Source organism: Spermophilus citellus, assembly GCF_964194105.1.
Source record: "Spermophilus citellus genome assembly, chromosome: 3".
Lineage (NCBI taxonomy): Eukaryota > Metazoa > Chordata > Mammalia > Rodentia > Sciuridae > Spermophilus > Spermophilus citellus.
In genome coordinates, this window is record NC_138184.1 from 147,093,941 (window position 1) to 147,382,298 (window position 288,358).

Here is a 288,358-nt window from a genome sequence, read left to right on the forward strand (position 1 = left end):
TATTTTTATGACTATAGGTGCACACACATTTAAATGAATGTCTAGCCTTTATGAGATAAAAGGAAATAATTTGCATTAGCTTGGTACAGAAACTAAATTACTTGGAGCAAGAGGTGGGAATAGTGACTTAATAGTGAGATTGAATGAGTACCCTTTTGGTTGTCATGTCACCATTTGCTTAATAGAGCTGATAGGTGCTGCAGGAGGTTTTAATTAAGGCATTAATTTTGACTGAATTTTTCAATGACATAAAAGCAAATCCTGCAGGCCTATAATCCCAGCTACTTGGGAGGCTGAGGCAGGAGAATTGCAAGTTAGATGCTATTTTTAAATAAAAGAATTTGAAAAGAGCTGGGGATATAGCTCAGTGGTAAACAACACCTGGATTTAATCCCCAGTACTGATAATATCATCATCATCATCATCGTCATCCTGGTGAGGGGTTGAAGACTTGGTTATAAACTAAAACACAGACTTTGCTTCAGAATAAACAATAGTGTTAGCAGGGGCTGGTGATTGCCAATACCTTGATAATTACTGAAGCAGGATGATGGATACAACAGAGCTAATTATACTATTCTATATTTTCTTTGATATAGATTTGACATTGTTTATAATAGAAAGTTAAACTCAGGAACTAGCTGATAAATACAATCTGAGTCTGCCCAAACCCTGTCTGTCTTCTCATTTCTGAGACTTTTCTTTCTTTTTTTTTTTTTTTTAAAGATAGAGAGAGGAGAGAGAGAGAGAGAACTTTTTAATATTTATTTTTTAGTTATCGGTGGACACAACATCTTTGTTTGTATGTGGTGCTGAGGATCGAACCCGGGCTGCACGCATGCCAGGCGAGCATGCTACCGCTTGAGCCACATCCCCAGCCCTCTGAGACTTTTCTTTTCTCAGAAGTACGTCCACCACATCCACAATCACCAGTCCCCAAGGGCTCATCCTTACCACAACTCAATCTTGGTAAAGATTCCAAGAGGCAGAAGGATGGGAGGGAGGGCCACGATGTTAAGGAGTTCCTAGAAGCCCTGGATAGTCTTAAAGTATCAAATTCTACTCATTTCACATAATTGTATTGATTTTGTGCTTTATTCAGCATTCTTCACTACTGTGACCAAAAGCCCTGATAAGAATAATTTTAGAGAAGTAAAAAACCTCCTGGTTTCAGAGGTCTCGGTCCAGAGAAGGCCAGTTCATTCCTTGGGGCTTGAGGAGAGGCAGAACATCATGGTGGAAGAGGATGGTGGAGGAAAGTGGCTCAGGACACAATCAGAAAGTCAACTGAGGCTCCACTGGCTAGATACAAAATATATACCACAAAGGCACACCCCCAAGGACCCACCTCCTCCAGTCATAGCCTTCAGTTACCATCAGTTAATCTCTTATCAGGGGATTAATTCACAAATTGGGTTAAAGCTCTCATAACCCATTGTTTTTCCTTTAAATCTTCTTCAGTTGTCTAACATGTGAGCTTTGGGGGGACACCTAACATTTAAACCATAATATTTTCTTTTTTGTGTTTTTCAGTACTGGGAATTGAACTCATGGTACTCTATCACTGAACTGTATCCCAAACCCTGTTAGACCAGGACGCAAGAAAAGACCACTGACTCCAATTAAAATCAAATTAAAGCAAGCTTATTATTTCGACCGGCCGGGCTGCCTTTCCCTCCCAAAACGGAGGGAACAAGACAGCCCTGCAGCTTTCTTGCTGCCCAGCTTTACAGCCCAGAAAGTTACACAAAGGGGGGTTACAGATAACAGAACTCTGATGAGCATAACACTAATGGTAGTTTACATTCTTTTGCTGGCCCCAACATCAGAATTTATGAGGACCATTAGAGCCTCAAAGAGAGTCTTTGGCCAGGGAAGGCCAAGATTTATGAGGTGTCACTAAAGTTTCAGAGAGAGCTGCTATGTGGTCAGAGAGCCAGGCATGGGTGAGTTCAAGGCAACGGGCAGGCATTCCAAGCAGGTTCAGAATTTGCAGTAATTTATAGTAAAGCCGAAATTATCTTTTCATGGCTTTGTGGCAAGATGGCTCCCAATTTTAATAAAAGATCAGGTTGGGTCTATCAACCCTTGATTGATTGATTGATTGATTGGTTTTATGTTAAGACAGGGGATCTCACTAAATTTTCAAGACTGGCCTCTTGGGATTCTCCTACCTTCCCAAGTCACTGGGATTTTATGTGTATGCCACCCTACACAACTGATGTTGCTTTCTTTTGTTGTTGTTATTCTTTTTAGATATACATAACAGTAGAGTGTATTTTGTCGACGCTGCTGCATTCTTGATAACATGATTGTAGGCAAATTATTTTATCTCTCTGTCCTGCCCATGTCCACTGGAGGGTGGTGGAAATGGAGTTCCCCTCAGTGGAATAAGCTGGCTGAGAAATAAAAGCTAAGAGAAATAAAACCCTTGAAAAAAACACAGAACATAGAAAATAGTTTCAAAAACGGGGGCAGGCAAGCTGATCAGACAGATCGAGCTTCCAGCAAAATGACGCCTGCATCTGCTTTATTTATATTGGGAGACATCAAAGAGATTCCACAGAAAGTTCTTTTCCAAAAAATGTTAAAGGTGGGCTGTTCAATTCCTAACAGGTGGGTTATGCCCATTTTCAGAGCTACCATGAGGACCTTCCTAGCAAGTGGAGGGAAAGGCCATGTGCATTGGGCAATCTATTGTTGTGGGAGAGCCACAGATAGTTCCCAATGCCAGGCCTATCTCTCCCTGGCTTTCATGGTGAGAGAAGGTCCTCATGTATTTCATGGATGGCTTCCCGCATCTCTGTTACCAAATTAGTTAAATGGGGATAACTACCCAGATTTCATAGTACAGATGATATATCAAAAAAATCATCTAGCCATGTGCTGGACACAGAGCAGATGATTAAAATTCAGCCTCTTCCCATTTCCTGAGTTATTAAGAAATCTGAAAGAAGCTCTCTGCCTTCTTAGACTTAAAATAGAGATAAGAACATAATGTGTCTACTAATATTTTATAAAAAGATGAGAAGAAATTACCATAAAACCTAGCATTGGAATTCCTTTTAGAAAAGGAGCTGTCTTCCCTGGGATAATTAATTTGTGGATAAAATATGACACTCTGAGTATGGATCACTAGAAGACAAGGAAACCAGAGAGATGGCAAAATCCCAGGGCCACCTATTGTGCAACATTTAGTTGCTTCCTTTGCTTTTGCTTTCTTGTAAACTCTACTTCCCCAAGCATTCAACATCTTCCAGGCACATATGCGTAGTGTGGGTGGTATTTATGTAAATGAAAGCCAGGGGCTACATTCCATATCTGGATCAGTTCCAAAGAAACTGGATAAGCATGGGTGAGATTGCAGATCCAGCATCTTGAAAAGAGAATTGAGCATGAGATTGAAGTTTTGGGAAAGCAATGACATCTTTCAGTAGATCTTGATTCTAGTTCAAGGTGAAAAACGGATTGTTAAAAAAAAAAAATTCCCGTCTTAATACTTGTCGCGAGGGGACAAAATTGCGACATATGCAGTCTAGGGGGAGAAATAAAGAATGTCCACATACTTCTGCCCCTTTCAATGCTTTATTCACTCAAATTACTCAATAAAATTTCACTCTATAGGTTCTTAGTCAAGAAAATGACAATCCTTAATGCTAGGCACTGCAATAGACATAATCAATTCATAGCAAACAATTCTAGATTAATTAATTCACAGCAAACAATTCTAGATTAATTCTAAGCACTCAAACACACTTAATCATGACAGGCTAATGACAGACATTCCCTCTGCATGCTAAGTTCAAAAGCCTTAAGCCTTAGGCTTTATGTCCAGCAGATGCACACTCACTCAGACCTCCGTGACCAAGTCCAGAATCAAGGCAGGCTTTTCCTGGTGTGAAGTGGATGACAGTTGAGGAGAGGGTCTTAGGGAGACGTTGCAGTTCTCACCAGGTCCAGAGGAGGCAGTAGAGGCGGTAGCAGTGAGGATCATGCAGAGGATCAGAAAAAAAACGATGACAAGTGATGGGATGTCAGGTCCTCATCAGGCTCTCCAGCTTGAGTGCATCCTTGTTTCAGCTGGCTGAATCTCTGTTCATTAGCTCTACTATTTATACTAAATTTTGGGGCTTTTGACCACCCTCTCAATCCTTATCAGTTACCACCCATTTACCCTGGGGTCAGAAACATTTGGTCTTGTGGTCTTTACCCTGATCTTCTTGCCTTTCCCTCTTATCAGGCAAGGACAGCCTGCCAGAGGCTTCACTCTGTTTATCAGGGTGAGGGGAAGTAACTTGTCTGAGGCCTTACTTGAGGACTCTGTAGGTGTGCTGGTGAGACTGCAGGTTTCAAACTGGAGTTTTAAAATGGAGTTGCTTAGGCTCAGGCCATCCTCACAATACTAAAGGAGGATTGGTTTAAAACCAGGACCTCACATACTTTCAAAAGAGATTTCTGGCGAACTGTGTTATGGTGCACACCTCTAAACCAGTTACTTGGCAGACTGAGGCAGGAGGATGACAAGCTCAAGGTCAGCCTGAGCCTTAGTGAGACCCTGTGTTAAAATAAATAAAAATGCTAGAGGATGCAGCTCAGTGGTAGACAGCTTGCATCACATGTGCTAGGCCCTGAGTACAATTCCTAGTACTACAGAGAGAGAGAGAGAGAGAGAGAGAGAGAGAGAGAGAGAGAAGGGAAATTTTTGCATCTCAAAGACAGATCGAGAAAGCCTGGGGAAAATTAAAAATAAAAAGAGATCAGAAACTATGAAGAAAAAGCAAAGAAATGGTTATTCTGGGAACAAAGGAAGATGTGGTTATGACATTTGAGCCTTCTGATAACCTCAGGAAGCAGGAGTCACAGAACTTTCCATAGCTGACAAAAAGAGTTATACCAACTCAGAAGAGCAGTGGATTCTAGGAAGTATTCATCTAGGGATTATAGTCCTCCAAATACAGTTGCCCCTTGGTATTCATAGGAGGTTGGCTCCAGGACCCCCACAGATACCAAAAGCCATGGATACTCAAGTTCCTTTTACAAAATGGCATAGTATTAGCATGTAACCTATGAACATCCTCTCAAATTCTTTACACCATCTCTAGATTACTTTTAATACATGATACAACATAAGTGCTATGTAAATTGCTGCTTTACTCTATTGTTTAGGAAATAATAAGAAGGAAAAGGTTGTACATGTTCAGTACAGAGACAATTTTTTTCCCCAGATAGTTTCAATCCCTGGTTGATTAAATCCACAAACACAAAACCTGCAAATACAGAAGGAGTCCAGCTGTATGTGTTAGTCCCCTAGCTCAGCCAAAGCCAAAGTGCAAAGCCAAAAGGCCATCACTACTAAGAAGCAGAGGTCTCTTAGAACACTGGAGGAGAAGGGAGCTCTACTGACAAATTCCAACGTGATTAAGACTGTCAATTAGATGTAAAAGTTCTTTAGATCTGCATAACATATCTAAAACTGGGTCTCCATAAAACATACCGAAAAAAAAAGAGAACCAATTACAAATTAGTAAATGGAAGAACGATGTGAATTGCTATCAATGTGAATAAAATTAACATAAATTAGTTATAAGCCTTATTAAAATGAAGGTCATAGATTTGTGGATTTATGATTTGAACTAAAATGTAATAGCTCTTTATTTTAAGCTATCAAACTTCACTTTTTAAAAGTGTGCTTCAGGAACCAGCTATTTAACTTGAGCTATCTTAATCATCAAGCAGAGTGATAACCCAAATGAATCAAACAAGGATGTAAGATTATAAACACTGAGTTCACTTATACCCAAAAGGCTCATAAGCCTGAATGGAACTGAGATTCTTAAAAATATATATTATTGGGGCTGGGATTGTGGCTCAGTGGTAGAGTACTTGCCTAGCACGTGCAAGGCACTGGGTTCGATCCTCAGCACCACATAACAATAATTTTTTAAAAACTAAAGGCATTATGTCCAACTACAACTAAAAAAAATTTTTAAACATACATATATATTATCATCATCATCATCATCATCATCATCATTGATGAGTTTCCAGGATACTAACGATGGATTTTTCAGGGATGAGGGTGGAGAAGAGAACAAGCTTATTCTGTTATTGAGTTCTGGCTTGAACATTCCCTTGAGCTTGTGTCCTCCCAAAGCAGGAATCTGACTAGGGTTCAAAAGCATGGTGTTCCCTAACAATGCAATTCCCATCACCTCTATCCAGCACATAGGAAGTTGGCCTCACCTCATCACCATAGGTTCTTGAATGCTATTTATTGGATTTTCATTGCTTGTGAGAATCCAAGTCTCAAACAATTAGACTCTTCACTTTTTACAATTAAGTCTCATCTCATAGCATTTTTTTTTTTTTTTTGGTGCCAAGAATTGATTGAACCCAGGAACATTTAACCATTGAGCCACTCCCCAGCCCTTTTAATTTTTTATTTTGAGACAGGATCTCACTAAGTGGCTTAGAGCCTCACTAAATTGGTGAGGCTGGCCTCAAATTTATAATCCTCCTGCCTCTGCCTTTCAAATTGCTGAGATTATAGGCATGTACCACTGCGCCCAGCCTCATAGCTTTTCATAATTGAAAGATGCATTACCTAGAAGAGGCAGTCAGTCCGAAAAAAACACCCAAGTTGTAGCAAGTAAGTTCTAGCAACTAGAATGTCTGCAAAATTACTAAACTATGCAGAAATCCATTCCTACAATTCCAATAGCTTTTGCAAAGATTTTAAGCCAAGTTAGTCATGGGGACTACTAGAATCTGATGAGAAATGTGTCCAAGAAATCAACAAATATCACTTATTAAGCACCCAAATGTATGCCAAGCACTGTGCCAATTATCTCTAATCCAGTCACAGTGGATTGTCCATTCATTCATTAATGCATTCAACAAATATTTGTGGAGTGCCGAATCTATGAATAACATTGTATGGGATCCTGGGATAGAGCAAAGACAGGCACTATTCCCCCTTCATGGCACTTACATAAAACAAACACTAAACAAATAGTAGCAAACAATAAAGTACAATTTAGAAAATTTCTAAACAGGAGGCAGCCCCATGAAGAGTTGGGGACAGCGTAGTCCCTTCTGAGCAAAGCCCTGTGGGGAGGAGTGCAGCCTTTCTCAGCCTTTATGAGGAACTGAAGGAAGATGATGAGCCACCTCTGCCACAGAGTGAAGGCAGAGATGGGCAGGAGTCAGATGATGCAGGGGATGAGGATCCTGTATTTAGGAGCACAGGGAGGTTATTGAAGGGTTTCTAACATGCCTGCTCTTTCCAAGGTTTCCCATGGTGGCATTTATTACCTTGGAGAATGTAACATCCCTTGGAATCCATCAGAAACATACTTTCATCAGTAAGTGAAAGTTGGGATAGATGTATGTTAGTCAAGCTACTTCATCAGTGATGATAGAAAATTTTTTCATATTAAACTAAAATGCCAACTAATTGTTAATGAAGAATTTCCAGCATAGACATGGATCCCCTAAAACATGTGATCAGCTCTTTTTATTTCAGCCTTCATAACTAAGGGGCTGCTGCACATGAATTCAGGGAAAGGGTACAGTAATAACAGGTTTTAGCTGTTGCTCAAAAGCAAGTTTGCAGCCACCTCGGACCTTTGCATATCAAGTGAAGGTGCAGCCTCCATGTGAGCCCTCCTAAGAAAGTCTTCATACTCTTTCCTCAGCTCTTTGAGGCATCGTCCTGTAACCTTCAGTCACTGACCAGGAGTATAAGTTATACATGTAGAATTGTTAGCTGTGGAAGGTCCAGTTGGGGTCCAGGTTCTTAGCATCTCCAACAAAGAATTGAGCAAGACACACAGGAGCAGCCATAGCGTAGCTTTATTGAAAGTTACGTACACTCCACAAAGTGGAATGGACAGAGCAAGACAGGATGGTTCAAGGCCCAGGTGTCTGTCTTCTCTTATACCCTCCCTGCAGACCTGATTGGAGGTCCTGCCCCATTGGTTCCTATTGATTATTGTATTTTCACCTAATTAGAATACAGAACTTCTGGGTGAGTTGCTATAGTGAAAAGCCCTCCAAAGAACTTGTGGCTAAGATGCCATGGCAATGTGGGTGGCAAACAGGTACATTGAATATACCTGGTTGACACCTTGGTATATTCTGCCATCTTGTCATCCATCCTCAAAATGGAGGCCCAGTGAGTCTAGAAAGTTGCCCAAGGTCACACAGTCAGTGAGTGGCAGGATCAGGATGCAGGCCTAGTTACATTCCTACGGCACCAAGAGGCCTGTTACAGACTCCAAATAAAAGCATCATTAATGTGTCTACTATGAATCCAAGAGCTCATAATAATTCCAACCAAAGGTCACTTTTCCAGGGAGTCTTCACTTGGCTACTCTATCAAAAAGTCAAAAGCTCCCCTGACACCCACTATATGACTCTTTGGCCCCTTCTCTATTTTTTGCCTCTTGGCATTTACCACTATCTAATATACCTTATATTTTATTGAAAAGATCTTTATCTGTGGTTCTCTGTATTTGAATACGACATGCATAGCTGTAGTATTTGTGTGTTTTGTTGTTATTGTCGTTGCTTTGTTTTCATTTATCCTGTTAGGCATTCTCTGAAATTTCTAGATCTGTGGTTTGGTATCTGACATTGATTCAGGAAATTCTCAGTTATTATTGCTCTCAGTCCTTACAGCCCTTTTGGTCTTTTCTCTTTCTCTTTTCATTCTGGTAGTTCCATTATGCCTATGTTAGATCTTTTGTAATTTTCCTATCAATTTTGAAATTCAGTAATTTTTTTCAGTCATTTTTCTTCTTCCTTTTAATTTTGGAAGTTTTGTTGACATATCATCAAGCTCAGAATATTTCTTTTTTTCTCAGCTGTACCCCGTCTACTACTGAGCCCAACAGAGGCTGTCTCCATGTATGTTTCTGTGTTTTTAATCTCTAGAATTTTGTTGTTGATGCTGTTCATAGAATTCTCCTCTTTCTGCCCACATTACTCTCAGGTTCTTCTGGAATATTTCCTGACACCAGCCAATTCTCCTAGTCTCCAACTCTGGCACCAGCTGGGCATCAATAGTTCAACCCAATTTTGATACCAACTCCCAGAGTTAGTATAGACAGGTGAAGGGCTTGGTCCTGCAAGGTTGTCCCCACTTTAGACACCACTTATAAGGTCCAAATCCCCAATGAACTCCACTCTTCTGTCTAATTTGGCTACAAGTTTGAAAGTTCTTTCAGCTCTCTCCTCAGGTTCCATAATTTGCTACAATGACTCACACAGAACTCAAGAAAAGGTTTTGCTTACTATTAATAGTTTATTATAAACATTCAACTCAGGAATAGCCAAATGGAACAGATGCATAGGGCAAAGAACAGGGGAGGGGCGCAAAGCTTCCATGCTTCTCCTGGCACAGTCAGCACCTTGATGTATTCTCCAACTGGAAAGCTCTTTGAACTTAATAGGAGTTGATTCATTTTTTTCCCCACTTTTTTTTTTTCTGGATGCATTATAGTTGTACATACTGATGGGATTTGTTGTTACATATTCATACATGCACACAATACACAATATAATGATTTAATTTGGCTAATATCACTCCCCAGACTTTCCCTATTAGGAGTTTTTATAGCATGATTGATTAAATCATTGGTTTAATCTGGGGATTTGGCCCAATTTCCAGTTCTGTCCCCCTCCCTGATGATGGGGCTGAAAGTTCCAACCCTCTAATCACATGGTTTTCTGTTAGTCCCCATCCTGAAGTTACTGAAAGTCACTTAGCCCAGAGTTATTTCATTAGCATACCAAAGATAATCTTGTCATTCAGGAGTTCCAAGAGCTTTAGGAGTTCTGTGCCAGGAAAAATGAACATAAACCAAATGGTTTTCTATTATATTGTATCTGTTCTTGCATGTTCTTTATTTTTTTCCATCACAACCCTTAGCATATTATCATAGTTATTTTAAATTCCTGATCTGATAATTCCAACATCTCTGCCACATCTGTTGTGGTTCTGATGTTTGCTCTGTCTTTTCAAACTTTTATTTTTATATTTCAGTATGCCTTGTAATTTTTTGTTGCAAGCTGGATATAATGTACTGAGCAAAGAAACCGTGGTACATACCTTTAGGGTGAGGTGTTGAGGTGTGGGAAGAAGGGCCAGCCCTGTGGTCCTATTACTGTTACAGATGGCACAATACCAGCCCTGAGGAAGAAGTTAAGCTAAACCACTCACTGCTCCAGAATTATCTGGAGACAAATTGACTGGAAAATATGTTTTTTGTTTTTTGTTTTCAAAGCCAGCATCGAAGGAAGATGGAAGAAGCCTGTTGTTTCAAAAGTTGTATCTTGGAAATCTCTTAGGGTGAGCAGAGCTTTTAAAGGATGGGGTGCCACAAGGAATCAAACACGTGCTTGGAAGTAGCTTGGCAAGGCAAACTTTACTTCTGCAGAAGGAGGCACTGCCCGCTGAAGTCTGCCAAGCAAGCACACTCGGGCCAGCAATCCACCTGTTTTTGTCCCTAAGGGCGGCACCGCATGGCCCATTGCTCTGATAGGAGGAGCTCGGGCTTACATTCCAGGTGATTGGCTAATTTTAAAATTTTACATTTAAGGCTAAATACTATATTCTGAAAATGGACCACCAGACTTTATTTCTCACAAGGAGAAGAGGCAGAGAAGTGAGAAAAAAAGGCAGGAAACTTGTGGATTTAGTTAGCAGGTGTTAAACAGGCTTGGGGAGGGGAGATCTCTATTCTTAGTGTCCATGGCCCTGGGGTGGGGTTGAGGCAAGTCCTTCAGATTACACCTCAACAGGGGGAAGTCGCTAACAATTTCAGACCCCACCCCCCACCCCATCAGTCTGTTTCATTACCCAGTCTTAGCTGTGCCCCTGAGCTGTGAAATTCACAACTGCTTCTCTGTCCACTACCCCACCTAAGTGGTACAGAATGGCTATAGGGACCTGGAGTTGAATAAGAATCTGCTAAAACCGCAATCATTTAGGTTTCAGTAAAAGAGTTTTTCTTGAAGGCAGTTCTTGTTAAGCAGAATTGAATGTTCTGGAATATTTCAAAATGGCTACTTTTCCCTCCCCCTGCTGAGAGTGAGAGGGATTTTTTTTTCCTCTGATATTTATGGTAAGAAACTGGTTAGAGCTCTCTCCGAGGTAGAACTCACAGTGTGGAAGGCTTTTAACTCAGACTTGTCCATTGTGAGCCCCCAGTGGCTGTCAATCACAGGTGGGGCTTTCTTGCTCCGCATTGGTTCCTAGGGGTTTCTCCTCAGCTCAGGTGTGATGCTGTGTCTGTCTCCCCATGGCAGTGGTTTGCACTGTGACCTCACTTCCTCACAGATCTAAGCAGGGTTGCAGATATTTTTTTTTTACTCTGCTCAGTTTTTCCCTTGTTTTTCCATACAGTGATATCTTTCAGCTTCACAGACCACAACAGGAACCGAAGTGTTGACTCTTTATTTGTCCTGCTGATTGTCATTTTGTTAATAAGGCTGTTTACCGGTGACGAGTCCTTGCTTCCCCAATGCTGAAGTATAACACCAGAGAAGCACGCTGAGGCAAGTTTAGAGTGGATAGTAGAAGCTTTATTAAGGACAGCAGAAAAGACTTATCCTGGAGGAAGAAGGGGACCCAAGAGGTGGAATCCATGGAAGGGGGGAGGTCTTCCCTCTTTTATAGCTAAGGTCTTCTTTTAGCTTTCTCGCATTTCTATAGATGTTCCTGTCCTTTTTTCTGTTATCTTGCAGTGATAGAATATAGATGGGGAGACCCAAAAGGTGAGGGGCAGATGGGCCAGAGGAGTAATCTGGGCAGGAAGGGCCTGATTAGCACCTGCCTGTTTGCTGCTTCATTAACATTTCTTTAGAATGGGCTCTGGGCCTTGGGAACATTAACATTTCAATTTCCCCAAGTGCTGCTCTGCTTTCCTGGGCTCCATTTTCAACAGGGCCTTCATTTTCGATTTTACTTGATATTAGACCTGTTACCTAACTACACTAACTACCTATCTTTAAACCTGGCTTCAATTTTACTCATTAAAGGACGAACTCTATAAAAGATATTAAGTCTGTCGTCTACAACTATTTCTCCAGTGCCTGGCACCTACTAGGGGTTCAATGAATATGTTGAGGGAATTGTCTATCTTCGTTCATTCACTGAACTAACATAAGACATAATGCAACTTACTATAATACAATTCAATGTAAATGCGGTGTGTGTTTGAATTGTTGATGAAAATCATCTGATATGGTGAGCTAGACTGCTTTAGGGCAATACAACTTATAGCATATCATGGCACACAGAGAAAATAAAACCATTTGTACAATAATTGGCCAAAGTCTCACATCTCAAGGGTGCAAGGCTTCTAGGCTCACAAGTCACCTGTGTGCCGCACTGTGAAACTGCTTTAAGGGTAATGTTTATTCTACCAAAGAGACCAATCCATTGGACTAGGTCTATTTGAAAGGTTCCCAATGATGAAAGAAGAGCTGAGGCCAAGAAAGGGGTAAAGAGGTGCAGAGAGAATCTCTAAATGCCATTGTCCCATTGTCATACAAAGCCTTCCCCAATCTGGTCTCAGCCTACTTTCTGGTCTTATTTGGCCACTCATCCTCCAAATTTTCATAAACCTCCCCTTCTGCCCTACCTGCTCCCCAATCCCTAACCTAAAACTTAAATCTTACCAATTCCTTCTCCCCCCCTCCAATACTGGGGATTGAATCACCAAACTACATCCCCAGTCCTTTTTAAAAATTTTTAAGTTTTGAGACAGCATCTCACTAACTTGCCCAGGCTGGCTTCAAACTTGTGATTTTCCTCCCTCAGGCTCCTGAGTCACTACCATTACCCACCACACCCAGCCTCGGTTTTACAAGTTCTTTGTCCATCTTTTCCAGGTGCAGCCCAGTAGCTGTGTTCCTGCCTTCCCCAGCAGAATCCCCTCCCCTGTGTTCCTGGGTCTTTAGCATACAGCACTGCGTTTGCATTTCTCCAGAATTTTAAAAGACTGAAGTAACCTCCTAAGAGACTGAGTTTAACCTTTAATTTTCAGGTGAAACATATGGGGCCCCAAGAAATAGAAGGGCTGTACTGGTCACAGGGCCAGTTGGGGGTGGTCTTGGGACACGGGTGTCTTGGCCTTCTGCTTTTTTGATTACCTAATTTGATTTCTTTTGCTAATAATGACACATGATAATTTATAATTTATTGATGGGTAAGAGGAGTCTCATTGGAAAGTCTATATGATCTGTAGCAACAACCAGATGGTCCTTAATAAAACATTAATAAGGCAAAAGCAGATGGCATTTAATAAAGTATTATATAAACATGTATGAAAGCCATCAAAAGCAGTTTTTTTCTGGACTTCTTGGTAATGGAGAATTATCAGACAAGACATAAAAGAGGAAATCAGCCTCTAAATTGTGATGTAAGAAAATGTTTTAGGTTTTTGAAGATAATAAAAGATTTTAAATTGGGGCTGGGGATGTGGCTCAAGCGGTAGCGCGCTCGCCTGGCATGCGTGCGGCCCGGGTTCGATCCTCAGCACCACATACCAACAAAGATGTTGTGTCCGCCGAGAACTAAAAAATAAATATTAAAAAAAAAATTCTCTCTCTCTCTCTCTCTCTCTCTCTCTCTCTCTCTCTCTCTCCTCTCTCACTCTCTCTAAAAAAAAAAAAAAAAAAAAAAAAAGATTTTAAATTAATAATTTCCCCAGATTTCTTAGCCCTCCAATGTGAATGTTTTCGTGGTGACAAGGGAACTTTCAAGCATACCCACTGGGCTTGTCTGGGTCCACCCCTATCAGTCTGTTTCATTACCTCTCCCAGGTGAAATTGCTGGGTTCTTTTAAAGCCTTTTCAGCAAGTCACTCCTCTAGTAGTTGTACACTTCATAAGGACAGTGACCTGCCTTTATTCAGGTATACAATAAGTGCACAACAATGTTTGCAAAATGGAATGGAAATCTAGGGAATCAGAAACTAATAATAATACCTACCATTCATCACGAACTTCCTGGGTGCCAGGCAGCTAATTCCAGCAGCCCTGTGAGTTGGATGTTAGTGTTACTCCACTTAACAGGTGAGAAAACCAAGGATGGGAGGACAAGTAGGAGGCAGGAATGGGACTCAAACTTAGCACTTGTGCCAATTCCTAAATCATGATACAGGTAAGTGTTAATCAGATGCTGGCAGTGACAGTGGGGTTTGTTTGGTATTTGGTGGCATTGATGTTTTTCTCATTTAGTATGAAGAGGCAGCAAGGGAAGATGGATTTGAAGAAAGCAACCTTACCTGAAATTGGGAGTTTCTGGGAGCCCATTTCCTGTTGGCTGCCTGCATTCCTCAGAGAACCAGCCTTGTGGTGAGATGACAGGCACAGTTCTTTGGGAAGAAAAGAAAAAGAAGCTTGAAGATTTCAAAATATAGTATCAGGAAAAAAAATCTACTAGTGCCAATAATTTGGGGCAGAATGAAACATTTTATAGTGTCAAAAGTGCCCAGGTGAAAGGGATTCAACCTCCAAAGTTATTTTGTATTTCACTGTTCAGACTAAGAAATGAATTGACTTGGTGCGTTGGCAATCAGTCAGATGCCAAAATACCTTTCTTCTTGCCAAATTGCTTCCTCCATTGCAATTAGCCCCTATAAGGACCTTACCAAATAGCAAATGTGTGTACAATTCCCACTTTCCCCGTCCAATTACAACTCAGCTAAGAAGTTTTATTGGTAATAAATTGTTTTAGATGAAACACTGCTCTTGCCATCTCTCTCCAGTTTCTCCAAGTGTTCTTAGATACCTTTAAAACAGGTGGAGGGTTAAAGAGGGCTCAATTTTTTTCCACATATTTTTATTGGTGCACTATAGTTGTACGTATTGATGGGATTTGCTGTTATATATTCGTGCATGCACATAATATCACAATATAATTTGGCCAATATCACTCTCCATCAGTTCTTTTTTTTTTTTTTTTTAGAAATAGAATGTTTACACAATCTGAAAATATATTATTTAAACTTAATCAGTTTAACTATCTGGGGCTGCCTTGTTCGAGATTCTTCATGAAATCTCTGATTGGAACAATACCTATTTATCCTTTCAGAAGCATTTTGTGGCTGAGTTTACTATGGCTCTGGGAACCCAGTTTCTTTTTTCCCTGGACCCAAAGACTACTTCTATCCTTCCTTGTAGTCAGGAGGTACCCTATGACTGACTTCTGGACAAAGGAAGGTACATAAAAGTGCTGGCTGCGTGCAAGGATACAAATCCCCCATAAGCTGGGCGTCTCCAGGTCTTTCCTCATCTGCCTGCTGGAGATACCTGTGCGAAGAACCCTGGCAGCCTGGAGTGAAAAATGGTACAGCTTCCACCAGCTTGGTTCCCGAAAGAACAGAGACTAATCTCCTGTACCCCCACCTCCCACAGCTTAGAACCACCTTTGATTGTTTACTGAATAAAACAAGAGTACTCTTTGAGTCATAATCTGGGTGTTTGTATTCTCAGTCAGTTTACCCTAATTTACTTTTCTTAATTAACCACCTTTGGTCCTCTATCATGTTACATGCCCCAACCCCTTATTCCCGACACCTGGACTGCTGAGGGCCATTGCCCATTGTATTTCTCACCCTTTATCCTTACGGTTTCTCTGTCTGCCTTTCCAGGTAGACTGCAAAGCTTTGTAGACACAGAGAGCCTGGACCACATTTCCCAGCTCATTCTTATGGTTCTCAGTAGTTAATATAATGCTTGGCATTGAATACAACCAGAATGTCACTCTAAAATATGCCTCTTTGGCATAATAATTATTTTTGAGTTTAGGGCAATTAAGACCAGCAAACAGGAAAAGTTCTCTTACCTTCCAACTTTTCTGCAAAGACAGGATATAAATTCTCCTTTCCTAGAGACTCATACAGATCCTTATCAGCCCAAAGAAGACTCCAGAAGAATCTGCAAGTAAACCTTCCCCCACATATTTAGTTTCCTCCTATGTACTTACCTTCCCACAGTATCCCACCTTTGGAAGCTGAAATTGCTTTCTTTGATTCTGTTATTTCTCTACAAGTTCATTGTTCTTTGTTAAATATACTATGTAAGCCAGAGTTCTAAGCCATTACTTTGAGTTATTTGCACTGAGTTCTCTCCTCTGCAATGTGCTTTGTACACATTAATAAACTTCTTTTTCTCTTGTTAATCTGCCTTTGTTGCAAGATCCCCAAAAGAATAAAGGTGTGGGGAGGTGAACTTTAGGCTTCCCTATAGCACATGGTAGATCCTTAAGAAATATTTGTTGAATTAACAAGATGTTGAATGCACGGACAATAGTGAAGAAGAATAATAATGGGTTGAAAAAAGCTTGCATAGCTCTGTATTGTATTACTCTGAATATTTCTGTAAATCTGACGTCTGGTGGATGTCTTCTGCAAGTCTCCTTAATGCTGACAATGATATTTGTTTCTACGTGAACAATGGGAAAAATATAAGCTTTTATTAAGTTTGTTTATTTAATGCCATTCTCTATTATAAAAACAAGTGTGGTTATTTAAAAAAAAAAGTGTGTGATTGGAGAAGCCTAGAAATGCAGAATAGAATTCCTTTGAATTGGGGCTTGATTCAGCTGTAAACTGCTCTGGAGGTTACATTCTGGGTTCTCAGGGGCTAAGTCATAGGCCTCAAAGCTGCTGCCTTATTTCTTGGAACACCTACTTCTGGAGTTTTTGGAGCCCTGAGCCTCTGTATGAGAAGTTTGACTGCCCTGAGACCACCATGATGAAGAGGCATATACATTGGGGCTCTGACTGATAACCTGATTGAGACCTGACTTCTAGTCATCCCTGCCAGGGCACCAAACATAGGTTGTTATGGTCTGAGTGTTGTGTTCTCCTCAAATTCATATATTGAAACTTAATCACCAATGTGGTGGCTGTAGGAAATTGTCCTTTGGAGAGCTGATTAAATCATGAAGATGGCATCTTTCACCACGTGAGGACTCAGCAAGAAATCCCCATCTATTAACCAGGAAATACTGAATCTGCCAGGATCTTGATCTTAGGACTTCCAGCCTCCAGAACTGTGAGATGTGAATTTCTGTTTATAAGCTACCTGGCCTATGATTTTGTTATTTTAACAGCCTGAATGGATGAAGACATTGATGAAGCCATCTGGACCCTTTGGACCAGGCTATTTGCCTTCCTTCAGCTAAATTGCTCTGAGTGACCCCAGCTGATGCCACATGAGACTGAAAAAAAAAAATTGCTCAACTAAGCCTACGTGAAGTTCCAATGTGTAAAATTAGGAGATATAACAATAAAATGGAGTTGTTTCAAGTTACTAAGTTTTGGTGGTAGTTTGTTATGCAGCAGTTGATAACTGGCAAAGCAAATTACTTCATCATTCCTTATTTACTCAGTAATATTTGAGTTGAGAATTTTAATATTGACAATTTTGGCTGATCATTTGTTGATTGCCAAGTGAATTTCAGTTTTTCTCAAGTCAGTATTTGTATGTTGCAATTGAACAAGAGACAGTTGGGAAACTGAAGAAGACTTAATTCTGGACTATATTTAATCCTTCATAAACTTTTAAATTTTATTTCTTGCATCCATGGTACTGTGGATTAATCCTAGGACCTCATGCATGCTAGGAAGCCCCTAGCCCCTTTCATTTTTAAAAAATTTGAGACAGAGTCTCCCTAAATTGCCCAGGCTGGCAATGATCTTATGATCCTTCTGCCTGAGACACCCAAGTAGCTGGGATTATGGGTATGTGCCACCATGCCTAGCTAAACTTTTTATTTTAAAACTGTAATTGGTAAGTAATATGCATTGGCAATACAATCTCCAGTTTAGAAAGTACTTTTGAGATTTAGGGGGAGTAAATGAGATCAGTTTAAAAATATATATCAATGTATGCCAAATTTTATTATAATTTATGTTAGTAGTTATGTTCCTCTGGGAAACAGTTAATATGGTAAGAGGCACATTTACGCAAAGGTGAACATTTTTTTGCCTTAACTTAAAGGCAATTTTAACTATAAAGTAATTAATTGAGGAAATAAAACTTTTATTGAGTTCTACTATGTGCTCAGTAATTACATAATCTCATGACAATACTCTAAGTAATTTTTAAGTGGGAAGTCATGAAGTTTTCCTAAGGTCATTCAGTTAGTAAGTGCTGGCTGGATTTGACCCAAATCCGACTCATTCAAAGCCTATGATTTATCTGTCCATAGAGGCTATTCATTGGAAAGAGTCCAGGTCTCCAAGAGTAGCTTCCATAGAATTAGGAAGTAGTTATGACAGCCAGGCAGAGGTGGTTTATTTATGTGTTCATTTATGAAATATACCCTGTTGAGTGAATTTTACCAATTTTTGCTGCCATTTACATATCATTTCCTATGTAAAAACCTGGGGATAGCTGGGTATAGTGGCATATGCCTGTAACCCCAGCAGTTTGGGAGGCTGAGGCAGGAGAATCAAAGCCAGCCACAGCAACTTATCAAGGTCCTAAGCAACTTAGCAAGACTCTGTCTTAAAATAAAAAAATAAAAAGGTCTGGGGATATGGTTCAGTGTTTAAGTGCCCCTGGGTTTAATTCCCAGCATTAAAAAAAAAAGAATCCAGGATTGAGTAAGGAATACCCAACACATCACTGATATGTTTCAGAAATTCTTCCCCAAACTTCTTCAGTACTAGGGATTGAACACAGAGGCACTCTACCACTGACCTATGTCTCTAGCCCTTCTTATTTTTATTTTTTATTTTGACACAGGATCTCACTAAATTGTGGAGATTGGCCTTGAACTTGCATGCTTCCTGCCTCAGCCTCTTGAGTTGTGGGATTATAGGCATGCACCACCATTGCATGTTTCACAAGTTCTGCAACTTGAAACATCGTTTATATTTAATGAATCTTTTGAAAAGCAAATATGACCACCCCAATTTATCTCATTGGAAATTGTTTCCACTTCCATTTTGCTAAGACAATATACCTATGATGGAGTGAGAAGACTGGGGTTTGATGTTTGGTTTGATTTATTTTTTCTTTTTTCTAGTTGACCCCAAACCTCCCATCTTATTGGTCCATCTGAAATCTTTAATAATAATAATAATAATGTTAAAAAATTATGGTTTGCCATATTCCTCCACTTTAGACAGGGAGAGTAGGAGAATAGGGTGGAGGGAGTGTTCCTTGAGCATAATCCGTCTTTCCCTCCCAATGCTCAGGGCAGGTTCAAACACTGCTGAGTGGGATGTCCTCTACTGTGTTTCCTATTTTTTTTGGGGGGTGGGGGTAGTTTGTATCCTATGGTGGGTTAAAAACAGGTGGTGCCAAGAGATCTGGGTTAAAGTCATAGCTGTCTCTCCTAGGTAATTTCCAAGTTTGCGCTTCAATTCTCTCAGTTAACTTGAACTTCTAATTGGCTGTGAGGATTAAATGAGTCAATTATTGCATGCAGAGAAAGTGCCACATGCATTTTAGCTGCTAATACTATTACTATCTTCCCCAGGTATTTAATTTAAAGGCATTGGATAGGACAAAAAGAGTGAATGAATTTTAAGTCACTAAGTAATCATTGCACCAAAAAGCTCAAGCAGCCCCAATTACAAATGGCAACCTAGCTAGATAGAGAACTAGCTAGATGGCAACCATGCAGTGGTGGGAACTGCATGAACATGCTGTTCATGAGGATGTTCTTAAGGTTAATGCCCTAGGTTAGGAGGCAATAAGCTCTGAGAACAAGCTAGAGTCATCGCTTGTCTGAGTTTATTGTGTGCTGCTAGAACAGAATTCCTGAGACCCAGCAATTTATAAAGAGCTGAGATTTATTTCTTACAGTTCTGGAGGCTGAGGAGTCCAAGGTCAAGTAGTGCTGAGTAGGGTCTTCTTGCTGCATCATCATCCCATGTCAGGAAGATTGAAGGTGGGACGAAAGGGAAGTGGGGAGGAAGGCAGGGAGACAGGAGGAGGAAGAAAACTGAAAACAGAAGAGAAGAGGGGAAGGAAGAGGAGGAGACCACACCTGTAATCTCAGTGATTTGGGAGGCTAAGGCAGGAGGATTGTCTCAGCAATTTAGTGAGACTGGTCTCAAAATAAAAAATAAAAAATAAAAAAGGATTGGGGATGTAGCTCAGCGATAAAGTGCCCTTGGGTTCAAGCCCCAGTACCAAAACAACAACAACAACAAAAAAACAAAGAAACAAAAAACCTGATTCCCATGATAACTCATTTACTTTGATAATGACATCAATCCATTCAGGAGGGCACAGCCCTCATGACGTAATCACCTCTTAATGTTCCTATCTCTCAACATTGTACACTGAGTATTAAACTTCCAACACGTATACTTTGGGGGACACAATCAAACCTTAGTAACACTACATGATTCTATTAAGACAGAAAACTGATAACATCCATGAAGTCTCTTGACCAGTCTGGGATAGTGCTTCCTCTGTCTTTCAATACCTAATTACATTGGCAAGGGAGGGAACCCCGAGGGTCCACAATTATTTCTATTTATTCCATTTATTCATTCATCCAGCAAGCAGTAATTGTATGCCTACCATTGCATAGATGCATATGATCCCACAATGTAGCTGGAGAAACAAGAAGATTCATTCCTTAATTCAACAACTATTTACTAAATATATACTATGCAAATAAAATTCTAAGTTTAGAACTGGGTATAGTAAACAGACAAAAATCTCTGATGGAGCTGACACTTTAGAGAAGAAGAAGAAGAATATATGAAATAAGAATTATAAACCCAGCCTAGCTGATGGTTATAAGTGCAAAGCAGAAACAAAGCAGAGGAGGAACTAGAAGTGTTCCTGCTGGGGTGTGTGTGTGTGTGGGGTGGGGGGGTGGTGGAGAGGAGCACTTTTCAATGTCCATAGCCAGAGAAGGCTTCACAGGTGGGTAACAGCAATGTGGAGAGGGGCACAAGACATAGCCCTGCCTTCCACTTTCTCCCTGCTTGAAGGCAGCCACAAAGTCTCAAAGTTTTCTGAGTGCAGAAATACGATTTTCTCTTATTTAATGCACAAGAGAACATGATTTATGAACGCTGACTCAAAGGTTATAATTTTTCAACTCAGTTAAGCAGCAAACAATTATTACAGCTGTGCTCAAATTCCCTCCTTCAGGATTTACCGAGTACCTAGTATGTGAGTGAGGTTTGGTTTTGCCCTCAAGGAACTTGGAGTCTAGTTTACTGCTAACCCAGTCACATCACAAAGCCCGACGCTCCCAGGCACAAACAATAGGGGTTCCCGCGGGCCAGGGTGGCCCGGGACTTTTCTGGTGGAACTGTGAAGCCACAGTTGTAATTCACATCCTATTGTGGATTGCAACCCGGTGGTGAGGTCTCTTTGGCAGCAGGCCACCGAGCTCTCTTTCTCCCAGTGCCTCGGCCAAAGTCGAGGCCCAGGAGACCCGGCTTCGGGTGCCTCGCGAAGGAAGGGAACCAGTTCTGGCTGGGCCTGCTCAGTCTCGGGCGTCCCCGGAGCCCAGAACCGTGGCCGGGCTTGCTCGCCTCTGCGTCGCTGCGGGCCAGGCCGCGCCCCTCTGCCAGTGTCGGGGCACGCTCCTTCCGCGGCTTCCCTGCGGGTCCCGCGACTCCAAGGGGCGGGGACCGAGCAAAGGTCCCCGCGGGCCCTCCCTCTTGGCTCCTAGAACGTCGCTGCTGGTCGGCGCGCGCCGGGCTCCTCTTACTGCGGGCGCGGGCGGGAGCGCGCGGCGGCGGGGGACCGAGCGGTGGCGCGCGGTAAGTGTGCGGCGGGCGCGAGCTGAGGACTCCGTTGCGGCTCCTTTTTTTTTAATCTACCCAGGTGTCCGCTGCAGACGCGAGTCGAGGCCGCGAGGCGCGATCTCTCCCGGACACCCCTCTTCTCCCTCCCTCCCTCCCTCCCTCCCTCTCTAGGCAGATGAACCCCCTGGCTGGCCTGTCGCGCCCCATCTTCCCTATTCCTGGCCCCAGACTCCATCCCATCACATCGCCCTCTCCCCGACTCGCACCCACCAGCCCTTTCTCATCCCCTCTTCCTCTTGCCCGCGCCTCTCCCTTCGTGGGTGTTGCTAGGGCAGCTGGCACCTTCTTTCTCCCCCCGCATCCCTTCACCACCCTGACCCCTCTTCATTCCTTGTCTTCAGGTGTCTTCCCTGAGTGTTGCCCAGGCTTCCCCAGCATGGGGGCGTGTATGCATGGAGATGGGGTGGGGACCAAGCCCCCGAGCAGACAAGGGATTCAGTTTCTTTGGCCCCACCTCTTTGGCCCGGATTCTAAAGGGCCTGCGTTTCAGGTAGAGGCCAGATCCCACCCCCTACCCTCCTTGACGTTCCCAGAAGGACCAGATGACAGAACAGTTGCCTTGGTGCTTCATTTGGCCTTAGCTGGACGACTCTGGACCCTTTCTGGGGGGTCGCTTCCCGTCTGCACCTAAGAGAGAAAGGCTAGAGTGCACTTCTTACACATTTTGCTGTAGGCCGAACCAACATTGGTCCCACCACTGGGTCCAAATGGGACAGTGAGAGGGATGGATGTCTCGAGGTCCATGCCCTCAAGAGGCAGTCAGACAGACCAACAGGCTAGAGGCTGAGTTAGAGTGGAATGAAAAAAGTGCTGTGAGGTGTGAGATGCTGCCCAGTAAATGTAGAATAAAATTAATAATCTTCAAAATCCACTACCAACAATCTGTCAGAAAGGAAAACTGTCAGGAGCCCGATGTGTGTGTCACAAACTGGTAATCCCAGCTACTTGGGAGGCTGAGGCAGGAGGCCCCCACAAGTTGGAGTTCAACCTGGACAACTAGGTGAGAACTTGTCTCAAAATAAAAAACGAAAAGAGCTGAGGATATAAGTTAGTGGTAGAGCACACCTGAGTTCAGTCTCCTGTACTGCAATAATAGTGTGCATACATTCATACATACATAAAAGGAAAACGGAGAAGTTGAACCCAGACTACTAGTTAGATTAAGAAATCTCCTTGGGTCCCTAAAGATGCCTTTCTTTCTTTCCTTTCCTCATTCAGCCCGCCTGCCCTCCCCTTCTTTCCTCCCTCCCTCCCTCCCTTCCTTCCTTCCTTCCTTCCTTCCTTCCTTCCTTCCTTCCTTCCACAGGGTCTTGCTGAATTGCCCAGGCTGGCCTTGAACTTGCCTCCAGAGTAAACGGGGTTACAGGCATGAATCACCACTAACAGTGACAAGCTTTACATTTTCACAACTGCATTTTTTTTTTTTTTTTTTTGGCACCAGAGTTTGAACTCAGGGGCACTCAAACACTGAGCCACATCCCAGTCCTTTTTAAAAATTTTTAAATTTTGAAACAGGGTCTTGATAAATTGTTTAGGGCCTCACCAGATTTCTGAGGCTGGCCTTGAATCTGCAATCCTCCCCAGTCATGAGCCACTGGGATTACAGGTGTGTGTCACCATGCCTGACTCTTTTCATTCTTTTTGAACTCTCCAGGTGCTCAGAGGATTTCCTCTTGATTTCTCTTTTTATTTTTATTTATTTATTTGGTACCACAAATTGAACTCAGGGGCACTTAACCACTGAGCCACATCCCTAGCCCTTTTTTATTTTTTATTTGGAGACAGGGTTGCTTAGGGCCTGGCTAAATTGCTGAGGCTGGCTTTGAATTTGTGATCCTCCTGCATCAGCCTCCAGAGCTGCTGGGATTACAGGTGTCACCGCACCCTGCTCTATTTAAAAAAAAAAAAAAATTATTTGGTTAATTTTTTTGTGGTGCTGGGAATGGAACCAAGGATCTCCTGCATGCTAGGCAAGCATTCTTCCACCTAGCTACACCCCCAGCCCTCCTCTCTATTCCTAATCAGGCCTCATCTTCTGTTATCCATTCTACTTCCCAAAAACCTTTGCTGTCTCACCCCTTCTCCTTGTTTAATCTTATGCCTGTCTTGCGACCAGTATGTCTTTGTTTCACATACTGATTATTATTTTCAGAAGAGATGATAGAGTATCTTTAATTTGTCTTTTCATTTAAAAAATGCACTCAGGTACTGGACTGTAGACGCCAGAAGTTATAACAATTTAACACCTCTGTTTTAATTTAGCAGACTCAATTTCACTTTGTTATTTAGAAAACTAAAAATAATTCAAAATGTGTTGAAGTTGTTAACAATGAGACAAGCACACAAGTTCAGCCATGTCTCATTTCCCCAGACAGTGGGGAAATAGTGTGAGTTCCACTGCAGTGATTTTTGGTTCCATCACAACTGAAGTTTACTCTTTCAAACTCTTTTTCTGACTTTCCAAAGTGAGTCATATATAGTCCAAATTTTAAAAGAAAGAATTGAACAGAGGACAGCAAAGCAAGGCAGTCCAGGGCACGGGTTCTGAACTCCCACAGACCTGGGTGGGACTGTGGCCCAGCACTCATTCTCTAGGTGACATCCGAGGCCCTCCAGCTGAAGACCGGGAGTTGGATATGTTGGGTTTGTTGTACCTTGCAGCAAGGAAGACCTGGGTATGTAGCAGGTGATTTGGGAGGAAGGGTTTAAGGAAATGGGGCTTTGCTCTGGGTCAGATGCTGTCAGGATGTATAAGAAATTCTATGATTATTATCTTCCTAAATCTTGTCTAGAAGGAGAGAAGCTCATAAAGAGGAACTGCTAGGGTTGGTCAAGAAGCAGCAGTTGCTCATTAACCAGGACTGAGTGGGAGGTGGTATTTGGTCATTTTTGTGGTTTGGACAATATTCGTGTTTGGTCTGTGGCCAGATGTGATTACGGGGTGGTCTTGTTTTTGTCTTGATTCATGATCACAGAGTGGTTTTGCCTAATGTTGATGCCCTGAGACATGGCTCATGTTCAGCAGGAGAATGCCAAGCCAGCTCCTTGGCATACCAGTGCCTGGCTGAAAGCCCCACACCAGCTCCCTGATGTCAGTGATGCTTCTCTACTTCTCATGATGTTGGGAAGTTATATAGTGTCTTTGAACTTGAGTTTCCACATCTGTAAAATGGGAACTGTTCCTACCTCCTAGGCTTTGTGAAAGGAAATGAGGAAACATATACAATGCATTAAGCCCAATGCCTAGCACGAAGGAGGAACTCAACAAATGCTTGCCCGGCTTGGCTTTATCTAGTGTATTTGATGTTGAGGTTTCTCCCCTGGAACTGGTCTAGCAGAGGCCCAGAGCAGCTCTCGGAAGAATCCTGCAGGGGATGTGAGAAAGAGTCAAGTCTCTTGCAATTTATAGGTTATGTCTATGATTCTATCAGTCTTGACTGGTTGTAGTGTCTTCTCCTGCAGTCATGACTTTAGAGACTACTTTTAAGATGCCTTGTTCCCACAAGCCAGTGGCCCCAGTTGGCTGTGCATTTTGCTTTCTGTGATCTTACTTACTTGGTCTCTTCTCTCCAGGTCTCTTGTCCAGGAGTCTGACTCTATGATGTCCTTACCATATTTACTTTGGCTCTCTGGGTTATAATCTGCTTTGAGCTGTGAAACCAGAGAGGCAGATGAATAGATTTTGCTAACATCTTAAGGCTCCAGGTGAGCTCAGGTTCTAACACTTTTTTTTTAGGCATAAACTACATGAGCTCCATCTTCCCTGAGGCCATTTCCATCTACTTCCAAATTGCAACATTGGAAATTTCAATCCAAATCTGACTTCTGGTTAGTTGAGATTTCAACCACTGAGCCGCATCCATAGTCCTCTTTTATATTTTATTTAGAGACAGAGTCTCTAATTTGCTTAGGGCCTTGCTAAGTTCCTGAGGCTGGCTTGAACCTGTGGTCCTCCTGCCTCAGCCTCCCAAGCTGCTGTGATTATATAGATGTGTACCACCATGTTCGGCTGGCAATGTGGGTTCTAGATCCTTCACTCATTTGAACCTGAGCATGTATTTTATCTTCCTTGGGTAGACCAGTTGCCCAAAATATTTGAAAATGACAGTAGCACTGTATTGCCTCCTAGTGCTACATGGCAGACTGTTAATTTCTAGCTTATATATTTTCTTAAATTTTTAAATTTTATTTATTCTTATTAGTTATATATGACAGCAGAATACAATTCAATTCATATTACACAAATAGAGCACAATTTTTTATGTCTCTGGTTGAACACAAAGTAGAGTCACACCATTCGTGTTTTTATATATGTACTTAGGGTAATGATGTCCAACTCATTCCACTGTCTTTTCTACCCCCATGCCCCCTCTCTTCCTCTCCCTTCCCTTTGCCCTATCTAAAGTTCATCTATTCATCCCATGCTGCCCACTCTATCCCCATTATAAATCAGCATCCTTGTATCAGAGAAAACTTTCGGCATTTCGTTTTTTGGGATTGGCTTATTCCACTTAGCATTAAATTCTCCAATGCCATTCATTTACCTGCAAATGCCATAATTTTATTCTCTTTTAATGCTGAGTAATATTCCATTGTGTATATATATCACATTTTCTTTATCTTTTCATCTACTGAAGGGTATCTAGGTTGGATCCACAATTTAGCTATTGTGAATTGTGCTGCTATAAACATTGATATGGCTGTTTCCCTGTAGTATGCTGTTTTTAAGTCCTTTGGGTATAATTGAGGAGCGGGATAGCTAGGTCAAATGGTGGTTCCATTCCCAGTTTTCCAAGGAATCTCCATACTGCTTTCCATGTCGAATGCACCAATTTGCAGTCCTACCAGCAATGTATGAGTGTGCCTTTCTCTCCACATCCTCACCAACACTTCTTGTTGTTTGTATTCTTAATAGCTGCTATTCTGACTGGAGTGAGATGAAATCTTAGAGTAGTTTTGATTTGCATTTCTCTAATTGTTAGAGATGTTGAACATTTTTTCATATATTTGTTGATTGATTGTATATCATCTTCAGAGAAGTGTCTGTTCAGGTCCTTGGCCCATTTATTGATTGGATTATTTGTTTTTTTGGTGTTAAGATTTTTGAGTTCTTTACATATCCTAGAGATTAGTGTTCTATCTGATGTGCACATGGTAAAAATTTGCTCCCAAGATGTAGGCTCTCTATTCAGCTCACTGTTTCTTTTGCTGAGAAGAAGCTTTTTAGTTTCCATCCCATTTATTGATTCTTGATTTTCATTCTTGAGCTATAGGAGTCTTATTAAGGAAGTGAGGGCCTGATCCCACATGATAGAGATTTGGGCCTACTTTTTCTTCTATTAGGTGCAGGGTCTCTGGTTTAATTCCTGGGTCCTTGATCCACTTTGAGTTGAGTTTTGAGCATGGTGAAGGATAGGTGTTTAATTTCATTTTGTATTTCCAGTTTTCCAAGCACCATTTGTTTTCTCCAATATATGTTTTTGGTGCCTTTGTCTAATATGTGGGTTTGTCTCTGTGTCCTCTATTCTGTACCATTGGTCTACAAGTCTATTATTTATTTATTTATTTATTTATTAGTTCTCGGCGGACACAACATCTTTGTTGGTATGTGGTGCTGAGGATCGAACCCGGGCCGCACGCATGCCAGGCGAGCGCGCTACTGCTTGAGCCACATCCCCAGCCCCTACAAGTCTATTTTGGTACCAATACCATGCCATTTTTGTTACTATTGCTCTGTAGTATAGTTTAAGGTCTGGTATAGTGATGCCACCTGCTTCACTCTTCTTGCTAAGGATTTCTTTAGCTATTCTGGGTCTCTTATTTTTCCAGATGAATTTCATGAATGCTTTTTCTAATTCTATGAGGAATGTCATTGGGATTTTGATTGGAATGGCATTAAATCTGTATAATGCTTTTGATGGTATGGTCATTTTGACAATATTGACAATCTGCCTCTCTAAGAACAAGGGAGATCTTTTCATCGTCTAAGGTCTTCTTTAATTTCTTTCTTTAGTGTTCTGTAGTTTTCTTTGTGGAGGTCTTGCACATCTTTTGTTAGGTTGATTCTCAAGTATTTTATTTTTCTATTGTAAATGGGGTAGTTTTCCTTGTTTCTCTTTCAGAGGATTTGTCACTGATATACAGAAATGCCTTTGATTTATGGGTGTTGATTTTATATCCTGCTTGCTACCTTGCTGAATTTATTCAATAGTTCTAGAAGTTTTCTGTTGGAATTTTTTGGGCCTTCTATGTATAGAATCATATCATTGGCAAATAGTACTAATTTGAGTTCTTCTTTTCCTATCCCTATCGCTTTAATTTCTTTCATCTGTGTAATTGCTCTGGCTAGCGTTTCAAGAACTATGTTAAATAGAAGTGGTGAAAGAGGGCATCTCTATCTTGTTCCAATTTTTAGAGGGAATGCTTTCAGTTTTCTCTATTTAGAATGGTGTTGGCCTGGGACTTAGCATAGATAGCTTTTACAATGTTGAGATATCCCTAGTATCCAGTTCTCCCTAGTTTTTCCGTGTTTTGAACATGAAGGGGTGCTGTATATTATTGAATGCTTTTTCTGCATCTATTGAGATGATCATATGAGTCTTTTAAGTCTATTGATGTGATGAATTGCATTTATTGATTTATGTATGATGAATCAATCTTCATCCCTGGGATGAACCCCACTTGATCATGGTGCACTATCTTTTTGATATGTTTTTGTATGCCAGAATTTTATTGAGAATTTTTGCATATATGTTCATTAGATATATTGGCCTGAAGTTTTCTTTCTTTGATGTGTCTTTGCCTGGTTTTGGAATCAGGGTGATATTGGCCTCATAGAATGAGTTTGAAAGTGTTCCCTCTTTTTCTATTTCATGAAATAATTTGAGGAGTACTGGTATTAGTTCTTCTTTAAAGGTCTTGTAGAACTCAGCTGTGTATCCATCTCGTCCTGGGATTTTCTTGGTTGGTAGGCTTCTGATGATGTCTTCTATTTCATAGCTTGAAATTGTTCTGTTTAATACATGTGTCATATCCTGGTTCAGTTTGGGCAAATCATGTGACTCTATAAATTTATCAGTGCCTTTGATATTTTCTATTTTATCGGGATACAAATTTTCAAAATAATTTCTGATTATCTTCTATATTTCTGTAGTGTCTGTCATGATATTTCCTTTTTCATTATGGATGTTAGTAATTTGAGTTTTCACTCTCCTTCTCTTCATTAGCATGGCGAAAGGTTTATCAATTTTACTTATTTTTTCAAGAAACAAACTTTTTGTTTTGTCAATTTTTTCTTTTGTTTCAATTTAATTGATTACAACTCTGATTTTAATTATTTCCTGACTTCTAGTGCTTTTGATGTTGATTTGTTCTTCTTTTTCCAGGGCTTTTAGATATAATATTAGGTCATTTACTTGTTGTTTTTTTTTTCTTCTTTTAAGGAATAAACTCTGTGTAATGAACTTTCCTCTTAGTACTGCCTTCATAGTTTCCCAGAGATTTTGATATATTGCATCAGTGTTCTCGTTTACCTCTAAGAATTTTAAAATTTCTTCTTTGATGTCTTTTGCAACCCATTGTTCATTCAATAGCATATTATTTTGTCTCCAGGTATTGGGATAGCTTTTTTGTAAATTTTATCATTGATTTCTAATTTCATTCCATTATGATCTGATAGAATGCAGGGTAGTATCTCTACTTTTTTATATTTACCAAAAGTTGCTTTGTGGCGTAATATATGGCCTATTTTAGAGAATGATCCATGTGCTGATGAAAAGAATGTGTATTCATTTGTTGATGGTAGAAATATTCTATATATGTTAGTTAAGACCAAGTAATTGGTTGTTTTATTGAGTTCTATAGTTTCTTTGCTCAGCTTTTGTTTGGAAGATCTATCCAGTGGTGAAAGAGTTATGTTAGAGTCACCCAGAATTATTGTGTTGTGGTCTATTTGACTCTGGAACTTGACAAGAGTTTGTTTGATGAAAGTATATGCTTCATCATTTGGAGGCATCTATATTTATAATTGTTACGTCTTGTTGATGTATGTTTCCCTTGATAAGTATGAAATGTGCTTCTTTATCCCTTTTGATTAACTTTAGCTTGAAGTCTACTTTATTTGATATGAGGATGGAATCCCCTGCTTGTTTCCACAGTCCATGTGAGTGGTATGATTTTTCCCAACCTCTCACCTTCAGTCTGTGGATGTCTTTTCCTATGAAATGAGTCTTTTAGAGGCAGCATATTCTTGGGTCTTTTTTTTTTTTTATCTTTTTTAATTCAACTGCCAGTCTATGTCTCTTGATTAGTGAGTGAAGGCCATTAACATTCAGGGTTAATGATTTGTATTTCCAGACATTCTTGTTTATTTTTGGTATTTTACTGACTTGGTTTATCCTTTGATTAGTATTTCCTTTAGTGTAATATCACCCTCTGTGATTTTCATTGTTGTTTTTCATTTCTTCTTCGTGGAATGTTTTGCTGAGGATGTTCTGTAGTGCAGGCTTTCTAGCTGTAAATTCTTTTAACTTTTGTTTATCATGGAAGGTTTTTATTTCATCATCAAATCTAAAGCTTAATTTTGCTGGATATAAGATTCTTGGTTGACATCTATTTTCTTTCAGAGCTTGGTATATGTTGTTCCAGGATCTTCTATCTTTCAGGTTCTGGGTTGAAAAATCTGCAGATATCCTAATTGGTTTCCCCATAAATGTAATCTGATTCCTTTCTCTCATGGCTTTTAAAATTCTCTCCTTATTCTGTATGCTAGGCATTTTCATTATATTGTGCCTTGGTGTGGATCTGTTGTGATTTTGTTCATTTGTCATCCTGTAAGCCTCTTGTATTTGTTTTTCCAATTCATTCTTCATGTTTGGAAAATTTTTCTGATATTATTTCATTGAATAGATTGTTCATTCCTTTGGTTTGGAACTCTATGCCTTCCTCTATCCCAATAACTCTTTTAAGTTTGGTCTTTTTATGCTATCCTATATATCTTAAATGTTCTGCTCATGGTTTTTTTCCATCTTCACTGTGTGATCTACGTTCTTTTCGAGATGCCTTATATTGAGATTTTAATTTGGTTTATTGTTTCTTTTATTTCAAGGATTTCTGTCTTTCTTTTCCAGAACCTCCATCTCCTTATTGAAGCAATCTTTTGCTTCCTATATTTGTTTATGTAGCTCTTTATCAAAATGATCTTTTGTTGCCTGTATTTGTTCTCTGATATCATCCTTTAATTAAAAGAACTTTTAAATTATGTACAATCCTGAAATCCTTCTCTGTCATTTCTTCTGTTATGCTGGCCATGGATTCTAATAATGTAGTATTTTGATTCATTTGGGGCGCCTTTTGCCCTTGCTTTTTTTTTTTTTCCATGCTGTTTGTGTGTCTTTCCTTCCTTCTAGCACTGAGGATCTGCAGTGTTACTTTTTTTTTTTTTTTTAACATTTCAGGGTTATAGTGCCTTTGCAGGGCTCGAATACCTTTCCTCCCCAGCTGGTGTTCCAAGCTGGGAGTTGCCAGAACTAAAGATGGTGGTGATGGTGTCCCAAGATGGAGGTGGCTACTTTCACAGATGTAGTGTCAGGTTGGGTGGGGTGGTCCGGATGGTGGTGTTGGGCAATGTGTTCAAAGATGCAGCTTGGACACAGTGCAGGCTCTGCTGGTGATGGCGGGGCTGACCTGGGCCTGCCTGGGCTCCGCAGGCATTGGCTGGGCTGAACTAACCTGCCTCTCTAGCCTATATTTTGGTTAATCTGTCTATTATATTAAAAGTTTCTAGAAACAGAAAATGAGTCAAAGACATCAAGAGTTAAAAAAAAAGAAATATAAAAAAGGCTTTAAACAAACCAAAAGATGCTTGATTTCATTTGTATTAAAATAACAACCTAAATCTATATTGAGATTCCATTTCTCACCAATTAGACTGGCAAAGATACAAACGTTTGATAACACACTATTGCTGACACTGATATTTTCACACATTATTGGAGAGATTGCGGAATGGGACAACCCGTAAAATTACAGATGCATTTACCCATTGATCTATCAATCTATCCTCTAGGAATCCTCCCTTCAGATACACTTGCTCATGCATGAAAAATATGTACATATAGGAGTACTTAGTGGTATTTTTAAAATAGCAAAATTTTAGAAATAATTCAAGTGGTGAGCATTATAGGACAAATTAAATAAACAATGAAAAAATTAGTGGGAGGGAATACTAGGCATCTGTAAAGAGATGCTAATGTGGAATGATCTCTAGGAAGTTTTGTTTCATGACAAAAAGCAAGGGGCAGAACACGGTGTAGACTCCTTTTAACATGTATTTGTATAAGGAAACATGAAGGTGATATAACTGAACAGAAGAGAAGTAAAATGGTAGAACAGACAAGGACATGGGCAGGAATGAGGTTTCTCAGTGTATAGCTTTTTTCATATAGTTTACTTTCTAGAATTTTTTTTTTTTTTTAAATATTGGGGATTGAACCCAGGGCACTACACCACTGAACTACATCCTCAGCTCTCTGTTTTTTTTTTTTTTTTTTTGAGACAAGGTGTTGCTAAGTTGCCCAGGCTGGCCTCAGACTTCACTATCCACCTGCCTGAGCCTCCCAAGTCTCTGGGGTTTCAGGTGTCACCACGCCTGGCCATGGTTCACGGTTTTGCACCATGAAAGTGTAGCACGTGTACAAGCTTAGCGACAAAAGAGAAACCTCCAACATCAACTTCACTAGGAGATTATTTTCTAAGAATCACATGATTGAATAAACCTTATTCTAATGAAAACCTACTGAGCAATAGTCAGTTTCACTAATTCTCCCCAAAGCAGCGTACCCTGACAAGCAGGCAATTGGCTGTGTTTGGTGTTAGATAAAGAAAAAAAAATCATTAAAGATTAATTTAGGAGTTCCCTTGTTTTCACCCTCTAATCCCTCTAGGGGGGATTGGTATCATTACCAAGGCTTTGCCATCCACAACAGATGGATTGTTATTTTGTTTTTTTAACAGCTAGCCTAATTTTGCTTTTACAGAAACTTGTTCAATCTGAAGGCAAGTTTCAGCTTGAGCCCCCTTTCAGTCCCAGAAAAGAATATAGAAACCATAAAAATAGAGATCCTGACACCAATGGTAAACTGAGGCAGGCCACGCTGGGCCTCTTCTCTTGGACTAGCAGGATAAATTCATACAGGTCATTGGGGAGACCCTGTTTCATTAAAAGTTCTCTCCTTGTGTTTGGAAAAATAAACTCTGCACCTTCCCAAGGACGATGGCCGAAGTTACTGTCCTCTTGTTCCCATCAGTCTGCTTCCTGTCTAATTCCTCTCTGGTAACTGGCTTCTTATTTTCCACCCCACACTTGAGCTCCTTGGAGGACATTTCTCAGGATCTCCTTTATATCACCATTGCCCTTCATCCAACCGGACTTCTGTCCTTTGGCCACTGATAGAGTTCAGAGCATTATTGTTTTCTTTTTTGTTTCAAATATGTTTCCCTCCTGTGCATTTTTTTAAATTAAATTTTTTTTGTTTTCATTTGTTATACATGACAGTAGAATACATTTATGCCCTTTGATATATCATACATAGATGAGATATAATTTCTCATTTTTCTGAGTGTATATGTTGCAGAGTCATATTGGTCATGCAGTCACATATATACACACAGTAATAATGTCTATTTCATTCTACTATCTTTCCTATCCCCACATCCCTCCCCTTCCCTCCTGTCACTTCCCTCTATCTAATCTAAGGTAATGCTATTCTTCCCTAGAGCCCCCCCCACCCCCCCCCACCCCCGTTGCCTTATTGTGAATTAGCATCCGCATATTAGAACATTTGGCCTTTGGTTTTGTGGGATTGACTTATTTCGCTTAACATGATATTCTCCAACTCCAACCATTTACTGGCAAATTCCATAATTTTACTCTTTTTTAAAGCTGAGTAATATACCATGTTTTCTTTATCCACTTATCTATTGAGGGACACTTAGGTTGGTTCCATAGTCTAGCTATTGTGAATTGAGCTGCTATAAACATTGATGTATCTCACTAAAATTCTGGCAAATAGCATACAAAATCATATCAAAAAGATAGTGTACCACAATCAAGTGGGATTCTTCCTAGGGATGCAGGATTGATTCAACATATGGAAATCAATAAACTTAATACATTATATTAATACACTTAAAAACAAGAATCATATGATCATCTCAATAGATGCAGAAAAAGCATTTTACAAAATATAGCAAACCTTCATGTTCAAAACACAAGAAAAACTAGGGATAGTAGGAACATACATCAACATTGTAAGAGCCATATATGCTAAACCCAAGGCCAGCTTAATTATAAATGGAGAAAAGTTGAAAGCATTCCCTCTAAAAACTGGTATAAGACAAGGATGTCCTCTTTCACCACTTCTATTCAACAACATCCTTGAAATTCTAGCCAGAGCAATTAGAAGAAAGAAATTAAAGGGAAACATATGGGTAAAGAAGAACTCAAACTATCTCTATTTGCTGTGCATTTCTTATTTTGCTTTCAGGAGATCTTTCTAGGTGACCATTCTGATCACATGGCTCTGTAGTCATACCCTCCAGTGGCTCCTGCTGCCCTGGCTCCCCTTTGGGGGGGGCATGGGCCTTCAGGCCCTGGTTGAGGGGCCTCCTTGGCCTTACCTCTGGCTCTTCCCCACTCTGCAGCCCTGCACTACAATGCAGGAGTCAACCCCAGAGCTTGAGAAGCCATCCCAGGCCTGCTGAGGAAAGGGTCTGAGCATGGCAACATGACGCAGTGTCCTCTGGGCTGTCGCCAGTTTGCCGATGGACCATCTTCCTGTACTCTCTTCCCCAGCTCCCCACTCCCCACTTGCAACTCCCTGCTGCTCTAACTGAGCTCCTCTGCAACAGTAGCATCATGGTGTCCTTCCCTTGACAATCTTCTTGGCCTACAAAAGTTGATTCGTGGGTGCATCAACTTCAAGAGGACTGCGGTGACAGGGAACCTCTCTCCAGTTGGCTTTATGTGCCTTTTTCTTGTTTCATTCCATGTAGCTATTTGTGCCCATAACTAACATAAAACCTAGCTATTTCTCTTCTGGCCACCAAACTAGTAGCTCATTAAGGAGAAATTATTATTATTATTTTTAAAATCTCTGTATCCTAAATGCTTAAAACACAGTTCCTGAGTTTAGTGTGTACTCAAAAATAATCAATGAAGGATTCATTAAATGATTATGGTAAATAAATAATTGAGTCTTCCACTGAGTGCAAGATGCTTGTATACTTTATGAGAGAAGAAATTGAGATGGGAGCCAGAGTATACTTAGTGGTTCATCTTTGTTGTTCATTGTTTCAGAAAGGAACTTTCTTAGCCAGGTGCAGTGATGCATGCCTGTAACCCTAGTGACTCTGGAGTCTAAGGCAAGAGGATCACAAGTTTGAGGCCAGCATGGGCAACTGTGTGAGAGCCTGTCTCAAAATAAAAAATAAAAAGGGCTGGAGATGTATGTAGCTCAGTGGTAGAGTGCCCCTGGGTTCACCCCTGCAAAAAATAGATCTTCCTTGCATATTTTAGAATTTCTTCCTTAAATGTTCATTTTTTTGACTGTTAATATGTAAGAATAGGTTCAGGTAGCAACTGCTTCATAATAATCCAGGTAAAAGTACTTTAAAGAAGAACTGATGCCCTAGAGGAGATTCATGTTGAACAAAGCAAAATGGTTAAGATCCTGCTCTTAAATTCTATGAAACCGTCTGACCAGGTGACCAGGCCAAGAAGCAGGGTGCAAACCCTATGAAACATAGCTTTCTCTATTAGAAATTTCAACTTAACCATGGGTAAGGTTTTTTTTTAAATATTGTTTCAATTTGTGTTTTTTAAATGTAATTTTAAAATTATATACAAGGAAGTATATGTGTGTGTGTGTGATTTGTGTAGTTTGTGAATGGTGAATTGTTTATTTTCCCTGTTTTTACTGGGATATTTTAAAGCCTGATCTGTAAAGTTTTTTTTTCATAAGCACTTTCATACTTTGTTATAAATATTACTAGCACTTTCGCAGTTTGCCCTCTTTCTTCTTTTTAAATATTTTTTAGTTGTAGATGGACACAATATTTTATTTATTTACTTTTATGTGATGCTGAGGACCAAACCCAGTGCCTCCCTCTTCTGAGGCAAACGCTCTACCACTGAGCTACAACCCTAGCCCCTGCTCTTTATCTTTGTAAAGGCCCTACTTATCCTACAATTGTACAAACATCTCTCTGTATTTTTTTTTCATACTACTTTTATGGTTTTATTTTTTCCTCAAAGGAACTGCTAATCCATTGAGAATTTCCTCATGTGGTAGAAGAGAGGAATCAGATGTTTTTTTCCAGAAGGTCAGCCCATTTTTCCAACACTGTTTGTTGATAGTATTGTACCTGTTCCATTAAATGTAGTGCTTTTCTTTTCTGTCTTCCAGTGTGTCTCTTCTTTTCTCTCCAGCTAAATTGTGACTGTGCTATTATTTCTAGGTTCAGTAGTAATAGCAACTTAATTTTCATTTCTGAATTGGAAGGATCACAGTGTAGAGGACACTTTTGACCTTACAGAGAACACAATCATCCCTAAGGGACTGGTTCCAGGATGCCTCACCCCCTACCCATCACAGATGACAAAATCTTCAAATGCTCAAGTGGTGATTTTTTTTTTTTTTTTTGTACTGGGGATTGAAACCTAGGATGGTTAACCACCGAGCCACATCCCCACCTATTTTTATTTTTTATTTTGAGACAGGGTCTCTCTAAATTGCCCAGCCTTGCCTTGAACTTATGTTATGATCCTCCTATATCAGCCTCCCAAGTTAACTGGAATTAAAGGCATGTACCATCACACTCAGCTGCCTTCCAGATTCTTGGTAGGATTGTATTTCTTCACCCTTATGGTTGGATGAAACTGTGTAATTAGCTCTGATAAGTTATAAGTGAACATGCCATGTGTCCTGTTGGGCCAGAGCATTTAATTACAGGTATGAGAACTTCCAGAATTCTTTCTGTTAAATAATGACTGATGATGTTTAGGGTAGTGGCTTTTCCTTTGGTCTGGATCTCAATGACTATAATATATAGAACCCTCAGCCCATCCTGGATTGTGAGCAACAAAAAAAATTATTATTATAAGCCACTAAGATGTGGGTATTGTTTGTTCCAGAAGCATAACCTAGCCTATCCTGACTGATTCACATATTGTCTTTCAATATCTCAATTTAATTTCTTTGTCATCAACTGAACTCAAATTAGAGGGCTTCATTGGGAGAAAATATCATTTCATATGAATGATTGAGATTAGGGAGAAATATAATTTTAGGAAAAAAGACACAAAATAATAACTTCATTTGATTTTAGGATAACCTTATTTTTTCAGGTAATCTGGAACCCTCAAAATGTTTGCCAAAGCAACAAGGAATTTTCTTAAAGAAGTTGATGCTGACGGTAACCTGATTTCTGTATCAAACTTAAATGACTCTGACAAGTTACAACTTCTAAGTCTGGTGACCAAAAAGAAGAGATACTGGTGCTGGCAGAGACCCAAGTACCAGTTTTTATCTGTCACCCTTGGCGATGTACTCACGGAAGATCAATTTCTGAGTCCAGGTATGCTTCTTTGTGTATTCTACAATTATTCCCAGACATAAGATGGATCTTCTTTGAGACATGTGTTCCCTGGAAATGAGGTGATACCTTCTAACTAATTCTCATTTTTCTTTGCCTACTGTCTTAAAAACATATCCTTACTTAAAATGAAGGAAATTCTGCATGCACAACATGAAAAGTTACAGCTTAATCTTTTAACAATATTATTTCAATTTTGGTATAAAAGTCAGTCATGTCCATCATAAATGTTGTGGGCACTCAGCATAAGTGGAATGTGTCCCTACTCAAAATTTTGTTTGGCGTTGATATTGGTGATGCCACATACCTATCCAAGGGGGTGTAAAGGGTTAGTACCTTCTAGGGAGCATAAGGCAGACTGTCAGACTGGGCCAAAAATGGATACAGAGAAAGGGTAAGGAGACAGGTTCAGTTTTTATTGTGATTACTGGATGGAGACGGGGTACTGATTGGAGCTTGTGTGGTGTAGTTTTCTCTAGCATCAATGAAGGGAGCAACTGGATTTTCTTACTAGTTTGTTTGGATGTACAACAGAAAAAGAAGAGTGTGGGGGGGGCGGGGCTTGATGGCTGCCAACAGACAGATTGCACAAAAAATTGGACACAATATTATAGTATAGTCAAGGGCAGCATTTCAGTCAGTGACAGACTGAATACAAGATGGTGGTCCCTTATGGTCATATCGTTTAGTGACATCTTAGCTGCCTCAGTTTGTATAAGTGCACTCTATGCTGTTTTTATGATGATGAAATTGCCTGATGATGCATTTCCCCATAAATTGTCCCCATCGTAAAGTGACGTATGATGACTATATAACAAGATATAGACAGGTAAAGAAGGAAAAAGAGCAACAAAAATTCCATCATTGCTGGTTAATCTCCATTAACACAGAAGTCTAGTCTTTTCTTCTCTGCATCTAATTTTTTAATATTTATTTTATTTTTTTTTTAGAGATGGGGTTCTTGCTATGTTTCCCAGACTGGCCTTGAGCTGGGATCAAGCAATCCTCTTACTTCAGCCTCCTCCATAGCTGGGAGAACAGGAGTGTACCACTGTTCCTGGCCTTGTCATCTAATTTTTTAAAAACAGAATTAAAATCATACTAATTTTTATGCACTCCTTTTTAATTTTTAAATTTTAACTTTATGTAAGTTTTCTCCATAGTTTTAAGTATTTTAATGATATTTTCAACAAACACATTGTTCCTTTGTGTGTATACACCCTAATTTGCTAAACCCTTCCAATTTAGTGTTTAATAAAGAAGGCTGCAGTGAACATTTTATTTATGTTTTTGTGGGTATTTTTAAGTAATCAATTTAGCATGGATTCTTAGAATACTGGATCAGTTTTGTTTTGTTTTATTTTTTACTGAGAAAGGATTCACCTTGAACTTGCAATCCTCCTGTCTCAGCCTCCAAGTTTCTGGGATTTTAGGCGTGCAACACTGTGCCTTGCTTCATCAGTTCTTAATTAGTGGATGGAATTTGTCTTAGTCCTCTTTCAGCTCTAAAATTCTCTAATTTTGTGATTGTATATCTATTAAAGGGGAAAAGAGTCTCCAAACTTTCTTCCAGGCAAGTACTCCGGCCAGTATTCTCTTTAGTCAGCCCATTGGAGCTGCCAAGCAAGGGGAGAATGAATTGATATTAGTTTTTCATCATGCCCTAGCTTGGATTTGTATGCTTTCTAGTAAAATTTCTATTGAATTGTGAAATAACTAGATATAAGCAGGAGCAAGAGAGAAAAAAATTCCCCAAATAGACCAAGGGCCCCTGAGTAATTGGAGTTCCTCTGCTTTGTGATATAAAATGGCTTTTTGTGGTGTCCTGAAAGATTATGAAAACCACATTGAGTTGGTGAGGCCAGTCATGTCAGTGCAGATAAAGAATATGATCATCATCTGAGGTCAGAGCGCATCCTGGATTCTGTCATGTTGGTGTTAAAGTGGTGATGAAAAGTGTCCCCTACTCTATCTACCAAGATGATTTAGGATGCTTCACCTTTAGGTGTTTTTTTCCTGCTCCCAACAGCCCTGGCATGAGTGTTGATCAGGGGAGTGATTGTGGAAGGGACAGTGATTTGGTTCCTGGCAGTTCCATGACAGCGTGCTGGTTCCCTCATTTTTTCCACCAGCAGCAGTGGATGATTGATGTAGAAGTATGGGCAAATGACATCTTTTCAGGAGGTGTGTCTAGGGTGGTGTCCCAGAGTACACAAAGTCCTGATTGTCCCCACTTTGTGTAGCTAGTTTTGGAGACACAGTTTCCAACAGTGGTAACAAGCCTGAATCCAGAACGGTGTACTGAAGATAGAACTTCTGTCTGTATAGCACTTTGTAGAACCTAGGACTGTCCTGTTTACAAGAAAAGAATGCTGCTCTAGTCTAAACCCGATAGATAGATAGATGGAGCCCTGGTTGTATTTCTTCCTTCTTATACATCAACTAGCAACAGCATCAGGTAGGTATCATTGGTTATCTGCAAATTGCATATGAAAATCTGGGATGCAAGTAAATGAATGTTGTCCAGTCTTCCAGGGCTGATGATGTAGCTCTGTGGTAGAGTATTTGCCTAGAATATGTGAGGCCTTGTATCAAAAAAGTTCTCACCCAAGGTCTTCCAGGTAGTAATATTAGAGCAAAGATATGATCTTAAACTATTACTGTCTGCTCCACCCTGCTTCCCAAAGCATTTCCCAAAGTGTTTGTATTTCGCAAGATGTTAACTAGGAAAGGCTTTGGATTGAGAGCATTTTCATAGACTTCTTATTTGGGGTGGTGGTATGGAAAATTATGCTCTTTTTTGTAAATTGCAAAAATAATGAATGGTGATGACTTATCAACCCTGGGTAAGGAGTGGGTTTTCTTGACTGGTGTGAAAGAAATGCAGCTGTTGAGGCTGTGTGTGTGTGTATGTTTGTGTGTGTATGGATTCACAAGGGTTTTAATCCCTTGTGAAGGATACCTAGGAGCCCAATAGAACCTTGGATCAGAGAAATGGAAAAGTCTAACTGTGAAGTTCGTAGCAGGCTCTTTTTTTTTTTTTTTTTCCACTGGGGATTGAACCCAGGGGCACTTAACCACTGAGCCACATCCTCAGGCCTTTTTATTTTTTATTTTGAGAGAGAGGATTTTACTAAGATGCTCAGGGTCTCACTAAGTTGCTGAGGCTGGCTTTGAACTCGCAATCCTCCTGCTCAGCCTCCCAAGCCAGGGGGATTATATGCGTGCACCACCATGCTCAGCTCCTAGCAGGTTCTTAATTTATCCTTACATGTGATGATGGAGACTATTTTATGGTAGTACCTGTTTCGATTAAAAATGGGAACAGAGGTTGCAGTGTAGCTTAGTGATATCAGTAGTAGAGTGTGCGATTAGAATGCCCAAGGCCCTGTGTTCATCTCCAGTGCACGCACTTACACACACACACACACACACACACACACACACAGGAGAACAGTAGAAGGTTGGAGACAAGAGGAAGCTCTAGTTCACATATGAGATCATCAGATATTTATCTTTAGAGTTCAGATAAGAAGGGTAGACCTTTAAGGATCTCTGATAGCAATCACTGGATATGGCCAGATGAGGAACAGCAATTGCCAGTTGACATGATTGAAGGAGGGATACCAGTAGTGGTGGCAGATTCCTTAGCATCTGGGAAACCAGGAAAGAAGAAGGGAGAGAATCTTGGAGCTTCTGGATGGTGATTGAGGGGTTGGGCGTGTCCAGCTGACTTTATAAGGAGGACAGTGATAAGGAATTGCATGATAAAGAATGGCTAGAGGACAGATGGGAAAATGTAAACATGGGAAGAAAATTATCTGATTGGGGAAGATAATGAGGGACAGGGAATGTTCTCCAAGACTGGTGGATGGGAAGGCAATTTGACCAAGGACAGATCCAGATGGCTGACCTGCCAGATGCTGAGGCACTCCTCTAGGGGGTGGGGTGCAATTATGATGAGGGCTTAGGTGTCTTCCACCTGCCATTCCTTTTCAGTTTACTCTTGTAAACCACACATTTAAAATCCTCTGTTTCTTTACTGGATAGTGTTTGATTAGTTAGGTTTGTGTTGCTGTGACCAAAATATCCAACATGAACAATGTGGAGGAAACGTTTTTGGGGGCTCATGGTTTCAGATGTCTCAGTCCATGTCAGCTGGTTGCAATGCTTTGGGCCCAAGGCGAGGCACACTTCAGGGCAGAAGTGTGTGCAGAGGGAAGCAGTCAGAAAGCACAGGTGGGGAAAGGGGAAGAGGCTGCAGGGAAGATGAACTCCTTTAGGGCACACCCCCAGTGACTCACCTATTCCAGCTACTGACCTACAGTTACCATCCAGTCCATTCAAATTAGGATGGACTCTTAAGGTTATAACTCTCACAATTCAATCACGTGTGGACATTACTACATTAACTTTTGGGTCACACCTTATATCCAAACCATGAATTCTACCCCTCGTCGCCCAAGCTCATATCCATCTCACAATGCGAAATGCATTTAGTCCATCTGTAAGAGTCCCATAGCCTTGAGAGTTCCAGTATTGCCCAAAAGTCCCAGTCCAATGTCTCATCTGAGACTCGAGGCAAACTCTTGGCTGTGAGCCCCTGTAAAAATAAAACAATCCAATATTTTTATTCCAAAAGGGAAGAATAGGGGCATAGAAAGAAGTGATAAGGCCAAAGCAAGACTCAAACCCAGCTGGGCAAACAGGTGTGCTAACTCTGTGTACAACATCAATTGGCACGTAGCTTTGAGATGGGCTCTCCAAAGGGTGTGGGCAGTATACCCCTTTGGCCTTGCTGGTTGCCGGGCACAGGGCCTCTCTTTTAGCCTGGCTCCTCTGCAGCCAGCAACTGTGGTAAACAGTCCATGTTGCTGACATTTTTAATTCTTGTGGTCTCCATTTCAGTTTTGGCTTCACTTTCAAAGCTCCATGCATCCTGTCTCAGGGGCAGCCTGCTATACTTTACCTGGCCTCCCAGCCTTTCCTTTGAAATCTTAGTGACTGTGACCTCCATGACCCCTGAACTTTAGTATCTTGCATTCTTGCAGAACCAGCATCTTGTGGATGACACCAAGGTCTGCTGTCAGCTTGTACATATTTGGTCCCCCTGGAACCAGAGCTGCGGCAACCTCTGAATGCTTGGGCAGCTGAATCTGGTGAAATAACTTCCTAGGCTCTGCTATGGAAGCAGGGTGTTCCCATGATCTCTTCTCAAAGGAATTTTCCGTTTTGACCTGGAAGTGGAGGTGATCTTGCAAATTCCTGAGATGCCCTTGAGGTATCTTCCCAGTTTCCTCTGTGCAAAGTACTTAGCATTTCTTTTGAAGATATGATCTCTTCAAAAAGCCTACCTTTCTTAGTCCCCTTCAACTCTACTTACTGTTCCTGATTCTTATAGTAAACCTGGATAAAAGCTGCCAGCAAAATCCAGGCCACTGACTGAATGCTATGCTGCCTGGAACTTTCCTCTATCAGATTAATTAGTCCATCACCTTTAAACTCAGCCTCACCAAAAATCTCAGGACATGGGCAATGGGTAGACAACTTCTTTGCCAGAATGTAACATGAATGATCTCTAGTCCAGTTACTAATAGAGTCCTCATTTTCCTCTGAAACCTTATAAGCAGAGTCTACTTTCCTATCAAGATTCTGGTCTTCTGAGCTCCCACCAGAATTGCCCATTAACCTCTCCTTACACAATTCTAAGGCTTCTCTAGCCTGCATTTTCAAATTTCTCCTGCAAGCCATTCCCAAAGCTTCTGAACCACATGGCCAGGTTAGTCACAGCAATGACCCCACTTTTGGTACCAATTTCTATTTTAATAAGGTTACAGTTCTCATAATCCAATCATTTCACCTTGGAACATTCCTCACTTAACAAGGAGTTTTTGGATGACACTGTATACAAACCACAACTGTGGTTAAAGAAATATTACTTGAAAATGATTTGCTGAACTGCACTGATGCTTTTTGTGCACTTTCCTATACTTACATTGGGATTGAAAAGACTAAAAATTAGCACCCAGGGAGCCTAGGCAATTCCAGACATGCTCCTGGTCACACACAGTCGTGGTGGCTCCATTTCTTTTGCTCTTACATAAAACATAGTGCTGGCTTTCCATTTGGATGCCAGCAGCATGTTTCCCAAGGGTCTGGGCAGGGTTGGAAGCTAGGTGAGACACAAGCGGCTTTTTCGTCTTCTGATTTTTCTTCTCCATTCATTGCAGTGGTCGTGGAGTCTGACTTTGTGAAATACGAGGGCAAGTTTGAAAACCATGTGAGTGGGACCATTGAAACCATTCTGGGGAAGGTCAAGCTGAACATTGGAGGCAAAGGCCTGGTGGAGAGTCAGTCCTCCTTTGGAACCCTGAGGAAGCAGGAGGTGGACCTGCAGCAGCTCATCAGAGACGCGGCCGAGAGGTAATGAGAAATTGGTTTGGCATTTTGGATTTTGACACATCTCACATTTAAAGGTTGCTCAGTTAAAAGGGTGAGAAATGCGAACTTTTCTAACCAACAAATGTTTATTGGATGCCCATTGTGCTGAAACTTCATATGGAGCACATTCTTCATTTTAGAATTTCTTGACTGTTCTTAGCCTGAGGGTAGAGACCTGGAAAGCACTTTAAAAGGACGTTATTTCAGCAAATGGTCCTTTCTCCCAATCTTATGATTTAGAAAATGCTATACAGTGTAAAAGCTCTGTCCTGCATCTTGAATATTAATATCAGAAGCAGAAAAATGATGAACCTTCTCTGGTTCTTTTTATTGTTCTAATAAGGAAAACATGAGAGCAAGCAAGGGACTTCAGGGATGAAATATTTTCTTTTCTTAAAGAAAACCCTATATTTATTCATTTATCTTTCAGTAAATACCCTTTATCTTATGGCAGCTCATCGTTATTTTTACTTTATTTTTATTCAACATTTAATAATTTGATTGAGTGCATTGTATGTGCCATGTGCTGTTGTCCATGCTAAGGATGCTGTAGTGAACTAGATGCCATCATTTCCGCCAGGCATTCTAGTGGGGAGAGACACAAACGACATAACTCAAAATGCATAGCTAAATAACACAGGCATCTCATCAGTTGATGAGATCAGCGAACTGGAGGCAAATATAGCAGAGAGCGGAGATAGGATGTGCTCAGAGTGGTGGCCAGAGATGGCATTCAGAGAAGCTGGCATGAGACAAAGCCCTGAAGGAGGGGACAGAATGAGCATGGAATGTCCTGGGCAAGGATGTCATGGGCAGTGGCCAGGGTAGCTGAAGCCAAGAGAGCCAGGGAAGACCCAGGAAGACTAGAGGAGAGCCACGTCCTGCAAGACCCCAAAGGCTATTGGAAAGACTTTGACTGTCTCACAGAGTGAGCTAGAAAGCCCCTGGAGGATTCTGAGCAAGGAAATGACATGATCTGACTCTTTTTTTTTTTTTTTTTTTTTTTTTTTTAACAAGGGTCATTCTGGCTACTGGTTTGAGAAAAGGGTGGATAGGAAGAAGCCAGGAATCCAATTGGGAAGTTATTGCAATAACCCAATTGAGATGATATTTCAGTTTATACAGTACCATATGTTCATTTTCATGTGTAATTTTATCACCTTTTTTCCCCCTCTTATGATAGAAAATTCAAATCCAAATGAATTAAGAGAAAACTCACTTGTATCTAACTATGGCTGCCTTATCTCCTCTTTTCCAGTGTTCTTAGGTTGAAATATAAAATATGTGCTCATTGAACAAAATTATGTTTAAATATTAGTGAATAAAATATACCATAAAACACACTTATCAATAGCATTTGGTGGGTGGATTTTGTACAGACGGGCAGCTGAAGTCTTAAAAAACTGTACCTGTCCAGTAACTGCCCACGTTCAATGGTCTTTCTGGGACTCCATGACTCCATGGAGTTGGGACTCCACTGGGCAACCCCTTTTGGTGGAAGAACTTTAAGCTCTCTGGTGGCACCAGGTGGAAGGCACATTCATCTCTGACAGTCGCGATTTTTATTTTCTTTCTTACTTCCTTTTCTTGATTGCAGAGGCATTTTCCTTCTCTGTGCCATATTAGGACATACTAGAAAATCATTTGTTTATCTGAAATTAAAACGTAACTGGGCACTTTGTATTTTCTGTTACTAAATCTGGTGACACTGTCGACAGGAGAAGGAGAAGAGAAAGATTGGGGGAGTCCAGGGTTTCTCTTGGCTCCCTCCGTCTTCACACAGCCCCCCTTAAGCTAGATTTTGCAGTCTTGTTATTTCTATTTCAAGAACCGCAGTTGGGCAATGCTCTCTAGTCACATTTCCTGACGCACATTTTAAAACACTCTTCAGGATTCAGGTATAGAAGCTATTGCCAGCAGGAAGCACGTGGGGGTGGGGTCTCTGATACGGATGCAAGAAAACATTCTGGAGAGAAAGAAACTAAAGCCAACAGTTGTGGGGGGGGGGGGGGACAGAGAGTCAGGGAAGAAAAAGAGCACCTACTATGTGCCAGGCAGTTTATACCCATCGTTTCTTTTCCTCTGCATATCTGTCTTTTTTTATACATTAGTGAACTGAGGCCCAAGAGGATGAAATTTGTTCCTAGGCATAGAGTTCAATTTGAGTGCTGGAGTTAGGTTTCCACCCAGGATTTCCTGGCTTCAAATCATCTGTTCTTTCCTCTCAAACGTGATTGAACTGACTGTGAAGAAAAGAAATTGGCAGAGATTCAAGTAGTTAAATTGGAGCATGAATGTAAAGGCAGTGTTGTGAATCTGAGTCCCCTGTGAGGCTTCCTGGTGGGGGACATAGATATGTCCTATCCTGAACAGACACATGGGAGTAGCTAGGCCTGCTCACCTGGAGGGGCCTGGACACTGGGATAAGATCACCTGGGAAGACTCTGAGAATCCTATTAATTGTAGAGATGATAGGAGAAGGGATGGCCCAGAAAGTGGAGGCCTTGGGAGCATAATAAAGAATAAATATCATGGGCTAGGTGTAGCTCAGTGGTAGAGCACAAGGCTTAGCATGCACAAGGCCCTAGATTCAATCCCCAATACCACAAAATAAAAAAACTATAAAACATAAAATAAATTTAAGTCCTAGGAATGCAAGAGGTATCTTATCACAGAGTTGTCTCTTCCTTGTTATGTTGCTAAGAGCTAAAGGTGAGCTGCCCAGGAAGGGAGGGGACAGAAAGGGGGAGAGAGAGGGAAGGTACAACTCTCCCAGTCCTGAGATGGTCATTGGTAAAGCTAGCATTATTGTTATTTCACACGGGAGTAATAAATTCTTATCCATGTCATCTGCCTGTCTTTGGACTCTTACAACATCATCAGCATAGATAAGGTGCTGTTGACACACATGTGGCCTTGGGAGTGGTGATTAGTGATGCTTAAGTACTGTATGTTCCTGAGGGCTTATTTGCAGTCAGTCATTTTTATTTCTGGTCATTTAGATAAGTTGTCATCTGTATGCAGGTTATTTTAGCCCTTAGAAATCAAAGTATTGGATTTATCATCTGTGAAATGTATGTGCATCTCAAAAATAAACTTAATCTATCCTAGAAAAAATAATCATGTGTATAAATGGCATTTATCTAGCATTGTTGGGCACAAAGGCATTCCATGGCAATTAGCCTTCTGATACTTGGAGCCTTTGAATGGGCCCTCTAGGTTTATCTTAAAAATTCTTAGTGGAAAGAAATCTAAGATGTATACATATTTTCCTTCTTTTTTTAAAAAAGAATTATTTTTAAGTATTTTTTTTAATTGTAGATGGACACAATACTTTTATTTTGTTTATTTATGTTTATATGGTGTTGAGGATTGAACCCAGTGCCTCACTTGTGTAAGGCAAGCACTCAACTGCTGAGCCACAACCACAGCCCCTCCTTCTTTTTTTTTTTTTTACATGACAATAGTGGAGTGCATTACACTCATAATTTTTTGCTTTATAATTCTTAATACACCTTTATACTACAATTTAATAATAACTTTTTAACAATAAGTGTCTTATGTCCTCCTTTTTAATGGAGAAAAATCAACTTATAGAGCCTTCTGCTAATGACTAGAATTAATTTTTAGTCTTAATGTCAATATTATTGTGTAATAAACTCTGTGGTTTTTCTGCCTGTCTTCCATCCTGAGCTGCCATTTGTCATTGCCTAAAGTATAACAACCACAACCCACCCCACCTTTTGCCACGGGTTTGTTGCTTCTAATCTCTTGGGGTCTGGAGAAGTTTATTCCTGAGAAATAACTTTTGTGGATTTGGTAAGTCAATCAGCCCTTGTCCTCAGCTTCCCCAGCTGTAGGTGAGATAGTTGGACCAGACAGTGTGTGAAGGTTTCCTCTTGGTTAAGTACTTAGAAGCAAATGGAACCTGCAGTGAACACACCTGTTCCTTCCCCTTGGGCTCTGGGCTTTGCTTCCAGCTGTTTTCCAGCAAAGGCACCTGACTACGTGGGGATTAGGTGCTATCAGCCAGAAAGACACATCCCACTTCTGATGTTTACTACATTGTAAAGCACATTTTGGTAAAGCAGATTACCTTTGTCTGTGTGTACTTAGTAATTAGAAGTTGGGTTCTTCATGAGGAAATCCAAATTAATTATATGAAACTGATATATTGCAAAGCAATGGTGTGACACAGATAAATCTTCACAACTATTTTAAAATATTTAAAATTTACTCTTGAGTCCTATTATATTTAAATCCCTCCACATTCTTCAAACTTTACACATTTTTTTTTTAATTGCTACTCTTGATTGGGGCTATAGCTCAGTGACAGAGGGCTTGGCTGGCATGCAAAAAGCAGCCCTGAGTGCAATCCTAGCACTGAAAGAAAATAAATTGCTATTCTTTATTGTAGCTATTTGACCTTTTTAAAGGCATTGCAGTAGCTCTCAGGAGTACCGTTTGCATACACCAGTAGCTCTTATTTTATTTAGGACATTTTCAAGGGGAGGGGTTGTGAGAGCTCATGTCTTTCTTGAAAAACAAATATGCAGCAAAATTTGAACTGGTCTCCTTTTCTACTTAATGAGTTTCCCCGTGGCCAGTGGAGGGTTTGAAAATCATCCCATTTGTCCTTGTGCTGTACCCAGGCCTGGCATTATTATTTTTCATGGAGAGTTTGTGCCTAACAATTTAAAGACTTCTGTCCACATGCACTTGCAAAATGAGAGTTTCCTGAATCAGCTCCCTTCATTTATTCTTTTTTTTTTTTTTTTTTTTTGCTTCATTTTTCCTAGAGGGGCAGCCTGTAAATGAGAATGAAGCAGGTGAAGGTATCCCAAGGTCTAGGAGCCGATGAGGCTGGAAATGCTTTCTATGCTCTTGGTGTTAGTGGGTGCAGGGATTTTCTTTTCTTTTCTTTCTTTTTTTTTTTTTGACTGATTGTAGAGTGGTAAACTTTAGCCTAATTTTTTGAAATAAAAAAAAATAGGTTGTGGAAACAAAATCTAAGGAATAGTATCATGAGTAATATAATATGGCATCTTTTTCTTTAAACCAATGCCTAGGACCCATCTTTTTCTGCCTTCATTGCCCAGGATTTCACTGATGAGAGAATCTAAACAGCATGCAGAGTGGTGCCTGGCGTGCAGCATGTTCTCACTAATGGTGGTTGAGTGGAGCAGCGCTGTCAGTCTGAAGCCTGCCTGCCAGCCCAGGCAGGTGAGAGCTCTCCAAAGGAACGAGTTGACTTGGCATGCTGAGGCTGGGAGAGGCACTCAGAAATGAGATGATTCGAGGTGTTCAGAGTTTCTGACTTGTGGCATTTCTGATGTCCTTCTCTTCCAGCTCTTCATGGAAGATACAGGCAACTTCATGGTCTGTGTTCTGAACTCCACCGTGGAGTGACTAATGACCTTCAGTGCCAGTGGGAGGGTGGTCTGTCCTTACTGTGCTCTTCCCAAATGAGGGCTAATACCTCGAGGCAGCAAGAGCGTGGCTGGGGTCATTTTTTTGGTCAGGAGGGGATAAGTTGCCTGAGAAAATTACTGTCTGGAATAATTAGTAAAGAAATAAAAGTCACAGTTAGAAAAAATAGTTTTAAGTGCAGAACGTCTGATAGATCCAGCCCACACAAAAGTTTGGACTTAACAGTTAAAAAATGGCTCCGACTTTATTTAAGGGAGATCATCAAAGGCAGGGATAGGATTTCAAGGGTAGAATCTTGCTTCATGATGTCTTGCATTCATAGATTGATTAGCATCTTGGCAGGCTACACCCATCTCTGTGAGGTTGTGTGGGACTGGGCAGAAGCCGAATAGAAATTCACATGCATCTGGGTGATCTTACTCAGTGGGATTGCCACTGGAAGTTCTCAAATACCAGATTTTCCTATTCAGTAGGCTTCTGTGCCGATTTAGTCCATACATAGTCCATAGATGGCTTTTGACAGGCTGACCCAGCTATGTAGCTGTGTCATAGAACCATTGGAAAACACACAAGCTCTTATTGATCCATATTTTATTTGTAGCAGATTCTTCTTCAATTCTTAAGTCAAGATGTAGGGAGCCCTTGACCAATATCTATATGACCTTCAGGAGCTTTGTCTTGGTTACCACATGCCTTATGGGAAGCACACCTACGAAGCTCTCAAGACCCCATCAAACTATTCTTTAAAAGAGGTCTTTCCTGAGACCTGCAGGCCAAACCCATCTCTGTGCTATCTGGAATTCAGTCAAACTATTACCATTTTTTCCCCTGAATTATTTTTGTCTCTTGCCCTTAGGTTTAACTATTGGGACGGTGAACTCCTAGAAGCCTGTCTGGCCCTCTGTTGTTCCTTCTGTAGATCATGTAAACATGATCTACTGGTAACCCCCTTGGCTGAGAGATGGACGTGCTGGGGACACTTTCTAATATTTGTTCCCAGGTTTATGTCTTTGTCCTGTGAGCCTTACTTATAAAGGCTACTTCAAGTCTTTAGAATTAGGTAGAACTTAAGTCCTAAGGAGAGACAATGAAGTACTGTTTTCTTCTAAGACTGATAAACAGCATCATCATGTATTATCAAATCCAAGATGGAGTCTATTTAAGAGGCACCATTGTTTTATGTACCAATGAGAAAGGACACTGTCCATTAAACCATGTCACCCATCAGTTTAAAACCATCTTGATGTTAAAATGTGGGGAAAAAAAATGTGTCTTAGAATTGATGAGCTCCAGTGCCTATGGCTGGGTTGGTTGGAACAAGTGAGGAGTTAGAATTCAGGTGAACAGATGGATGCATTCCACCTGGGCTGTTCATAGTGTCTGACACAGGGACTCTGTCCATCTCTAAACTTCTCACTTCACTTAATGCACTTCTCTGCCAGACTCCTGCAGAGAAGCTGGTTGGTGTGGCATAAGTCCATCTGCTTTAGCTAAAAACCTGGGGATCAGACATGGCTCCCCCCTTGCCTTCTTTCCTATGCCTAGTCTCTTACAGCTGATTCAAGCTCTCGAAGATTGGTTTTACCTTTTCTTCTTGCCCCAGCCTCATGACTATTTCTTTCACCAACCAATTCTTATCTGCACCCTCTTACCCTTTCCAACTGATTCTCTGCAGGTCCACCTGTAGGATCATGTCACTTCCCAGCTAACACCCAACTATGCCTAGGATGGTGTCCAACATGTTCCTCTGTTTCACAAAGCCTCATGTTCACTCTCCAGCCTCATCTCTCACCCCCTCAGTTTCTCCAGGGCATTATCCTGAATCTACTTCAGTCCCTGGGATTAATATTCCATTCTTCAGGAGCCACATTCCCCAATTCTGTTGGGGTGCTAACCAACACCATGGGGTACTGTCTGTTGCAGCTGCCTGATTCTCGGCCAAAACTTCTGGCATATGTCTCTCTTGTTTGCCGTGGGCTCTGGCACAGTGCCTGCAGCATACTAAGTACTGCTTGGTTGAAAGAGTAATTGGTTTATCTTTATCTTTATCTGAGGAGCCTGAAATTCAGAAATTAATTAGTTTGCCTGGACTCAGAATTTAAGGCCAGGTCCACAAAGCACATGATTTTTTCCATTCCAGCTGCTATGCACAGAGCTTGGAGAGAAAAAAAAATTTCCAAAGGCTGCTGCATGAATTCTCCTCTCTGCATCTGCTTCATTTGGTTTATCATCTTTCAGGCTTACTGAATCTCATCACCTGGTGGCAGTTAATTAATTACCCCGCCTAAAAGGTTGAGCATCTATAATTGCTTAGTCATTTTTTTCCTGTCTCTGTCCTTGGATTGTTGTATGCGATTAAGGTGTTAGAAACTAATGTGACTGGAGATGGAGCAGTTGCAATGTGCGGGTGGCCTAGTCACTTTTGTAGTCATGTGCATTATGCTCTAATTTTAATTTTTCCTGCAGTTTGCAATCTTGAAGTCATCTTCAGCTTCAACACAGCAGAAAGAGGGGGTGGGTCCGGGAAAGCTTTTTCACTATAGTAGTCCCCTCTTAACTGCAGGGGATGTGGTCCAAGACCTCCAATGGGTGCCAGAAACCAAGGATAGTCCTCAGTCTATGTATACTCTTTTATTCTATGCATACCTATAATAAAGTTTAATGTATAAATTAGGCACAGTATGAGATTAATAACAACTAATAATAAAATACAACACTTATAACAATATACTATCATGAAAATTATATGAATGAAGTGTCTCAGAATACCTTACTGTAGAGTGCTCACCCTTCTTATGATGATGTGAGATAATATAACATCATGATGAGATGAAGTGAGATGATCAATAAAGGACTTATATGTACTGTGGTCATAATCTTTGCAGGCTGAGATTTGACAATAAAAATTAGCTTGAGTGTTTTTCCTTCTTCACAATTCCACAGACAGTTTCATAGATTCATCTTACTGTGGATCTTAGCAACCTCAGCACATAATCTTTTTGCTTTCCTTATTGGGAAATTTCCCCTTTTCACTTAAGGGAAGTACTTCAGGGCTTCTCTTTGGCATATCTGAATTTTAGCCATCACTCTTCTGTACTTTGGGGCCATCATTAAGTAAAATAAGGGTTACTTGAGCATAAACTTCATGATGATGACGTTGATCTATTCTGAGCTAGCTGCTAAGTGCTAATGAGCAGGTAGCATATATACTGAGGATACACTGGACAAAGAATGATTCATACGCCAGGCAGGTTGGCAGGAGATTTCATCACACTACTCAAAACAGTGTGATTTGAAACTTCACGAATTTTTCATTTCTGGAATTTTCCATTTACTATTTTTGTACTGTAGTTGATTTCAGATGACTGTGGAAAGCAAAACTGTAGATAAGGAAGGCTACTGTATATTGGGAAAGGAGATCCCAGAGTACAGTAGTTGAGGTTTCTAGAGATTTCCTGTCCCTGTTTCCAGGTTGAGCATCTCTGATATGTGATACTGTAGATCTGAAGTGTCTTCCCAGGGCTCATGTGTTAGTGGCTTGGTCCCCAGCCTGTGGCACTCTTGGAATGTGGCAGAACCTTGAGGAAGTAGGGCCTGGGATAAGGAAGTCAGGTCATTGGGGGTGTGCCTTTGAAGGGGACTTTGGGACCTGGGCCCCTTCCTCTCTTTCTTCCTGGCTGCTGGCTGTGGTGAGGATGTGAACAGCTCCTCTGCCACGCATTCCCACAAATGATGTACAGTGCCATGACAGGCCCAAAGCAAAAGGGCCAAGCAACCATGGACTTGAAACCTCTAAGACAGTGAGCCAAAATAAAACCTTCACTCCATTATGTTGATTGAACTGGGTAATTTTTACAGTGACAGGAAGCTAAACAGGTGGGAAAGTTTCTTTTAGTGTTGCAATAGAGACGGTTGGTAGCTTGGAGCCAGTTGGCAGCTGCCTAAGTTTCAAAGAGCCCTCCTAGGGAAATTAGGCAGAAACACAGCCTTCTGTATTCGCATGCATTAAGTGCCTTCTGCAGGTAGGCCCAGGAGGGAGAGGCAGGAGGAAGAGGGAAGACCATTCAGGTTGAATGGTGCCAGTCGGCTAAGTGGCATTCTCCTTCCACCCTTGTTAGCTATGTCCTTTGGGTCATTGGCTTGTGAATTCTGTTCTCGTCCCTCTGTGAAATAAGGGTGACAATAACTTCACATACCACTTAGGGTATCTAGTTGCAAAGGACATTTTTAACCTCACATTGGAATGCAGCCTGAAGTAGGGTGAGTGCTGCTAACCAAAGGGTTAATGACAGATGATCAGTTTGGTGGCTGCATGGACCTTTGTGTCATCCTCCACCTGACTCTGTTCCAATAGCTCTAAGTTCTCTTGGTCCCTAAATGGTGGCTATATTGCAGATAAGGTTCAGAGGCAGGTAAATGGTCTGTTTCTTGTGACTCTTTTGAAAAGGGAGAAGAATCTTTCAGGAGCCCCCAGTAGATTGTTCCTCAGGTCTCAAATGCCAGAGTTCCTCCTCAATTCTTGATAAGAAAACTGGAGTGACCAGAATTGGCTCAGAGGGCAGTTAAGACTCCGAACGGGTTGGTTCAGCCCCAGCCCCTCTCCTGCCCCATACTCCCTTGCACCTGCGCAGAGCCGGGTGGGCTCAGGGGTGCCCACGGGGTGCAGAAGGTGGAGTGCCTTCTCAGCAGAACATGCAGGGCACTGCCTATGGAACGTGCAGGCTGAGTGTGGCTTCCTTCCCCTTCCTTGTCAAGGAGCTGACGGGTTTTTGAAAGGGTGAAAGCAGCACCTCCTTGGAGGGGCAAACGAGTGGATGAGAGGCAACAACTTTTGCATTCCAGGATTTTTACAGACAGTTACAGACAGTTATTTTTACAGACAGTCTGGGGCTTGGTGGGGCGAGGCTGGAGGAGGCCGTTTATCAAGGAAGGTCAGGAGGGCCACACCATGGAGTTTACAGGCAATGTCCATGGAATTAGTTTTTCTATTCTACAGCTGGTCTGTGAACACCCATTTCCTTCTCTTTTTACTGCAGCTATAGTGGATAAATCAAAACCCTCTGGAAGAAATCCTTCAACTACTAAAGCCTTACTTGTCAAAACATATCTATTTCTGTGGTTAGTAATTCTTGCAGTGGTAGGCTGGCCATCTCCTTTTGGCTTTTTAACATCCCATTCTCAGTTCCTGGGCAGATGTTGAAACCAGTTCTGGCAATGTTGCAGCATTTCCCCAGAATGCATTTGTCCCTTTGCCTCTTATTGGTTTTTAAAGCAGTGTAGTGGGGAAAGCACCGATGTAGGAGTTAGAAGAGACATGTCTTGATTTGGGCCCTGCCATGGATGTGTCCTGGGGTTCAGGGGAGTCTGTAACCTCTGGGCTGCATTCTCCATCTGTGAGCAGAGACATTGGATTAGATCCAGGTGCTCAGGACCACCCCTTGTGACCGTGAAGACATTGCCAGTCAATCCCAGCTGTCTTTCTCCTCCCTGCTCCCAGCCCAGGCTCAGTCTCAGAATGTGTTTCCCTGCAGCTAGGCAGCCATCACTGCTGGATGGATCATAGGTGGTTCCTAAGAGCAATCTTATTCTCCATCTCAGAACTAGATTATCACGTGGGTCTCTTAGAGTTGCATGAGTTCCCTTCAGCAGATGCCACCAAAGCTGATTCCCCCTGTGTTGTGACAGACCCTTGTTTTTGAAGAGCCTGATCAGAAATCTATTGAAAATTACTCAATGCCATATTATAATTATAATTGGTGGAGGAGGGTGACAGCAGTAACTACCTGCGGTGTCTAGAGCATAACAGGACTGGATGGTGGCCTGCAGCAGAAGACATACCTTGAAAAAATTCAATTCATTTTCCTTAATAATTAATTTCTCTCCTTGTGCCTGCAGGAGGGACCCTGCAGAATGCATTTATGCTTTGAAAAACAAAGCTGCTTCTCTCCTTTTGGATATCTTTAGAGTTTTAAAAGCTTCTCTGGGTTTCTTTTTTGTTGAATTTACCTTTTGGGTTGTGAAAGCATTAGAAATAGAGAAAATGGAAATGCAAACCTCAGCCTGGGAAAGGAGGCAGCTTTGTTAGGATTGGGCCTGGGGAGCTGATGGATGCCTTAAAAGCCTGAATCCTGCTTCCTGCTTAGCTGCTGGCCTGAGGCATGGGCCCCAGAAGCCAGATGTGGAGAAGAACATAGCAATGCAGGAGTTAATAGGGATGAAGTTCAAACTACTACCATAGCCCTAGGGTGCTGTCACTTAGAGCTGTGGGGCTGCAGTGGCCACCTGGGGCCTTGCAGAAGGTCAGCCTGGGCTTCTTTACTGTGTGGTTTTGTTACTGTCTTCAACCTCTCTGAGCTTCTTTTACCCCCATCTCAGAAACCCTGAATCCAGGGTTTTTACTCCTTGATCTCTGTTAGCAGTGCAAACAAGACATGTAAGATTATAAAATAAACAAGTTATATTGAAATATGATTGCCTTCCCAACTTGGTGATTCCTGCTCTGAGGTGAGTAAGGTCAGAGCCAGGGGCCAACTCCTTTGAACTGTCCTAGGTCTGCACCAGTGGACATTATTCCCAGGGAAGCACCTGGACTCCTCCTGGGGCTGCTTGGGGCCTGATGGTGTTGCTGAGGAGAAGAGATGGGGAAGAATTCCCTCCAGAGATTGTTTTGCAAAAACTCAATTCGTTTTTCCTAACAATTCTCTCTCTCTCTGTTGTTCCCATGAGGTCTCTTCCTAACTGGAGACGGTTAGATTTGTCCAGCATTTGGCTCCCAAAAGGTGGCAGCACTGACCTGGGAAACAGAATCCCAGGGACTTGACGTCTTTACTGCCAATGAAACAGCAGGGAAGGCCTGCCTGTGCAGCCTGCCCTTCTGGCCCAGTGAAGGATTTCCCTGGGGCTGCATAAGTTGGGGTGTGACTCCTCCCTGGCACCTGGAGCCTCCATGATGGCCATGTCCCTGAGTGAGCTGCTTTCTGCTCCCTGCTCCCAGGTGGGGCTGACCCCTCAGGGATCCTGCGGGCGCTCAGCAGTGCCCAGCAAGCCTTCCAGGACTGTCCTGTCAGACGCAGAAGGTACATTTTTCTTCCCCTCTTTTGGTGTTTGGAATGGGTTCTGGAGGGAGGCGGGGATTTTAAGCAATGGAGCTTGGGTGGTCTAGGCTGAGGTTTTTCTGTTTTAGTGGATTCTGTTGAGGGCACTTAATGGTACAGCAATTTCCAACCTGGCAGTCAGATCTGAGTCCTAACAGCCCACTCCAGTAGTTCCTCTGCCTTGATGAAGGGATTGTAGCCAGCGATGCTGCTTCTGATGTGTGTGTTCAAATGGGCGTGAGCCAGCACCTTAACTGTACTCAACCGAATCGATTTCCCATGATCTGCTAGAAGATGGAACTTTGTATACTAGCAGAAAAAGAATGTTAGAAATGACTGGTTTGAATGTACATCTGCTCTATAGTGTATGCTGATGGATATTGGTCCTTTTTTTTTTTACTTTTTTTTTTTGGTACTGGAGATTGAATTCAGGGGCACTCAACCACCGAGCCACATCCCCAGCCCTATTTTGTATTTTATTTAGCGACAGGGTCTCACTGAGTTGCTTAGCACCTTGCTTTTGCTGAGGCTGGCTTTGAACTCGAGATCCTCCTGCTTCAGCCTCCTGAGCTGCTGGGACTATAGGGGTACACCGCTGCCCCAAGCTACCTTTTTTTTAATTGAGGCATAATATTTATATATCTTTATGATAATTCAATATGTGTGTATAGTGTGTGGTAGTCAAATCAGGATAGCAGGCATTCCTGTCTCTTCAAACGTTTTATGTATTGTGTATTCAGTACTTTTTTAGTCATTTTGAAATATATCATAGGTTATTGTAATCATTTTCAGAGGATGGAACTGAGATAACACATTAAAACAAACTCACAAATGGCATAGAAACTCCACGTAATTGAATGATAATATATTTTTAGATGATTATTTTTCAAAAGTAAAACTAATTATTTTTAAAATTCCCCAAAAGGAGTGGGAAAAATTGTAAGATGTAATAAATTTGGTTTTATTCAGTTTGTCTTGAGTCCTATGTCTGAATTTCCACCCTGAGCTCCACCTTCTAGACCCATTAGCTGCAGTAGCTTAGGAGATCAGAATTTCTCATATAGTAGTATGTAGAGTGCATCATGTTTTTAAAAAAAAATTATTTGCTCTACTTAGTTGTACATGACAGCAGAATGCATTTCAATTCATCATACACAAATGGAGTGCAACATTTAAATTCTCTGGTTGTTCATGGTGTAGAGATGCACCATTCATGCAATCATACATGTACCTAGGGTAATGATGTTCATCTCATTCCACCATCTTTACTACCTCCATAACCCTTCCCTGCACCCCGCTTTGCCCAATTCAAAGTTCTTCCATTCTTCCCATTGCCGCCTCCCCTCCCCCCATTATAGATCAGCCTGCACTAATCAGAGAAAACATTCAGCCTTTAGCTTTTTGGGATTGGCTTACTTTGCTTAGCATGATATTCTCCAACTCCATCCATATACCTGCAAATGCCATATTTTATTCTCTTTTAATGTTGAGTAATATTCCATTGTGTGTGTGTGTGTGTGTGTGTGTGTGTGTATCACAGTTTCTTTATTCATTTATCTATTGAAGGGCATGTAGGTTGGTTCCACAATTTAGCTATTGTGAATTTTTCTGAAATAAACATTGATGTGGTTATGCCACTATAGTATACTGATTTTAAGTCCTTGGGATACAGACCGAGGAGTGGGATAGCTGGGTCAAATGGTGGTTCCATTCCAAGTGTTCTGAGGAATCTCCACACTGCTTTCCAAAATGGTTGCACCAATTTGCAGTCCCACCAGCAATGTATGAGTGTACCTTTTTCCCCACATCCTCTCTAACACTTATTATTCCTTGAATTCTTGTAACTGCCATTCTGACTGGAGTGAGATGAAATCTTACAGTAGTTTTGATTTGCATTTCTCTAATTACTAAAGATGTTGAACACCTTTTCATATATTTTTTGATTGCTTGTATATCTTATTCTTCTGAGAAGTGTCAGTTCCTTAGCCCATTTATTGATTGGGTTGTTTGTTTTTTTGGTATTCACTTTTTTATATATCTTGGAGATTAGTGCTCTATCTGATGTATATGTGGTAAAAATTTGCTCCCATATTGTAGGCTCTCTCTTCACCTCAATGATTGTCTCTTTTGTTGAGAAGAAGCTTTTTAGTTTGAATTCGTCCATTTATTGATTCTTGATTTTATTTCTTGAGCTTTAGGATTCTTGTTAAAGAAGTCAGGGCCTAATCCGACATGATGAAGATTTGGGCCTACTTTTTCTTCCATTAGGTGCAGGGTCTCTGGTCTAATTCCCAGGTCCTTGATCCACTTTGAGTTAAGTTTTGTGCATGGTGAGAGATAGAGATTTAATTTCACTTTGCTATATATGGATTTCCAGTTTTCCCAGTACTATTAGTTGAAGAGACTAGAGGTAAAAGACCTCTACAATGAAAATTACAGAACATTAAAAAAGGAAATTGAAGACAACCTTAGATGGAAAGATCTCCCATGCTCCGGGATAGGCAGAGTTAATGTTATCAAAATGGCCATACTACCAAAAAGGTTATATAGATTTAATACAATTCCTATTAACATTCCAGTGCCATTCTTCAGAGAACTTAAAAAAGCAATCGTAAAATTCATTTGGAAAAATAAGAGACCCACAACAGCCAAAGAAATCCTTAGCAAGGAAAGTGAAGCAGGAGGCATCACAATACCAGACCTTAAACTATACTACAGAGCAATGGGAACAAAAAAACAACATGTTATTGGCACCAAAATAGACATGTAGACCAATGGTACAAAAGAGAAGACACAGGGACCAACTCACATATATACAGTTATCTCATACTAGACAAAGGTGCCAAAAACGATACACTGGAAAAAGTATAGCCTCTTCATTTTTTGTTTTTATTGAGACCTAATTTGTACATCATTATGAGGTTTAATGTGGTAACTCAGTGCATGTATACAGTGTATGATGATCGAATCAGGGAAAAGGGCATGTCCATCTCTTCAAATATTAACAATTTTGATATGTTGGGAATTTTGTACTCTTCTGGTCATTCTGAAATGTAGGTTGTTTTAACCAGTAGTTACCCTACTTTGCTAAAGAAGAATTAAAAGTAATTCTTCTGCTCACAGTTTTGATTCCCCTTAGTGAACTTCTTTCTGTTCCTCCTCCCCTCACCCTTCATTAGTCCATTCCATTCTTCAGTGTGTTGGTTACCACAAATGAGTGAGAACACGTGTTTGTCTTTCTGTTTCTGGCTTATTTCACTTAACATAATGATTTTCAGTTCCAGCCATGTTGCTGCAAATGACAGAATTTCATTCTGTTTTATGGCTGGGTAGTATTCCATTATGTATGTAGACCACATTTTCTTTTTCCTTTCATTCACTGTAGGGCATCTGGGTTGATTCTATATTGTAGCTGTTATGAACAGTACTACAATAGACAAGGGAGTGCAAGTATTTTTTTCATGTAATGGTTTCATCTCCTTTGAATATGTACCAGTAGTGGAACTGCTAGATCATATGGTAGTTCTCTTTAGCTTTTTGAGGAATCTCCATATCAGTTTCTAAAATGGCTGTACTAATTTTACATTCTCACCAACAGTATATGAGTTCCCTTTTCTCTATATCCCTGCCTGCAATTTTTTTGTTTTGTCATTTTGACAACAGGTATTGTAACTACGATTAGTTGGATTGTGAAATTTTTTAATGTACTAGTTGTATGTCTTCTTTTGAGAAGTGTCTGTTTAATTCTTTAATGTTTGTTTTTATGATGTTCAGCTTTTTGAGTTCCTTGTGTATTTTGGATATCTGACCTTTGTCAGGTGATTAGTTTGCAAATATTTTTTCCCACTTATAGGTCGTCTCTTGATTCTATTGGTTATTTCCTTTGCTGTGTAAAAGCTTCTTAGTTTGATATAATCTCTTTTCTCTTTTTACTATTATTACCTGTGTCTTTGGAGTCCTATATAAAAAATCATGGCCTACACCAATGACATGAAGTGAGAGGAAGGGATTCAGTTTCATTCTTCTGTATATGCATAAGGAATTTTTGTCAGCACCATTTATAGAAAAGACTGTCTTTTCTTCAGTGTGCCTTTGTCAATAATAAGTTGGCTATACAAATGTGGATTAAGTTCTGTGTTCTTGATTCCACAGGTCTACACATGTCTTTATGCCAGTACCATGCTGTTTCAGATACTATACCTTTGTAGAGTGTTTTGAAGTTAGCTGTTATGATGCCTCCATCAATATTATTTATTTTCTCAGGATTGTATTGGCAGTTCCATAGGAATTGAGATTATTTTTTTTCTATTTCTGTGAAGAGAATCACTGACCTTCTTGATAGGAATGGCTTCAAATCCATACATCACTTTGGGCAGTGTGGTCATTTCAACAATATAGATTCTTTGGATCCACAAATTGGGTACATCTTTCCATTTTTCTGTGTCCTCTCTAGTTTGTTTCATCAGTATTTTATAGTGTTCATTGTAGAAATCTTTCACCTCCTTTGTTAAATTAATTTTTTGTAGCTATTGTAAATGGGATTGCTTTCTTAATTTCTTTTTTTAGCAATTTCATTATTTGTGTATTTTTAAAATGCTACTGTTTTTGTATGTTGATTTTTGCATCCTGAAACTTAACTGAATTTATCAGTTCTAACTGCTTCTTTTGGATGTTTAGTGGTTTTTTTTTTTTTTTTTTTTTTTTTGTTTGTGTGTGTGTGTGTGTATAAAATCATGTCACCCACACACATGGATAGTTTTAACTTCTTTCTTTCCAATTTGGAGACTCTTTATTTCTTTATTTGCCTAATTGCTCTTGCTAGACTTCCAGTATTTTATTAAATACTTTCTTCCACATACTGGAGATCAAACCCTGGAGATTCAGGGCCTTGCACTTGCTAGGGTCTAGTACTGAGCTACATCCTCGCCTTTACCATCATAATCATTTTTCCCATCTTGGAGAAAGTGCTTCCAACTTTTCCACAGTCAGTATGATATTGGCTATGGGTTTTTTAATATATTGCCTTTAGTATTTTGAGGACTGTTCCTCTCAAACCTTATTTGTTGGGATTTTCATCATGAAAGGATGCTGAATCCTATCAAATGCTTTTTGTGCCCCTGTTGAAATGAGCACATGATTTCTTTCCTTCATTGTGCTGATGTGTGGTATTATGCTTACTGGCTTACCTTTGTTGAACCATCCTTGCATTCCTGGGATGGATTGAACTTGGTCATGGTATGTGATCTTTTTGATGTGTTGAATTCAGTTGGCTGATATTCTTTTGAGAATTTTTGCATGTGTGTTTATCAGGATACGGGTCTGTAGTTTTATTTTTTGTTGTTTTGGTTTTTGGTTTCAGTGTGATGTTGGCCTCAAAAGGGTTTTGCAGAGTTTCTTCCATTTTGATTTCTGGGAATAAACTTAAACTATTAGGGAATAGTTTAAGTATAATTAGAATTCATTTTTCTCTGAATGTTTATAGAATTCAGCAGTAAGGCCATTAGGTCTGGGACTTTTTTTTAGATGGGAGACTTTAATGTCATTACTCATTATTGGTCTATTTAGATTTTTCTATTTCCTGTTAATTAAATTTTGGTAGGTTTTATGAGTTCAGGAATGTAGTTATTTAGGGTTTATTGTTTTTAGCACAATTGTTTATAGTAGTTTCTTTTGATCCTTTTTTATGTCTGTGATATCAATTGAAATGTCTTCTTTTTTTCATTTCTGATTTTATATGTTGTGCTGTTGTCATTTTCATTTATTTCTAGGAATTTTAAAATTTCCCTTTTAATTTAATTGATTTGCCCATTGGACATTTATGAGGGTCTTCTTCAACTGTCATGTATTTATATGCACTCCATTCTTTTTGTTGTTTTTGTTTTTGTTTGTTTTGGTACCGGGGATTGAACCGAGGGGCCACTGAACCACATTCCCAGCCCTTTTTATATTTTATTTAGAGACAGGGTCTCACTAAGTTGCTTAGGGCTTTGCTAAGTTACTGAGACTCGCTTTGAACTTGAGATTCTCCTGCCTCATTCTCCCAAGCTGCTGGGATTACAGGCATGTGCCACCTTGCCTAGCCTTTTGTTGTTGATTTGTTGTTTTATTCTGCTGCTGTTGGATGAAAACATTCTATACATTCCTTTACGTCCATTTGCCTTGTGATTTGGCTCAACTCAGATTCTTTTTTTATTTTCTGTCTGGATGAACTACTATTGAGAAAAATGGGTGTTGAACTTTTATTGTATTAGAGAGTCTCTCTCACTCTCCTCTCACTCTCTTTAGATCTATTACTATTTATGTTATATATTTGGGTGGCTCCATGTTGGGTGCATATATAGTTACAATTTTCTTCTTGCTGAATTGATCTTTTCATCAACATATACTGAATGACCTTCTTGTCTCTTTTTTAGTTCTTGATTTAAATCCTGCTTTATCTGATGTGAGCATGAATCTTCTGCTCACTTTGGTTTATATTTGTATGATAAATCTTTTTCTAATCCTTCACTTTTAGCCTATGTGTCTTGTAAAAAGCATGTAGTTGGTCTCTTTCTTTCTCCCTCACCCCTCTGTTTCTCTCTTTCTCTTAATTCACCACCTAATCTGTCTTCTCTGTCTCCCTCTCCCTGCTTTTTTTGATGATACTGGTGACTAAACCCAGAGTCTTGCACATGTTGGGCAGTGCTCTGTCATTGAGCTGCATCCCCAGCCTGGTTTATATCTTTTTATTGATGAATTCAATCCATCTATATTCAATGTTATTACTAAAAGATATGAGCTTCCTCCTGTCATTTTGTTAATTGTATATCCTACTTGTTTTTAAGTGTTATTCTTTTTCACCTCTCATTTATTTTTGTGATTTTATAGTTTTCTGTCCTGCTAAGGTTTGATTCTTTCCTTTTTTGTGTGTGTTCTCATAGTGAGTTTCTTATATTCATGTGTTTTTAGTTATTATCCCTTCATTTCCAGTGTAGAACTTCCTCAAGTATTTCTTGTAGGGTTTCTCTTATAGTGATGAATTCTCTCAGCTTTTGCTTAACTGGGATAAACTATTTCCTCTTCAGTTTTGTAGGGTAATTTTGCTGGCTATAGTATTAATGTTGTCAATTTTTTCCTTTTAGTATTTTAAATGCACCATCCCATTCTATTCTTTTTGACCATCAAGATTTCTGCTGAAATAGCTACTCTAAGTCTAATGGGTTTTCGCTCATATCTGATGCAGTGCTTTTCTCTTGCTGTTTTAGGATTTTCTTTGTCTCCTCCTCCTCCTCCTCCTCCTCCTCCTCCTCCTCCTCCTCCTCCTCCACCCAGGGGTGCTTAACCACTGACCCACATCCCTAGTTTTAAAAAATATTTTATTTAGAGACAGGGTCTCACTGAATTGCTTAGGGCCTTACTAAATTGCTGAGATTGCCTTTGAATTCAAGATCCTCCTGCCTCAGCCTCCCAAACTACTGGGATTACAGGTGTGAGCTTCTGTGCCCAGCTGCCTTGTAGTTTTGATTATTATATGCTTTGGTGAAGGTTTATTTTGGTTTAATTTAGTTGGGATCCTTTGAACTTTTTATATCTGGATGTGCATATGTCTTTAAAGACTTGAGAAGTTTGGGGGCTAGAAATTAGTTTTAAATGTCTTTTACCTTTTCTTCATCTTCTGGAATTCCCCTAATGTGAACATGTGTTCATTTAATGTATCCCATAAGTCTTGCAGGCTTTTTTCATTCTTTTTAATTCTTTCTTTTCCTCCTCCCCCCCCCCCACACCCACCCCCCCCCACTGCTTTTTTTTTAATTTGAATGTGTAAATTCTAAAAACTTATTCTCAAGTTCAGAAATTTTTTGTTCTGTTTTTTCCTAGTCTGTTATGTACATTTGTGTGAGTGTGGGAGGGTATCAGGGATTAAACCCAGGAGCACTTTATCATTGGACTATATCCACAACCCTTTTTATTTTTTGTTTTGAGACAAGGTCTTAGTAAGTTGCTGAGGCTGGTTTTGATTTGAGATCCTCCTGCCTCAGCCTCCTAAATTGCTGGGATTATGGTGGTGTGCACAATTGTACCCAGTGTGTACATTATTATGTTTTTTTTTCATTTTATTGATTAAAATTTTAGCTCCAATACTTCCCAGTAGTTCTTTTTACTTTTTTTTGTTTAATTTTATTTTTCTGTACTGGGGATTGGATCTAGGATCACTCCACCACTGATTACATCCCCTGTCCTTTTTTACTTTTTGAGACAGGATCTCACCAAGTTTCTGAGTGTGGTAATGAACTTGAGATCCTCCTGTCATGTTGCTGTGTACCACCATGTCTGGCTTCTTTTTACTATTTCTATTTCTTTGCATTTTTTCTCATTCATGTCCTGAATATTTTTCTCATCTCTTTGTGTTGTGTATTTGTATTCTCTTGCATCTCACTGAATTTCTTTCAGATCCTTATTTTAAGTTCTTTCTCAGGCATGCCATAGACTTCTTCAAATTGAGATCCACTTCTGGAGAGTCATTGTTTCCCTTTGTGGTGTCATGCTTCGTTTCCTGTTTCTCGTGTCCTTATGTTGTGTCCATGCATCTGGTGCAATGTTTGCCTCTTTCAATTTTATGAAGCAGTTTTTGTGCAAAATACTTTTATGTGAGATGGAGTATAAGATTCATTTGGACAGGTGCTTTGTGTTTGGTTACAGGATACTCACAAGCATCTGTGTGATTCATGTCAGCAGTGTCTCTGAAGGCTAAAGTGGTTTGTGAAGTTAGGAGTATAACTTTGTAGTGGACACAGACTTCCAAATGTATGTGCCTTCAGGTTCCACAGTGTCAAGAGCTAATGGCATTGGGGCTTGTAGTGACAGCTACCACCGTCCTGGTGGGGTGAGATGGGTAGAGGACTGTCCCCATGTCCCTCAGGGCCTGCATGAGTGATACCAAGTGTTGTGGCAACCAACATTCCCCCAGCCAGAGGGTATGAAAGAAACTTTCTCTCGGAGTCTTATGATGAAGTCGGAGATGCCTGGCCACGGGATTCCAGAAGCCACAGCAAGAAGCTTCCCCAGGTTTCTTGAGATGAGCACTGGTGATGCTGGGAACATAAAGGGGACCTTCCCTGTGTTCCATGGGGTTACTTACTGCAGTTGAAACTTCTAGCACTGTTACCCACATTCCTGGAATTATGGGACCCGGATGACCTCTTTGTCATGGTCCCAGAGGCCAAGCATGAATGGTACCAGGGCTTTTGGTCTGAAGTCCATGGACTGTGTTGGGGACATTTTCTATGTCTTCCAGGGAACATGCAGATAATTTGGGGGTTTGTGATGTTGCTATCTACATTTCTGGAGATGTAGCATGTCGGGGAGATCTTCCCCACGTCCTGTTTGTTGAGCATGGGTGGTACTGGGGATTTTGTCTTTGATCTGTGGTTCTGGATCTTCAGGATATGGGTGGGAAAATCCCTAGATCTCACAGGTCAATCTCTGGTGGGAACAAGTCATGTGGTCTTTGTAGCGACTGTCCTGTAGAACAGGGATGGGACCTTTGGTTCTTGGGAATAAGCTTATGTGATGCTGAGCTTTCTGTACCAGTAGCTATGGTCCCAAGGCTGTGGGCTAGAGAGGAGACCATTCTTAATTCCCATGAGAAAACTGTGGATGGAAATCATGCCTGAGGTATGGCAGCCCCTGGTCCTGAGGCTGCAGGATGCTGAGGATGTTGCCCTTTGCCCAGTGGGATGGATATTGGCCCATAGCTTCTGATGGGTTCAGGTAACTGGCTGCAAGACCCTTAAAGCAAGACAGCATCAGCAGTGGCTGTTGTAGTAATTTGAGTTCTAGGGGTTGGGGGAACCTCAAAGTAGGTTCCTTCTTTGGAACAGAATAGTTACTTTATTTTTCAGCACTGGGGATTGAACCCAGGGACAGTTTGCCACAGAGCTGCATCCCCACTCTCTTCACCCCATCCCTTTATTATTTTTATATTGAGACAGAGTCTTGCTAAGTTGCTAGGCTGGCCTTGAACTTGGGATCCTACTGCTGAGTAGCTGGGATTTCAGGCGTGCACCATCACATTCAGCCCCAGAGAAGTTTACTTTAGACCAGGGAGCTCTCCAAATTGGATTTAAAGCTTATAAGGATGGTGGAATTCTCCTGTGGTCAGGACTGCTGGTCTGATGCTGTGATCTGGTTGTTGACACTTTCCTGACACCCCATAGTGTTGGGCACCCGGGTGGGAGTTGGTATTGAAATTGCAAATAGCTTAGTTTTATTTTTCCTCTAGGTTGTCTTCTCGCTCTCTCTGCTGTTAAGGGTTTCCATCAGTTTTATGCTAATTTCCAGAGTTCTTCCTCACTCTCCTGGAAATAGTTTTTCCTTTACAATTTACCAGTTTGAAGTGAAAGTTGTATATAAGGTCATTTTGTTCCTCGTCTATTTGCCCTTTTCCTACTTGGAAAACTTTGACTTTCTGTTTAAGGATCTTTCTGTAACCTTTGTCCGGTTTTAGCCCAGGATCACCACCTTGCTGGGTAAAAGCCCTTAGGGACAGTTGTGCCACTGGCCTTTTCTCCCTGCACCTGTTCAATATAGATGACACATTTCTTCCTGTAAACCTGGACCACTTTGCCAATTTGCTGACCTTTCCAGTGTCCTCACACAACCTCAAATTCATCACCCTTTCCTTTGGGTACTTTTGTCTTGGCTCTGTGGAAAGAGGGGAAGACATGATCCTCTCGTGGGTGAGAGAAGGAGTTTAAGAATGCCTTTCATGGTTTTTGCTTCTGTCAGAAGTCACAAAGGGATTGAACTTCATGTTGGCCACTGCAATGCTGCAAAAGGGAAGAGATCCACCTGCCCTCCATGTGTTAAGCCAAAGTACAAACCCTCCTTCTCCTCCATCTGCCATATATTGTGTCTCTTTCACGCACGGAAGCATCCATGTTCTTGTACCTGTTCCTTAAAGCAAAAAGAGGAAAAACCCACATGCTTTCTTCATTCACTTTTGCTAAAAATATTGAGCCCTTCCTGTGTACTGAGTGCTAATCCAGCCCTGAGGTAAGCAGTGCACAGGGAGCATGGGGCCACCTCTGGAGTGTGCACTCTAGACTGAGGGGCAGGCCATGAGCAAATAAAGGAGTGAGCTAGAAAAATAACTGTATGGAAATTTACTCTCTAGAGAAGTGGTGTTAGGCTGTGATCACCTGAGTGGGGCGCTTCTGTAGGCAGAGTGCACTGGGAATACCTCCCCAAGGAGGTGGCAGTGCGTCAGTGAGATGCAACAGCTGGGGGACGTGGTGCCAGGGCTGTGGCTGGTCATGTGCCTGATGTGTTTAAAGCACAGAGAGAAGGCTGCGCGGGGTGAGGGGGGGAGGTCTGCACAGGACAGGGGACAGGGGCCAGATCCATGAGGCCTCCTCGCCTGGGTGAGTGTAGGACAGGTGTAGCACTGAAGGCTTTTAAGAAGGAGGTGATGTGGAAATGTCCTCCTGACCTAGTTAAAAGGCCCACAGTTTCAAACAGTGGCTTTGTTCTGAGTGTCTCATAGTGAACGCAAGAAGGTGGCTGGAGCATGTGTGAGGTGGCCTCAGGAGAGGCTGCTGGATGCCTTTCTGGGTGACCTGCCTTCTTTATCACCAGGAAATCAACAAAGCTGGTTGTCACCTGTCTGCTCTCAGCCGCCATCTGTGTTAGAGGAGGAAATTCACACCTCCCCGAGGCTCTAGGTCACTCATGACCACTTTTCTTTTTCAGAACAATAAATCTGAAAAACCCAGTGCTGCAGCAGGTGCTGGAGAGGAGGAATGAGGTCCTGTGTGTCCTGATACAGAAGATCGTGACGACACAGAAGTGTGTGATATCTGAGCACGTTCAGATCGAGGAGAAGTGCGGTGGCATGGTGGGGATCCAGACCAAGACGGTGCAGGTGTGTAAGGCCAGGGGCTGAAGGGACCGAGTCCTGGGCAGCTGGTTTGGTCCTAGCCATGGAGACCATGGTCAGGGACCTCTTTGGGTAGAGACTTTGTTAGTAAGTTGACAGAAATACAACTCAAGTGAATGAGAGTTTCTTGGCCTGTGTAGTTGCCATATTTGTGGCGATCCAGCTTCAGTCACTGCTGGATCCAGGACTTGAGGTTATTGTGCACTTTTGTGCCGCAGTCAGTTAGCCACTGACTGGGGAATATGTGTTAAACATCATGATGCCGACAAGGATTAGATCCTTATCCATGCCAGCCCAGTGCCCATTCCTACTAAGTTCCATGGATCTTGTCTTAGCACCCCTTGTAGAAGAGGATGCACGCAGTAGGGAGGCAGAAAGGAGTCAGGGAGTGTCAGAGTCTGTGCTCTTGCCCACAGGTGTCAGCAATGGAGGATGGGAATGTCACCAAGGACACCAACGTGGTGCTGGAGATCCCAGCTGCCACCACCATTGCGTATGGAATCATTGAACTGTATGTGGAGCTGGATGGCCGCTTTGGTGAGTGCTGCCTCTGAAGGATGCTGTGTGACCACCCCCACTCCCCACCCCCCTGTGTTCCTTTGGGGTAAATTCTTGTAGAGGATCCCCTTCTGCTTTGGGCATCAATAGCGAGAGAGGGAAGAGATAGCAGAGGAGTTTGGGAGTGTCCCATATCTGGGTCCTGGTGAAGTGGGCAGCACTGTGTGGGGGCTTGGTGAGGGAGGCCCAGAGCAGTGCCGCCTCTTCCGCCAAATGTCAGCATGGGGCCAGGTCCCCTCACAGGGCAGAGGGATAGGAACATGGGCTCTGTAGGCAGACGGACGGGGTGTTGACCCGACACCATGACCTCTGGTGAGGTCTCTGGCCGTCTGTGCATCCCACTGAGCTGCAGCTTACCCAACCCTATAAAGGGAAAGGGTTCCCTCTTAGGCTTCGGTGAAGATTAAACTCTAGTGTGCCTGGGTCACCTGTTAACTTCCACCTTGGCTGTTAATATCATCCTCATAGTTTCCGTTCCACCTTCCCTGCCCCAGTATAAAGCCAGAAAGACTAAACTTGACCTTCCTCTGCTGATCACAAGTGTGTCATTGTTATTGTTCTAAGAAAATAAGGTTTTAGTTTTAGTAATGTCGGCTTATCTTAGATGCTCATGGTCCTTCCCTCTTGGTCCCAAGGAGAGGTCATGTTGTAACCTCTTACAGCTTCTTGGGGACATGAATAAGCAAATGGTTAACACATTGTTAACTTTTTTAGGTCTGGTGATGATGTTAGGGGTATGTTTGTAAAAACTTTTTAAATTATCCTGAAATTTCACAGAATGCAATGGTAAAATGTCTGTGATTTGCTTCCAGAATGATGTGAGGGGAGCACAGGGTGGGAGCCTGTGTGGCAGGTAGAGGGGACAAGAGTGGCCAGGAGTGACAGTGCTCATGTGGTGTTTGTCTTTCTGTGTCTGACTTATTAACTCGGCATAATGTCCTTCAGGCTTATCTACCCTGCCTCACATGACAGGATTTCATTCTTTCTAATGGCTGCGCAGTATTCCATTGCGTAGTTGTACCACATTTTCTTCACCCATTCTTTTTGTTACTGGGCATTGAAGTTGATTCCAGGTGTTGGCTAACAAAGCACCATTATTCACTGTTGTTACCATTCTGTGTGTTCGATTTCCAGAACTTATCTGTAACTAAACTGGACACCCTTCCACCACTCTCTCTCCATTTCTTCCACCTCCAAGCCCTTAACAACCACTCTTCTATTCTCTGCTGCAGTGAGTTCGATTATTTTAGATTCTACATATGAGTGAGATCATACAGTGTTTGTCTCTATATCTGGTTTATAATGCTCTCCAGATTCATCCATGTTGTCATAGATGGCAGGATTTTATTTTCTTTTATGGCGGAATACTATTCTATTGTGTAATCTCTACCACATGTTCTTTATCCTTTAATTCATCAATAGACATTATTTCCATATCTTGATGATTATGAACAATGTATCATTTTTGTAAGGACTTTTGAAATTTTGGCTCATGGGAGAAGATGTCCATAAGCATGCTGGGGACTTAGGTACACAAGCGCCTTCCTGGTGCCTGCCGGTCCAGTGTTTGCAGCACTTTGGGGAGTCCTGTTGCTCCTAGGGGGGCTTCCTTCTTCTTGGACTCTGTGCTTGTGTGTGTGCAGCCGTGTCTGGTCTGGGTCTTGTTTACATTTCAGTTTCAAGCTTTGTCTCTTTGCTGGCTTCCACTGTCTTTTAAAATAAACTCCTCTTTGTACTGCTGGGAAGAGGCACCCTGGGGACACCTCGGGCCCTTCCTTTGGCTCCTTTCCCACACCTGGCCTGGGTGGGAGCTCCAGGGACCTTTTCCCTCTGCCTTTGGTGATCCTACTGATGTGATGTTCTGGTAATTCACTGCCTGACTGGGAACAGGTTCTGCTTCTCTCTCTCTCTCTCTCTCTCTCTCTCTCTCTCTGACCCATGTTTGTGTCACCCTTGCCACAGAACTTTCTGATTCAGCCTTATCACCCTGAGGGCCCTTAAGAGGTGTCTCTCACCTCCCTTCCTCTGGTGAGATGACATTGGGCTGGGACTCTGTTTGTCATTTAAGACAATGAGAAGTCTGACTCCTGTCCCAGCCACACCACCTGCACTGCTACTCTTTCCTAACTGGCTTTTCTGAATCTAGCTCCATCTGTTCCATCCTAGCAGTACCACTAATAGGATTATTTTAACATAAAAATCGGATCACTTCATTCACCTGCTCAAACACCCTCTGTAGCTCCCTTTGTCCCACACATGAAGTCGGCCACAGCCTGTGTTCCCAGCTTTCGCTCTCATCACCAGCACCACCTGTCTAGTGATGTCCCCCAGTGTTAGTCCACCATCTAGTGATGTCCCCCAGTGTTAGTCCACATCCTGGAACCCACTCCCCAGCCTGTGCTGGCTGCCCCTCCCATCTGGGGCCTGGGGCGTGCCTCCACTCCTTGCCCACCGAGCTCCTTCTGAGCCGATCTGTGGCTGTTTAGGCATGGCTTCACCTAGGAGGCTTTTCCTGGTTCTTTTTCACTGTGATGGGGCTTAAGATACAAGACCCCGAAATATCTTGAAAGAGTTTCAAGAAATGTCAGAGGCAAGAACATCACTGTGGCCTCAGTGCCCATCTCCTGGGAAGCCTGGGATAAAGCGAGGAAAGATCTCTCCTGGAGCAGGGAGAGGCAGCCACCCAGAAAGAGGGTCTGAAGCACCGCTCGGCTTCCTTGTCCTGTCCTGCTTCTCCATGACTCTCCCTCTGCATCACAAGAACACAAAACCACTCAGGTGTAACTTTCTTTGGGTTCTTCGTCTCCTCATGGAGGCTCTGTGTCATGTAAAATTCATAGCAGGTGAATTCATGGCTTGACTCTTGTCCATCTGTCTTTTTCTTATATAACCTAAGATGTTTGTGAGGTTCTTAGCCACAAACCTAAGATGTTTGTTTCCAGGCCCAGCCACATGTTCACGCCATGGCCTCTAAGCACCCCAATTACGAAATAGAAGCATAGAGGGAACCCAGATTCTTGAGTGTGTGCACTGATTTTGCTTAGCAAAAACATAACAACACAATACCTGCTATTTTTACCCACAGCTTAGATGCTTTAGCTGAGTTCTCAATATGGAAGTGTTTCTGGAAACATTTCTTTTATTATTAAAGCAAACCTTCCTATTACAGAAATTTCACTTATGATCCAAAGTAGAGCTAATAACCTGGACAATTCATGTTTTCCCCCAAAACTTTACCACCTCCCTGCTTTTTGGATTGATTTGAAGCAAATTGGAGACATTTTACTGTTTCATCTATAAATATTCCAGTACCTTTAAGCAATAAGTCTTTTTAAAAAAGACTTGTATAGATTCATATAAACATGTCCTCTTATGTCAGTAGTTTCTTTTTTCATGCCAGAGATCCTTCCCTTCATTAATAAAGAGAAGTTGGGACTCCTTTAAGACATAGCCATATAACTGCTTATGCACCTAAATGTACTCATAGTAATTCTTTAATATTATGAGTATTCAAATTTCTCCAGTTGTTTCATACATGGTGGATTGCATTTGTTCAGAGATTGTTCAAATCAAGATAAGGAAGCATTCCTGTGGAAGCTTGCTTCCTGCCTTTTGGAGACTCCACTCTGGAAGGCTTTGTGAGGAACAGCCATTGCTCCTGTGTCTGAAGGGAGTGTTGAGTTTTGGGTCTAGCAGCATAAGGTGTATAAGGTGGGTTTTGTGGGGAAGGTGGACATGTTTTCTGCCCCAGCCTGAGTTGGGTCAAGGCAGGTCTAAGATGTGCTACAGCTGGGCTGACCTGCTGTCTGGCTTGTCCTTTTCTCCTGCACTGTAGAGTTTTGCCTCCTCCAAGGGAAGCACGGTGGCTTCGAGCACGAGAGGAGAATTGACTCCATCTACCTGGACCCCCTGGTTTTTCGAGAGTTTGCATTTGCCGACATGCCAGATACTGGGCATGGGAAGTCTTCCCAGGATGGGCCGTTAAGTGTTTCAAAACAAGGTATTCACAGTGGGTGGGTATTGCCTTGTGGCTAGTTGATAGCTAAGCAAATCCTGTATCCCGAGGTATAGGATGTGGCCTTGTAATGTGTCCTTGAGGATCAGTGACTCCTCACTGACTCACAAAAAATCTTTAAAAAGGGAGCATCTCTGCCTCTAAATCCTCTGAACCCCCCTTGGTTAGATCTTAGGGAAGGCCAGATCTTGGGCGCCATGTATTGAAGAAATTATGGGAAGAATGACCCTAGGTGGGTAGGGGTAGGAGGAGATTGAGGACTGGAGCAGTCCGGGGCCTGGCATTTTTCTTTCATTGTAATGATGGAAGACTGCTGACTACTAAGAACAGCTAGAAAGACCCAAGTTTTTCATCTGTTTCATTATATTTCAGGCTTCATCGCCAAGACAAGCAGCACTTTGTCAGTACTGCACAGTGCTGTCTCAGAGGCTCTTTCTCTACATGGCCAGAGCCACATGATGCCAGGGGGAGAGGGGCAGGACTCGGGAGGTGCCTGCAGCAGTTCCTTTTTCTCTTCACCATGTTGTGTTTTAAAAAGCTGGTTTCTTTTTTGTTGCAGTAGAAGGAGGAGATGGGCAAGGAAAAGGAGAAACAAGTGGTTAGGTAAGAGCTGTGGCAAAAGCAAGGAATGGCTCAGAATATACTCTGACTTGGTAGATAAGAAGAGAGACTCAACAGGCTCTGCTGTGTCCTGTTGATTCTGTCACAGAATGTCAGTGTTGGAAGAATGCCATTATGGGCCAAATCCTGTAGGTCTTTCCCATCTAGGTAGGTGATGAGTGGGAGTTTTGACTATTAGAGAATGTTGTGGGTTAGCAGCCCAGCAGCAGCTGCACTGCAGGGAAGTGAAAGGCAGTCCAGGGCTGGGCTTCCCCTGCTTCCTTTTCCCCAAGCCCACCTTTGAGTTGGCCATTCTAGTCAGCTAGGGGGCAGTGGGCAGCGGTGCATGTTGGGCAGGAGTGGGGTAGGGGCCGGCCTGGTCTTTTGTGTCTCAGATCCTAATGAGGACAGTCAGTGTTTCTCTTCAGGCTGGGGCTGGCAAAGGCCTAGTTGTGTTCACAGGAAGGTTTTTGAATGTCAGTTACTAGTTCTGTGTCTGTGGAGCTGCTACCATTTTTTGCTGGAATTTATCAACAGAGGTGTTGCATTTATGTATTAGTATCAGCCCTATGCATGAATGCATTGTTTTATGAAATCTTTTTTTTTTTTCCTTAAAAATCTCTGTTGGGCTTAATTTACTAGAAGCTTTTGACAACCTTAAAGAGGATTATAAGGGGAAGGGCTCCCAAGCATCCTGCAGAGGATGTGAGTAACTCATCTTCAATACACAGGGAGGAGGAAAGGAGGGGGACCATGGCATAGCTGTTTGCTGTGAACATAGGGTGCCAGCCTCTTTGAAAATCATGCATTAAATATGAAAGGATACAAAATATGCAATGTAAAGAAAGGACATAAAAAGAATGTATTTTAGAAATTGTATGGCTCTGAAGTATTGTAAAAGCACTGACTTATGTTTAGTATTTCAGCCTTGAGAATTGGTGCTACAGAAGTTATGCTAACGGGAAGTCTAAGTGACTTCCAGAAAATAACTGATAAGACTTAAGCTGACGCCTGAAATACAAAACTGGGCCTCCTTTCTTTCTTTTCTTTCCCTCTCTCCCTTCCTGTTAAGAGTTTGTTTAGTGATTGAAAGACATGGAGTGGTGTTTAACTCAATGTTCTTTATTTCTGAGTTCCATGACTGACTGCAGCTGGAAATGGCTTTGGAAGAATGGGTACCAATTAGCAGTAAGCAGCAGGCCTCGCCATGCTGTGCGGAGCTGTGCACAGCAGTCTGATCCTGGGTCTGCTCTGTTTTCACAGCGTCTCTGCTCCTGGAGAGGAACTTCCACCCCTTTGTGGAACTGCCAGAGCAGCAACAGAAAGCTTTGCACAACCTCCTCCTGGTGGTCTTGTTTGATGAGGAACTCCTCATGGTCTTGGAGCAAGTGGTGAGACTGGACATCTCAAGGCAGGGTTTTATCTGTCTGTTCTGGAAATGTGCATGGGCTAGACTTGTTAGGCATTCTATCTTGAGATAGAATGAAATTGTGGTACGTTTCCCCACCTCCTTTTCAGCCTCCTAAACCTTATCTATTTGCTTTCTTAGTTTTATTAATAAGTCTTGAATATTTTAAAGGAGGCAGCTGATACCAGGCAGAGAGGGATGTATGATTTTTTTTTAGGGCTGCCATGACAACTGACCAAATTTGGGGCTTAAAAAACCCAGAAATTTATTCTTTTACAGTTTGGAGGCCACAAGTCAGAAATCAAGGGGTTGGGAGGGCCCCCTGGAAGGTCCAGGGGAGAATCATTCCTTGTTTCCTATAGCTTCTGGTGGCTCCTAGCATTTTTTGGTTGTTGACCACATTGTTTCAGTTTGTGAAGGAACACCTTCACCGTCAGCTGTCCACCCTCCAAATGCCTAGACCTTTTGCACTTAAAAAGGTTGAAGCTAGGCTGGGGATGTGGTTCAGTGGTGGAGTGCTTGCCTGGCCCCGGACTTGATTCCCCAGCACAACACACACACAGCTGTGGCTTTAGAAATCTTTTTATGTAGTGTCATTTTTATTTTTTTTGTCTTTTTTTTTCTCTTTCTGCAGGGAGTTGGAATTAACTGACTGAATGCTTTATGGTTCCAGCAAAGCATTCATGGTATTTTTCCTTCTTGAAATTAGATTGTGCTGAAAGAGTTTAGTTACCAATGAAATTGCTCAACCTCCCGGCAGGCACACCTTTGCATTCTGGAGGGTGCAGAGCTTAGCCCTGGGGAGAACACAAATGTTTTTAAAAGCCTGTTGCTTTTTACTTCTTAAAATAGCTTCTTTCAAGAGGAAAATGTCAGGCTGGCCCCCTGTGGACAGAGGATCAGCTGCCTGTCAGATGCTGGAGAAGCCAGCCTGTGTAGGGGCAGCTCCTGCAGAACTGAGTCTGGACTTGGAGGCTGAGGGTGGAGAATGAGCTGGGTGGTCAGAATTGGCTTGCCTTACAGGGCCACCCTACCCCTGCCAACTGCTGGGGCTGGCTGGAAACATACCAGGCTGAGAGGGCTACGTTTTTTAGAGTTTGAATTACCAGAGGGAATGGTGCTTTTATGTTCCTCTTATCTGTTTTGTTTGTAATGACTTGTTTTTGGTCTCTGCTCTGAATCAATAAATCCTGTCCTGATCTAGAAGTTTCTACCCAATAGTTCTCACATGTCTCCTGTAAAAGGATAGTAAATGGGTAAGGTTCAGCTTACTCCCTCTTTGAGGAATAACCCTATGGATGAGTAACTTCAAAATGTGGAAAGGGCTCAGCACCTTGCTTTACTGGGGAGAAGGTAGAGGGCATGCAGCATGTGCGTGAACCCCTGTGAGGGCACCCTCGCTCGGCCATGGCTTCACAGCATCCTCTTTTCTTCTACCCTTGCCCTGCAGTGTGACGACATGGCTGGTGGTGTCTGCTCCCTGCAGGCAGCACAGGCAATGGCGGAGCTGAAGCCCCCTCAGCAGCAGGACCTCACAGCCTTCCTGCGGCTGGTGGGATGCAGGATACAGGGCGAGCATCCTGGCCCTGAGGATAAGGTCAGCAATCAGAAGCTCTTTGCAACAGCCTACTTCTTGGTCAGTGCACTGGCAGGTATGGAAATGGACAAAAAAAAAAAAAAGTAAGAGAAATGGCTGCTTTGAAACTGTGTTGCTTACTGTACATGCTTCGGGGCACATGGAATGGTGACTGGAAGGTTTGGTACAGACAGATCCCTCTTCTCCAGTATAGGGCGGGTAAGAAGTGGAAGGTGGGTAGAGAGGCTTGGCCAGCATGAGGCTGGCCTTTCTGTCCACCTGGAGCCTCTTCCACTCTTGGAAGGCTTCTCTTCCCTCCCTGAGCCAGGGCTTTCCTCAGACTCTGGAAATCATCTTCCATAATACCACCTGTGACAGGAACCAGAGTGGAAGTGCTGTGGTGCAGACACTTTCATTTGCACCTGCTCCTCCCTTTTCCCTTGGCAAACTTAATTGCTGCTCCATGACAGTTCCAGGCTGCAGAAATTCTGTGTCCCTGTGCACCAGGCTAGGGGCAGGGCTTGTTGGGAATAGTAGCCCCTGCCTGCCCCACCTCTTTGCCTCTGTCATCAAATCTCACCAGGCCAGGAGCCTGCGGTCATCCTTTGTGAAGAAGCTGGGTTTTCAGTTCCCTCTTTGGCAAGACAGGACTAACCAGCACTACTGATTTTTGTTCAAGAGCTGCTAGTTAGAGCACTGATGCATTCAGGGTTCCTCCCCAGCACTGCACAAAAATGGAGGCCCAGGAATCTTAAGTTTACAAAAGCAATTATCAGAGAGGATGTCTCCCAGCTCTATATGCCGATGAATGTATGCTCTATGTCTTATTGAGAGTATGGATAAAAGTTTTAATTGGTTGACTAAGACAGGACAAGACAGAGAGCCCTGTGGATCTCCACTAGAGACTTTAGTTCAATATTAACACTATTGTATTAGAATCTTTGATTATAGACATTCTATCAGGTCCTGATCCACCGGCCAGAGTTCTTCAGCTTGTGAGAGGCCTTTTCATCACATACCCTGTTACTTCTTGAAACATCTATTTATAGGCTGCCAAATATGTAGCAGGTGTATTTATAGTGATGTCAAATATGTAGCACATGGCTGACAGGGAGAATGTACCAGTTCCCCTTTTTTTCCTAATCCTAGACCTTCTCTGCAGCATGAGATACTTGCTGTTTTTGAGCTGGAAGCTCAGAGACAGTGAAATCTTTCAGTGCAGCAAGTTTCTAAACCAGTGCTTCCCTGCTGCCCTTTTCCATCTCTTTGGACTGGGATCTCACTTCCTGGCCTGTCACAGCAGACGGCAGGCTAGTTTAAAGCTCTTTTGCAAACCCCGGGTCCTTCTGAGTTGACCTTCTTTTCTAGACAACATGGTCTTCTAAGAATAGGGATGCTGTTGGAGCAGAAAATGGGCTCCTCTTTGAGTCCTAAAACCTATTTTTTCTTTTTAGTATCCTTAGCTTTTATCAGTGCTTCAGTCCCACAATCTGACCTTTCTCCTGGAAAGCTTCCTCCATACTTGTGACCATAAGCAAGTCCCATGCTCTGGACTTTTAAGACCTCATTTGTAAAACTGAATTGGTACATGAAAGAGCTGTCAACATAATTCACTCAAGTTCAAGACACACTGGGGGGAGCTTATATTACATTTTAGGCACCCCCAGGTGTGGAGGAAGGAGAACATATCTAGTATAGGACATCATAGTTGAGTGGCAGCAGAAAGCTCTATAATGCAGGTGCTGTTCTCTCATTCTGTGCCCTGGCACCTAATCCATATTATTCTGAGTAATATGGTACAAAAATGTTTCCAAGAATAAGCGGTGAAGATAATGATTACATGGTGCTCAGGCACCACCTGGAAATTAAGGGAAACATGGTCAGATGACATGGCTATGACAGGGGCTCAGCTGCTGTTATCTTTCTACTACGCTGTATGTGTGTTCCATCTTCATCTTCTTGGTTTGGAGCAAGAGATTCCATGAGAATGTGGGGGAAGTTGTCCATTTAGAACCATCCATTCAATCAACAATGACAGAGTATCACCCACCCCTGCCTGGCTGGTGGGAAAGTACACCAGTACCACCCAGGGACTGGCTGTTTCCATGAATGAATTTTGGACAGTGACTTTTTTTTTTTTTCTTCCTCCCTTAGAAATGCCAGATAATGCTGTATCTCTACTGGGCACTTGCTGGAACCTGAAGATTATTCCTGCACTGTGCTACTTGGTAAGGAACTTCACAGATTGGATCTTAGGATGGATGGGAATGGGGAACTAAAGTTGGGGTAGACTCCTAGCAACTGATAAACACATATAGCTCTCAGGCTAGTTTAAGCAGGTATTGTCAGTAAACTCAATTTTATATATAATGTACATGCCCATCTCATGGGAAAACATTGCCCCCGCCATTTCTTAAACTGGTATGTCTTTTGGTCATAGAAACTGTCATCATTTTAATTGTATGTAATGATTAGCAAAATAGCAGCTGTGTTCTTTTGCAGCAACTGTGAGCTTTGCACTTACCAAGTTAGCTTTCCCCAAGAATTTAGACTAATTAATTACATTCAGGAAGTATATACAAAAGAAAATCCTGTGACTAATTCTTCCCCCAACAAACTCATACTTCATAGTCCCCTTCCTTGTGCATTAGTTCCAGATTTTTATCTTTGTGTTGCCCTCTTGTACTAGGAGAGGCTGGTAGAGCACACTTAAGAATTGCACAATGAATGGCATTCTGTTTAACATTGTTTGCCTTTTGAAGGTTGCTCAACAAAGACATACACAAAAAGTCATTTTTTTGAAAGAGACCTTCCTATGTCTTCACACAATCTCTCTATAGCTAGGCCTCTGCCTTCTGAAGGAGTATCTTAAAGGGATTAAGAATAGGGTACATGGGCTGAGGTTGTGGCTCAGTGGTAGAGTGCTTGCATGAGGCACTAGGTTTGATCCTCAGCACCACATAAATGTAAAAATAAAGCTATTGTGTCCACCTAAAACTTATATGTATATGTATACATATATATATATATATATATATATATATATATATATATATATATACATACATACATACATAAAGAATAGGGTACAAATCTACCTGCATCTGTCTTTTTTCTCTCTGATGGGTTTTGGGAGAACAGTATCAGGTACATTAACACATTTGCCAAAAGTTAGAATCAGTAGAGAATGTTAACTTTGCCCCTTTGGTCAGTTATAGTCTTTTTTATTCCCCAAAGTGCCTATGGGTAAAAGGGGTTGGCAGGTGGTTAGAGAAGGCAGCTGGATGCTGCTCAGCAATCCCTGGCAAGCACAGTGTAGCTCATGCTGAAATTACTGAGATGTGGTGCTCATGCTTAAAAGAGCAGGACTAATCCCCTCTCTAAAGTTCAATCCATAGTTTACCATCTGGGCCAAACAGTTTTATTAACCAGTGTTACACTGTGCTGCAAGCTCTGTTTGATGAATTTACAAAGGTGTAGATTCATGAGGCTGATTTTGATGATCAACACAACAAGTGTTTGTACCTTTCAATGCATGTCATTCAGTTACCTGGATAAGCTGCATATTATTTTTCATTACTGAAAATGTTGCTCTGAATATTTCTGGAATTTCTTTTGGATTTCCTTCAGAAACAGTTAAAAATTTATGCATACTTTATAGATCTGCTTCATTACAAAAAAAAAATTTATCCTCTTTAAATAAAAAAAGCATTACAGGCATAGATCAAGACCCTAAGAGTGGCATAGATCAAGACCCTAAGAGCAAGTTAAATATTTCAAATGTTTTGAGAATTAGAGCGATTTCCAAAGTAGCCTCTGAAGAACTTACGTTACTTCAATATTCTGTGTTGGTGTTCTAGGCAGCGTAAATGATCTCTGCTTTCACAGGCAGCTTAGAGTTTAGAAAGAGGAAAGGGCAAACAGTTCCTATCAAGGAGCTGTTTCATGTAGTAAATTTGGGGAGACAATGGAGAAACTTAATAGTGGTGGGAATGTGTGGTGGGTCTAAGGAGGGGGATTAGGAAAGAGGCCTTGGAGGTGGCTTTGCAGTTGACAATGGAGGGATGCAAAGGGAAGGGTGATGTGGAAATTTGGAGAGAAAGTCTTACCAGTTTAAGAAATAGCAGTGCAATGTGTCTTGAGGCAGGAAGCATAGTTGAACAAATGATGGTACCTACCTCTGAGAACGCCTGCAAATACATAAGAAATTGACATTTTCATTTAAAACAAAACAAAACAAACAACCCACCCCCCCTCCCGAAAATCAGAAGATAAACAAAGGTACTCTGCATGCACCTGCCACAGAGAAGAGTCAGGGCAGCAAAGGAAGAAATATATTTCCAGAAGAGTAAGTGAGGGAGAACTCTGGAAATTAACAATGAAGTGACAGGAACCCTAAAAAGCATAGAGAGTCAGAAAGACAGCCTTGAGAAAAAAAGAGCAAAGCAATTCATAACTTCAACCCTGGTTCCTGGACAGGGTCCAGGAACACAACTGGGAAAGGGTAAGCGGGCAAGTATACAAGAACTTCACAGTACTTACAAGATTTAAATATAGTTTAGGGAATTGGGTGGTCTAAAAGTGATTGCTCTGCTCCAAAGAGCCTCCCCAGTCCACTAGAACTCTACAGTGACCACTGTTACATGCCATCTTGGCATAAGGGCCAGCAGTTGCTTAGTCTAGTAGTCCTTCCATGGGCTAAAAAACATCCCCATTAGTATGCTGCAGCTTTAGAACAAGCAGGTGCCATTGCCATAAGCTCCTTGTTTGTCTGTGGAAGGTTTCCTCACCAGCTCACAGCCTTGGGAAGGTAGCCCGTTATAAACTCCAGGCTTCACCTGTACCTTGTCCATTAGGTGATGGGAAAGTGCCCACTGAGGAACCCAGTTACCAGGAGCTCCAAAACCACCCTATGAGAACTAGAGATGATCTTCCCAGCCCAAGGCCTTGATACTATAATTGCTGGTGCAAAAAGCCTCAAAACTACTCAATATTATCCCTGAGAATTGGAGGAAGGCCCCTTTCATGTTCTCCAGGACTACCAATGCTGTAAGCCTTGGCCCCACCAGCACTTGCCCTGTGTGCCGTAGGGACATTCCCATCCATGTCTGCATCTAGGAATACAGATATCAAAGCCTCAGCACCAATTGTGCTCAATCTATGGAACCTAGATAAGATCTCTCCCATGTGCTACATCTCCAGGAACACTGACACCAGTACTACAAGTGCAAATGTGATCTGTACATGCTCTCTATAGATAAGTAACAATGGAGGGAACATCTCCTATATTGCCTGTGGACTTTGGACCAGAGCTGCCAAAAGTCACAAAACCATAGCTTCAGGAAAAGTGGTTAACAGTGGTGACAGGTCCCAGCACCAGATGTAATTGCCTATAGGGCATCGAGAAAGTTCCCTCTATGTTCCAAGATCTTGCTTGAGTCCATGATTACCACTGCCAAAGGCCCCAGCATCACCAGTGCTGCTGGTGCCATGTGACCAGGCATCACCCACCTTCCATCTTGAGAGTTCTGTGGATGATGTCCTGTTAATCTTCTGTCTGGGAACTGTGGCCACTGGTGCCAAACCACTTGGCATAATCTGTGCTGGCTCTGAGGGACCTTGGAGGAGTTTTGTCCACATCTTACACCACCAAGACTGTGGAAACTGCAGCCAGCCACCACAAGCCCCAGCTCCATCAGATCTTGACTGTGGAGCCTGAAAACACACACCTGTGGAAGCTTGTGTATACTGCAAAGAACTGCTTTAGTCTGTATGATTGATGCCTTCATAGACACTGCTGACATAAAGCACACAGATGCTTGTGAGTTACCCTGTAACCAAACACAAAGCACCTATCCAACTAAATGCATACCCCATCTAAATGCAAAAATATTTTCCTATTTAAGCTACTTCATAAAATTGGAAGAGGTGAACATTGCACCAGATGTGCAGATACAACATAAGGACACAAGAAACATTGTGGCATGATTCTCTAGAAACAGATCTCAACTTAAAGGAAATCTATGGCATGCCTGAGAAAGACATTTAAAATAAGGATCCAAAGGAAACTCAGTGAGATGCAATACAGATAAAAAGTACAAAGAATTGGAAAATATTCACGATATGAATGACGTAATCACCAAAGAGATAAAAATAATAAAAAGAACCAATCAGAAATTCTGGAGCTAAAAATTTTAAGAATGAGATGAAAGATAGTATAGAGAGTTTCCACAACAGAATAGAATAAGCACAAGAAAGAATTTCTGAATCTGAGGAGAGGTCTTTTGAATTAACTCAGTGAGACAACAACAACAACAAAATAAAATTAAAGAAAGCCTATGAGAATTATGGGACATCACTGGGTGAACAAATATTGGCATTATAGTAATTCCAGAAGGTGAGGAAAGGCAAAAGGTGCTGAAAAAACAATTTTTGTGAAGAAAAACCAAAAACTTTCCAAATCTTTAGCGATATGGATATACAGATGTAAGAAGCTCAAACAACCCCAACTAGACTCACCAAAATAGACCTATACCACAGTATTATAGTCATAATGTCAAAAGTACATAATGTCACAAATAGCTTTTCTCTTGCTATTTTTAAGATTAAGTTACATACAAGGATACAAAGGAATGCCCATTTGACTTACAGATTTCCCAGCAAAACCTTAAAGGTCAGAAGAGAATGAGATGATATATTCAAAACACTGAAAGAAAATAAACCCCGTCAATCAATAAACTGGGCCCATTAAATTATCCTTCAAACAAAAGAAGAAAAAAGTCTTTTCCTGATAAGCAGAAACTGAGGGAATTCACCACAAGATCAACCCTACGTTAAAAACAAAAGAGTATTACCATCATGAAATCACATAGAAATATAAAAAGTCACTAGAGGAGTAGATACATGAAAGAAAAAAGAATTTGCATGACACAAAACTACTAAGTCACAAAACAATGAGAAGTAGAAAAGAACAAAAAATATACAAAGCAGGTAGAAAACAACAAAATGACAGGAAGAAGTTATCTCTAATAACCTGGAAAGTAAGTAGACTGAATTTACCAAATTTACCAAAAGATAGACTACTTGAATGGATTGATGAAGAAGCCGCTGCTACCCAACTATGTGCTTCTTACGAGAAACTCACTTCACTGGTAAAGACAGACTAAAAGTGAAAATTTGGAAACCAAAAGTGAGCAGGAGTGGGTATATTCATATCAGATAAAGCAAACATCAAATCAAAATAAAGTATAAAAAAGGCCAGAAGATCATTATATATTGTTATAAATTTCAACTCAGCAATAAGCTATATCAATTATAAACATATATGCATTCATTAGGGGACCATCAAAATACACAAATATTACTAGATCTAAAGGGAGAAAATATAATACAATAATAATTGGAACTTCAATGCCCCACTTCTTCAATGAACAGATCATTCAGACAAAATCAACAAAGAAACATCTGAGTTAAACCATACTATAGAGCAAAGATCTAATAGAAATATACAGAAGTTATGGAGGCACACAAAAATGGAAAGGTGTTGGTGTTTATGAATTGGATGAATCAATATTGCTAAAATGATCATACAACCCAAAGTAATTTATAGATTGAATGCCATTCCCATGAAAATGTCAATTACTTTCTTCACAGAGATAGAAAAAACAATCCTAAAATTCACTGGGAGCCACAAAACACCCATAATGGCTGACATAAGCCTAAGGAGGGGAAAAATGTTAGAGACATCACAATAGCTGACTTCAAAACACACTACAAAGCTGCAGTAATAAAAGAGCATGGTACTAGCATGAAAACAAGACACTGATTAATGGAACAGAACACAACTTAATCTACCTCCATACAGTTAACTGATTTTTGACAAAGGCACCAAGAACATAGAGAAAAGAGTCTCCTATAAATGTTGTTGGCCAAATTGGTTATGCATATGCAGACAAATGCAACCAAATCCTTTCATCTCATTGTATATAAAAGACAACTCAAACTGGATCATGTAAATGTTAAAACTATGAAATCACTGCAAGAAAATACTTCAGGAATTGGTGTTGACGATAATTTTTTAGATAGAACCTCAAAGGCATAGGTAATAAAAATAAAACTAGACAAATGGGATTATATCAAACTTCTACACAGCAAAGGAAATAACAAAGAATGGAAGAAAATCTATTCAAATATACAAATGCTATTTTTGCAAATTATTCATCTGACAAAGCATTGATATCCACAATATGTAAGAAACTAAAAAAGTTGAATACTATAAAAATCCAATTAAAAAATGGGCAGAAGAACTAAGCAGACACTTCTAAAAAGAAGCTAACTAGTATATAAAGAACAATTCAATCACCCTAATCATCAGAGAAATGCAAATCATAATCACAATGACATATAATTTCACCCCAGTTAAAATGGCTATCATCAAAATGACAAAACATAAGAAAGTGCTGGCAAGGATGTGGAAAAAAGGGAAACTCTTATATACAGTCGGTGGGAAAGTATAGTGTAGCCATTATGAAAAAGTGTGGCAATTTCCTTAAAAATCTAAAAACAGTACTACCACAATTAAAAAATTCCACTATTTAGTACATGCCCAAAGGAGTTTAAAATTATTATACCAAAAAGATACTTATATCCACATGTTTATTGCAACTGTTTTCACAACCACTAAAATGTGGGCACAATCAAGATGCTCTAGGGTATATGAAAGGAAAATGTGGTCTACATATGTAATGGAATATTATCCAGTCATAAAACAGAATGAAATCCTATCTTTTGCAGCAATGTGGCTGGAACTGAAAATCATTTTAAGTGAAGTAAACCAGACACAGAAAGACAAATACATGTTATCACAGTACACTGAAGAATGAAGTAGACTAGAGGTCACTAGAGACGAGAAGAGGGAGTGGGGGAAAGTTCACTCAGGAGAACCAAACATTGAGTCAAGGAATTAGTTCTGGTTTTTCTTTGGCACAGTAGGATAACTGCTGGTTAAAACAATCTATGAAAAAGCTGGGCGTGGTAGCACATGCCTGTAATCCCAGCAGCTCAGTGGCTGAGTGCCCTGAGTTCAATCCCCGGTTTAAAAAAAAAAAAAAATCTACGATACACTTCAGAATGACTAGAAAAGCACACATTTCCCAACATATCAAAATGATTAATATTTAAAGGGATGGAAGTACCTGTTACCCTGATTTGATTATTACACACTTATACATGCAGTGACTTACCATGATGAACCCCATAATTATGTACAAATTAGGTCTCAATAAAAACAAAAAAATGATGAACTCTACATACTGATATATGAAAAAGATACATTTGATCTTCCTAAGCTACTATAGTTAATGGGGTCTAGAAAGAAAGTAGAGTTCAGGCTGGGGATTCAGACAGAGGACTCTAGGAATAAACTGGTTAAAAATCAAGTCTCAGGTCCTGGTCTAGATCAATATATGTTGTTACATCTCACAAGTTTTCCATAATTACCTAGAAATGTGCTGCTGTCAAACTGGATTTTCTATGACATTTTAAATTGAGTTTGTTTAAATATATCATTCCAGTTCCATGCTTTGTCTGATAGTGGAGTATCTGATCTTGAAGATCCAATTTTGGCTCCTCTGAAAGATACAGAGAAGTTTGGGATTGTGCAACGCTTATTTGCCTCAACCAATATTAACCTGGAGAGACTACAGTCATCTGTGAAAGCTGTTGTCCTGAAGGATTCTCATGTTTTCCCACTAATTCTCTGTATTACCCTGAATGGACTCTATACTTTGGGCAAAGAACATGAGTAATGCCATTTGTCAATCAGAAGCATACAATATTGGCAAAGCTAAGTATGTTTCAGAATTGTTAAGATACTAATTTGGGATTGAGGTCTAATGCATGTTAAAAGTTGATCAATGAAATGAATTAAAAAACACATTAAGTGGTGACTTTCTGCATTCTGAATGACACAAGCGACTCTTTAAACATTAGAATCTTTCCTATGCTGGTAAATGGTGGATACCCACATTCAAGATAGATTCTAGGACCTGAGGAGATTTGAGATTCCAACCTAGTGTACATTCAAACCTTTATTTTTTTCCCCAGAATAATGGTTCCGTCTATCACTTTCTTACATTTTCCACTTTGTTACATGTGAACACAGAATAGTCTGACATTTTAATCCAAAAATTCATTTTAAATTTTGACTGCTGTGGGAAGATAATTTCTTGTCACAAAATTGGCTATGTATTGGATGCACTGTACATATTTGATGATTAAAAAATAAACTGTAAATGTTCCTGGAGTATTCTTCTGCAAAACAAAATTTTACTAATGAAACAAAACAAATTCAACACTAATATTAAAAAAAAAAAAAAACCCTGCCTAGGGGTTCTAGCTGTATCTATTTTATTTGACCTTGCCTTGTTTTGATGAATATGCTAATTCTACATCTAGTACAAAGTTCCTAGGCATGTAGTAATTTAACTTGTCATTGCTATACTTTCTATCCAAGGAAAATTTGAATTTAAAAAAATTTTTTTTTTTTGCTTTTTATTCTGTTTTGACTTCTATCATAAATAGAACCTCTTGGGGATGCAGTCTAAGCTATCAACAGGATCTGCTATAATATATCTGGAACCTGGAGCCACTAAAGATGAGGAAGAGCAGTGGTTAGGGAAGCATATTGCTCAGCATATTTCTTTTTTTTAACCTCAACTTTGTACACTAATTTGGAGACATCTGAAATACATTAGTCCCCTTCTTCCCCTCAGAGTTTAATGAACATTAACAAAGAAAATATAAAGCAAACACCTTTTCATCACTCATTAAAAGATGAGATTATGCCTCATGCAAATGCTTATTCTATGTAGGGGGAAAAGAAGTACATTGTGGTGATAACTATACAAAAATAATTACCTTATATACAAGTTGGACAGGAATATGCAAAATGAGAGCAATATTAAATTGGTGACACTGAATGTGTATCTTTATTTGCCATGTTTTCTGAAGTTAAATAAAGAACTGCAAATAATGTATGAGTTTGTGTAAAAAAGAAACATTCACGTATTGATATGCATTTAAAGAGTTTACAAGAAACCAAGCATTGGCTCCCTTGGTTTCAGGGACTTAGAAGTTGGGACAAGAGGCAAAGGGAGATTTTTTTCAATTCCTGTTAGGATTTTGTATGTATTATCCTCTTAATTCAAACAAAAACAAAACAAAGTTTAAGATGGAAGAATGAATAATACAAAAACTTAATCTCTCTGGAGACATCTGAAATACATTAGACGAGCAACTTCTCACGTGTGAGGATGGAATTCTGGAAAACAACTTGGGAGAGTTGCAAAGGGCACTTTCTGACAAAGGTTTCCTGTGTGAACCCTTGGCTGTGCCTCCATCTCTTGCCAGCCTTGGGGGGTTCACGTCCTCTCTTGTTGCAGACAGTGGGCTATGCTATGTGGGGCAGCAGGTCAGCTTATTGTCTTACCCCCCAGAGTTTCTCTCTTTCCTGGAGAGCTGGGAAATGGCCTTTACACTTGTGCCACCTAAGCAGAGAGGACTTGTTTTCATGATCCTATATTTTAATCTTCCCCAGTTCTTCAATTCTTTCCTTCAGTGTGCGGTCTTTAAAAGCCAGACATTTGCTAAGGTTAGAATAGAGGAAACAAGGATTAGGGTTTCCTTGTTAAAAAACAGAGGAAGGAAAAAATTTATTTAGATAAAAAAAAATAACGTTAGGAACTTTTTTTTACAGACTACTAGTACTTAAAAAAAATGTCCAAAGCTAATCTGATGTCCTGTTATTTTGTCTCCAAATCACTTCTATCTATACATGAAACACTACATTTCTACAATAGTAAATATTTATTTCTTTATATGTACAAAAATATTTTACTAGGAGTATGTAATCTCACAAATTGAACATTTCAATAATTTTTGTTCTTGATAGCATATGGAAATATGTGAAAAGAATTAATGGGAAAGTTACTGAAAAATCAATACTTAATTGTACTCCAGGAAAATTTTATTTATATAAGAACAGCAGTAATGTTTCTTTTATACAGGAACTAGTTAGAATACAATTACTTAGAAAGCAATAGCATTTAATTTTTATTTTTAAACCTTTTCATCAGAAACTTAAGCAGCTTGTTCAGCTTTGATTTTTAGATAGCTAACAAGCATTTTGCCCTCCATTAAAAAAAATATTCTCTTCAATAATCAGTTCAAAGACTAGAGGTTAAAAATAGCATGCATTTGTGTTCAAAGAAAAGATATATCAGAAATGAACTGGGAAAAAAAAGGATTAAAAAATTCCTGAAGCAAGGTTTCACATCAAATATCCCTCATGGGCCCTAAAAGAGCTCAACATATAACATCCAGAAAATTGCACTTGTTCCTGAACCCTACTGTTTATTCTTCCACAACAGAATCTAAGATACCACTTAAAAAAAGTTATTGAAAATACAAGAACCAGTCAGCAATTTTTTTTTTCCTTAAAAGAGGGTACATAGCCCAAAGAACTATTCACCTTATATTTTAAGTACAGATGTAGAGGAGCTATGCATCAAATCTCTTTCTTTCTGAACAGATTAAGTTATTTCTCTCTAGGATCACATTTATCAGAACAAGCTTTCTGTCTTAAAAGCAATGTTACTTACTTATACAATTATTCACTTTTATTTCAGAAAATAAGAAACATACACTTTTAACTGGTAATGACTTTTGGTTTGATGTCGGTAATTTACACTGATGAGGATTTTTTGTTTTGGGTTCTGGGGAACGAACCTATGGCCTTGTACATTACCTTTGAGCTACAATCTCCAGTCCTTGACTGATGAAGTTTTACTGCTGTGATTTTTTCCATTTTCAGTAAGTTCATTAGTTTTCCTCTAAGTTCTTAGGCCATTTTGACTGATAGGAGGAAAGCCAATTTTTTTTAGGTATGGCCTGTCATATTTTAGGTGTTGCTATCCCTGGCTTACTGTTGGATGAAGTACAATAAAGACTACTTTTTCTGACTTTTACTATAAAGGGCTGGGGGCTTAGCTTACTCTGGTAGAGTGCATGCTTAGCATGCTCTATAAGGACCTGGGCTCAATCCCCAGCACCAAAAAATAAGACTTTGGCTTCTGTTTTATAGTAGCAACACTACTTACTTCATGGGACTCAAAGAAGGTTGATTTATTACTAGTAAATCATTTAATTTCCAAAATACAAGTAGCATTTATCTTAACTATAGACGTGTTCTCAGTTGTGCTAGAAAATAGAAAACAACAAAGGCTAGTATGAAAAAGGAGAAAAAGAACTGCTGCTTTTGACCTTCTGTGTGTGAAGATAGATCAGATTTATCATAACACTGCATTATCAACTAGTGGCCAAGAAGCAGTTATAAGGAGAAATAACTATTATCTGAAATTTGAAGTTCATTAATGAGACCTAACAGTCAATGTTTCTTCCTATAAAGAAATAGATGTCTGTTAAACTTAACACTATGGGTTAAGTAATAGGGCTGCAGTGATAAATTTTAGGCATAACAATAAAGTAGGGCAGCTTTAAGGGGCAAAGATCAGTCTGTTCTGATGTAAGAGTACTGGACTGCTTACTTACATTTTGTGAGTAGTGTGGTTGGCATAAGATTTGCTAAAAGTTTGGACTTGGAATGGGATTCTAAACTAAAAGAGACCTCCTCACTAGGATAGCTGAGAAAGCAGAGCAGACCCTCTTCCAGGCTGGAACTGCATCCTTGGGGCTGTTTTAAACCTGGAGGTAGGATTTCTGGATGGTGTTTACCATCCACTGCATGACCTCAGAAAGAGGTACAGTTTAAAGGAACTGAAAGATAAGTAACCTCAAAATAAGTGAATACATTTAATAAAGTAACCTAATAAATACTTACCACATCTCAGTTATAAATAATGACTCCAAATCATTTAAGGCAAAGACAAGTATTAACTTAAGTCTACTTAACAAGTAGAATAACAAATGTAAAGGTAGATGTAAAGTTTATCAAAAATCACATGGTCAGAAGAATTAGGATCATAGCTAGAAGGACACTATTTTCACTTTTATCATGAGAGATTATTTTACCAAAGTGGCATAAGTAAGTCATGCTTTTTACCTTAAAAATGCGATACCATCATTCTCTTGCTTTCTAATGCACTAAGGACTCACATTTGATTGTGAATTTTTCAAAACTCATTCCAGAAACACACATGGTAACACGATGGAATATAAGAGATCTTTTTTTAAAAAAGAATATAACTTGAAAAAAACTAGAATATGCAGTTAAAAAATAACCTTACAAAACTATAGAACATCATCTTCCTCAGGTATATCACATACACTTACATAAAAACTGATAAGATGTTGAATAATTAAATGTACTCTTAAAAGTTTGTAAATATTTGCTTGCACTATATACAATATCCCATTATTTAAAATATTGAATTTCTCCCAAGAACTCCAAATATATTACATGTTATTACATGAATTCTCACAGCAAATCCCTTCAAACAAGGAGTGGCATGTCTCACAACTTTGAAGCCTGAATCTTATCAACAAATTCAATTGAAGGGTTAAATATTTCCCAAGATGCTTCCATCCAGAACTCTTTTTTTCCTTAAGGAAATTAAATTATAATCATGAACAATAATTTTCTGAACTTCTCATATATTTTTCAGAAAGGAGATTAATGTCAATTTAAAGGTAGAATCGAGCCTTTCAAAACAATCTAAAACAGTTTTAATTACCTAGGAATTTGAGAATAATTAAAAATTTTAGAACACTGGTTATCATAAATTGGTGAGTATATTTGGTTTTATTAATTGTATGTTTTGAGAGGATATCACATATTAAACACAGAGGTGTATACACACACGTCAACTCAAACATTAAAATAAAAGATCTATGTACATAAAACTTCAGGGTTGCCTTTTCCATATTTAGTATAAAGATAATGTAAAATTATTGTTCTGTCTAGCCTGTGATTTCTGAATAATGGAGTATTAGTTTCAGAAGTCACAAAAAAATTTAAGTAGATTATTATTTTGACCAATTTTCAAAGCTTTTTCATTTTGAATTTGTAAATCCAAAATTATACCTAACTCTGGCTATCCATCTTAAAAATCAACTCCAATCACAGGATCATGACATGTGTTATATATAAGTGCTTTATTGTCATTAGGATATTATGGCCAAAACAGTATCTGGTCATAATCTGTAACGTCATGCTATTGGCTTTTATTGCTAATTTGGGTTATATTTTTTTGTACTGAGTATAACTTTGGATTATTTTCTAAATTTGTTTTAATAACCAATTTGCTGTTTTAAAGGTAACTGTCCTTATAGGCTATTATACTAGATTCTAGAATCTGGGGTTTAGGCTACTATTGCTATAGTAATACTGGTTTTTCTGAAACAATTTCTATTTTAGAACTATGGTCAGCAATTGTACAAAGTTGGCCACAAAAAAAAAAAAACCTTGATGTATTTGACATTTGATATTATATAAATATCAAATAAAAATGGAGATTGCCTAATACAATCATACCTGTAATGAAAGTGAAAATTCTACTTGTAGGGTATAAAGCATACTCCAGTAGCACTAGTTAAATGACTTATTCAGGGACTTTACTTCTATGGGCATTTAACACTTGAAAATATATAACCTTTAATGTCTATAAATAGTCATGCCTTGAATGCTGAATGTGGACACTCACAGTCCATAAGCAACCCTCATTTGCATTCATGTATCAGCACGCCATGTATCTCCAAAGCACCTGTGTGTGTGTGTGTGTGTGTGTGTGTGTATACTGTATCTATTATAATTGTTCAATATCACTGTAAACCATTTTCTTTTCAGTAAAGCTTTCAGAAAAAAAGTCTATTATCTTGTACACATTTCTTTGATCACATTATCTAGGAAGAATCCAGGGTAGAATCTCTGGGCCTCTTTGCCTCACTGCTAGTTTGTTTGGGTTTCAAGTTTGGTGACTCGTCACTGAGATACAGTGAACTTTTCTGAATTTATTTTTCTTCAGCATTTGCATCTATGCTGAAATGAACTAAATTGTATTATTTCATTCCATATTAGGAGGAACGTAATGTGCATTAATTATGTAATCAATTATAAATACATTTATTATAGAAATAATTTCTTTAAGTATAGACTATATTCCAGATAATATGCATTTTTATATCACACAAGGCTAAAAATATATATGTGAAAGTCATCTCTGTTGTACCAAGAAGGTAGAAATATTTTGTGGACAAACTCCTGTGCTGCTAGAGTTATCCCACAGCTGTTTAGATAGGCCTCATGGAGCAGCATGAAGGTACACTGGATAATACTGTGCATTTCCTGAGAGTGCAGAACTGAAATTTCTCTTATACTTTACAGTGTGTTAAAACATTAAGTCACAGGACACCAACTTGATACTGTGCGTTTGATTCATGTTGCTTAAAAGAAAAACAAATTTATGAACCAGCTATGTGATTCTGGAATTAGAACTTTAAAAAATCTATAGCTTTCCAATTTTAATAATACAGCAATTTGGGTATATCATTTCATTGTGAAAATGATTTAAAAAACAGTGTGAATACTATTTATTGCCATATATTTTCTCTTACCAGCTGGCACTCCATGTGACAGCTTGGATGAGGGGAGAAACACATTCAGCAGCCAGGTGTCTGAGGCCACTAGACAAAGATGATCATCAATAGTTAAGCACCAAACCCTTAAAAGTGTGAATATTGTATATATGAAAAGTTAGCAGTAACATAGAATATGGTTAACTTAGTTTAGTGATGGCTGCATATCTGAATATGTTTTAGGAAGAATTTATACCATCCAAGAATCCTGAAGGAGATATTAACAGAGATGAATGTGGAAATTTGTGTATTATGTCAATGCATTTAAAGAGGACATTTTTCCTAATCATTAAACAAAAAAAGTCTGTTTCCTAAGAGAAATATAAAAAAATATAAAAATTACTTAACATACATAGTACATAGTATATGTAATATTATACATATGTATTGTGTGTGTATATATGTGTGTGTGTGTGTACATGACAGCTGATAGTTACTCTCAAATTTTGTAAATTATTCAGTGGATTCAATCTTTTTTTTTTTTTTTTTTTGGTACTGGAGATTGAACTCAGGGATACTCAACCATTAAGCCACATCCCCAGTCCTTTTTTTTCAGTATTTTATTTAGAGACAAGGTCTCACTGAGTTGCCTAGTGCCTCGCTGTTGCTGAGGCTGGCTTTGATCTTTCCATCCTCCTGCTTCAGCCTCCAGAGCTGCTGGGATTACAGGTGTGTTCCACTGTGTCTGGCTTGGAGTCGATCTTTGACGCAACAAATAGAACAAGTACCCTATTGATCATGTATTTCAAAAAACACGATGATTATTCACAAAAAACCCCCCAAAAACTACTAACTGCAAACTTAAATTGTCAAACATTACAGAAATTTGCAGAGCCATATTTTGCTGACCATATTCTTCAAGGAAAACTAAAGTAATTGGTTCAAATAAGTTTTACATGTAAAATAAATAAACTTTCTTTAAGCATCATTTTGTGTAAGGTTTTACAGGATAAGGCACTCTCTTAGTCTGCATGACCTTGCTTCTAGCCCAAGCTTATGTGTATATGCTAAATTAGTTAGCATCAGCATGTCATAGCAATAAATGAAAAGAAGAACCTCATAGGAGAGTGCAAGGTATTGCTCTTCATTTTTCCACTAACGACAGAAATGAAAAGACTATTCTATTTGTACAAATTAGAATGGATAGCCATACATTTCTGAAATAATGAAAAATACGTGGCCTTGAACAGACTTTTGATGTTCAAGTCTTTAAATGGTAGAAGACTAACTGACACTGACATTAAGATTTTGTTTCTGTAAGAAATTTGATCAAGAAGGTAGGTCAATAACTACTATTTTCTTCTAATTAGAGTAAGTGACCCTTCACTAGTTAATTACCGAACTGAACAACAGCTTTACAAAACTATTTCAAGTATTCATTATCACAGTGAAAATGTGAGACCAATGTTAGTGTGAATGACTGGAAAATTCCTTTGATGAAAAAGGCAAGGGTACTAAATCAAAACATATACAAAATGCTTCAACGCATTTCTTTATGATATGAATAGAAAGATTATCCATAGAAAGTTAGAAAAATTAAGATAAATTATATATTAGTACACCTTTTCAACCACATTTTATATAAAAATTCAGAATAGTGTACTGTTATCTCAATCTACACAATAAAAATGCCTAGATTTGGCAGGTATCTTCTATCTGTGCATGTACTTTCTCAGTACAAGATTTTTATTTGTTGAGTCACTTTTTAAAAGTTTTATTTAATTGTTAACCTTATTGAATCATCAGTAAACCCAGCTGATTGGGACCCACTGTGGTTCCATTCTTAGTTTTTCTGTGGCAGTTTGTAGTTTCTCAAAGGCTTTGTCGAGATTGTCGTTTACAATGATCAAATCAAAATAGTGGTTGTATGCTCTCTGAATCCGTGCACTTTCATCCACGGTTTTCTTCAAGTCAGAGTCCTGTTGAAGAGTTTTAGAAGGAAATGTTTGTATTGTAATGCATATTTACTTGCTCAAACTCCAACTAAAAGTAAGAAATAAGTAGGTTGGACATTTTTTGTAATTCTGATATTAATCCTCAAAATTTTAAAAAAGACATTATCATCTGTTCATATCTTACTCTTTTCACCTACTTTGGTGTTTGTATTTTTGAATATTCTGTACCTTCGGTTTCATTGATATTTGGACAAAATTTCTAACTGAAAGGCTGTTGACAACAATCATTAGCAATAATCATGTGTTAATCTAAAGTAATAAAAGAATTATTGCAGGTTATTGGCTTCTAGTTTCTATATTCTTCTATTTCAGAAGATATTTATCTTCTGGCCCATGTAAATCATGGAGTCCAACTTGCAGTGGCTATTTATAAAAGCCAATTTACTAACAATCTCAGAATCTTAAGTGTGTTTTGAAGACTACCCAGATGCTAGCCATTTACCACCAAAACATACACTCATACACACTTTTAGTTATTTTTTTTTTGTGTTAGTATTATTTATATTTCATGAAATAGTTTTAGTCATTTTGGAATGCTGTAGGGAGTACTTCTTTCAGTAATGGGTTCTGCATGAGCAGGCAGAGCTTTTCATAAAATTCCAAGTGTTTTGGGAATTTCATTATATATCTGTATATTCTACAAATATTTACCAAGCTCCTATTAAAGTGGCTACTGTTTCGGACCTGATGGATATAAACATGAATACCAGAAAGAGTTCCTAACTTTTAGTGAAAGAGACAGGTAAGGAACAAATAAATAAACACAAAAAATTGCATGTTGTAATAAGTGCTATAAAAGACACAAACTGGGCATAAAGAATTTTAACAGATCTGCTCTAGATAAAGTCATGCTGAGAAAGTAAGGGAAAATAAGAAGGTTGTCATGTGTATAGCAGTAGAAAGAACAATGCAGGCAGAGGAAATAACAGTGTAAAATCCAAAGGTGGGCAATGGGCCTGGTATATTTAAATGACTAAAAGAAGACCAGAGTGGATGGAGAGCTGGGGATTAGGGCTAGGGTCTGGAGGGTTTCAATACAATGAAGGGAAATGTGATCTGACATGAGTGGATGCAGCAAGGTTGGTGGCAGAGAGGGTGGAAAAGACACCAGCCTGGACATTTATTCTAATGATAAAATCATCAGGATTAGCTGATGGGCTACATGTGGAAAGAGAAGAAGGCTAGTGCTTACATTTCCAGTTTGAGTAAATGGGTGGCTATAGAAGATGTAGAGTAAGGGTTATGCAGGACGAGGACAGCATGATTTTTTTTTTTGGGGGGGGGGGTGGAGGGCAAAAAGTTCTACTTTGTATGTAGCAGACACCCATGTGGTTGTGAGATATCCAAAAGGAGATGTAAAGTAGGTGACAAGGCAAGTATCCTAAGTCTAGGCTAGCTAGTACATCATCAGCATAACAATGGAGGCATGTAAGTGGTTTTGGTGAAAACACCTAAGAAAAAGCTTACACAGAAGTGGGTTCACTACTATGACCAAGGAACCTGAATGCCCATGAACACTTCCCTGGAGACTTTTAAAATACCTTTGATGGTATATTTTATAATGAGATCATAATTCAACATGAAAGCAAGTTTTACCTATTATTATCATTAGCAATCTAGATTGTTAAAAAAAAGTCCAGTAACAAAAAGTGGAATATAGACAGAAAGGGGAATAAAGAATCTCTTTATAGAATAAGCTCCAGGATATGCTATTTCTATTATATAGACTAAGATACCTTTTATATAAGAAATGGGGGAAGGAAGATAACCATATATACTTAAAAAAAATGGTTACCAAAAATGACCACCTTTGTAGGTGGGAGGGAAGAGAGTGGACAGGACAGAGAAAAGGTAGATTTGTTTTTAAAATTTACATTGAAACTATGAAAATGTTATACAGAATTATACAACAAATTTAAATGCAAATAGAAGAAAAGGGTAATACCTTAATATCAAAATCAAAATGAAACAAACCTGTTTTTCAAGTCAGTGGCCTAATCATATAGAAAGAAACTATTTTAATGACTTCAAAACAAAATAACTCAATGCCTTGTGGGATAGCTATATCCTCAAATTAAATAAAAGTCTTGACACTTAAAACTTCAAAACCATACTGTTATTAAGAGTTACTCAGAAATTATACTTTGTTTATATATATGCAAAATAAGAAATATGTTAATGTCATCAGGAACCAAGACTTTTAGCATAAGAAGCAAAAAGGCAAATAAAACATAAAATTTGAATTGGAACTATCAAGTTGAGCTAATTGTGTATGTTTTTTAAAGCAAAAAATTGTATCCTCTCTCTGACCACTGAAGGGCCTAGAAACTATGTCCAACAGAGTTGAATGTACACCCTGAGAGCCTAGATTATCTCTAATCAGGGCATCTGGATGACTGGTTCAGGAAATATATAAGAATAACCTGGAACAGCCTGTCATACTAGGAAGCAAAGAATCATCAAAAACTACTAGGGTTGTATTAAAAAGACTCGGAAGTCAAACTGAATAGGCTCTTACTAGCTGAAGAAAGCATAATTTAAGCATCAAAAAAAATAATAACTGACCTAAGTACATAGGAAGTATTGTAGGTCACATTAAACAGAGTGAATTTGGCTGGGCACAGTGGTGCATGCCTGTAGCCCCACTGTTCAGGGAGCTGAGACAGGAGGATCTAGAGTTCAAAGCCAGCCTCAGCAATAGCAAGGTGCTAAGCCAACTCAGTGAAACTCTGTCTCTAAATAAAATACAAAATAGGGCTGGGGGTGTGGCTCAGTAGTTGAGTGTCCCTGAGTTGAATCTCAGGTACCTACCCCACCAAAAAACAAAAATGAAAACAAAAACAAAACCAGAGTGATTTGGTGGTATGTGTTCTAAAGATACAAAGAACTGGGCATATGTGTTGGGGGGGGGGGGGCTATTCACAGAAAAATCACACCATAAGTGGTACTGTTGATAAGATTTTTTTTTCTCAGACTGTTGTATTTGTACTGTCAGATAAAGCAAATGAACAATTATGTGATAGTCTCACTTTCCCAATGTTTCTGAAAACTATGATGTATATTCAGCAATAGGGAAAGGAATTAGTTTTAAGATAAAAGGATTTTGGGAAAAATCAGTATGAATTCATGACACAGTGTCCTTTAAATGTACAAACAGAAAAGCATGTATCCTAGATTTAATTTTTTTTTTGTAGTTGTAGATGAATACAACACTTTTATTTTATTTGTTTATTTTTATGTGGTGCTGAGGATCGAGCCCAGTGCCTCACAGGCTAAGCAAGTGCTCTGCCACGTAGCTACAGCCCCAGCCCTATCCTAGCTTTTTTTAACGTAAAAAGGTCTAGCTAAAAACAATGATTAACCTTGAGACAATATGCATTGCATCCTTGTATTACAGTCTTAAAATACCATTTACTCTAAAAGGAACCAAAACATTTTTGAAAAATGTTTGATTTCTGGCCTAGAATTGAAAATGAAAATGATGAGCCTAGAATATCTATCATATCAGACAGCAAGGAAGTTATCCAAAACCATTGGGCTCATAAAAAAAGTATTTAGCACCAACTAAAATAGGCTCACATTGGTCAACGATGGGACAATTTGAACATCTATAGGAATAATAACTGCCACAGGGAACAAACCCATTCATTATTCTGCAAGCTGACCCATAAAGGTAGAGTCAGGCTTGTATCCTGCCTTTCCTCCATAAACTATACCACAGAGTAATCAACTTTTAATGAGGACCCCTCCCTTTTTTTCTAAACTAGAGCATTATAGTAATACCTTGTAGTTTTATTTTAATATTTAATATTAATATTTAATATTTTATTATATTTAATATTTTTAAGTAATACCTTGTAGCTTTATTTTGACAAAATCATACATGCATGAAATTTAATTTCAATCCCTTTCCCCTGCTTTTTCCCTTCCCTCCTCCTCCTGTTCTCCTTCTTCTATTGATCTTACTTTTGTTTTTTCTACATATACATAAAGGCAAAATTCCCTGTTGTGCATTTATATATGCATACTATGATTTTGTTAAATTCATTCCATATTTCTCCCCATTTCCTGTCCTTCCCTCTCAATCTCCTTGTATTAACTCAACTGATCTTCCCTATATCATTATGGTATCTGATCCCTATCAGCTGGCTACAAGTGTCTGGGTTTGTCTATGTGATTTCTTTTCTATTCTATTCCATTGGTCTTCATGTCTATTTTGAAGCCAATACCATGTTGTTTTTGTTACTATAGCTTTGTAGTATAATTTGAGTTCAGGTATTGTGGTGCCTGCTCCATCTATCCTCTTGCTCAGGATTGTGTTGGCTATTTTGGGTCTCTTATTCTTCCAAATGAATATAAGAACTGTTTTTCTCTAGTTTTGTGAAGAATGTTATTGGTATTTTGATAGGAAAGTATTGAATCTGTATATTGTTTTTGATAGTGTGGTCATTTTGACAATATTAATTCTGCCTATTCAAGAATATGGGAGGTCTTTCCATCTTCCAAGGTCTTCTTTAATTTTTTCAGTGTTCTGTAGTTTTCACTGTAGAGAACAATCACCTTCTTGGTGAGATTAATTCCCAAGTTTTTTTTTTTTTTTTTTAGGTTATTGTGAGTGGCATAGTTTTCCTGATTTCTTTCTTAGTAGATTCATTATTGGAGTACAGGAAAGCAATTTGATCTTGTATCCTGCTACTTTAAAAAAAATTTTTTTTTATCAGTTCTAGAAGTCTTTAGTGGAGTTTTTTGGGTCTTCCAAAAATAGGATTATGTCTTCAGCAAAGAGAGACAGATAGTCTGATAACTTCTTTTCCTTAATTTCCTTTTCTTGCCTGATTGCTCTGGCTAGAGTTTCAAGAACTATACTGAATAGAAGTGGTGATCTTGTGGACATCTTGTCCTGTTCCTGATTTTAGAAAAAATTCTTTAAGTTTTTCTCCATTCAGTATGATGTTGACTCTGGATCTGTCATATCTAGCCTTTATAATGTTGAGGTTAAATTCTTATGTCCCTAGAGTTTCTCCAGTGTTTTTAACACAAATAGGTGGTGGGTTTTAGTAAAGGCCATTTCTGCATCAACTATAATGATTCTTGTTCTTAATTCTATTTAATTGCTGAATTACATTTACTGATTTGTGTATGTTGAGCCAAACTTGTATCCCTTGAATGAAATCAACTTGATCATGGTATATTATCTGCTTTATGTGTTTTTTGAATGTGGTTTTCTAGTATTTTAATAAGGATTTTTGCATCTGTGTTCATCAGGGATGGATATTGTTCTGATGTTTTCTTTCCTTTACGTGTCTTTGGTATTGATATCAGAGTTATACTGGCTTCCTAGAATGTATTTGGGAGTGTTCTCTGCCTTTCAATTTCATGCAGTAATTTGAGAAAGACAAGTGTTAATTCTTTAACACTTGTAGAACTCAGCTAAGAATCCATCTGGGTCTGGGATTTTCTTTGAAGGCTTTTAACTGCTGTTTCAATTTCAGTACTTGATATTGGTCTGTTTAGGTATTTTACAGCTTCTGGGTTCAATTTCATATGTATCTAGAAATGTGTCAATGTCTTTTACATTTTCCAGCTTACTGGAGTATAAATTTTCAAAAGTTTCCTCTGGATCTCAGAAGTATCTGTGATGACATCTCCTTTTTTACTTTGATAATTTAGGTCTTTTCTTTCGTTTTTTTTTTTTTTTTTTTTTTTTTTTTTTTGGTACTAGGGATTGAACCCAGGGGCACTCAACCACAGAGCCACATCCCCATCCCTATTTTGTATTTTATTTAGAGATAGGGTCTCAATGAGTTTGCTGAGACTGGCTCTGAACTTGTGATCCTCCTGTCTCAGCCTCCCAAGCTGCTGGGATTATAAGTGTGCACCACAGTGCCCAGCTTCTCTTTCTTTGGTTTAGTTACGGTTTTATCAATCTTGTTTATCCTCTCAAAGAACCAACTCTTTTTTGCATTAATACTTTGTATTTTTTTTATTCTCCATTTTATTAATTTTGGCTCTGATCTTAATTATTTCTTGTCCTCTACTAATTTTGGAATTAATTTGGTTTTCCTTTTCTAAGGCCTTGAGATGGAGCATAAGTGTATTTATTTGGGAGTCTATTTTTTAAAAATAGGCACTCAGTGTTATAAATTTTTGAGGTCTTTTAAAGAACTCTAGTTTTATATATGCAGAAGGAATAACAAACTTAGAATATTACCACTTTGTCATTCCTAAAAACAAAATAGTAACTGATCCAGGCAAAGAGCAAAAGCTTGCTAAAATCATTAGGTAAAAAGTTTGTTACCATTTTGAACCCAGTGCTTAATTTTTTTTTTTTTTTAGTGCTTAATGGATCTTTATTTTATTTATTTTTATGTGGTGCTGAGAATTGATCCCAGTGCCTCACACATGCAAGGCAAGCGCTCAACACTGAACTACAACTCCAGCCCTATCACTACTTAATCTTATCACAAAAGGGGAGACAGCCTAACATAAGCACCATGATGTAATAACATAAGAAATACCACAAATGAATTTTTCTTGTGAAAAAACAAAACCAAAAAACCCCGATGAAACCACCTAAATCTACATCTGATCGGGCCTCTAGATCTACCTATCAGTTCACAGGAAAGAGAAAGGACAGAAGAAAATATAACGAAAGTGAAAGAATGGGTAAAATCCAGACTGTGGAACACTAAAGGGTAAATGTCCTATAAAATAACAACAACAACAACAACTAAATTACAATGTTAGAGGGGAAAGAGGCAGGCAGTGAGAATTTTCAGATTAAAAGACCCAAAAGGGATGTCTACTTCCAGGAACCAGACTAACCCTACCTCCTGACAACAAAAACACAGAAAAAAAATATGCCAAACAATAGTTTGAAAGACACGGTACATTAGGCAATGAAAGAGGTTCCAGAGACAGGAAACAAATGAAGCAAGCCCTGTGAATACCCACATTTACAACCTTGAAAGAGTTTGCAGGGGAGGGAAAGCCTAAAAGGAGTCTAAGGACTAAGTTGAGGACAGACCTGGGAGTTCAGAGAGCCCAAGGTGAAAACTTTGCAGGACAGAAAACCACATAAGAGCAGCATGGGGGCAAACTCTAGAAATTTGCAGCTGATCCCTGAAGAAGTCAGCTGAGCACCAATGGTGCATGTGTCAAACACCAGAAAGGAGTATAGATATTTATACTGAGCCAGGAATAGTACTGTTCCTACCAGAACAGAAAAACTCATGATTCACAGGCCATTTGGAAGAGCACCAAATGGGTTTGGGTTTTGCCTCAATAGAGGGGAATAATGGGCCTGAGAATGAGAACTGTTCAGGTCTTAACTAACAAATTATAAACACAAGACATAAAAGGAACAAACTATTTCCAAATAACTGCATCTCAAAACAAAACTCAATATGTCTGGCATAAAAACAAAAACCGAAACAAAACAAAACAACCCCCCCCCCGCCCCCCGCCAAAAAAAATAACCAGGATTGCAAGAAGTAGAAAATATTATCCATAATGGGGGAAAAAAATCAGAACTGCCCCAGGATTTACATAAATAACAGGATTAGAAGATAATAACATTAACTTATAACTACGTTTCAAATATTCAGAAAGTTAAATAGAGACATGGAACAACTTGAAAAAGAAGAACTATGAAGACTAATACTACCTGATTTCAAGATATATTGTCTGCTAGAAACCAGGAAGAGGTGAATGCTGTGGGGAATGGTTTGGATGTGGCTGCAGAGACACACAGGAAAAAGCATGGAGATGATAGATAGGTTCATTATTTTGGTTGGAATGGTTTCATGGGTGCATACATATGCTCAAACTTATCAAACTGGGTACTTTAGGTATGTACAGATAACTGTATATCAATTACACCTGAATTAACTAAGTTGAAAAAAATTTAAAAAGAGATGGGTTGGGATTGTCGTTCAGTGATAGAGCATTTGCCTTGCACGTGTGAGGCACTGGGTTTGATCCTCAGCACCACATAAAAATAAATAAATAAAATAAAGGTATTGTGTCCATATACAATTAAAAATATTTTAAAAAAGATATAATTATAATATTACTTATTAATTTTTTGTGTAATAGTGTTATTATCATGTTTTAAAAAGACCTTATCTTTCAAAGATAAACACTAAAGTATCTATAGATTATATAATGTTATAGGCTTGCTTCAAAAATAATGCAAGGTGAGGAAGGAGGTGAGGAGATATTTAACTCAACAAGAATGGAATGTATTATTGAAGGGAGGTGTTGGGCACATGATGGCTCATTTTTTTCCTTCTTTTATGTGTATCTTAAACTTTTCATGATATGAAAGAGGAGGAGGAGAAAAGAGAAAACACTGAAACTGAACAACAGAACCCCTAATTCTAACAATAATACTGTTTTTTTCTTACATTTTATAATGGGTAATTACATTTTTGTTTTAAAATAAAAGGTACAAGTATTCTCAAGAAATAGTAGTACTGTTCCAAATCCTAACAACAGAATTTTATTCTGTAACAATTTATGTAGTATATTTATTTGTTTAGTATGACTAGGAAGAATTAAACATACTGAAAAGAAAAGAAAAAGGAAATAATTTAGGGAAAAATATAAAAAATATAAGCCTGAAAAGAACTGCTCACCGTCAAAAGCTTGGTAGTGATTCCTGCATCAACAACAGCTTTGTGCATGGCACGTAGCGTCTCTAGCTCTGGAGCCGCAATAAATACCACATAGGGCATGAATTCGGACGTCCTCAACACTTTCAGTGCCTGTGTAAAATAATTACAAACCAATTTATATTAGAACTTGAATATGCTACCCTTTAGTATAACTCAAAGTCTATCTGCCTTCTTTCTAAGGATTACGGACATAATTTACTCCCTCTCCTACTGTTCTGCTGATTTCATATAGTACCTTCCTAAAATAGTGATTCATTAATTTTATAGTAAACTCAGTGTCAGTCCTCCTTTGTTCCTTCAAACAAAGGAAAAGTGTAAGATTTAGTGATCCAAAAATCATGAGTGATGTAAACTCTTTCTGTGTAATTGTAAAATTCTGTCAATATTGAAAAAATAGAAATAACCTCAGTGCTGATTACTTAAGAGTGACTAAATAAAAACATGTACATCCATATTGTGATATACTATGCAGCAACCACAAAGAAGAAAAATTATTCACAGAACCTGACAAGATCTTCAACCACTGCTTTATAAAAAAGCCAAATAATCTGTATAAAATTCTTCCATTTATGAAAAAGGCAATGACAATAAAATAGAAAAACCCATTACATTATAGATGTTTGTATTTAAGGCTTACTAAAATGGCTAGAAATATACATATCAAACTATTAATATTTATCATTGAGTAGGGAAATGAGGTTGGGCTGTATATGAAAAGGTGGAAGGGGTGAGAGAGAGACACGCAACAAGAATGAAGTGAATGTCCTGTGTGTGTGTGTGTAAGAGAGCGAGAGCAAGAGCACGAGAGAGCGAGAGCGAGAGCAAGAGCGAGAGAGAGGGCGTGCATGCTGCGCGCTACATGGGGCAGGGTGGAGAGAGACACAGACATAAGAGAGAAAGGAGGGGAAGGGACTTCAGTTTTTTATTCTTTGTATTGCAGCCTTGAGTTTAAAATTTAATATTTCCTAACACATGTATTTGTGTATTTTGAGAAAATAAACAAAACCTAACTTCTGCAGATTTAATCACATGGTTTCTATCCTTATTTGACCCTTTGCTGGCTAACTCATCAGAGATTTATTTAATTAGTGATGGATACACAATAAGATTCTCTACCAACAAAATGTTACAGAGTGAAAGAGCAACCCACCTTCACCTCTGACAAAACAAACAATACCAGCCTCCCTAGACACATAAAACAAAAACTCCCCAGGAAATAAAAATTTTTAAAACAGCTTTGGAAACCATGCTGCTCACTTGTGGGTTGACATCCAAAATGCAAGTTCGTCCAGTCTGGACAACTTCAAGAATAGAGTCGATCTTGGTTCCATAGAGGTTTCCTTCATATTCCCCATGCTCCAAATACTTTCCACCTTTAATATCTGCTTCCATCTCTGATCGTGACACAAATTTATATGCTTGGCCATCTTTTTCATCTTCCCGTGGCTTCCGTGAAGTAACTAAATAAAATAATGTCAATTATTTGTACAAAGAAACTGTAGGGTATAAAAAACGGACTAACATATACCAGGTAGCTTCTCACTTTTCCATGTAGTGCAGGTGCTGTCAAACGACAGCCTATGACGAAATCTGACTTACCTGCAATTTTTGAAAATAAAGATTTATTGGGTCATAGCCAGGCTCATTCATTATCCATGATTTCTTTCCCATTAAAACATGAAGCAGTTGAGAGAGACTGATGGCCTGAAAGCCTAAGGTTTTTTACCACATGACCCTTGCACAGAAAATTTTTGCTGACCCTTGAGAAAAAGGAATGTTTTAAGAGGTAGTACCAACATAAAATTCGTATCAAAACTGTCCTTTTAAAAGTCAATTTAAAATTTCAAAATATATTTGCCTAGAGGCGAGCCCTAAATCAAGTTTTTAATTACTGCTGAGTCTTAAAAGTGTGAAGCTTGTTGCAAGTGAACATCTTTTCCAGATGACAGCTCTCCCTTTTCCTTTAAAGAATCTGTTAGAATCATCCTTTCCACTTGAACATTTCTTAATTGAGTGTCCAAAAGGCAAGCAAGGTTCATCTAGTCTTAGTTGATCATATCAATTTTCTGAAGTATAGTTCTATCCACAAATTACCTATTTTTTTATCTTGCCTCAAGCCTAACCAATTCTCTTTGTTCCATGTTTACTGATATCCCCAATTGTTGAATGTTTTATTTCAACATCAGAGGTGGAACAGCCACCTCATTATTATTGTGATCTCTAAATCTCTTCTACTTTGCCCTCCCCAATGAATGAGAGTGAATAACACAAGTCAAAATTCAGAAGTAGAGGATCCTTTTGTATAATATTTTAGAACTCTGATATTTTCAGAGACATACAACTCCTTTGAAACTTGGTCTGTGCTAGGAATGGACTATTACCATCTTTCAAACTGTTGCAAAGGGTGTACTCTGACAACTTCATTAAACACTAGCTTTGAGGAAGAAAAGTAATTTCTATGTGTATTATTTCAAGCTTAATCTTAATCTGAGCTTGGAAGGATCAATTTTAAAAATAATACTTCCATAAAAGCTTATAAATATATAACTGAACAAATCATTAAGTACACAAAAGTAATCAAAATAGAAAGCTGACAAAGCATAAAACACCAAGAAAACTTTCATAAGAAAAAAATAAACTTCAAACTCAAGCTCAAAAATAAGGGTTTAATTCATAATGAGATTGTTGTGTACAACAGGATTCCCTTTTATCTCCTGTTATTTTCAGTCTCAACCTCTAGAGTGGTCATTCCAGACCACTGTTGAGAGTACTTATAACTAACTTTGGAATCTTCAAAATTCCAAAGTTAGTTATAAGTAATGCGATGATGGATTTTCATATTCAAAATCATGGATCTCGGGCTGGGGTTGTAGCTCAGTGGCAAAGCACTTGCCTTGCACATGTGAGGCACTGGGTTCGATCCTCAGCACCACATGAAAATAAAGATATTGTGTCCATACCAAAAAAGATCTTTAAAAAAAAATCATGGATCTCTTCCTGAAATTATTCACCAAAGGTGGCAATATAACAAAACTTCTAAGTAACTTTAAATTTACCAAATACATACATACTAAGACTTAGTTCAATAGCTGCAAACATAATTTTAGAAAAGTACTGTTTTGTTTTTGGTGAGTGAGTAAGGTGTGTGTGTGTGTGTGTGTGTGTGTGTGTGTGTGTGTGTGTGTGAAGTCCTACAGTGAAACCATATAAGGAAATATGCTGCTTGAAATAAGTATGTATATGGCACATATATACTCACGGCCTCTCCCAACATGTTGAGAGAATCTTAATTCTTGGAGATATGTTATTTAGTTTACAAATGATTTTTAACTGTAACCCATTCTTTACTGAAAATAACAACAACAAAAAAATCCAAATGAATTCTATAGTACCACATTTTTAAATACCCCTTTCCATTTCTAAAACAGAAATTAAAATTGAATACAACTGATTAGTTAGGCCTACGTAATGAGCCACTAAATAATGTGATTTCTTAGAAGTAAATTCCTGTGGCAGGTAAAATTCTAAATTTTGGAAGGAAACAATTTGTTGACTAAACTCAAGGTGTCAGTGTTAAGAGCAGTATTCATAAGGTAGTTTGTTCCCCAGGAATAACAATGTTTTTCTACTTTAATAAAATGTCATCCACATCACCTGCCAATGTGTAGAAGGATATTGTATATCAAAAATCAGGCAAGAACCAGCCATCTCACTACTGAAGCAATTGAAATTAGTATGTCAAAGAAATACAGGCACTCCTATGTTCATTATAGCCTTATTCATAATAGCCAAGATCCAGAAATAACTTAAATATGCATCAATGGACAACTGGGTAAAAAAATATAGTATAAAAATATAATGGAATATTATTTGGCCTGAAAAAAACCCCCAAGAAATTCTATCAGTTATAATAATACAGATGAACCTAGAGGATGTTATGGTAAGTGAAATAAGCCAGCCATGGAGAGAAAAATACTGTATAAGCTGACATATTTGGAAGCTAAAACTGTCTAACTCACAAAAGTAGAGAAGAGAGTAGTGGTTACCAGAGGCTGGGGTAGGGACAAAGGTAACATTTGATTAATAAAGTTAAAGTTAAGAGAAACAAGTTCTAGTGTTCCACTGCACAGAAAGATGACCACACTTAATAATGTACTGTTTATTTCAAAATAGCTGTAGCTCAGTGGTAGAGTGCTTGATCCCTAGCAATGAAAAAAAAAAAAAAGAAAGAAAAAAAAGTCTGACCACAAGGAAATTATAAATATTGGCTGGATATGTTAATTACCCTGATGTGATCATCCCACAATGTATGCATGTATCAAAACATCATATTGTCACAGTTTTCATTCTTTCTTTTCTTTTCATTTTTTTAAAGCAAGAAACAGCAGGTTTAATGCAAAAGTGACAGTAATAGACTTCTCCAAAGAGAAGGGGCCCTGGAGCTGGAAGTCCCTCAGTGTTTCTTTTCAGTGTTTATTCTGAAGCTTTATAAAAGCAAGGTGAATGATTTAAAGAAGAGTAAAACAAACCTACATTATGTAAAAAAGTGAACTGACATATGTATGGATATACATAAACTTTTCTGTATAAAAATAAGGATTATCCAAAGGTAATAGTACATCTTTCTCGGAAATTAATTTGGCACTAGGAGATCAAGATGAAACATTTATATATATACTCTTTGATCTGTAAATTTTACATTTGAGATTTACATATTTATATTTTATCATTACCTTATTTGTAACAAAAATGCCTTCACCCCTACTAAATCCATATGAAATAGAATGGTTAAAAAAAAGTAGCAATTAGATGCTGGAATATTAAAACACTATTACAACAAAAAATTATTTAGATTCCTTGTGGTGTAAAATATACAAAAATAGCCATAGTTTAACACTTTAGGTGCACAATTCAGTGGTTAATATTAGAACCTCTATCTTGTTGTGTAACCACCAGCACTATTCATCTCCAGAACTAATAAAATCTCTGTGATAACCTCCCTGGGCAGCTAATAATCACTACTCCACTTTCTGTCTCTATTTGACATATTCTAGGTACTTCATTTATAACTGGAATCATACAATATCTATCCTTTTGTACCTGGCTTACTTCACTCAGCATATTTTCAAGGTTAATTCATATATTGCCAAGTATCAGAATTTTAATCCTTTATCATTCAAGCTGAAGAATATTCTATTGTATATTTACATGACATTTTGTTTATTCACTTATCCATAAAAGGATATTTGGATTTTTCTGTTTAACTATTGTACATACTACTGCTATGAACACTAGCATACAAATATATATTGCAAATTCATATTTCAGTTCTTTGGGAGTAGCTGAATCATACAGTAATTCTATGCTTACTTTTTAAAGGAATTGCTATATTGTTTTCCACATGGGTATATGATTTTTTACATATCTACCAGTAATGTACAAGGTTTCCTTTATCTCCCCATCTTCATCAACACTGGCTATTATTAAATATATGGGTACGAAGTGGTACATCATTGTGGTTTTGATTTGCATGTCCCTAATGATTAATGGCATTGAACATCTTTTCATATGTTCACTATTCATTTTAATATCTTTTGCAAAAATGTCTATTGAATTCCTCTGCCCATTTCTGAATTGGGTTATATTGCTGAGTTGTAGAATTAATCTTTGCATAGATGTTTTAGTGACTCCTGAGAAAAAGTTTACATAATGTTCATTTATTCATGCATGAAATATTTATTGGGTATATACTATGTACCAGATCTTATTCTTTATACCAGGTAAAAAGAAGTCCAAAAGACTCTGTTCTCATGGGAAATATTTTTTAACATGGAGACAGGTAATAAAATAACAAGAATGTAAGTATTATTATATAACCACCAGGTATGAGAGATACTACTTTAAGTTGCATGGTTAGTGAAGGCCTTTGGGAAGTCATAGCTTGAATTCAAAAGTCTGGGAGATATAGGAATTGACAAGAGCAAAAAGGCATGAATTATAAGCTTGAGGTGTTTGATGTAGCCATTCCAGTTAGAGGGGAATGTGTTGTTTCTTTTCTTCTTCCCATAGTAAAATTATCCTCCCAGGAGAATTCTGAAAGCCTTTGATGACATGTTGTAGTAGTGGGAGTCCTATACTCCCACTGTCTCGAAAAGTAAGAATGATTTTCCTCTAGGCTAATGTCTGTGTATACACATCCAAAAGATATCATGCTTGAACTGTTCTGAAGGTACTCTGCACAGAAAGGGTAAGGAAAAGAAAAAATAATATAGCCAACCCTCTGTACCCACCAGTTTTATACCTGCAGATTCAACCAGCCCTGGGTGGGGAAACAAACAAACAAAAAACTCCACACCGAACTCCATCTGTACTGATCATGTACAGACTTTCTTTTTCCTTGTCATTAGTCCTTAAACAATAATAATATGACAACTATTTATGTAGCATTTTCACTGTATCTAAGTTATAAGAGAATTTCAAGTATTCAGAAGGATATAATAGGTTATATGAAATACTATGCCCTTTTAGATAAGGGACTTGAGCATGAGTGGATTTTGGTATGTGCCTGGAATTGGGAGGTAGGGAGGGGAAAGGGTGTCCTGGAAACAATCAAGGGCTGACTTCGGGAGGCACAGCATAGAAACTTGGGGCAACACTGCAAGGGATAGTTGAAGACTATAATACCTTTGCAAGGAAAATGCATAATATGGCACTCTCCAAAGACTCTGTAGATAGGCCATGTTGAAGAGAGAGTGCTTGGACATGCAAGGCAAAGAAGTGCAACAGGCAAGATTTTTACAATCTTAAAAAGATACAAAAAATTTTAAAGGAAATAAACCTTGAAACTAAAATGAAACCAATACAAGCAAAAAATCAAATCTCAGAACACCATAAATCAAACCACATTCAAACTAACCTCAGTTAACTGATTTTGCAAGGGCACAAACTATGGTGCTGGAAAGGGAGTTAAGGATAAGAAAGGGAATTAAGGATAAGAATGGGACAAAAGAACTTGAAGAGACTTGGATCTTAAAGGCAAGAAACTAAAAATTGAGGGGGTTTATTAAAGCATATGCAGTGAATTGATCTATATCTACCCCCCTCCCCAACTTTATCAATTAGAGATTATTCTCACAGATAGATAATATGCAGATTCTTCTCTAGGGAAATTCAATACTCCAAAGAAAAAATATCTTGTACCAACATTATGGGCTTCTCCAATAAAAGAGCTGACTCCTTGCCTGTCCCCTAAAATAACGCTTGGCCAGTTGTCAAGACTTGCTCTGTACACAGAGCTTCCAGTCACTTTTCACACTTCACTTTGAAGTCTGGACTTACAAACAAGGATCAGTACATGAAGGAAAAAAGTCTTTAAACATAAAAGGAAAAACACAGATATACTATAAACAGAAGTAGTAACCCAGAGGAAACAGAGTTAATTTAGCCCATAAATGTATCTTAAAATAATTAATCTATTTGGTATTCTTAAAGATACAGAAGAGATAGAAGGGGGGAAAACAGGAATGAAGAAAAAAATAGTACTGGGTTGGGGGAGGACCACTCCCTAAACAAAAAATAATCATAAGATGAAAACTACAACTATGATAATCAACTGACAGAAGAAAAAGTAATCACAGTAGTCTTTAAAAGAATAAAAAGATAAAAGGGTGAACAATAGATTCAAAAAGGGAGAGACTGAAGATGTATACCCAGGCACATCATCACTAAATTTTTGAATTCTTTAAGAAACAATAAAGTAAAACAAACACAAATATCAGTGAAAGAAAAACCAGGTAATGTATGGGAAGAATAAGAATTAGAATGGTATTGAACTTTTCAATAGAACTGGATTCAAGAGTAACATCTTTTGATTTTTAAAATCCAGAACTTTCAGCTAAATAATCAAATAGAGGACAGAAAACATATCTTAAAATACAAAGATGAAGAAATTACAATTTAAACAACATTTCTTGTGAAGTTACAAGAGGATATGGCCCAGCAAAATAAAGTCAAGTAAAACCAAGTAAGAAAAAGAAAGGCATCCATGAGCAGTAGCTTCAATTTAGGACAACAACATAGGGAAATACCCACTTGTGAACAGTGGGGCAGCTGGAATAGAGAACACACAGTCCTCACTGCAGACAGAGTCAGGTCTTAAGGAAAAAAAAGAAAACTTATTGGATAAGTTTCATTCAAACAACAACAACTCATAATATACATGCACATAAACTGGGGAAAAGAGTAGGAAAAAAAAGAATTCAAGCAATTGCTGGATAGTGGGAGGGAGAGAAACTGTTTAACAAAGTAAAATTGAACTGAAAATAGAGCTATCTTTATATCAGAAGGGTAATCAGGGAGTCAGTAGATAAAGTCTAAACCGGATAAGTAGGATATAGCAGAATAAAGATATTACTAAGAAATTTGGAAAACTACCACAAAAATTAGCAATAATAACAAAAATAATAATGGAAAGTGAATGTATGTGTTAAGTAGGCCAGAAATGGGCAGGGTAAGGGAATATGGGGTTATTTTTCCCATCATATGCCTTTAAGCACTATTTGTTTAATATATAATGCACATATTAATTTGATAAGAATAAGCTTTATTCCACAATTGCAGTTTTAAAATACTTTGGTTACAATGAAGATTTTATTTTGTTAACCACTTAACTAGGATTTGTCTTTATTTTGTGGTTTACACAGCCTATAATGGAATCCGAAGTCTTTTATCTTGAAGGGATTGTCAGTGGCACATGAGGGCAATGATAAGGTTACTCCTTTTCCCCCTAAAAATTTTATCAATAAGAATATTCACTGAGAATTAAATCTCAAAGTATATTGGATAAAACCAGAGAAACCAAAATTCATTTAAAAGATATGTGGTGATCTTAGACTAAGATTCTACTCAAAATGGCCTGAAGGCATTAATATACCTAAAGGCATACTGTATTAAGGGCTGGGGTTGTGGCTCAGTGGCAGAGTGCTTATCTTGAATGCATGGGGCACTGGGTTTGATCCTCGGTATCACATAAATATACTTTATATTCAACCAGAGATATGGAAAATTGTGCTCTATATATGTAACAAGAATTGTAATATATTCCACTGTCATTTGTTTAAAAAAATAATTTTAAAAAAGTATTATACCCATCTACAACTTAAACAAAAAAAGGGAGCTAGGGATATGGCTCAGTGGTTGAGCACCGATGGGTTCAATTCCCAGTACCAAAAAAAAAAAGGAATACTGTGTTAAAAAGTCAGCACAGAAAGAGCAGTTAGAAAGGCAACACAGGCCTGTCTCCTGCTTTTTCAGGGAAGAGAGTTCACAAGCTCCCACAACAATAGTTCATGCATCTCTAAAACAGAAAGAAACGTATAGTCATAATAACAATGTCAGTGATATCATCCAACTCTAAGATCTAATTCCAGTCTCACCAAGTTTACTTCAAACCTCATTATTTTCCTTTCTAAGTCAATATACAATGCAAAAAGAGGGAAAATTACAAAGATCACAAAGTGAGCGAGTGATTCACTTAATGGTTATTATTCTCACCAGTATTATTTTATATATTAATCTTTGTGTTCTTAATGAATGCTGGCTGCTATGAAGGATGAATTGCTTTTGATATGCTATCAGAAATCAGGTCCATGACCTTGCAGGACTGAGAGCTATAAGACAGACCACATAAATTCACAAAGCTATTGCCACCCTGAGTGTGCCTGAGAGTCCAGAAGACTCTTCCCCCTTTTCTTTACACTGCAGTGGCTGAAAAATATAATTTTTCAGATAGATATCAGTTGTATAATACTGAGTTAATGTAATTTTGCTTCAATCGGTAAACACTTGCATTTAACTCTAACTTTTCTGAACAGAACAGTTTGGAGAGACAATTGCCACCAAGTAGCAAGTCAATTGCTACAGTATGATTTTAAGAACTGCTAAGCTTCTTAATAGGACACCCATAGCACAAGAGTTAATAACAAGAATCAACAAATGGGACTTACTTAAACTAAAAAGTTTTTTCTCAGCAAGAGAAACAATAAAAGAGGTAAATAGGGAGCCTACATCATGGGAACAAATTTTTACTCCTCACACTTCAGATAGAGCCCTAATATCCAGAGTATACAAAGAACTAAAAAAAATTAGACAATAAGATAACAAATAACCCAATCAACAAATGGGCCAAGGACCTGAACAGACACTTCTCAGAGGAGGATATACAATCGATCAACAAGTACATGAAAAAATGCTCACCATCTCTAGCAGTCAGAGAAATGCAAATCAAAACCACCCTAAGATACCATCTCACTCCAGTAAGATTGGCAGCCACTATGAAGTCAAACAACAAGTGCTGGCGAGGATGTGGAGAAAAGGGTACACTTGTACATTGCTGGTGGGACTGCAAATTGGTGCGGCCAATTTGGAAAGCAGTTTGGAGATTCCTGGGAAAGCTGGGAATGGAACCACCATTTGACCCTGCTATTGCCTTTCTCGGACTATTCCCTGAAGACCTTAAAAGAGCATGCTACAGGGATACTGCCACATCGATGTTCATAGCAGCACAATTCACAATTGCTAGACTGTGGAACCAACCCAGATGCCCCTCAGTAGATGAATGGATAAAAAAAATGTGGCATCTATACACAATGGAGTACTATGCAGCAATAAAAAATGACAAAATCATAGAATTTGCAGGGAAATGGATGGCACTAGAGCAGATTATGCTTAGTGAAGCTAGCCAGTCCCTAAAAAACAAATACCAAATGTCTTCTTTGATATAATGAGAGCAACTATGAACAGAGCAGGGAGGAAGAGCAGGAAGAAAAGATTAACATTAAACAGAGACATGAGATGGGAGGGAAAGGGAGAGAAAAGGGAAATTGCATGGAAATGAAGGGAGACCCTCATTGCTATACAAAATTACATATAAGAGGTTGTGAGGGGAATGGGAAAATTAACAAGGAGAGAAATGAATTACAGTAGATGGGGTAGAGAGAGAAGATGTGAGGGAAGGGGAGGGGGGATAGTAGGGGATAGGAAAGGTAGCAGAATACAACAGTCACTAATATGGCAGTATGTAAAAATGTGGATGTGTAACCGACGTGATTCTACAATCTGCATTTGGGGTAAAATCGGGAGTTCATAACCTACTTCAATCTAATGTATGAAATATGATATGTCAAGAGCTTTGTAATGTTGTGAACAACCAATAAAAAAAATAAAATTAAAAAAAAAAGAACTGCTAAGCTTTTAAGTTATATACCAGTTTATTTTCACTGGCATAATCCAAATTTATTTGGAAGTAACAATAATTAATAATTCTCCCCAGATCCATGTATTCATACTGTCTTCTACAAATAAATAGCAAAGAAAACACCGAAAACTTACATGGCACTGTAGTTCCAAACCTAGTGGGATTCAGTACTATGAACCTGTTTTTCAAACTTCTTCGGCCCACACCTTGAGCTCCTATTAATACTAGCGTTTTTCTCTGGAAGGGAGGCATTTTAGCTACTTCCTCGTATATCTGAATTTCATGACGATCAAATTCTAAATGTAAAAGGAAATGGAAAAACATTATATTTACTTATCTTTTCTATACATGAGAAATCATCTGCTATACTTTCCAATGATGGTTTTGTTGTCTTGATTGTTAACCTGTTTAGCACAGATTTTAAAAAAAAATTGGTAAAGTACAATAAATTATTTTATATCTTGACTTAAACATCTGTTTCCAAGCATGTGCTCTTAAAATTTTATCATACTTATTTATCAAATATTCTATCCATTAAAGTTTCTTTATAATCAATTTGTCAGTAGAAACAACTCTTTAGTGCAAGTAAGCAAATTATAGATCAGTAAAATTTACACTAAAAAGGGTATATTGAATATGGAGGAAGGAGTACAGAGAACGTCCTTTCAATGAGGTAAATGAATAAATACTATACCAAATGCATATAAACAACATGCTGGTATTTAAATATTAAGATCCTCAAATTTATGTATATAATAAAATGTTAGATCTAAACTATTTTCAGTTAATACATCCCAATCATCATCTTAGTCAACAGGAAAAGGACAAATTTTCTTTTTTTTTTTTTTCCCTTGGGGAAGGCAATATAATGTGTTTTTTGCTTTTGTTTTTTGTTTTGTTTTTTTTTAAAATTTATTGTTGGTCGTTCAAAACATTACAAAGTTCTTAATATATCATATTTCACAATTTGATTCAAGTGGGTTATGAACTCCCATTTTTACCCCGTATACCGATTGCTGTATCGCATCAGTTACACTTCCATTGATTTACATATTGCCATTCTAGTGACTGATGTATTCTGCTGTTTATCCTATTCTCTGCTATCCCCCTTCCCCTCCCCTCCCCTCCCCTCCCCTTTTCTCTCTCTACCCCCTCTACTGTAAATCATTTCTTCACTTGTATTATTTTTCTCTTACCCCTCCTTTCCTCTTATATGTAATTGAGTATGACCCTGAGGCTCACCTTCCAATTCCATGCGATTTCCCTTCTCTCTCCCTTTCCCTCCCACCTATCATCCCTGTTTAATGTTAATCTTCTTCTCAAGCTCTTTGTCCCTACCCTGTCCTTGGTTACTCCCCTTATATCAAAGCAGTCATTTGGCATTTGCTTTTTAAGGATTGGCTAGCTTCGCTTAGCATAATCTGCTCTAATGCCATCCATTTCCCTCCAAATTCTATGATTTTGTCATTTCTTATTGCAGAGTAATACTCCATTGTGTATAAATGCCACATTTTTTAATCCATTCATCTATTGAAGGGCTTCTAGGTTGGTTCCACAATCTTGCTATCGTGAATTGTGCTGCTATGAACATCGATGTAGCAGTGTCCCTGTAGCATGCTCTTATTAGGTCTTTAGGGAATACACCGAGAAGGGGAATAGCTGGGTCAAATGGTGATATATCCCAATCATCATCTTAGTCAACAGGAAAAGGACAAATATTCTATTTTTCAAAAATGCTTTAGGGGCACATATTTAATGAATACTAAGGTCAAAGTGAATTTGAACGATTATATTACCTGTCATTATTGATAGAACCATTATTGCTAAAATTCCCAATCTATGGTAATAACACCTAAGTTATTATCTCAACAACCTTTCCTTATACAATTTCTCCAAAGTAGATTACACCAGTACTAGGACAGAAAAAGCTTACTTCTTCCTATAGTATTTCTTTGATTGTATACACTTTAGTTTACTACCAGTATAGGGGTAGGACTGAAGTTAAGAAAATACTTCATTTATTTATTTTTGTGATGCTAAGGATCAAACCCAGTGCTTTTCATATGTTAGGAAAGTGCTCTACCACTGAACTACATTCCCGGCCCTGTTTTATATTGAGACAAGGTCTTGCTAATTGCCCACGCCTCGATGGACTTGTGATACTCCTGCTTCAGTCTCCTTGAGTAGCAGGGATTACAGGATTGTACCATCATGTCTGGCAAGAAAGTAGTCTAAATAATGTAGTTTCCATTATTTATCTTTCTTCTTTTTCTTTTTCAGACAGGCAAGGTTTACCCGATACAGGTCTGAGATCTTATTTATAAAAATAACTTTATGCTTTATTGAGATACACCTGACAGTAATTTTAAACTCTACAACTTGATGTTTGGATGTAGAGACACATAAATGATCCTAATTAATTAATGATGATCATGTGCCCCTAGCTAATTAATGTATCTATCACCTCACATGGTTATCATTTTCTTTCCTGTTAAAGATATTTCTTTCTTTGAGACTAAAAGATTTAAGAAAGAATTCTACCTAATTAAGCTAAGATTTGCTTGGTCCAGTGCTATTTTTCCAGAAGTCTTAAGGACAATGTTATGGCAGAATATAGTTGTCCTTAATCATAACTCTTTTAATATCTTCACAAAAAGCATTCTGCCCTTTAGAAATAACACATAAATTATAATTTAAAAATTCTCTGAATAAATGGTTTCAATAATTGTAACACTGCCATTGGTTAATACCTGCATATATGCTAACCAATTCATTTGGTTTTTAAACTATACTCACAAAAATCAGTTAGTATATACAGTAAGGACTTAAAAAACCTTTGTTATATTGTACCATGTGTTCACAAGCCAGACCCTTGCAAGTGGGTAGTAATCTAAATTACATTCACTTTAAAGTACATATTCAGAGCTTATTCTGTAATTAATGATATAAGTTATTTTAGACTTAAAAAGAAAAGTATTTAAAACCTACCTGCATTTCTGGTTGTGAGATACATCATTTTTTTCTTTTTTTTGCTACTTATAGTTCCACAAAAAGGTCCTGGAAGGATGACAAGATCAATATAATGCAAACAATATGTCAGAATATGATAAAACTGCACTGTGATATTTTATGAGAGTGGGACACTCATCTTCTTAATGTCCCATCCTAGGAAGCTCAAGGGGGCAAGGGTGAGTTAAGCCACTGAATTTTGATACTCTACCAGTAGGTGGCAGAAAGGGATTAAAAAGATTAATTCTGAGAGAAAATAAAGCAGATGGGAGGAATTAATTCTAGATATACTTAAATAAAGCCATTGCTTATTTACACAAAAGAGGCAAAGAAAGGTGAGCACAAAGGGCTGTTTGTACTTATTGTTTCGAGCTCATCACCTGAATTGTCCCAGTCTCTTCTAACAAATGCCTTTCTCTTCTCTTCCAGGAATTGGCTTGGAATGAGACCAGCGCTTCCTCCCTCTTTCACATGGCTAGCCTAGAATCAAATTAATGAATTGTATACCTCAGTGACCAAAATTTGAGACCATATTCTAGTAGTAGGATAAGCATGGTCAGTAAAAATAATGTCATTAAAAAAAAATAACCTTTAGATTTAAATCCATGGTACTGGGTTAATTAGCATTGCGGAATTGATTGGTACCTAAAATTCTTTATATATGTTATTTGGTGATGAAATTTTAAGACCAAAATACAAAGATATACAGGCTTCTACGATTATTAACACTTTTTGTTCATAATATTAAATTAGTCAAAGAAGGGAAAGAAATACTGTTCTATAATACAGAATGAGGGACTATGGGTATAGCTCAGTGGTAGAGCATATGTTCAGCATGCACAAAGCCCTGGGTTTCATCCCTAGCATCAAAAGAAACAAAACCCTAAAAATCCTAAAAGGCAATTATAGTAAGATGTGTTAAGAGAACATTTCATCCAGCACCCTTTAGTAAGACATGTACTATTAATCATAATCCTGCTATACTGTTATTTCCTGAGACCAAGTCAATGAAGACACTATACAGGAATTTGAATATTCTGAGAGGTAGTAAATTTAAAATAGGTAAAACTTCATCTAATTTCAAAACATTTGAAATAAAAATAAAAGATATTTTTAAGTAATAGTCTAAGATTTGGCTACATTGCTTATTTCACAGTTACTGTCTTTATCTTTACAACTGGCAAAGAAAACCTGAAATCATTTTTAGCAACCCTGGAAATTAAAGTAATAGACTATCAAAATGCAGGAAAAGATTAAGAAAATGGTGACTGTATTAGAAGAGAAAGATAAATGATGACATTCATAGAAAAAAAAACATGGAAAAATAAAAGACATAGCCAAAGAAAGCAGATTTTAAAAATAAGTATTTTAAGACATTCAGTGAAAACCTCTAGAAATCATGGATTCTGTTTAATTTTATCCATCTCTTGGTTTTCTCATCACACAGTACACTTATACATAATCAAAATCTCAATTTAAATATAGGACACATTAGTAAGACTATTCTTATCTTGTAAATGGTTTTAGAGTTAACGTAAGTTACCAGTATTTCAGTTAATTTTAGTTTGGTCCTACGTTCTTTCCTCTTATACTATGTTCTTTAATGAGACAGTCATTTGGCATGACAGTTAAAAAGCTTCCAGACTTTTTGATTTGTCAGTTTTTCCAATTTTGACTGCAATTGTTTGCTGATACAATTACAAAAACACTCATTACTGTTTCTAAAACTTTCTGAAAGTAGTATTAGAGGAAAGGAAAAATAACATCACCACATAGATCTTATGGAAGATGGGGAAAGGGAAAAATACAGTGATGACACACATTTCTTTTTTTATTCACAGATTTTAATCCAAGACATAAACAAAACTAATATAGCAAACCTTCATTTCTTAATAACTGAGAAGAGGTGAGCAAATAGATTTAAGACCTTAAGAAATTATGCTATACTTGCCATGAACATAAACAGAAAGGGAGAAGATAAGACTATACAAAAGGGTTGACCCCAAGTGAGTTCTTCCTGCTCATAGCATAGTTTAATGCAATCACCCATGTGAAAGAACCAATTGCTCCAATCCCTAAACCAGTGGAACTGTACCATAGGTGGGTGAATTCTGAATTGATTAATAGCTACTCACAAATTCTCTTGCAATTTGCTCTTTTTTTCCACAAAATTAGTAGCCAGGAGACAGAAGCTGTTCACGTGGGAAAAATCAGGGAAGGAATGGTAATACCTTCCTCCTGAATATTCAGATAATGGCCAGATCTAAGACTAAAAATAGAAAAGCAATTGAAGAACATTTGAGAAGCATACTAACCTGCCACCAGTTTGGATCTTCTCTATTTACAATCTGAAGAATTTCTCCTTTGGAAAATTTCAATCCTGCTTCTTTGCAGGGTATCAGGTTATCATTGTATGGATTATAATCAAAATGACACTTTACAAATACCTAAAACACACATAACAATGAAAAATACCATAAATGAGTTATTTGCCACTGGATTTTTGAATTCCTTTTCAAAGCTCTGTGATTTAATTGTAAGTGACATGTACTTAGTACTTCAAATAAGGAATTTGTCTCTCACAAGTAAAAATCAAGATGTAACAAAATTTGGCATCAGAAAAAAACAGTAAACATTAGTACTATATTAAAATTGTATTTTAATTAATCTTAAATCAGCAAAGTTTGACAATTATTCCATTCCACATTTTTCTACATTCCCCCAATCTTTTTATTTGATTTTTCAACCAATACTGCATAATTTTTAATGTTACTTTTCAATTAATATCCTGAAATAAAGTATGCAGTTGACTGAAGGCATATATTTCAGATATATTAGGGCTGACTTTGTAAAGGGATCCTGACACAAAAATTAAAATATAAAAGTTCGTGGTGAAGTTAGACCTGAAATACATTTGGTAATCTTAAAGAAAATTTAAAAAAAATCAACTTTCATCCCTGGTAATTTTTTTTAATCAAACATATTTACACTGGCCAAAACTAATATGAAAAACAGTTTTTAAAAATTAACTTGCTCTGATTTATATGGTCACTTATATTTAAATGATCAGCACTAAATTAATTGTAAGACAAATACTGAAAAAGCCTTTTAACTATTTTCCAATTTAAATTCATTTACATATACATGTTTCTTTTAAATCTGCTTTATTAACAAAAGTATGTCAGTTATCTGGGATATTTTGCTTGTTCACTTTAGTTTGAATTCTAATTAATTTAAGCATTTTCAACATTTGAAAGTTCAGACAACTGCTTTTTAAAAACAGACTTTTTTCACACATATTTACAGAAATTCAAATTTTATCTTCTAAAGAACAGCCTCAGTATTAATCAGCAGGTATACTTTAGTAAGCAGGAAAGCACACAATTAGTCAAAATAACAATAGTATTTCTCTATTTTATTATACTTCCATAACTATAACCAAACAGGAGATTCAAATAGTACAAGTGCATATATTATTAGTGTGATAAAAATTAATATGATAGATGCATACTAAAATAATTTAAAAATAACTAAGTTTGGGGACATATGACAAAATTTAGTTATTTAAAATTAGATGATTGTGATAGAAAGCATTGAGAACATTTTCAACAACTTGAAAAAACTAAAAACTAATGCTAAAAAATCAGTAAGCCATTTTTTTTAGCCTGATATACAATTTTAGAAGTATCTAAAAAGCAAGCATACAAACAATATTAAGATTGCTAAAATGTGTCAGCTGGATAACTTGACAATGGCATGCAGCTCTATGTTTTGGGAGTGGGAAAAAAACCAAACAATAAGTTTAATCAAGGTAAATTTAGTTGACTGATAAGGAAGAAAAAGAGAATACCAGAGAATACTCTGGAATGACTTCATACCTGACGCATGTGTGCTGGATGCCTCTCCATGTTGATGTAACTCTAAAAATATATTTTTAATTGCATAAATAAAGCCAGCTTTTAATTTATAATAAATCAATAAAGTATAAATAACTTCTGGGCCATTTTATTGTTTCACTTGGTAAAGAAACTACCTCTCTAATTAATTGCCCACAAATTATAAATGATAGAAGCAATAAGTTAGAGGTACTTAAGATGAGGCAGAGAAAAGGAAATGGTATATATAGTTATAAAATACCTGCATGTTCTTCATTTCTAATAAAAGGGGAGCTTGATGAAGAACCATGTCCTATTATCTAACCATGTTTGTCCTTCTTATGTGTGGGAACATATTTTGTAACCATAAAGTTACAAATTTAATCCAAATTTCAAACATGCATTCCCCTACTTTCCTTAAAATTATTCTGGAAATATAATTATTTGTGGAAAACAAATTACATTTCTCAAATATAAAAATTTCTAGAAGGAACAATTATGTTTTCATCTATCCAACTAATTTTGGATCATTCCCTTATGCTCAAATTCAGATTAAACCTAGTTTTACTTAGGTAAAATCTGCCTGAAAAATCAATTAATCCAGCTTTGATAGAGATATTCTATAATAACCTTAAAATCATTGGAGAATTTACTATATTTAATGTAATTATTTATTAATTGAATCTTGAAGTGTTTCACTAGTAGGCTATGAATTTGTTAACTGTTCTTTTTTAAAAAAATATTTATTTTTTAGCTGTAGTTGGACACGATACCTTTATTTTATTTTCCTATTTTTATGTGGTGCTGGGGATCAAACTCAGTGCCTCATGCATGCTAGGCAAGCGCTCTGCCCACTAACTGAGCCACAACCCCGGCCCCTAACTGTTCTTTATAAAGAAGTTACTAAACACCATCAACTAAAGCATTTCAATTTCTCATTCTTATTTTTTTTACAAATAAGTACTGAATGAACAAAAATTAGAAGAGTAAAATTACTTTCCTTTCACACAGATGATCAACCTCAGAATACAAATTGAAACTGCAACATTTTATTCCTATTTTACTAGTGTAAATCCAAATGTTTGATATATTCTATAGATAGGAAAAACACCTATTAGTCCATATCTCTAATAGACTTGTGGAAGATGGTTCAGCCCCTTGGGAGGACAATTCGGGAAAAACTATGAAAATTACAAATGCATAAACCCTCTGACCTAGTAATCTACTTCTGAGAATGGATTCAATAGTTCTATTAATCAAATACATGCAAAATGATTTATGTACAAGACTACTACTAAGTTATTCCAAACAGCAAAAGATTAGAAGGAACCTAACTATTTAACAATAGGGAATTGGTTAAACAACTGATGATAAGCCTATGTTATATAACACTATTGTAGCAGTTAAAAAGCATTTGTGAGTGAAAGAGGGTGGTGAGGGGAGGCAGTTTAGGTATGAAGAGGAAAGATCTAAGATGCATGCTTAAGTGAAAAAAAAAAAGAAGATTCAAAATAGCATGCATATCATGAAAACCTTTCATGAAAAAGGAAGTGGAAGGGGAGTAAGAGTATATAATTTTTATTTACTTGCATATGAATAAAGAAACTACAGAAAGATAAAACTAATAGCACAGTTTCTTATTGGGATGATGGGTATTAGACTGATAGCAGAAAGGATTCACAGGGAGGCAACTGAATACCTACTTAGATTTTTTTGATTTCTGAACCATGAGAAAGATTCACTTAATCAAAAATTTAAATTTTCTGAAACATCTAGCAAACTGGATAGAATATAAGAAACAATGTTTCTCAAGACATCAGAGATCAGGCAAGAAAGACAGTGATCTCTACAAGATGTCATCAAACAAAATCATGAACTGCACATCTGCCCCAGTTAATTGCACAGGGAAAGGTCCCTGGATGCAACTCAGGCGAGAAGACTCCTGCTGGAGTCTGGTGATCTCCAAGTTGAGGAGATGAACTGGGAGATCAGGAAGATTGAGAAGGCAACAGAGTACTGAAAAGAGTATCAGTGAGGAAAAAGCTACAGAGAGGGAGGACTTAAGAAGCACAGGGACTCCCTCCAGTTTTTAACTGTCCCCTGTTTAGTGCATGCATATAAGGAAAGTACCCAGCTGCTCCTTCCTAACTGATGGGGCACTTGAAAATGTCAAATATCAGGAGGTCATATAAAGTCAAGAATAGCATCCATTCTCACCAGGTTGGTGGGGAAAAAAAATCTCATGATTCATGAGACACTGGGTAGAGTACTTAGAAGGGCAATGCCCTAGACTTCCCCTGCTCTGGTTGCATCTATCAAAGCTTAAGAAGCAAGATTTCAAAGGATCAGAGTACTTCCATGTAACTGCATCAAAGAACAAAACTTAAAAATATTCCTAATACAAAAATATCCACCACCCAACAAACTAAAATTCATGATGCCTGACAGCCAATTGAAAGTGATCAGGAAAATATAACCTAGAAGGAAGAGAAAAGCCAATTAAGAGTAGCCCAGAAAAGATGAAAATAATAGAACCAATAGACGAGGCCAGTATGATCATTATTTTAATTTTACATTTTGTGTTCAGATGTTCAAGAGTGGGCATGTTAAGTGTACACATGATACACACACACACACACACACACACACACACACAATTTGAACCTAAAGAAATAAAAACTAATTTTTCTATGATTAAAAAGTCAGTTGTGATTAATAGCAAATGCAGAAGAAAAAAATAGTAAACCAAAGATACAGCAATAGAAACTATCCATATGGAAAATATGGAGGAAAAAAGACCCGATGAATAGCACATTAGTGAATTATGAGAGAACTTCAAGGAGCCTGCTATGTAAATGGATAGAAAAAAGAGAAATAGAGGGGTCAAAAAATATCTGAAGAAACTAGAAAAAAATTTTCTGAGCTTGAAAGTTTTTCTTTTCAATAAACAGAACTAGAAAAAAATGAATATTTATATGCAAAAAGTAAAAGAAAAATACCAACTTTGATCTTTTCCTCACACTATATATAAAACCTAGCTATAAAGCACAGAACTACAAAACTTCTAGAATAAAGGAAAAAAATCTTTGACCTTGGATTATACAATGATTTCTTACAAAACAACAAAAGCATGACTTACAAAAGAAAATGTATATGAATATAAATATACATATTTGAATGATTGACACTGTTAAGAGAATGAAAAGTCAAGCCAGATACTGGAAGAAAATCTCTGCAAATCAGGATGTTCTTTTCTGAAGATTTTCTCAGTATATGCATGTGAACTACTTGGTTAAACACACACACACACACACACACACATTTTGAGACAAGCAAGGAGACTATATATATATATATATATATATATATATATATATATCTTAAAAAGATTTGAGGGGCAAATCCATCTGGGGGCCACAAATTTAAGTTTCAGTTGGTGTAGTAAAATTTTATTAAAAAACATATTAACTTAGGCTATTCAAAATTATGCTAATCAAAATTCTCAAATTTCTGTCACATTTGAGTCATTGGCCCATATGAGGGTTAATAATATAATGAACAACAACATGGATTTGCCAACCAAAACACAGTCTAAGCCTGTGTGGTCCTCCTGTCCTTATTCCATTCTGTCTCTTCCATCATCCTGGCTTCCCCAACTCTTACCCTGGACCTTTATTCACAAACTCCTTTCTTTACCTTTTGTATATAGATTTAATTGCATCTATATATATATTGTTTGAAAGTATGCATTTAGTTATTTTGAATTAAAAATACTATACTATATGCATGTAATGATTTTGGATTTACATGCTTGTTAACCTGTTTCCAGTTGTACATATTAAGAACTACTCTAGGAAATTACTGCATCTTGTTACACACGAACTTTCAACCGATTTTGCCCATTGAACAGTATAAGATGGAATTTCACACTGTGATTTCTAATATAACTGCAAATATTTACTGACCAAGTGTATTTTACTTGATTTGAATATAGAGAATGAAATGGGAAGACAATTTCAAATATTATCCCTATGAATAAACCAATTTCCCTCCATTCCTTGAGTACTTTCTTCTTTTCTTACTGAATGATGTCTTTGTCATATTCCAAAGGGGTGTGGGGGACACACACAGGTCTTTTTCTGAGCTCTCTATTCCACTGATCATACTATTTATTCTTATGCCAATACAATATCTTGATTTCTATACAATAAGCCCCTATTCCTGCCCCCTCCCTTTTTGGCCTCTAAAGTGTCTTAGCTATTTATCTTATTCAAAGGCCATGAAAAATCTTGCTGGAATTCTGATTGAAATTTCATTTAATCTATAAGTCAATTTGAGGAAAACTGACATTTTCACAATATTGTCTTCCTATCCATGAATATGATCTCTCTATAAGAACTCTTCACATTTTTTTTTTTTTTTTTTTTTGGTGTAGAGGTCTTGACTTTTTTCATTAGATTTATTCTTAACACAAATGTGACATTCTGTACCTCTATTGTAAATGATCTAGTTATGTTTTTAGATGTCTGCTATGACATAAAATTCAAGTGATTGTTGCATATTAATTTATTTTTCTATTACTTTGATAAATTATTAAACTATTACTTCTAAATGTATAATTTTAGGGGAGGTTTTCATGCAAAAAAATCAATTTTTTGTCATACTTCTAAAATCTTTTGTTTTTACAATTTATTTTTGCCATACTATGCTTGTGAAATTTTCAGGAAAATATTAACTGAAAGTGGTGCCAATGAACACCCTTCTTTACTTCCATTTTTTTTAAACTGGGCAAAGACTTTATTCACCTTTGTTTTACACTTCAGTTTCTCAGTTCTTTGACTTAATTAACAGCAAACAAATAATTGAGTATAAGGAATAATTAAAAAGTAAAAATGTCCAAGAGCCTTCGAATTTAAAATATTACAGATCTATATGTTGTTATATCCCAAATGAAAACTTTAAAAGCAGTCAAAAATCCTTAACATTTCATTATTATTTCTTTAAGAAGTTAAATCAATTCAGTTTGCTTCATTGCTGAGATCCTCATCAAAATTCTGAACAAGATCACCCTTCTTCTCTGTAGCAAGTTGTGCTTTTCCATCCAGTTTCTGCCAGGGTCCTTAAGCTTGTCAGTGCCAAGCTGATTTAGGATCCTGGGTGACATTCTGTCAGCTGCTTTGTCTCAAATGGCTGGGAATGGTGAAAGTGTTTGTTGCCAGCTATATCTCAATGCTGAGATTATTAAATGGATCAATTCCCTAGTTTGCAAACATATACTGTTCATTCCTAATTTAAGGAAAACTGAAGCTATCATCTGTTATAACAGATATTGATGGTTTTATCATTTGAGGGCAGTTCCTTTCTACCAATACACAGTTGTGTTTCATATTAACAAGTTTCTCTTGGTTTATGATGGGCTCATTTATTATGCTGGAAATGGGGCTCCATGGGAAGTTGGAGTTGGCACGTAAAGAGATCTCAGGCAGACCAACAGAGTCCAGTTTCTCTCTTTAAAAGAAAGCTTCTAATATTCAACTATTCAAAAAATATTTGTTCCAGTTTTTCTTTTTTTAAAATAAAAGGAGGTTTCCTCTTGTTTTAAATTTACTAATATTTAAAAATAATGAATCAAGCTGGGCACAGTGGCACATACCTGTAATCCCAGTGGCTCAGGAGGCTGAGACAGGAGGATCCCAAATTCAAAGCCAGCCTCAGCAACTGTGAGACGCTAAGCAACTCAGTAAGACCCTGTCTCTAATAAAATACAAAATTGGGCTGGGGATATGGCTCAGTGGTTGAGTACCACTGAGTTCAATCCCTGGTACCACCCTCCCTCCCCTCAAAAAACGAATCAAATAGATCACAATAAAATAATATTGAGTGGGCTGGGGGTGTGACTCAAGTGGTATTGTGCCCACCTAGCATGAGTGAGGCACTAGGTTCGATTCTCAGCACCACATAAAAATAAGAAAATAAAAGATATTGTGTCCACCTGAAACTAAAAAATAATTTAGTTATTTTTAAAAAACTCATTTAAAAAAATAATATTGAGTGATTTCAACGCACCTCTTTCACCATTAGGTAGGTAATCCAAACTATGTAAAAACTTTTCTGAACTAAAAAATATTCTTAATTAAATGGAGCTAACAGACAACTATAGAATATTTAAATCATCAACAAATACATTCAGTTTCTTCTCAGTGGCACATGGAAATTTCTCTACAATATATTTTAAGGCACAAAGAACGTTAGCAAATACAGAAACAGAAATAATTCCTTGTATCATGTCAGTTCATAAAGAAATGAAATTAGAAATCAACAAGATAAAAAACAGAAACCATTTTAATGATGAATAGATCTAAAGGGATATATTTTTTAAAATTTTATATAAAGGGATAAATTTTTTAAAATCTTAGATACAAACGAGAATAGACAAATAATACATCAAAATCCCTCAGATAGGGGCTGGGGTTGTGGCTCAGTGGTGGTATGCTTGCCTAGCATGCGTGAGGCACTGGGTTTGATTCTCAGTACCACATACACATAAATAAAATAAAGATTCATCAACAACTAAAAAATATTTAAAAAAAAATCCCTCAGACAGTATGAGGGCAGTTCTAAGAGGAAAGTTTACAGCACTGTGTTCTTACATTAAAAAAAAAAAAAAGAATATCCTAAATAAATAATCTAATATTACACTTTAAGGTCCTAGAAAAAGAAGAACAAAACCTTAGCTTAACTAACCCAAAGAAAAAAGCACCAAATAAGCAAAATTAGAGATGAAAAAGGAGATATTGCCAGATAGTTATGAAATCCAGAGAATCATTAGAAACTATTTTGAAAATTTATACACCAATAAACAGGGAAACCTAGAAGATACTAACATATTTCTAGACATGTATGATCTACCCAAATTGAACACAAAGGTACAGAAAACCTAAACAAACTAACATCAAGCAATGAAACTTAAACAGCAATTAAAAGCTTCCCAACAAAGAAAAGCCCAGGACCAGATAGCTTCTTAGCTGAGTTCTACCAGACCTTTAAAGAAGAACTAACACCAGTCTCTCTCAGATTACTCCATGAAATTGAAAAGGAGTGAACATTTAAATTCCAAATACATTCTATAAAGCCAGTATCACCCTGATACCAAAACCAAAGACACATCAAGGAAAGAAAACTTCAGAACAACATCCTGATGAACATAGATACAAAAATACTTAATAAAATTCTGGTAAACCATATCAAAAAACACATTAAGAAGACTGTACACCATGATCACATACTTTTCATTTCAGGGATGCAAAGGTGGTTCAACATACGCAAATCAATAAATGTGACTTATCACATAACTAGAGTTAAGGAGAATAATGATCACATGATCATCTCAACAGATGCAGAAAAAGCATTCAACAAAACCCAGCACCCATTCATGTTAAAAACACTGGAGAAACTAGAGATAGGAGGAACTTAACCTCAACATTATAAAGGCTAGATATGACAAACCAAAAACCAACATCATAATGAACCAAGAAAAACTGAAAGCATTTCCTCTAAAAACCAATCTCATCTGCTCAATATAGTTCTTGAAACTCTAGTTAGTTAGAACTATCAGACAAAAAAGGCAATTGAAGGAATGCAAATTACCTGTTTGCTAGTGACATGATTCTATATTTGGAAGACCCAAAAAAACTTCACCAAAGATTTCTAGACCTGATAAACAAATTCAGCAAAGTAGCAGGATATAAGATCAACATACACAAATCAATCATTTTCCTATAATCCAATAATGAATCTGCTAAGAAAGAAATCAGGAAAACTATGACATTCACAATAACCTCAAAAAAAAAAACAAAAGAAAACTTGATAATAAATCCAACCAATGAGGTGAAAGATCTCTACAATGAAAACTATAGAACTCCGATGAAAGAAATCAAAGATCTTAGAAGCAGGATGTTCTTGAATAGGCAGAATTAATATTGTTAAAATGGTCACACAACCAAAAGCAATATATGGATTCAATGCAATCCTCATCAAAATACTGGGGCTGGGGTTGTAGCTCAGTGGTAGACTGCTTGCCTCGAAGGTGTGAGATCCTGGGTTTAATCCTCAGCACCACATAAAAATAAATAAATGAAAATAAAGATATTGTGTCCATCTACAACTTAAAAAAATACCAATGACATTTTTCACAAAACTAGAAAAATTAGTCCTAAAATTCATTTTGAAGATCCAGAATAGCAAAAGCAATCCTGAACAAGAAGAGTGATGCTGGAGGCATCACAATACCAGATCTCAAATTGTATTACAGAGCTACAGCAACAAACCCGTATGGTATTGGCCCAAAAACATTTGACATGAAGACTATTGGAATCAAATAGAAAACATGAGACAAATCCACGCAGACACAGTCATACAGTATTTGACAAGTTGCCAAAAATATATGCTGGGAAAAATATAGCCTTTCTAACAAGCAGTGCTAGGAAAATTGAATATCCATATGTATATGATTGAAAACAAATACTTCTTTCTCAACCTGCACAAAAGTGGACTCAATGTGGATCAAGACCTAGAAATTTTGCAACTGCTAGAAAAAAGAAAAGAAAATATACAGGCATAACAATACTCTATCATATAGGTGCAGGCACTGACTTCCCTAACAACACTACTAAAGTGTAAGAAATAAAACCAAGCATCTATAAATGGGATGGAATCAAATTAAAAAGCTTCTGCACAGCAAAGGAAACAATTAAGAGTGTGAAGAGAGAGCCTGCAGAATGAAAGATTTTTGCCAGCTGCTCCTTTGACAGGGAATTAATATCCATAATACTTAAAGAACTCAAAAAATTTAACTCCAATAGATAAATGAACAAAAGAACTAAACAGACACTTCTCAAAAGAAGAAATACAAATGACTAAAAAATATATGAAAAAATGTTTAACATTCCTAGCAACATTCCAATCAAAAGTACATCGAGATTTCGTATCACTCCAGTCAAATTGAAAACTATCAAGAATACAAGCAACAACAAATGTTGGCAAGGATGTTGGGGGAAAATATACACTTATACATTACTGGTGGGACTGCAAATTAGTACAACACTCTGGAAAGCAGTAAAGATATTCCTCAAAAAAAAAAAATAGGAATGTAACTACCATATGACTCAGCTTTGCCACTCCTTGGCATTTAGCCAAAAGAACTAAAATCAGCATACTAGAGTGATATAGTCATATCAATGTTATAGCAGTGCAACTGACAACAGTCAAATTATGAGATCAACCCAATTGCCCATCAAAAAAAGAATAAAGAAAATATGGTATATATGCATGATTTACTCAGCTATAAAGAAGAATGACTTATGGCATTTGCTGGCAAATGGCTGGAATTGGAAAACACCATGCTAAGAGAAATAAGCCACATACAGAAAAGAAAAGGGTTGAATGTTTTCTTTTATATATAGAATCTAGACCAAACCAAGGGGGAAAAAGTGGCTGGTAGGGGAATCCCTATGAAAATAGAAGGGAGATCAGAGAAGCAGAGGGTTGATAGGGAGGGAGGAAGGACAGAAAAAGAAAGGAATGGTGGAATAAAATTATCCAAATTATGGTAAGTACAAATATAAATATACAGCAGGTAATTTCACCTTTATGTATATCTATAAAGCACTAATTGAAAAAAATCTATAAATAAATAGAGGACTAGTAGAGTAGAGGAAGGGAAACAGGGGAGGATGTAGGGAAATACGGGAAACTGAACTGGAACAAATTATATTCCATGCTTATATCATTATCTCAAAATGAAGCACAATATTATGTATAACTACAATTCACTAATAAATAAAATACTTTAAGAAAAAATAGGTGTTGAATTTTATCAAGTACTCTATTGAGATTATTCTGTTTTAATTTGTTAATGTGTCTAGTTTCATATATGGGTTTTCTAATATGAAACTATGCTACTAGCATACTCACAATATATCCAATGTAGACATGGTTATATTATGATCTCCTTTAAGCACAATTAAATTTTATTTGTCACTATTTTGTTGGGATTTTTACATATATATTCTTAAATGAAATTTAATGTAATTTCTTTCCCTATAATATTTTTGGTATTCAGGTCATGCTGATCTTAAACAATGAATAAAAGAGAATTCCTATCAGTTTGGTCCTAATGAAGAAACAGAATTATGAACAGCCTCTAGAAACCTAAACTACATGTAAGGTGAAGAACTTCAGACTGGCTACAATGTCCAGATTACCCTAGTCCTCATATTTAAAAATAGAGATCTCATACAGATTTTGGACTATTAGCTAGTAATCCCAAAGCATTCTGACAAAAATGATCTACTGGCGTGCTTTGAAAAACACCACCGTGGCAGGGAGACTACCTGGCTTCCATCTACATTTACAGAAATCCAGAGAAAGAGCTGCAACTGACTCCATAGCATAGGAATCTGCACTTTCCCATGGGAACACATTCCAGATCTCTCAATGGATGCCTGAAACGTCTGATAGCACCAAACTCTATAATTCAATGCCTTTTCCATCCTAACTAAGCACTTCATAGGCAAAATGGCCGTAATTTTTGCTGTTTGAGGTGAGAACACAAAGTTTGCACTAATCTTTCTTCACAATTTTGTAGCTTAAAGATTTGTTCTTGATGTATATCTTACTGATCTCAGCATCGAATTATTTTCCTTTCTTTATTAAGTCAAAGTTTCACTTTTTCACTCAAAAGAATCACTTTATGGCTTTTGAATTGGCATATCTGAATTGCCAGCATTACTTTTCTTGTGCTTCGGGGTTGTTATGAAATAAAACGGGTTGCAGGAACACAAGCTTTGTGATACCACAACTGGTGATCAGGTAATAGATTCAGCCACTAAGTGAATGGTGAGAGGTAGCGTACACAGCATAGGTGCACTAGATGAAGGAATTATTCATCCTCTGGTTGGAACAGAATAGGACAGTGCAATATTTCATCATACTAATCAGAATAGTGTGCAATCTAAAACTTATGAGTTCTTTATTTAGCAATTTTCCAATTAACATTTTAAGACTTTGGTTGACTGCAGGTAACTGAATCTGCAGAAAACAAAACCAGAGACATGTGAAATTTATTGAACTATATGATAAAGCTACTACACAGAGTTGAGGAGGCTAAATGCCCTTCCTTTCTCATAGTTTCTCTTAGCAGGGTGCTCCTGGGTTGCTCAGGGCAGTCCTGACTTATGTCTATTATTCCAATGTAATGAGTAATAGCTCCCCTGTTTGTTTTTTCAAAAGTCCCCCTTTGGACATCTGTAGTCCTCCTTTGGGATCCTCCACGTTATAGTCTTTCCATTTTTACGGTCGGATAGGCCTGAGTCTGCTTCACAAGCTCATAGAACCTCTTCTCCCCCATTTTAATCACCTCCCCCAGCTCTAAAGGCTAAGTGAAAGCTAGAGTTTCAGAAGGTATGGGATAGGAAAATATACTTAAGTCAAGACTAAATATCTACACATTTCATTCTATTCAGTGTACACAATACAGAATCTATGCAAATCAAAACTACATTGAGATTCCATCTCACTCCAGCCACAATGGCAATTATCAAGAATAAAAGCAACTACAAATGTTGGCAAGGATGTGGGGTAAAAGGTATACTCATACATTGCTGGTGGGACTGCAAATTGGTGAAACCACTATGGAAAGCAGTACAACCTGGTATGGAACCACCATTTGACCCAGTTATCCCATTCCTTCGTTTATACCCAAAGGACTTAAAATCAGCATACTACAGTGACACAGCCACATCAATGTTTATAGCAACTCAATTCACAATAGTAAACTATGGAACCAACCTAGGTGCCCTTCAACAGATGAATGGATAAGGAACCTGTAGTATATATACACAATGGAAACTTACTCAACCTTAAAGAAGGATGAAATTATGGCATTTTCAGGTAAATGGATGGAACTGGAGAACATCATGCTAAGCAAAATAAGCTAATCCCAAAGAACCAAAGGGCTGAATGTTTTCTCTGATATTTAGATGCTAATTCACAATAAAGGTGGGGGGTACTAGGGAAGAACAGAGGTACTTTAATTATTAGAGAGGAGTGAAGGGAGGGGAGGGGTTTTGGGAGGAGTGATGATAGTTGAATGAATCAGACATTATTACCCTAAGTGCATATTCGATTACACAATCTTTATAACATCATGTACAACCAAAAGAATGAGAAGTTATACTCCATTTATGTATGATGTGTCAAAGTACATTCTACTGTCATGTATAACTAATTAGAACAAATAAATTTTTTTAAAAAAGATACAGAATCTACATAGAAACTTAATATCACAAAAATTTATTTTGCCTGTAAACTCCATTGTAGCCATGGTGAACTGTAGGAATTCTGAAGCTAAGACCATTGGGGGAAGGGGGTTTGAAGGGATCTTCCTATCACAATGCATATAAAATAACCAAAAAATAGCAAAACTTAGATTTTACTCTTCTAATCTATTGAGGTGCAAGACAGGTCTCATGTTGTCACAAATGGAAAAGTAACAGTAACATGAGATGTCTAAGTATTAATGCATTTTATTTTTACAATTCCCTTTTTTTTAAACTAAGGTCTCCACTTTCATTTCAATCAAAGTTCATTATAAACCTATTATTTTCAGAAGCTCCATTTATTTGGTAGAACTCAAAACTAAATAGTCCACCCTATTTTCCAGAGAACGGTTTAAAATAGGCATTCAACAAATATTATTTTGAAGAATTATATGGAAGATAAAAACAAAGTTCCTGTGCTCTAGTATTAGCAATATGAAGGAAGATACCTTGGCAGTATTTTATGCAAGAAAATGTAAAATTTCATTCCTACATGAAATAATAAATTTCTGGAATAAAATTGAACATTAGAGGTATCAATCTAAAAAATGATGAATATTTCCTATTTCTGTTTTCTAAGTTTGAAAATCCTCTTTTCCATTCAAATACGACTATAATTTTCAACTATTTTTGTGCAATTCCTTTCTTTTTCTTTCTTTATAATTTCATCATACATTTTTATCATCTCCGTCAATAACTACAGTAGCCACTTGTTAACCTAGTTGGTCTTGATTGTTAAAATATTCCCTTATTCAAATATCTATTTTACCTAAAATACAGATCAAATGTCTGCAAACCAAGCGTCCAAGATCTTCTGTATCCATCCTCCTTTTTGGCTTCATTCTTTATTCAGCCTATCACATGAACACTAATCTGGAAGTGATATACACAATGTCCTCTCAAAGGCCTTAATACAAAGCCTGGAATACATGTCAAAAATGTTTGTACATTAATATTTAAATGGATTTATGGTTTTTCTGATACCTAGATGTTAAGGACAGAGGTTCACAGTGTTCACAAAAAATGTAATTTCTATTTCCTTTATAATAGCAAGATAGTGTTTTTAAAAAATTCATTAATTCACCCATGACAAAATAAGTCAATTCAGAACAATTAAAGCAGTTCTTTCCTTTTGCAAAAATGGTAACAACTGGTGGGTTATATCTAACAGGGTTATTAGGTATTCTTAACATTACCAAACTTTTATTACTAACCTGTTGAGGAGTAATGGTATCTCTATAACTTGGTAAAATTTTTAGGGTGACACTTCCACTAATATTTTTCAGTAATTCCTGTAATTCCTTTGGGTTGTTTCCAACCTCATGGCCATTGACTTCTTTGATGATATCTCCCACATGAAGCAGACCTTGTCGATCTATCATTCCTCCATGAAGGATTCGGGCAATTACCAGATCATTATTTTCAACCCTGAACGTTACACCCTAGAAGAAACAAGAAACAGAATAACCATTTATTTTATTTTATTAATAAGAAATAGGTAAATTTTCATGAATATAAGAAATAATTCCAAAGCTATATAAGTTGTTCTTACTTTTCCCATGATTAATCCTGTCTTAATATTTTAATCCCATTCAGCTAGATGCAATTGTAAGAATATACAGCACCCATCAAAAAGAACTTTCTTGGAAAAGTTAACCCTAAAAATGAAACAAATACTAGTATCTAGACTGTATTCCACAGGATAAAAGGAAGGTCAAGGAAATATGAAAGGGTATTTGTGCATTCTCATTCTTGGCTTTTCCTTTTCTTCATTTCACTATTCTTAGGATCCACAACAGCAGAAACAGTGAACTTCACTACTTACAGGTATTTGAAAAATGGCTTCAATTTTTAATAACCAACCTCATACCATGTTTTAATACTATCATTAGTAAGCAACCTGAGTTCATTATTTTTTTAAAGACAGAAAGAATTGAAGTAGTTCTCTTTTGAATTCTTTGATACCTACTGGCATACTTAAGTTAAACTTTTCTTTTTAGTTTTATATACTCAATCAATTTGAGAGACTGTCAGCTGTGTGTTTATATGTGGGTAAAAAGGACTGATAAAAAGTTTTCAGATTATGTTAAGAAAAAGGAAAAAAAACAGATAAAAGTAGTGACTGAGTCACAATTTGTTTACATTTAAGATTTAAGAAGGCACTGATTTATCTACTTACCAATGGCTCTCCAGCTCTTTTGTGAATTCCAAGAATACGAATGGCATCTACTGGTAATAACTGATTATTGAGAGAAGAATTATTCATTTCTGGGCTTGACGGAGGTGAATCATAACACTTTGATGCCACAATATCATGGGCTTCCAAGAGTGACTGTAAGAAGTGAACACAGCCTGTGGTTATTAGCTACTGATGGAATAAGTTACTAAAAATAATTTGTTAGTTCATTAGCCCAGTGGTGTACTAAAAATTTCCCAGGCGTACATTATTAAATTCCCAAACATGAATTGAATCAAATATATATAGAATATTTTTAAAGAAATATAAAAATAGCTTTAAATATATAAAATAGAATTACATAAAATAGCTTTAAATATTTTCATCATCAAATAGTATTATATTCTTGTCTTAGATTTGAAGAGATTGAAAGAATTCAGTCACATGTTTTTAAAATGACATGCTCACTGGAAACCAAACCTAGGTCATCAAAATAATTTAGTATTTACCATTAATTCTTATTTTATTAGGTATTATAAAAACCCAAATGACAAGGACCCTAATATTTACACTTATGTTGCTAATAACTTGATATATTTTCTATACCTATGGAATGTATTAAAAAAGATGTGAATTAGAAAATAGATATATATCTGCATCTTATATCAGAGATAGAAAATTTTGCTACTAATAAAGGTTTAATCTATAAAAGACATTTTTGAGGGAAAAAATGAGTTAGTAAAGATTCTCCATATACTGCATTTTAAAATTATATTCCCTCTCTGTGTTATTATCATGGATGATTTTGATCTAGCATTCTAGGAATTTCTTATATATTTATATATTTAAAATGTTTGTCAATCCTTACCCTAAAGGAATAAGTTTTACTACAGTTGCACATATTCATCATAATGCTAAATTTAAAAAAATTTTTGAGTGAACAGACTACAAATTCAAAACAATAAATCAAAATAGAAGAGGGGAACAAATAACACCAAATTCACACACACAAAAAAAACAATCTGGATATTGGCTTAATGGGTAATTCCTAGTCATTTCATGAAATCATTTGTAAGAAACTGAAGAAAAAACATTCAAAAGGAAATCCCAAATGCATATGTTAAGAATTCTTCCTATAAATGCTGGAAGTTATTCAAAACTCTAGGCTGGGCTGCTTGGTTGTCCACCCTGTATTCTCAGGCAGTATTTTTCATTCCTGTTACTTGAACCACTTCTTACACACTCCCAATTTCCTATATTCTAGTTCAGAACTCTCATATGCTTCAGATTAATGTACTAAAAATCTGTCCACATGGCTAAAGTCTTGACAATTTGAAAATCAAAGAGTAATTATACTTGAAACACTGAATAAGTACACAATGTTATTTAAAACACAAAAAGACTAAAAAACTAAGCTGCTATCATATGAAACTAAGTTGTTATCATAAGAAAATGCTATTTTAAACAAGTCTTTGCTTTGAAAATAGGTAAAGAGAAGGATCTAGCATTTCTCTGCTTTTCCAGGAGGAAATCCATTATAGGGTAACAGCCCCTCTGATGAGAAGCTCTATATTTATCAAAGAACACAGCTAATAAAAATAGAACAAGAATTTGAAAAAAAGAGTCATATTGTAACCACTAATTAAAATATTGATCTAGGCAAAGATTATTAATTTGTGTTCTCTAGAAGGTAAATGGTTGATAGGAACTAGCATTTATATAATGTCAGAATAATAACAGACTAGATTACTTCATGGGGAGATTTTATAGAAAACAATAGACTGTCATCTTTACTCAGGAACCAAATCAACAATGTGTGTGTGGGGGGCGGCAATCAGGTATTCTACTTCTTCTGACAGTCTAATTCATGTTGCAAATCACTTAAGATGAACTGTAGTTCTAAATCATGGATTTGAATCATAAACCTTTTAGCTAGAACTTCTGGTAATAGGAAATAGAATTGATAACTGAATAACCCAGCAGGGCAGCAGCCAGACAAATCCTGGAAGTGCCACACTCTACATGACAGTGGCTTGGACTCTTCAGTAGGTCAACATCATAAGAGGAAAAGGGGTTGACAGACAGAAGTCACACACAGATTTAGGTTGGAAACTCATATGTACAATACCCTTCTCTCCACTAGGATTCTGACTGTCTCCAGGATAAAACCTAAATACCTTAGCATTCCTTATAAGGACACAATCAACTAGTCCCTGCATAAAACGTGTGCCTGCTGTGTGTCTGCAGCTTTTGTACCAAAGGTGCTGATTGATGTAGGACCCATCCCACTGTTATCTTCATATTTATTGTAGAGTCACATAAAGACTTTGAGAAAAAGCAAAGGGGTGTTACTATTTGATTTTGCAATGGAAAACGTGAAATTTGCAATGGAATTTGCAAAGGAAAACGTGTGACATTCTTCCATCTTAGTTACCCTTTCTCCACTAAAAAGTAATGTCTCTGTCATAAATCATGTTACCCTATATGACTGAATGTATTTCTGGGGTTTTCATTCTCTTCAATTCATCTATTTTCCTAACACTCCCCAATATCACACTAACCTGATTAATTCAGGTTTTTAAAAAGAAATCTTTTTGTCATTTGATGAAGGAGATTCTTGGTGAAAATGATTAACTCATTTACTGACCAAACTTTAAACTGTACTTATTTCTCTGTGGAATAAGTATGTTTGGTAATAGTTTCTACCCTTAGCTCTCCTTTGTTTCATATCATCAACCGCACCAGAGTCTTGAGAAGCAATACTAAAAAATGTTCATCATTGACCCCAAAGAGTAATGGGAAACAAAGTGGCAGTAAAGAAGAAAAAAATTACATTCTCATGGTGAGGAAAATTTTGCTAGCATGATACCTGATCTTAGAAAGGGGATGTTGTTTTCTTTAACTGCACAAAGGAAAATCCATGGTGATGTATTTCTGTAAATTTATACAGTAGGTACAGTTATATCTGTGTATTTATGTATTTTCAGCATATCAGAATATTAAAATATCTAAGTTGGAATTTATATACTTATAAAAAAAGGCCTCAAGTAATTCTCCAAAGGAAAAAAAAATCACCCAAAACTGGAAATGAACTACTAAGGAACTTCAGGAACATAGGGAACTTGGGGAGAAGAGCTGTAGGGAAAGGTTACCTGGAAGTGAGGCTCTTTGAGTATACCAACCAGTTCTGCCACATTTTCATCCACATTTATTAGGGGAGTGATATCTTCAAGAATTTCATTAACTAATTCCAAGTTATTATCACTGACAGCTTCTAGTTTTGAATCTTCAAGCCTCTCATGAGCCTGAGAAGACAACAGTTTATTAAGGTAATGGTACTTTTATTTCATTTGCTCCAGACCATAGTTTACTTCTTCATTTATTTATTTTTCATAGTTTTAAAAGATAATACTTGGAGGTTTGATTCACTGAAACCTATTTTAATATTTCTATCAGTAGAAATATTTGAATTTTAAAGTAAATATACCAGGCAGTATAATAAACGTTGGCCTCCATTCCTATCCTATAGGTCATAAAAAACTCATTTTTATGACTACCCCTGAAAAAAACATGACTACTAAAAACCATGTTATGCTCCTACCCACTAACCGGATTTCCTAATGACATTCTAGTCAAGGCTCTAACTCTGAATGCTACTGTTTATTTCTTATTCAATGATTAAGCATACAAAAAGAATAAGAATGTAACCATCACATATGTTAACATTTCAAAAAAATGATAAATATCATTCTGAAAATTCCAGAATCCTAAAGTTATTAATTTTCTAATTTGAAAATTCAGGCTGGGAATGTATCTCAGTAATGGAGTACCTGTCTTTAGCACGCACAAGACTCTGGGTTTGAGCCTCAGCAATGTCAAAAATAAAAAAATAGATTGATAGAAAGAAAGAAAACCAGTTCATTTAGAGAAAGAAAAAAGTCAATTTAGAGTAATTGGACTTTGAAAGACCTCATATTTAATTAGGAGAATGAACCTTCCTGTCTCTAATCTTAAGTTTTGTTTTTGTTAAAAAACATCACCATCTTATCCACAGAAAATACACTCTGAACCATAATAGCATTATCCTTAGATAGCAGAAGTAAAGCAGTTTTTAATTCAAACTGAGAATGAACACAAAGCAGGCTGCACCTTTGCTGATAAATAGTCTTTGCTTTTCTGACAAATAGGTGGCTTTCTGATGTTGAAGATGGAAAAGCATAATTATTAAGATTTAATTTTTAAGTAAAATCATGTAAGATGACAAATCTTACATTTTCCCATTCATCTCTATAAGTGCTGAGGAAAAATCCAAATTTCAAATGGTGACCGCATTAACTAAACTTTATTAGTTTCCTGTAATTCTTTACATATTATTATATCTGCCACCACACAAAATGGTTCCTTTAGAGTTCAAATAACAATATTCTAATTTTTAAAGATGAACTTTTTGTTTAAACCTTTTCCTAGGTGATTCACATGAGTGAAGTAAGTATAAGTTATTATTATTTTTTAAGAGACAGGTATCTTGTTATGTTGCCCAGGCTGCCACCAAAATCTAGGGCTGAAGCAACACTTTATCTCAGCTTCCTGAGTAGTTGAGATTACAGGTCTGCACCATTACATATGGTGAAATGATTTCTTAATTAGAAGAAAGGATTATATACTAAGCAACATTTTAAGAAAGACCTCAGGAAAGGAAATTTTAAAAATCATATGAAATAGACTGATAAAGAAAAAAACTGTTATTAAACAAAAGGAAAAATGTCAATAGGCCAAATGTAATTTAAATGGAGGAAAAAGTTTCTATTAGATTTAGATAAGAAAAAATTAAAGACTAGAAAATCCCACAGTGAGGATGGATATAATTTGTAATTTTGTGAAAAGTATAATACACACCAGATAAGAAAAGGATGATGAAGACACCCAACACATATTACAGAATGATTATCACCACTACAAGTAAATTAATCTACATAATTAGTTACTTCTTACAAAAAAGCTACAATACTCAGATATTATTATGGTACTATAAGAAGAAAGCTTAAAAAATATTGGAGGAAAGAACTTTAACATGTACTGAGGTTTGTGTTTGTGTGCACCAAGTGCTACACCTCATGTACACTGTATGTTTATGTGATGTATCTGTGTGTATTCACAAAAGCCGGTAGATATTCAAAACTTCACTCTATAAATGAAGACAATGATGCAAAAGTAGGTGACAGGATTTGCTTGAGTTCACATTCCTGGTAAATGGCAGATATGGGTATGTAATACTAAGGCTTGAGATCTTACCTGTTGAAGCTTATTTGACGATTACTATACAGAGAGCCACTCGAACATTATTTTGTAGTAAATAATTCAATCCCATAGATGATATATAATTCTTGTTCACTTAAATGTATAAGACATGTTCTCACAGGCTGCTAGTTTATTTGTTGCTTCTTAGCATGGTTCTTTAGCATAGGTGTGTTGTTACTTTTGTTCTAACTTATCTCTCTCTGAGTTATCTGCTACTCCTATGGCTCAGAATACTACCTCGCCCATCTGACTTTCACTCTTTTGCTCTAAGGAAGTGCAATAAAGAGCACTTGTTGATTTTTTTTTTCATTATAATTTTTAATACACCTTTCTACCACAATTTAGGCATAATCTGGCGTGAACATACTTTATATGAGGCAAGCACTCTACCAACTGAGCTATATCACCAGCCCAACATACTTTATATACAGAGTTATGAAAAATTGTGCTGTGAATGGATAATTATGAATGTAATGCATTCCACTATTGTCATGTATGAAAGAAATATATATTTATAAAAAGAGTATTTGTTTCTCCAGGAAATGGTTGAAGACTGGCCTGCTACTTTCAGGCACCATGTTAACATCTTTTCTATATAATCCCATGTTATATGACCATCACATGGTCACTATTTTGACGTTGATAGTATTCAACACTTCAGGAAAGAAATGATCACTGTCACAGATATCTCTTCCCTTTCTTTCTATGTGCATCTACCTACTACTCACCTCCTTTTGGGTGAAGATAGATAGGAATGTGGAAAGGACTAATGGTCAGAGTAAAAGAGGAAATCAAATAGGAGAGAAGAATTGTGCCATAAGCAAACTCACATATACCTAAATATTTTTCACATCAATCTCACATATTATTTTATGGTAAAAAGAATCTCACTGGAAAATAAATTCTCAGAGAAAAGTGAAATTACAGCTATAGTCATATTAATATGGAAACCCAATTTCTGAAATATATTTGTGTTCAATCATTTTACTTTTCTCAAGAAAGTAAGTATAGGTCCATAATTACTAACATGTAGTTTAAAAAATTTAAAAAAATTTTTTTAGTTGTGGATGGACACAATAATTTTATTTATTTATTTATTTATTTGGTGCTTAGGGTTGAACCAGTGCTTCACACATGCTAGGTAAGCAATCTACCACTGAGCTACAACCCCAGCCTCCTAACTTATAGTTTTTAAACTTCGGAAAGACTGTGAAAAACTTGGGACCTCTAGTTCACCTGAAAGTCAGTAGCTTTCAAGAGTTACGCCTTACAACTTGAACTTAACTAATGAAACTAAAAAGAACAAAGGGAAATACTAAAAACTGACTGGAGGGGCAAATAAACAATATGCTATTTGACTAAATGAGTCTTGTTTCCTTTAAGAAAGAGCATTATTCGAAAGCTACCAGAACTCAAAAAAATATATTTCACCTGTCACAAGTGGTTGGAAAAACATGTCATTACTGACACTTCAGAACTCTTGGACCTTATATAAATAAGTCCTAGTCTTCTTGTATATGTCCAGTTCTGAGAATCCTATTCACCACTGCATCTTATAAAAATGAACTGCCGATAAGAAAAAGTTTTTTCAAACTTCTGGGCATTTTACTCAAGCACAATCCAAGTATGCTTGCAAACAAAAGCATTTTGAACAAAATTCTTGAGCTATACCTAGCATTATTATTATGCATACCCTTGCCTTTTCCCATTAAATGTAAGGAACATATCTTAAATTTTGTTTCAATCTTCTTATAATAGGGCTAAGTAAGTATATAGTCACTGCTTATTAAACATTTTTGAGAAAGCTAAGTAAAGGGAAATAAGTTTGGCTGTGGTTAAGAGTCAATGATTTTTTTATTCTTGAGACCTAAAACATGATACAGACATGTCCATGAAGACCCCAAAGCAAATAAAAATTTGAGCAGAAAGTAGAATCACAGCAAAAATAGGTAAGTAAATTTCTATTTTGCTTCTGCATATGTTATCAAAAAGATGAGCTTTGCTCTGGAAAATATGGTGAAACAGGTTTAAACAAATTAGAATAGAATGATTCTAATGAGCAAAGAACTTCTCAGAAATCACAGTTAGCCAAATTGATACAAATTCTCAGATTAGATAAGTTATGTATCAAGGTACTCACAAAGCTTCTAAATAACACTGCTAAGCTGCCCTTAAAAAAAATCTACAAACTAGAACCACAAAGATGTCAAAAACAAACAAAAAACAAAAACAATTAAAAAAGCAAACCTACCATACTTTTTAAAAAGGAACAAGGAATATTTTAGAGAGCTTGGCTTTAGTAGTATTCAGAGAAAATATAGAAGAATCTTTTTTATAATCTTTGAGCTGGAAAGACCTGTCCAAATATGGAGCAAAATCTGGAAGGTATAAATTATACCAAAAAGGCCCCCAAAATTCACTATGTAAACATTTAAAATTTCTTCTCTTTAAGTATCAAAATACAACTGAAGAACAAGAGTTAAAACAGGAATTATATTAGGCAAAATGCTAATTTTCTTTAAAGGATTTCTACAAAACAATGAGAAAAAGAACATCTCATTAAAAGAAATGAGAAAAAAAAACAACAAAAATTCATTGAAAAGGAAAATCAAATACCTCTTAAATGTACTGAAAAGGTCCATAATATCACTCAATGATAAAAGAAGTACAAACTGGGCTCTGGGGCACATATCAGTAATCCCAGCAGCTTGGGAGACTGAAGCAGAAGGATCATGAGTTCAAAGCCAGCCTCAGCAATTTAGCAAGGCTGTAAACAACTCAGTGAGACACTGTCTCAATAAATTATAAAAACAGCTGGGGATGGGACTCAGTGGCTAAATGCCCTGGGTTCAGTTCCTAGTATCCTTCTCCCCCAGCAAAAAAGAAGTACAAACTAAAAATATAATAAATATCCTTTTTCTTATCAGATTGGCAAGGATTTAAAAAAATCAACTAACATATCATGTTGGTGAGAATATGAGAGAAAGACATTTCACACATTTTCCCCCTAATGAAAACATACTGGTAAGCAATCTGACCACCTGCACCACACAATTATACCGATTCTTTTAAGAATTTATCTTTAAGATACATAATTAAATGTGTAAAATAAAATGTAGAAAGGTTAGATATTATAGCATAATTTATAAAAGAAGAGGCCATCTAAATATCTGTCAGAAGGCTCATTAAAAATCCATACATGGATATACATCAACTTTACAAAGAATAAAGAAGCTCTATAGATACTGATACAGAATTTTATGCAAAAAAAAAAAAATCAAGGTTTAGAACAGGTAGTATAAATCCAAAACTTCCATTGCATTCACTAGTGAAAGACAAGATGTTTTACCCTAAGATTAGGAAAAAATAAGTGTCTGCCTTCACTTCTATTCAATATTTATATTGGAGAGTCTAGCCGGGACAATTAAGCAAAGAATAAAGGGGCACCCTGATCGGCAAGAAAGAGATACAGCTATCTTTATTCACAAATGACATGATCTTATATTTTGAAAATCCTAAGCGATCCTCTAAAAAAACATCAGAACCAATAAACAAGGTTGGAGGTTATAAAATCAATTGTAAGAAAACAATTCCATTAACAATTGTATTAAAAAGGATACACAGAAGCAAAATTTACTGTGACAAATACAAAACATTGTTGATAGAAATTGAAGACTTAACTAAATGGGAAATTATCCCATATTTATACAGTGGAAAATTTAATCCTGTTAAGATGGCAATTCTTCCCAGAGATCCACAGATTCAATGCAATACCCATTGGAGTCACAGGTTACTTCTTTGTAGAAACTGATTTTAAAATCCTTACATAGCTGCAAGGGACCCAGAATATTCAAAAACAATGACAATGATGACAATAATAACAATTCAAATCACAAAGAAAGAAGAGTCATACTGATTTCAAAACTCATTAAAGGCAACAGTTATCAAAACAGTGTAGGTATACCACAAGAATAGACAAAAAGAGGCATAGAATACAATTCAAAGCCCAAGACAAAACTCATATATCAATAATCAACTGTTGCATGTTAGGCAAGGGTGCCCAAACTATTCAGTAAGAAAAATTAACAGTCTTCAACTAATGGACTGGGTAGGCACTTATAGAAAAGTTCAAACCTTACCCCATACCACACATGAAAATCAACTCAAAAGCATCTAAGATCTAAATGTAAGAGTTAAAGCTATACAGGTCTTAGGAAACATGGGTAAATCATTTATCTTGGATCTGACAAAAGGATTCTTATATATGTATTCAAAAGCACAAGTGAAAGAAGAGAAAAGTAAGCAAATTAGACTTTATCAAATTAAAAACTTTAATTGAAAGTATTCCCTCTAAAAACTGGAACAAGACAGAAATGCCCTCTTTTACCACTTCTATTCAATATAGTTCTGGAAATTCTAGCCAAAGCAATTATACAGAAAAAAGAAATTAAAGGATACAAAGAAGAGCTCAAATTATCCCTATTTGCTGAGGACATGATTCTATATTTAGAAGACCCAAAAACCTCCACCAAAGAACTTCTAGAACTCATAAATTCAGCAAAGTAGTAGAATATAAAATTAACACCCATAAATCAACTGTGTTCCTATACATTAGTGATGAATCAACTAAAAGGAAAACTATCTCATTCACAATAGCCTGTGTGTGTGTGTGTGTGTGTGTGTGTGTGTGTGTGTGTGTGTGTGTATTTGGGAATCAATCTAACAAAAGAGGTGAAAGACCTCTACAATGAAAACGACAGAACACTAAGGAAAAAAACTGAAGACCTTAGAAGATAGAAAGACATCCCATGTTTTTGGATAGGCAGAATTAGTATTGTTCAAATGGCTATACTACCCAAAGTGCTATACAGATTTAATGCAATTCCTATTAAGGTCCCAATGATGTTCTTCACGCAATCATGAAATTCATTTGGAAAAATAAGAGACCCAGAAGAGCCAAAGCAATCCTCAGCAAGAAAAGCAAAGCAGGAGGCATCACAACACCAGACCTTAAATTACACTACAGAACTATAGTAACAAAAATGGCATGGCATTGGCACCAAAACAGATACAAAGACCAATGGTATAGAATAGGAGACACAGAGACAAACCCATATAAACACAGTAATCTCAGACTAGACATGGTGCCATAAAAGATACATTGGAGAAAAGATAGCCTCTTCAACAAAATGGTGCTGGGAAAACTGGAAATCTATATGCAATAATATGAAATTACATCCCTATCTCTCACCCTACACAAAACTCAATTCAAAGTAGATCAAGGATCTAGGCATTACACCAGAGATCCTATACCTACTAGAATAAAAAGTAGGCCCAAAACTCCATCATGTCAGCTTAGAAACCAAATTCCTCAATAAGACTTTAAAAGTGCAAAAAGTAAAATCAAGAAGCAATAAATGGAATGGTATGAAACTAATCAAGAACCTGGAGAGAGCCTACAGAATGAGAGAAATTCTTTGCCATCTGCACCTCAGATAGAGCATTAAATCTCCAAGATATATAAAGAACTCAAAAAACTTAACACCAATAATAATAATAATAACCCAATCAATAAATGATTAAAGGAAATCAACAGGCACTTTATAGAAGAAATATGAATATTCAACAAATATATGAAAAATGTTCAACATCTCTAGCAATAAAAGAAATGCAAATTAAAACTACACTAAGATTTCATATCACTCTAGTCAGAATGGCAATTGTCAAGAATACAAATAACAACCGATGTGATTCTGCAATCTGTATTTGGGGTAAAAATGGTAGTTCATAACCCAATTGATTCTAATCTATGAAATATGATTTGTCATGAGCTTTGTAATGTTGTGAACATCCAATAAAAAAAAAAAGAATACAAATAACAATAAATGTTGGTGAGAACATGGGGGGGCGGGGAATGTACACATATAAACTCCTGGTGAGACTGCAAATTGGTGCAACCAGGATGGAAAGCAATATGGAGATTCCTCAGGAAACTTGAAACGGAACCACCATTTGACCCAGTTATTCCACTCCTTAGTATATACCCAAAAGACTTAAAATCAACATACTATAGTGATATGGCCACTTCAATGTTCATAGCAACTCAATTCACAATAGCTTAGCTATGGAACCAACATAGGTGCCCTTCAGCAGATAAATGTATAATTAAAATGTGGTACATATATACAATGGAATATTACTCAGCCTTAAAGAAGAATGAAATTATGACATTTTCCAGTAAATGGATGGAAATGGAGACTATCATGCTAAGTGAAATATGCCAATCCCAAAACACCAATATTCCCTCTGATATGCAGATGCTGACTTACAATAAATGTGGGGAGTGGAGGTTCTCCAGATTAGACAGAAAGTGGGATATGGGCTTAGGGCGGGAGGCATGGGATGGGAATGAGAAAGACAGCAGAATGAATCAGACATAACTTCTATGTTCACATATGAATACACAACCAGTATTAACTCTACATCATGTACACCACAAGAATGGAAAGTTATAGCCCAAGTATATATGTTAAGATATATCAAAATATATTCTACTGTCAGGTTTAAATGAAAAGAACAAAAAAATTGTTCATGAAAGATATAAAGAAAAAATAATTAAAAAAACTATTGTGTTTCAAAAAAACACTCTGAAGAATGTTGAAAGATGACTGATAGAGGATAAAATATTTGCAAATTATTTCTCAAAGAAAATGTAAAAAAAAAAAACCTCTAAGAATCCCACAATGAAAAAATAAGACAACTTAAAAAATATATGAAAAAATGGGCAAAGGATCTGAATAGTTATTTCTCCAAAGAATATATTCAGATGGTCATTAAATGCATGAAAAGATGCTCAATATCCTTAGTTATGAGAGAAATGCAAATCAAAACCACAATGACATAGAACTTCAAAACCATTAGGATGGCTAGAACCAAAAATTCAGATAACAAGTATTAGAGATAATATGGAGATATGAGAATTCTTCAGCACTGCTGGTAGAAATATAAAGCATGTATTCATTCACTTTGGAAAATAGTCTGGCAGATCTTCAAACAATTAATCAGTTACCATATGACCTAGCAATTCTACTCCTAGGTATATGTCCAGGAAAAACTGAAACATATGTCCACATGAAAATTTGTGCATGAATATTTTTAATAGCACTAGTGCTATATTTATAGGATGACTATAATAGTCAAAGGGTATAAACAACCCAAATGTCCATCAGTGGTTGAACAGATGAACAAAGTTGGATATAGCCATACAAAGAAATATTATTCAGCCGCCAAAACCAAAGGTGATTCAGAATGTTATGAGCTTAAAAAGCATTTCTTCTGTCTTCATAGCAATGAAAATTTGAACAAAAAAAAATCAACAACTCTTCTGAGCTTCACCAGAGAAATTAAGGTCACATGGATAATTGCTATTTCTCAAACTGGAGACACAAAATGGAAACACAGAATCACAGTTTAGTTGAACAGAAACCTGTAAGCAGAAACCTCTACTACAATCAATACTGGGAGAGGAAAACTTAAAAAGACTGAGAATTACTTGAACTACTGCTGGAGCTCAGTGTTTACAAGGTAGAGAGTAAAAATAAAGAAAAGAAATTGGGGGCAGGGCTGGTTCAGTCTTAGGGGGACCTTCACACTCTTCTTTTACCTTCCAGACACCTACCAAGTTCTCACAATGAAAACTGGAGGGAAAATCCTTCATGCTTTTTGGAGGAGAAAGGGGAAATTAGCCATTTTGAAATTCACTGAGCATTTATTTGGTTTCCCTTAAGATTTGTCCTCAAGGGAATCTACTTTATCAGAACCTAAGCAGTCAGCAGGGAAGAAAAATCCCAATTTCTGTCCCAACTCCATTTCCTGGTTCCTGTGTCGGGGAAAAACAAACTAAGATTCAAACCTAATCAACAGAACCCTTTCTCTCCCTCTTGTGCCTCACATCAATAATAGCTGCACATCTCAAACTTTATTTAAAAAATCTCTAGGAAATCCAGACACAGGAGACAAAAGGAAGGACATCAAAGGAAATTTTAGCTTCTGCCACTTCCAACCTGATCCCTGTCAGACAAAAACCTCACACTTAAAGTATGTTCATCTCAGTTTCTTTTATCCAACATATTGTGTCCAGCTTTCAACAGAAATCATAAAAAACAAAATAGAAACAAAAAAATCTCAGTCTCAAAGTACACAGCAAGCATCAGGACCAGACTGAGATATGGCAGAATGTTGGCATTATTGGGCTGGGAATTTAAATCAACTATGATTAACATGCTAAGCTCCAATGGAGAAAGGAGACACCATGAAAGAATAGACAGGTAATGTAAGCAGAAAAATGTAAGTTCTAGTGGTTAAAAAAAAAAAAATCAAACAGAACTACTAGAAAAAAAGAAACATTGTAATAAATGAAAAAAAAAACCACCTTCAGTAGGCTCAAAGTAGACACAACTCAAAGGTGAATCAATGAACTTGAACATATGGCAATACAAACTCCTAAAACTCAAATACAAAGGGGAAAAGAATAAACAAGACAGACCAGAATAACCCAAACTGTGAGACAATTAGAAAAAGGTGTGTGTGTGTGTGTATATATATATATATATATATATATATATATATATATATATATATATATAATCATAATACTAGAAGAAGAGAGAAAGAAAAGAAATAATTACACGAAAAACTGAGAATTTTCAAAAAACTATAGATCCAGGTAGCACAGAGAACACTGAGAAGGATAAAAACTAAAAAAAATCTAAACTGAGGCATATCATACTCAAATTGCAGAAAATCAAAGACAAACAGAAAACCTTAAGAAACGCTAGAGAAGGTGAAAAACACCTTATGTAAAAGAAGCAAGAATAAGAATTACATCGGACTTTTCTTCAGAAACTGTGAAAGCAATTAGAGAATGAAGTACAATATTTAAAGCACTGAAAAAAATAACAACTCACTATTAGGGTTTGAATCTTAAATGTCCCCCAAAAGTTTGTGTGTTGAAGGCTTGATGGTCCTCACAAAGCAGGTCAGAGGCGGCGCTTTTGAGAGGTGACCAGGTCATAAGGACTCTAACCTCATAAATGGATTAATCTATTCATGGATCCATAGATTAATGGGTTCAAAGGGAAGGGACTTTGTTATAAAAGTAAGCTCTTTTTTCTTCCTGGCTGCCATGAGCTGAACAGCTTTGCCCTCACACGCTACTGCCATAATGTTGTTCCTCCACTCACGTCCAAAAGCAATGAAACCTGATGACCATAGATTGAAACCTCCAAAACCATGAGTCAAAATAAATCATTTGTCTTTTTGAATTATTTTTCTCAGGTGTTTTACCATAGCAATGGAAAACTAACACATCTATCAACCTAGAATTATCTATGCACTGAAATTATCCTTCAAAAGTGAAGAAATAAACACTTCACAATGCAAACACAAATTGAGGGAATTTGTCACTGGCACACCTGCCTTGCAATAAATATTAAATAAAGTTCTCTTTTTAAAAGTTGTTTTAATTTTGAAATAATTCTAGATTTACAGAAAAGTTGCCAACATATAGTATAGAGAATTCCTTAAAAAAAAAAAAAATTCCTCCATCTCCCTCATCCGATCCCCACATTGTCAATGTGCAAGTTTCCACGTGATTTTTGTCAAAACTAAGAAAGCAACATATGTTATTAAAGAAACTTCAGAGTTTATCTGGACTCCTTTTTTAAAAAATTTCTTTTTAATTACATGAAGTTCTTTAAAAAGAAAAAAAGGTATAGGTCCAAATTCAGATCTATAGAAAGATATACCACTAGAGAGAAAAAAGACATAAAGAAAATTGTATTTTTCTTTTTATTTTCTTATTCTTATTTAATAGATTTTGAACACCAATGATAAATCTGCTAATTATGGCTTATGAATAAGTGAAATGAACAACAGCAATACTATAAGAGACAGGATAGATAAACTAGAAATATCGTGTCATAAAGTAGCTATATTTCCCATGAGTTGATACCGTATTACTTGGAAGTGGATCTAGATTAGCCATAAATGCATATACTGCAAAATCAAGGTGGGGGGGACTAAAAAGTATAATTGATATGCTAAGAAAGGAGGGAAAAATGAAACAAATTATTAACATGCTCTGTTAAAACAGAGAAGGTAAGAAATGAATGGCAGACCAAGAAAAGAAAGAATGAGGGCAATAATTAGAACATAGTAATTATATTGTAGATATTAATCCAATTCTATCAATTATCACTAAAAACATCAATGAGTTAAACACACTAGAAAACAAGTGGTTAAGAAAGCAAAATCCAAGTAATTGTTGTCTATAAAGAAACACTTTAAAATATACAGGTAGATTAAAAGGTATGGAGAGACAGAAACCATGTTAACATCAATTAGCAGAAAACTGTATTACTTATATTAATTATAAACAGAGCAAACTTCAAAACAGGAAAATCACTAGGAACAAAAATGGGCATTTATTAGTGATGAAAATGGTCAGTTCTCCAAGAAGTCACAACAGTCTGTAATATCCATGTGCCTAACAAATGAATACCAAAATATATGAGGCAAAAATCTTACAGAGTGCAAGGAAAAATAGATTAATCCATTATTATAATTGGAGGCTTCAATATCCTTCTATCAGCAACTGACAGATCCAGCAGGCAAAAAACTCACAAAGCTAAACTGGATGATCCCATCAATCAATCAGACTAACCAACATCCATAAAATACTTCATTTAGCAACAATAGAGTATATATTCTTCTCAAAGTTACACAGAACATTCAAACTAAAACAGTTTGAGTCATAAAACACACCTTAACAAATTTATAAGAATAAAAATTCTATGAAGTATGCTGTCTGACCTTAACAAAACAGAACTAGGAGGATAGCTGGGAACCTCTAAAATATTTTGAGACTAAAAACACATTTTTCAATATTGCATGAGTCAAAGAAATAGTCTTAGGAGAAATTATAAGAAATTTTGAACTGAAGATGAAAATACAACTTATAAAATTGTGTGGGATGCAGCAAAAGTAGTTTAAAAAGGAAATTAATAGCACTGAACAAAAAATATTAGAAAAAGGCTTAAAATCAACAATCTATACTTCTAAACTCAAGAAAAGAGCAAATTAAATCAAAAGTAATTAGAAGAAAATCCATAAAATTTAGAAGAAATTAACAGAGAAAAGCCAATGTGATTAAACTTGGTTCTTTAAAAACATCAAAACTGATAAACCCCTTAGTAGCTTAAAAAGGAAGACATAAATTGACTGATATCACAAACAAGAGACCACTGCTGATGCCACAGACATGAAGAATTCTATGCCCACAAATTTGACAATGTAGATGAAATGGACCAAGTCCTTGAAGGACACAACCTATCTCACTCCAGTCAGAGTGGTAATTATCAAGAATACAAGCAGTAAGAAGTGTTGGCAAGGATGTGGAGTAAAGGATACACTAATACATTGCTGGTGGGACTGCAAATTGGTGCAACCCCTATGGAAAGCAGTATTGTGATACCTCAGAAAACTTGGAATGGAAGGAACCACCATTTGACCCAGATATCCCACTCCTTGGTTTATACCCAAAGGTCTTAAAATTAGCATACTACAGTGATGCAGCCACATCAATATTTATAGCAGCTCAATTCACAATAATAAACTATTGAACCAACCTAGGTGCCTTTCAACATATGAATGGATGTGGTACATATGCACAACGGAGTATCTCTCAGCCTTAAAGAAGAATAAAATTATGGCATTTGCAGGTAAATGGATGAAACTAGAAAACACCATGCTAAGTGAAACAGGCCAATCCCCAAACACCAAAAGCCGAATGTTTTCTCTGATAAGTGGATGCTGATTCTTAGTGGGGAGGGGAGGGGATGCATGAAGGAACTTTGTGTAGAGCGGGGGATGGGGCTGTGGGGATGGGAAGGATAGTAGAATAAAACAGACATTATTACCCTATATACATATATGAATTATACTACTGGAGTGACTCTGCACCATGTACAGCCAGAAGAATGAGAAGTTGTGCTCATTTGTGTACAATACGTCAAAATGCATTCTACTATAATGTATAATTAGAATAAATTTTAAAAAAGAAAAAGACACAACCTACCAAAATTAACAAAGGAGATATGGATGCTATGATTATTATTATCTGCTACAGAAATTAAATCAATAATTGATAACTTCCCCAGAGGGAAAGCCTCAGGCCCCAGACTGACCCAATTTAAGAAATAAAATATACCAGTTTTCTATAATCACTTACAGAAGATAGAACCAGAGAGAATACTTCCTAATTTATTCTGTTAAGCCATAATATTTTAGTAGCAAAACCAGATAAAGACGTTATATGAATGTACAACAGAAAGTGAACCCTAATGTGGTCTACAGACTTATTTAACTTTTAAATTTACAGAAAATTAAGAAATATAGAGAGTTCCCATATATCCACTCTTCCCTGCCCTACACACAGGTTATTATTCACGTTTTGCATTAGTGTGGTACATCTGTTACAATCGATAAACCAATTTTTATACTTTAACTAAAGCATACTTTACATTAGGTTCTCTCTTTGTGTTGTATAGTTCCATGGATTTTGATGAGTGCATGTCATCTATCCATCTTAACAATATCATACAGAATAACTTCACTGCCCTAAAATCCCACCCTGTTTTACCTAGTCATCCTCTCTTGCCATTTTCCCATTAAAATATTGGTCACTAATGAAGACCCCCCCCCACACACACACACACACACACACTGTGTCTCTACTTTTTGCTTTATCAAGAATGTCAGGTAGTTGGAATCCTACAGTATGAAGTTTTTTTCAGGCTGGCTTTTTACAATTAATAATATTGGAAAAAAAAAAACACGAAAGTTTCTTCCATGTTCTCTTACACCTTGATAGCTTATTTATTTTTATCACCAAATAATATTCTGTAACATGTAGAACCACATTTTGTTAACATTCAACTATTGAAGGGCATCTTTGTTGCTCTCAAGTTTTGACAATTATGAATAAAGCTGCCAGTAACATCTGTGTGCAGGTTTCTGTGTGGATATAAATGGTTGACTCAGGTAAATACCAATTAGTGTTATCACTGGATCATATGGTGAGACTATGTTTACCCTTTTAAGAAACTGTCAGACTGTCTTCCAAAGTAGTTGTACCATTTTGTATTACTACCAGCAATGAAAAAGCAGGTTCTCTTCCATGATATGCATTTCAAATATTTTCTCTTGGTCTACAGCTTACCTTTCTTGTTAACAGCATTTTTGAAGAGGAAGTTTCTCATTTTGATAAAATTTGATTGATCAAATTTTTTTATAATGTTTCATGCTTTTTATGTCTTGTTCTAAGAAGTCTTATGTGAAGTAATTCCTATGTTATTTAGCTCAACTGAGTCATACAATGTATACAAGTTATAAAACAATATGCTATACGGGTCAAATATATACAATTATTAACTGACAATTTTTAAAGAAGGCTTTGTCTAACTCTAAGTCACAAAAGCTTTCTGTATGTGTTGTTTTAGAAGTTTTGATATTTTTAGTTCTTATTTTTAGATCAGTAATCTGAGTTAATTTTTACATAAAAGATGATATTCATATTTTAATTTTCAACATTTATTGAAAAGACCACATCTCTCCAATAAATTACCAAGCCATTAAAAAAAAATTGGTTCACAGTATGTTTTTGTCTCGTTCTGGACTCTATTCAGTGCCATTGATATAAATGTTGATCCTATATTATCTTCTTTACTATAGGGTCACAGTAATTCTTGAAATCAGATTGAGAAAAACCTCAAATTGTTATTTTTCAAAAATTTTTTGGTCAGTGTAGGTTCTTTATGAATCTTAGTAATATCAATTTCCTGAAATTTTGACTGGGATTATGTGTTTCTATAGATCAATCAGTGTGGGAGAACTGGCATCTTAGGAATAATGAGCCTTCTAATCACTTCATCTATACGCATTATAGGTATGGATGTAAACCTTTAATTTTCAGTAATATTACATTAATTTTAATGTAATTAATGTTTAAAAACATTAATTTTAGTAATGTTTAGATTTCATTTTATAGGTCTTGTACATATTGTGAAAAAATTTATACCTAATTATCTAAATTACAATTACCAATTTTTATTGCTAATATATAGAAATATAATTGATTTATATAGAGGATTTTGTATCCCTGATCATCATAAATTTATATAACAGTTCTAACTTACTAATCCTAGAAGGTTTTCAGCACTGCTGATGTTATCTTTACATACAGATGGCTTATTTTTCTTTTCAATTTGTATGCCTTTTCTTTTCTGTTTTTTTCTCCCCTTGGCTTTTTGCACTAGTTAGAATTCCATCATTGTACGTGTGATTGGAAATGATTAAAGTGGGTATCCTCACCTGGCCTCTGATCTTAAAAACATTCTATCTTTTACCATGAATTATGATGTTATCTGTGGAGATTTTAAATAGAAGCTTTTCATCAGGTTGAGAGAATTTCCTTCTATTCCCAGTTTGGTGAATTTTTTTTATCAGAACTGGATGTTCAATTTTGTAAAATTCTTGTACTGAAAATATTAACTGATCAAATGGTTTTTCTCGTCCTGTTAACATGTGATATGCATTGATCAGTTTTGAAATGTTATAGCAATCTTGCATTTTCTGAAACAAAACACATTTGGGTAATGGGATATAATCTTTTTTGTATTTTGGTATTATTTGATTTGCTAATATTTTCTTAAGAACTTCACATCTGTGTTCACCAGGGATACTATTCTGTACTTATCTCAAAATATCTTTACCTGGTTTTAATAATCACATAATACTAGCTTCATAAGATAAGACAGGAAGTGTTTCATTTCCTTTTTTTTTCTGGAAAAAAAACATACAAAATTAATATATTTCTTCCTTAAATGTTTGATACAATTTATTGATGAAGATATCTAGGATTGGAGCTTCTTTTCAAGGAGATTAGAAACTTCAAATATTTAATTAAAAATAGATATAGGGCTATTGAGGTTATCTATTCTCATGTGGGACTTTTGTGTCTTTCAAGGAATTAATCAATTTCATCCAAGTTGTATTTGCTGTCAAAAGGTGCTCATTTTTTTTTTTTTTATTATCCCTACAATGTCTGTTGGAGTTGTAGTGATGTTCTCTTTTTCATTCCTGATACTGGAAATTTGTGTCTAAATAGAGTTTTATCAATTTTATTGATATATCGAAGTTACACTGCTTTTTTTCTCTATTTTGTCTTTTTAGGCCCACATTTATCTTTATCATTTACTTCTTTGTGAATATTTTGGATTAAATTTGTTCTTTTTATATTTTTATTAAGGCTGACATTTAGATCACTGATTTGGAATATTGTTCTTTTCCAATATAGGTGTTTTTTCCTCTCAGTATTGTTTCATTGTACCTTCACAAGATTTGACATGTCTTTTTAAAATTTTCATTCAATTAAAAATAGGTTTTGTGATTTCTTCTATGACTCATAGTTATTTAGTTACTATGTCTATTTTTGTGTTTTTTTTTTTTTTTTTTTTGAGGTGCTGGGGATTGAAAACCCAGGCATCAGACATTTTAGGCAAACACTCTACCACTGAGATACATCCCTAGGCAAGACTAATGGTTCTTTAGAAGAATAATGCTATTTAATTTCCAACTGTCTAGGGATTTTTTGGTTTTCCAAATGACTTTGTTATAGATTCTCAGTTTATTTCTGCTGCGACATTATATATATTTTATATAAACTGATATATATATCAGTTTCCAAGACCAGTCTCTATAATAGGCTGGATATGAATTCTGTCCAGTGTCTTGTGTATTGTGAAGATATTCAGGATAGCAGGAATTCTAATGATTATCTGTCCTTGGTGAGCTCCAGAAATTGTTTGGCATACTAATTTCCAGTAGATCTTTCCTGAGACTGAGGAGGTTTACTCTTAAAACATGTTCAGGTCACTCAGCCAAAGATATAGGACATCCCTGTGTAGAATTCCAAAGCTCATTCTGTGTTCAGTTTCCTCCTCTCTGATATTCTGCTCCACAAATTCCAGTTAGCCTAGACCCTGCAAAATTCCAAGCATTGTCAAAACTACTGGGCTGTGTTTGTCTAAAAATTACCTCAGATGTTTTCAAAATGTCCACCTCAATTGTTTCCTTTCTCTAGGGATCACAATCCTGTGCTATCTGGTGCTCAATATCTGAAGACGGTTTCTCCTCTTTATTTGGGTAACTTTTCTAGTTCTTTCAGGAGTGAGTGAGAATATTTTCAAACTATATTTTCTCCTTTATGACTTGGGTGAAATAAATTAACTCTTGTAACTTTTGGTTTTTAACCTAAAGTATCGATTTGCATCCCTGACATATTTACACTCTACTTAAGCCAGTACTTTTATCTCTTCTTGGACAAATCCCGTAGCTTTAACATTGAGCGACATCCCCAGTTCTTTTAACAATTATTTGATAATTAAGTCTCCTTTTGGACTACCATCTCCATGTGTGTGTGTTTTATAAAATGTCATAAGACATTATTATTTCATCTTAAAATCAAAACTATTTTGTAATTATCCATTAATATTCCCTTTCCTTTGTCACCCTTTCTGCCAGACTTTCTCTTGTGTTTTTTAAATATTTTTTTAGTTGTAGGTGGGCACAATACCTTTATTTTATTTATTTATATGTGGTGCTGAGGATCCAACTCAGGGCCTCACATGTGTTGGGTGAGTGGTCTACTGCTGAGTCAACAACTCTAGCTAGCTTTCTTGTGCTTCTTAAAAGGTTTTTTTTTTTTTTTTTTTTTTTTTTTAAGATTTTGTCTGTCTGGAAAAAAACTCTTTTTGGATTTCACATTTGGGGTTTGCTTTTGCTAGGTAAGGAATTTGCAAAAGTGGCAGTGTAATTTTTTGGGGGGTGGACTTTAAAAATTTCAGTCTACTATATTATGAATTTCATAGTTTCTGTTTCATTGCTCCCATTATTCTTTTTTGGGCAGGGTGTACTAGGGATTAAATCCCGTAGCTTTAACATTGAACGACATCCCCAGTCCTTTTTATTTTTCTAATATTGAGACAAGGTTTCACTAAGTTGCTTAGGGCCTTGCTAAATTGCTGAGGCTTGGCTTGAACATGCAATCCTCCTGTCTCAGCCTCCCAAGCTGCTGGGATTAAAGGCATGCGCCAACATACTCTGTATTACCCATTATTCTTATTTTCTCTTAAAGGTAATGTGTCTTTTTTCTTCTGGTTGTTTGTACATTTTCATTTTATTTTTGAGCTTTAGGAGTTTATGATGTTCCTAGCTATGTGTTTCTTTATATTTCTCCTGTTCAAAAGTTTACTTGGCTTCCTGACTCTGTCACAGTTAATGCTATTGTTTTGAAAATTCTTGACCATTGTACTTTCAAATATTTCTTCATCCCCCTCCCCTCCCTTTCTGGGATATTAATTACATGTATGTCAGATCTTTTGATTATACCTCACATATTCTTTTTTTTCCTGGTTTTTCCATTCTTTTGTCTGCACTTCTGTTTGAATTTTTCTATTGACTTATCTTCAAATTCTCTAATTTCCTCTTCTGCTATGTTTAGTCTTCTATTAATCATATCAAATGAGCTAATTTCAAATACTGTGTCCTAAATAATGAGTTCTAAAATGTCTATTATTAATTTCACTTCAGATTTTCTAATAATATTTTAAATGTCTCCATGTTTTTCTCTTCTATTAAAAATATATTAGTAACTTTATTACATAAAATATATTAGTAATTTTAAAATGCTTATTTACAAAGTCCAATCTATCTATGGTGCTGCTTCTTTTGTTTTCTCCTGATTATTGGTCATATTTTCTCACCTTTAAGCATATCTAGCAATGCATGCCTCTTTGTTTTCTACTTGTATTGAAAGCACTGGCCTGTGATTCAGTATCCCTTTCTTGGAAGTAGAAGTCTTCTCTTACTCCTGCAATTTCTTTATATACATTTTAGGAATACAGAGCTAGCATTGCTTTTATTTACTGAGAATCTGCTTGAATATTGAATATGATGATTCTTTTTTTATTTCATTTTTCATTAACAAGAGTACAGTTGCAATTTATCTGCTCAAAAGTTATCCAGTCATTTCAACTGCTAATAATAATGAAAGATGACCTTCTGGAAGGTCATCATCAATGGCAAAATTAATAAAAAAAATTATACATAGAGGTTGTTAAGAATGAACACACACACACACACACACACACACACACACACACACCAACACCTGTATTTCAGTAGATACAATACAGAATTTAAAGCCAGAACAACTGCTCTAAGCCTTACCTCTGTCATTTACTAATAAAGTGACCTCAATCAAATTGTTTGCCTACTTTGAGTCTTAGTTTTCAATTTACAAATATAAAATAGTATATTTTAAGTTCATAATGCTATTGCAAAGACAAAACATTTTAAAATATTTTAAAGACCTGTATAAGCTATAATCATGCTGTAAAGTGACTTACACAATATTATTATAGTTTATAAATCTATAGATCAAAAGCCATTTAATTAAATAAACTTGGGGATAGGGGGAAAACTGATTCATGGAAAATAAAAAATAATAACAGTTTGATATCAAGGAAAGGGTAAAAACTATTTTTAAAGTATCAATATAAATGCATGGTAAGCTATTTAATATTGACTTAAACACTCCTGCTTATTTTAACAAGCCCTGGATGTTATTACTTTATCTCAACAAAGTGAAGTGATTAATGACAAGAAGTCTGAACATAAAGGTAAATAATATCTTGTCTATTATTACTGAAATATAGGAATAAGTAATAAACTTGGGAAAACTGCAATAAAAAATAATAAAAATAAAAATTCCTGTTGGGCAATCTGCAAGTGGATTCATTTCTACATAGGTATCTTTACATGACCTTAGCACAAGTAACTGCAAGAACAAAATGAAAAATCTGTTATCATTTACTAATTCTTATTAATGGAATACTTCGTAAAAGGTATGATTTTCTTGAAGTCTTGAACAAGAGACTGGCCTTCAAAAGATCATAGGAGAGGATATAATCAACATTCTAGGGATACAACAGAAAAAAGAATGAAGTGACTATATGAAGGAGAGGTCAGAGAAGGCATGTCATATATGTTGCTGGAAGCCAGAACCATTTTGAGCAACTGTAAAGAATGGGAGAGCAGAGGTAAGTAGAAGGGACTATACTTCAGAAATACTTAATAATCATATGGGGAAGTAGGATAAATGAAATAAAAGTGGACCCCCCCACACACTAAAAATGGTTGTAAACTATTTATGAATGAAGTAATAAGGTTGCTCCAGAGTTGACTACAGAAACAGACTTAAAATGTCAAATTTATGCAAAAAAATAAAAATTTTAAATGTACTACATAAAGGAAGTTAAGAAAATAAATGGGAAAAAAGGTACATGTGGATAATGAAAAGAAAATAATCAATACCTGCTCTTATTAAAACTAGAGGTAGAACCAGAATCTTTTTAGGACTGTGCTCCTGTGATCTCTCTAAACCTTAAATGCGTTAGGCCAAAAACTAGTGTTATTTCATTCTGTATTTAAAGAAGAACAGAAAGGGCAAAGTGGCCTGATTTTCACCCACATTAGGATTTCATTATGTGATAAGGGTTACTTACTACTGGCTAACTATGCCTAAAGCATATCAACCAAGTTCTAAAATAGTAGTATCTCAAAAGACTTTTATAAAAACGATTTCCAACATAATCCAATAATCTTATGCATAAACCAATATACCTTAGCAAGTGATTTTACAATAGGATTCTCCATAATCCCCTTGAGGAAAATTAGGTCTATTTCTTCTGCTCCTGTAGATGAGGGCAGCTCCGTAAGGTTTTCCAAGACTTGCTGCATTGCTGCTGAGATAAAAGCAACATAAAACAAAATAAAACAAAACAAAACCACTTAAATTCTAAGCCAACGATTATAAAATAATGCAAATAAAGACATTGATAACACTAAAAAATCACATTTAAAAAACTAAATAATTAAAGAGTATGAGTTTCAAGTTGACTTCTTGTGCATTCGTAACAGGATAAAAATTTATATGCAATTTGGGCTGTATCACACTACACCTTATACATGTTAGAATTTGCATTTGCTTTATATTATAAATAAGAAGATTGAGTCAGTAATCAAAAAACTCCCCACAGGCCCAGAATGAGGCATCACTGACAAATTCCACCAAACATTTATAAAGAGTTAAAACTAATTCCTCACAAATTCTTCTAAATATATACAAGAAGTGGGATCACTTTACAACTTATTCTGTGAAACCAGTTTCCCTGATAAAGACATCACAATAAAATCATAGTCAATATCCCTTATGAATACAGATGCAAAAACCTTTAATAAAATGCTAGCAAAGTGAATCCAGCAACATGTAAAAAGGACTGTACACAAATGCCATGTTCAATTTATCTCAGGAATACAAAATGGTCCAATATATGAATACAAAATAGTCAATCAATATAATATACCAAGAAACTGAGGACAAAAAATGCCATCTCAATAGATACAAAAGAAAGCATTTGACAAAACCAAAGCCCTCTCATGATTCAGGAGAAAAAAAAAAATTTAATAACCAAACTAGGGGTAAAAAAAAAATTTCTCAAATCTTCTAAAGGACATCCACAACAACCTGAAGCAAACTTCGAAGACTAGATGGTTACTCTTGAAGATGAGGAATAAGAAACCAGTTACCCATTTTTTTTTTTTTTTTTTTTTTTTAGCATTTCTATTCAGTTTTGTATTAGAGTTTCTAGCCAGGGCAGATAAGCAAAACAAATAAATAAATGGCAACCAGATGAAAAAGGAGTAAGTCAAACAATCTCTATTTGAAAATATGATCTTCCATATGGAAAATCCTAATACACAAAATATTTATTAGAATAAATAAATTAATTCACTGAAGTTTTGGATACAAGAATCAATATACAAAAATAAAAAGTAATTGTATACATTAGCAACAAATAATCCAAAATTGAAAGAAAAACAAAAACCAAAACACTCCTTTTACAGTAGCCTCAGAAAAAAGCTGAACAATAATGTAGCCCCTGCACAAAAAAACCCCATAAAATTTGCATACTAAAATTTTATGAAAAAATTTTATAAAGATTGAATGTTGAGCTCAATGAATGGAAAAACATCTCATGTTCATGGATTAAAATACTTACTATTGCTTACATGGCAGTACTATCCAAATTGATATAAAGATGTAATGTAATTCCTATCAAAATCTCAAAATTACAGCAGTCTTTTTTTTTTTTTTTTTTTTACAGAAATTGACAGGCTGATTCTAAAATTCATATGAACCACAAAGGACCCAGAATTGCAAAAACAATCTTTAGTGAGAAGAATGAAATACACATTTTTTAGTTTCAAAACTAACAAGCAATAACAATTAAAACTGTGTGGTACTAACATATAGACCAGTAACAAGAGTTCAGAAACAATCCCATAAAAATGGTCTTTTCCAAAATTGATGCTGAGACAAATGCACATGTAAGACAATAAAGCTAGACCCCTCCCTCAATCAATATTATAGTTTAATTTTATTAGAATTAATTTTATTAGTTTTATCTCATTTTGATGTTACTTTAAATTTATTAACACTGCAGTGTTGAGAGCCACAGCCAAAGGGGCCCCAGCAAACTTCCAGCTGCCAGCAAACTTCAGACTGCCAGCTGATGACTGGCTCACAGCGGCCCCAGCAACATCTAGCTGATTGGCTCCTCTGCGGTGATGTTCATTGGGCTGTTTCCCTGCCCTTCAGACTGCCAGCTGATGATTGGCTCACAGCAGCCCCAGCAACATCTAGCTGATTGGCTCCTCTGCAGTGATGTTCATTGGGCTGTTTCCCTGCCCTTCAGACTGCCAGCTGATGATTGGCTCACAGCGGCCCCAGCAACATCTAGCTGATTGGCTCCTCCACGGAGCTGCTGATTGGGGGACTTCTTTGGCTCTGCCCACGCAACCCAGCCAATCGGCCTCAAGAACAGGAGGATTGTGGGAGGTGGTGAGGTTTGTGTGGGGGTGAGAGGCTTGTGGGAAGCCAGTGGTCGCAGTTGGGCTCAGAGGGTTTTTTCCTGAGGAGCTGTTTTGTTTGGCGTTTGTAGTTCTAAAAATAAAGTTAGTTTCTTTTGACAAGTGGCTCCTGAATTGTGCCCAGCCAGACTGCGGCATTTGGTGGCTCCCACGGGGAGCGACTGAGGGTAAGTAAACTGCTCGCCCCTGAGGGCAGGGCGAGAGGATGGGAAGCCATTCTAAGATTCCTCTTTTGTTTTGCTTCATTTTTGTTTTAACTTGCCTGTCCCTGGAGAAACCGCTCACATCTGAGGAAAAACTATTTGGGTCTGAGGAACAGATAGGGAGAAAGGACGGATGGACATTTCAGGAGGATAGAAAGGTTGATATAATGATTTTCTATGGTTCCATTTTTATTTCATTCTGTCTCGGTTTTGTTTGGTGTTATCTTGTTGGGTTGTATTATAGTAGAAATACGGGATCAGAAATTAGTAAAAAACAAACCGAAAGACTGTTAAGTAAATTGTTAGAGGAAGGAGGCATCCCAGTAAAATCAAGAGCAGTCAGGGCATACGTTGATACAATACAACAATGTAGCCCAGGGCTTTTTAAGGAGCAGTTGTTAGATATATCACAATGGAACCATCATGGTGAAGATTTAAAAAGAATAGAAAAGAACAACCCAGGGACTCTGCCAGTTGGCACATTGACATTGTGGGCGTTGGTATCTGGTTTGCTTAGTCCAGAGCCTTCAATTCAGACAATGGTAGAGGAAGGAGAAGACATATTGATTCAAGTAAAAGAGAAGGTCTCTCAAGTTAGTCAGAAAGAGGAAAAGATTCAAGTAAAAGAGAAGGTCTTTCAAGCTAGTGAGACAGAGGAAGGAAGTTTAGAGCAGAAAAAGCCATCAGGGGAAAAGTTACAACAGGAGACTGCTAATAACACCTTTCTATCAGAGAGCGTAAGTGTCCAACCAACAGCACCACCTCTACAGGAGACTGCTACTAACAGCATTCTATCACCAGAGGACATAAGTGTCCAATCAACAGCACCACCTCCATATGCTAGGAGACTCCCAACTCCCGCAGTTGATAGTTGGGATCCTGAGACAGGATCTCAAGTATGCCCTGTATTTGAGGTAGGAGGGCAGCGAATTTACCAGGGTTTAAATTTCAAAACAGTGAAGGAGCTAAAAGAGGCTGTAACAACCTATGGTCCTCAAGCACCCTTCACTGTAAGCTTGGTCGAATCCATTACCAACTTAAACATGACGCCAGCAGATTGGGCTAATATTTGTAAAGCTGTGCTAAATGGAGGACAATACCTGTTATGGAAGGTTGCCAATGAGGAATTTTGCAAGGAGACGGCTAGGCGAAATGCAGCAGCTGGTTATTCTCAGAGAAATCTAGATATGTTGTTAGGAAAGGGACCTTATGAGGATCGGCAGCAACAAATTGCATATGATCCTGGCGTATACTCACAAATTGCTGTAGATGCAGTTAAGGCATGGAAGACTTTACAAGGACATGGAGGTTTACAAGGTCAATTATCTAAGATAATACAAGGAGCTAATAATGAACCTTACGCTGAATTTGTAGATAGGCTTATTCAAACAGCTACCAGAGTTTTTGGGAATACAGAACAAGCAATGCCATTAATAAAACAACTGGCTTATGACCAAGCGAATCGTTGGTGCAGAGATATCATTAGACCATGGAAACAGGAAGATTTAAACACATATATTAAATTATGTAGAGACATTAATGAACAAGAGCAAGTCATGGCAGCTGCAGTAAAACAGGCTTTAGATGCCAGAGACATTAATGAACAAGGGCAAATTGTGGCAGCTGCAGTAAAACAGGCTTTATATACCAGGCCAAGAACATGCTACAATTGTCAACAAACAGGACATTTTAAAAGGAATTGCCCCATAGGAGAAGGGTTTAACAAAACTAGGTATCAAAGGAGTAGAATACCGGGTATTTGCCCACGATGCCGTAGAGGGAGACATTGGGCTAATGAATGCCGTTCTCAAACCACTATAGAGGGTACTCCATTACATTGGGCTAATGAATGCCGTTCTCAAACCACCATAGAGGGTACTCCATTATCAAAAAACGAACAAGGACAAGGTGTTTATCCACAATATCGTGGACAAAGGCATCGGGCTCCTTTGCCAAAAAATGGACAGGGGGCCCCAATGCTCTGGGGCCCCAAACCACAAATATACGGAGCACTGGAGGAACCCAGCAACCCCATCAGGGCAGTGACCAGGACACATTGTCCATCAGATCCCTCATCAGACAAACCAGAGGGAGCGCAGGGTTGGACATCTGCGCCTCTGCCAGATCAGTACTAACTCCAGAGATGGGAGTTCAAATCATTCCCACAGGGGTAAAAGGACCTCTTCCCAAAGGAACAGTAGGCTTATTATTGGGACGCAGCTCTTCTACTCTAAAAGGACTTTTGATAAGTCCGGGGGTAATTGATCCCGATTATGAAGGGGAAATAAAAATTATAGCCAGTTCTCCAAAGAGTATATCAATAATTTCACCAGGAGATAGAATAGCACAGTTACTAATAATACCAAGCCTACATGATAAATTTTCCAGTCATGCTGTAGAAAGAGGTTCCAAAGGATTAGGCTCCACAGGTGTAAATTGGGCTATGCTTTCTTTAAATTTAGATTCTCGCCCCATGCTAAAACTAAATATTCAAGGACATGAATTTAATGGGCTACTGGATACAGGTGCAGACCTTAGCATCATCTCTTGTCAAGAATGGCCAAAACATTGGCCATTACAACAAGCCACTCAAACGCTTCGAGGCCTAGGAGTGGCGACTAATCCCGATAGAAGCACAATGGTATTAGATTGGAAGGATCCTGAAGGATGTGAAGGAACTATACAGCCATATGTATTGGATCATCTTCCCGTAAATTTATGGGGACGAGATGTCTTAGATCAATTAGGTTTGACATTAACAAATAACACCAATCAAAATGCACCCACTATTATGGCTAGACAAGGTTTTAGGAAAGGAAAAAGATTAGAAAAACAAGAACAAGGCATAGCAGCACCAATACAAATAGATCAAGGAACAGACAGACATGGGTTGGATTTTCACAAAGGGCCACTGAGACAATAAAAATTACATGGAAATCAGAAAGACCAGTATGGGTTCCTCAGTGGCCCTTGACTAAAGAAAAGATACAAGTAGCCCATGATCTGGTCAAACAACAATTAGCGGAAGGACATATACAACCTTCTGTATCTCCCCATAATACTCCCATTTTTGTCATCAAAAAGAAATCTGGTAAATGGAGATTATTGCAAGATTTAAGAGCCATTAATAATGAAATGGTCATTATGGGACCTGCTCAATCGGGGATTCCTCAATTGTCTGCTTTGCCAAAAACTTGGTATGTTTTAGTTATAGACATTAAAGATTGGTTTTTTTCAATTCCAATTCATCCTGAGGATAGTCCACATTTTGCATTTACTATCCCTGCACTAAATCATGAAGGTCCTGATCAGAGATATGAATGGAAAGTACTCCTTCAAGGGATGGCTAACAGCCCAACTATGTGTCAAATTTATGTTAACAAAGTAATCCAGCCACTTAGAAATCAAAATCCTGAACTACAAATATTTCACTATATGGATGATGTATTATTAGCACACAAAGCTAAAAACACATTGCTAGAATGTTATGCCACACTTACAAATTTATTAAAAAATTATAATCTAGAGATAGCAATAGATAAAGTACAATTAAATTTTCCAATTAATTATTTAGGAGTTCTATTATCCTCAACCATGGTCCGTCCACCAAAAATTCAAATACAAGTAGATCAACTCAAATCACTTAATGACTTTCAAAAGTTATTAGGAGACATAAACTGGATAAGGCCTTATCTAGGCATACCAACAGGAGAGTTGGGACCTTTGATATTTTAAAAGGTCCTTCAGATCCAAATTCACCCTGCATGTTAACTCCTAAAGCAAGAAAGGCATTAAAAATTATTGAAAAATATGGAAAATATGCATTTGGATAGAATTGATATAAGTTTGCCTTTATTATTTATTGTACTACCAACAAAAAATATTCCTACAGGAGTATTTTGGCAAGAAGGTCCATTATTATGGATACATTTATCTTATTCTCCTAACACTATTCTTACTAGGTATCCTGAGGCTGTAGGACAATTAATACTCAAAGAAATAAAAACAGCAAAGGGAGTATTTGGAATTTCTCCCAATAAAATTATTACTCCATATACTATGAATCAAATTGATGAATTAGCTAATGAGTTAAATACTTGGGCAATAATCATGTGCAAATCTAATGTTTCATTTGATAACCACTTACCATCTAATCCTTTATTGTCTTTTTGGTCATTGCATCCTGTAATTTTTCCAAAAATGACAAGAAAAACACCTATCATGAATGCTCCAAATATATTCACTGATGGGTCAAATAATGGTACAGCAGCAATAGTTACACCTGATCAAACTTTTACATTTTTAGTACCCAAACAATCAGCTCAAAAGGTAGAGCTTAATGCAGTATTACAAGCTTTTGTGATGTTTAAAGATTCTGTATTTAATTTATTTTCTGATAGTCAGTATATAGTTAATGTTATAGTATCCCTTGAAGATGCTGGTAGGATTTCCCCTTCTTCTACTGTTTTCTCTTTGTTTTCCACTATACAAAGTTTAATCTGGGACAGAAAAGATCCATTCTTTATAGGACATATCAGGGCACATACAGGATTGCCTGGAGCCCTTAGTTTGGGCAATGATTTAGCAGATAAAACTACCCATGACATACATTTTTTCTCTACACTAGAAGAAGCTATAAATTTTCATAAAAGGTTCCATGTCAATGCTAATACTTTACAAAAGCATTTTAAAATAACTAAGGAACAAGCTAGACAAATAATAAAACAATGTCAAAATTGTGTGACCTTTTTACCACAAGTTAATCTTGGAGTCAATCCTAGAGGATTGATACCTAACCATATTTGGCAGATGGACGTCACACACTTGCCAGAATTTGGAAAATTAAAATATTTGCATGTTACAGTTGATACTTCTTCTGGATTTTTGATGGGCTCCCTTCATGCCGGAGAAAAAAACTAAAGATGTTATAGCTCATTGCTTACAAAATTTTGCCACTGTGGGCGTTCCAAAACAGTTAAAAACAGATAATGCCCCTGGTTATACTTCTGCCTCTTTTAAACAATTTTGCTCAACATTTGGCATTACTCATATAACAGGAATCCCATACAATCCACAGGGACAAGGCATAGTTTAAAGAGCTCATCAAACTATTAAAATGTACTTATTAAAGCAAAAAGACGGAATTGGGAAGGGGTATATATTCCCCAAAGATAAACTTAAAATAACCCTTTTTACTCTAAACTTTTAAAATTTGGATTCATCAGGACTTAGTGCTGCAGAAAGGCATATGTGTCCAAAAAATGTACATAAGCCCAAGGTACTTTGGAAAGATATTCTAACAGGACAATGGAAAGGTCCTGACCCAGTAATTGTCTGGAGTCGGGGGTCTGTTTGTGTGTTTCCACAGGAAGAACAGCAGCCGATTTGGATTCCGGAAAGATTAACTAAAATCCTGACCCAGTGATTATCTGGAGTCGGGGGCCTGTTTGTGTATTTCCACAGGGAGAACAGCAGCCGATTTGGATTCCAGAGAGATTAACTAAAGCGATTTCTACAGACCAAAAAGAAGATGATTTGGCTCAAATCCATAACAGCTGATATCCAAAACTCCAATTTGGCTATCCTTACATCTGCGACAGAACCAGGATGCTTTTTTCAATATCTATTTTATTATTGCCCTTTCCCATATCATGAAGTTCTATTTTGTTTTTTGAGCTCATACAGACCTAGGTTAATGTTTTGCTGATCAGTTCTATTTTTTTTGACTATAGAGTTTTTAAACATTGCAATGGAGATTTCACCTGTAAAAAGTTATAAGGCCTTTACTATTATGTTATGTGTTATATGTATTATATTATGTGTGCACACTTGTGTTTTGTGTTATATGTTTGAATGTACGTATGTCCATATATATGAGGAGCGCTCATGAAAAAATGGATCCAAATATTTTTTTTTATTCACGTGATTTAAATGGTTTAATTTAAATTGGGTAAATAACTATTAAGAATTGTTTTAATATGTAAACAAAAAAGAAGGTTAACAGATCTGTTTGTTTACTTTCACCTTTCCTTTTCATTATATTTAATAATTCTCTTCAAGATAATGTAAATTGTTAAGAAAATTGTTTTCTTTTAGTGCCTTCTGGAATGTTACATAATTTTTTCTTTAGCCATTATTGCCAGAATTCCTATCTTCATCCCAGTGCCAGTGAAGACAAAGATAAAACTAATCTACAGTTTCTGCAATAGCCATCACTGAACTGCTTGCAGAACTTGCCTAAACTATGTGTCACTTGTATGCATTGTGAACTCACTTGTATGCATTGTGAACTATCTGTTGGTGCAGCGACTTGTGGTAGTGTTGGGGTATTTTTGCTGATGATGTCATCGGTGGTACAATTTTTCCAACAAGAGCCATCAATTGGCTTGGTGTATCTTCCTCCCTTCTGCTTGTCATGACAAAGACCTCTCCACAGGTGTGGCTGTATACTGGACCGGTAGTCAATGACGGGTAAGATCCAATTACAATGGTACCAACCTAAGACAGGAGGCTGACGCCCTGAGGTCAGCTCATCCGAAGACGGGTAAGGACCATATGTAGTATTGGATAACCTAAGGCAGGCACAGTCCCTAAGCATGTTCCCCAAGCCACATGCTTATTGTTTAAACAGAGAGGGGGAGATGTTGAGAGCCACAGCCAAAGGGGCCCCAGCAATCTTCCAGCTGCCAGCAAACTTCAGACTGCCAGCTGATGATTGGCTCACAGCAGCCCCAGCAACATCTAGCTGATTGGCTCCTCTGCAGTGATGTTCATTGGGCTGTTTCCCTGCCCTTCAGACTGCCAGCTGATGATTGGCTCACAGCGGCCCCAGCAACATCTAGCTGATTGGCTCCTCCACGGAGCTGCTGATTGGGGGACTTCTTTGGCTCCGCCCACGCAACCCAGCCAATCGGCCTCAAGAACAGGAGGATTGTGGGAGGTGGTGAGGTTTGTGTGGGGGTGAGAGGCTTGTGGGAAGCCAGTGGTGGCAGTTGGGCTCTGAGGGTTTTTTCCTGAGGAGCTGTTTTGTTTGGCGTTTGTAGTTCTAAAAATAAAGTTAGTTTCTTTTGACAAGTGGCTCCTGAATTGTGCCCAGCCAGACTGCGGCACTGCAGTTAATTTTAGAATGCTTATCTTCATTAAAATAAAACCAACAGTGTGTTATTATTTGGATATGAGGTGTCCCCCAAAAGCGGTGTCAATGCACAAATATTCAGAGATGAAATGATTATATTAAAAGAGTTGTAGCCAAACCATCCTAATTTGAAAGGACTACTGTAATAGGTGGTAACTATAGGCAGGTGGGGTGTGGATGGTAGGAGGTGGGTCACTAGAGGTAATCGTTTATCTGCCCTATTTTCCCCAACTTTGAATTTTTAATAAAATCAACAGTTCTCTTCATATAGAACTCTTTGAGTTTTTTCCAAATGTTCCAGCAATCATCACTTTTCTATCAGTATTCTTCCAAATGCTCAAATACTTTTCCAATACTCTGTTAGCTATATTTCTTGACTTCTATCCATGATTCCCCTCCCAAAACATTAGTCTGTGCTTTTATCTGTACAGATTCACCTCTAGGTCTCCTACTCTATGTTTAAAAAAACACAGCTAAAAAGGAAAAAGGAAAAGAAAGGAGAGAAAAGGAAAAGAGAAGAAAGGAAAAGAGAAGTTAAGAGGTGAATGGCAACACAATGTACACTTAAACCAAGAAGGAGGAAAACCACACTACACTAAGATGAAAGAAGACACTAGGAAATAAACAATATTTTAAACATTGCTTCTCAGCCTTTGGCTAAAATCAAGTGAAGAATATAACAAAGCCTACTTAATAATTTTGCTTGAGTTCAAAGTTTACTTTTAAGCAGGCAGGGAACTACAGAATCAATTTTGAAAAGTATTTTTGTCCTGATTTTATCAATGTAGTTAGCTCTACTTGTCATAATTACTTATAGTTCTTTCCTTTGGCATTCTATATTTATCTTTTTATTATGAAAAATTTTAAACATATACAAAAGGAAACAGAATAGTATAATGAATCCAACAACTATCACCTCTAACAATTAGCAACTTATGACCAATCTTGTTTCACACTCATATATACTTTCTACCTCACACAACTTTGAAGCAAATCCCAGATAACATCTCAGTGTATATGTAGAAAAAATCACTTTTAAAACAATATAACAAAATACTGTTAACAGTTACCACATTAACAATAATCCTTTAGTGTATGTTTTAAAATCTCCATTTGTATTGGAAGATTTTAAAAATATATCTTCTATATTGGTAATTCAACTGTTTATTGTTTTATTGGTGCTTAATTAACTAAGTAGAAAAATGATGGTGACTATGAAATATACCTGTGGCTATTTTGAAGATAAATTTTAACTGCTTCTTTATCAAATGTAATTTAATTAAAACTCTGACACATTTTCCAATATCCTATGTCCCAGAAAGGGAATCCTAAATGTTATAAGGCTGACAATCATTTGTAACTAATTTGAACATTTGGTGGACTTTCAATCAAAATATAATACAGAGTTCTTTTTAACTGTATTGTCCTAAAAGCACATGAAAAGATAAAATGTGAGATAATTTTAACAAAGGACAATGATAAATGGGTCTGTTCCCAGTTTACTAAAAAAGATCTGCAGAGTTTCTCACCAATATTATGAACAACAGAATCTGAGGTGTTACTTTCTAATTGAAATCCCTCCTATTATTTTTTTCCTTCAAATGCAAATAATTGCCTTTTATTCCACCAAAGTCCTTTCTTCACCAAATTTGGGGGGGAAAATACATTAATGGTAAGAAAAAAAAAAGGAGGGGGAGAGAGAAAAGTAATGAGAAAGAATTAACATTACAAAATGATAAAGTATATAATATCTCAGACTTGGATAATCACAAGACAATTCTAGTGTACATAATAGCTTCATATATGAAGTAAAAAATGAAAATTGAAATGAAAAAATGAAAATTTTTGCAGTGAGGGCCTTGAAAAGAGGTGGGGAAATGTCCCAAATTTACTTAAGAGATTCAGGAAAAAGGGAAAGTCTCAGAACTCAAAGGTAAACTACCTGCAAATTCCATTCTTCCTTTATAATCATTGGAGGATAGACCCTTTAATCAGAACCTAGACTTGATGACATATAAAAGGAATTCTTATTAGAGCTGGAGAAAATCTTATATAGTTAACCTTGGGAAAGCTATGTACATTCAGGTACAGAAACTTAGAACCCCAAATAAATATAACAAGGACCTCTTCACATTATATTATAGTAAAACTGTCAAAAGAGCAGAACAAATAAAGAATATTGAAAACTGTGAGAGAGAAACACAAAAAGTCTAGTCTCAGCTGAAATTCTTTTTTTTTAAAGAGAGAGTGAGAGAGAATTTTTAATATTTATTTATTTATTTATTTATTTATTTTTAGTTCTTGGCGGACACAACATCTTTGTTGGTATGTGGTGCTGAGGATCGAACCCGGGCCGCACGCATGCGAGGCGAGCGCGCTACCGCCTGAGCCACATCCCCAGGCCCTCAGCTGAAATTCTTAAGGCCAGGAAAGTACGGAATGAAATATTCTAAGCCCTTTTTGAAAGAAAATAACTGCCAAGCTAGATTACTATATCTAGCAGAGCTATCCTTCAGAATCAAGGAGAAATAAAGACCTTCCAAGATAAGTATAAACTAAATTACAGCATTATAGAGAATATATAAAGAATCCTACACACAGAAGAGGAAGCAAGAGAAACACTATCATGAGAGCATAGGAAAAAACAAATCTCACTAGAAGAGTGGATAAACAATTGAGACCTGGGAAAGAAAACATTATTAATTCAATAAACCAAACTTCTAAGATGAATAAGAGATAAAGAAATGAACATAGTTTATTTAAAATAATCAGAAGAAAAATAACCAAATGGCTGGAATTAGTATATATCTCTCAATAATAACCCTGAATGTAAATAGTCTCAATTATCTAATTAAAAGATGCAGACTAGTCAGGGCTGGGGTTGTGGCTCAGGGGTAGAGTGCTCACCTAGCACGTCTGAGACCCTGGGTTCGATCCTCAGCACAACATAAGAATAAATAAAGGTACTGTGTCCATCTACAACTAAAAAATAAATATTAAAAAAAGATGCAGACTAGTCAACTGGATTGAAAAGACCCAACATGTGAGAAACTCACCTCACCAACAGAGACAAAAACAGACTGAAAGTGAAAGAGTGGAAAATGACAACTCTAACCCAACAGAATCTGAAAGTATGCAGTAGCAGCTACACTCATATCTAATGCACTCATATCTTTTGTCAGATATGACAAAAGAAACTTCAAGACAAAATCAAGTTAGAATAAAGAAGGCCACTAATATTGCTAAGGGGAACAATCCATCAAGAAGATAATAATGACTATAAATACATACATACCAAGCATGGGAACACCCAATTTTATAAAAGAAACACAACTGGATATAAAGGGAGAGATAGGTCCCAATATAACAATAGTGGGTAACTTTAGTTTCCCACTCTCATCAATAAATCATCTAGAGCCCCCCTCAAAAAAAAATCAAATATCAGAGTTAAACTACACTATAGATCAAATGGACTTAAGAGACTTCTATAGAATATTTTATCCAACAGCCACAGCCCATACATTCTTATAATAAGTTCACAGAATTTTTTTCTAAAATAGACCATATTTTAGGTCATGATGCAAGTCTCAAAAAAGGAACTAATTTCCTACATCCTATCTGTTCATAATGGAATGAAAGTAGAAATCAACAGCAAGAGGAGCTACAGAAACTATACAAACACATGAAGATTGAACAATAATCTTCTGAATGATCAGAGCGTCACTGAAGAAATTTGGAAGTGGGGTTTAAAAATTCCTAGAATCAAATGAAAATAGAAACATAACAGACCAGAATCTGTGGGACTCAGAAAAAGTAGTACTAAGAGGGAAGTTTATAGCTATGATTGCTTATCTTAAAAAGACTCAGAGACCTCAAATAAATAACTTGAACAAAGAAAACTCAACAGAGTTGTCCCTGCATGAAAGACAGACTAAAAGAACAATACAAAAGATGAATGAAGCAAAGGGTTGGTTCTTTGAAAAGATAAACAAGATTAACAAACTCTTAGAAAAATTAACCAAAGAGAAAGCAGATCAAAATTTTAGATGAAAAAGTGGATATTAGAATAGTACCAATGAATTCTGAATTACTGCTAGGAACAATTTTTGAAAAATTATATTCAACAGAATGGAAAATCTAAAAGAAATAAGAAATAGACAAATTTCTAAAAACATATGACCCACCAAAATTAAACCAAGAAAATTACAAAAACTAAATAAATCAATAATAAGCAATGAAACTATAGTAGTAATGAAGTCTCCCAACAAACTAAAGTCCAGGATTAGAAGGATTCTCTGGTAAATTTTATCAGACTTTATAAAAGAATTAACACTAATGCTCCTCAAACTAGTCCACAAAATAAAAAGGAAAGAAACCCTTTCAAACTCATTCTATGAAGCCAGTATTAAACTGCTACCAAAACCTGATAAGGACACACAACAACAACAAAAAAGAAATCTATGAACCAATATCCTTGATGAACATAGATGCAAAAATATTCAATATAATCTTGCAAATTAATCCAACATGTTAAAAATATCAAACCACATTGTACCACATAATCAATGCACATTTTATACCACACTTGTTTGCAAAATTGTGATTTGTAACTAGTGCATAAAACGTTTGTTTTTTTTTAATTGCGCTAGCATCACTTAAAAATCATTACTAAACTGTCTTTCATTGTAAGATTAGGATGCAATAAACACTTGTGAATGTTCGTTAAAACAGAATGTCCAAATCAATGCATATCACTTCTTCACACAGTTTAGTGAACATTTTTCCAGTCTGGGAAAAACCAAAAAAACAAAAGGTAACACATTATTTGTTATACTTAAAATATTAACTTGAAAAATATTACTATAGGGTTGTAAAGTATGGATTTAGAAAATTTAATCTTCTGTGTCCATAGATTCTGTGCTGCTACCATTGGTTTTATTATCTGATGTATCACTCATGTAATATGATTACCATTAGTACTGCAGCACTCCAAACACCATACAACTTGGCTTTGGGAAACACACTAACAATAAGTGTATGCTGAGAATTCTAGGTTCCCAGCATTTAATGTGTGAAAAGACAATTGTGTATCCATAAACTACTAGTGAATACATTGCTGCTCTGTTTATCTTTTGAACAGCATGAAGAACAGAATTGTATCATGCTACCATTACAGGATGAAAGGTTATAAGCAAAGTTTTGGATTGAAAAAACTGGCTGCAATGATTACATGGTAACAGAGATTATATTGTGAAATCTAGTACACCATGATCCAGGTGGTTTCATTCCAGGGATGAAAGGATGATTCAATATATGCAAATCAATAAACCTAATACAACACATAAATAGAATCAAGGACAAAAATCACATGATCATCTCTATAGACACAAAACACCTTTGATAAAATTCAGTATCTTTTCATGATACAAGATCTAAAGACATTAGGTTAAAAAAATTATACCTTCACTTAATAAAGGCTATATACAACAAACCCATAGCCAACATCATAGTGAAAGTGAAAAAACTGAAAGCACGTCCTCTAAAATTAGGAATGACACAGAGAAGTTCACTCTTACTACTCTTATTTAATATAGTACTTGAAATTCTAGCCAAAGCAACCAGACAAGAGAAATAAAATAGGAAATTAGTCAAATTATCCTGTTCAAGATGATAAGATTCTACACTCTTGGAAGACCCAGAGACTCCACCAAAAGACTCTTAGAAACAGATAAACCATTCAACAAAGTAACAGGATACAAAAATAAACTACAAAAATCACTAGTTTTTCTATATATTAATAACAAACTTGCTGAGAAAGAATGATATACATACTAGAATATAATACCATACAATATCTAGGAATAAACTTAACCAAGGTAGTAAAAGAATGAAAATGTCTACAATGAAAATTGTAAAACACTAGCCAGGTGCAGTGGCACATGCCTGTAATCCCAGCAGCTCAGGAGGCAGAGGCTCGTGAGTTCAAAGAGGCCTCAGAAAAAGTGAGGTGCTAAGAAACTCAGTGAGACCCTGTCTCCAAATAAAATACAAAATAGGACTGGAGATTGGACTCAGTGGTCAAGTGCCTCCGAGTTCAATCCCTGGTCCAAAAAAGGAAAGAAAAAAAAAAAGGAAAGAAAATTGCAAAACAGTAAAGAAAGAAATCAAAGATGACGCTAGAAGATGTCCTCCCACGTTCATGACTAGGAGAATATTGTTAAAAGGATCATATTACTAAAAGCAATCCCCTTTAAAATACTAACGTCATTTTTCACAAAGCTAGAAAAAAACATCCTAAAATTTTTATGGAACCATTAAAAGACCCAAATAGCCAAAGCAATCCTGAGCAAAAAGAGCAATGCCAGAGGCATCACAATATCTGATTTTCAAGATACACAACAGAGCTATAGTCACAAAAACAGCTTGGAATTGGCATAGAAACAGACGGGTAGAACAATGGAATGGAATAAGGACCCAGAAATGAACCCATATATCTATAGCCAAGTGATTCTTGACAAAAATGCTAAACACATATGCTAGAGAAAAGACAGTCTCTTCAACAAACAGTACTGGGAATACTGGATATATACATGTAGAAGATTGAAACTAGATTCCTATTGCTCACCCTGTACAAAAATCAACTTAAAATAGTCCAAAGACTTTAATGTAAGACATGAAATTCTGAAACTATTAGAGGAAAACATAAAACACTTCAAGATAAAGGAAAAGGCAACAACTTCCAGAATAGAACTCCTATAGCTCAAGAAAGAAAAGAATTGACAAATGGAATTACATCAAAATAAAAAGCTTCAGCACAGCAAAGGAAACAATCAACAGTGAAAAGACAACCTATAGAATGGACAAATATCTTGGCTAGCTATTCATCTGAGAGAGGATTGATATCCAGAATATATATAAACAATTTTTAAAAATATCAAAATAACAAGTAATACAATAAAAAGGGCAAAAGATGTGAAAAGAGGCTTCTCAAAAGTACACATGGCCAATAAATAAATGAAAAGATGTTCCATATTGCTAATCATCATACTAATCTTCCCCTAGTGCTGATGCATGGCTCTCTCCCAGTCACCACCACATGTGCACAACCACCTTCACATACCTAGTTCACACTCATCCTTCAGGAGCCAGATTTGAATGTTATAGGCTGCCCCAATTAGGATAAATATTCTTATTAATATTCTATGCTTCCTAATACAATTAAACATCTTGTTATTTGTTAAATGTATAATTTCCTCCCTAAATTCTAAGTCTTATGGTGCACAGAAATCATTTATGTCTTATTCCAACCTGTGTCCCCCCCCCATATTAGGCTGCAGACTGGCACATCATGTGTTCTTGATAATACAGCTTTTGTCACAAAAATATAACATCTTTTTCTTATCAAAATCATTAATAGTTTTTAATTATATCTTCTTATTTACAAATATAACTATATAGTACTGAAAGAAGCAAAATGTGGTATAATTTGTAGACAGTTTTTTAAAAGTTATACATGAATTGGGTGACAAGACAGAAGTATATCTATAATTCTTAAACTACTAGCACAGCAAGCTTTTAAGAAGTAATAATTGCTGATAAGTATATTTTTAGCTTTCTATAATATAACTTCATTGTGTAAACCAAATTTTATAAAATGAATGGTATTTTCCCACCTATATCATTATAAGAATTGTTTTACAAAAGCATTTCTACCCAATTTTAGAACTTTAATTAAATGAGCTATTCTTAATAAATTAGAATAGATTAGAGCCTATTTTAATATTAAAAATCCTTTCTAACCACATTTAGTGGTATGTTCACACTCATTTAATTAAATAAACTGAATTCCCCAGTTAAAATATGATAGCTAAATTAAATGTTCATAAGATGGCAAGAAAATCTGCTTATATTTTACAGATAAAAATAACAATTATTTCCCCAGAGTCATGCTGCATAATTTACAGAATCCATGAAATGAAAAAAACAATCTCATTCTATATTTGGAAATATTTAAGCACTTTTTTAAAGGAAGTACATAAAAGACACAGATTATTTTTAAAGGGCTTGTGATAAAACAGCAAAATTCTTTTTAAAAATACATTTATAAGAAATGATAGAGAAAAAAGAACCTATTGAAATTTGAATCATGATACCTTGAGATTAAAAACTGACACAAAAGTGATTTGACCATGATAGCTCAGATCATATGTTTTAGTCAGCTTTTTCACTGCTGTGACTAAAGGATCTGAGCAGCACAATTATAGAGGAGGAAGAGTTTATTTGTGGGCTCACAGTTTCAGAGGTCTTAGTCAACAGAACACTGGCTGTAATCATCAGGGCTCCAGACGAGGCTGAATATTATGGTGGGAGAGGGTGGTAGAGGGAAGCAGCTCATATCAGGGTGATCAGGAAGCAGAAAGATAGATTCTACTCTCCAGATACAAATACATACATCAAAACTACACCCTAATTCCCACCTCCTCCAGCTATACCTAATACTTCAGTTACCACTCAATTAATCCCTATCAGGGATTAAATCACTGATTGGGTTAAGACTCTTACTACCCAATCATTTCTTCCCGAAACCTTCTTTCATTGTCTCACACGTGAGCTTTTGGGGGATACCTCACATCCAAACCATAAAATCATATAAGATAATCCAGTCAATAAAAACAAAAACAACTTTCTATATGCTGTCCATATCCTAGCTATCAAACTAATATCTTGAAATTCAATCAATATTTACTATTAGATGCCAGACATGGGGTTAGATGTTGAAGAAAACACACTATCTGTCCTCCACATTAGTCTACACACTTTAGTCTAATAAATTGAGTTTGTAAACAGATGTATGAAGCATGATGATACAAATAGTATGAAGTAAGCCAGAGTGGAGTCTTTGCATAGTGACTAAGAGCCTGGACTCTGCCATTTGACTGGTCCTGAAAAGCTGGGTAAATGACTTAGCCTCCTAAAGCCAGTTTTATTTGTTAAGCGGGAAATCACAATAGTATCTATTTCTTAGGGTTGCGATTGCTAAATAATACATGGAAAACTCTTAGGACAATACCTTCCAGTGCATTATTAACATTGAGGGAGTACAGGAAAGAAGTTCAATGTTAATGCTTTGATGGAGCTGGTGAGTGGTATAAAGATGGGAAAAACCAGAGGAAACACCAGTGTACAGCATCTTAGTAAGAATAACTAAATTAAGTTCATCCTACTAAAAATATTGAATTTGTGGTCAACATTTAAAGCCTTAAAACAAAATGTGGTGCTGAATTCCGCTGAGGATTCTTAAAGAAAATCAAAATTTGGGAGTCAGCAACAACAAAAGAAGACAGGCACAGCAGAGAGGCAAACATAAGAGGCAATAAAGACGCCCCACATATGAGTGCCCTGGTTACCTAAATACCACCAACTTCTTTCCAGAGACAGTGAGCATTCCTTCTGCCTGGGAAGGGTTCCTACTGGGGATGTTGGGGCCTAAAAACAGGAAAGAAAAGGATGAGATAAATCTGGTTCTCTGTAAGACACTAGAGCAGAGATGGAGGAAGAGAATGCCTAGGAGTGAGGGAATGGGAGCAGCGTTTGTCAAACAAGAAACTACTGGCATTTGGGGAGCAAGATTTTCTTTTTGCACATGAACGTTCTCCATCAAAAGCCTGCAGTGTTCCACAGTTGTTCTAACAACCCAAAACTCCTCTTACTACACTGCTGACACTTTTTATGGGTACCACCTTCTCTCCTTCTGTTCTTTCAACTTAAAGCCTTGCATTAATATGTTCTATCTCTAGACCATTCTTCTTTCTTTCTGTAGCTACTTTAAGGGTTCCCACCTGTTCTTTGCCTACAAATTCCAAGAAGTCTGCCTGAGGACAAACCTACCACTCAAGTCTGCTTATGCCCTCTATTCCAGGAAGGGCTCATGTGAGGAGGAGCCATATGACACCCTACAGGACTGCAAAGGAAATCCTCATCAGGTATCTAAATCTGGATTAATTCTTGATAAATATAACCAACAATTACAGATCGCCAGACATTTGAAGACAACATCAACAACAGTGAACAAAGCTGAATAAACTAAACTGCAGTGGGGCTGGCTGGGTGGCGAAGGCAGATGAGTCTGAGAATACAACTTAGAAATTTCACTTTTGCTAGCTAGCATTCTCAGAAATAGGTGAGAAGCTACTATATTTGTAAAAGAACACACCACTAAGAATGAAAAAATGAAGAAGTCCAAAATCTTGAGGCAATTAAAACATTATTGTCTAGTTATAATCCAACAACAGACTAAATGAAAAATTATAAGGTTTAAACTGCTAATCCAGAGAATCGAGTCAGGGCAACTTTCCAAATGCAGAGTAAAGAAGAAAACATGAAAAATACTAAAGTAAAGATAAAGCACATAAGTAAGTCTAGCAGTGCCTATTAGGAGTTTCATAAGATCAAAAACAAAGGGTAAGGAAACTGTTGAAGAAGTAACAGAAGAAAATGTTCCTGGATTAAAATGACATGCAAATTTTTAGAATTAAAGGCCTTCCAAATGCAGAGCAGACTGAATGCAAAATTGCTAGGTCTACTTCCATGTTTTTAGATAGACATAATTAATAGTCAAAATAACCATACTATCAAAAAGAATACACAGATTCAATCAATTCCCATCCAAATACCGATGACATTCTTTATAGAAACACACACACACACACACACACACACACACACACACACACACACACCAGTCTTTAAATTCATTTGGAAGAATAAGAGACGCAGAAGAGCCAAAGAAATCCTGAGCAAGAAGAGCAATGTAGGGGCACCACAAGACCCAATCTCAAATTATCCTACAGAGTTGCAGTAACAAACAGCACAGTATTGGCATCAACATAGACATGAAGACAAGCAGAAGAGAAGATACTGAGATAAGCCCAAATTTATCTGCTATTTGACAAAGGTGCCAAAAATATATGTTGGAGCCTTTTGAATAAATGGTGCTGGGAAAACAGGATATCCATACATAGAAGAATGAATTTGTACCCCTTCTTTTGCCATACAAGGTCAAATCAAAATGGATCAAAGACTTAGACCAGAAACCTTGCACCTTATAGAACATAGGGTCAACACTACTTCATAAAGGTGCAGGCACCAACTTCCTCAAAAGACCCCTAAAGCTCAAGAAATAAATCCAGGAATCAACAGGTGAGATGCCATCAAATTTAAAAGATTCTGCATAGCAAAGGAAATAATAAAGAGCATGAAGAGGGAGTCTACAGAATGGGAGAAAATCTTTGCCATCTACTCTTCTGACAGAAGATTAATAAGCAGAATGAATGAATGAATAAATATATATATTTATAAACAAAAAACTCAATGCCAAAAAAACAAATAGCCCAATCAATAAATGAGCAAAAGAATCAAATAGAAATGTTTGAAAAGAAGAAACACAAATGGCCATGAAATATATGAAAAAATGTACAGCATCTCTAGCAATTAGGGAAATGCAAATAAAAACTACACTACAATTTCATCTCACTCCAATCAGAATAGTAATCATCAAGAACATGAATAATAATAAATGTTGGCAAGGATGTAGGAAAAAAGGTACACTCTCAGATTGTTGGTGGGACTGTGAATTAGTACCAACCATTCTGGAAAGCAGTGTAGAGACTCCTCAGAAAACTAGGAATGGAACCACCATATGACCCAACTATCCCATTCCTCAGTGTTCATCCAAAAGATCTAAAATGAGCATACTACAGCGATACAGCCACATCAATGTTTACAGCAGCATAAATTCACAACAGCAAAATTATGGAATCAACTCAGATGCCTGTCAGTAAAAGAATGGAAAGAAAATGGCATATAATACACAATAGAATTTTACTTGCCATAAAGAAGAATGAAATAATAGCATTTGCCAATAAATGGATGGAACTGGAGAAAATCATGTTAAAAATGGTGTTGGGAAAACTGGAAATCCATATGCAACAAAATGAAACTGAATCCCCTACTCTCGCCATGCACAAAAGTCAACTCAAAGTGGATAAAGGAGCTAGATATCAAATCAGAGACTCTCCTTCTGATAGAAGAAAAAGTTGGCTCCGATCTACAGATTGTGGGGACGGGCTCAAAATTCCTTAACAGGACACCCATAGCACAAGAGTTAATAACAAGAATCAACAAATGGGACTTTCTTAAACTGAAAAGTTTTTTCTCAGCAAGAGAAACAATAAGAGAGGTAAATAGGGAGCCCACATCATGGGAACAAATTTTTACTCCTCACACTTCAGATAGAGCCCTAATATCCAGAGTATACAAAGAACTCAAAAAATTAGACAATAAGAAAACAAACAACCCAATCAACAAATGGGCCAAGGACATGAACAAACACTTCACAGAGGAGGACATACAATCAATCAACAAATACATGAAAAAATGCTCACCATCTCTAGCAGTCAAGGAAATGCAAATCAAAACCACCCTAAGATACCACCTCACCCCAGTAAGATTGGCAGCCATGACAAAGTCAAACAACAACAAGTGCTGGCGAGGATGTGGGGAAAAGGGTACTCTTGAACACTGCTGGTGGGACTGCAAACGGGTGCGGCCAATTTGGAAAGCAGTATGGAGATTCCTGGGAAAGCTGGGAATGGAACCACCATTTGACCCAGCTATTGCCCTTCTCGGACTATTTCCTGAAAACCTTAAAAGAGCACACTACAGGGATACTGCCACATCGATGTTCATAGCAGCGCAATTCACAATTGCTAGACTGTGGAATCAACCCAGATGCCCTTCAATAGATGAATGGATAAAAAAAATGTGGCATTTATACACCATGGAGTATTACACAGCACTAAAAAATGACAAAATCACGGAATTTGCAGGGAAATGGATGGCACTAGAGCAGATTATGCTTATTGAAGCTAGCCAATCCCTAAAAAACAAATACCAAATGTCTTCTTTGATATAATGAGAGCAACTAAGAACAGAACAGGGAGGAAGAGCAGGAAGAAAAGTTTAACATTAAACAGAGTCATGAGGCGGGAGGGAAAGGGAGAAAAAAAAAGGAAATCACATGGAAATGGAGGGAAACCCTCATTGTTATACAAAATTATATATAAGAGGTTATGAGGGGAATGGGATAACAAACATGGGGGGAAATGAATTACAGTAGATGGGGTAGAGAGAGAAGATGGGAGGGAAGGGGAGGGGGGATAGTAGAGGATAGGAAAGGTAGCAGAATACAACAGTCACTAATATGGCAGTATGTAAAAATGTGATGTGTAACCGATGTGATTCTGCAATCTGTATTTGGGGTAAAAATGGGAGTTCATAACCCACTTGATTCTAATGTATGAAATATGATTTGTCAAGAGCTTTGTAATGTTGTGAACATCCAATAAATAAATTAAAAAAAAAAAAAAAGAAAATCATGTTAAGTGAAATAACTCAGACGCCGAAAATCAAGGCTCAAATGTTTTCTCTTACATGTTTGGAAGCTAGAGAAAATAAGGCAAAGAAGGCAACTGGGGAGGGAATCAGATATAAAAGTATAAAAATATAGGGAAGACTGGTGGAGTAGAAGGACAACCAGAGAGAGAAAAGGAGGAAAGGAGAAGATAAATGGAATGAATTTAACAAAATCATGTTATGTTCATATATAAATACACCAAAGGGAATTTCACTTTTATGTATAGGCTTAATAAAGTAGAAGACGGAGAATAGGGGAGGGAAGAAGAGAAGAAAAGTGGGGATGGAGTTTGAAATAAAATTCTTTGCATGTATATAATTTTGTCAAAATGAACCTAATTACTATGTATAATCATGAGGTTTTAATTAAAAAAAAAAAAGACCTAGGTCAAATCCTACCTAACTGAAACTGCAGAATGCTGAGGATTAAAAGGGGAAAAATAAATATTTTCAGAGAGAAAAAGGTAAGAGTTATTTAATAGGAATAAAAACAAAACTTCCATGACATTTATTACTAAACACCACCAAAAGATAACAGACTTCAAAGTTTTGATGAAAAATAACTTTAAAAATCTTTTACATATATAATTTTTAAAAGTCATTACACAGTCACACATGTAACACAAAAGTATGTATGTATACACACAATGTGGTAAAAGATAATAATCTAACTATATTAAAAATTTTTTAAACTTCTCCCTCAAGATTTCCTTTCTAGCTTTCCAGGAAAAAAAATTATGCCTGTATTTGAATTATTATTTTATGTTTACAGAAATGCAGTTCTTGCTTATTTAATAAAATATCTTTGTGATCATTTCATATTGGAGTTCATTTCTTTTCAAGATACCTAGTAGTTCAGAATACAGATGCATCAAAATTTATTTAGTTTGTCCTCTACTAAAAGATATACAGATTGCTTCTATTTGTTGAAGGTATAATCAGCATGCAAAAAAAAAAAACCCAAAATATGCATGTGGTCCTACATTAATAAGTAAATACTCAGAGTAAAATTTTTAAGTCAAAGGATATAAGATTTTTCAATTATCAGATACTTTCATACTGTTTCTTTAACCAGGTTTCACAGCAAGGACATTTCCATCAAGAGGCCTTCATTTATTATTTGTCATAAAAATAATAATGAATTGTCTCATAAGACACTAATATAAAGGCTGATGCACAGCACCTGGAGCAATTAAAGCATGACAGGAACTGAATTCTGAATTCTAATCTCATTTTCCCCAGTGAAGTATTTTTAAAAACTTAACTACATATTTATTTCCTTACCTGTAATATGTAAATGACATTGACATAACTCATAAGTTTAATTTTATTTAAACGATTAATCTATTAAAATGTAAATGCTAAATATTCTGCTTAATCCATATTCTGCAACTTAGTCTCTTCAACCATATTTCATTGTGACCATATTATTCAAAGCATCAATGAAAAATTAATCAATGAAACAATTTATTTGTAGTTTTTCCTCAACTTAAAAACAATGATATTTTAAAAAATTCAAATACTGGGTTCCCCTCATTTTATTGATCTTAACTCACAACTTTACACTTTGTTGTCTTTGAATGGGAGGTTTAATTCAGAAAGGAAAGTGAACTACCATTTTATAAAGAACTAATATTCTTATTATAAACGATGTGCCTTAGAAAAGTGGCTATTATAGTTTTCTGACAATCTTACTTCTTAATAACAATTTTCTATTATGTGCAGTGCTTTCAGAAAGAAGTTAAAAGAAAACTCAACAAAAATCAAATTCTGATAAAAGGAAATTTTAAAGTACTATACTCTGGACTCCACTGAAGATATATAAAAATTAGGAGCCTAAAATATAAAGATGGAACTTATATTTATTTTGAAATTATCTCTTTAGGTCTTCCATGACCTATAAAATTATTTTCTTCTTAAAGAAAAATTTGTATTTTAACCAAAGATATAAAGAAATACAAAAAGTTTTCCACAATATACATCGTCTCAAGGAAATCTTTGTATTTATTGTACAAAACCATCAAGTAACTACGTTGTCTCCAATTTCTCTCATATGCTCAGTACTTTTATCTGTCATATTCTTGACACCTTCTCATAGGTTAATTTGTTTCTCAAGTGTTTTGTGTTATTAAGATATTTCTTAAAATTTTATTTTATATTGACCTTGTATCCAGCAATCTTCCTTAATTCATTAATAATATTAATAGTTTATCTGTAGATTTGTTTGGATTTTCTACAAGCACAAGGATGTCACAGTTATCCTCCTTTACCAGTAAAGACAACTGAGCCATTTTCTTTGTGGGAAAGTTTTACATTAAAGATTTAATTTTTCTTAAAAACACAGAATTTTTTTCTTTCTTCTTTTATCAGTTTTACAAATTTGTGTTCATTCAGGAATCTTTCAAATTAATTAGCATAAAATTGTATTTTCTGTGTATAAAATCCTATGGCCCCCAACTGGGTATGGAAACATCAGATAACCCTGATCATAGTTCTTCATCACATAACTATTTTAGTCAGATTTACCATTATTGTTTAGCTTTCTAGATATGGTCAATTAGTATTTAAACTTTACATAATAAAATGTGACATTAAATTATCTGCAGTAAAAAAAAAATATATGAGAATTCATGTTTAAGTACGGTGAAGAAAAGAGCCTGATGTCAGTTCAAGTCAGTTTCGCCACCAATGAGTTATGAAAAACTGCTTTTCAAGGCCGTTTAGAATTGACCTGAATTCCTTTCACATATTTTTTCCTCTTTTCTAAGAAGACTGAGTAAATATATCTACCACCATGTGCACGCTTTGAAATGCATATCTTATGTATGTGCTTGCCATTTAAAGTGTTAGGTACTACTTACCATTATATACTTTTTCATCCTCTAGGTATCTTAGAAGTCATATTTTTATGTCAATACATTTACCTCACCTGTTAATACTGAATATTGTAATCTGTAGATATGTAAAATATAGTACTTTAAAAGTGTATATTTATTATTTACACATTATGTAACTTTCCATGTGAAACACTAAGGTTGTTTCCAGATACTTTTACATAGTTATATGGGCATGCCTACAGGATAAGTTTCTAGAAATGAAATATCCCTCCTCTCTCAGAGGATATGTACAGTGTGAAGTTTTTGTAGATATTGCCTTATTGGTATTTCATGAAATAATAGCAACTTTTAACATACTTCTATAATCATTTGTTTTTTAAAGTTCTTTAAAATTTAAATACAAATGATATAGTATACAATTTGATGGATTTTGACATATGAATACAGCTGTGCAACCATTAACACAATTAAGATAGTGAACATATTCATCACCTTCAGAAGTTCCCAAGACACCTCTTGAATCCTTCCCTGCCCCCAAGCCTTACATCTCTCCTCCCACTGTACCTGGGTAACCAATGATCTGTCACTATAGGATAATCTGTATTCATAGAATTTTGATGTGTTATATATTCTCCATCATGAGGATGCAATAAAATCTACCCTACTGATTGTGTAATTTTTTTATGGTACTGATAATTAAATACAGGAGCAATCTACCTATCACTAAGTTATATCCTCAGCTTTTCAAATTTATTTATTTTAAAATTTTTATTTGATACTAGAGATTGAACTCAGGAACACTCCCCAGTGAGCTACATCCCCAGCCCTTTTTAAAATATTTATTTTGAGATAGGTCTCACTAAGTCACCACGGGTAGCCCTGAACTTGCAATGTCATACCACAGCCTCCTGAGTAGCTAAGACTATAGTAGTGCACCATCACACTTGGTTGATTGATAGTGAGATCTTCAATCTCCTCCCTTGTTTCTGTTCAATTGATTCATATGGTTGAGAAATGGTACATTAAAGTCTCCTATTATTAGTGAATTTTCTTGCATCTCCTATAGTCCTGCTTCATAAAGGAGATTGCTATTACTTGATACATATTTATAAATTTACTCTTTATGAAAAGAATTGTCCTTTTTAATTTTTAATAAATTTTATTTTATCTAATATCAGGATGATATCCTCACTCTGTTTCCATTTGCCTGATAATTATTGTTATCCTTTTATTTTTAGGATATTTCTTTTCTCTCTCCTTTAATTTTTTAGTTAAATGTTAATTTCTTTGGGGTAAATATCCAGAAGTGGTATTGCTGGGTCACTAGGAAGCCGTACACTTAATTTTATAAGAAGTCACTAAACTCTTCAAACTTTCACAATGCTATTAGGATCTGTACCACATAGGTGCCACCTATTGGCTAGTCTTCGACTTGGACAGTGGCCTAATAGTTTTCAGGACACATTTTATATCATGTTCTTGAGGGTCAGATCCACAAATGCACAGCTCAGGGGTGAACCCAGAATTATATAAACAACTTGAAAGGGTCTCTTTCCAGACCTCCTCCCTCTCCATAATCAGTCTGGTACTTCCAGTTTTCTGGGATGCCATTTTCTAATTCTCAAGCTAGAAATCTGTGGCTTTATTTATGCCACTCCAACACATACTTCCTACCACTACACTCATATCCAGGTTCAAGCTGTGGGAGACACAGGGGGAAAAAAAGATAACAGGGATCTGCCCTACCCTCTTGAAACCACAGCTCCTCCGACTGAAGAGGAAAGTTTAAGATCCTCTGTTGTAGCTGTGCCAATGCTGCTGCCACAGGATTTCCTGGGGACTGGAGTGCAAGAGAACACAGAAATGGACAAGGTAGAAAAGGAGAGAAACTGAGGTTTCTGTACTCTTGACAAGCATCAGGAAACCCCATTCCTGCTTTTCAATTGAGTACAAGAGAGTTTTGAGAGCTACAGTTGAGTTCAGGTGACAGGGACAGGGACACTAAAGTAAAATAACAACAATAAAATGCCTCATTACTGATCTAGTGTAACTTACATTTCTGACTACCTTTTGTAACTGCTTGCTATTTGCTTTTAAGTTCTGCAAACAGCCACTCTACGATGATGATGTGCTTCTTCCACCTTACTGGAACTCTGCATGTCACATTTTTTTTTCTTTTCTTTTCTTTTTTTTTTTTTTTTACCAAAATATGGTGGAAATTTAGGATTTTTTTTTTTTTCCTTCAGATATCTTTTCTGTCATTTTCTCTTCTTCCTCTTCATCTAGAACTCTCATTATGTGTATTTGGAATGTTTGACATTTGTCCCACAGATCTCTGTTACAAATATGTCCCTTCTTTGGAATGAAGTCTTTTTATTATCTTCATGTTTTCTTTCTTTTTATTTATTTATTTAAATTAGGTATATGTGACAGCAGAATGCATTTTGATTCACTGTACACAACTGCAGCACAACTTTTCATTTCTCTGGTTGTACATGTTTTATCGTTGCACCCTATGTGGATTCATACATGTACCTAGGGTAATGATGTCCATCTCATTTAACCATCTTTTCTGCCCCCATTCCCTCTTCCCACCCGGCCCTTCCCTTTGCCCAATTACAGTTCCTCCATTTTCCCCATAACCTGCCTCGCCCCCATTATGGATCAGCATCCACTTATCAGAAGAGAGCATTCAGCCTTTGTTTTTTGGGGGATTTGCTTACTTCACTTAGTATATTCTCCAACTCCTGATAATCATTGTTATCCTTTTATTTTTAGGATATTTCTTTTCTCTCTCCTTTAATTTTTTAGTTAAATATTAATTTCTTTGGAGTAACTCCATCCATTTACCTGCACATTTTCTATCATCTCAGATCTTCACATCTGCTGTTGGGCCTCTCCAGTGAATTTCTCATTTGACATATTTTTAAATTTAAAATTTCTATTTGGTTCTTCTTTTCTAACTTGTCTCTCTGAGATTTTTTATTCATTGTCTTGTTAGCATGTTTTCATTTACTTTTTCAATATATTAAGACAGTCAATTTAAAGACTTCATCAAACCCAGATGTCAGTTTCTATTGACTATTTTTCCTGATTATGGTTCACATTTTCCTAGTTTTTCTTTTTTGAATGTCTAGCAGTTTGTGTTGAATACTGAAATGTCAATGTATTACAGCAACTTGGATTCATTTTAATTTTTCAGAATTACTAGGTTAGGGGCTGGGGATGTGGCTCAAGCGGTAGCGCGCTCGCCTGGCATGCTTGCGGCCTGAGTTTGATCCTCAGCACCACATACAAACAAAGATGTTGTGTCCGCCGAAAACTAAAAAATAAATATTAAAAAAATTTAAAAAAAGAATTACTAGGTTATTCAGTAATTAGTCGGGTCATAAACTGTAGAATCTGTTTCCCTCAAGGTATGCAACCAGGTACCTATGTTGAGGTTAGCCTGGTTCCCTGGAGGCTGTGTTGGTGTCTGTAGAGCTTAATGATCAGCCAATGACTTGGGCAAAGGTTGTACTCACAGACCTCAAGCCTGCAAGACTTCTACCCTTTGCCTGTTTAACTGTGTGTGGACTGGGAAATGCAATCAAAGTTGCAACCCCTTCTCATATCTCCCTTAGCTTTCACTTTTGCCAGGCTCTCTTGGGTCTCCTTATGTGTAGGTTATTCTTTTTATGGTTCTAAGATTTCCCTATTAAATTTCTACTGATCCACTGCTTATACCAAGTCATGTCCACAATGTCAAACTTGCAAAGCAGCAGGTTTTCTCCGGCTGTTTCCAACCAAAGCCAGCACTTTTCCCACCAAAGTCATAGGTTTTTGTGTCTCCTCTCACTCCACTCTCAAAACTCACTCCAACTCTCAATACTGATTTTCTTAAGTCATTCAGGATACTATAATACTACTACTATGGGCTGTCTCTTCATCTCGATATAAGGGCATTAATGGCATTATAGGAATTTTCCCTCATGTCTTAATCCAGCTCCCAAAGGCCCCACCTCCAGATGCCATCCCATTGGGAATTACGATTTCAACAGAGGAATTTGAGGAGACACAAACACTCACTCCACAGCACCTGAGGAAGGCTCAGTTCTGACCAGCTGAGTTTGGAGGCTTGGGGAAATACATATGGGAAATCCCAGGCAAAAAGACCACTGAATCACAATGTTCTTACCTCAAGCTCTAATGTGTTACAAGAATAAATCCTTATTTTTTTAACTGTCTTTAGTCAATTTCCAGTATATATGGAAGGCTGTTTTTGATAGTTTTGCCCAGTTTTATATTTGCTTCCTCCACCCCCATCTTCAGTACTGGGGATCCAACTCAGGGCCTCACACATATATTTGCTTTTTTTGAAGAGGCACTGCCAACCTTTTTATGCCAATAATACCAGAATTTAAGTAATGTTTTAAATAAGCTTCAAGGTTTTAATTTTCTTAAACCTTCATGATTACAACTTTACTATCGAGTAAAAGAGATCATCATGATATGAGTAAAATTGCTTCTAACAAGGCATATATCAGGATGTTAACTGTGACATTATTTGAAAACATAAGAAAAAATAGAAACAACCTCAATGATTCTCAGCAGGGGAATAGCTAAATAAATTATGCTCATCCTGTGAATTGTCAATTAAAAACAATAACATGGTTTTATAATATGGACTATGCATTCTTCTATGGGGAAAAAAGCAAGTGTATATAGTATTATACTACTAATACAGTAAGATCTTATTTTATATATGTATATTTATAAAAGTATTTAAAGAAATGAAGCATGCTTCAATTTTATATAAGTACATGTATATAAATATATAGGAATAAGTCTAGAAGATATAAAGCAACATATAATAGGAACCACCACTGGGGAAGGAGCAGGGATTAAAAGCAGACATAAAGGCTCTTGGCTTTATCTGGTAATATCTTAAATTTTTGATAAAATTAATATATTTATATACAACTGTGTGACAAATAATTTAATATGTGACTTGCCCAAGCTGTCAACTAACTGCCTGCTATTTGAAGAGCCAATATAAAAAGGGTTTCTACCAGCTTCTATACAGATTCAAAAGGATTAAAGGAAACCACTTTGCCTAATAAAATTAAGTTCCATTTTATGGAAGATTTTATTAGGCAAAAAATGCTTGGCATCATTTCTAAAATCATGGATTTGTCTCTCCAAAGATAATCTCCTCATTCATCCCTTCAATATACATGGCTTATATTATTTTGTACTTTTCTCACAGATTTCTTTCCTAGTAAGCCATTTTAGTCTGTCACATTAACTAATATCTTTTAATAACTTTAATAGGCACACTTTAAGACTTCTTCAAGGCCTACACATAAGAACTGCAACGAAAGAAACACTAACAATTACTCTTCATTTTGAAATTTCATCCTGTAAATCAGATTTTTTGTCAAAAAATATTTTACCTAAATCACAATCTTTTTAGATTTCAAAAAGGAAATAGACTTACAGACATTGTGGAAATAAATGAAAACATTATCTTCTAATTGTAGCCTTACACACACAAAATGAAAACTTTAGTTCCTACAGGTAGCTCCAGGGTACCTAGTCTGAGATTACTAAGAATTGAGTTCTATATTGATTTCTGATAAATATCATCAGGTCACAGGATGGCTTTTTTAGTATTTATTTGTTAGTTGTAGTTGGACACAATATATTTTTTTATGTGGTGCTGAGGATCGAACCTAGGCCTCACACGTGCTAGGCGAATACTCTACCCTTAAGCCACAACCCCAGCCCCTCACAGGATTTTTTACTCTCCTGAAATACTATTTCCCCCTCATAATTGTAAAATTATAAAATAAACAATATCTTCTATTTTTACTGAGTGACCAAGGAAGAATTTATTAGTGTTGCTTCAAGGAGTCCCTTTTGAAGAGTTTTCTTTCAGACTTCTCTGCTGAAACACACACACACCCCTACACGTGCTAATTTAATTAAAGTCATCAAGTGCATCAATAGAAAAAGTCTCTACAACCTCTTATTCTTTACATCTCTCTTTTCACTGAATCATGCCTGCACACCACTGCAGATATTCAGACTACATTACTTTAATTTCGTTTTAGGTCAGTTGTCCATTGCTTCCCACCTTTGATCAATTACTTCAAGATTCATCTTGGTGTTTTCCCTAATTTAATGAATCCTAAGCATTGCTCTAAACCACTACTTGAGTTCAAATAATAACCACTTTATATGTAATTTATTTCCTTTTTCTACAGTTTCTATTGCATTTAAGACTCAAGAAACATTCCTGGAAACTCGATGAGATAAATATTATCTCCATTTTTAAGATGAGAATAATAAGACACAAAAAGGTTGAGACATATTAGAGATTGATTTAATTGAATGACCCTAAACCCTGCTCATTCTTTGCAGCTGTATTCGTACATAATAAGCAGCATTTCCCAAGTATTATGCCCCCAATATCACCAAAATGATCTCGATATTTCCCTAAAATAGAGAGAAGGAGAATACCCTGAGGCTGGAAAGATAACAAATAGGGACATTTTGTAAAGGACTGACAAAGGGCATAGGAATACTATAAGCTGCGTTCTGTCATTGAGGGCATGTATGTCAACAAGTAGCAGATATACAGAAAAATCAAGGAATAAAATAATTTATTTTGACTAGAAGAGTGTTGAGTATGAAAAAAAAAATGTTTCCAGTTCTAGAATTGCTACTATGCAATTTGGTTTTATTTTAATTTTAGTCCCGAAGGATCAGAGACACAAATTTCAATGGGTCAACACCAACCATCTCTCATCACTTCCATTGCTGTGACAAGTATTCGAATGAAGTAATGAAGGAATCAGAAACATCCTTGAGAAACTTGGAAGGGGGTGCAAAATTTAGGAAGATGGAAAAAACTAGGTTGCCAGTACAACTTGCTCCAGAATAAGCAGGTGAATGAAACACATACATGCAAGAACAATAACTGAAATTATTAAGCAAGCAGGATTAACAGTATATCCATTAGAAACTAATTGTAGTCAGGAGGGTCCAGAGATGGTGGATGCTACTGATGAGCAGTATTAAAATATGTTTCCCACACTCTATTTCCTTATCCATCTCCCTAAACTGCAAAAGGTAAAAAGAGACAATTATTACTAACTTTTTATTATTATTAGTTCTTTTCCATTGAACTAACAACTGAAACCTAAAAGTAAAGGAAACATTATATACAAAAATTTTCCTGTCTTTCAAATTACCCATCTTCTTTTTTCTCTAAGATTCTTGCTTAATCTTTTAGAGTAAAAACACTAAGAATCGAGGAGAAAGTTGAAGAATAGTAAGAGACACATATTCTAATAATGTCCCTGAACATTATGTAATTCCAAAGAAGTCTATGATCATGATTATCTTACTCAGTTTGAACTGCTACAACAAAGCACAATGGTCTCTCTTAACCATGAGGGATACATTATAAAATACCCTTCCCCATGGATGCCCCAAACCACAGACAACAGTGAACTCTATATAAACTGTTTCTTCCTATACATATACGCCTAAGATAAAGTTTAAGTTATAAATTAGGCATTGTAAAAGACTGATAATAACAACTTAGAGTAGAGCAATAATATAACTATATTACCATAAAATGTAGTGTCTGTCTGTCTCTATCTTGTAATTCCTCGTTATACTATGGTATTAATTTCAGATTACAGATGACCACAGGTAAGTGAAACCATAAAAACTAAATTGCTGCTAAAAAGGCACTTCTACATCACAGACTAGGTGGTTTTATAAACAACAGATATTTATTTCCCAGAGTACTGGAGGTTGGAAATCTGAGATTAGGGTACCAGTATGGTTGGTTCCAGTGAAGGCATTTTTCTAGTCTACAGAGTTCTCACTGTATCTTCATATGGTAGACAAGAGAGCTAGAGGGCGGTCTAGGGTTCCTTTTATACAGGCACTAATTGTATTCATGAGGGCTCCAATCCTATGATCTATTAACCTCCCAAAGGCCCCATACCTCCTAAAACCAACACAGGATTAGGGTTTCAAAATATAATTGGGATTTCAATATATGAATTTGAGGGATACACATTCAGCCCATAATAATGGTTATTAAATGAATTCTAGATTCAAAGAGAATCCATCTATTCGTAATATATTTTCCCATTTCCCAAATAGTTTTTAAATTAAAATATCTGGCAAAACAAGGGGAAAAGATAATTCTCCAGCAATCACTATAGCAGGTTCTCCCTTATCCAGTTTCATTTACCCATGATCAACTGTGGTCCAAAAATATTAAGTGGAAAATCCCTGAGAAAAACAATGCACAAGTCAGTCTTAAATTACATACCATTTGAGTTACATGATGAAATCTCACACTAATCTGCTCAGTTCAGCCTGGGACATGAATTGTGCCTTTATCAAGTATATCTATATTGCTAAACACTACCAGCATATTAGTCACTTAGACATCATAGTTACTAGATTGACTACTTAATATTGCAGTGCTTGTATTCAAGTAACCCTTATTTCATTAACAATGGTCCCCAGAGCATAAAAGGAGTGTTGCTGGCAATGTAGTTAGACCAAAGAAAAACAATGAAGTGCTTCCCTTAAGTAGAAGGTAGACGTTCTGGACTTACTAAGCAATTTAAAAAATTCCTATGCTGAGATTGCTAAAATATACGGTAAGAACAAACCTTCTACCTGTGAAATTGTGAGAAAGGAAAAATAAATTTGTATTAGTTTTGCAAAAGCAACTATAAAAGTAATAACATAATGCATGATTAAAGTGGTAAAGATAAACTAAACTTATTTCTGCTTTCATTTTAAAAATCCTCTAAAAATGCAATAAATACTTGTATATGTGTGTGTATGTATTATTTTATAAGGCATAAATTTATAAAGATGGGGATAAAAAAAGAGAAAAATTCTTTGGGAAGCTATAAAACATATAGACAAAGGAGTCACTGACTTACTAAGACCCAAAGAGACAAACTCTAAACCACTTCATCTATACAAAAAAATCTTTCAAAGCTCAGGAATTTGCAGCAGAAGTACCAAAGGTGAGGGAAAGGACAACAAGGAGATTAGGACAAAAAACTATTTCCATGTGTACACCCGTTCCCACTTACACTCTTTCTGCCCTTTACCCTCTACCACAGAGAAATGAAAACTAGAAGGTTATTTTCTTGGAAGACTAAGATATGTTACTGAACCAAAGACAATGAAAGTATATGGAAAATGGGATTATTAAATGCCAAGACAAACCCTGTCACCTGATTCTTCCTGTAGACTATCAGAAGTCTTTAGCCAGCCTGGTCTTTACTTTCTAGGCATATGTGAAGTCTTCTCTAGAGAATATGATTAGTTGACAGAAAAGACACAGGCATGAAGATCAGGTTTACTCTAAACAATCCAGCTACAGTGAAGCTCAATATGCATTCAGAGCCTCTGGACTTTACCGTATTACTTTCAACAAGGAGCGAAAAACCTTGGGATATTAGGTGAAGTCTGAAGAGGTCCTACCTAGTGAAAACACAGATTGTATCCTATCTAAAATGAACAGAATATTTAGGTTTTAACCCCACATTTCTACTATGATTTTCTGTTTATAAGAAACATAAGCAATACGTAATTTGTTCACACTATGGAAAGAGCACTCTAAATAGATGAAATCATAATTGAACAATGGTACTATTTTAATATCTTTTTCTCACTGCAACAACTGGATATCCTTGCCAGGCTTCATTTTTGGCAATTAAAGATATATGGTACCATGTTTTGGAAAATATTGGGAACATAAACTAAAATTTAATAATCTGTATCTTTCAAAAACCTGTAAAAGGTTGCATACAAATACTATTTTCAAATATTACAGAATATTTTACAGGTTGGTTTCTATAATTATACTTTTAACAGAACTCCTTTTATATACTTTGGTTTGAGAAAACAGCATTAATAGCATATTTTACATTTAGACTCACTGAAAATATTTGCCTGGTGGCTTAGTGACAGTTTGCCTGTACACACTCAACATGGGTAGGCCTGGAAACAAAAATGAGGAAATCATCTCACCTTGCCTCTTATTTCCACACCCCTTTTCTCCAGGTCTGTACTTTCCTTCTATTCTAATTCCCAAGTGTTTTTTGTTTTCTTTTGTTTTTGTTTTCAATATTTGCAAACTGCCACGGTTCTAAAAAAAAAAAAAATCAGCAAGGCTTTAAACATAGCAACACAATTCTATGCTTTCCTTTTTTGGGTTCTCTTATACCCACTGTTTAAACATTGTTCACACTAAATTAACAGATTTTGTTAAAAGGGAAAGAAAAGGCAAAAGGAGGTTATACTTTATGATTTATTGACCTTCCCTTCCACTTGTAGAATTAAATACATCAGCACAATAACTTACCTTGTTTCCTCAAATCTCAGAAGGAAATCTGCTGCCATCTTCCTGATACCTATGCAATGGAGTTATGTCCCTTCTGCCCACTGTGGGACCATGATCCATGAGTTATTCCTCTTTTGTAACTTTAATATCTCTTCTTCATCTGATACTTCAACATCTATAAATGTAAACATCTTCCCCATCTTATGTAATTATTTTTTTAAATCTATATTTTGAACCCCACTTCCCTTTGAAGTTATATCTGACATATCCCTCCTTTGTCCCACCACTACAAGCTTCTCTACAGAGGGGCCTGCACTGTGCATAGACATCTCTTCATTCTCCTCTCAGCTACTGCTCTCTGCAAACTTCTTGAATAAGATTAGGAATGGCCTGACAAGCCAATCACAACTTCTGACCTTGTCCTGCTTGAGGGCATCACTATTGAGGCATCCCTCAGGTTTCACTGTTCTCATGAAAGATTTTATTTAATTCTGGGGTTTCAACTAGTTTCTATCTGATGATTTCTACATATTAGCTATAGCACTCACCTTTCTCCAACTGCCTTCTTAATGTAGTTCCCCTGGAGTCCCACAGATGGTGACTTTAATTTAGCATTTTCAAAACTACTCACCCACCCAAGCAAGCCTACACACCCCCATAGCTTTTGCCTCTCATGTGTATTATGACATCACCATCTGCCTATTCTCTCCAAAGCTTATAAGCCCAGAATTATCCAATATTTTTGTTCTCTCAAACCTCTAGATATTTAATTCTTCTCCAAATCTTTTCCAGCTTCACAAAACTCTCAGTCATCTCCTTACAATTTCCACTCTGTCCTTTTGTTAAAAGTTTTTATTCTTTGGGCTAAAAGTTTTTGTTAAAAGGTTTTTATTTTCTTTGGCCTAAAATTTAAAAAGTCTCTTAACTACTCTCCCCCCACTCTTCCCCACCATAGTCCATGCTCCACACTATGTCCAGAAGTACAGTATGGTATAAAGTGTAGTGCTCAGACAGAAGGAACAACAACAACAACAAAAAAAGCTAGATCTACAGAGATTCTCTCTTTTAAAACAGGGCTTAAGTAGTGCTATTTCTAATGTGTTCTCACAACAAAGTGGCCCTACTTGGAAGAAGCTTTTATTGACCTAACCTTTAATTAACAAAGCTTCATTATCTTATTGTAAGAAAATATGTAGTGCTATAATTGAATAATCAGAACTCTCTGAAAGTGTTTTTATACATCTAATAAGTACTAATAAACATAAAATAGTACATAGGATCACTGCCACATTAAATACACAAATTTGAATATTTTTAGTATTTCAAACTATATAATTTTTAGATAATGATTTTCATTGACAGTTTATATTCAAGATTACATTTCCTTTATACAAGCACTTACACTAGATTCATATCATATCCAATGATAAACTTGTTCTTAAATTCAGTCATGATGGAGGTGACTCCCTCACCTATCCACTGCTATTGAATATTCTAAGCCACCATCATCTCTGCTGAAGTCCTCACCAGACCTGTTTCCTTCCTTTCAGTCTAGTTTTCAACAGAACTCTTCACAGGGTTCCTAGAGTTATCATGCAAAACATAAAACAGATTTTGTTACCCTCCTGCTGAAACAATCCAAAGGCTTCCAACAGTACTTGGAGGAATAACCACACCCTTGTCCATGGCCTGCCAGAGCCCTGGAGATCTGGCACCCCATCTGTGGACCTCTGCGAGTTCATTTTCTACAACTCCCTCCCCCTTGTCCGCTCATCTCCAGCCACACTGACCTCCATTCTCTTCATCAAAAGTATCCAGTTCATTCCCTTTCCCCAATCCCCATCTTTACCATTTCCTTTCTTACTGTTTGAAATCTCTTCCAGAGAGTCACATGTATATTGTTATTCTTTTTATTCTCAGAATAAATGTCATCTCCCTAGAAAGTAAAGTCAAAAACCAACTAAACCAGCCCCACCTCACACACAGCCTGATACTCTCTATCCTCTTAGTTTCATTTTCATCATTGTCCTCATCTGAAATTTACTCTGCTTGTTGTCTCTTTCTCTTCAATAGAGATTCACTTATGCTTCTGTCTCCTCTCGCACCAGGACAGTGACCTGATACACAACAGGCATTCAGATATTTACCAGTGTCTAATGCCTCTCAAGCTAAGCTTCAGCTCATATTTCCTTGCCCACATCTCCAAAAAAAGTCTCATTGGCACCATACACTCAACATTTCCAAAACTTATCACATTACAAATCTAATCTTCCTCTATATTCCCTCTCTTAATAATATCATCCAACTGTTCAATTTCCCATATTCCCTCTAATCTGCCAACTAGATCTTTCATTTTGATATCTCATATATTGTTCAAATAACATCTCCTTTTCTCTATCTCCACTATCTATGCATTAGTTCATATTCTTATCTCTCACATTTAAACCTAAAACCTATTATCTTTTCTTACTTCACCTATACCTCTTATAATTTGAATATGGCTTGCTCTTCCAAAACTCATACTGGAGTCTAATCCCCATTGTGAGATATTAAGACTATGGAAATTTAATTCAACTATCATTTTAGAAGTACAATCTTTGGGAGGTGATTAAAATTACATAAAGTCATCAAGGTGAAGCTCATGAGTGAATATTGGTAGCTTTATAGGAAGTGGAAGAGAGACCAGGATACACACATGACATGATCCCTGCCGTGTGATAACTGACACTATCCTGGGCCTCTGCCAACAAACAAGCCATCAGCAGATGTGGTCTTAGACTTTCAGAAACACAAACGGACCACCCCCACACACCAACTAAAAATTTAAAAACCCTCTTTTAAAATTTACTCAGTATGTTATTAGAAACTGAAAATGGACAGGGACAATCACCAATAACACCATCAGAATAAGCTTTCCTAAATGGGACTACAACCATGTTTCTTGGGGGCCATTCTGACTCGGCTGTGGCTCTCAGCAGTTTCTCCCCTGGTTAAAATTACTCACTAGTTCCTCATTCCCTATAAACTCCAAGATCCATAATATGGCAATAAGTGCCTTCATATCCTCCTGTTAACTGTCCAGTCCAAATATCCCTTCTAGACCCTTCTAATACTAACTGCATTAGACCATTTGCTATACCCTAAACCCATTATTCAAACTGCTCTAACTTCATCTAACTTTCCCAACTTGTCCCATCCTATCAGATTTAGAATATATGGCACTTATTGTATAGTATGTATTATAAGTCAATCCTTATTATTCATAGATTTTTTATTTTATAAATTAGCCTACTTGCTAAAATTTATTTGTAAACCACAAACTAATACTCAGAGAGCTTTTGTGGGTATGCTCAGAGCTATAAAGTTTGAGTCCAACCAATATTTCACAGTTGCAGCTGAGGTTGAACAAAGTGACACTTTGCTTTCATGTTTCAGCTCTCATAGCAAAAACAAGAGTCCTTTTCACTCTATTTAGTGCCACATTTTTTTGTGCTTTTTGTTTGTAAGTTTGTTGTCTAAATAAAAGGCCCCATCATAGTACTGAAGTGTTATCTGGTGTTTTTATTTATTTATTTATACGTTTTCGGCAGACACAACATCTTTGTATGTGGTGCTGAGAATCGAACCCGGGCCGCACGCATGCCAGGAGAGCGCACTACGGCTTGAGCCCCATCCTCAGCCCCTTATCTGGTGTTTTTAACACAAGGAGGCTGTGATGTGCATTATGGAGAAAATATATATTGAAGCATGAGTATTAGTGAGGTTAGCTCAATGTCATTGACTATCAACAATATACATTAAATAAGGTGTCTCTGAACAGAAACATACCCAAAACAAGGTTATGTATTGACTAGTTCATAAAAACATTGTGACCAAGGGCTTACAGGAAATTAATCCTGTATTTCCCCTAAAAGAAATAGTTCGATATTCAATAATTCGGTGTTTGCAGCAACTTTATAGACCACAGTTACCATGAATCATGAGAACTAACCATATTTTAAATTATATGTCTATCTATAATACAAAATTGGTGAGCTCTCTGAGTATATATACATGGTATCTCATTCATTTTGTACTCTTAATTCTGTATTATACCAAACACATGCAGTTAATATTTATTGATAAAATTTTAAAATTATGGTTTCAAATCACTATAATGTATTTAGAATTTATCATAAAATACCCATGTAGGTCAACTGCTACACACGCCACCCATCTCAGTGAGGCCTTACTCAATTACAGAGGTAGTGGTCTGAATGTCATCATCCACTCCTGCTCCTTCACCTCCTTTACAGCAAAAGACTATGCTCTTCAACTTCAAATCTAAGCCAAGTATGGTGACGCATGCCTGTAATCCCAGCAGCTCAGGAGGCTGAAGCAGGAAGAGGAAGATTCCAAGTTCAAAGCTAGCCTCAGCAACTTAGTGAGGCCCTAAGAAACTCAGCAAGAGCCTGTCTCTAAAGAAAAGATAAAAAAGGGCTGGGGATGTGCCTCAGTGGTTAAGTGCCCCCGGGTTCAATCCCTGGTACAAAATTTAAAAAAAGTTCAAATCTAAAATCACAGGTTTAGATTTGGAAATGGAATGGAAATGGAAAGGCATTCCCAGATATTTACTTTTTCTCAGGTCAGTTAGTTCTAATGTGCTTAGGCCTAAAAACTATTAGACATGTCTAGTCAAAGTCAAAGACTGAACATTCATGTTTATAGTTTATGGTCCCTCCCTCCTGAGGTCTCACTGAAATTATAAAATGGTACATTAAGAAAACGATAACAGGGCTGGGGTTGTAACTCAATGGTAGAGCACTTGCCTAGCGTAGTTCTTCCATAGTTCTCTGGGCCTCCTTAGCACCACATAAAAATGAATAAACAAATTAAGGACATTATGTCCATCTACAACTAAAGATATTTTTTAAAAATTATTTTAAGAAAATAATACTTGAAGTTAGATGGTAGGATAGGGTATTGAAAGAGAAAGAGATTAGCAAACCAAAGTATTAGGAAATACCTGGAGGTTAGGAAACAGATAAGTGAGGCTTAGCTATCTGGCAAAAAGGTAGACTTCATAATCTGAAATTAATCCTCTCATGAAACATCTAAAAATACTTAATAAAATACCAAAAACATCCTCACAAAAAAATAATTATTTTTAAATAGTAAGTCACCAAGAAAATCCCCTTGGGCAAAGATGAAGGGGAATAACAAACTGGTAAGCAGGAGCTAAAATCATGCTTGCTCTGTGTATTTGTAATTTCAGCACCTAGAAGTTCAGAGGCAGCTAGGTAGGCCATAGCCTGGAAAAAATGGAGAACTGCAACTTGAAACCCTGCACAAGGGGCCAGGACTAACTCCTACCTTGTAAAAGAACAGTATAGTAAGAAGCATGACTGCTGGCCAAAGAGGACAAGAAAATTAGGCAGTCTCAGTTTGAAGTCCACATTAAAGGGGAGAAATGTCACCTGAGAATTTGTAATCACAGCCTACACTTAAGGATTCAGGATTCAAACATACCTACCTGATTCAAAAAACCCCAAGCAGAAAAGTTACAGTGATCCTGTGTTGGGAGTTTCCCCAGGTGCCAAAGAAAACCTCAGCAAATCTCTGGAGAATGTGCCCTCTAATCTGGCCGCACAGAATTCCCTTGAATAAAAATGCAGCCAAGCAAGAGTGCACAATTCAAAAATCACAAAACACTAAAGGAAAAAAAGGTAACTGAAAACACAAGGAAGTAATGCTATCATTGTAGAAAGCAGGTAAGACTGAATAATCTAATACAAGACTTCACAGGCAAGCATAGTTCTTCCATAGTTCTCTGGGCCTCCTTGCAAAGTATATGTATGCTCAAATATTCTTTCTTTACAGTATAGTCACTAGTTATATGCCTGATTGAAAACATGGACACATGTCTTCTAACATATGGTATAATTTTAAAAATTACAATACCACACTTCTCCCAAGGCAATATTTGGAAGTGTATTAGGGCATTTTTTATTGTCAGTGACTATGAGAGATAACAGGGGCACAAAACATTAAGTAGTGTCCAGGACAATCCCAAGACCCAAACCATAGTACTGCCAAAAATGCCAGTCATGAATTGTTGAGAAACACTTTACTAACATAACTCAATTGGAAACTGTTGCAATGATTAAGTATATGGATTAGGGACAGAAATTTAATATACATTTAATATACATGGTGCATTCTTTCTTCCATACAATTGTTTATAGTGTAACATTCATTTTTTTAAAAAGTTTACCTAAAAAATAAATTCATCATAAATAAGCAATGGGAAGGGAGAACTACCTTACTCATTAACATAAATCCCTTCCTCCAGATATAATGGACTATTCAGAGCACCAAAGAAAAAGCAATGCACTTGACTACCCTCGAATTCCTAGGCTCTCGGAAGCAGTCTCTTCAAATATTTCTTAACTAAAATATTTCAAGAATTAAAATGAATTTACTAATGCTAGTTGTGTGTTCATGCAGAAAGCACCAGAGGTGCCACTGAAATTACAATTGTTTTTTATCCTATGACAGGGTTTTGCAAAATTGTGGAGGCTGGCCTGACATAAAGCTATTACAGTGATCCTGTTAAAATATTTTAAGAACTATACTACATTAGAATATTTTTGGTTTTCTGCCATCTGGAATGTTTAAATTTCTCTTCTTAAACCCTAGATTTCCATCTACTCAACCTAATTCACTCTTTTCCTTACTATAAACTCTCTTTTCTAACCACATCTTTTTATTTCCTATCTGCACAACCACACATCTCATTCCTACCTAAAAGCCTTCACTCATGTTACTCATCCCATCTAAGTATGCTTTATTTTTCCCTTGGTTATTCAATACCTAATAAATTTATGGCCCAACTCCTACTTTTGTATTATCAATTGTAGAGCTAAATGGGCCTTCAAACTTGCCTCAAAATTAATTCAATCAATTCAAAATTAATCAATTAGTCTCTCCCCACAGGTGAGAATTTTTTTCTGAATTCTTTAAGAATTAAATTAAATGGTGTTGTACATAACACCATTTATATGAACAACTGTTTTCTCCTAACACATTTAGTAGTAAAAATAAAAATAAGCATAGCCTATGATGCTTGGCTAGAGGAAATAAAGATGTGGTTTCTTTTCTCAAACTTATATAAAGCAATCCTTTTCTTATGTGAAAGTTCAGAATATATATATTCATATTTACTTTTACTGAAAATTTCTACTTGATAATAACAAATTCTTAGTTACTCTTTTTGGAGTTGGTGTATGAAAGAGGGAATTCCAGGTTTGGATGACAAAAGAAATGAATAAAAGAAATGGCAGAGTAGGAATAGAAGATACTTTTAGTACACACTTAAGAAAGTTCTGACTAAGACACCTGAGACATCCTCAAAAATTCCTTTTAGTATTTATGAGCACTTTATTTTGGCCCAGACTGGAAATCCTCAAAAGTTTCTTTCAAGAAAGTAGTGATGACTGGAAACTAATTATATATTACCTGGTATTTCCACATTGAATAAAATGTTGATAATCTGATATATTTTACTTTTTGTTGTTGTTGTTGGTACCAGCGATTGAACTCAGGAGCCCTTAATCACTGAGCCACATCCCCACCCCTTTTCATATTTTATTTCAAGACAGGGTCTCACTAAGTTGCCTGGGCCCTCCCTAAAATGCTGAGGCTGGCTTTGAACTTGCAATCCTCCTGCCTCAGCCTTCCGAACTGCTGAGATTACAGGTGTGCTTCACCGTCCTACCTAATGTTTTAATTGGGTGAATGTTAACCTTAAAAGAATTTGTATGGATTCATTCATAATCCCAGTCTCCTTAACCTTATTTACCCTATAATGTCTTAAACTCCTTCATAGAAAAAATATGTCTACCTAAAGTTTTTTAAGAACTTTATACTAAAGTTTGGAGAGGGTACACTGTAACTACTTTGTTTCACAAGATATTGCAACATTCTTGGGCTGGGGATGTGGCTCAAGTGGTAGCGCGATGGTCTTGCATGCATGAGGCACTGGATTCGATTCTCAGCAACACATAAAAAATGAAATAAAGATATTGTGTCCACCTAAAAAACTAAAAAATATATTTTAAAAAGATATTGCAACATTCTTAAAAACATGGTTTAAAATTATTCATTTATTCTCCTTCATAAGGAACACTAACTTAAGAAAATCAAAACAATTTAATCAATTTGGATAAAAATATGTGTCGCAGTCTTAGCTGGGCACAGAATCACGAGCCACCACACAGCTTTGTAGATTCAAACAGCAATTCTTTATTCCCGAACTCACACCGGCCTCCACACACGCTCTGGGGCAATCCCAGTTCTGCTGCCACCCAATTCACCTCCTCCACCAGGCTTTCTTCCCAAAATGCTCTTTGAATCTCACGAGAACTCAATGGGAGCTCAGGCAGCAGGAACGCCCTAATTCCAGCAGCAATAATCCTCAACATCGAACTTCCCTAAAATCCAAGGTCTTATACTGGGAACGCCCTTAACCCAAGGACCAGGATACTTCCTCAAACCTGATCAGCTCTAAACCCGGATCCGCCTTGGTCTTTGAGCAAGGTCACCTTACATACAATGTCAACAGCGAAATCATTAACATGGGGTACGCTAGCAAGGAAATTTTGATGCGTCATTTCTACTTGGTAATGGCCCTCAGCAAATATGCATGATCATTTTATTTCTAAAATAAACAACTTCAATGCTTTAATTTTTTTTCACTCAGTTACCTAAGTTTTTATACAAAGGACTATTTAAATATTTAAAAGATGAGAAAGAGATAAATTATCTATGTAACTAAAGTTAAGAATTCTACAAAATATTTTATCGTGTATATAGAACATACCCAATCTAGTAATAAAAAGAAAGATATTCACTTGAAGACAGCTACCTTCATTCAAAAGACTACTATGTGAAAATGGACCTTTATTCAAAACAAAATGTTACATTACCAAACACTATTTAACTTTGGTACACTTTTAGAGGAAACACATGAGAAATAAACCAAGACTATGTCAATTTCATAAAATCTTTAAGTTGGAAGGAATCTGAGATTACCTAGTTCATTCTGCCACCCAATATTTAACTTGCCTTAGTAAACACGTTGAAATGTCATGTAAAATGATATTAACTTTAGTCAATGGTTATCGAAGTACTTTAAAATCAAAATTCCTTTAAAAATGTCTACTAAATGAGACCTTCCTCTTATATTACAGGAAAAAGAAAGCTATTAATTAAGCAAAGACAACTAAAAACATGTTTATTCAACCACTATTATCCACCATACATTCAATACTGTACCCGACTAAGAAAAAAGATAAAGACATTTACCAAATACCTGAAACATGCCAGACTCTGGGCTGTGATTTATATTAGCCATTAAAATTTTATTTCAGTCCTGTAGATATTATACCCCCATTTTAGATAAGAGACATACTGAATTCAGCAGCAACTCCAGACTTTTCTACCAGATAATTTATTGTTTTGTTTTGTTTTGGAAAGCAAAAATAATATTTTAATTTCGTTCTTAACCTTCATTGCTAATGGGTCATGTATGTCCTTTGGACAATGTTATCACTTCTCAAATTTTGGAATCAGGTTGACACTGTCAATCTTTCATTTCCTATTCCACATTGGCGTGTATCTCATGATACTGATGTATACTTCAAATTCCACCATTCTGGGACAGATAATTTATTGTTGATACTAAATATAGCCATGTGTCCTAACTAACATAAAAGAACTAGAAGTTAGAAAAACTGAGGTTATAACCTAGTCTCTAACTCCCCTACCATGCTAAGAGATCAAAGAATAAACTATATCAACTAATTTCAAGAAATTGTATGATTGAACTATATAAAAAACTTTATATTATTTTCCCAGTAAATAAGATTTTAAATAATATTTTTCATAATTAGTAAAAATCAGTATTTCTCTTAGCAGAAAATGAACTCATCATTAAACTAGTCATGTTAATACAGTATTTATAGTAATAGTCTATGGTAATTTACAAACTTCCAGTATAGTACTAAATAAAATTTCCTGAAACTTCCAAGAATTTGTAAACAATTGTGGCATTAGTTCTCACTATATCACTATGTTAGAAGATACAATAAGGGAGGAAGAAGATGGCGGTGAAGGGAGCGCATCACCCCTGTGTGCCGCGTCACTGTGCGGGAGAATGACGAGTTAAAACAGCTGAAGGCTGTCTTATTGGAAATTTCCAGCAAAATTGAGGTGCTCCAGAATCTAGTGGAGGGATTTTCATGGCGCGAGGATCGGCTGCAGGGGCTCGGTTGCGGGCGATTTCTCCGCAAGGAGGGTCGCACTGCTTGTTCGGCTGATCACCCCGGGGCTGGAGTCTGCGGCACGCGCTGGGAAGCAGCGAGGTGGCGGCGAGGAGGTGCAGCGCTGCGGATTCTGTGGGCTCCTGCCAGCGGTGCAATGGCTGTGCTCAGTGCTGAGTTCTGGGTTGGAGACGGAGGAGAGAAGCGGTCCAGTTCGGTTCTCCACACCGGTCGGACCACGGAGGAGGACAGCGGCCGCCATCTTGGAGAGCTGACGTAATCATCCCTGTTTTCTACTGATCTCAGCTCATTCAGCTACGGAACAGGTGATTTCAGGCTGTTATTTGCCTGCGTCTCGCAGACAGATTGCTCAGGCTCAGGGCTAGAGAACCTGCGGAGACTGCTTCTTGGAACTTGCTCCTAGCGGACCGTGCACCGAGCTCTGAGCGGCCGGGTTCTGGCTCCCGGAGCCGCTTTCGCCCAGGGCTGGGGAACCCGCGGAGACTGCTTCTTGGAGCCTGCTCCTAGCGGGCCGTGCACCGAGCTTGGAGCGGCCGGGTGCTGACTCCTGGAGCTACTTTGGCCCAGGGCTGGGGAACCCATGGAGACTGCTTCTTGGAGCCTGCTCCTAGCAGAGCGTGCACCGAGCTCGGGGCGGCCGGGTTCTGGCTCCCGGTGCTGCTTTGGCCCAGGGCTGGGGAACCCGCGGAGACTGCTTCTTGGAGCCAGACAGAGACACTTCAAAGAAAGAAAACTACAGACCAATATCTCTAATGAACCTAGATGCAAAAATCCTCAATAAAATTCTGGCGAATCGGATTCAAAAACATATCAAAAAAATTGTACATCATGATCAAGTAGGATTCATCCCTGGGATGCAAGGCTGGTTCAATATACGGAAATCAATAAATGTTATTCACCACATCAATAGACTTAAAAATAAGAACCATATGATCATCTCGATAGATGCAGAAAAAGCATTCGACAAAGTACAGCATCCCTTTATGTTCAAAACTCTAGAAAAATTAGGGATAACAGGATCATATCTCAACATTGTAAAAGCAATCTATGCTAAGCCACAGGCTAGCATCATTCTGAATGGAGAAAAATTGAAGGCATTCCCTCTAAAATCTGGAACAAGACAGGGATGCCCTCTCTCACCACTTCTGTTCAACATAGTCCTCGAAACACTGGCCAGAGCAATTAGATGAAAGAAATTAAAGGCATAAAAATAGGAAAAGAAGAACTTAAATTATCACTATTTGCAGATGACATGATTCTATACCTAGCAGACCCAAAAGGGTCTACAAAGAAACTATTAGAGCTAATAAATGAATTCAGCAAAGTGGCAGGATATAAAATCAACACGCATAAATCAAAGGCATTCCTGTATATCAGCGACAAATCCTCTGAAATGGAAATGAGGACAACTACTCCATTCACAATATTCTCAAAAAAAAATAAAATACTTGGGAATCAACCTAACAAAAGAGGTGAAAGACTTATACAATGAAAACTACAGAACCCTAAAGAGAGATATAGAAGAAGATCTTAGAAGATGGAAAAATAGGCATGGATAGGCAGAACTAACATCATCAAAATGGCGATATTACCAAAAGTTCTCTATAAGTTCAATACAATGCCTATCAAAATCCCAACGGCATTTCTTGTAGAAATAGATAAAGCAATCATGAAATTCATATGGAAAAATAAAAGACCCAGAATAGCAAAAACAATGCTAAGCAGGAAGTCTGAATCAGGCGGTATAGCGATACCAGACTTCAAACTATACTACAGAGCAATAGTAACAAAAACAGCATGGTACTGGTATCAAAACAGGCGGGTGGACCAATGGTACAGAATAGAGGACACAGTAACCAATCCACAAAAGTACAACTATCTTATATTTGATAAAGGGGCTAAAAGCATGCAATGGAGGAAGGATAGCATCTTCAACAAATGGTGCTGGGAAAACTGGAAATCCATTTGCATCAAAATGAAACTGAATCCCTTTCTCTCGCCATGCACAAAAGTTAACTCAAAATGGATCAAGGAGCTTGATGAAACTGAATCCCTTTCTCTCGCCATGCACAAAAGTTAACTCAAAATGGATCAAGGAGCTTGATATCAAATCAGAGACACGGCGTCTGATAGAAGAAAAAGTTGGCTATGATCTACATACTGTGGGGGTGGGCTCCAAATTCCTCAATAGGACACCCATAGCGCAAGAGTTAATAACTAGAATCAACAAATGGGACTTACTTAAACTAAAAAGTTTTTTCTCAGCAAAAGAAACAATAAGAGAGGTAAATAGGGAGCCTACATCCTGGGAACAAATCTTTACTCCTCACACTTCAGATAGAGCCCTAATATCCAGAATATACAAAGAACTCAAAAAATTAGACAATAAGATAACAAATAACCCAATCAACAAATGGGCCAAGGACCTGAACAGACACGTCTCAGAGGAGGACATACAATCAATCAATAAGTACATGAAAAAATGCTCACCATCGCTAGTAGTCAGAGAAATGCAAATCAAAACCACCCTAAGATACCATCTCACTCCAGTAAGATTGGCAGCCATTATGAAGTCCAACAACAACAAGTGCTGGAGAGGATGTGGGGAAAAGGGTACACTTGTACATTGTTGGTGGGACTGCAAATTGGTGCAGCCAATTTGGAAAGCAGTATGGAGATTTCTTGGAAAGCTGGGAATGGAACCACCATTTGACCCAGCTATTCCCCTTCTCGGTCTATTCCCTAAAGACCTAATAAGAGCATGCTACAGGGACACTGCTACATCGATGTTCATAGCAGCACAATTCACGATAGCAAGATTGTGGAACCAACCTAGATGCCCTTCAACAGATGAATGGATTAAAAAAATGTGGCATTTATACACAATGGAGTATTACTCTGCATTAAAAAGTGACAAAATCATAGAATTTGGAGGGAAATGGATGGCATTAGAGCAGATTATGCTAAGTGAAGCTAGCCAATCCCTAAAAAACAAATGCCAAATGTCTTCTTTGATATAAGGGGAGTAACTAAGGACAGAGTAGGGACGAAGAGCATGAGAAGAAGATTAACATTAAACAGGAATGAGAGGTGCGAGGGAAAGGGAGATAGAAGGGAAATTGCATGGAAATGGAAGGTGATCCTCAGGGTTATACAAAATTACATACAAGAGGAAGTGAGGGGTAAGGGAAGAATAATACAAGTGGAAGAAAAGATTTACAGTAGAGGGGGTAGAGAGAGTAGAGGGGAGGGGAGAGGAGGGGAGGGGGGATAGTAGAGGATAGGAAAGGCAGCAGAATACAACAGACACTAGAATGGCAATGTGTAAATCAATGGAAGTGTAAATGATGTGATTCAGCAATCTGTATACGGGGTAAAAATGGGAGTTCATAACCCACTTGAATCAAACTGTGAAATATGATATATCAAGAACTATGTAATGTTTTGAATGACCAACAATAAGGGAAAAAAAAAACAGGCAATGCTCTTGCTGATTGAATCTCGAGCTGAGAAACAACTGAGGAACACCCGTCCTCCAATCCACCATCATATAACTTTCAGTAGAGACCATCGTTTCAAACAAACAAGAAATGAGCTCAACAAATCCAGGTATAGATAGAAACATCTCAGTATTTTATGGGATGCAAACAGGAGGAAATCTCTGTTTCTCTCTTCACAACAGATTATGATTTAAATGCTTACCTGAAACTGAAGATGTGAATATTGGTGTCAGAGATTTGAGGACAAATTGAAATGGGTAAAGAAATAAGGGGAATGGAGTGAAAAAAAAATAATAGGAATGTGCATACAGACATTGAACAATATTGATTGTTTCTGGCATTTGTGATCACAAAATTAATGTAAGTTTATTTGTCACAATTTTATGCTTTTCTACACTGAAGCTACTTTCCTGAAGGAGTTAGACAAGGAAGAATCTACTCACATTTCTATCCAACTGCCTTTTTTTTCTGTATTTAGTAGCTTTAAACTCATTGTTTATTTTCTTCTTACAATATTGCTTCCACTTTTATACTTCCACAAAGATCTGTTTTACCTGATTTATAATAATAATTCATTTTAATATTCACATGTATTTCTGTTTTTATTTAGTTACTGTTAATTATAATTATACTATTATCAAACCTAAATATTATCATTTATTATGTGAAATGGCCTTACTTTATATACTTATTTTTTATCCATTTTATACTTCCCTCTGATGGCATGAAAACTCCATTTGCACAAATTATGTCTTACTTACCCAGAGTGCTTACCTTATATAGTAGTAGGCACTCAAATTATTTTAAAATAAATGGATTAATATTGGATTGATAAAAAAAAAAAAAAAGAAGATACAAAAAGGAGCCATGCATGGTGCTACTTACACCTGTAATCCCAGTGACTTGGAAGGCTGAGACAGGAGGGTCACAAATTTAAGGCTAGCTTCAGCAACTTAATGAGACCCTGTTTCAAAATAAAAATTAAAAAGGGCTAGAAATGAAAAAATAAAGAGCTAAGGAGGTACCTCAGTGGTAAAGTGCTCCTAGGTTCAACCCCAGTACTTCAACTGGAAGTAGTTCTTCCAATTCCTTAGTCATTTTTTTGTACAAAATATAATTTCTTTTTCTTTATGTATGATGTATTTGATGCAAGACCATGGTAGTTATACTGGTCTTTATATGAAAACCTAGTTCAATGATTTGGAAAGACTTTAAGAGACCAAGTGACAAAAAACAAACAAACAAACAACAACAACAGAAAAACCCTTAAGGGTGAACAAGGTAAGTGTTAACAATTAAGGAGTCATAAAATACACTGTTTCACATTCCAAAGCTGGTTATCAAGGACAACACACTAGTTAAGAATGATGAGCCAGAGCTCCTGCCAAGATGCATCCTCAAGAAAAGATTGACATATGAACATATATTTATACTTTTAAGTAATTATATACTATATAAGGTACTTTATGACTATTCACTAAATCAACTTTCAATCAGCCAAAACCACCACCAATCTGATCAAATCATATTAGAGGGTTTTAATCATGATATATACTGATATAGGCCTACAATGTTTTGTGGAAGGATACACAAAAATTGGTAATACATACCTTTACAACTGTGTTTCTCAAGCCCAGCACTACTGACACTAGGGGCCAGATAATTCTTTCTTGTGGAGGACTGTCCTATAAAATTGTTTGCTGAATCCCTGAATCCCATGAACATTAGAAGCAATCCCCCTTAGTTCTGACATTCAAATGTTCCTAGGGGAGAGGACCAGCAAAATCATCCCTGGTTGAGAAACACTAATTTAGAAATGACTGAAGATGAGGAAAAAGAACTTTTACTAGACCCTGTTCCTTTTTTTGAACCATCTGAACTATCATGATGGGAGGCTGATTAATATCCTGTCCCTAAAAATCTATGTCTTAATTACTAAAACCTATAAAAGTTACCTTATTAAGAAAAGGAGTTTCTGGATGTGAAGTAAAAGATCTTATGCTTGAGAGACGAGAAAGTAAGAGATACATAGAGAAAAGAAAGGAGAAAAACAGAGCTGAGAGATTAGAAATGCTGGCCTTTAAGACTTGAGTGGTATAGCCACAAGCCAAGGAATACCAAGAGGCACCAGAAACCTGAAGAACCAACAAATGGATTCTGCTCTAGATCCTTCAGAGAGAGCATGGTCCAACTGATAACTTGATTTTGGCTCAATAATACTGATTTCTGATATCTGGCCTGTGAGAGAATAAATTTCTGCTTTTATTTATAAATCACTAAGTGTGCCAATTTATTACAGCAGCTATAAGAAACTATTAGAATCATAAGGATTTCATTTTGATTTTTAAATCTGATTTTGGATCCACAATGAGCAAATGAGATAATGTGTAGAGAACATTTAACATAACAAAAGGGAAAAAAAAAGGTTAAGTTCAAATAGGAAAACTGGTCATATATATTCAAGGTTCCAATGAATAAAATACTTACATCATTCACTCACATGAATACTTAAATCATTCACTCACTTCCATACTTGCCATTTACATAAGTGCTGTATTATAATTTGTTCCATGCTGAAAAGATAAATTGTGGATGAGGCCAATTAATGATGGCTTCTTGAAGAAAAAATAAGAGGGCAAAGGAGGAAAAGAGTATGGATATGAGCAAAGCAATGCTAACCAATGAGATGTATGTCACTGTGTGGGTCTTGCTTAAGTACAGACCAGGGAGGCAGACTAAATTCTAGGGTTATGGTTTTCTAAATGATATAGGACCTATAAGTTGTGCTGAATGATTTGATTATTAAATAGAATATTCCATAGTGTGTATTATTTTCACTCAACTAATGCCTCCTGGGGACTTCAACAATATAAACATGTTCCTGCCCCACACCAGACCTACTAATTAGAATCCTGTAGTGTAGGATAGTTCCAAAGGATTGATGCCCTTAAGATAGAGAACTCCCACATCAGAGTTACTTTATGACAAAATGACCAATGATCTATAAAACAAAATAGATATCATAAACAGTGGGTGGTTGGCAGGGGGTAATAGGGACTGAACCCAGGGCTTGGTGCATGCTACCAAACACTCTACCCATTGAACTACATTCCAGGGCTTTTTTGAGTTAGGGTCTCACTAAATCACCCAGGCTGGTCTTGAATTTGTGATCCTCCTGCCTCAGTCTCCTGAGTAGCTGGGATTACCCCACCCAGCTTCCATTAAGTATGTATTGTTGAAGTATGCATTTAACTAAATCAGCTTAGCATTTTCCTATGTTAAAAATGTAGTCCCTCTGAGTTTCACCAATTCCTTAAACTAATCTCTCACTCTTCAGTTTTCCTTTCTTAAATATATGGCCTTTAATCTACTCAGTCATTTTCCTCCTCCTTTCTCACAAATTTTTGGAAACAGACTTATGTGCCTCCAGCTTTTAACAACATCTATCCTACCCTACTAAGATATATATATACAGAACAGAGGAACCACGAAAAAGTAAAGTTCCATTAATATAACAAATAATACATCAAAATTTATGAAAACTGCTTTGACACACACTTGTCTTAATAAACAAGTACATTTACCACATTTTACAAAATATTTCTTCCAAAAATATAAAATTATGAACTGGGTCTATACAAAGCTTCAATTCAAACTTTACTCAGTGCTACTAAATAGCTAATAAAGCACTAGGCTCTATGAAGGATACCAAGAATACGAAAATCTCAAGTAATTTAGAAACACCTTTGCAGGGGTTGAGTTGGAGTTCAGTGGTAGAAAGCCTGCTTAGCCTAAGACAGTCACCAAATATGCACCAGTAGATGGGTTCAGTCACCAAATATGCACCAGTAGATGCACCAGTATGTGTGCAGGTACACAGGCACAGTAAGCAACCTTATAAATACTAGAAGAAAGGAGGCCTGGGAAGGTGGGAGAAAAACTAAATAGGACCCTAAAAGGAATCTCTTTTTAGTGGGGATAAGAAGAGGGAAAGGCCCAATGAGGTAGTCTCATGAGTGTTATGGTTTGGATGTGAGGTGTACCCCAAAAGTTCACGTGAGACAATGCAAGAGGGTTCAGAGAAGAAATAATTGGGTCATGAAAGACTTAACCCAATCAATGAATTAATCCCTGAGATGGGATTAACTGAGTGGTAGCTGGAGGCAGGTGGGGTGTGGCTGGAGGAGGAGGGGCATTGTGGGCTTGGCTTTGGGGTATATATTTGTATTTGGCAAATGATCTCTTTCTCTGCTTTCTGATCATCATGTGAGCACTTCCCTCTGCCACACTCTTCTGCCATGATGTTCAGCCTCCCCTGGAGCCGTGAAATAGAGTGTTGTGTATAGACTGAGACCTTTGAAACTTTGAGCCCTCAAATAAACTTTTCCTCCTCTACAATTGTTCTTGTGGGGTCTTTTATTCACAGCAGTGAAAAAGCCAACTAAAGCACATGAGTAAAACCTAAACATAGCAATAAATGTTAGTGTTCAGATAAATAAATTGTATACTAGCTCTTTACCCTCTCACGAACATCTATATAACTTTATGCAGATTTATATTTACACCAGCAATGTGAGAGCACTTGTAAACCTTTATCCTCTTCAAAAGTGTTTATGGAACTTTTTAATCTGTCAATCTAACAGGTGAAAATGGTATCTCATAGTTTTGCTTAATATTTGTATTATATGTGAGGTTGAATGTCTCAACACATGCTTAAGAACCATTTGAATTTTCTTTTCTGAAAATTATCTGTTCATGATCTTTGCCCATTTGATGGTTGATCTTTCTCTTTCTGGCTTGCAGATACTCTTTATATATTAAGGAAGTTAGTCTTTGTGATACAAATTGCAATTATTTTTCCAGTTTCTCCATTATTATCATATTTTCCCCCTTTATATACACATGTACATATATGTGTGTGTGTGTGTGTGTGTGTGTGTGTGTGTGTGTGTGTGTGTATATATATCTTCCTTAACCAAACTGTAAATTCCTCCCATGAAGGACAGTTTATATATCCCTTCTTTTATATATATCCCTAGGAAAGTACTTTTCAGAGCTTTAGACCTGAAGATCAAGTAAGAGGGAGAAGAGATGAGTTTTGGGGAATGACCAAGGATACATAACAATTATCACAGGGGCAAAGTACACCAAGATCTGGTAATACAATATAATTTGTCAAATAGGGAAGAAATTGGTACTATATGACTCCATTTCTAGTTGTCTGGGCTAATACCATGAAATCATAGAAAATGCTGGCTGCCATATTTTTCATTAAGAGGAATAGGAATTGGTCCTCTGTAGCCAGAGAAGAAATAAGGCAAAAGCATGGTACAGAATAAAAAGATGTAGTGTGTTCTACTAGCACTGGAGTTCCCAAGCTCCAGCACTGAGATTCCATGAGGCATTCACTACATTTTAACAATAATTCCCCACTCTGCAACAGGCCTTATCCACCCCCCACCCCTCACCCCCAGTTCTGGTGATCGAACCCATGGGTACTTTACCACTGCCCTTTTTATTTATGTATTTTTTAAATTTTGAGACAAGGTCTTGCTAAGTTGGTTAGGGCCTTGATATATTGCTGAGGCTGGCCTTAAACTTGCAATCCTCCAATCCTCCTGCCTTTAGCCTCCTGAGTTACTGGGATTACAGGTGTGTACCACCCATGCCCAACTCCCCTAGTATTTATATAGAATGGACTTTAATTACTTATGACCAAAAAAAAAAAAGCCTACCATATACTCATATTTTATAATAGAATATTTTAACAGCAAAAACTCAGGCAGGCCATAATCTCAGAGTTTTAAAAATGATTATTCATTTGATGATAGCTATGTGCCAGGAACATGTCTTAAGTTCTTGAAACACAGAATAAAACAAAAACAACCAGATCATTAGTGTCACAGGGCTTACCTTCTGGTGAGAGCACACAGATAATATTATAAAAATTCCAAATAATGAAAATGTTTTACAAAAAAACATTTACAAAAAAAAGTAATGAGATAGATTAGTTTGTGCTATCATTCTGAAGAATGGTTAGATAGTAATGCTTTTGAGACTAGATTCTATTCTATTCTATTCTACTCTACTCTACTCTACTCTACTCTACTCTACTCTACTCTACTCTACTCTACGAAGCAAGCCAGTCATGTAATGATTAGGAAAAGAGTTCCAGACCAAGCAAACAAGGAGTCCAAAAGTCTTAGGAGTAAACACTGGTATTACTGGGAAAAAAGGAAAAAAAAAAAAGAATTGCAGGATTTTGATGGAATACAGTAAAAAGGAGAATGGAAAAAAAGTTTTCAGAGAGCGGAAGGTCTAAGAAGAAAACACATATGTTGATAAGGTAAGTAGATATGAGATCATGTATAGGAGCTAATGAGTTGTGAAAGGATTTGAAAATAAACTTTTTAAAGAAAACTCACTGTACTATCTTTTAATCTCATTTTTTCTTAATTATTGATAACTTTAATTTATAAGCCTTTAGAAATTACCATCCTCAAGTATTTAACACAATCCTAAAGTTAGTGAGAAATATATTTTTACTAGAATACTATATAAGGAAGAAAAGAAGGAAGAGAAAGGAACTTTAGAACAAAAGAAAAACCATATTAAGGGAAAAAAGGAGAACAATCCACAATGATAGGCACTACTCCAAATTTTGTCCTTTTTATTATTCCACAGATGAATTTACAATGATAAAGATTATAAAAACATCTTCAAATTATTCTATCATGATTAAGGAAAGTCATAAAACTTAAGTTGTCTTAAACCACTATAAATGCCAAATCGCTTGTTTACTGAGTTCACTACTACGAATTGAGTATTAAAAGGTAAAATACTATCAGGTATAGAAAGAGTAAAAACAAGACTTCCAACTTTGTTATACTTTATAAGAATAACCACAGTTCAATGGTCAACAAGGTGTAGGCTTTACTCTTTATCTTTATGACTCTGATTAAGGATGAAATTCTCTTTTGTAGTGAAATGAATACTAAACTTAGTTACAAGGGATATTTCAATATCTCCTCCTCTAAAGCTTTTAAAAAGAGGAGACCAATCTGCTTAAAGAGGTTTGGATATAATATACCTCACAGAAGAGAGATAATCTCTCCAGATCCTTTCAGACAATATCTGTGTATTTCAAGCATGTAACTAAAGCTACAGTATTTCTAAGATTAATGTCAGTAAAGTTAGATCTTTGAAAACTATAACAGTCATGATTCTTTTCTTGCATACTATGTTAGATCCTTAGTTAGCCCACTCAGTAACAGTCTAAGAAGAACACTGTTAAAATAATACAGCATATAAAGAGAGGTACTTTGTGTGTGTGGAGTGAGTTAAAGAAAGAAAAGTCATTAAACACCTTGATCAAGACTGGATTCTGAGAGCATCCTCCTTAGTACATACTTTCCAGCAGTTTGGCAAAGTGCCCAAGATAATTAGCAGCCAGTGTAGGCAAAGGAGGGATATGGTCAAGCTAAACTGTAAAGTCTCCCCCCAGTGGTCACACACAAACAGAAAAAAGAAAAGAAAAAAAGTGTGGGAAAATCACTGCAGCTTCTTTGAGACTGACCAAAATACTCTAAGCAAAACTGATCCCTTCAAAATAAAATAAAATTTTTAATTCACTAGCACCATATCAGTAGAGCTATCTCTCCTGTTATCTGCTCTTATGATGCAGTATTTACATATGTGAAGACTAATTTTGGTAAGAAAGAACCTATGGGTAAAACAAAACTAGAATAATTTTTTTCAGGGCTGACAATATCTCAAAGCAGCAGAGAAATAGGCATGTGTTCATTCTTTCTGAAATAAAGATCAGCACATCCCTTCCAATTTAACTATTTACTTGAAGCAGAGGTATGATACAAATTTAGTCCCTCATCATGTGAAATACTTTGGAAAGTAAAATTAACAAAATTTTCTTTACCAGAAAACTAGGTAACTTATATTAAATCATGTAAAAACTTCAAATGAGTCCTCTTGCCTCTTTTATTTATTTATTTATTTATTGGTATTTTTGTAACAGGCTTTTATTAACATGAACCTTGTGTTATTTGAAACTTTCTCAGCAATAATTTGCTGATGCTACCCACTTTTAATAAGGCTCAAATGTCAAAAATGCAAAAGGGATTTAATTTAAACATCTGTTTTCTTTCACTAACCATTCATTATTCAATATTGAAGAATAATATAAAGGGATGGTAAATTTTCAAACAGCCAACTTAATGTTAAAAACAGTTGTTTTTTTTTTTTTTTTGGTTTTTTTTTTTTTTTTTTTTTTTTTTTTTAAGGTAACACAGCTTCTCAAGATTTTTCTTGCTTATCCCAAGCTAAAACAAGGTGGGGAGAAGCAGTCTGGGTGGTCTGATAGAACAATTTCAGCCTGAAATGAGACTCCAAAAAGCAAATTGCTCCCTCCAATGTTTAAGAAAAATGATTCATTTTTGAAAATCCAACAGTTACCCTAAAGCGGGTGGGGGAATTCTGTATTGTGTAAAGAGGTGGACATACAGTCATTTTGATTTCTAGGTGGAAAAAGAATTCAATGGCATCAATAAGGACATACACACTCCTTTCACCCTGTGTGGTCTCTATAGGACAAACTAGAGCAATTAAAAATGTTACCATTTGTGTATTATGTAACCGTAGTCTAGAAGAAAAAAAGCATGGGCCTTAAGGAGTAAAACATTGTGCAAACATGAATTTAAATATGTATTTAAATGTTTGATAGATTTAAGATACAAATGACCTCAAAATGACACAATCACTAAAGTTCTTTATATACAGTAATCAGGCCCTGTAAACAACTATAATCAGGCCTGGATGCTTACCATAATTGCACAGTAGACACCTAAAATAAGCAGTACGTTATTAGCTGAGGTCCCTTGTTAGACCTATGTACCAAAACTATCTCCTCATTAATAACAGTGTATTATCTCGCCTAATACATTTGACAAATGTAAGCTTCTGATCTATTATTTCAAAGATTTCACGGGAAGAAATGAATGCTAAATCATACTCCAATTGAAAGCATTTTAATGCCGCCACCCCCCTCCCCCGCAATGTTCTTGGCTATATTACAAGGTAACCAATTCAGCAAGCATGAAGTAAAATTCCGACAATTCTCAAAGCCATAGTAAGAGGAAAACGTGGCTAACCTGACCTTAACCGGCTGTTTATAAGTAATGCGGAGAATTTTCTGAGCCTCCCGGTCAGTCTTCAATTCTCTTCCTCGCCTCTCCCTCCCCCACCTACACAAATGCACGCCTCAACAGATGAAGTTTAATAGATATAATCCCAGGAGCTGATAGGATTGAGACTAAACTCCCAATAAAGTATCAGAAAGTCTTCTGCAAAAAAACACCCACCAACCAATCCACATGCTGTCATCACACTGTTGGATCCTTCAACCGACTCCCTCCTGATCCCACCCCCCCCCCCGCCCTGAGAGAGAGGGAGGGGGAGGGCGAGGGGAGCCCCGGCACCTTTCTGGTTCCGGATAAATGTACCTAAAATCAGGGGGCACGGTTTCTGCAACGAACGCCCCCGGAGCAGTGCGTGCTCTGCCCACCACCACTTTGGCCAAACAACTGGAATCTCCTGCCTCGGAAGTAGCAGCAGTAGTTGCAGAAAGCCTCCTCCCCCCGAACTCCGAGCTCGAGAGAGAGCCAGAAACCGGCGGAATCGCCCCCTCTCGGGACTGACCCCAAAGGTGTCAGTCACAGCAACACCGCCCCCGGCACGTCTCTCCATTCATATTTTAACGCTACTCCAGCCGCAGAGGGTGTCAGCACCCGAGCTCCGCGCCTAGAGAGGGCCCTAGGCGCCGGTAGCCCCAACCCCAGCTCCAGCCTGGGCCACGCCGGAGAGCGCGAGGCGCCCCGCGGCTGCCAGCAGCATGCGCCAGACACGTTGCCGCGCTCCTACCCGCACGACCGCTGCAAGCAGCCCGCAAGCTAGGTGTCCGGCCCTGGGCGCCCCTTCCGCGCGAGTCGGGCGGGCCGGGCGTCGGAGCGGCAAACAGCCTCCCTATTCGCGCCGCCCCCACCTCCGCGGAAGCCCAGGTGCCCAGGGGCGGGGCGGGCCAGGGTCCCGCGTGGCGCGCCGCAAAAAAGCAACAGGGCGCCCCCAGGCCGGCCGGCGCGCGCCGAGACCGTTACCCGAGTGGCTTGGGGCCCCAGCAACTCACCGGCTCGCACCTCGGCCGCCTCCGCGCCGCCGCTCCTCAGCTCCCGCCGCCGCCGCTGCTCTCCCTCAGCCGCAGGCGCCGCTGAGCAGCCCCATCTACAAACTCGGGGCTTGTAGTTGGGTATTAGAAATGCGTCTCTCACAGTCCCCCGCCTTCCCCTCCCTCCGCCCCCTTCGTCGCCACCCACTCCGCCCTGGCTCCGGTCGCTACCGCCACCGCGCGCGCGGCCAACCTCCCCTCAGCCACCCTCCTCCTCCTCCTCGTCCTCCTGCTCCCCGCGCTGCTGCCGCCGCCGCCGGGGCGCGCTCCCTTCCGGCCTCGCGCGTGCGCGGGACGCCGGGGAGCGCGCGCTCGGGCGCGAGGAGGCGCCACCGCCTCCGGGAAGCCGGGCCCCGCCCCTTCGGCCTCGGCGCTGCGGCCAGGTGGAGCCCCCTTGGAGCGCCCCGCCTGCCTAGCCGCGGGCTCGGGATCAGGGCACAGCCGTCGCCGCGCAGTGCTAGCAGGAGGGTTTGTCCCACCCAGTCCACGCTGATCTTCCAGGCCGAAATCGTCGTTGTCATTCAGCATTTACTGTTGGCCAAGATATTCCACCCGGCATGAAAGAGGCCCCTCCCTGCCCTTTCTGAGAGTTTACAGTGAAAGTATCCAGTCAAGGGACACAAAGGAGAAACAAACCTCAAAGAAAAACCTACGGGAAATCTGCCCCTTCTCCCTTACACACCCCTGACTTTGATGTGTATTTGTCAGGTTCTGCAGCATCATGTCCTTCATGAATTTTCTCCCAAAGGCTCAACAGGAGAGAGTGATTCACACCCTAGGAAATGGACGGACACTAGCTCTTTTCATATTTCCAAAGCTCCCATGGAACTCTGGAGCCGGCTTTGCCTGACACTCCCTGGACACAGTTGTTCAGCTCCTCCCAAACATCTGGCCCTCCCAGACCTGGAACGGAGGGGATTCGCCATCCTCTCAGTCCTGGCTCCTCGTGGAGCGTGGTGAATTGTGGACTGTCCGGGTGTGCAGATGACACATTTTGACAGGAGTGCAGATTTAATTTTTCAGTTGAAAGGAAGTGAGCAACGCAGTGCAGCAGAGGCTTCTAGCTACACACAAAAACACAGCAACGCAGTCAAAGCACTTCGGATCCCTATCCCCTTGGACTTTTCTGCGAACCCTCAGCCCAAGGATGGGTGCTTTGGAAAAGCTGTCGTGTTCTTCCTAAAGCTGAAGAAGCTATTAGGTTGTTATTTCAATGGAACAAAATGTTTACTGCAGCCTTTTCAAACCATGAACGTAGAAAGTGCAAGTAAAACTTCTCATGTGACAATACATCAGGTGGCTTCCTCTATGCATCCTTTCCTGGTTTCTCTTAGGCACCTTTGCACAGCTGTTGCCCAATCCAGGTTTTTCATAAATATTTATAAAACTAGTGAATGTGTCATGGCCCTTTGTATTCAGAGATGGAGTTATGAAATGTATTGTCTCCTCTTTGTTAAGGTGGCAGGCATGGAAAGGAGGAAGATAATGCCATGGGGATGTGGGTGTTAAGAGGGCCCAGTGCTCAAAGCATTGAGTTTTGTCTTTAGCTTCAACATCAAAGATTAATTTGCTTTTCCATGAGGATCATTAATTTTGCAAACTAATACATAGGGGCACTTTTTAGAGTTTTAATTTAGAACCTTCTTTCCTGGAACAGCAAACCTGAGGAAGGGAAATTGAAAGCAATTAAGGAAACCTGAATGTGCGAAAGTGCACAGTATAACTTTGGGCAGATGTTGTGACCCCCTATAGTCAGGCCAGCTGGATGAAATAACATGGAATGAGTCCAGTAGCCTGTCAAGGCAGAGGCAGTAGGAAAGCATGTGGTTTCTTTTCTCACGGAATCAGCAGACTTCTCTTCTCAGGGAATTGCTGCCCCAAGATTCCCAATGGCTTTTCACCCTACCTCAACTCTGTAAACCTCTCTTCTTCTATTCCCACCTTACCACACCCTCTCCTACCCAGCTAGTGTACTTGCCCTAAGTTGCTCTTGGAGCAGGTCTGGGGTGTGGATGACATTTCTGGGTGTGTTGCTGATCCCTTATAGTGCATTTTTATTTTCTCAAGGATCTTGTAGAAACAATGTTCCAACGTCCTAGTCCACCTCCACTCATGGCAAGTAAGATAAAGTTAGCTTGGGAAGTTTTAGGGTATAAGGGTAGTCTCTACTCCTTAAATCACAACATGCACATGAACTCTACTTACATCTAGAACAAGCCCTGACCAACATCATTGTCTCTGTGTACCAGGGACTCAACATCTAGGAGCAAGAACAGGTATCTATTACTTTCAATTCCAAAACTGTTCTCTAAATAATGACAGCAGCTACTAGAGGCTTATCATTTTAAGTCTCAGCCTCATCCTCAGAATCAGAAAAATGATTTTCCTCCTATAACTATATTCAATCACTCCCTTCAAGGGAGCTCTTTCCAGTGAAGTTTTTCTTTCAGTGTCCATATTTTATCAAATGCTATATAGGTTATATTATGAAACATTACTTCTTTATATAAGTAATAGCCCCACCTTATGACATTCTGCCCTTCCTCTAAACTTTAAAGGTGGAACATATCAGAGCAAATGTAAAATGATCTAATGTGAACCCTGGAACTCCTATCACTGCTTGCCAGCTCACCTTGCTGAGAGGTCATCATTTCTAAGACACTACCCATTCATTTCCCATACCTGTTACAAAGCCTCCATTGTAGGAGAGGTGAACATTATGATTGAAAATAATGGTGAATCTTTCACTTTAGTGTCCTTGAGGTTCTGACTTTTCATTTCCTTCAAGGTTACTCTAAAGGAATCAAAATTTTGCCATAGTCTATCTCCTAATCAGAATTCAATTTAAAAATCTGTATTTTGATTCTTAATTGAAGAACATCATCATTTGCTTTTATTTTCCTCCTTCAAATATGACCAAAAGGTTTACATGATTGTTTTATTTTCTGACCTGCTTTGCTACAACAAAATGAAGAATTGTGTAATAGTTAAGAACCCCCAAATTTTAGCAAAAGCAAGTCCTATCTGTTCATTTTCCAACTAATCCATCACAATAAGAGCAGCAATGCTCCTGGAGGAAAACTTCATGAAAAATTGCAACTGACATGCATCACAAAGTCCAACCAAATTTTCCTCCAGAATACTTTATTTAGCTTTGCCTCTTTTATCTCTGTACCAAAGCTAGGTCAGACTCCCATTTCCAGACTCCTTGCTACCCTTTCCAATTCTAGCCTCCCTCTTAATTGCTTGCATTTTACCCTACACTCAGAGCAATGTACTCTACACTCAAATTTGGCTGTTTATTGAAATCATCCAAAGAACTTTTTAAACATTGATGCCTGAGTCCCACCCTTATATCTAATTGGTCTGGAGTGCAATCTGAGCACCAGGACTTTCCAAACCTCTCCGGGTAATTCTAATATGCAGCCAGACTTAAGAACTGTGGAAATGAATCATCTTCTAGGCAACATTTATACCAAGTCTTTTCAGAACACTGGGGTAGCTCCAAATTATCTCAAGTAATCAAATTAAAATACCTAATCCTGTGCTTTAAGACTCTTTGCCAATTGACTAGAATAGTCCCCTTTCAAAACAGCTTAAATTTATCTCCTTCCTAAAGCTTCCCTAGATTAGTCTTACCTGGCTGTCTGAAAATCACTGTTCCCAAATCTCTGAGCATTCCTGGTTTACAAAACCTTGAACCACAGTTAACTGTGTATATTATTGTTTTAATCTTGCTTTCATAGATATCTGTCAGAGGCTTTTCTTGTAATCTAAATCTCTTCAAAATTCCACGGGTTGACAGATAATCAAAAATAAACAAAAATGTTATTCTTAGCAGAATTTTCTACTCTAAATTAGCTACCTGAAAGAACATCCCCAAGCACAATAGCAGTTCATTTTAAAAAATCATTACTATTAAAGCCAACAGTTGTAAGAATTTAAAAGTTTCAGGTTGTTTCTTACAAAAGAAAAACTCTGTGTATGGGGGGGGCATATCCCTAATTATGCTTACCATTATTAATTTAGGCATTGGAATTTGACTTTCATACCTGACATTTTGATTCATGTGCTTATTAATTTACCAGTTTATTGGTGATAAGTACTAGGAATAAAACAATTAACAATATCAAATAGCCTTTACCTAATGGTGGATAAATACTAAGCAATTATAATATCACTTGGTAAGTGCTATGTCAGTCATCTTAATAGGACATAATGGAATTATAACGGAGCCTGGGATCTTTGCTCAGTGTTCATGCAGTTCAGTCTCTCTACAGTGTTTGAGGAGGTAAAACCCACTCCCAGTTTTTGAACCTCTCCTTTCCTGATACTACACAAACTCCTCCTACTTCTCTGTTTCATCTCTGACCCTTATCTGGCTGCTTAATCTCCTCCCACTTCTTAAATAAATATGTTTCACTAAGAGTGTAAGAGATTTCTGAAAGTATATACAAAGAAAATAGTCCTGGTTTTTTCGAGAATCTCATGGATTTGCAGGTCAGGGCAGTTCACGCTACTTGGGAGGCTAGGCAGGAGGATCGAAAGTTTGTTATCAACCTGGGCTATTTAGATCCTGGCTCAAAAATATAAAGGTCTGGGGTTGTAATTCAGTGGTAGGTCACCCCTGAATTTAATCCCCAGAACCAGGAAAACCCTTTAAAATGAATTTCTTGGAGCCTTGGGGCTCTTGCACCAGTGCTCCCAAATCTCTCTCTTCTTTCTTTGGAGGCACATTTTCAACTCCCTGTTGAGTATCTCTATCAGGATAAGCCAATAACAGCTCAGATTAACATGTCTGAAATCAAATTCACTGCTTCTGGCCATCCTAAACCTGCCTTCAGTTTTCTCTGGCACTTTCCTTTCTATTACCTCTCTTATTTTCTCCCTAACAGGCATATATTTAGCCTGCACCCAGTTCTCTTGAAACTCACTTCCTCAAAGATATGGGAATGGATTTTCTTGTCTATTTCCTCTGGCCCTATAGGATCTCCTTGCTCTCCTTCCTACCTCAAAGCCTCCTTGGCCTAATCTAATCTGCACCTGACTGTAAGGGGCCAGTCATTTTTGTCCCATCTCCTTAACTGCCTATGGTACAGTAATTCTGTGTTTACTGTCCTGAGGTCATTCACAATGACATTCAAGGTTTCCTGTTTGAATATTACTGTCAGTCGTTTCTTAGCACCATTATGTTTCTATCCCTTGGTTTTTTCAGGAATGTCTTTCTTGCTGGTCAAAATCCAAGCTTTTATGTCCATCTTACACCCTACTTTTCCTCCTCACCCAAACAGAGGTAATTGCTCTCATTTGGATTTCTGTAATACTTTGATTACTTCTTACAGCCCTTTTATATTTTGCTTCGTAATAGCATCAGTTATATTTTGAAATACTTATCTTTATGTTCTTTTCATTGCAACCCAGTTTCCAACCCCTCTCTTGCTTGCAGGTAGGAGTGAGCCCAGGGTGGTGTGTACAAGAAAGTCTGCTGTGCTTGGCACAGTGCTGTACATAGTAGGAGCTCATTTATTGAAACAAAGCTGTTAGCTGATGGACTGCCAAAATTAAAGAAAATTGAGTGAAAAAAATTGTTGTTAATTATAATTGAATGCTTGTTCCTGAATATGTGGGTTGCAGTTGAGAAGCTCTTACTAGGACAATCAGATAAGGTGAGGACCATAGTAAAGCTGCTTGAGGTTATCCTGCTAGCCGACAACATGTATATCAAATTAATCCTTTGGGGTTCTCATTTAAGATTGACTTCTAAACTCATCTCTCCCACTAGTATATATGTGAGTTTGGGGGGGCACTTCTGCTTAGGTATTAAAAGAAAGGTTTGAAAATTATATGGAACCAGGTAATGGCACAAGCCTATAAACCTGGCAGCTTGGGAGGCTAAGGCAGGAGGAATGCACGTTCAAAGCCAGCTTCAGCAACTTAGCAAAGCCCTAAAACTTAGTGAGACCCTGTCTCAAAATAAAAAATAAAAAGGGCTGGGGATGTGGTTCAGTGGTTAAGCATCCCTGGGTTTAATGCCTGGTATCCTTTCCTCCGAAAATTTATGAAAATGGAAATTTAAAAACAAAAAAAAAAAAACTGCAAATATCTATTGTGTCAGGATACTGTCCTAATCTTACTGGAGGGATAAAGAGGCATAAAGTCCCCGAGAGCAGTTTTTGAAAAATTCTATGACAAGATAAACAAAAGAGTGTCTTAGTAGTGATTAAGCATCAAAACACAGAGTCAAACTTTATAGCTGATAGCTCCTCCAGAAGATCAGAGAGAGGTCATAAGGGTAAAACAGTCCTAAAACAGTAAGCATTTAATGCATTTGTGTTTAAAAATAAAATGACTGAAATATGGTCAGAATTATGGGACTACAAACAAAGATGGAAATAGGTGCATATGGGAACACACAGCCAGGGAAAACTGTTTTGGCTGTTCAAAATCCAGGAAGTTCATAGCTCATGTTAAAGTAATACTATAGCTTTCATGGTAGAAAGTACAGGGCACTTAGTTCCTTCTTAAAATATCTGCTATGGTAAATATGGTCTTTAGGTCTTTAGGAATCCTGCTTTTACGAAATAAACTAGACTCAGAAAGTCAAGGGTCATGTTTTCTGTATCATATGTGGAAGCTAGAGAGAGAAAAGGAAAAGAAAGATGGGAGGGGGTTGTAAAAACTTAAATGAAGACCAGTAGAGCAGAGAAAAGAAATCAGAGGGAATGAGGAAGGGAGGGAAAAGGGAAAGACTAAGGAATGATATTAGCCAAATTATATTATTATAATCATGTGCATATACAAATGCATAACAAGAAATTCTACCATTATATATAATTATAATGCGCTAATAAAAATATGGGGAAAATTCTGCTTTGGTCATAATAGTGATTAACAGCTATCTATTGAGCTCACACCTATGTATCAGACACTATCATATCTCTTCAGGTAGAGCATCCCATTAAAATCACAATCATCCTTGTTTTATAAACAAGAAAGCAAGTGAAGAGGGGTTAAGTTCACCTGCCCAGGCTCTGGCATTAGGAAGTATGGAAGGCAACCATGGTGCAAAACTCCTGCCTTTTCCCTCACTTCATACAGAGTGCTTTGTAGCTTTCAGGTCAACTCAACCGGAATGAATTATAGTAAAAGTCACCACAATGAAGGGTTCTCTGTAACATGTTATTTAACTCAGATTCATCACCATCATCTGCAAACTCATTGTACAATTTAGCAATGTAGAATTTGTGCAAAGGCTAGTTTTGTTCTTGCTATAATAGAACTATATGATAGACAAGCAAAAATTCTTAACTATTTTTTTACAAGAAATAAAAAGTAAAAGTAGTAAGTAATAAAAATAAATAATACACTGAAAGGAGTTTGTGTGTGTATTTTTTGTTGTTTTGTTTAGGGGGTGCTAGGAATCAAATTCCAGGTATTGCTCATTCCAGGAACGTGTTCTACCAACTGAGTTATACCCCAGCCCAAAAGGAGTTTTTTTGTTTTGTTTTGTTTGTTTAGTAGGATATGGCAATTGTTTAAGGCTCAACACATTCCATTGAAAATTTAAAGTATAGGAATTTGCCAAGTAATAAAGAATGGAGAATATCAATTTAGCCTTACCAAACGTAAATCCACTTTTCTACCAGGAAAAAAATAGCACTAGAATTAAATGAAATACTATTAAAACACAACGTATGTAAAATATGTGCAACAGAGCATTGAAAAAACTATTATCTAGCCTTTCCCCACTTGATGTCCATTGGCTTCAACTTTGTAGAGAATGCTGGATGCAAATATGCACCATGAGGTCTCCTTCAAGAAAAGACTTGAAGCCCAACCTTGGAGGAGGTGTCAAAGGAGAGCCTTCAGATGTCAGTCCTTATCTTATCATATCATATCAGCTGCAGCTAGCCTGCTGTGATCAAACACATGACCCCAGCTCTTCCTGGGAGGGTCCACACTGACTGACTGATGGAGACGAAGGTATAATGGCCCAGTCATGATAGCTCAGTGTGGCAAGTCTGAGAGACCATTTTTGTTCCAGAGTAGCCACTGTGGGTAAACTGAGGCTATCATTCAGGACTGCAATGCACAATGATTTCTCCCTCTGTCCAAATCTGCTACTGTCCCCTCCCTTCCACAGAATGATGCAGGGGCACCTAGTAAGCTCCACACCAAAGTATCTCAGAATTGGTCTCAAGAGAACGTAGCGGGCAACAAGAAAAAGGACCCCTTCTGATTCATGCATCACACATTATCTCAGTGAGAAAACATAAGCAAGTCATAGATGCTCATTCAATCGTTTTAAGGGAGATTAATGGTTAACAGGATCTATTGAAATATATCCATGTGTATAAATGTATAATTCTTTGTCACTGAGGAATACAACTAAGTTAAAGAAACTGTTGATTGAAAAGGAATTGCCTTAGTCCATTTGGGCTGCTATAAGAAAATACCTCAGACCAGGGAGCTTATAAACAACAGAAATTCATTTTCTCACAGAAGTTGAAGCCTTCTTCTAGAAGCCTTGGAAGTCCAAGATGGAGGCATAAACAGATGTAGTGTCTGGTGATGACTTTGCTTCATAGATGGCACCTTGGTTCTGTGTCCTCACATGGTAGAAGGGACAAAATGCTCTTCTTTCACAAGGGCACAAGTCCCATTGGCAAGGGCTCCACCCTTATGTCGTAGTTACCTCCTGAGGGCACATCTCTTAATACCATCACCTTGGGAGTTATGTTTCAACACGAATTCAGGGAAAATGCATGCATTTAAACTATAGCAAAGAGCTTATAATTTATAATGAACACTTGTCATTTTTATTAACCAATGAGAATAGCCGTCTCTCTTCTTGGGGTAATATATCTTTCCTTATTCATTGTATTAGATTCTGACAGGGCTGCTAATCACCATACCCTTCCTATATCCATAAACCATAGGAGTGGTTATGTTACCTAGAACTTCCTGGTTACATAAATTCATGAGATCTTTTTTAAATTTAAGCTAATTTTAGATGTGTTTCTATCACTTGTCATGAATAGAGTTCTGACTTATAGACAATTGATTTAAGGGAAAAGTTATATATTTATGAGATGTTAAGTCACAAAGTAATCAGTAGGCAATTACATGATCTGGTTAGGTAAATAGTTATGAAGATATTCACATACTATGGATATCTAATATTTTTTTGATTCATTCTAATTTTTTAAATCAAGAAATAAAAATTATAATTCACTGGATTATAATCAAAATATAATTTTTACATGTTGAATAGTATTCAAGATGTATGAAAGTATATCATTATGTCAATTGATCAGAGATATCATTTTACACCTATCAGAATTAAGTCATTATGGTATTTATACAATACAGGTAATATGGTAGAAAAGATTCTGGATTCACTACTTATGAGCTACCAGGGATTAAATCCAGGGTCATTTAACCACTGAGCCACATCCCCCTGCCTTTTTAAATTTTTTTATTTTGAGAAGGAGTCTTGCTAAGTTGCCTAGGAACTTGCTAAGTTGCTGAAGCTGGCCTCAAACTTGTTATTCTCCTGCCTCAGCCTCCAGAGTCACTGGGATTACAGATATGCTTAAATCACATCCAGCAGGCATGTTTTAAATAGACAAGAACCTTCTTTTCCTCATCTCCAAAATGGATATAATAAGCCTACCTGGTAGAATGTTTTAGGATTATCAACAAAACCTACAGAATGCTTGATAGAGTTGCTTCTCAGAGATGAATGTGACTGTTGATTATTACTGGGTTCACAACAGTTGTAGAACAGCAAATGGTCATTTGCTAATTACTTTTAATATATAATGCTCTTATTTAGATAATTTTCCCGCTCAAAGAAGACAATTTTTTCATTTTGTCTACTAGAGTTGAGTATTGATCTAAAAGTTCTAGCCAGTGTGATAAGACAAAAAAGGGAAGAGATAAAGTGATATGATATAAGCATTGGGAAGGATAGTTATTATTTATAGGGAGTGATACATAAGCAATATGGTGTTAATATTGGAAAGGAGAGATAAAGTTATCATTATTTATTGGTAATGAAATTCTCTCTCTCAATGACCCAAGTTAATCAACTAAAATAGCTAAAAGAACTAAAGACAAAGATTTGAAAGATTTATTTTCCATATGTGTAATAAGAAGACAGAAAGTTAGGCTGACAAAGAAAATACTCCATTCATAATTGCAACAAAAATGTGCTCTATACCAGAATTTGATACATGAAGACAAAGTAAGTTAATTACACAGTATTAGAGAAAGAATAAGGAGATTAATGAATAGTTTATGTATGTATGGAGATTTAGGAATGTAAAAGTTATTATTTCTAATTGGTAGAGAAAGTATGAAAACCTCAATTAATAATGTGAAGATAACTGGCAAAACAGTTTCAAATTATAATCCAAAATATAAATTATAAATGAATTGAAGATTTATATCTAAAAGATAAAATTATAAATAGAATTTAAAAATAACACAGTAGGGCTAAGTAGCTCAGTGGTAGCATGTGTGAGGCACTGGGTTCAATCCTCAGCACCACATAAAAATAAATAAGTAAAATAAAGGTATTGTGTCCATCTACAACTAAAACAAACAATTAAAAAAAAAACCAAAACAACAACAGCAACAACAACAAAAAAATCCACACCAAGACAGAAACTACAGCCAAAAGACTAAAAATTGTGATTATATGAAGTCTTAAGGAAAAAAGGCTGTAAATCAAATGATAAATTTAGAAATAAAAATGAAAGCTATGGCTAAGTGTTGAGTCACATAGAAGGAATTTCTTTAAAAAATCAATATAAATATGAATAAATAAATTGGAAAATGACATGTATAAGCTTAGTTAAATCAACATTCTTCAGGATTCACCTTTTATAGTTAATTTATGAAGGTAAGTGAAAGTGTCAATATAATGGGATCTGATTACTCAAATAATTTGAAACAAAGTATCAATGAACTTTTTGCGGAACAGAGAACATTATACGAGTGATCTTGATTTGCAAAGTATAGAAATTAAATATGTTTTAATTAAAGTCTTTTGCATAGTACCTAGCAGGATGCCTTACACAGATGGGTGCTTAACGATGATGATGTACACTATAATAACATTCACACAATATGTGAAATATTTTATAATTGTGGACTTCTTTATGACAGCAAACATGACTGATTAGATCAATATAATTTGCATATCATTATGAACTTGATGTTTTTCATTCTCTTCTTACATCTTAATCATATTTTCATATGCTAAAGGAATATTAGCAGAATTATCGCAATTTTTTCATATTATGCCCTTTATGAGATTCTATAGATAGGAAAAAGTGGGGAAGTCTTTTGAGATGTTGCCATATAACTGATTTGATGACATTTAGCTTTAGAAATATTGTGCTATGATTCTTTAATCCTAACTAGAGTATAGACTACTTATTGACAAAAGGCTTAGTTTTTATTCCTTTCCTGATACAATTATTTGTACCAGGTAGGTACTTACGAAACTAACCAGTTCAATGAATACATGTGTCGGACAGCATGCGTGAAACTAGGGTACAAAGGTGACTGAGATAGACATGATCCTTGTCCTCATGGAGCTCATAGTTTAGACAGGGAGACAATGGAAGAAGCAAGTTTATTAGATTCAATCCAGGCATCTAACAAGGAAAGATTAGCAGCTATGGGTGTACATGATAGAAACTCCAAGCTCACCTATTTCTATTCAAGCACAAGGCAATTATTTTTGATCCTTAATAAACTATTCAAATTATTTTTGAGTACCAACTATGTTCCAAATACTTTCCTAGATGCTATATATTTTGAGAAATACATAATTATTTATGAGTGATGAAGCTGTCAAATTGTTTAATGAACTAAATGTTATATAGTTGTTAAGACTCAATCTTAAAGTCCTACAGCCTGGTGGATCCTGGATCTGCCATTAATTTACTGGGTGATAAGTTCCTTAATATTCCTGAGTATCGGTTTTTTTCATCTAAGGAAATGGAAATAATGGTGAGCTTACCAAAAGAATTTATATATATATGTATATATAAAATTATATATTAATAAATAATATATATATATGTATATTTACAAGTGTGTGTGTGTGTGTGTGTGTGTGTATCTATCTGTCTCACACACACACACTACACATATGCCAGGTACTTGGCAAAGACTAAATGGTGACAAAATCTCAAAATACAAAAGAGTTATTTATTAATTCATCAAAACACCTATTATTTATTTTGTACTTAGCTTGTATCGGCAGAAGGATGTTATGGTCAACTATAATATAAGAACAGTCCTTATGTCCCATGAACTTTTCAAGGGCACAAAAAACTTGAGACTTACTGGTTCCCAAAAAATTAAAAAGAAAAATATGGCAAAACAAAAATTGTTTCACTAAATCTCTGTTAAAAATACTGTTAATTTGTATTTCATTATATCTAAAAATTATTCTAAGCTAGGTTTTCTACTTGGGGAGAATTCTGAATCTGCTTAATAAATTGCCTAGAAATCAGAGTCATGTAACAATTATACCAGTTACTTGTACTTAAATAGTTTTAAAGCTAGATTATAAAAATCCTTTACAAATATAGCACAAAGTTATATTAATTATGTGATGTGAGTTCATTTTTTGATATTCAGTATAACTTGAGATGTGGCCTTGAGGAGTTAGTGTTAAAATGTTTGGTAGGTCTTGGCCATGTAAGGCTATGTAATCCTTGGAATTAACTGTCAGTAAACTCAGAGTCTGGTAGGAAACCGGACATACAAATAGTTACCACACTACCATAATATAAGGGATGGAACTAATTAAGTTTTATATATAAAAGTATAATAGCCACAGAAAAGGAGAAAATTTCAATTATATAAATCATTCATGAAAATTCAAAAAGTTGGAGCTACTTAAGGTAGGTCTTAAGGAGTGAATAACATGAAGTTGTTAGTTGGACAAGGTTGAGGAAAGGGAAGGCTATCTGAGGTATGGATGGGAGATAGACAGGAAAGCATGGCACAGTTTGGTGCATAAGTTCTGGAAGTGTCTAGAAGGGGAGGTACAGAGGATGAAGCAGATGGAGATCAGTGAGGGCGGGGTGCACCTTCTAGAGTAGATTTGTCCTATGAGCAATGGAAAGATCTAGTTGCTTTTTTTTTAGGGGTGGGGAGGGTGTTGGGTATTGAACTCAGGGCCACTGGGCCACTGAGCCACATGCCCAGCCTTATTTTGTGTTTTATTTAGAGACAGGGTCTCACTGAGCTGCTTAGAACTTTGCTTTTGCTGAGGCTGGCTTTGAACTAGCCATCCTTCTGCCGCAGCCTCCCGAGCTGCTGTGATTACAAGCGTGCACCACCACACATGCTTTAATCGCTTTTTAAAGTCAAATTTCTGGTTGAGAAAGTCTGCTCTGGTGGATATGTGGATGTTCATTTGGAGACCAGAGGAACTGTTAAGAAACTTTGATCAAAAGGGAAGAACAAGCAAGACTTGGTAGCGCATACCTGTAATTCCAGCAGCTAGGGAGGTTGTGACAGTAGGATAGCAAATTTGAGGCCAGCCTCAGCAACTAAGCAAGGCCCTAATCAACTTGGTGAGATCCTGTCTCAAATTTTTAAAAATAAAATAAAGTAAAGGGCTGGAGATGTGACTCTGTGTTTAAACTCGTCTCCCCCTACCACCGCCATTCAATTCCCTGTACCAAGGGCAAAGGCAACCACTATTAGTGGAAGACCTGTGGGAGGAAGCAGACATGGAGAGTTTTCACTCCTGCCCTCTCACTGACCCATCCAGCAGGCTGGTGAGGCAGTTTGGATTAGCAATTTACGAAGAACTCAGTCTTAGAAATTGTTCCCACTGCCAGTCAGTTAAGCAATCAATGTGAAATTCAAGTACAGGTCTTTCTGATGTCAAACCATCTGCATATTTATTTCTGCACCATGTTACCTTACAGGTCTTTCTGATGTCAAACCATCTGCATATTTATTTCTGCACCATGTTACCTTTCAGGGTATAGACCAAAAGTGCAATATCTATAATTGGACAAGTTGGAGAGATACTGAGAACATCATCTTCCAGGACTGATGTCTGAATGTGGGGAATAAAGAAAGGGTCTAGGATGACTCCAAGACAAAGCAAATCATGGAAGTCTATGGGGGAGCTAATTTGGAGTAGCAGGGATTTCAGGACTCAGTGGGGAAGAAAAGCAAAGGTCTTTGGAGGGGACACACAGAGCAGTGTGGATTGAAGAATAAGTCCAGAGACTCGCTTTTACATAAGGGTGATGCGGTTGAGGGCAAGGTGTATTAACTGGCTTTGAGATCTGACTTGCTATCATTCTTAATGTTTTGAACAACCAATAATAATAATAAAAAAAAGATGTAGGGCCCTTTATTCAAAGTTACTAACAATTTTGGGACCCAGGATATAGCTCAGTGGTACAGTACTTACCTAGTATACAAGAGATTCAGAGTTTAATCCCCAGAACTGCAAAAAATAAAAAATGTAATAATTCAAAGACAGCAACAGTGAGGCATTAAACCAGGGATGGAAGGCCTTCCTAAGCACCATGCTATTGCACAGGTGGTAGAAGCATGAAGTTGGCCTTGCTCTTAAACAGATTGCTTCCCTTCATCCTGTCCTCATCCCATGCTTCAATCCAATTCAGCAAATATTTTGTCCAAACCACAACTCCACTGTAAGAGATCCTGTGTATATCCATGAGAGACAGAGGTCCAGCCTAGAGACAAACATCTCTTTCAGCCAATCTTTCGACTTGCCATGTTAAACATTATACCTTAAAGTTATATTCAACAATAAAATGTATCCCACAAAAAAAAGAAAAAAAAAGAAAACAAATATAAATCTCAGAAATGGGAAGTTGGTCCTTAAAAATAAAAGAATTGGGTTACTCGCCCGCCACCACCGTCATCTGACAACACCACCTGAGGTCCAAGGTAAAGGGTCTCCTTGATTTTAGACGGGAACCTCCAGAACTGTGAGCTAAATAAAACTTTTCTCTTATAAGTTAATTATCTCAGGAATTTTGTCATAATATAATGAAAGTACGAACTCATACTATGAGATTCTAATGTGGGGGAGCGGAAGATGGCGGCGAAGGGAGTGCATCACCCCGTGCGCTGTGTCACTGTGTGGGAGAAAGACGAGGTGAAACAGCTGAAGGCTGTCTTGTTGGGAATTTCCAGCGAAATTGAGGTGCTCCAGAATCTAGTGGAGGGATTTCCATCGCGCGAGGTTCAGCTTCGGGGGCTCGGACTCGGGCGATTTCTCCGCACGGAGGGTCGCATTGCCTGATCGGCGGATCGCCCTGCGGCTGGAGTCTGCGGCGCACTGGGAAGCGGTGAGGTGCCGGAGCGGGGGTGCAGTGATGCGGATTCTGGGGGCTCCTGCCAGCGGTGCAATGGTCATGCTTAGTGCTGAGTTCTGGCTTTGAGACGGAGGAGAGAAGCGGTTCAGTTCGGTTCTCGACACCGGTCGGACCACGGAGGAGGACAGCGGCCGCCATCTTGGAGAGCTGACGTAATCATCCCTGTTTTCTACTGATCTCAGCTCATTCAGCTACAGAACAGGTGATTTCAGGCTGGTATTTGCCTGCGTCTCGCAGACAGATCACTCAGGCTCAGGGCTAGAGAACCTGTGGAGACTACTCCTGGGGGCTCACTCCTAGTAAAGCGTGCACCGAGCTCTGAGCCGCCGGGTTCTGGTTCCCGGAGCTGCTTTGGCCCAGGGCTGGGGAACCTGTGGAGACTGTGTATTGGAGCCAGCTCCTAGTGGAGCGTGCACCGAGCTTGAAGCGGCTGGGTTCTGACTCCCGGAACAGTTTTGGCCCAGGGCTGGGGAACCCGCGGAGACTGCGTCTTTGAGCCTGCTTTCAGCAAAGCGTGCACCGAGTTCGGAGAGCTTGGAGCGGCCGGGCTCTGGTTCCCGGAGCTGCTTTGGCCCAGGGCTGGGGAACCCGCGGAGACTGATTCTTGGAGCCTGCTCCTAGAAGAGCATGCACCGAGCTCAGAGCGGCCGGGTTCTGGCTCCTGAGCTGCTTTGGCCCAGGGCTGGGGAACCCGCGGTAACTGCATCTCGGTCCAGGTCCTGCTGGGTGCTGTGGGGGCCAGAGGGGCAGAGTGGAGCTGCCGCCTGCACCCAGAACAGGCCAAGTGACCCGCCAGTGTGGTATCACGACACCCCAACTGCAGCTGGGGCAGAAGAGAGTAGCCGCCCACGCCTGGAACAGGACCAGCGACCCGACGGCGGGGTAGCAAAGTCACCCCATTTGGAGTAGGGGCTGTGCAGAGCAGCCGTCTGAGCCTGCAAGGTAGGCAGACCTGCGACCCACTGGCAGGACAGGCCCGGTAGCCTGCCAGCGTGGTGGACACGTAGCACCGAGGCAGTCACGTCACACTGGTTGGAGTGGGGGTGGAGCAGAGCCACCGCCCGTGTCCGGAAAAGGCCCAGCAACCTGTTGGAGAGGCAGTCAGGTAGCCCCATTTGGAGTGGGGGCTGAGCAGAACTGCCGCCCGAGCCCGCAAGGTAGGCAGACCTGCGACCCACTGGCGGGTCTAGGCCTGCCAGCATGGTAGACACGTCACACCAGTTGGAGTAGGGGCCGAGCAGAGCCGCTGCCCACATCCGGATCAGGCCCAACGACCCGAGGGCGTGGTAGTCACGTCACCACAATTGGAGTGGGGGCAGAGCAGAGCTGCTACCCGCGCCCGCAGGGTGGGCAGACCTGCGACCGACCAGCGTGGTAGACAGATCACCCTAATTAGAGGAGGAGCACAGCCACTACCCACCCTGCAAGGGAGATTTTCCAACTATACAAGAGCAATATAAATAAATAGGGGGAAAATTTCAAAAACACAACAGTTTCACCAAGCAGAAAGAAACGCGAGCAGTATGAAAAGACAAGGAAAGAAAGGACCACAAGCAATGCAGGTCAACTCAACTTTAGAAGAGGTAATAGCTGCAACAGATGGAATGTCAGATAAAGAGTTCAGGATATACACGCTTCAGATGATCTGGAGTCTCAAGGAAGACATGAGACAGCAAAATCAGACAATGAAAGATCACTTTGACAAGGAATTACATAAACAAATCCAGGAAGCAAAAGATCATTTTCACAGGGAGATAGAGGTAATAAAAAACAAACAAATAGAAATCCTAGAAATGCAGGAAGCAATAAACCAACTTAAAAACTCAATTGAGAATACTACCAGCAGAGTAGATCACTTAGAAGATAGAACATCAGACAATGAAGACAAAGTATTTCAACTTGAAAAGAACATAGACAGCTCAGCAAGAGTGTTAAGAAACCATGAGCAGAGCATCCAAGAGATATGGGATAACATAAAGAGACCAAACTTAAGAGTCATTGGGATACAGGAAGGCACAGAGCTCCAAACCAAAGGAATAAACAATCTATTCAATGAAATAATACGAGAAAACTTCCCAGACTTGAAGAATGAGACAGAATCCCAAATCCTAGAAGCCTACAGGACGCCGAATGTGCAAAATCATAAGAGATCCACACCTAGACACATTATAATGAAGATGCCCAACATACAGAATAAGGAGAGAATTTTAAAAGCTACAAGAGAAAGGAAGCAGATTACATTTAGGGGTAAACCAATCAGGATAACAGCTGGTCTCTCAACACAGACTCTGAAAGCTAGAAGATCCTGGAATAACATATTTCACACACTGAAAGAAAATGGGTTCCAACCAAGAATCGTGTATCTGGCGAAATTAAGCTTCAGGATGGATGATGAAGTTAAAACCTTCCATGATAAACAAAAGTTAAAAGAATTTGCAGCCAGAAAACCATCTCTTCAAAAAATCCTTGGCAAAACATTACAGGAAGAGGAAATGGAAAATAACAATGAAAACCAACAGTGGGAGGTAGGACAGTAAAGGGGGGAAAGTAATCAAAGAGGAAAACAAATCAGGTTTAGTAACATTAATAAACAAATATGGCTGGAAGAACAAACCAAATCTCAATAATAACCCTAAATGTTAATGGCTTAAACTCACCAATTAAGAGACACAGGCTAGTTGAATGGATCATAAAACAAGACCCAACAATATGCTGCCTACAGGAGACGCATTTGATAGGAAAAGATATACATAGATTGAAGGTGAAAGGTTGGGAAAAATCATATCACTCATATGGACTTCGGAAACAAGCAGGAGTGTCCATACTCATATCAAATAAAATAGATTTCAAGCCAAAGTTAATCAAAAGGGATAAAGAGGGACACTACATACTGCTCAAGGGAACCATACACCAACAAGACATAACAATCATAAATATATATGCCCCAAACAATGGTGCAGCTATGTTCATCAAGCAAACTCTTCTCAAGTTCAAGAGTCTAATAGACCACCATACAATAATCATGGGAGACTTCAACACACCTCTCTCACCACTGGATAGATCTTCCAAACAAAAGTTGAATAAGGAAACTATAGAACTCAATAACACAATTAACAACCTAGACTTAATTGACATATATAGAATATACCACCCAACATCAAGCAGTTACACTTTCTTCTCAGCAGCACATGGATCCTTCTCAAAAATAGATCATATATTATGTCACAGGGCAACTCTTAGACAATGTAAAGGAGTAGAGATAATACCATGCATCTTATCTGATCATAATGGAATGAAACTGAAAATCAACAATAAAAGAAGGAAGAAAAAATCATGCATCACTTGGAGAATGAACAATAGGTTACTGAATGATCAATGGGTTTTAGAAGACATCAAGGAGGAAATTAAAAAATTCTTAGAGTTAAATGAAAACACAGACACAACATATCGGAATCTATGGGACACACTAAAAGCAGTTCTAAGAGGAAAATTCATTGCTTGGAGTTCATTCCTTAAAAAAAGAAAAAACCAACAAATAAATGATCTCATACTTCATCTCAAAATCCTAGAAAAAGAAGAGCAAAACAACAGCAAAAGAAGTAGAAGGCAAGAAATAATTAAAATCAGAGCTGAAATTAATGAAATCGAAGCAAAAGAAACTATTGAAAAAATTGACAAAACTAAAAGTTGGTTCTTTGAAAAAATAAATAAAATCGACAGACCCTTAGCCATGCTAACGAAGAGAAGAAGAGAGAGAACTCAAATTACTAGCATACGGGATGAAAAAGGCAATATCACAACAGACACTTCAGAAATACAGAAGATAATCAGAGATTATTTTGAATCCTTATACTCCAATATAATAGAAGATAGTGAAGGCATCGATAAATTTCTTAAGTCATATGATCTGCCCAGATTGAGTCAGGAGGATATAGACAACCTAAACAGACCAATAACAATTGAGGAACTAGAAGAAACCATCAAAAGACTACCAACTAAGAAAAGCCCAGGACCGGATGGGTATACAGCAGAGTTTTACAAAACCTTTAAAGAGGAACTAACACCAATACTTTTCAAGCTATTTCAGGAAATAGAAAAAGAGGGAGAACTTCCAAAGACATTCTACGAGGCCAACATCACCCTGATGCCTAAACCAGACAAAGACACTTCAAAGAAAGAAAACTACAGACCAATATCTCTAATGAACCTAGATGCAAAAATCCTCAATAAAATTCTGGTGAATCGGATTCAAAAACATATCAAAAAAATTATACACCATGATCAAGTAGGATTCATCCCTGGGATGCAAGGCTGGTTCAATATACGGAAATCAATAAATGTTATTCACCACATCAATAGACTTAAAAATAAGAACCATATGATCATCTTGATAGATGCAGAAAAAGCATTTGACAAAGTACAGCATCCCTTTATGTTCAAACTCTAGAAAAATTAGGGATAACAGGATCATATCTCAACATTGTAAAAGCAATCTATGATAAGCCACAGGCCAGCATCATTCTGAATGGAGAAAAATTGAAGGCATTCCCTCTAAAATCTGGAACAAGACAGGGTTGCCCTCTCTCACCACTTCTGTTCAACATAGTCCTCGAAACACTGGCTAGAGCAATTAGACAGACGAAAGAAATTAAAGGCATAAAAATAGGAAAAGAAGAACTTAAATTATCACTATTTGCAGATGACATGATTCTATACCTAGCAGACCCAAAAGGGTCTACAAAGAAACTATTAGAGCTAATAAATGAATTCAGCAAAGTGGCAGGATATAAAATCAACACGCATAAATCAAAGGCATTCCTGTATATCAGCGACAAATCCTCTGAAATGGAAATGAGGACAACTACTCCATTCACAATATCTCCCAAAAAAATATAATACTTGGGAATCAACCTAACAAAAAAGGTGAAAGACTTATACAATGAAAACTACAGAACCCTAAAGAGAGATATAGAAGAAGATCTTAGAAGATGGAAAAATATACCCTGTTCATGGATAGGCAGAACTAACATCATCAAAATGGCGATATTACCAAAAGTTCTCTATAAGTTCAATGCAATGCCAATCAAAATCCCAACGGCATTTCTTGTAGAAATAGATAAAACAATTATGAAATTCATTTGGAAAAATAAAAGACCCAGAATAGCAAAAAACAATGCTAAGCAGGAAGTGTGAATCAGGGGTTATAGCGATACCAGACTTCAAACTATACTACAGAGCAATAGTAACAAAAACAGCATGGTACTGGTACCAAAACAGGCGGGTGGTCCAATTGTACAGAATAGAGGACACAGTAACCAACCCACAAAACTACAACTATCTTATATTTGATAAAGGGGCTAAAAGCATGCAATGGAGGAAGGATAGCATGTTCAACAAATGGTGCTGGGAAAACTGGAAATCCATTTGCATCAAAATGAAACTGAATCCCTTTCTCTCGCCATGCACAAAAGTTAACTCAAAATGGATCAAGGAGCTTGATATTAAATCAGAGACACGGCGTCTGATAGAAGAAAAAGTTGGCTATGATCTACATACTGTGGGGTTGGGCTCCAAATTCCTCAATAGGACACCCATAGCGCAAGAGTTAACAACTAGAATCAACAAATGGGACTTACTCAAACTAAAAAGTTTTTTCTCAGCAAAAGAAACAATAAGAGAGGTAAACAGGGAGCCTACATCCTGGGAACAAATCTTTACTCCTCACACCTCAGATAGAGCTCTAATATCCAGAGTATACAAAGAACTCAAAAAATTAGACAATAAGATAACAAATAACCCAATCAACAAATGGGCCAAGGACCTGAACAGACACTTCTCAGAGGAAGACATACAATCAATCAATAATTACATGAAAAAATGCTCACCATCGCTAGCAGTCAGAGAAATGCAAATCAAAACCACCCTAAGATACCATCTCACTCCAGTAAGATTGGCAGCCATTATGAAGTCCAACAACAAGTGCTGGAGAGGATGTGGGGAAAAGGGTACACTTGTACATTGGTGGTGGGACTGCAAATTGGTGCAGCCAATTTGGAAAGCAGTATGGAGATTTCTTGGAAAGCTGGGAATGGAACCACCATTTGACCCAGTTATTCCCCTTCTCGGTGTATTCCCTAAAGACCTAATAAGAGCATGCTACAGGGACACTGCTACATCGATGTTCATAGCAGCACAATTCACGATAGCAAGATTGTGGAACCAACCTAGATGCCCTTCAATAGATGAATGGATAAAAAAAATGTGGCATTTATACACAACGGAGTATTACTCTGCATTAAAAAATGACAAAATCATAGAATTTGGAGGGAAATGGATGGCATTAGAGCAGATTATGCTAAGTGAAGCTAGCCAATCCTTAAAAAACAAATGCCGAATGACTTCTTTGATATAAGGGGAGTAACTAAGGACAGAGTAGGGACGAAGAGCTTGAGAAGATTAACATTAAACAGGGATGAGAGGTGGGAGGGAAAGGGAGAGAGAAGGGAAATTGCATGGAAATGGAAGGTGATCCTCAGGGTTATACAAAATTACATATAAGAGGAAATGAGGGGTAAGAGAAGAATAATACAAGTGGAAGAAATGATTTATAGTAGAGGGGGTAGAGAGAGAAGAGGAGAGGGGAGGGGAGTGGAGGGGAGGGAGGATAGTAGAGAATAGGATAGACAGCAGAATACAACAGACACTAGAATGGCAATATGTAAATCAATGGAAGTGTAACTGATGTGATAAAGCAATCTGTATACGGGGTAAAAATGGGAGTTCATAACCCACTTGAATCAAACTGTGAAATATGATATATTAAGAACTATGTAATGTTTTGAACGACCAAGAATAAAAAAAAAAAAGAAAAGAATTGCATTCTAGCTCAGAGCAGAGTTTGAATCAACATTCACCACAGGGATATCTGCACTATGAACTGATGTAGGAAAGTAGAGACCTACCCCTGCCTCATACTCAATCAGAGCTAGTCTAGCCACTGAGGAGTTTAGGAGCATCTCAGGAGTTCAGGAGCACCTCAGGTGTTTAGCAGTCATGGAGGCTTTCTGAACCCTAGTGCCTGGACCATGTTTGTTTTACTTGACTAAATCTTGAGTAGTCACTGTTGAGAGGGGACAGGTACACCAGAGAATATTCATGCTGAAAATTTAAGTTTATTTGTGTTCGATTAGAGAAAGTCATTAGATTAGAAAGGAATAAAATAAATTCAAATTGTTTGTTACATTAATAAATTTCAATATTTTCAGTTGTTATGAAACACAATATAGAGGGAAATAGCCTCAAGCCTCACTTTGGAGCTTGTGAAATACAAATTCTTTGGCCTTACCTGAGAGATAGTGAGCATCTTGTCTCTTTCTGGAAAGAAAAGCCAGTAATATTCATGCCTCAAAGCACCATCTACGACTGGTCCCTGTCTCTACCTCTCTCTATCTGAGCATAACACTAAAACCGCAATTCCTTCTGAAGGATCATTTTGCTTCTTTCAAACCTAGGAAATACTTTTAATGTGTCTGACATATTTTTTGATGTTATTCTTCAGAACCAGAAGGTGGTAGAGGACCCTCTAAGTTACAAACCAGAAGTTATAAAATGAAATTATTGATAAATGTGGCCACATAAAACTTTAAAACTCTTTAAGGTAAAAAAACTCAGTAAATAAATGAAAAGGCAAGTTATAAACTGAAAAATAGTTATATAATATATAGTAGACAAAAAAGTCATTATGTATTTTACTTTTAAAAACCATTACAAATAGGAGAGAAAAAAAGATTTTTTTCTCTAGAAAAATAACCAAGGAACAGACATGAAAAGACAATTCAATAGAGAGGCCAATAAATATTTGACTCACAAGAGATTAAAAAAGCATATTAAAATAAGAAACCAATTTTCACCTACAAATTAGTTTAAAATTTTTAATAATAAATACCTAGTGTTGTTGAGGGTGTGAGAAAATAGATATTAATATAAACTTCATTTAAAAATGTAAGCTGATATAAATACTCCTGTGATACAATTCAGCAATGCTTCAAAAATCTCAAATATATGCAATCCTTGGGCCCCAAAAGAGGATTATGTTGGTTTGAGAAGACTTTATCTAAAGAAATAGTCAGAGATAGGCATAAAAATTTGTCTATAAAAAGATTCATCTTAGTATATTTATAAGAATGAAAAATTGAAGACAACACAAACCTCCAAGTTTATTAGGTAATATATGTTGTATTCCTAAAATAAATTATTACATGGATTTAAACAACTATACATGAAAATGTAATAAAATAAAATAATGTTTACAACACAGTATTAAATTAAAATAATCTAATTAAAATATGTGTAGTAATATCCCAATCCTTAAAAATGTCATGTGTGCTTATATGCCTATGTCTGTGTTTACATCTATATGAATATCTACAAGAATGAAGAATTGGGCAAGGATTTTGACTCTCTACTCATGGTTTAGCCCTAGAATTGAGAATAGTTCTCAGTCACATAGGAAATTATATAATCTTATTTTTTATTGAAGCATTTAAGACACTTAAAATGTTTTTCTTTATGTTGCTCAAGAGTTTTGAAACTTTCTACAATACATTTATATTCTGCTTTTTTAGTCAGAGGAAGAGAATAATTATAATTTTGAAAAAGTGTTAATAGATAAAATTAGCTATCTATAGGCAGAGTCTAATGATCAATACAGGGCTCATGAAATTTAAACACCCAGTTCAATTAATTCTTGTAGGAAAATTGAAAAATACATGATTATAACTCAGAAACTTAGGCCGCTTGAACTGTTTTGAGTTACCCTTGTGTTATAATACTGATTTTTAAATTTTTCCACTATGTACCCTGAAAGAAACTCTCAAAATTTTTGTTTCAAGGGTGAAATTTTTTTGAGGTTTATCCTTAGTATTTATTCAAATTTCATCTTGTACTTTTTAATATATCTACTAGCTTCATATAAAAATATTTGAAATTGTTTAACAACAAGTAATTATCTGGAAAATTTTCATGTTATGTTGTGTCTTGTGTCTTCACTGCCACTACTGAGTACCTTTAGGAGAATGCTTAGGCAAGGAGGGGAACATGGTGTTAGTGAGCAGGCTTAGTAGAGTCTAGGGAAACAGAGTTCAAGTAGGTATTTGTTAGCATTAGTTCAGAAGAGGGGTAGGTTGACTGATTGCCATCAATATGCCATTTGCCATATTAGTGTCTGTTGTATTCTGCTACCTTTCCTATCCCCTACCATCCCCCCCCTCCCCTCCCCTCCCACTAATATGGCATTATGTAAAAATGTGAATATGTAACAGATGTGATTCTGCAATCTATATTTGGGGTGAAAATGGGAGTTCAAAACACAATTTGAGTCTAATGTATGAAAGATGATATATCATGAGCTATGTAATGCTTTAAATAATCAATAAAAAAATTAAAAAAAATATGCCATTTGCTTGGCAGGAACATCTCTGCAGGGAAAAATCTCATAGGGTAAAGATTAAATTAGATACAAAGTGTTTGAGTGCTTGCCTGACATGTAGTTAGCTTTTAATGAAATGATAAATATTGTTAATTATTATTACCAGAGAGAGTTTTCATACCCAGATGTCACTATCACTTACATTATCAAATAATTCCTATTATTCTGATTCGTCTTGCCTCAGACCTCATCCTCATGTGACTTTCCATGCAGACTTTTTCCCATAGAAAGTCAATGTTCAAAATAGCTGTGTGCAGTTATACGTTTCCTTGGAAATTAGTGAATGAGTCAGTCCTAAAATATGGGCCTTCTCTTCATGGGATGCACAATCACATTTCATTACTGATAGAACTATAAAATAGACCTTGGGACATGGTGATTTTTATCAAGGTAAAAATGCTTGTTGAGGGACATATTTGAACATATTTCTTCTTTCAGAAAAATCATGTAGTTCATTTCCCTAACTATTATTGACAAGGGCATAGTTTCTTAGTAGGTCTCATTGTCCCTAAAGCAGAAGATTTCAAAATATTTTGGCCATGTCCCATAGTTTTTTTTAAAAAAAAGAATGGAATCCAGAATACACATTAAAAGTTTCATGAGACAATACTTATCCTTACTGTATTATTTATCTAAAAAGATACTGGGAGGCACAGATGTAAACTGGTTGGGCCTCCATGCTTAGTCTATATTTTCTTCCTTCCCTGTTTATTCTACTGACTGGCTTGAACTGTATTGGTTCATGTCTTGCACACACATATTCTCTCCACTGATGACTTCTGACTGGTTTGGACCTCTGAACATCAGTATATATGTACCTGTTGTGTGTATCTTCAGCAGCCATTTGTCTTTCTTGGATTTTTCAGGATAATTTTAGTTTTTTGTTCTTTAATGGCTGACTGGTTTAGAACATGGTTCTTTGACCCAAGTCCTCTTGTTTTTCTTTGCCCCCTAAATTCTGACCTCCGTTTCTTCCAGGGACTTATAATGACTGAGGATGCTTTTTTTTTCTATATTAAATATCCTCATTCATTCAAAAGACACTTCTGTGCCAAGTTATTGTTCTTCAGGCCTCCAGCTCCAGCTTACCCACATTTTGACTATTCCAGCCCACCTCCATCTTCCAAATAAGATGGTCTCTGTCTGTTTTGAGTGGGAGTAAGTCCTATTGGCTATTTCATGGTGTATAGGTGTTAATTTATGAATTACTAATAAATGCCTTCATTGCAATCACAGGCTAACACCCTTATATGGGGTCTTTTTTTCACAGTTGTTGTCTTATAGTTAAGAAAAATAATTTTTGAAGTCAGAGCACTCAGAATTCTGCCTCTTATTTGTTGTGTGATATTGAGTATCATTTTCTCATTTGTAATCTCATAAGAATTTTCTAAGTTTAAATAAAATAAAAATTCTATGTCATGTAAATGCTTTATGAGGTACCTAACACATAGTAGGTGGTGAATCAATGTTTATCGATCAATGTTTCATTCACTTTATTTTTTCTGGTTAGTAATGCATAAAGACAAGATATAGCATGGCATCATGATAATGTTAAAATTCTTAGACTGCCAGGCATGGTGGCACATGTCTATAGCCAGGCTATTCAGGAGGCGGAGGCAGGAGGATTACAAATTCAAGGCCAGTCTGGGCAACTTAGTGAGACCCTGTCTCAATATAAAATAACAAGGGTTGGAGATGTAGCTACATGGGTTTAATCACCAATATAATGCAATAAAATAAATAAAACACTTAGGATGTATTAAACACTTCATATACCTTATCAGATAAATATTAGAAAAACCCAATTGCATTCCTTAACATTTTACATATGAGGAAAACTGAGGCTCAAGGAAATTAAAAATCATGGCTCAAGTCACAAAAGTAATAAGTCCCCAAACCAGATTTAAAACCCTAAACTAGAAGAGTGTTCAAACTTCTAACCCTATTTGTGGTATAGGATTCTTTGGGTGTCAGAATTTCCACATGAGATTAATATTATTCCTTATATGTACCTGTAACAGTATACTTCTTGCCTCTCCCAAAGACGAAGGTTCTGGGCCTTTTCTCATTATCAACTACCCCCATTAGGTTAGGAACATTTGGGAAACTCTTGGGCATCAAGCAGTTAGAAGAAGAAGCTAAAGCTGCACAATAAGAACTATTTACGAACCACATGACTACCTTTTTCATTCTCAGACTTATTGAACAACTGATTCCAAACCAATGGAAGCTCTGAGCATTTAATTTACTCTTGGCTTACACAGTCACCTGACTTGATTTCACAGCTTCACAGACATATTTTTGTCAATTCCTTGAGGCTATTAAGTTAGTACGTGCCTAACCACAGTACATCTGTTTGTTTTGGATGACAATAAGTGCTTTTCCAGCTGCTCATTTTTTCTACCTTCCTCCTTTGTTTCTCTAGGGCTTGTGCTTTTAGCATTCATGATTTTTTCCAAGGTGTTAGACTACATCCAGAATTATCACTGTAGCATTTCAGATGACCTGGTCTTGTCCATTCTCAGACTTATTTTAAGCCCTAAAACACACACACACATACACCCCTCCCTTGGAATTTAACACCTGGCAAAACAGTTTCAATTACCTCCCTTTAATACAAGCATTCATTTTTTTCTTCCTTTTTACTGAATTTTTGAATATGTAAAACAATTACATGATTCCCAAAATCATAGAACAATATAGATTCAGAGATGTCTTGCTTTCCAGCCTTCTCTCTCCACCTTGCTGCCTTCCTCCTTTCAGGTGTAATTATTTATATGTTTTTAAATCTTTTACAAAGTATAATACACATGCAGTAAAATATTCACACTGTAGGATACAGTTTGATGTATTTCCATAATCTGAACATGTCCATGAATCCACCTTCCAGATGCAGAAATGGAATCCTACCCAGAAACCAGAAATTGCCCTGTGCCCTTTCTGGCACTATCTCAGAAACAACTGCTCTCCTGATTCCAAACACTGTGGTTGGGTTTTTCCAGATGTTGAACTAGAAGTGAAATAATATGGAATGCATAATTATTCTTCCACTCAACAGTATGTTTTGTGAGATCCTTCCAGGAAGTGCGTGGCAGGAGTGTTAGCAGGAGTGTTCACTCTTTCATTTCTGTTAATGTAGTCCATTGTATTGCATATACAGTACACTATTATTTATCCATTTTGTGGTTGACAGAGATATATTTCCTAGTTTGGGGCCTTAACCAATAGTGTGTCATAATACATTCTTGTATGTGTATTTTCATGCACATATGCATTTCTGGTGAGTACAAGACAATTACTGGGTCATGTCCTATGTGTATGTTCAGGCTTTAGTGGACATAGCCAAAGAGTTTTTAGAAGTGAATGTTCCAATTAATACTTCTTCCAGCAGTGGATTAGAGTTCCATTTGTTCTTCTTATTTGCTAAACATCATAATTTCTGTCTTGTTAATTTTATCCATTCTGGTGGGTATCTCACTGTGCTTTTATTTTGGTTTTCCCTGGGTTGTAATAGTTTTCTTGTGTATTCTCCTATATTTACTTTTGCAAAAATGAATACACATATGCATACCCTTTTATCACATAAAAGGCAACATTCTAAGTATACTGTTTTCTGTTTTGATGTTGCTTTTTTTTTTCACTTAAACAATGTGAACAGAGACTTCGGTATAATACAGCTCACTAAAATATTACTCATGCTTTTTTTAACAGCCTCATTGTAGTGAATTGTTTTGTTAGGTATTGCCAAATTTCCCTCTATGCCAATTAACCATTTGATTTTACCCAGAAGTGATCTGTGAAATGTGCATCTATTCATTTTATGCAACAAATCTTTTCTCTTATAATATTCAATAGTCAAGGAATTAAGATGCTGTTTCTTTTTAAATTTTATTTAAAAATAAAATGTTTAAAATACTACAACATCACAAAACATTTTAAATATTCCTGCAGCTTGTACATATTTAAATTGAGCTAATAATATAATGTGTACTCTTATATATTGATACAAAAATCATTCATAATGACAGCATAGTAGTCAAGAATCTTACAGTTGTGAGATCAAGAAAAAAGAAGTGAGGCATTCCTTGGTTCCTATTATTGGAACATTAAAGGCAATCTAGCTAGTTTTAGATACAGTGGGATCCAGGAATCCACACAATAATAAGAATTGATTTCTCTCTCCATCTCTCACACTTGCTTTCCTCAGTGTTAGCTTTTTAATTTTTTAGTGCTGGGGATTGAACTCTTTCCCCTGCTAGGCAAGTGTTCTACCTCTGAGCTGCACCTTCAACCTCGGTGTTGGCTTCTTTATTGGTAGGCTTAGTGCTAGTTTTATACTGCCCTTTATAGCTTGCAATCTCACAAGGCTAGAGGCCATCTCTTATCAAACATCCACATCTGTTTCCACAAAAGGACTATGACCTTACTAGGGTCCCCAAGGAAAAGGTGGTGGAGGAGTCCTATGGAAACACATATCATCTAACCTGCAAATTCTCTTGTCTGGATACATTGCAATTAGTGTAGCCATCACTGGTCTCCACCTTCACATTTAGAGTGTTCCCAGGTTTTGTTTGTATATATTATGTTTTCGTAAATATTCTTATATTCTACACTTTTACTTCTTTATGCTATATCTCTATATGTGAGATTACTGGGTAAAAGGATATGGGTATTTGACATACATGCTCAAATCCTTCCAGAGTGCTTGGAGTAGTATACACTCTCAAAAGCAACTGACAAGACTACTATTCTACCATACCCCAGAGGATGTCATGAATTTTAATTTGATAAGAGTCATCACATTGCTTTATGCTTAATTTGCATGGAAATATATATATATATATATATATATATATATATATATATATGTATATATATATATTCTGTTTATAGTATATATTCAATATATATCTCTTCACTTGATTAGAATTTCATATTTTCCCATATTCAGTTTTACAAATGCCTACATATTTTGCTTCCAATTAAAAAAAATATACAATAAAAGAAAGGTTAAGTGCAAAAATGTCAAGTCCTTGTATTTTTCCCTTTATACTATTATTTGTTAAGTACCCTGAGAAATTAGAAAGGTAACAAGAGATGTCTTGGGGTGCATGTAGATGGTCATCATTTCTTCAACTCTCCCATTAAGACTTCTCCAAATAAACATATAATTTAAAGACAGTGTGCTTACTATACCAACTGGCTAGGCAAATCCCCTTGTGCTTCTTCCAACTGGATTGACATCTCAAACCCTTTTGCATAGAAGTTTTGAAGCTGTCACTAACTTTATTCATTGCAGAGGTTCTCAGAGATTTAGCTTAGAATCAGCAGTAGCAGAATGACCTAGGAACTGGTTACAAATGCACATTCTTAGGCTCCAACTCAGACTTATTATATCAGTAACTCTGGACATGGCACCTGGCAATCTGTATGTGTATCTGCTTCATTGTGATAAAATACATAGAGCATAAAATTTATCATCTTAGCCATTTTTATAAGTGCAATTTGGTACTGTTAAGTGCATTCACCTCATTGTGCAATCAATCTCCAGAACTCTTTTCATCTTGCAAAACTAAAACTCTATATTCACTAAACAACTCCCCATTCTCTCTCCTTCCAGATCCTGGAAACTACCATTTTTTTTCTGTTTTTGAGAGTCAACTACTCCAGGTACCTCACACAAGTGGAATCATAGAGTGCTTTTCTATGACTTGCTTATTTCACTTAACAATGTCCTCAAGGTTCGTGTATGCTGTAGCATGTGTCAGAACTGCTTTCCTTTTAAGGCTAAATAATATTCCCTTATGTGAATATATCACATTTTGTTTATTCATTCATCCATCCATAGATACTGGGTTATGTCCACCTTACAATCTATTTTAACTAGCCCACCAGGTGATTCTGATGCTTACATAAGTGTGGAAACTTCTGGGTAATAGGGTACAATGTGTGTTGGTTGTCTTATGGACAGGTCTAGAATTGGTTTTAGAATGTTTTAAATTTGATAGAGCAAATTACTCTGTATGATGCACACAATTCAGGGAAAGTAAACTGCCTCTTTGCCAAGGATGCAGTATGGGATGCCACAATGTCAGGTAAAAAGTACTTAGTAATGTTTGAAATAAAATCTGTTCAACTAATCAAGAAAATATATGACAATGAAGTGCTAAACTAGACTAATCTGGTCTTTGAACCTGGACTGAGATGAAAATTTACCAAGTTAAAAACATAAGGTGGGAAAAAAGAAAAAGTAATGTGATCAAAGAACACATGCCAGAAATAACATTAAGGTAAACAGCAGCATTCTGCATTACGCTACTGTGAAGTTCAGTGAGCTGTTCATAGAGTTGACAGGTATTGCTATTTTGAGTGAGCTAAATTCTTTTGCAGTTACCAAGGAACATTTGAAGTTATGTAAACTACCATAACAAGGGCAGTCAAATCTCACGAACCAGAGCAATAGTCAACAGCCCGAGGTAGTTATCAGGTAGAATTCCAGGTTGGTGGGCAGTCTTGCTAAATAGGCTTTGGCATGCGGAGTTTCAATTTTCCCATAAGAATCCCAGCTAGGGAATCCTATTGGGGGCAAAGTGTAGTATTAGACAAGCTGATGATATGAGTTAATATCTTTCTCAAGAAATGAATATATGTATTTGATTTCAATGCACTTTATTTGGAAAGACAAAATGACCCAAATGATGATATACTTTGAATCAGTTAGGTATTTAGACATAGATAACCTGAGTAAATTAATGAGTCAATGAATGAGTTAATAACTTATATAACAAATTAATTAATTTATTCATATTTATTAAATACTTATAATGTGTAGGCTAAAATAAGGTCCTAGAACACATAGTTACATATCATGTAATAACATTTCAAAGATGGTCCACATATACTACTGTAGCTCCATAGGTTGAATGGAACTGAAAATTCCTATTTCCTAGTGACTTGGCAGCAGTCATACTGTCCTTAGCACACCTCATGTTTGTGGTGATGCTGGTATAAACAAACCTACTGTATGTTTATACACATATAGCAATATGATTATGTTCAGTACATAATATTTGATAATGATAATAAATGATTATGTTACTGGTTTATGTATTTACCATTATTTTCATTATCATTATTTTGGCATGTACTCATTCTGGTTATAAAAACTTTTACTTTGAAACAGTATGCTTGTGACACCAGCTACATGGTGATTACATCGTTTTCACTTGTGCTTGATTTAATCTCACATTGTCTTGTTCATCAGGGCACAAAGAGCAAGAGGCTGTACCATGTAACCTAGGTGTGCAGTAGACTATACCATCTATGTTTGTTAGAAGTGTACTCTTTGATGTTCACACGAGGATGAAATTGCCCAACAGCCATGCATTTCTCAGAACATGTCCCCATTGTTAAGCAACCCATGGCTTCACAAAGATAAATAGGTCAGCAGATTCCAGTGAATGAGTACATGAATGAATACTATCCTTTACATTTGGATTTCTAGTTCTCACTACTAAATTAATCACAGGACCTTAGACATATTATTTAGCCTTTCTGGGTCTTAGTTTACCCATCTCTAAAGTTAAATGTGTGGGAGTGTCAGGAGAAACCAAGATAGATGATTAGAAAATTGCAAAATTTTCTAATTCTACTTGTCATGCTTTTTTTAGGTGGAGGGAGCAGTGTTCTCATTTATTAATTCATTCAGCAATATTTGAGACTGTGTGTAGACATTGTACTGTAATTCCCCCATTACTTATTAATCACTTTCCTTTTTCATCACTATAAAACAGTCTGCTAAATGTCAGGGAGAAGAATCTCAATAAACACATCACTATAAAATCCACATACCAAAACAGCAAGCACTCTTTGGTTCCTGGCACAGCTCCAACCAGGAGTTAGTTTCTCTCCTACCTTCCAGGAGTTTTCAAGTCCTGAGAAGTGATAATCAAACACCAGTGGCGGGTGCCGCCTCATCCTGGTGCCTTTGCAAAACATCTACTGGCAACAGTACTGTAAAAACCTCCAGCCCCTCCACCAATCAGCAATACCATGCAAAAGATTTTAAAAGAATCATTTCAGAGGCATTTGGTTATTTAAAGATTTGAGTCCTCATAAACACATCCATCCCATGTGACAGAGAAATGGGACTAGCAGATGTTGCCTGATTTTTCTTCTTATCTAGGGATTTCATGGTATCTGTTTTTCAATTTCCAAGTAACTATTAAATGATTGTATAATTTAAATGTTTCTTTTAATTAAGCTTAAAATGTATTTAAACTTTAGATCAGCCTAGATAACTTCAAACAGAAACTATTAGAGCAGGTCAGCTTGATCTAGAACATATTCCATCTTAAATGATTTAGGCAATGATAAGTATAGTTGTAGTGGTTGCTGGGCAAACCAACTCCAAATTCTTGACTTTTTCAAGGCTATATTTATATAAGGAAGGCTATCACATTCTATCTCTCCTTCTCATCATTTTAAAATTAGCCCATTTGTTGGGTCTGAAAAGGGTGAGGAATGTCTTCACTTAAAATTACAAATGGGTGCCAAGTCAGCAGCACCACACAACTAAGCAACATTTTTATTATAGCAGAAGAGCACCTTGACATCCACAATCAATATATGCCCGAAAAGTTGTCTTTAAGTACCTACTTTGAGCATCTTGCTACTTCCCGTGTTTATGGGTTATTGCTCTGCCACTTGAAATATAATTGAATCCAGCAGTTTTTACTCAGTACAAATGTATAAAATAGATTCCTTATTGTTTGTGATGCTGAGTGATGTCTAAAGACTAGACTTAAGGGAGAAAAATGAAGCGTGGTTTACATGCACATCTACATAGCTGATCTTCCCCAGAGATACTGGGGGCAATATTTAACAACAGCAGGCACATTGACTTTGTAAAGTGTGGTGATTTTTTTTAATGAATATGTGTTCCAAATAACATCTTTTCTTATGGAGATAGTTAATTTATACTCTATAATAAGAGTAATTATATAAGACATTTAGGAATGCATTCCAGAGGTGCATTTCTTCCCTGCAGAATCCAAGTAGGCAAATTCTTTCTGCCTTTGTTCCTTGTGGAGAGAGGCAGGCTCTGAAGGTCAGTGGCCAGCCGGGTTGATATCTGAATGGTTCTTTTTATGGATGCAGAGTTCTGCTTGTCTGCATAAGCTGAGCACATACCCCACCCTGTCCTTTTCCTAGAAAAGAAAGTTCTCTCTGAAAAGTGCCCACTTCCTGTTTTTGCTTCTCCAGACCCAGCCCTGAGGAGGTCTTAATCAAACTCTTTGTCCTCTCCTTTCCATCCCTGGTTTGAGGAATATCTTCAGCACTATTTGTGCGTTGTTAGCCTTAGTGGTTTTATTGCCTCAGGGTTTGTCAGGTCCAGTCCAGGCTCCATGTGGATGTCAGCTATTTTGGAAGTGCAAATTCAATCATGTCATAGCCCTTGCATGAAATCCAAAGTGGTTCCCTGCCACCTTTGCAATATAGTTAAAATATCTGAGCATGTCATAAAAGATAACATCACCATCACCATCACTACCCAGCCTCTACTCCCCACCCAGCATCGTTTGCTACTGCTTTTCCTTTCAGTCTTGCCAAAATCACAGTCCTGCCATTCTTTCTGTCTGGAGAACACTTCTCCAAATTCTTCACTTGACTATGCAGACAGATTCTTTACTTCCCATGGGGAGCTCCAGGGATCTCCATGGTGAGTTGAGTGCCTTCTCTCCTCGCTCCCACCATGCCCTGTGCCTAACATTGCATGACATTTAACAAACCTATTTGTTCACATATTCTCCTGTCTTTCTCATTTGACCATGAATGTCTCACTTCTGTGATGCTGGGGCCATTAAATCTTTCTCTTTTCCTATTTTATCTCTGGTAACAACAGTGGCATATCATGTGCAGTAACTTTCCAAAAAAAAAAAAAAGACTGGTTACAAGAATGACTCCACTCACTCACTCACTCACTCACTCATTTATTCTGATTCTGGTCAACTTCAGTAAACAAGAGCTCTGTTACCAAAGAGCTGATTATGCTAATAGCACTCTATCTAGGCATCTGTTTCAAAATATTTCTGTGCATCATTGGTGTCACCAATAGGGTTTTATATTAGCATTAATATCCCATTATATGGCCTGGGCCACAATACTTGCTGCAGCACAGCAGCTTATGCCAAAATGTAATGATGAAGACATACTGTGAAATGCTCAGCAAATATTTCATAAAGACCCTCTGTATACTTAGTTATTTATACAGAGGCTCCCAAGGCCTGCTTTTTTTGTGGTTTCTCCCACACAGTGGGGGCTATTTGAGCTGGAATTAACATCTATACTGTGTTATCTAATGGTTAAGTCAAGTGCTTCTATGTGCATTGTCTATAGTCTAGCTTTCTTTCCCAGCAAGTTGTGTCTATACTGTGTTCACATGAGCGCTTTCTCTGTTATCAGTTGTTAAGCAAAGTAAAAATGCCATTGGACTTAGGGCTGCAAGCACCAGCTTTGAATTTGGGGCATTTGTAGTTGAAAATAGATATTCTAGTGTGCAAATTAAAATGTGCCCAAGGTTTATCTTTCTTATTTTAAAAATGTGCTGCAATAGCTCTTATAGTAGAACAGTGGTTCTCAACCAGAACATTTTTTACCCCTGAGTATACATTGGGCAATGTCTGGAGACACTTCTGGTTATCACAATTGGAGACAACGTTCCACAGGATAACACATTGTGTGTGTGTCTCACTGTGTATGCTAGGGAGAGTGGTCAATAACAACTAATTAACATAGTACTACCCTGTGATGTAACATCTCTGTTTTGTTTACTTCTGTGCCCCCAGGGTTGGGTATAATGTCTGGCACTTAGTAGATACTCCAAAAATGCCCTTTTCATAAATAATGAATAATGAATGATATGTATATATTTTGTGTAATAAACACATATGTATATGTAAATGTGTGTATGTATGTCTATATGCATACACATGTGCATATAAACATATACATTAAAAACATTTTATTATATGCATAGCATATATGTATATAAATCTTTTTTTCTTATTGCTTATTTTAGCATTTAAATGAGTTTAGTATCTAACTTCACTCCTGAATGTTTTCCTATTCAGAATATGCTTTAGGGAAGGAAGGGTAGACCACTGCTTAAGTAGTCGAGTGTAATTCCTAATGCCAACGGGAAAGTCTCCATAGTTTTTACAGTCAACTCAACTATATTACTGTGTGTGTGTGTGTATTTGTGTGTGTACATGCAAGGATGCCAACAATTTGCCTAGGAGTTTCGTATTCCCGCCCCGAAAGCAAATTGTTTTCTTATTCAAAGATCATCTTCAGGGCCCTCAGAGACATACGTGGAGGACACAGACTCTACATATATGGAGAATGCTTCCTGTCTCTTCCAGCCCCCCATCACAGAGTGCCGATTCTGTCCTATCATAGCTATTTGTTTTCATTATTTCCCGTGTCAAACACTCAGTGCCTCGTTCTTTAATGGTTAGCCAAATTTATTACACTCAAGTTTAATAAAATTTCATATAAATACATTTTAAAAAATCAATTGCTTTATTGCAAATTTAAAGTCAAATGTTTTTTGTTTATATTCAACGTTATTTTGGTTCTTTAATACAGAATTTTCTGGAATTGGTAAGTAACCAAAAGACATGAGGGAGTATAGAAACCATATCCAGGTACTAGAAATTATAGTGTGTACTTAGGCAGGCAGCTACTCTGCCTTCCCCAAAGGATGTTCTGAATGGGAAAACAGTCAAGGGCCAAGCTAGACACCAAAGGTATTTAAATGCTAAAATGGGCAATAAAGAAGGGAATCTAACATTTCTGCTAGAAATAAATGCATAAGGTTTGTACAAAATACAGAGGAAAATTATGTAATAAGGCCTTGGGGCTGGGAGTGGAGCTGAATGCTAGAGTGCTTGCCTAATTTGGGCAAAGTCCTGAGTTCCATCACTGGCACTGAAAAAATAAATTTTTTTTTTTAAAATGCCGAAGTATATGTATAGATCTTCAACCATACATGTGATTTATAATGGGAAAGCAGTATTACATAACCTGGGGGAGACAGCGCCCTGTATGCACAGTGCCTTCTTGGAAGAGTGTGCCCCATTTTCTGGGAGAAATCACTTTTTGCCGTTAAATGGTTTTGTTATCATTTAAACCTAATAAAATATAACCAGAGAATATTATTAGAAGGGAATTTAGTGATCCAATCCTCTTATTTTGCAGATGAAGTAACTGGGTCTTAGAGAAATTAAGTGCTTGCTCAGGACATGAGGTTAAAGAACAAGGTAGAATCTAGAGGTCGAAAAAGACCCTAAAAACATTCCTGTGGAGTTGTTATTCCTGAGGTGGCTCATTTAATCTATGAAACAGTAATCTGGGGCCTTCATTCATTTTTAGAACTACATAGTTATTTTCATTTGGGGGGGGGGTACTGGGGATTGAACTCAGGGGCACTCAACCACTGAGCCACATTCCCAGCTTTATTTTGTATTTTATTTAGAGACAGGGTCTCACTGAGTTGCTTAGTGCCTCACCCTTGCTGAGGCTGGCTTTGAACTCACTATCCTCCTGCTTCAGCCTCCTGAGTGACTGGGATTGAAGGTGAGCGCTACTGCGATTGTGTGGAAGTACATGGTTAGAACTCCAGGATTTTATCTAATAAGAAGAAAGACTGGTCTTTTCTAGAAGGTACATCCTTGATGTCAAGTAATATATTTAGTTTCAGAGGGTTTTATTTAAAATTTTGTCATGAGGGTGTGCATTTTTGGATACTGAAACATTATGTGACACTTTATAAGAATTCTATCAACATCATTCCTCCCTTGGTTCTATAGCCCAGTCTTGACCTAGTCAACAGATGAAAGAAAGCAAGAAAAAAAATCCCTTATAGTAGCATCAAAAAGAGAAATACTTAGGAATAAGTTTAACAAAAGGAGTATGCAACTTGTATCCTAAAAACTACAAAATATTATTGAAAGAAATTAAAGAAAACCTAAACAAATGTGGAGACACATTATGTTCATAGAGCAGAGGACTTAAGAAATGTTATGAAGTTGGTTGAGGTGATGATTGCACCGCTGTCAATGTGCTAAAATCTTTGAATTGTATGTATACTTTAAATGGTTGAATTGTATAGTCTGAATTATATTTCACTAAAGCTGTTACTTCTTATGGGTATATGAACTTATATAAATGTAAACATATATACATTTTATATGTACTTTACTTACTTATTTATACTTACACTAAAAAAACCCTGATATATCAGAAATAAAATTAAAGTGTTCCACAAACATTTCCAGCTTGCTGTTGTAGGCTCATGTAGGATATAAAGACCAAAGGTCCCACCCTTCCTGCTCCTGGGAGTTCACAGTTGAGTAGGTTCATGTCTTTCTGTGGAAGTCATGGACAAAGCTTTAATCAACATGAACAAAGACGCTTTTTAATTTCTAGGACAAATGCCACAAAAGCAAACAAGTGGAGTACTAAAGAAGTTATCTGAGGACCAGCAAGTAGGATAGGCAGTGGGTGGCTGAGTTTGTGGGTGCTGGTATGCCGAAAATTCCAGCACTTCTCTGTTGACTTTGAAAAAGGTTGAGCAGGACCTAAATCCAAGTCCTAGAGATTTATGACAACACTCCTGATGATCACCAACTTTAGGCAAATGCAAAATTACTTTAGTATTAGAATAGGAAAAAAAATCCGTTTCTGAGCAACCTAAAGACATTTGTTTTTCTTAATTTTACTGTTTAATTAATTCAATGAATACTTATTGACATCCTATGTTGTGTAAGAAATGGTACTAGGCATGTAAATAATAGATGGATAAAAAGTAACAGTGATCTCTAGACATCTATTTTTTCTCCACATAAATCACTGTTAATTATAGAAGAATCCTACAGTTTATTTTAAAGACATATAGAATAGATCTAATGTTATCCTCCCAAAGGAAACAATATTCTTCATATGTAATTTATATAACAATTGGTCCATAACTATAGCAGCCATGTTTTCAGGATTAAAAGTTGGGACATCTGGCATAAAACCATATGCATGATACAATGGAATAAAATTTTTGAAATTACAGCTCTCTGTGGAAATTTTAGGATGCACAGTCATTTATTGTTACTACTGTGTTCACAAGTCATCTGACATCATTAGTACGAACAAAAGGACTTCTTTGAGATTTGCAGAAGGCAGAGGTGATTCTGAGACATCCACTTCGATCCACACAGCTCTATCCATCAATCATCCAAATGCTTCCTGCATTTATGAAATCACACAGCACGTGCCATATGTGGAAACTGACTGATTTTCACTTTCTGTTATGATTTATATCATTATTCACACTCTGCTATAGTCTCTGGGGAGGGTTGGTTACCATTAGTGTTTGCCGCCCATCAAATTTTGCTCCTTTCTCTTTTTTCATGTCTGAACTACAGTAGAAGCATCAGACAGGAATAGAAATTTCAATATATTATAAAACCCACAGTATATATGACCTTTAGCTAACATTACAATCATGTACTTCTTTTAAAAATAAGAGCTATATTTAGAACTAACAAATAGCAATAAAACCCAGTCATTTGAATCTTTTTCTCATACAAAGAAAAACTGAAAAATTTGTTGAAATGGAAAATGATTCTTAAGATTTAATGCAGAATTATTTCTTTAAAATAATGACTAATACTGAATATTTAATCAAGATATTAACTTATTTCAAACCATCCATTTGGATTACAACCTTATTTTAATAATATGGGGGCTCAAAATCTTCCTAACTTACAGGGTTTTGTTGTTGTTATTGCTATTGTTTCTTCCATAGAAGGGATATATATTTTAAAGGAAATTCTGGGTTTATAAATAGATCAGTGTACTGATGCTAATTATTTTTTTCTAGGAGTTAGACTTTCATATTAGGAAGGTTATCTTTGTTTCTTATGGCAAATATTTAGCAGATATTTATTAGAGTCCAGGCATGGATTTAGTTTCTAAAAAACATCAAATCATGGTTTTCCAATTTGGAGAAACACAACTTTTAGTGAGAACTATCTATATCGATCTATCTATCTATCTATCTATCTATCTATCTATCTATCTATCTCTATCCATCCATCCATCCATCCATCCATCCATCCATCCATCCATCCATCCATATGGGTGACAATAAAATGTGGAATGTGTTGACAGAAAATGAAAGCAGACTAGGAATACTGAAGAAAGCATCACTGAGGAGATAACTCAGTGGGAACACTTATTGAATAAAGGGTAGTTTGTGAGATGAAGAAAGAGAGGGATGTTAGAAGAAATAGCATGTCTCACCATTCATGAAGGGTCCAGCATCTCATGAGGGTTAAAATTTCCACAAAGGAATTTTAGGGAAACACAATCATTCAGATGCTAGCAAGTACCATTGGTAGTTACCTTTGGAAGAATTGAAAAATAGTGTAAATTTCCTTGAAGACAATGACTAAAACAAAGATTTGTACAAGAAGAGATATTTATCAAAGCATTATTATGGTAACAGAAAGATCAGAAACTACCTAAATATCTAGTAATATGGGTGGTACATCCATGCAATAGAATATTTTAAGGCTGTTAAAAGACAGGTATTCAAAAATATTTCAAAAATATATTCAAAAATATTTAAAAACAAGAAAATATTGCTTTTAAGATAAAGCTGAATGAAAAAGAAAAATATGCAATCCCTGAAGGAAAATAATAAGTAAATGTGCTTTAGTTGCTGGCAAAGCCAAAAACCATTGTACAGATAACTTCCTTATATTTTTTTGAGAATAAAATTGCCTGAGGGTTCAAATATACCTCTTTAGAAGCAAATAAAATAGATGAGGAGAGAATCAAGGACAGCCCTTTTCTTATATAGACCTGGGAAGTTATTGTTTTCCATTATGACTTAGACTCTCTTATTCTTACTTTCAAAGTCATGTCACACACAACCCAACTTTCATTCTTTTCTCAGATGCTAGGCTCCAAATCTTCCTGTCAGAAATAATTTCCACAGCATTGTGTTGTTATGCTTTTCAAAAGCATCTCACAAGCAGAACAAAAGCATCTCACATTTCTAAAATATCTAAGTTGCATAATATGGTCAAACTCGTATAGTTTTGGGAACACATTTTGTGTTAAAAATTTTTTGGTGGTAAAACACACAGAACATAAAATTTACCATCATAACCATTTTTAAAGTATGCATTTGGGTGGCATTTAGTCCATTCACAGTATTGTGCAATGTCACCACTGTCTAGTTCCAGAAAATTTTCATAACCACAGACAGAAACCCCATGTGTTATATTTTTGAATTTAAAAGATGCATGGCTGGTCATAAATAGAGATGATTGTAGAGAATCTCTGTAGTGATTCCCCTCTAAAAAGGAGATAATGTTTTTACTATTGTTAGCTACAACTTCCAGAAGCCACCCATCCAAAATAACACCTTGTCTATCTTTACCAGACATTGAAGTTAATTAGATAAAATTATTATAATGAACATATCTGGTTAAAATTTAAAGTATTAAAATGCTATTATATGCAAAAAAAATTGAATACAACTTGGAATTACTCATTTTTTTTTCTGTTGATAGAATGTCACTTGAATATTTGTATGGTCTCTTCAAAAGTAAATAACTGGGTAGAGTGCTTGATATTTGAGGCCCTGTTTATAAAAGCACTTGTGCTTATGTCTTCCCTCTCTCTGAGAATGAAGCCACTCATTATTCCAGAAAACTGGGTAATGGCCTCCACTCATCCTCATTCATTTGACAAAAAAGTTTATTGAGTGCTCTACTAGGACTCACATCCTGCTCAAGATTTGTGCAATGTAAACTGGAACTGAATTCATAAGGTCTCACTCTTTACCCCAACTATTTCACCTGGTTAATTTCCAAGTCTAGTCACTGTGACAATTACGCCCCCTTAAGTTATTGGTCTGAAACTACATTTTTCCCCCTCAAGTCCATGTTCTGAATCTCACCAAGACACCAGTATATCCTAGTGGCTTCCTTGGTGAATCTGTGCAGGAATTCTTCAGTGCCTTTTGGAGAAACTATGAGTTCCTTGAAACTGTATGCATTTTTTGGGGTGTTACCAGCTTCCTACTTTAAATGTCTTTTTACTTTCCTTCGTCTGCCTTGTATTTCTACCTTATGAATTGACTTGTTCTTCATTGAATGTCCCCCACGCTCCCTTATGCCAAGTTCCTGCTCTCTTAGAGTCCCTTGACTCACCCCTGTGATTCAGCCTCTGGCTTATTAATAGGCTCACTTTCTTGACTCTTCAAGACAGGGCTGTGGTCCTTCTTAGGTTTCCCACATTGCCCTGTTCTGATCAGTAGCAGCACTGTTCCGGTTTTCTCATCTTTCTGTTCCAATAGACTGCAAGACTTGAGCCCAAGACTTGAATGTAATTGTGAGATCAATATTGAATGAGTGAATAAACGAATGAATGACAGCACTGACAAAGACCTCGTCTAATAAACACAGAGTATCTTAGAAGATTCAGACAAGTTTGTGTTGCCAATTTGCAAGAATCCCGAAAGTCAAGACCTAGGGTAAGACAAACTTAGTTTAGAATAGATCCGTTCCCAGGCAATTCAGCTACAAGAAAAAAAAATCTGTAAATCCAATATTATTCTACAGAGTGCTGATCTTCACAGTAATTTGGAATATTTAGGATTGAGTTTTTGACATGGGATCAAGTGAGCAATTTTTTAAAACTTGGAGCAGTTAAAACTTTGAAATAAACATTGCTTTTATTATAAAGCAAAGAAAGGTTATTTAAAACTGTGTACTGGTTGAACATGTTCTACTGCTGGCAGATTCTAGGAATCTTCCAGTGAATGTGGAATTAAAACAAAAAAATGAAGAAAAATATTTTATCATCTAAAAGCTACCAGGTAGGGGAAATTAGGGCAAAGAGATTGTAATTAGCCTAGCCATCATGATGGGAACCCTCACAAGTGCTTTAAAACCTGAAGATTTACAAAATTTTAGTTTTTATATTTTGTTTGAAATGACACTTGGCTCCTTTCATGCAAAAATGCCAGGGTGTTGAATCAGTGCCATTTAGTTAGACTTGGGGTAAGATTCTATCAATAACCTGGCAGCTTCTCTTCTAATGAGTTTCCCTGACAAGAGAACTGCCTGGGGCCGGCATATAGCAGATGACAATAGCCCCTCATTCAGGTCAAGAGCAGAGTCATTTTTGATTTTTTTAATAGCTCCCATTTAATGAATTAGGAACTTTGTTGGCTTCAACTTTGAAGTATATCTAAAAGAATCTGACCATTTCTAACTACTTTTACCCCTACCATGGGCCCTAAACCCCATTACCTCTTTTGGGTTAGGGGATTGCACCCAAATTACTCTTCTTGCCTCCAACTGTATTACCCATCTCTTCATGGTCTATTCTCAAAATGGCACTCAGAAAAAAAAAAAAAAAAAAAAAAAACAAGGAAGACCATATTACTCTTCTGCTTTAAACCTCTAGGCTCCCCCATCTCACTCAGAGAAAAAGCTAAACCTTACAATGATGTGGTTATTGGTTTCTAAGATGGCTTCCAGTGATCCTCCCATCCTGAAGTTTATGCCTTAGAATTCCCTCCCTGTTCAGAATTAGGAATCAGTGTGTGACTCCTAATCACAAAAAAATACATTGCAATGTCTGCCCCAGTCCCTTGATTGCTTTTTCTGAAGGAAGCCAGTCAACAGGCAAAACCCTTAAGTGTCTTCATGGACAACACTTCTGGAAAGGAACTGGGGGTCCCAAACAATGGCCAACACCAAATTGCCAGCTGTTTGGGCAATTCAGGGGGCTGCAGTTCCAAGCTGACATCTGACTGGACCTCATGAGGATCTCCAAGCCAGCAGTCCTCAGCTGTCACTCCCAAATTCCTCATGCACAGAAACTGGGAAAAGGAAAAGGATTGGTTATTGTCATTCTAAGCCACCAAGTTTAGAGTGATTTTTTTTATATACCTTTATTTTATTTATGTATATGCAGTGCTGAGGATCAAATCCAGGGCCTCACACATGGTAGGAGAGATCTACCATTGAGCCACAACCCCAGCCCTGGAGTGATTTTTTTTTTTTTTTTTGTAGCAAAAGATAGCTAGTTCAATGTTCCCTGGTGTGCCCACTTCTGGTCAACTTCTCCACTTTCTCCTTCCCTCACTTACTTACTTTACTTCAGCAACACAAGTATACTTCCACCTCAGGGTATTTCTCAGGTACTTCCATCTTCCTGGGCTGATTTTCCCCTCTTGTGTGCCCAGAGCATGCGTTGTCATTTTCTCCAGGTATCTACTTAGATGGCCCAGTGCCCTGCATCTCTTCACCCATATGTTCACCTGGTTTTCTCCAATATCCATAATCTGATACACTATGTGTTTACTTGTTTATTAGTATATTAACTGTCTCCTAGAAGATAAACTCCATGAGGACAGGAACTTTATATATTTGGTTCAGTGTTGAATTCCTAGTTCCTAGAATGCCTTTTATTTAGAGGCACTCAGATATTTATTTTAAATATTAATGTGGATAAGAATACAGGAATAAATGGGAGAAATGTCACCACGTCTGAAGGGCACTAGAGGGCACATTGGCCACTGGTGTGAATGGAGTCAGAATGTGTGTGGTTCACATTGTGTTTTTCCCTTGGGATAATTTAAAATAATACCCATATACTTGTGTATTTGTATTTTGATATAGGTATTATATAGAAAATTCTTATGGGTAGAAAGAATTTTTAACTTTGCCCCATCCTGTTTCTATGGCTTAGGTATACTTAGGTCACACGTCAAATTTTAGGGGTGTGGGTGTGGGAGGTAGAGCATGCCTATAATCCCAGGGGCTACGGAGACTGAGGTGGGAGGATCTTGAGTTCAAAAGCCAGCCTCAGCAAAAGCGAGGTGCTAAGCAACTCAGTGAGAGTCTCTCTCTAAATAAAATACAAAATATGGCTGGGGATGTGGCTTAGTGGTCAAATACTTCTGAGTTCAATCCCCAGTTATCCCCGCCCCCCAAAGAAATACCAGTCTAATACTATAATCATAACAATACTCTAAAGATCATTATCCCCAAAATGCTACCTGCAAAAAAAGTTCTGTAGCTAAATAATCCTTGGAAATACTATGTATCATCCCTCATCTAAAGGATCCTCAGTGTGCACTGGTACATAAGAAGTAAACAGATGTATGCACTTTATGTCATTATTCCCTAAGTTCCCTTGCCAGAATTATAATTTATAACACAAACTCTTGCTGAGTAGTTCCCACAGTACTGATTGCATCCTCACTAGCCCTAGGAGATAACTATTACTATTACTGTCATCATCCCCATTTCACAGATGCATCAGCACAGAGAGGTTTTTTTTTTTTTAATAAAAAATTGCTTAAAGTGTCATAGTCATTAGGCAGCAGGGTTGGATGTTAATTGTGTGACCATGGCTATGAGTGAGAAGTTTGAGCTTGACAAATGGTGCTGCTTTGAAATTTTTCCTCTTTATTAGCACTAATAACAAGCATAAACCATGCCTTTTATTTTCAGAAAACACATCTCATTCTGTTTTACTCTGTAGCAAGGCTTTTGAGTCACTCCCCTATCAAATCTGTTCTCAAATACTTTGATTACTGATAAGAGCTTAACTTACTCTATTTCTAAATTTATCTGTGCTTTACCAGGAAGAAAGTCTCTAGCTGGAAGAACCTGATCTAGAGGAAAAAATTCACATGGTAGCAGAGTATGGAAGATTCTCTGGGCCTCAGGCCCAGAATTCCTGTAGAGAGGTGGTGGTTTTTCAATTCCCTTCTCCAGGCCAGCAGCAGCAGCATTACCTGGGAACTTGACAGAAATGCAAATTCTTGGCCACACCCTGCCTATGGAATGAGAAACCCATGAATGGAGCCCAGCATAAGTGGTCTAGCAAGCCCTGCAGGTGCTCTGGGGCACCCTAGAGTCCCGGGCTTTTTTTGCACACTTGTACATAATTCACCCTGCTAATGTGTGTTTCCCAAAGAGCAGTGGTCAGCTTGCTCTTATCGAGTGTGTGTTTATGTCTGAATATCCCAACTGGTGAATTTAATAGCAATTCTATTGAATCTGGAAGACATGTTTTAGTCATATATCAAACCTACTTTCCTTAAATAATTTTCTCTGGTGGCAAAATGAAAGGCAAAGCTTGAAATTTCCTTGGCTTTGAAACAGAGTCTATTTAAGGAAACGGAGGACCTTCTTCAGAATCCAAAAGGAAAGCATTTAATTCATGGTTCAACTTTATTATAGCTAATACACTACTTATGTTTCCCCTGTCTGGCAAATGATAATTGCCTTTTAATATTTTGCTTTCTTGTGTTGTAAAACACTCAGAAGAATGTGCACGATAAAATCTGCAGTGGTGTGCTGGAGCGGATTCAACTGGCTAGCACAAGCTGGTAGTAAATGTCTTCCTACCTCCACTTTCCATGGTGTCATGATGGTATCTTGAAATTGCTGAGTGGGGGTTTTTACACCGTGGGAATTGGCAAAGGTTAAAAAATCAGATCTTTTTTTTTTTTTTTTTTTGTAAATTCAGAGAACAAACTATTAACCATTTGCCTCTAAGATTCTTGCTTAGCATCTGGATGGCCATCTTAAATGACAGCTGCCATTTTAAGGAAAACGTTTTGCTTTCCCACCCAAGGGTATTTCTGAGAAAGGCTCACCACTCCCTCATACCAACCCAACCCCTAACCACCCGCATTAGAACCCGCCTAGCTGGGGCTGGGGATGTGGCTCAAGCGGTAGCGCGCTCGCCTGGCATGCGTGCGGCCCGGGTTCGATCCTCAGCACCACATACCAACAAAGATGTTGTGTCCGCCGAGAACTAAGAAAAAATAAATAAATATTAAAAAAAAAAAAAAAAGAACCCGCCTAGCTCTGATTCCTGAGCCTGCCTGCCCTATAAAAGTCCCAGAACCCAAGCCTATTTTGCCTCTCCTGGCTATAGAGAGATGGCCTCTATTTGTCAGCTCTGACAAATAAACTCTCATGTGTATCTCTGCCTGGTCTCCATCTTTCATTTCTCGCTTATCTGTTTTTCATTCTTCACTTTTCCTTCAGCAACCACACCACTAAAAATTTGTGAAAGAATGCTCACTGAAGCATTATTTGTGAAAGAGGAAAATAGGAGGATAAGTGACTATCTCTAGGGGAATATTGAATTCAAAAGAATACTATGTAGTCCTTAAAAAAAGAATCAGGCAAGTCACTGAAGAATACCGTTGAGTGAAAAAACTTGCAAAATAATATGTATGATTCTATTTTTTTGTACAAAAGTAAATCATCATATGTATGTGTGTGTATATGTTTATAATATGTGTAAATTTATATTGTGTACTAGAAAAGATACCACATGTTCTGTTAATATATTTACTCCTACTATGTGGGAAATAGGAAGGCAAAACAGCAAGGGTCTTTCACTATTTAATATACTTATGTAATATTTGAACTATTAGGAAATATACATAATATCCTTTATAATAGTCAGATACAAACACACACTCGATGATGAGGAATTTTTGCTTTTGTGCAATTATTTTTTTTAATTACTATTTCTGATGGAGTAATTATTTTGAAATACCTATCTTGGGCTCTCTCACTACATGGTAAATTGCCCAAGAACTAGGACTGGTTTTCTATTTCTTCCTGCTTCCCACAGCATCTGGGTATACTGAAGCAAACCAATAGATGCAAATTGCTAAATAGAAAAATAAATAAATCCTTTCATATTTGCAGTAAAGTTGTTTGATTAGCTATGCACAACTCATTGCAGAATAAGCAGGTTTTATGCAGTGCATCCACAGCTTGGAGTGTATGATTCAGAAGGATACTTATCTCTGAAGAAGGGAGACAGGTGGGACCTCATCAGAGGGAACTCTGAGCAACTCTGAACTTGCTATAGTAGACAAAGGGGTGGGCTCTTGAACAGCGGCCATAAAGGACATTGCTAGGTAATGAAATGACAAGGGGTGGAGGAACTAGAGGCAGGAAGATGGGCTGAAACACAGCGCTTTAGCAAGATAGACAAGAGATGGTGGGCACCTAGATTAAGGGTGGCATGATATCTACTCTCCTTCTTTTAGAGAAAAAAAAAAGTGTCAATTTTGGAGAGCTTCCAAAGGAAAAAATAAAAGACTGTCAGGACTGAATAAACAGAGAGTAGAAGAAAAAGAAAAAAAAAAGTATATATATCTAGATGACAAAGGCTTTTAGCCTGAGCATCCAAACCTTTTGCAGAAATGCAGCCATTGGAAGAAGCCATTCAGGACGATGAAACAATAAGTGATGCATTGACTCACTGCATTGTAGATGAGTGAGATGAGAAACCAACAGAGGTGAGATTCTGAGTTAACAATGAGGAGTGACAGAGCAAATCTAGGAGAGGAAGAGGGTGAGGAGGGCAAACAAGCCTGACGAGACAAAGGGCCAAGGATCAAAAGGAGAAATGAAAGGAAAACCAGGAACCAACACAAGAATCAATTTGAGGCCAAATTTCAAAGAGTGGGTGGACTGTAATGTCAGATGCAGCAGAGAGGTCGAGGAAGACAAAGTACTAGAAAAGAGACCATGGTTGGAGAAGGGGGAGGTCATTTTTAACTTCCTTGAGAATTGTTTCTTTGTGTGTAGGGACATGAGTGATGGGGTGGAAGTTTTCAAACAAACCATTGTTGAGGGATAAATATAGGCCTAGGTAGGGCTTTGCAAGCAAAAGTCAGATGAGAGCTGAGGAGAACTGGAAGGTATCAGAGACACCATCAATGCTTTGCTGCTTTTTTAGATGGGGAGAACTGAGAATATTTAAAGATCTAATAGAAAAGGCCAAATGAAAGAGAATTACAGTTGGTAGATAAATGGGGGTAGTTGCAGGAAGTGAGAGGATCCAAAGAATAAGTAAGATAGCATAACAGGGAAAATGGACCCCCTCCGCTGAGGGTGTTGACAAGATTAGGAGAAAAGATGTGCTTTGTGGGGTGAAAACGTGGACCCACAAGAAGCTCAGGCTGGAGAGCGCCAGGTTTCTCTGAGGGCTCGGAAGCAGTCACTTCCCCATTCCATGGTAGGAGAGATTATCCTTAGGGTCGTGAGGAAGGAGGGAAGGTCTGGAATACAGAATGGTGTGACAGGAAGTCAATGAAAGATGCCTCAGGATGGAAGAGCCTCGACAAGCATCAAACCAAACCAGGTCTCAGATGCTATTGCTGCTGAGGCAGCATGAGTTCCACAGTGCAGTGGCCATGTACAGGCTGGGGAGGAGATCAGCCAGGGTTGACCATAGCTCTGCTCAAGCTATTTAACCTTCCTGAGTCACAGTTTCATCATGTGTGAAATAAAGCGTCTGATTCCATTCCTAAATGTTATCATTGTATAAATTAAAAAAGTGGCTCAGCTGGTGCTAAGTAAGGTAACAGTTGTTAATTTTTTTTTTTTTCTGGGATCCAGTAGTTTTAATGGGGGGAAGCATGCTCTGGGTGCTTACTCTGGATGATGACCTGTGCACAAGACATGACAAAGGGTTAAAGTCCAGGGACCAAGGACAAGGAGATGCCCAGTGGTGGTCAATTATGAGAATCTAGTGCTCAGGGTGAAACAGTGGTCTACTTTATACTTCAAATATAGCCCTTGCTGCTCTGCCACTGCAACTTAATTTTTAAACTGGCCATGTTTCATTCTCTTCCTCTCTCCCTGCTCCTTCCTAATCTCTCCCCCTCCAGTCTCAGGGGAAACAGGATTACCTTTCTTCCCCATCCTAGGCAGAGTTATCAGTCCTTGAGCACACACACCCACCCCAGGAACAAAATAATTCAGACTTTGGGAGTGGCACCCAAAGATCTCAAAAATGACTATCTCCCAAATGAACAAGTGAATTACGAGAACACACGGAATATAGCCTTTGAGTCACCTCTTTAAAAAAAAACCCTGTTCCCCAAGGTGGGCAGAATCTAAACCTTCGTTTTCCTTTTTCTTAAAATGTGTCCTTGTTATTGGATTGGCATCAGGGACAAGGACCAAGCTTTCAGTAAAAAGAGCACAAGCTGGGTAGACGAGAGATGCCTGGGATTTGAGGATGGGGTTAGCAAAGGGAGAGTACAGGTAATGCAGACACACGGACTAAGGAAGCAAGCTCTCAAAGCGCAGCAGGAACTCACCATGACTTAAAGTCTGGTCTGTAACCCTGAAGGCCTGGAACGTGATTCTGTCAAGGCACCAAAAGGCTATCAGACCTTGAGGATAGGTTCACTGGCTGCTATGACAGACAGTTAGGGTGACTTTGGCAGTAAGTCACTAAAAATCCAATTCAGAATTCTTTGAACAGGCAACTTGTTAGCTCATACGCCTGAAAATGCAGCAGTGAGCTCTGCGGTGAACATTGTTTTTGCGTGCCTAATGTCCACTCCATTCCCCTCCACTGTGTAGCAGCAGCGCAGACTGAGGGAATGGCAAGACTCTTCACTAATTTAAGCCAATCATGAAAATCCCCCTTCTGCCTGCTCCCTTGACAATGACTGGTTCAGCGATGGGCAAACCTATGTCAATCTGGATTAATACCATGTAGAGTAATAATCATCCTCATTTTAGAGAGACAGAACCATGGAAATCCAATCTTTTTCTCTGGATATGTAGGAGGAAGTGGGTATCTCTGATTGTTGTCAATGTTAACCAGTAAGTATGAGGGCATTATGTGTAAAGGAAAGAGCATGCTTCCTGATGACATCACTGAGCTGTTGTGTCAATTGAACCTGCAGTCCATTTGACTACTGGAATTTGTACTTTGCAAGGCATCCATTATCATCCATTTCTCTTCTTGTTACTGAAATCATCTGGATTGGTACATGTAGGTTTCAGGCTGGGTTTGATCCAGGCTTTGGTTTGTGTTCCCCTATAATTATCTTGGCTCTCTTCTTACTGTATGTCTGTTGTGTTTTCTACTTCTTTAATAGTAGCTGTATTAGTCATGGTTCTCAAGAGAAACCAAACTAATAGGAGACAGAAAGAGAGAGAGAGAGAGAGAGAGAGAGAGAGAGAGAGAGAGAGAGAGAGAGGGAGGGAGAGAGAGAGAGAGAGACTCTTGTTTTTAGAAATTGGCTTATACAATCATAGGGACTGGCAAGTCTTTTGAAACTTACAGGATGAGCAAGAGGCCCAGGAAGAGTTAATGTTGCAGCCTTGTAGGAAGGCAAATGTGCAGCCATGTGCAGGCAAATTTCAGGGAACCTTAATCCTTTCTCTTAAAGCCTTCAACTGATTGGATTATATCCGCCCATATTACGCAGGGTAATCTGCTTTACTCAAAGCCTACTCTTTTAAATATTAATTACATATTTCAAACAAAAACTTCCATAGCAACATTTAAACTGATGTTTGACCAAACAACTGAGCACTATAGTTTAGTCAATCAACACATGAAATGAACCATCACAATAGCAAATTTGCTTCCCCTTCATCCTGAGAAATAGAGATCACCTCAGTCCCAGTTTTCCAAGCAATTTTCTTGACAGTGACTCAGATTAGACTGGGTTAGGTCCTGTGCTAAAATTTGAACCAGTCACTGTCATTCTGGTGAAAGGTAATATTTGGTTTAAGCCAGTCAGGGCCTGCCTGGAGCTAGAGGTGGGGTCCCTTGGCTCAGAAGTACAAGAGGTATTAGGTCAATGATTGCGAAAAGCTTTCCTGATTGGGGGGTGGGGTGGGTAGAGGAGACAGAGGCTGGACAAACAACCACAAGTGTCAGCCATCCTGACCAAACAAGAGATCAATATGTCAATCATGATGACAACTTAATAATTTAGGGCAAAAATAGAAGTGTGAATAGACGTGACTAGGAAGTTTGTGTTAGCTAATCAGTTTATGTTATGCTCACAGAAAAAAATAACAGGAGGCCCAATTGAAATCAGAAAGTTGCCTAGTGAGCATTGAATCCAATTTAATCCAATTCACTGCATACAAGTCCTTATTGAATGTCCACTAGGATGGGTGAAATTAACAGCTGGTGTCATCAAGTTATACCATTAAGCTACACCTACAAGGCTGGGTGCTGACAGTGAGACACACAGCTTAAAGTTCAGTTTCTGTGCCTACTGTTTTAGCCCCAGGCTGACATGCTCTTGTCTTAGTGTGGTCTTCCTTCAGACTGAGTGTAATATAGTTGAAAAGATTTCAACTCTTGTGTTTTGCAATCACCTTCCTTGATTAGGATGTGGAGGACTTAGTCAGCCCTTTCACATTTCAAATCTTAATATCAAGTTGCAGGTGCACTTTGCTGCACTGAAGAAATTCCCTGATTGCCACAACCATCGACCTCCCAGCCCACACTGAGCACAGCTTCTAAAGTGACTTGTCTTTCAAGGCGAGACTCTTTACAACAAAGTCCAGCTTTATTACAATATAATTGGTATACCAAAACCTGCACATATTTAATGCATACAATTTGACGAGTTGAGACATAAGCTTTTCCCAAGAAACCATCATCACAATCACGATAATAGACATTTCCATCACCTCTAAAAGTTTCCTCATGCTCCCTCTCACGTTTTTGTGGTATGAATACTTAACATGAGAACTACTCTCATTACAAAAATTTTAAGTACACCATTCAGTACTGCTAGCTATCGATACTGTATTTTACTGCAGATGTCCAGAACTCTTTCATCTTGCATTTGTACTCAAGGAACAGCTCCTTCCATTTCCCCCTCTCTCCAGGTCCTGGCAACCATTATTCTAATCTCTGCTCCTATGAGTTTGATATTTTACATACCTTTAATAGGTGGAACCATGCAGTATTTATCCTTCTGTGACTGGTTTGTTCCATTTAGCATAATGCCCTCCAGGTTTGTCTGTGGTGGTGTATGTGGCAGGATTGCCTTCTTTTTTAAAGCCAAATAATATCCTGTTGTATGTGTATACCACATTTTCTTTATTCATTTGCCCAATCAGTGGACATTTGGGTTGCTTCCCCCTTTTAGCTATTGTGAATAATGCTGCAGTGAACAGGGGGTACAGATATCTCTTCAAGATCTTGCTTTCAATTCTGTATATATACCCTGAAGTGAGATCGCTAGAGCATATGGTAATGCTATTTTTAATTTTTTGAGGAACCTCCTTACTGTTTTCCACAGCAGCTGCACCATTTAACATTCCCACCATCAGTGCATGGAAGTTCCAACTTTTCTACATCCTCACCAACACCCTACCTACATGTATGTATGTATGTATGTAACAGCCATCCTAATAGGTGTGAGGTAATATTTCATTGTAGATTTGACTGTATTTTCCTGGCCAGAGTGATTCTTTAGAAACAAAATCAGATCTGGTCACACTTTTGCCTAAAGCCTTTCGGTGGCTTCCTGTTATCCTTGATATACAATCCAAACTCTTGTACATGGCATTGAAGCCCTTCATTTCCTTGAACTTGCCCCACACAGCCTGAGCACTGGGTTCATGCTTCTGTTTCTTTCTCATCTTTTGGCTTTTTTTTTTTAGGTGCTATTTATTTGCCTGCCTAGAACACGTCTTCCTCTTCTTTTTGTTTAACTCTCCCACATCATTTTGGTGTCCCAGTTTGTCACTTCCTTCAGGAAACCTCTCTTCCCACGCTACCCCCATCAGGTTATTTGCCCCTGGGATGCCTTTCCATCCCCCCAGCCCCCACACACTGACACTCATCATTTGTTCCTATCTTGGCGATAAGTTTCTTGAAGTGATGGTGTGTCTATATTGCTTACATTTCATACCCAGTGTCCAGCTTGGTGTCTGCCACAAGAAGACACTCAATAATATGTCCAGCAAAGGAATCGAGGAATTGAAGAGCTGATTGGCTTCTCATTAGTGATGTATTAGTGATGTATTTATTAAGCACCTATCCTGGGCAAGGTATATTAGGATATGCGGGTCCTGAAGTACTGGGTGTCCTTTGCATTGTTAAGATGTTTATACCAACAAAGATGTTGTGTCTGCCAAGAACTAAAAAAAAAAAATAAATATTAAAAATTCTCTCTCTCTCTCTCTCTCTCTCTCTCTCTCTCTCTCTCTCTCTCTCCCCCCTCTCTCGCTCTCTCTTTAAAAAAAAAAAAAAGATGTTTAGCCATATCTCTGTCCTGTCATGGATAGATGCCATTAGCACCTCTGCCCACCTCCAGTTGTAATAATATCAAAATGTCTCCAGATGCTGCCAAATGTCTCAACCCCTTGTTGAGAACCACTGATGTAGACATTGATGATCTGTGGCTGGAGTGAGGTTGGAGACCCCACAGTAAGGTCAGGAACCAGAGAGTCACAAAGTCCAGAAATGGTTCTGTTGGCTGGTCCATCTGGAGTCAAGAGTGTAAAGTAAATATATATGAAGGCTGAAAGACTGGAGAATGTTCTAGATGGGTACTACAGATGAAGAGAGGTTTGGGGAGAGAGAAAACAAGGCACTGTTCAAACCTCAGTGTGGACTTCAGGAAAGTTATTTAATCTCATCATCTGTAAAAGTGGGACAGTAATTATAATCACATCTGATAGAGTGAGGATTTGATGATGATTGATGCCGTGCTTCATATAGGTCTTGGTTCTAGTAAGTCAATGAATGCTCGTTACTATTACTAGGTATCATAAGATGATAACTATTAAAGCTTTAGTTAAAGTTTTCATTAAAAATTAGAACTCAAGTTAAAAAATAGAATTATATTTAGTCTAAATAAGTTTAATAAAAACTCAGTAAATTATGACAGAGAAAATGCTGGCATAAAAATCACATAGCTATTTTTTATATAAAAACTGATGTGTGAGAAAAAGTTTTCCAAAGTGAATGGTACATTAAATAATTGGCTTCTTCATTTCCAGTTTTAATCTAAAATGTGTTGATCTCAGAATTTTTTAGGAATTAGGCTGTTTAGCCTTGCTTTGGTTTTCAAGGTAGTTCTTCTATGCCAAATAAAATTTAGAGGATCACTAAAGCTGATTAGGAAGAAGGGCATACGTGCTGCTGCTGGAGACATCGGTCCTCTGGGTTTGAGGGGGTGACTGCTGTCTCAAGTCTCATGGTGGCTTCCAAAGCCCTTAGCACACATCCCTCCTTGCAGGAGGCAGCTCTGTAAATGTTTGTTGAATTGAATTGAATTGCCTTAATGAACTTCAAACAAGGCTTCAGGTGACTTTGAATTAAACCAGACCAGTTCCCCCAACCTCTTGTGGCTCATCACCAATGGAAGAGAACACATTTCACATCTGCTCAGAAAGCAAAAAGGCTGCTGGCTCAGACACAAGCCTTGTTTTGTGCTTCAGTAGCAAGTTAAAAATCCATTTCTCAACAGTCCCGTGATTCACGCGCTCCACTGTGTTTGGCAAATGGATTTTGCAGTTACGATGATGTGTGGTGTTGTCTATTGTTTCGAGGTGAAATAAAAAAAATGCCACCAAATGATTAACTACAGGCACAAACCTAGATACAGGATCCCCCCCCCCCACACTCCAACTCAAATAGAACTGAAACTCTGCTTGAGTGATGGACCCCGTGTTTTTAGGATTTGTTTTAAAGAGCTTTTGAAACCCTCTCCTCAATAAGAAGGTCCAAAATACCCAGCTGAGATTTTCTTCGCAGCATTTTCTGAATCAATTCAAGTTCTGTGGATGAGTCAGTAAGTTTCTATTATGAGCTTCATAAAAATTCAATGCAGTCATGTAAACAATGAAGAGTTTTTTATATAAAAAGCAAATAAATATACTTTGATTGACTGCTAATGGCCTTATAGAGGTTGGTTAATTTCCTGTTCTTGTATTTCCCAAGGGTCTTTTATCCTTAAGACTGTTATTTTCAAGCAGAAAAATCCATCATAGTTTTGAAATTCATAGCTGGAGAGAGACACACACACAGAATGAATGAGTGGGGGGGTAGGTTATAAGAGGTTTCTAATTATGGCAATTGGAATATAATAATCATGCAAGAATTACTGTAAGATATCATTTTTTTAGGGGCTCCACTTTTCTACCCTACTTTAGAGAGTCAGAAGTGAAGAGCCATTTCCTGATCTTCGTTTTTGGAGTGAAAGCCCTGGAATCATTGCTTAAGGAGTCTGTCTCTCACTAGGAATGTCGATCCTTCACTCTGCCACATCCCAACTCATTTTGGCTCTGTCTGCCTCCAGACAATGAGAGGAGATAGGGGCTTTCAGGCATGTGGATGACAAACAGCCAGAGACAGGTGACAAAAAGTGCCAGCCTCAGGGTGCTTTACCACTGAGATTTTGAAATTACTAATCTCCAATTTACTCAGGAGGAAAATGAACTCCATAGAGGGTGTTTGGACAAGGATGAAAGGTCTTTAGCTTCCACTGTGTTCTAGAGAAAGCAGGGCCACTCCTTTGCATGAGAAGCTGTCAGGAAAGAGAACTGAAAGCCAGAAGGCAGAAACACCCTAAGTATTTAATAAAAATGGTGTCCTTCAAAACACTGAACACTCTTATTGGACACGGGGCATAGGGAACTCAGTTTCTGATGGGCATGCCTACTGGGGCAAACAGAATCTGACCCATGGAGGTGTTCAGTAAATATTTGCTGAATGAATGAATGAGTGAATAAACGAGTTAATAGCTGAACTGGGTGGGGGAAAATTCATCCAGCTTGCCTATTCTTAACTGTAATGTCAGGACACACTGATGCAACAAGTTATGAAATACATAGCCACCAATTGGTTAATCATTGTAAATTATCCTGGTTCTGGAATTCGTTTTTTTTTTTTGTAAAGAAAGTGGAGCTGATTCAAGGTTATGTCTATAATGATGCTGCTTCGCCCTTTTTCATTCTGGTATGATTTCTTTTGATAGTTACTGATGTGCTTTTATATTTGTGATTACAAATGACTGTGCAAGTTATGATTATAGCTACTTCTGTTTATTTTTTAATTTTACCCATGAATAAATTTTTAACCATCAAGACGGCAAGGGTAGATGAAGGGCATATGTAAAGTACATCTGTATCTGTGTTGCATTAGAGCAAGAACGGTATTGTGCACATGTCTGTCAATGATGACACAAGAGTCAGGGGAATTAAATCAAAGGCCAGGCAACGATCAAATAAAATTCATCTAAAAGTACTCATTCTAAAAAAATGTTAAACAGAATTCATTTTTTAAATATTGAAATTTTATATTCTATTTTTAAAATAGAAATACAGTGTGTATGTTTTTCTTTAGTAATGTTGGCTAATGTCATTATATTAACTTTGGAGTGGAGGTCTAGGAAAAATTAAAAGTGTTTAATTAAATAGTCACAATAGCTATATATTATGAGAAGACTTCAAATGACTGATTTTGATTCTTAAACAAAAGTACTTCAATAGATTATATGTTGAAAATAAAAGTGACACTATTTTGCTTTTATTTTTGGTACCAGGGATGGAACCCAAGGGCACTTAATCACTGAGCCACATCCCCAGTCCTTTTTACATTATATTTTAAAACAGGGTCTAGCTAAGTTGCTTAGGGCCTCACTAAGTTGATGAAACTGGCTTTGAACTTGTGATCCTCCTGCCTCAGCCTCCCGAGCCACTAGATTAAGGAATGCTCCACTGTGCCCAGCTAATATCTTGCTGTATTTCACCAAAAAATCAGAAGGGACTGTCAAAAATTGAGAACATTCCAAAATGCTAGGTTTTATATGCTTATATCATCACATTGCATCTATCATAATAGGAAAAAAAAAAAAAAACGTGAGTAAAGATTCCTGAGAAGAAGTAAAGTGTAGTGTTAAGAGCATAGGCCTGATAAAGGACTACATGTTTTGTTTTGTCTTTTGGTACCAGGTATTGAACTCAGGTGCACTCAACCACTGAGTCACATCCCCAGCCATTTTTTTTGTGTGTGTATTTTATCAGAGACAGGGTCTCACTGAGTTGCTTAGAGCCTCACTTTTGCTGAGGCTGGCTTTGAACTCGTGATCCTCCTGCCCCAGCCTCCAGAACTGCTGGAATTATAGGTGTGTGCCACCGCACCCAGCTGCATGGATTTAAATTCTGGCTCTACCACTTGCTGGGTGTGTGACCTCTTTCTTAGTTTCTCTATTTGTAAAATGCAATTACAAACATACCAATACATGCAATACACTTAGAATACACATGGCCAGTAGCAGCATTCAATAAATGTAAGCATTTGCTATCTAACACAAATATCTATTATTTGGCATTCTATTGATCATCTGTATTATAACTTTTTGAAAAAGACTGTGAGGCCTTTATTAAGAGCATGCAACAACAAAAATCACTTTACAATTCAAAGTATTTCTGACGTTGACTTTGTTTTATAGGATCTCTGTATCTATTCAGTTCCACAGAAATGTTTGCTTTTGAAATTCAGCACCATGGGTGCACGGTTTTGGTGGCAGAAAGTACACCTTACATACCTGCTTGCTCCATGACTATTTTCTGCTGTAGGTCTGAATCAAGCATTGCAATTCTTCAACAAAAAATAAAATGGAATAAATAATGTGCTTTCAGCCTCAATTCACTTTCCCTTAAAATGACTCTGAATGGCTCACTTTCATCCCTGCAGGAGCATCAAATTCCTGGCAAATTAAGAAAAAAGAATTATGTTCATGGCTCTTTATTATCTAGCCAAATTGGTTTTAATTTTCAGTTGGCAGGGGTAGTGGTCCCAAGAGTTTGAGCAACTTGCTATGTTTGAACTGAATCCAGAATAAGGGGAGTTCATTTTCATCTTGAAGTTTTTAGCACTCAGGATATCATTCTGAGAGAACAAACAAGTCAGAATTTGTCTTGGCGAAGACAGACTGGCAGTGTGAGGGAATCTTCTTCCACTTACAACAGACCCCTTGCTGAATGCGAGATCAGCACATCTCACACAAGCAAACGCAGAGATGCTTGTGCCCAGATGTTGATCTTGCCTAACACTGCTCCCTGCCAGGGGGCAGTGCCTCGGCAGGCAGATGGATGTTTCTCCAGCCTGCCAGGAGTCACCATCTAGGAGACAGAGGCCAAGTGGTGCAGAGACCCCTCCAACGTCCTAAGATTCTGTTCTGCTTGAGTCTGTCTCTTGGCAATTTGCAAACTAAAACATCTTACCCAGAAGGGAATTTTTATGCCACTTGGATTTTTAGTTCCCTGAATTGCTTGGTATAACTACCAAAAAAATCAATACCCCTTGAGCTGAGTTGTGTAACAGAAAGCCATGAAGAATGTTGTTTTCTGGGGGTGATGTCAGAGCAGGGCTCTACCTAGTCACTCCTCAGCTCTGCATCTGTATTCTGTGTTCATCTCTCACAGTGCCAGCCAAGTAAGTCGTGCTCTGCAAACTAGATGACACTCCCAGGCACACACAGATCCACCTCCACTGAGGTGCTTGCTACTGCTCAAAAGCATAACTGCTTTTATGTCAAGGACCCTCCCACATATTGCTGATTGTTATGCAGAATCGGGACAGGCCACAGCCCCCAAAATGTGAATGGAGACTTTCATTGTGAAGTGTATCTGATGGTTCTTCTTTCACAGAGCTGTCACCAGAGGGTCCATTTCGAGCTTATTCTTTGAAAGCTATGGCAGCTTCAGCAACCTCATCTGTGCACTGTTCTACCTCTGGAGACTGCAGAAAAGCAATTTGGAGCTTGTTGCACAATCCCCTCCCCTCCCCCCACCAGGCCCAATGGGCTGTTGAGCAGAAATTCTTCATCTAGCCAGACTCATTTACAAACAGCATGTTATTCTCTGTCTGCAGTGTTGTTTTCATCGGAACTTTTGGGAACCTACGTAAGTGTACGTTGTTTGCATCCAAGGCTACATGTACCTCTAAAATAAGAATGTCTTAATTTTTCCTCATTAATATTAAACATTGCTAATCTATTTTCAAAATAGAATAAGATCTGACGCTGTTCAGAACCCAGTGAAGTAGCTTTCAAGCTTTGAGACACAAATGCTGGCAGAAACTTTACCCTGAAATGTGCCTATTCAGAAAGGGGACTTAGCCGGGAAGTCAGGTGGGCTGCCTGGTGGAATAGAGAAGATACCAGCCCAAATATTATTTTTATTTCCTTGTTTTGGTCATACTGAGGATTGAAGCACCCAGGGTACTTTACCACTGAGCTACATTCCAGACTTTTAATTTTTTTATTTTTCATTTTGAGGCAGAGTCTTGCTAAGTTGCCCAGGCTGGCCTTCAACTTGAGATCCTCTTGCTCTCCTGAGTTGCTGAGATTACAGGTATGCATCACCACCCCATTTAGCCTAGGTTTTAACATGCTGCCCTCCTTATACCAAAACACTTGGTTTATCTGTCAATGTACCTTGGCAGTTAAAGTATTTCTAAGCCAGTTTATTTCAAAGTCATTAAAATATTTTCATCCCCCCCCACAAATAAATAAAAATTTGGGGGGCTTAGCCTCATGGTTGATACCTGTTTTCAAATACTTGATATCACAGAAGATGTGCTTATGGCTTAATCTTCAGGTAAAATTTCTGGACATTTTCCATGCCCTGAGTCTTCATTGAAACAACAGTTTCACAGGGAACTGTTGTTCAGACAATTGTGGCAGAGTTTTCAACGAAAAAGCATTTATTCAATTCTGTATGCACATCTCTGTTACCATATAGACAATTTATCTCTCTTCTGCTTTGCTATAGAATGGAATGACTTTGCAAATATTACCGCCAGAAGCTTAAGAAGCTAAAAACCTGTTTGTGTAACCAGGCTGTTTTAGAATCATGAACCAGGCAAAAGATCAATTCAGACCAACTACAGACATATTTCCAAATAATAAGCAATATCTTATTAATTGTCTTCTCTGTGGAATCAGCCCAAAGAGAGTGCATTCAGGGTCTAGATGAAAAGTTAGGTTTGAGTTTTGTAGCTTTTGAGACAGAAGCATACTTTGAAGAGCAGATGGTTTTACTGAAAGATATCTTGAATCCTGGCTGGGCTGGAGAGAGAGCCTCAGGGTTGAGGCATCAAACATCCCAATTTTTTAGCACAAAAACAATTTTCAAAAGTTAAGCCATTTGTGAGTGTCATCAAAGTGTTTAGGAGACCTAGAGATTGAAGAGAAAAAAAAAAAACACTCTGTGTGTTGTGTTTTCTTTCCTTTTTTTCTTCCTTTGTGTCTCTGGGGCCTAGAACAACAGAGAGCCCCACATGAGCAGGTCATGAGGAAGTCACTTGTGTTTGTTCTCTTGCCTCAGGTGCTTTCTAAAAGGGCATTTGGAGTTATCCTTCTACTGCCAAGGTGGGCGCCAAACAAACTCAGAAGATTTAGGTCACACAAATTGCCTGCTGGAAAGCCCCTGGGTAAGAGCTACTTTCCTTCTACCAGTGCCATTACCCTTCTTCCTTCCCCCAGCCTTCCGCTGCATCCCCAGGGGACTTCCAGGCAATTTTAAGACATCTGAGAGAGAAAGAACTACAAAGGAGATCAAAGTCCTCTGGAGAAAGAGACAATATAATCCAGTCAGAATCCAAATATTAATATAATATAATATAATATAATAAACATAACATAATATAACATAAACCAGTCAATCCAAATGCAGAATCTAACATCTATCTTCTGGCTCCGACAATGACTTGCGTGTAAATTTCTTTCTGTTACCCCTCTAACATAAGTGCTAAATTGCATCAGATGTTCTATCAAATCCTGTGTGACCGCTAATGAATGGAGCTTTGACATTTGATGTTACTTCCATAATAATCATCACAAGCCCAGATTTAATGGTGTGCAAGGGAGAGAGACTCAGGGCATGTGCCCAGCTGCAGTGGAAGAAGAGGTACTTTATATGGAAAGCAAATGCAGAGTGTGCTTCCAGGATAGAAGGGTCAGATAAAATACAAGCCACAGAAATAAATATGAATTTTGCATAATGACAAAATGTCAAGGATCAGCATGTCCCAAATATTTCATTAAATGTATTTATCCTACAACAATTACTTGACGTTGTTTTCAGGAATTCAAATTTAATTGGGTGTCCTGTATTTTATTTTGCTAAATCTGTCAAGCCCACTCTGGAACAGAGGTTTAACTTAAAAGGTGGGAGGGGGAAGATTTTAGTGACCAGGGGGAAGATACTATTGATCAGAGAACTGAGATGGGGGAGTCTTAAGTCAGGTTTAGTAATGAGAACACTTAGGACAATTCAGGCCTTTGTGTATGTCTTGTACTCTCAAAAGGATGCCTGGTTCTGCCACTAGGTTTTCTCTTCTCTCTTGTTTTAGCCAGCTTTTTTGCTGCTGTGACTGAAAAACCCAACCAGAACAACTATAGAAGAGGTTTATTAGAGGGTTCATGTTTTCAGAGGTCTCAGTCCATAAATGGCTGGCTCTGTTCCTTGGAGCTCAAGGTGAGGCAGGACACCATGGCAGAAGAGTGTGGCAGAGGAAAGCAGCTCACATCATGATAAGAAAGCAGAAAGAGAGATCTGCTCTTGCCAGATACAAAATATATACCCAAAGCCATGCCTCCCACCTACTCCAGCCACACCCTACCACTTCAGTTACCACTCAGTTAATCCTTACCATGGGATTAATTCACTGATTGGATTAAGACTCTCAAAACCCAATCATTTCTCCTCTCAACCTTCTTCTGTTGTCTCACACATGAGCTTTTGGGGGACACCTCACATCTAAACCATAACACCTCTTTTGGCCCTACTCAGAATTCCTTCTCAGGGGAATTGTCAATTCATTCACCATTCAACAAATGTTCCCTGAGCATCTATCATGTGTTAAATGGTGCTGGCTTTGGAGGGAGAGGAACAGATGGGCAGACTATCTGCCTTCATGGAGTGCCTACGCAGGGATCAAGATCTCCCCACATCTCAAGCTCTAAGTCCATCTCCTGGATTCAAAAGCCTAACCCCTTCTCTTATTTCCTTCCTCTATTTGATATCTGCTAGATGAAAGTTTAATGGGCACAAAAGAAATAAACATAACTAAAATATAATTCTTGAGTGCCAGGAGCTTGTGATAGTGGCTGGAGACCTTTATATCAACAACTATTTTAAAAAGGTGGGGAGTGCCTGGCCAACTCAGTCAGTAGAGCATGAGACTCTTAAAACAAAGGTGGACAGGAAAAGAACAGCAAAAAATACGAAATGGAGGTGGGTGGTTCTCTCAGAGAAGCCATCACATCGGTTTGATGGCATAGGAAGCTTTTCTATAGGAATCCGAGATGGGCTTGAAGGATGCAGAGATGTTTCCTCTTAAGTCTGGACTTATAATTATATGTCATCTTGGAATCTTTGAATTGAAAGCATACTCAGAAGCCTGCATTTCCAGACATTCTTTCTATGGCCTCCTTTGCTGAGTACCATTTGACTTTTGCTTGAATTCTTCTCATGTCTTCCCAAGAAGTCTATTCCATTGCTGTCAAGCTAGTTATGGGAAATAACATTTCAAAAGAGCTGACTTGAAAACTGCTCTCTCTAAACTCCCCTCATCGATTCTGTCTCTGTTGTTTGCCCCACTTACCACTTCAACCTAAAACCTAAACAGAGATACGGTATATAAGCACACTAGCTTTTCCCAGGACAGAAGTATAGGAGGGATAGTGAACACTCATAAGTGACATAAAAAAATTTCAAAGGGGGCTGGGGATGTGGCTCAAACGGTAGCGCGCTCGCCTGGCGTGCGTGCGGCCCGGGTTCGATCCTCAGCACCACATACAAACAAAGATGTTGTGTCCGCCGAGAACTAAGAAAAAATAAATAAATATTAAAAATTCTCTCTCTCTCTCTCTGTCCCCCTCTCTCTCACTCTCTCTTTAAAAAAATTTTTTTAAAGATAATAGGGTGAAATGGAATAGCAATACATGCAAAAATACTGCATTTAGACTTAAAACTATCAATTTACAGAATGGAAGAGAACTGTCTTAGAGGCCCTGTGAAAGCAACCCAGGTTTAAATTAATTCTTAACTTAATATGAACCAATAATGTGATGTGACTGCTAAAGCTAACAGACTTGGGTCATACAGTTAGAGCAGTACCAAGATCATGGAAAATAATAGCCATAAAATATCCTGCTTTGGTCAGATTATATCAATAATCTGTGTTCAACTTTGCACACTCCACTTTAAGAGAAGTATGGGGATACATACATTGTCACCACTGTACCTGACAAGAGGGGACATCTGCCATGATAATAGGCTTGAGAGGGTCCCAAAGATGATAGATATGAGTATAGAAATTCTTTTGTTTGTCTTTTAAGTCTCCTAAGAAAAAAGTGTTTAAACGTTTGGTAACTGAGAATTTTGGCAAAGAAACACATGTGCAGAACTGGACCCTATTCAACCCCTAGCAGAGAATGAAGGCTACAGGGCTGGGCATGTGATAGGGTAGAGGATAAAATAGAGAATGTTGGTTGGAAGAAAGTAATTTCATTGTCTGGAGACCTGGCAAAGAACTGGGATGCTCTGTTTAATATTAGCTTTCCAATCCCCACAAAGTTGGTATCTAGGAAAATTAGACTTCCTAGCTGACCATACTCCTTTGAGGAGTCATTTGGGTAAGGGCTTACAGTTGCCTCGTTGGAAAGGTGAGGCAAAGGAGAGAATCAGCTTGCTGCCTCTCCGGGGTGGTAGTAAAAAGATGACTAGGTCTGTCCCTATCCTTTTCCCTGCCCTGAATCCTGGGCCCTAGACCAGGTTCCATTTTCTGTTATTGTTGTACTGGGGATTCAATGTAGGGATGCTTAACCACTGAGCCACATTTCCAGTTCTTTATATTTTATTTAGAGAGAGGGTCTTGCGAAGTTGCTCATTTAAGGGAAGGAGATTCTCCCTGTTAGGGTTTTGCTGGTGATTGCTAACAGAGAACTTGACCATCTGCATCCCTATCTTGACTGCCTGCCTGCTTTCTTTCTTTTTTTCTTTCTTTCACAAATGAGTCATTCTAGATAAAATACCTAGTACAGAGCCTGACATGCAATAATTGTTTAATAAATGCAATTTTCGTTTAATAATCTCTTTTTCTTAACTTCCACAATAACAAATATCAGCAGGTTCCACAAGCTTCTCCATGATGTGAGCTTTGAAATCCTATTCATGCACAATCTTTTGTGTTTGGCCTTGATTCTGAGGCCCACGTTCCATTTTTTGCACGTCTTTTAAAAATAAGGCTTCCCCCCTGCCCTGAACTCTTTGATATCCACCATGATATCTATAGATGTTTAGACTCTGTGGGGGAGAGGGGAGGGAGAGAATGAGAATGTGAACACAATTTTATTTTCTCAAATGTTCTACTCTTTGTTAGACCTATTACTTCCTTTTAGAGTTTCATGTCATAAATTTCATTATAAAACTTTCACATCTTTCTTTCTTTTTTTTTTTTTTTTTTTTTTGCCATTTTTGAAAACCACCTAAAAGATCAGTGCACATATTTAAGTATGCTTCAATTTCCCTTTGTATCAGGGCTCTTAGCTTTTGGGTTACGGAAGTGGACTTGAAAGGATACCAGGTGCTCTTAGATTGAAGCAGTTAGGTACTCCCAGACCTTAGGAGAGCAGTCATCAGGCAGCTTTAGGAATTTTAGATCAATGTGTGGGCTGTGGTGTGACTCAGCGCCAGCTGCCTCCGTGTCCCTGGTCAGTCTGCTGATTCCAGGAAGCGAGGTGCTGATTGGTTAATGTGATCAAGATCTGTGATTGGCAGCCCCAAGAGAACATCACGGGGCTTGGATAGGGCAAGTCCCTAAAGCAAAGAATGTCGAGGAGGAAAACCCACACAAACCCATCACTTTTTCATAGCAATGTTTAAGGTTATTGTTAAGGTCGCCATCATTTCCATATTGTCAATCTGTTCAGATGGAAGGCTAGAAAAGTACATTTCTTTCCGGACTGCCTGGCATCTGCTCTAAAGTTCTCTGCCTGCTTGAATCTTCAAGACTTACTTGACTATAGGAGTAGGAAGAATAAAAGATCAGGTTTGCCTTGGGGGTGAGGGTGGGGAAGTTGGTGGATTTGGTTTGGAATCTTTTATTTGAAGTGTCTTTGAGGCGCACAAGAAGAGTGGTCCAACACCCAATTGGAAGTATGGATCTTGAGCTTACAATAGAAATTAAAACTGAAACAGATTTGCAAGATGGCTAATATTATTCAATATTTTAAATAAATATCCAAAAGCAATTATTAAACACCAGACACTGTATCAGGGCAAGAATCGCAAAGTCGACTAAGTCTTGGGGGCAGTTTTAAAGAAGCATCTATAGTCTTTAAGAGACAATGAACAAATCAATCAATAATTGCAGCATAATTCTAATTAGGGCAATACCTGAGGTTTTCTTAGGTTGCCAGGAAATACAAGCATGGGGCACTCAATGTGGATCTTCACTCTCTGATTTTTTTTTTTTTTGCATTAATAGGATATGCTTTTGTCATTAGAATTTGTTCTGTTCTGGGCCCATCCTGTGCCTCAGGTCTCATACTGGCTCAGGCACCACTAGTC

The 288,358-nt window shown here is 37.4% G+C and overlaps 2 protein-coding genes across 8 annotated transcripts; one reads left to right on the forward strand and one right to left on the reverse strand.

Moving 5' to 3' along the window:
* Positions 1 to 21,445: 21,445 nt before the first annotated feature.
* GSDME (gasdermin E) lies at positions 21,446 to 91,407 on the forward strand. 2 transcript variants are annotated; one of them, XM_081284646.1, is made up of 10 exons: positions 21,446 to 21,767; positions 37,219 to 37,448; positions 43,697 to 43,889; positions 68,162 to 68,333; positions 68,765 to 68,885; positions 72,742 to 72,906; positions 74,785 to 74,912; positions 76,380 to 76,581; positions 78,660 to 78,733; positions 86,078 to 91,407. In XM_081284646.1, the coding sequence occupies exons 2-10, from the start codon at positions 37,238 to 37,240 to the stop codon at positions 86,309 to 86,311; spliced, it is 1,500 nt and encodes a 499-aa protein (XP_081140772.1). In that variant the 5' UTR covers positions 21,446 to 21,767; positions 37,219 to 37,237; the 3' UTR covers positions 86,312 to 91,407. The 2 variants fall into 2 exon arrangements, with proteins under 2 accessions (XP_081140772.1, XP_081140773.1); XM_081284647.1 differs by lacking the exons at positions 21,446 to 21,767; positions 37,219 to 37,448 and adding an exon at positions 39,756 to 39,924.
* Positions 91,408 to 94,853: 3,446 nt separating this feature from the next.
* PALS2 (protein associated with LIN7 2, MAGUK p55 family member) lies at positions 94,854 to 222,188 on the reverse strand. Of its 6 annotated transcripts, none has more exons than XM_081284641.1 (13): positions 221,934 to 222,188; positions 161,581 to 161,699; positions 139,632 to 139,784; positions 136,483 to 136,635; positions 135,518 to 135,745; positions 121,930 to 121,971; positions 120,367 to 120,498; positions 118,432 to 118,531; positions 118,031 to 118,099; positions 115,177 to 115,338; positions 105,046 to 105,248; positions 103,750 to 103,878; positions 94,854 to 95,074 (listed from the first exon to the last, which is right to left on the reverse strand). In XM_081284641.1, exons 2-13 carry the CDS (start codon positions 161,695 to 161,697, stop codon positions 94,898 to 94,900), a joined length of 1,665 nt encoding a protein of 554 aa, XP_081140767.1. In that variant the 5' UTR covers positions 161,698 to 161,699; positions 221,934 to 222,188; the 3' UTR covers positions 94,854 to 94,897. The 6 variants fall into 6 exon arrangements, with proteins under 6 accessions (XP_081140767.1, XP_081140766.1, XP_081140770.1 ...); XM_081284640.1 differs by having other exon boundaries at positions 161,581 to 161,702; XM_081284644.1 differs by lacking the exon at positions 139,632 to 139,784 and having other exon boundaries at positions 221,934 to 222,184.
* Between the last annotated feature and the right edge of the window lie 66,170 nt (positions 222,189 to 288,358).

Bases quoted from the DNA above. Each gene is read 5' to 3' on its own strand.
- GSDME (XM_081284646.1), top strand. From the start codon at position 37,238: ATGTTTGCCAAAGCAACAAGGAATTTTCTTAAAGAAGTTGATGCTGAC. The intron at 68,334-68,764 runs GTGTGTAAGGCC...TCTTGCCCACAG, and splicing joins TCCAGACCAAGACGGTGCAG to GTGTCAGCAATGGAGGATGG. The intron at 76,582-78,659 runs GTATGGAAATGG...TTCCTCCCTTAG, and splicing joins CTTGGTCAGTGCACTGGCAG to AAATGCCAGATAATGCTGTA.
- PALS2 (XM_081284641.1), bottom strand. From the start codon at position 161,697: ATGCAGCAAGTCTTGGAAAACCTTACGGAGCTGCCCTCATCTACAGGA. The intron at 118,532-120,366 runs GTTAGTATGCTT...ATTTGATTCTAG, and splicing joins AAGATCCAAACTGGTGGCAG to GCTAGCCATGTGAAAGAGGG. The intron at 118,100-118,431 runs GTGATGAGCTCG...TCATCCTTCCAG, and splicing joins AAGAGACTGGGACAATTCAG to GACCTTTTTGTGGAACTATA.